Here is a 288,358-nt window from a genome sequence, read left to right as displayed (position 1 = left end):
TTTTATTCGAATCATTTTGTTACAAACATTGCCTTCCGTACTAGCTAGATAGGTTGTAAGCGAAATAAGCGAATAAATTTAACGTGTTGTAGTATTTATCGTGTCTCGTTAACTTTTGGAAATAGTCTAAAAGTCAAACTACCGTAACTTTTCCAAAAGACTTTCTGAAGATGTCACGCTAAGGCCAGGGGCACCCAAAAGACCGTTTCGGTGAGTATCTGTTTAAGAGACATATTAAACAGGGTCCCCTATTCTTTTTTACGTGAAGCGTGATTGAGGCTATTTATTTGCCGTGAAACATGATTTGGGCTTTTATAATTCGCGATTCTCAATTTTAAGATCTTTTTACGCGCGCGTTAACTCAACTTTTAGCTTAAACGTGACCCGTGAACGAAGAGTTGAATTAGACGTCAATCGTAAATAATCTTCTTTTTCGTGACTTTATTTCTGATTTTCTAGGTAGTTCTAGTAAACGTACATCTTTGTTTGAGGGTCTCAATGGGGTAGTGGCTTTTACGGTTTACGGCTAACGATTAATTTATTTCCATTACGGTTAAAAAAAGTTAAAAATTAATTTCCATTGTTTTTAAAAGTTAAAAATTAATTTCCATTATTGAAAAACATATCTTAGGTCTGAGGATCATTCTGGGGCGATGAAGTGACCCATTCTGTTTTATTTAAAATTACCAACGGATTTTTTTACGGTTTACATATTTTACGTGTAACGGTTAAATTTTTTTCCAATTTTTACGCCTAACGGCTAAATGTTGGGCCGTTTTACGGCTAACGGTTGACCCCATTGAGACCCTCTTGTTTTAGCTCTGCGGTTGGGATTGGGACTTTTTACAGCTATTTTGTTGCGTGTGCGATCTTGACAGACACAATTTCCAGTCTTACACCTTCCTAGCGTAACAGTCTAAACAGCGAACGCCATGATTTTTGCGTGTCCGTGAAAACATTTTTAGAATTATTCGTGACGCCTGAAAAGCAAAATATTTTCACGTAATTCCATTTCGCAGAGAGATATAGCAGACCCTGATTTTAGCCGTGCGATGAAAAACTTGAGATTTTTTTAATTCAAACTTTATTGCCATGAAGTAAGTAATGCCTGTTGTTTTGAAAAAAAAAAAAAAAAAAACAGAAAAAGGCGTTTTCTTTACGAAAAAAGGCCAGCTAATATTTCCGAAATGGCAGCAGCGGCTCGTAAATACAGGTTTAATTTCGGTTAACAATATTTCGCTCCTTAACATTTGTCGGAAGTTTAAATGCGTATTCGATTCAAATCCTCTTTTCTTAGCGCCTTAAAAATAAGGCTTTAAATAACACAAAAAGGACACTTAAAACGTATAAACGGTGTTCCGACAAAATGTTCTCGTTCGGTGCCCCTGTTTACTGATCTTCTTAGATGAAACTCCAGACAGTGCTGGCGGTGCGGAATGAGATGCCTGGGGACGAGTGCTATGTAAAACGGGGGGGAGCTCGTCGACTCTTTTTGGGTTCTAAACTACGCATGTTTGACTCACTTGGAGAGCTCAGAATAGAATTCTTATGTTTTTACACATTAAGGTAACGTTAAGGATTGAATGGAAACAAACAAACTAACTAGAGCGCCCAACCGGTATCTGGGAGGCCATGGGTTCGATTCCCGTCGGGGACTCAGAATTTTTTCTTTGTCCCATGCTCGTGTCATGTTGAACATCTCATCTTTATTATTTATTACCGAGCTTTAAATTTACCATCTTTATTATTTACTACAAACTAAACGTCTTTATACTGCGTCAAAGGTTTAGGTCTGGATCTGACATAAAATCTTTTTCAAAAATGCATTAATAAAGACACGACTAAACTTTACGTCCAATTTTCTAAGGCAAAATAACCCCGAATCTAAATATTAGTGCAAGAATGAGTCGATCTACATCAGAAGATTTTGAAGCCGTTCAATAAAATCGCACTTCGTGTTCTATCAAGTCTAAAACACTCGGCTGCGCCTCGTGTTTTAAACTTGATAAAACACTGCTGCTCATTTATTAAACATTACATAATTTCTTCTTGGGCCCAGCTTGGTATCCTTAACGGTTTAATTTCAAATCCCCCCTCCCTCCCTCCCTCCCTCCCTCCCCCTCCTCCCCCCCCCCATCGTCGAAGTTCTTCTTTAAAAGATTGTCCTGCGAAAAATAAGATACAGTTAGGTTGTATCAGTTTCCCGGATTGGGGAGAAAACAAGTGGATTTCAGCTGGTGAGAGGAAACACAGCGGAAATCCTTAATACCAAATTTTTGTAGTCTTGACACCCTTAGAGGACAAATACTAATTTCTTTCCAAAGTGAAATACAAAACTGGTCCCGTTTAAGACCCTTAAGACACCAATACCGTTCTCTAAAAACAAAATTTATTTATAATCATTGCCTTTGATATCGAACTAACATCAATCGTACTTCAACGATTTCTCCATAGGAAACAAGTTCGTAATACTAGAAAATCAAACAATCTAGAAAAAAATATATTACAGAACAAACGATAAAATTTGCTCAACAAGAAACACTTTTACAATAATCTTGTATTAGAAAAATGAAGTAATTCCTTCTTTCCATCAATTTTAAATGCAAATTATATTTTATTACTATTTTACTTACTAAACGTTGTTACAATTACTAATGAAAATGTTGCTATTACTTTTGTAGTCGCGTAGTGGAATTTACTATTTTTTGTGGATACTTCCACTTTTGATTCCACAGACATCGTCAACGAAACTGGTTTGTAAAACGGAATATACAATAACTAAAGCAACTACATTCCTGGCTTTTCAGAATTTTTTTCTTTGCTAATTGCTAATAAAAAAATGTTGCTTTACAGTCCATTGTATTTACACTTTCGTGGTTACTTCCAAGTAACTGTAAACCGCCCTAATAACATGGACAGTCGCATTACATGAAATCATCTACAATAAATTCAAAATTTCTGGCTTTGACATGACATGTGTATAACTGAATAGCGCTTTTCGGTTGGCTAAATATTTAACTGTTTCAGATGCAATACACGCGCATTTTCCTGCAAACTGTCATGCAGTGAGCTTCTTTGACTCAACTAGTATTTAGTATTCTCCTGACAATAAATCGGAAGCTACACCTAGCTCACTGAATATTCTACAGAGAAAGACACAAAATTACTACTAGATTCTTTTGAGAGAAAAGCTTCATTAATTTCAATTAATTTTCTATAACTATAAAAGCAATAATGCCTATTAACTTTTTAAAGTGTGGCATTTAGGATCGGTCTTCAGGCAAGTAAACTGTTGGCTTATCATGCACAGCCTTTTTCATGAAGTCTTCATAAAGATTAATCACTTAGGCCATCATTTCAGCTTCTATGTAGACCACCTAGGATACTAAAAAGAAAGAAAACATTATGTGCTACATATATAAAAGAACCAACCACCAGAGGTAAAATAATTTTCAATTATTAAAGCGATTTTCGATCGTCTGTCGTAAAACCAAAACCAATTGAATTAATCACACCCTCTACAGGAACCCAGGCAATCCAGTGAGTCAATCGAAACTTGAAGTAAATACACGCAGCCGGCGAGTAGCGCGGGAAAACGCGGGCCGGAGATGAATCACGAATGGTTTTGGTTTACTTCTGATTGGTTCAAAAGTGGCCAAAGCTTAGTTAAGGAAACCATAGCAAACGCAAATTCTTATCAAAATCTTATCATTCTCATCCGAAAATCTAAGAGAGCGCAAAAAAGCAACCTTTTTACCATTATACCAGCGCATTGAGCTTTGTAAATGTGCTATATAAGCACATATATCATTCATTCATTTTGTAACACCTTGCAAATAAAACCTGTAATTATTGTCCTCGATTATTGTCTCAAAACAAAAGCAAACACAAATTCAAGACGACAGTCAACTGGCAATCTTTCCAGTTCACTTTGTAACACTTACTTCTTGTCATCTGAAAATCTAAAATACCGCCAAAACAGCAACCTTTCAATTATAAGTTCTCACTTTGCAACATTTACAAATTTCTCTAAGATAGCGCTAAAACCATATTGCTGTTGTTAAACATTTAAAACAACACTGAGTCTTAAGTGTAATTAATTTTAAAGTTATACTTTCTTAATCTTTAACAAGGATTTACTTACAGTAAGGTACATCTAGTCGGCTTCATCTAAGTCCAGTGTAACGTCATCACCGATGAGCACAAATGGCGCCCAGTACTTCACTTCTTTAAACTCGTCAGAATCTCTCATACACTTCATGGCTCGGTTCAGAGCTTCATTAGCACTTCTTCCTTCTGCTAGATGTTGATAGAAATTTTTCATGAACTCCAGAGTGGCCTCGTCATCAATCGCCCACAGGGACACAAGAACAGAACGAGCACCGGCACCCATAAAGGCCCGTGCAATGCCAACCACCCCCTCAGCCTTTATCTCACCACGACCACTATGACAGCAACTAAGCACAACCAGTCTTGCTCGCAATTGAACGCTCAGCACATCTTTCATTGTTAAAAGGAAGTCTTCTTCATTAGGAATCTGGAATGTTCGTGAAGTGTTTGGAGCCAAGGCAATTTCTCCTGTTTCCATACGACCATGTGCTGCAATGTGCACCAAAGCAACTGAGGGGAGTCTTTTTAAGACTTCATATTTTGTTGCCTCTTTCCCGGTGAGGGGTGTAGTGTGGAGTATTTTGCCAATCATTTCTACTTCTGCTTTTGCACCTGGCAGCTGCATCAGCCTTTTTCCTTGGTAAAGAACTTCCTCTAAACACGGATCACCCACGAGCAGCGCCCCAGACTTTTTGTGGTAATCTTCTGTACAATCTGTGATCAACTTCAAGCTACTCAGGGAGGGAATTAATCGGATTTTGAAAGCCTTATACAGATATTGTGAATTGCAATCAAGGAATGCAGCATACGGGGCTAAGCACAGTGGTCCTTCGGGAACCAATATCAGGTCATTGCCATGAATCAAGTCGAAGATGGGACCAATAATGACGTCATACAATGCTCTTAAAGGATTTGTATCAAATTCCGTCAGTTCAGATATGGTTTGATTGCACTTCTTATTTGGCAAATCTTTATGGCTCAACTTATCCAACGAACGATCCTCACATTTCACACTACCTCTTACACCAATTGTTCCATAAGCACTGTGAATTAAGGACTCGGCAACAGTGGTCGCGACATCTTCCGAGCTACTACCGCCAATTTTTTGCCTTCTTAAATGAACATCTATTCCGTTTCGGATACTCCAGAAAATGATTTCTCTTTTATCAATTGCCATAAAGACTGTGTTCGATGGGAGGCAACTGAATGCGTCATAGGTTATTTCATGAGCTGTTTCAGATGCATACCTTAAAGTCATAAGATCTTGCAAAGCTTGTGCACGTCCTTGCTCAGCAGCAAACAAAGCCTCGAGTACATTGCCTTGTTTTAGATATAGCCGCCACAACGAAGTGTATGCACAATTATACATATCACGGTAGCTAATTTTCCACACATCTCTAAACATTAGGTGCCTGACATCGTTGAACACTCTCACACTGGAACGACAACAATCAAGAGCCTCAAGGGGCATACCTTCTGATTCAAGGCTTTGGCCAAGGCGGTAAAACGACATAGCCTCTTCTTCCCTGTCTCCTACTTCTTTGGCAATTTTTAGATGTCGTTTATGGTACTCGATGGCTTTTTTGAAATCTCCCAGGCTTTGATAAGCGTTGCCAAGGTTACCATATGCACAGCCTTCTCCAGCTGTATCTCCTACTTCTTTGGCAATTTTTAGAGGTCGTTTATGGTACTCCATGGCTTTTCTGAAATCTCCCAGACTGTGATAAGCGTTGCCAAGGTTACCATATGCACAGCCTTCTCCAACCATATCTCCTACTTCTTTAGCAATTTTTAGATGTCGTTCATGATACTCGATGGCTTTTTTGAAATCTTCCAGACTGTCATAAGCACAGCCAAGGTTACCATATGCACATCCTTTTCCAGCCGTATCTCCTACTTCTTTGGCAATTATTAGATGACGTTCATGGTACTCGATGGCTTTTTTGAAATCTCCCAGACTGTGATAAGCGTTGCCAAGGTTAGAATATGTACGTCCTGCTCCAGCCGTATCTCCTACTTCTTTGGCAATTTTTAGATGTCGTTCATGGTACTCGATGGCTTTTTTGAAATCTCCCAGGCTTTGATAAGCGTTGCCAAGGTTACCATATGCACGCCCTTCTCCAGCTGTATCTCCTACTTCTTTGGCAATTTTCAGATGACGTTCATGGTACTCCATGGCTTTTTTGAAATCTCCCAGGCTGTGATAATCATTGCCAAGGTTACCATATGCACCTCCTTCTCCAGCCGCATCTCTTACTTCTTTGGCAATTTTTAGATGAAGTTCATGGTACTCGATGGCTTTTTTGAAATGTCCAAGACGGTGATAAGCACAGCCAAGGTTACCATATGCACATCCTTCTCCAGCCGTATCTCCTACTTCTTTGGCAATTTTGAGATCACGTTCATGGTACTCCATGGCTTGTTTGAAATCTCCCAGACTGTGATAAGCGTTGCCAAGGCTACCATATGCACGTCCTTCTCCAGCCGTATCTCCTACTTCTTTGGCAATTATTAGATGAAGTTCATGGTACTCGATGGCTTTTTTAAAATCTCCCAGACGGTAGTAAGCGTTTCCAAGAAATTCAGTGTATTGTTTGAGGTACTGTGTTGCATTATTGATATCTGCTGGACTGTCGTGGGAGTTGGCAACTTTACCATGCCAAGTTCCTTCTTCAGTCTTATCGCTGACGTCTTTGGAGATTTTGGGGAGAGAGGTTTTACTTTCCTATCAGACAGAAGCAAGTGTTTAGTAACGAAATCACGAACATTTGCCGTGAATGTTATACAAAATTATCTTGTGTGTTATGTAGGTGAAGCTGTCGACAATATTGTAAAAAATGTTCGGTCATTAAATCATTATCAGTCCATTGTTTTTGAAAAACTGTTTGACGAAGCCTACTTTCGTGTCCGCTAGAATTACACAAATTAGTGATAATGATTCTTTTGAAAGTACGGAGTAATTACCTTTTTGCAAACTTAGCGCAATTGACAAGTAAGTCTACAACGGATTATTAAATGAGTTTAATAATAAGAGGGAGAGGGGTCTTGTTTTCATTTTACGGTACATTTGAAGCTTTGGGAGCGAAAAATTTTCCTTTCAAAATATAGCATTACATACCTCGTCTTTCACAGCGTGAGTGAGAAGTTTATTCTTCATTTTCGGTCGTTTCGTTTCTTGTGATTTATTTTTATCTTTAACACATCGCGCCCATAAATCTAGTAAAGTCTTACTGTTCTTGTCAATCTGCTTAGGGTCAAGTCACATGACAATATAGAGAACTAAAGGAAACTGCGACGGCAACGGAAACGAGAACTCCACCAAACTAAAGGTTTAATGAGCAGAATAACAGAATAACGTGCGTTTTGAATCTTGGTACATTTCATAGCCGTTCTCTGCAGAAAAACAACGTGAAATGACCAAATTCTGCGTATTTTGGACAACGTCAGCAACGACGGCTAATTTTTGGTTTTTCTATTTGGGGTTGAACGCTATCATTGAATATTCAGCGGGAGCTAGTTCTAAAAGCCGTAAATAAGCAGAATACGGCCGGAAAATTGCAAGATTCCCAAGTTAAATAAAACTACACTTTCACCAGACGTTGTCTTCGACGTTGCTGTCGTCGTTGCTTAAGCTTTCTAATGTGAAAACAAGAAATTTATTAAAACATTGTATCGGTATAAAATACATCTATCATAATTCGTTTAATTTTAGCCCTTTCTATAATAGTGCTTCGGAAGTCAGTCGAGAATTTTTTTTTCCTTTTTATGTAATTGCGGTCTCCAGAATCGATCAACAACAAGATATCATTTGAAGTTACGTAGTGAAAATAATCGATCTTGTATGTAATGAAAGCGATGTTTATAGTGAAGTTTGCTCCGCCCCCTCGTGATTCGCGCTTTGTTTGCGAGACAACTGCAGTAAAAAGAAAGCACGGATCTTCAACTGAACCCAAGTTCAATTATTTTAGAAAAGGAAACCTTACAAGCAACAAGCTTTAACTCGAGTGTGTAGCATTGTAGAACTTTTGATCAATATTTATATATTTCACAAACCGTGAGCTTTACAAAAATCAATTAGTTAAGTTCTGTCCAGAGCTTTAACTTCCCACCAAATTATTTCCCGCCTACATCAAACTTGTAAACATATGTCAAACAAATTGTCTGGTGTTCACGGTACCCCGTGCAGGGCTGTAAGTAATGAAGCGTTCTATTCGAAGTTACGTAATCATGAAAATAATCGATCTCGTACGTAATGAAAGCGATCTTTGTGATAATATTAAGTGTTTATATTTAAGTCTAAAATGGCTCCTTCTTCTTCGCGCTGGCGCTCGCTTCGCTCGTTGTTTCTCTCTCGCGCGCGTTCTTTTACGTTGTAAAATAAAGAGGCTGTGAACAGTCTACTCTGGTAGGGCCACTGTACTACTAATTAAACCCACGTTTAGCGATATTTTGTTGCCTTTGCCGTCGTGGTTTCCATAACCCCCCACCCCCTATCAATTACACAATGGCCGTCTTCTAACAACTTAACCCCTCTGAAAACTGATGGATCCAGCCTCTTTGCCAGCCACTCGCCCTTGCATCTCCAAAATCTACAATGAAAGCCCTCGACGAGCAGGCTTCTGATAGGCGCTCGGCAAGGTAATGCTATCTGAGATGTAAACTAAGTCAGAATCACTTTTTAGACACTAGATGCTGCTCCTGGACTCTGCCTTTTTGGTGAAACGGAACTTATTATATTTACGTATGATGAAGAATGGGAGAAAACAGTTTTTGAGAAATGTCGAAAATCGCTCATCACTCCGCATATTTCTTGAATTAAAATTAAAACTAAGATAAACTTTATGTTTAAAAGATTAAGACGCTTAAATTTTTGACAAAACGAACTTTTGAAAAATTTAAAGGTACGACAAATGAAGCATCCGAACATAGTTTCATTATCCAAACTTCTGTAATCAAGGCTTTTTATAGCACACGGCATTCATGTAAAGCAGAGTTATGTTAGTATAGATTAGTAATTTTTAGTTATTAGTATTGTATTTATTACCATTAGTATTTTATATTGTATTTCTGATGAATTTACCGTGTTTAAATAAAGTTACTACCTACCTACCTACCTACCAGCAAGTGTGACAACGCAAATACTGTACTATCAATCCACATCTTCTTTACTGTCTTTGTCGTATTCAAGAACTAAATTGTATTATATCTTCATCAAAGTCAAATTCCTTTGAACCAGTCAGGGTCTCAAATACTTTCTTTACTGTGTATGATATTTTCTATTTCAACTCTCGATGACGAAGTAGGTAGCATTTGTTCTCCCTTTCCTCAGAAGAAGACGGTCCAAAAATCGTTCGAAATTACTGTTGACATGATATATGTATAACGTCACTCGTGATCACGTGGTCTTTCATTAAGCATGGTATGGTGTCAGAAAAGGTAGATTTCAAACACAGCATGAACTACGAAAATCTAGCTCAAAATGAGTGCATTCAAGCCGCCCTCAACGCTACGGCTAGAGAGAAATGTTACAGACAACTGTCGAAAGTGGAAACAGCGATTTACACTGTACATGGAAGCTTCAAGATCAATAAAGAAACCGAGAAGCAAAGAGTCGCCATATTTCGAGTATCGTGGAGCGGATTTATCCCATATCTGACCAGAAAATTTTAAAACTGTACAAAAAAATATGTTGTTTTTTTTTTTCAAAAATCTCCGGGAGTCAATGAGTTAATTACCCGAGTAAATGTACGAAGCCCAAAGTCCTGGCTAATTTTCCCAGGGGAATGATTTACCTACGTAAACTTTCCCGAGGTAAAATCGGTTGCACATGTTACAACTTTACCTAGGGAAATATTTTATTTTATTTAAAATGACCTCGTGTAACTACAGCTATTGTGTCACAATAATTACTTACTTAACATGCACCACTTAAACCTGGTTTTCATCGTCAACACAAGCGTAAGTTCCAGCACAAGAGTAAAGCCAAACACAGACAAACACGGGGAGAAGCAACTAAACAAGAATCAAATGCTTGTAACTGCTTGTCAACCGCCTTGTTGACTTATTAATTTAAGGTATAATATATTATCGCATTTTACAACTTGCATTGAAGCCACATAAGCTCCACGCTACCCTGTCGCAAATAAGGGACATAAAATGAAGTTATCAAAGGATACTGCTAATCCCTTTTTCCACCAGAAGATGGCATCTTCATAACACTGTAGCTGTACACAAGCACTTGCTCCTGCAAGAAAAAATCATATAAGGTCAAAACTACTACGTTACAAACATTAACTTTACTAACATTAGACCAATATCCCCCAAGAAATATGGAAAAATAAAATAGTTCAATTAAGTTATGTTGTTATGTGCATTTCCCTACGTTGGTTGCTCATGCCAAGTATTTTTGGTTTGGAAAGTTTTTTCAAAATTTCACCGAAAAATATAACAATAGTTTTGGGGGCGACTATTTAACTGTTTGGTATTTTCTTAAACAGTTATTCACCCTGGTGTGGGTGAAAAGCGGAGAGTTTACATGGCCGCTTCCCAGCTCGGTAAATATCCACCACTATACGCCTCCACTTGCTCAATGTTATATTTCTTCGATCAATGGCTTGCCTCGAGCCTTGGGCAACAATGGCCTTTAAATTGATGCTAAGGTTTAATTCACATATATGATGATGAACCTTGCTTAAGAGGCTGTCTTTCTATAAAAAAAAAAAGCGACTCAAATATGCGTTAAAAAATAATTTTGCCTGAAACTCTGGCAACTGAAAGACTTGAGCAAGGCTAGATCTAAAACAGATTTGGTTTGATTCAAAATGATTTTCTGGCCGCGTTAGGAGCCCGCCGAAACGTCTGGAAAATTAGAAAAATAGACATTTTTCGAGCCGCTGTCAAATATTTCATTCGCATCGAACACCGACAATTTTTATATCAATTTGTTCATAAACATTTCTAGTTTTCTAAGAAAGTAGAAATTTTTCCCTCGATATTTCGATTAACGACGATATAAGCGGAAATGTCGCACATGTGCTGATACAAACGGTCATAACTTTTGAAATACTGAAAACGTGGGATGTTGCAAATTTTAGCCGATGAAGAACTACACTTTTCGGCTGTGTAAAGTTGAGTTTTCGGCTAGGTCCCAAAATTGAAATACTCGCTTCTAATTAAATGAAGGTCATTTTTTAACCTTCGTTCGATACCGATCAGTATTGGTCATCATATCCTTGATTTCGCATTTCCAGATAAATCGAGGGAAGATTTGCTCCTTTCTAGAAAACTAGAAATGTTTATGAACAAATTGATATAAAAATTGTCGGTGTTTGATGCGAATAAAATTTTTGACAGCGGCTCGAAAAATGCCTATTTTTGAATCAAACCAAATCTGTTTTAGTTCTAGCCTCAGTAAAGTCTTTCAGTTGCCAGAGTTTCAGACAAAATTATTTTTTGATGCGAATTTGAGTGAGTGTTTTTCAGAAAGACGGCCTCTTAATTGTTTTCTGTTTAACTCCTGTCAAAAAACATGACCGCCAATGATCTTACCTATTTCTATGGGTTCAATGCAAGTTGGTTCCAACTTGATGGCGGATGTTGCATCATGTAGGGCTTCTTGGTAATTTCCTGCGAAATAGAGAAAAACTTAACACTCCGTTTGATGTTCTGAAGAAGAAGCGGTAGCGAAAAACTGGATGGACCTGATTCAAACTACACTTGAAACTAAAGAAGTTGTAGATATATCCAAAAGAGAAAGAATGTAGTTTATTCACAGGCAGCCCAAGCTAACTATAAGAGCCACAGTAGTCTAAGACTCGATCAGCATAAGGGTTTGTATGGCAATGAAACAATTTTGCTTTACAATACACAAATTCGAACGTTTTAAGAATGAAACTTACACTGTTGCTGTGTCGTGTTTTTTCTTGTTTGCCAGCTCTTCGGGCCAATTTGAAGTGATTTGGAAGAGTTATTGCTTTGCGAAATTTTGAACACGTGTACTGTATTAATATTCCCAAGGCTGGAAACTACTTTCGACAGCATCTCACTCGAAGCGAAATATCTTCCGTGAAGTTGGTCAAATCGCTACAGAATTTCCACCACAGTAATCTCCGGTAATTTCCGAGTCTATTGAAGCGTAGAAAATTCCTCTAAAGTGCGATTTTTGCTTTTCTTGTTATGCGCGGCCCATCAAACCACACACAAAATGGCGTCAGGTCGACCAAGTCGATCTCAGCGGTGGAGGGGCATGACGATATTGTTACCAACTCCAAGATACGCTGTGGTACCAGGAGAGGTTGATTTTCTAAAGGAAAAGCATTTCCTCCGCTAACAACAATGCCCAGGATAAACCTTCTACTCATACTTCATGCAAAATAGTCGGTATCTCGAAGAGATTTTTGATTCATCTTTTTGAGTCGAGCAGATACACGAAGTGCTCGGGCGTATCTTTTCTCTCAAATTTTATCTGCTGCTCAAAAATAACGCTATATTTACTGACAGAAAAGTAAACATATTCACAAAACAAATTTACTTAATGCTTAAAAGGATCAAAGATAATACACTGCAGCTGACCGGTAAATATTTTGGTTGTGAAAACTGAATAGCGCTACGACGCCTGAGAGCACGAGTCATCAATGACGCAACTCACATAGAAATAAAGCAAAGTGAGATTGCTTTACTTTATTGGACACTTGTTAGGGTTGTCCAATATACACGACCTGATACGAGTCGTAAATGTCTTTGTCGAGTGGAGAAATGCATATCATTATGGAGACATTTTTCACTATGTTGTATCAAGCAAGGGGCCCTGCGAAATGTTGTCGGGTCGTACGAGTCGTGCGAGTGGACAAAACCATTGTCGACTCGTCAAATGAAGTTGCGAGTGGAGAAATGCATGTCATTATCGATACTTAAAAATTTTTCACTATGTTTTATCAAGCAAGGGGCCCTGCGATATGTTGTCGAGTCGTACGAGTCGTACGAGTGGACAAAACCATTGTCGACTCGACAAATGAAGTTGCGAGTGGAGAAATGCATGTCATTATCGATACTTAAAAATTTTTCACTATGTTGTATCAAGCAAGGGGCCCTGCGATATGTTGTCGAGTCGTACGAGTCGTACGAGTGGACAAAACCATTGTCGACTCGACAAATAAAGTTGCGAGTGGAGAAATGCATGTCATTATGGAGACTTAGAAATTTTTCACTATGTTGTATCAAGCAATGGGCCCTGCGATATGTTGTCGGGTCGTACGAGTCGTACGAGTGGACAAAACCATTTTCGACCCGACAAATGAAGTTGCGAGTGGAGAAATGCATGTCATTATGGAGACTTTTTTCACATTTTTCACTATGTTGTATCAAGCAAGGGGCCCTGCGATATGTTGTCGGGTCGAAATCAAAATTCTGGTCATTTGTGTCAAGTCGTGGATAAGTGCACATCTCGTGGCAGGCGAAGAAGGCCAGCTGTATTCGTTAAATACGCTGCGAAAATCAGCGAATTTGCTATGTTTTCTTTAAAAGAACGTTAATGAACAAACAAGTTCGAGTTTGGTTGCGAAAACAGTCTTTGCTTCTTGATACATACCGTTTGTTTGACTTGTTTATACGTACATTCGCATGTTGGTCCATGTGAGCGAAGGATAAATTATCTGCCCTGCCGGTGCATCGATAGCGGTCGATAGCCTACCATCTACTGCAAGACGACTCAATACCTGGGTCCAATATCACTTTGTTCGATCATTCACGATCAGTCAGCTCTTTTTTTTCAGTGATCCCAAAACAATCGTGAGCAAACTCAAGGTAAGATGGCCTGTTCGAATGTTTTGACTTCTCTGTCCGTACAGTCACTTCAGTGCCACCTTGAGTATTGAAATCGATTTGATCGTTTCGAGCTTTCAACTGTCGAAATATTGCGTAAAAAAGGCTTGATTTAGTTGTGTTGTATAAGCTACCGAGTCTACATGATAAGAATTGTACTGATGTATTCTAGTGTTTATGTTTATACAAACTGATCAAAAGTTGGTACAAAATGTTATGAATAAGATCCTTTATAATTTAAGCTTTTCCAGGCTTTTTGCTGCTTGTTGCAGTTCTTTTTTGTTATTTACGGTTGAGGTTTGACTTCCTCCTGCATATACATTTTTTTAAAAATTATTGTGCACAATTTCCCATGGGCTTGTTCTCTTTAAACTAGAACACTTCAGTAATACTTGTAACAGGTGGTCTAGAAAGTGTTAAATCAAATAAAAGAAAAGCTGCATTTTACTGCATGTTTATTTGTCATTGACAGTTTTTTGGTAAATTTCTTAGGAAGTAGTTTAACTGTTTTGTTATAGCTATGAAACAGCAAATGGCATTTGTACTTATACAGCCTGATGGAGTCACCAGGAGAGTTTGGGAGAATTTCATAGATTATGTTCAGTTACATGTAGTTCTCTCGTGGTTATATTAGGCTATCAAAACATGTCCCAAAAAGCCTACAAGTCATTCCCATGTTTACATACCTCCTGAAACAGGTTCGCACATAAATGAGCATGCAATTGCTTGCTCGAATTGTAAAACAGTGAATAGCATACTCATGAACCTTTCAGCTTTAGATCAGCCTACATTAGCAGGTGTAATAAATAGCAACCAGATCAGAAATTATGATGCAAGTCTTCTTTCATGCCTTTTAACCCCTTCCCCCTCCCATTTATTGAATTATAAAATGGTGTCAGCACCTGGATCTTGGAATGTATAGTGATCTAAGGCAATTTTTTGCAAGTCATTTCTCTCATCTGAATGTATTCTCTCATCATTGACATATTAGCGCTGATCTCAATGACTGGACTTGCTTTGATGCCAGTTATTTATAGCAATAGCTGTTTTCCCTGCCCTTGATTCACCTGGTGACCATTTTAGCACTGTATACATTCTGCCTACCAAAATAAGCAAATCCCTGAGTATCTCTGTTGTCATCTTAGGATCTTTATCATGCCGTCACCTTTAAAATTCACAAATTGGTGTATTTTTCTTTTTTTAACAATTACCTGTCTTCAATGGGCACATTTTATACATGTAAACAATGAACACAAGTCAAGCATACAGACTTTTATTCAATTTATTTAATCTTTATTTTAGACACCTGGAAGCTAAGAAAATAATCTGGGAATTGGTGTTCAACATCAAAATACCATTGAATGAACTTCCCCACAGAGTTTGATTCAGCTTTTAAATACATCTTTGACTTACAATAACGATAAATCGTTCCCTTTGACTAAAATGAACTCAAATAACTTCATCAAAATGCCAGTTCACAAGAAGCCAATACATTATTTTTTATTTAGTTTGGGTTAGCCTGTTGATTTCTATCAGCCATGCACCGATGTAAAACATTTTAAGCACCGCTGGTAATCTAAACAATGTTGGAGGAAACGATTCGTCGCTATCTCATGATTAAACGAGTCACACCGTGCGATCACTGCTTGTATCTGTCACCTCCTCGAAGCCATATTTGCCACCAAAACATGTCTGTATTAATTCGGAAAATCTACAACAGGCCCGTAGGCTGGTTTTTGCCCGGGTAGGTTCGTTTTCTTTTAGAACGGACCATTAGTTACCAGTGTCCCACTAATTTAAAAAAAAAATACCGTTACTGAAGACGATTTTCCAGTTGTAGTCGACGGGGGTGAAGGTGGGCGTAACAGTTGACTACCGTGTCTAGCTCCACGGGGGTATCGTAGTGAATGTGCAGAAGCGCAAGGTTGGACAACCTTTCTTTTCCCATTGACGCTGGCATGTAGTTATTCAGTCGTCGCAACGTGCTTGCACTTCGTTCACATTCGCATGATGTTACTGGTATGGTGCAGGCAATTTTTAGAAGAATGCTGATGTTTAGAAAGAGGTCATCATCACAATCTTTGATTGCCACTGCAGGTGAAGCTGGCCTTAATTCCGGTTCCATCGCCAGGTATCGACCTCTCCATCGCATAAGCTCCATTTCAAACATTTAAGGGGAGGGGAGATCATCATTGTACTTGTTAACAGCTGCTTCAAGATTAACATTCTTTGAACAGAGAACACTTGGTACGAGACCAAGCAGTGACGCGGCAACGGTCGCCGAAGGTGAAAACTGCTCATTGATGCACATGATGATGTGATCAAGGAGAGGAATTGCCACGTTTCGTTGGAAATAAATTTTAGGATTTTGAGCCTCGGTATTTTCACTTAAAAATATTAAGACAAAGAGAGAAAGAAATTTTAAGCAACAGCAAGAAATTAAAGATAGGAAGCCACAACTCTCCAAAATCAGCGAGAACGAGAATTTAAGGAGTCAGAGCGCACTATCTCATGTACTTATTCGTTTGCCAGCTGGCCTTATCCTGATGGCTTTTAAATAAGAATTTTGTTTACCCCGCTACCGTCATGACGTGATTCAAAGTCATTTCTTTTAATTTCCTTCTTTGCTCTACTTTCCACAATGTCACGCTGTCCAGGGGAATTGGATGTCAATTATATTGTTTGCGTTAGGCTTCAGAGCTTAGCTTCAGATATATTTAATTTATTTATACGACCGCGACATATTCAAAGCGGTGAAATCAACATCAGTTATAACTTGAGTCACACTTTGCTAATGGTTCCAGTCTGAAAACCTAAAAAGAGGGGAATACACGAGAACCGTTTGAAAATTAGTCGATATTGTTGAAAATCAATACAAATAACGTCAGTATGTTTTTATTTTTATTTTATTATGCGCGTAGGCCATATGTATGCTGTACCATTCAGACCGGACCTTTAATGCTGTACCATTCAGACCGGTACATTAATGCTCCACCATTCAGACCGGACCTTTTCAGGCGGTGGGGGGGTTCGTCCGAACCCCCCGAACCCCCCCCAGCCTACGGGCCTGTACAACACAACGAGGGGAGCGTTTGGGAGCGTTTATACCCTGGCTTAGAACAAGCATTGTAGAAACAGTTTATACCAATTTCTTCGTTCAATGTGCAATGTACGAAAAATTATAGCTCACGACAAGACGGATTCAAATTACATGCTCATACGGGACGAATTTTCGTTGTCTGCGTTTTTGCTAAAAATAATATACATTGCTTATTTTGTTGACAGAAATACAATCTTAGTGAGTATAAGTTTTTGTAACTGTAGAAAAGGAGCTCAGAAAAGAAATAATTCTATCGATAAACGAAGCTTGTAACTTACTAAATTTTCCCAGCTTCGCCGCCATCTTGAAAATTTTACATCCACAATGCATAGCGATCCCAGTGCGCACACCGCCTGTGGCAGATGAGTTTTAATTTAAGATAACGAATACGTCTTAAATTCAGACGCATCCATCTTTTATCTTGAAGACTTAAGAAACTTGAATCTTAATTTAAGAAAGCGCTTATTAATTTAAGATGTTTTTTCATCTTGACCTAAATTTAAGATGCTTTTCAGATTTTTAAGAGAGTAGCATCTTAATTAAGATATACTGCTTCTTAAATACTACGTTCTTATTAAAATGAAGACATGCCCCTTCTTAAAAATATTGCATGCGGGAACTAGCGTATATAAACGTTTGTAGTCTTGTGCTCAAGGTCGAAATCTAAAATTTTAATGCCTGCAAGCAAGTATGCAGTAAACAGGCTCCGTGTGGCGTTCTGTCGAGTTGCAGAAAAAAATGGCATTTTTTTCGCGAGCCAAAGAAGGAACTTTTAAAAGCAAACGGTATGGACGTTCGCAACTTTCCGGTTCAGCTTTTGTAAGAGGACTATTTCAAAGTAAACTCCATATTTTTGTTTAATAAAATCTCTGGAAAAATTGCCGGTTTCTTTCTCATTCCAAAAACGTTAGGTCTTATCACTCGAGACCGCGTCATTGCTCTTTCATACAAGGAGGACCTCTCGGGAAACAGGGCAATTTTCTGATTGGCTAATTTCGATCCAAAATGGCGCCCAATTTAATTGAACAATTTTTTGATTGGTTTATTTCGATCCAAAATGGCGTCAGCTATATAAACCTCGCTACTCATGTTCCTTTCATTTTATAGCGCACATAAGTATGGCTCACGGTTATGTTTTGTCCTTGACGAAGATATATTTTCACACTGGAGGAATTTCCAGAGCTGATAGAAATGAAGGAAAATTTCTGGAGTTAGAATTGGTTAAACAACTGTGTGAGGGTGAACTGAAGCAGATTTGAATACACAACAGCACTCGGCACAGATGTAAGCTTCCACTACGTTCGGCCGTCAAACGAAAACAGCTAAGGTCTACATCTTACTTTTTGTCTTTTTCTCTGTGTATGTTTTTGCTTGAATTATACGCTTAATAAAGTGTTTGCTACTATATTTGTTGTGCTTGTATTTTTGTATGGTTTATCGAAAACTGTGTGTTAAGCAAGCCAGGTTTGTTCCACTTTGGTTCGCTCGGTCACTCCGACTTGTTAGAATACGCGCGGTGACCGTTATTTTTGAAATCACCAGGCAGTTGCATTGGACCTTAATCTTAAATTAAGACAAGGAACATCTTGTAAGAAAGATATGTTTGAATCTTAAAATAAGACGAAAATGAATCTTATCTACGCACGTCTTAATTTAAGATTTTAGTTTTTACGGAGACACTTTTAGAACGAGGAATATACATTGTGTTTAGCGTGTTTAGGTAGCATTCTTTTAGAACGAGGAATATACATTGTGTTTAGCGTGTTTCGTTAGCACACTTTTAGAACGAGGAATATACATTGTGTTTAGCGTGTTTCGCTAGCATTCTTTTAGAACGAGGAATATACATTGTGTTTAGCGTGTTTCGCTAGCACACTTTTAGAACGAAGAATATACATTGTGTTTAGCATGTTTCGTTGGCACACTTTTAGAACGAAGAATATACATTGTGTTTAGCGTGTTTCGTTGGCACACTTTTGAAACGTATACATATTGCGTTTAGCGAGTTTCAGGTGTTTCTCCAATCGACAATTATGTTGTCCACTCGTACGACTCGACAAACCATCGCAGGGCCCTATACAACATAGTGAAGTCTCGATAATGAGATGCATTTCTCCACTCGCAACTTCATTTGACGAGTCGACAATGGTTTTGTCCACTCGTACGACTCGTACGACCCGACAACATGTCGCAGGGCCCCTTGCTTGATACAACAGTGAAAAATTTCTAAGTATCGATAATGACATGCATTTCTCCACTCGCAACTTCATTTGTCGAGTCGACAATGGTTTTGTCCACTCGTACGACTCGTGCGACTCGAGAAACCATCGCTGGGCCCTTGCTTAACAACATGATGAATAATTAATTAAGTATCCATAATGAGATGCATTTCTCCACTCGAAAAAGGCATTTACGACTCGTATCAGGTCGTGTATATTGGACGTGGGTGTTCTGCAGGATCTTACCTAAATAGAAATTAGCAGTTGCCTGGCTGCTGTGCAGTTTGGCTTGCAGTTGGATATCCGTGCTGTCCACTTGAATTCTTTCCATGTAGAAGTATATAGCTCTACATGCCAAAAATAATTTTGCTATTGCTGTAATTAAAAAAAATGTACACTTGATTTAATTATTAACGAAATTGTGATACCTTCGTTTTCGTTACTTTAACAAGCCTAAAAATAACAGTTTTGTATGGTAGAAAAGCACAAAAAATAATAAAATTGAAAAATCCATTACCCGACCAGGAAATTTCTCGTTAAATTTCACGTGAAAAACCGATATCACACGAATCGCGAAGAATGGATTTTCCTTAAATCGCATAGCCTTTTTACATGTAATCTTTATTATGTGTGGGTGAATGTTGCAATATTTAACGCGCACTCAGAAAGCCATTGAAAATCAACTATCAGGAGCAAACGGATGGGAATCACCACATTTTCATGTTCCCCGTGGCACTCCTGATCTCATCCTTTGTTATCGCTCTATGTTAACCATATTCAGACCGGGGGGGGGCTTTTGAGCCCCGCGCTGACTTTGAACACTTATAACAAGATTCAACCAAACCCTGCCAAAATTTCTGAGTTTATCTAAAATTTATCTGTGAATAATTCGTTAGGGTAGTATGTTGTGTCAGGAACTTGACATCACCATGACAACGGCATTTTGATAGGCATTTTTTCCCAAGTTTGTAATTTTCGTGTTTCTTTTAATGAAAATTAACTTTAATGCAATTTATTTTTACCTTTTTACGGTTTTTAAGCACGATTTTATTGTTTTTGTGTACTTTGCAGTAAATTTGGATGGTTTTCTGGCATTTTTGAACAATTTTGAAATCCAAGATGGCGGATCCAAAATTGCGGCTGTTTTGACATCTTGATGTGATTGTCACGTAATGTGATGTCATCATCCCACGTGATGTATACCAAAAGAACGATGTTCGGACATGCTATATATCCTATAAGTTTCATTGTGATTGCTTAAATATTCTGGAAGTTACATAGGAGGGGGGGGGGGGCTTCTGAAGGCCCCCCCCCCGGTCAGAGAAGGTCCAAAAAAGCCCGGTCTAAATAGGGTTAATACTGTCATTCACCTCCTCCACCTCAGCAGTTACTTTGCGAACTGGCCTGTTCAGGACCTCCACAAACTGGCTTTGACCTCATATTCTTTGGTCAATATCTTTTTCCTTTACCACTGGTACCTTCTTTGGCCCTTCGTTACAGAGCCTCCTAGTTGTTTCATAATTATACTCCTATAATCTGCCCCTGTCGTGCAGCGTCTTGCACAACGTTGTTTACCCGCTCTCTCTTTTTTTTCCTGAGGCTTCTCCTTGCCTCTTTATCCTTCTATCTGTTCTCATTTCTGGCTTTGTTCTTCAGCCTCAATCATCGTGCATCGTCTATATATCTTCCTCTTTAATTTCCTCCTCTTCTCTATCTATCTCCAACTTTCCGTGCTGATCCAGTTCCGACACTTCTTCTTTCTGTGCACCATACATTCATTGCTGTCTCTGTGTAGGTATTCTTGATTTTCTTCCACCTTTGCACTATGCTGTTGGATGGGTCGGATGGCTCGCTGTTCTGGTGGCCGTCCGTGTCCTTGTCGTTCTGATCCTGGTGTCAGGAGGATGCTGAATCTATTCCTCATTTCGAGCTGGAACTGTTGTCTAACCTCAGGTGCTCTCAGCTTGCTCTCTTGGTATCTGATAGTTCCCTCCTGTTTCTTTCCTGTGCTGTTTAACCTGAGTTTGACCTCACTTCGGTCAGGTATTGCTTTTTAAATGCAGACAAGGGTTTTGAAAACGTAATTTTGCCTGCGTTGCTAATTAAGCTACGCGTTGCTACTGTGCAATATCTGTCAGCCTCGCTTTCAAGTCGCAATTCCACTTTGAATACCAATCAGACTGATGGCGAGAATTCTCCTGGCTTTGCGATTCTTAACAATAATGGGTATGACTGTAAAATAATTACGATTTGCAGGGTTCTCTTGCAAAGTAGCAAAGTGGTAATACATCGTAAAAATAAACAATTTAACTTACTCTGTGAGAACAGGACACACTTTACTGTAGTTTTCAAAAAAGTGCAGTTTACCAAGCAATAAGAGCGATTTAAATGATAATGACATTATAAAGTCATTTGAAATTCGTTTTCTCACCTCTTAAAGTGCCATCGCTAAAATTCAGCTTATTATCAGAATGTGACGGGACTTGACCTCGGGACATCACTGAAAACATGTTGGAGAAAGAAATATCTAACTGTAGTTTCCATTGCAATTTTTGTTACTTTTAAAACTAGTTGCAGGCTGAAAATCATCTACGTCAAAATGTTTCCTATGGTATAAGGTTATTTACAGTTGTTTTTTCTCACCTCCTACCGTGTCAGCATCAAAATCCACTTTTCCTTCACATGAACTGACTTGACTTTCTGCCATAACTGTAAATATAAACACAGGGGGCCCAGGCTCACGCTTTGACAACTCGGTCAAAATGGCGGCGTCGAAATTATAAGGATTTGTATGAAACTTTATAGCTAAAATTCTTATCGAAAGAAAATATAATAAACAGCCAGGTGAGTTCACATTTTACATCATATGTTGTCTATGTGATGGTTTTTGACTGTTATATAGCATTTAAAGCCTATTTAACCGATATTTTTAATTTTAGTTTACTCTTACCTAAATATATGCAAGGGTGAACACTTCTGACGCTCGATAAACACCACTGTTCGACAAAAACAAGCCAAATACTGCTTTTAATTTCATCCGCTCACTCCAAAACTTCGCATGGGTATAGTTCGAAGACCATGCTTTCGATACAGTAAAATTTTGATCCTGCGCCTCTCTCCGTGATTAAAGAATACGGAAGAAATAACCAAGATTTGTACACTTTTAGCTTTCTCCAACACCTTGACTCCGATAGAGTTGACGCATTTTTAATTAGCCTTGCCTTTCACGTGCAGCCTCACGCTATGATTGGGCGATAGTTGTCAGGGCGACGACACTTCTTTCCCGTAGGGGAGGGAGGCAAACGAGACCTTCGAGGGTGCTCTGCCTTACACGTGTACATTGTTCGGGCTTTGACCTTGTTTTGAATGAATGCGTGATGATATTTGCCGAGTTTGAATAAATTGTTTTTGTACGAGATTTGCGCTTGTTATTTTCACGCAATTTTTTCATGAATATTATTAATAAGTAATCACATGATTTTTCTCGTGCAATTTGGGATAAATAAACATTCGTAAATCTTTCAAAGACTACAAATTGCACTCGCCCTTCGGGCTTGTGCAATTTTGTACGCCTTTGAAAAATTTACTCGTGCTTATTTATCCCAAATTGCACTCGAAATCATGTGATTACCTATACTAATAATATACATCAAAAAATTTCTCGAATCTGATTGGCTTAGAGAAATGCAGTTTTTAGGAAATTCGATGCAGAAATGACGAAATTCAGTGCAAAAAAAAAAGAAACAAACGCGGCATCCTGATTGGTTAATAAACAAAGGCAGCCACAGGGGGCCAATCAAACGCTTCCACGCGATCTGAATGGCGCGAAGCTTGGATCTGCTTCGAGATGCGAGTGGAAAAAAATGGCTGGCGTTTTGAGCACAGTAGAAGACCAGAAGACAGCTGTAAATACCATAGCACTGAAAAGCACTGGTTTTTCATTCTCGTTTTGGAATAACTGGCTTCCTAAGAAGGAAATTGCCGACGAAATCAAACTACAAGCCGACTAAGCTTCACGCTTTGCTTGGGCAAATTTATTTACGCCGAATTCAAAAACAACAAACACATTTTCGAAGACTATGGACCAGATAGCCTCAAAGTTATGCTAACATCGCTTGAAAGACATTGTACTTAGAGAACAGAACTTATAGGCTTTCTATTGTACGAGGCAGAGGATTGTTTCGTGCAAGGAAGTGTTGAAATGAAAAGCGAAACACCTTCACTTGGCTGGCCGTCGAGTTGAAAGCTCGACAAGTTGAATGAGCAGAAGAAAATCTCGATCTGGAAGAGGTAAAATTCAGACAATTCGTTTGACTGTTTAGCCAGATTTTACGACTAAAAAACTTTTAAAACATCGAGGAACCTGTACGTTGTTCGGGCTTAGACCTTGTTTTGAATGAATGCGTGATGATATTTGCCGAGTTTGAATAATTTTTTTTTTTTTGTACGAGATTTGCGCATGTTATTTTCTCGCAATTTTTTCATGAATATTATTAATAAGTAATCACATGATTTTTCTCGTGCAATTTGGGATAAATAAGCACTCGTAAATTTTTCAAAGACTACAAATTGCACTCGCCCTTCGGGCTTGTGCAATTTTGTACGCCTTTGAAAAATTTACTCGTGCTTATTTATCCCAAATTGCACTCGAAATCATGTGATTACCTATACAAATACACACACGCGCTGGTCGCACAATGAACGAAAAATTTCCAATACTGCAAGAGGCGTAGCCGAGTGCAGTATTGGAAATTTCGAGTTCATTGTGAGGCCAGCAAGTGCGTGTATTTGTCAACAAAACACGAACAGACAGACTCTAACCCTTTTAATGTACAATCTGAGTACACTGCAAGCGATCATCGACTTAGCGAACTTCAAACAATAATAGTGTTTAAAAATAAGAAGTGTAGTAGTACATAATTACACGGGATTAGATCAATAATATAAAAACCACAAATAAGTCGTACAGAAATAAAGCTAACAATGGTTCATAAAATTGTTAATCAGCTGTGGTCGTTCATAAATACAGTCAGCGAGAAGCTTGTTCAAAGCAAGTCGATGGCTTTCACAATCAAGCAACAAGCAAGTCAATCGCACACAGAGATGTATTTATTGAGTTGCAGTTTACCTTTGAACATGAATGTGCTTCAAGTTGTTATCCTCTTTGATTTTGTTTGGTATTGGATCGTTGATTATTTGTGGAATATATTTTTTTCCACTTCTGCAAGCTTTGAATCTGAAGACACTTTCAATGATGCACGATTTTTGTGCATTACTGTCAATACTGCACTGTCGGAGTTTGCTGACGACAGGTAAAGCAAAATCACGTGATCTATTTTAACCAATTGCGCGCGTGGATTTTGGACAGTGAACGAAGATTGTATATTAATATTGAATAATGATTAGCACGTTGAGTTACAACTTTTTGCAAATTCTCTGGAGCGGTTTCAGAGCCACCTTAGGTCTTATGATGATTTTGTTTAGGCTCACAATAGTTTTACGGTCGCCTGAGGCCTGGGTCCAAACCTCGCAAATCACGCGCGTCACTCACGGGATTTTTCAGCCATGAAGAAGAAAAACAAATATGGCAGCGCGTAAATTTTTTGTCGAAAAAACGACCCTTCTAAGCAAATCGAGGGCATTGACCAGCAGACAACGTTTACGCATGCGAAAGACGGGATCTTGTAAAGGCCAGATTTGGAAAGGCGCGTGCATGGATCACGCGTGGCTTTTCTTGAAACGAGAAGTAATTTAACTGAAAAACAAGTCCGGTGACACCACTTTTTTATTCCAAAATTAGGTAGTGTGGCCTGAGGGAAAACTACAGGTGAAATTTAAAAAAATTCTCTGGACCGGATTTTAGCCAGTCAAAAATTACGGTTTTGAGTAATTACATAAAATCTGCCTCAGAGAATTTTTTTAAACTCTTTATAATTGCTCCCCTTTCTATGTAGCATTGGATAAGATTCAGAAAAATAGGGGTCACCGAGTTAATTTTTGCGCTATTACCGTTAGAAGCTCCATCATGGCTCTTATTACCACCCATATACTGTTGCTATGGTAACAGGCGATGACGTCATATGATTATAGTTCGGTTCACTGACGATCGAGCTAGTAGCTATTTCCAAGAAATTGTAAAAAGAAATGTTATTTTGTTTTATTGAATCCCTTAAATGTAAAATTGCTAGAAAACCTTAAGACTATTGTGAGCCTCCTTAAAGCGAACTCCATCCTCGTTAAGATATCAAACTGAAACAAAAAGCTTTTGCGAACACGTTGGCACAGGAAAAGCGACAGTGTGCTTGGCATGGGAAGTTAAATGACCTTGAAATGAAATTCTGTGAAAACAATACTAAGATTTCTCGTGACCTAACAATAAAGAGTCTGGATAATCAAATGTCATGAATGTTGTGATTTAAAAGTACTGATCATGTAAGACGTTTGTACTATTTTCGTAGTGGGTATATATGATCAAGATAAAGTTCGTTTTGACAGACAAGTCGAAAACTCCAAACTGGCTCGGTATACAGTAATATTGTCGACTGTCAAATAACCTGTCAATGAACAGCTTTAATTGGCACATCAGGTCGTTTTAAATTGTTTAATCGCTGAAATTGTTTAGTCTGAAATAAATGATTCGGAAATAAATTTGACGTAAGCTCCTACAAGGCACAGGAAGTTGAATGACCTTTCGAAACGGAATATTCCTCTTGACTTTACAGCAATAGTCTGGAGAATGCACGTGATGGCTATCGACGGTATTAGTTTTTGCGTGTGTCGTCGTTTGTTCGGCTTTAACTGATTTCTTTATTCTTTTAAACTTCTCTGTACTTCACAGCTTGTAAGTAAAGTTTGTTTCTAGCTGTGAATTGCTTTGGTCTGCAATCGGACAGTATTTCCGACTGTTCAAACTCGAGTCCAAACAGTATAAACATTCCTTGGCACTTTGAAAATTCCGCAATCCATAGACCCCAGGATACTTTGCTCGAGCTGCAAATTTAGCGGCCATATTTTGGTCTCGCACTTCGTTTATGTCGGAGTTATAAACCATAACATTCAATTTAAAACCAGAATGTCTTTACAAAGCGTGCAGATTAAAGCATTTGCTATAAATTTCAACGTTAGCCACCTTGAGCTGCAACGCAGGCAACGGGATCTAGACGATCTAGCATCTACATCTTAAAATGCGCGTGCTCACAAAAACTAATTGATATCATCTACATACCTTAGCTGAGCGGGTAGAAACTTCGTGGACTGGTTCGGTACCTACAGGGAGAAAAGTGTACCTGTTAAAGCAGACACTGTTGAGACCATGCAACACATGAAACACAACATTGCCACAACAGACCTGATCAGGAGTAAAGCTATCCTAGGCGTTATCAAGGAATAATGCTTATCTGAGTGCATTGTGCAATGTTTTTAAGTTGTTTACCGTGAAATATCACACGGAAAAGTACGCTGAGCGCTTTACGGAATAAACTTCTTTTAACAATCGAACAGAAGTTTAGTTTGCAATCATCAGTAACGACATCATCGTCAACTAACGGGCAACGATATCGAAAATAAAATGTTACTTGCCTGAACAGTTTCACTGACTCAGCTGAACGTTGATTCAGTCTGAGAATAAGTTAGACCGCTTTCTTTGCACAGTTACCTACATGGGTATTTTCCAGCGATCGCTCTCTCTCTCTCTTCGTTAAGATATCAAACTTAAACAAACGGTTTACGTGATTACATTAGCACACGGCAGAAATTGCGAAAGTGCGCTTGGCACGGGAAGTTAAATGACCTTGAAATGAAATTCCATGAAATCAATATTGATATTTCTAGTGACCTGACAGTCTTGATAATAAACAGATAATATTATTTTCAATTGTTCCACTTGCACTGTTCTTGTTTGTTCCTTTAGATCTCTGTGCTGTTTTCGTTGTGGCTTTGCTCGAAAAAATAAACGTATCAAAAGACAAATTAAACCTCCAAACTGTCTTAGTATTTAGTCATTGCTGTCTGGCCGTGAGGAGATAGTATATAGTCAATAAACAGCTTTGAGATTAAAGTAGGACACTTCCAATTTCAGTGTAGGGTTGTTTTAAGTGTTTTAAAAATTTTAATTGGTTGTTAAACAGTGTGTTAATCAGAATCAAGCAGGACTTTGAACGTGAAAAAGATAGCTTGAATCTCAAGGTACGGATTCTCAGTAACGGTCTTCATACTTATCTTCTAGTACTGGTTGGGAGAATTTGTTAAAATATCAGCTCAGCTTTTATTTGCTGAGACTTCCTTGGTTCTAATGACTGTTGTGTTTGACACGTTCAGGTAATGTAAGAAGGCTCTTAATAGGTTTCTAGATTAAATCCCATTTTGTTTACTTTTCGTCTTTTTTCGCTTTTCGCGGACTATATTGATCATGTGATGTATTTTGTCTAACACAAGGGCTTTTCTTGAGATTAGGGTCTTTGAAAGGATTAACTTTCACTTTGTATCTTGGAAACTTCAGTAAACCGAACTAGTTGACAAGGATTTTTTTGGAAATATTGAGACGAGATGATAGCTGGCTGCGGGAAACAAGGGGAACTAAACGAAACTTAAAGTGACGAAGGTGATCGTCCTTTTCAGGGGTTAAAATACAAGGCTTGGTAGTGCTTAAAGACTTTTTTCACTCCACATTCACCAAAAACTGTCAGTTTGAAACTTGAAATGTACATTTTGGACCTTTTTAGGAAAATGCCACCACGTGGATTCAGCCTAATGTTCCCTCTAGATCCACAGGAATCAAATTCGAAAGTGGCACTTTTTCACTCAAAATGACGATTTCTGGCCCTTGTGATGAAAAGCCACCAAGTAGGTGAAGCCCAATTTTAGCTCCAGATCCAGCAAAAACTGCCACTTTGACATTTTAAACCTTTTTTAGAAAACGTCACCACGTGGATTCAGGATAATGTTACCTCCAGATCCTCACATCAGAAAGTCGCTCGTTTGTACGCATGCGTGACACTATGTTCCCTCGTTTTCTCATTTTCTCGGGTAGCAAACGTGAAAAGGAACAGTGTTTCTAATTTAGCCAGGCCTTAAAAGAACCAAGTCAGCCACGCCTTTGGTTTTGTTTCCATTCGAGAGTTTCGGCATGATATTTTGTGCGGAGCCTGTCTAAACGAAAGAGATCACTGTAAAACTGCTCAAGGTAATTAAAAGGACTTCAGTAACACAACTTACAAATGCAAAAAGATTTCGCTTCGCTATACAGTTCTCACAATTTCGATGGCTTCGAAAATGGCGTAGACTGACTAGGGTCCTTTACGGGTTAAAAAAATGAATGCAACATATGAGGTAAGCCTGAGATAGCGAGAGATTAAGAGATTAGACAAGCATTGTTGAAAATTGAATGCACAGTTTAATTCCATCTTTGCCAGTTTTACATAGTCCAGAATAATTATATCTTCAACATCGTTTCTGCTTGGATGAGCTTATTTTCATTTTGTTTTTATTTTATTTTTTTATTTCCTCCAAAGCATCTGAAGACAATAAGGAAATTTTTAACAAGGCTTGTCTTCAGGTGATCTGACAGGGATTTTTGTTTCTTTTTTACAAGTACAAACTAAACGTTGTTAGTACATTTTTACTTGTTAAACTTTTGGTTTTGTTTGTCCTTTTGGCTTTGACTTTTTTTATTCTTGTTTAATTTTTTTGAATTAGTTTTAGTTGATTTTTTTTCTTGTTGGTCGAGAGTTAGTGGTTAGTGGTTAGTAGAGTTAGTCGTTAGTGGTTAGCAGAGTAAGTCGTGAGTTAGTAGCAGTGTGGATTTGGGGATTGCAGGGTGGAGAAATAGTCAGGGTTTTAGAAGTCAGGGAGTTTGAGGTAGGGTTAGTGGAGTTAGTGGTTAGTGGTTATTCGATGGTTGTGTGGGTTTGGGGAATTGCAGAGTTCAGGAATAGTAAGGGTTGGGGAAGTCAGAAATTTGGGGAAAGGGATATTGCTAGATACGGGGGTTGGGATAATGGGAGACATTCATGTAGTGGGTTGAAAAATTGGTATTGTGGGTTAGAGAAATTGGGAGGTTTGCCGGGATAGTTTAAGTGGGAATTGGGGAAATAAAAGGGTAAGGATAGCGGGCGTTATGGTAGTGATAGGGAGGTTTGTCGATAGTGGGAAGTTTGAGGGATAGGAAATGTTGGTAAAAAGGTTTTTGGGGTAATGAAAGATTCAGGAGGGTATAGGGTAAAGGGAGGTTTGGGTGTTAGTGGGGTTTTGCAGTAACGGATATTGGGATTAGTGGGTTTGGTTAAGAGGGTTAGTGGGTTAGTGAGTTAGTGGTTTAGGGTTAACTGGTAAGAGGGTTAGTGGGTTAGTGAGTTAGTAGTTCAGGGTTAACTGGTGAGAGGGTTAGTGGGTTAGTGAGTTAGTGGTTTAGGGTTAACTGGTAAGAAGGTCAGTGGATTAAAGTTTAAGTCAGGTTTTTTTTTTAAAAAAATCGTGTTTTTTCTTTTGAAATATTCTTGTTTTTTCTTCTGTTTTTTATTCATTTTAAATTATTTTTACCCGCTCACCAAGCAGAAAGATGTTGCTTTTTCACAAATCATGTCGAAAATAAATAATAAAAAATAAAAGATAAAAACAAATGTTCATGGCTTGGGTGACATTTTGCCATGAACGGAGACGACCTGGTGTTATTGTCTTCTTGGTCGTAGCCTCCGCAAATAAGGAGCGTTTTGTTCCCGTTTCTGAACCTGTGGCAGAAACGGTAAAAAGGCAACATAAGTTTGTATTTCATGTTTCAGTTTGAAATGCAACTGACACGTCTTTCGGCCTTGTGCGAATGCAGTGCGTGATTGGTTAGTGTAAATAATAAAGAAAGCGAAAACATTTTTTTTTACGCATACCTTAGGAACAAAGGCTTCTCCGTTCCACACTGTCTTTACTCGTCCTCGACGAGCTCTGGTCGATTGAGACGGCTGTGCAGTGCTCGACTCCTGTAATACAAAAAGCAATAAATTGATTTTATTCACGGCCTTACAGTAATTTATAAGGTGGGGTTCTTTCCCTGCTTGTATTAACCAAGTGTCTAGTTATCATAAGGCAAGCTACGTCCCAAAAATACCAATAGTAAAAGTTTATTCTTACCTGAGGTTGATGGACGCTGCTTTCCAGAGGAACGGAACCAACTGGATTCTGGCGCATTGCACCAAACAGGAGTTGATACGCGGTCCTCAGGTAGTAACGGACATATCCTATGGTGTCAGGTGTGTCTACATCAGAGGCTCCAACAGACACAGGGAGTTCCTCATTCTTGATCTTAGCGCACATCGCCAAAGCATTTTGAACTGAGTTTAACGCCATCTGATCAGAATTGACAGGCACGTCACATGGCACCTTAGAAGAAGCGGAAACGTGACTAGAGTCAGGTTGATTACTGTTATCCTCCGCTGATTCATTGCCACACAGTTCATCCTTGGAAATTGCAGAAACCACAGTCTTCTCAAAATTGTCATGCACATTATATGGCAGCTTGGAAGAAGCACAGACGTGACTGGAGTCAGATTGATTACTGTTATCCTTCACTGCTTCATTGCCACACAGTTCATCCCTGGAAACTGCAGGAACAGTATCCTCTTCAGAATTGGCATTTACATAATATGGCAGCTTAGAAGAAGCAGAGACGTGACTCTCACCCATGTTCCCGGCTTGTTTGGCAGCAACAGCTTCAGATGATTCGTGCACATCCTGTGGAGAAACCTTTTCAACGGGCATGCTGATGTAACGTGCAAACGACCGTGACACTGCCAAGCAATGGTCACTCACTTTACAAATTACACAACTGCATTCATTGATTTCATTTTCAGCAATACCGCTGGCCTCTAGCTCTTCAGTAGCTACACCCTCAGATAACTCATGTACAACCAGTTTGGAAGCCTTTTCAATGGGCATGCTGATGTTGGTAGCAGATGACCCTGTCACTGCCAACGAATGGTCATTCATTTCACCATTATTAAAGGTGACCTCACTGACTTCGTTCTCACTGATGTAGCCTGTGTCTTCGGCACCTACAGCTTGGGATGACTTGTGTACATCCAGCGTGGAAACCTTTTCCATGGCCATGCTGATGTTAGCAACCTGGGATTATGTCAATGAATGGTCAATCATTCCATCATTATCACAGGTAACCTTACTGATTTCATTTTCACTGATGTTACATACGGCTTTGGTAGCAACGGCTTCAGATGAGTCTTGTACATCCAGTGAAGAAACCTTATCAACGGGTATGCTGATGTAATGTGAAAACGACCGAGTCACTGCCAACCAAGTGTCACTCATTTTACACATTGCACAACTGCATTCATTGATTTCATTCTCGCCAAGATTAAAAGCTTCTTCGGTAGCAACACCTTCAGATGACTCGTGTACATCCAGCGAGGAAACCTTTACAATAGGCACGCTGATGTTAGAAACAGGGGTCCCTGTCACTGGCAATGAATTGTCACTCATTTCACCATCAAGTGAGAAACCTGTTTCAGTGGGCATGTTGATGTTGTTAGCCTCACAAGACTCTTTTAATCCCAGTGAATGACTGGAAGAGATATGTTCCTCTAGAGACTTTCCCTCAGGATGCTTTAAACCCATTTCACCATTGGAATTTGCAGGAATAGAAGAATCTTCAATGCTTAAAAGCCGTCTGCATTTTATTAATGGCTCGGTGAAATCTTCAGACTGCTCCCCATTGACGGAGTAACTATTCTTCCGCTGCACAGATTCGTCCACGCAGTTTTCATAGCTTCTCTTCCGTTTCCTTCCTGTTAAGGTTTCATCTTCAGTTGACTTGCGCACATCCAGCTGGGTTACCTTTTCAATGGGCAAACTGATGTTAATGGCAGAGGACCCAGTAACTGACAAGGAAATGTCATAACCTTTTCCAAAGTCATAAGTGACTTCATGGATGCTAAGAGCTTTTTCAGCGGCCACAAGTTCAGATGATTCTTGTACATCCAATAAGGACACCTTTTCAATGGGCATGCTGATGTTAACTGCAGACGTCCCTTTCATTGCCAACGAATGGTTACTCCTTTCACCATCATCACAAGTGACTTTACTGATGTCGTTCTCGCTCGTGTGAAAGGTTTCTACAGTTGCTACACCTTCACTTGACTCGTGTGCATCCAGCGGGGAAACCTCTTCAACAGGCATGCTGATGTTACCTGCAGAGGAAACTGTCTCTGTCATTAAATGATTGAGCAATATCACTGGAGCGTATCACTGGCAGGGAGAGTAAACCCTTTCACTAGGCATGCTAATTTTTACACTCACTGGTCCGCCTTATTGCATTCTACGGATGTATGTGGGCCAATTTTAAGTTTTGTGTTAGTCATGTAAACCCAATTGTGCACCCATTCCATAAAATGGTGAAAGCAGATATATGGCCAATACAGTGCGATCAATATCCACGACGAATTGCCGCACCTTCCACAGGCAGCCCAAGCTATCGATAAGAGCCACAAAACTCTGATCTAAGACTCAATTTATAAAGATTTGTATGGTAGTGAAACAATTTTCTTTTACGATATAGAAATTCTCACGTTTTATGAATAATTTCCAGCCTTGGGAATATTTAATAAAGTACACGTGTTCAAAATTTCGCAAAGCAATAACTAGTCAAAATCGCTTCAAATTGGCTCGAGAAGCTGGTAATCAAGAAAGAACACGACACAGCAACAATGTAAGTCAATTTCATCCATAAAACGTTTGGATTTCTATATCGTAAAGGGAAAATTGTTTAATTCGCATACAAATCTTTATAAATTGAGTCTTAGAGTACTATGGCTCTTATCGTTAGCTTGGGCTGCCTGTGCACCTTCATCAGCGAAACAGAAAAACCTTTCTGACCCATTCTCTTTCCCGATTTGTGCGCATGCGCAGTATAATTTTTCTGTTATTTCAGCCAATCAGATTTGTCAGATTCAAAAATGACCTTTTGAATCGCGGACTCCCAATGTTGATCGGTCTTGGTCCTTGGTGGCGCAGACCAGAAGGATCGTGGATTCTGGGGAAGAGAATGTTCCTTACTCAAAAACCATCCCCACATTTGTACTTTTGCGTTTGCCCACTCAAAACTGTCAAAAAGCGTGATACTTGTGGAAAGATAGGCACGCTTTCATGCTTCAAGTGACGTTCTGCACAGGATAGGGCTTATCTGGCTCATAACTTGCAAATCATTTTAAAAAATATCTAAAAAGTGTGTATTTTTTTAGTTCACTCAGGAATTACAACGCAAAGGAGCAAACCTCTCGCTCAAATATCCATTTTTCTTGAAACCTCGAGCCTCCCAGCAATTTGAATGAAAAGTGATTCCCCTGACGACCATATTCTCCAGGTTCTACTCTCTTAATCAAACTTTTTAGCCTTTGAAGGTTTTTAAGAAGTCAGGATCATTCTACATTTTCATTTCTATTTGCTGCCAAATATGAGAGTTAAACTTGCAGATCAAAACAAAATTGAAGCCAAAGATTAACACACTTCACTAACTTAAGACATACCTCTTAAGCCTTGCCAGGGCCTCACTGCAAAAGCTTCCTCAGCTTCCATAATGTTGTTACTCATTAAAGCTTGTTCTATTGTCCCGATGGAACAATGCTGCAATGGAACACAAGCTGTAATGTATCACAATAACATTAAATCTTAGCATCTTCATTGTCATATTAATAAGTTGTGCCACTTTCTCAAGCAATCAGAAGTTAAACCCAAACCAAAATTGAATTGCTTGCACACATGTATGAGGTGCGGCTCAATCCCTTAAAATAACTATACGGGTATGTGCCGCGCGACAGGGCTTTGATTTATGGATTCCTGGTCTAGAAGGGTATATCCATTTTAGAGAAGCTAAGCGCGGGAAAATGTGTGTTAACTAGTCGTAATGGATTTAGTTTTTTTAAAATTCTGATTGGCTAAGCGAGAGACTTTTAAACACGACTTGTCAAGTATAAAATTCATGCCCTGAACAAAAATTCCCAACCTTTTTCTGTTTTATTTAAAATAATTGTTGAAATGTTAGAATCCGCTCAATTTTCTGGATTTGAATGGCTGAAGTTCATCTAAAATATTTCAGTATATTTCGGTATATTTCAGTAAAACGTTAGAAAAGCGCGCGTAAAACCATCCGTAACAAAAATAACTCAGCGCAAATTTTAGCAAACTATAATCTTACTTTTACTGATTACCGGTACTTCCTTCTCAGATGTTTGCTTTGGTTGTGGTTTCGGTTATTCTTTTCTTTGAAATAATTCATACTTTTAATTTCGAGTTTGAGACAGCGAATTCAATGACCAATTTATCGCTCAATTCGCAATTCAGAACTTTTAGTTTTAATCGAAATCCGAGGTCAGTACTACAGTATCAAGTATTGTGTGTGACCGCTCGTGCGTACAAGAGTGGATGCGTGCGAGTGAGCAAGTGAGTGTGCGTGCGTCCGTTGAGAGGACATTGTACGTGTTCTTGCTGCTTTGCTTATGTTTACACGTGCGTTCACACAAGCGTGTGCGCGTGCGTGCATTCACTGGGGATTGTTAGCTTGCGTTTTTTTGCTGATTTGCTTGTGTTTACACAAGCGTTGCATGTTTTGCGTTATGGCGGTGAAATAGCAGATAAAAAAACCCTCAACTTGTCGCGCAACGTTGTGCATTGCCAGTTGAACGAGTTGTTGCGCGTATCCACCGCGCACTCAATTTGTCTCGCAACAAATTTCAAGTTGAAAAATTGTTGCAAAAAGTAGAACTCGATTCTACTTTGTGCAACATGTTGCTGCAATTTGCAGCACTGAAAGTTGTTGCAAGACAAGTTGAGCGCGCGGAAGAAATACGCGCAACAACTCGTTCAACTGGCACTGCAACGATGTTGCAAGAAGTTGAGGGTTTTTTTAGATCTGCTATTTCGCCGCCTTTACGTAGTCGTAGTACGCTTGGTCGTTGGAGTGCCTGTGCTGCTCGATTAAGTTACATTGAACTATCTTAAAGTTTTAATAACTTAATTGCTAAATAACATAATACGATGCTTACTTCCATTTGTTTATTATTGTTACGTCATTCGGTTGACCTTGTCGCCAATATTTGCTTGCGAAACATACAAACTTTAAACGGAAAAACCTCAATCTTTTTCTGTTTCATTTTAAGTTGTTGAAATGTCAGAATCAGTTTAATTTTCTGTTTGTGATTGGTTAATGTTCGTCCCAAAGTTGATCCCGAGTTTTTCCGAGGCGGAAGATTATTTATGCGCGCGCACCACTACCGAAACAAATTGTAGCAAAAAATAACTCATCGTTAATTTAAGCGAGCAAAAAATCTTTTTCTTACCTCTTTCGTCGATGTTTCCTTGATAGGGGTTTCTGATTGTTCCTTTGATTTATTCATCTTGTTGAAATTTCAATTTTCGTGTCGCGAATTAACGACTGTCGAGAGCGACAAAAAACACGTCGGCACTCGGCGAACACTTGACTGAAAATGAACAATTGGAAATGAACGCGTGTAATTAACACGTCACAATCAGGAGACCAATTACAGGGCAACTAGCGCCCGAAGTAAACAAATTAATTACGGGCAATTAAATCCTGCGAAATGACAGGAAAAGACTAGCAAGTTGCAGCTAATCACCTTTTAAAACCAGAACATTTCGTTTGAAGAATTGGTATATGTTTCATTCTGTAGTTATTTTTACTGTTTCGGCTTTTAATTTGAGTCATTTAACCTGTCATATCATGACTTGAAGAGTACTTTTTTTACTTTTTTGAGAGTAGGGTTAGTCTGTTACACAAGCTACTGTTTTTGTTTGCTATCACGTGATCTAATTGGATAAGTTGTTTAATTCACCCGTCGAAACACGTGATTGGAAAATGTAAGTAAAACACACAAAAAAATAGTTAAAAACGTAATAGTGATTAAAACAAAGGATATTAACTTCAGTGAAATTAACACAAAAATGCATCTGAAAAAAATATCCATTTTAAAGAAACATGCAAAGAAAAATCCAGTCAAAAAATCATGACCAACCGAACAATCAAAATTACCCAAATCAGATTTCTAAAAGATCATTCCTCTATTTTGCTGGCGCATCTTTACTGCGCATAATTTTTCGCGTCATAAGCGAACCTAAGAACATTAAATTTTACGGGACTCTGATCGAGTAGTTTGTCAATTTTTATTATTGCTATTTTACTGTTTTTAATAATATTTTAATTTTTTTTTTAATTTGTAAATTTTAAATTTTTATATTTTTAATCTTAGTTAGACAATATTGTAATTCGTAGTTATTCCTAATTATAGCTTAATTCATTTTTTACACTTCCTAGAAGTTTTTTATTTTTCTATTTTGTATTTTTATTTCGTGGCGCACCTGAAAACTAGCTTTTTAGCTAAGTGTTGCTGACCACGTTAAATAAAGATTGTATTGTTGTATTGTATAAGCGCGCGTGCAGAAACAAAATGGCGGCTTTTTTCTATTCGACTTTGGTGACGTTTTGACCGCGAGAGAGAAAAGTGGTCGTTGTGACCTATCCGTTTTATCTCGTATTTTGAGTGCAGTGGTCAAATTCTATCCATTTCATCGTTTGCCCAGAAATGTGTACTTTGCCAGTACACACAAAGGAATTATTCAGAAATGAAAATCTATGTTTCGTTCTTTATCAAGGGAGTATCCTTAACAACCGCGATTCAGGGACTTCTTGACTTTGTGCGCAGACTCAGAGTTTATTACGCTCAAAGGGGAAGTTCATTCCAAAATGGCGCTTATTCTTCACGCTAACGAGAAGGTAATACAGAGATATCATACTCACCGAAAATTCAGCTTCCAAAGAGTATTCAAATCCTTGCCTGAAGTAGTCCAAAAATATAGAACCGGCCTTCGCCATCTTGGAGTAACTTAGCAGCTTGGCAATATATGCGTGACGTCAAAGAGCTCTTTGTCGTCACACAAACATTGCCAGGCAGCTAAGTTACTCCAAGATGGCGGAGGCCGGTTCTGGATTTTCGGACTACTTTAGGGTTTGAATGCTCTTTAGTAGCTGAAAGACTAAGTTGGAGACTAACATTTCTTGGGATTACCTTTTTGTTGGCGTGAATAAAAACGAGTGCCATATGTATTCTTCTCTTAATTTGAAAACCATCAGGCCAAATTTCTGGTTCAGTATCTTATTGTATTCTTGGTTGTTGCGATCCAGAAACGCCGGAAAACTTAGCAGTCGAGTTGTTGAATTTAGCACGGATATAGAACTCCATGAGCTGACACTTATGGGATGAAAAAATGCTCAGGAAGATTGTAAAAAACATTGTCTTCGAGAATCGCAAGAGAAATGAGGCGTGTGCAGTTAGTACGTTGCGTACCTTAAATAATCTAATAAACGCCCACCCTCAAATAGACGCCTCGTATCTAATAAACACCCTCCTTGAGGTGTGAGCTTTGTATTATACACCCGCCTGTTATAAACGCCTGCTGTCTAATAGATGCTCCCTTTCCCTTTTAAGAATCGCCTGAAGAGCCAAGGTAACGCTCCCTGAAGTAAAATCACGCAATTTAGTTTTCTTGTTTGTCACGGCCATCAAAGAGGCCAAAGATGCCAACATGGTTGACCCCAGTGTCGATGAAAAAAAACCGCGCATACTTCGATATCAAACTATTTACGACATATAAGCGCAGAATAGATTAGTCTCCTACTCACAAACTCTGTTTTCTATCTTACTCTGCAAACAAACTACGCGTGTTATTTGTTTTGATGAAGTTGTTACAGTTAAAGTGTATATGACATGAAAAATGTTTTATGCTTATTTGAAAGGCCTTTCGAAATACAGAAGAATGGCGTTTTTCTTTTCGAAATATCTTTTTTCGTTTCAGAGATATTGACATTTTTGTATTATGCAAATTAGATCATTGATGACGTCACAAGATTTGACTCTAAAAAATGGTAAAATACTGAATAAACGATATCTCTAAAACTATTGAAGCAGTGTTCTTGAAACTTGGCACCACAAATGTGCATCACAAAAGGAACAAAATGACACCCTTAGTATTGTTGCCATAGCAACTCTTTCAGCTCCAGTCTCTCTCTGTCAAAAAGACAAATATCCCCATATCTGACCTCTAAAGTGAGACAAAGGGGCCTGCTTAGAACATACATAGTTCCCATATTGCCTTAATTCCCACCATTGGTTTGGCTGCGCTAGATGGTTCTTGGTTTAAGACAAAAACTGGGAATTTCAGTTTTTATTGAGACAGCACCAGCGGCAAAACTGTTGTCATGGCAACAGCCCTAAGAGTGTCATTTTGTTTCTTTTGTGATGCACATTTGTGCAAAATATAAATAAAGTATAATATAGTTAATTATTAGGAGATTTGACAAACACTGCTGAAAAAATGAATGCACAGTTTAATTCTCGTTTTGCCAGTTTTACATTGTCCAGAATAATTATCTCTTCAACATCATTTCTGCTTGGGTGAGCTTGTTTTCTTTTGTTTTAATTGTTTTTTTTTCTTCGAAAGCACCTAAAGACAATAAGGAAATTTTTCGCAAGGCTTGTCTTCACGTGATCTGCAACGTTGTTTTTCTTTTTTTACAAGTTGAAACTAAAAGTTGTTGACATATTTCAACTTTTGGTTTTGTTTTTCCTTTAGCGTTAGGTTTATTTTTATTGATATTTAATTTTTTGAATTGGTTTTTGTTGAATTTTTACATTTTTTTCTTGTTAGTCGTGAGTTAGTGGTTTGCCGTTAGTTAGTAGTAGTGTTAGTAGTAAAAGTTGAAACTAAAAGTTGTTGGTAGATTTCAACTTGTTCATCTTTTCGCTTTGTTTTTGATTTAATTTGCGTTTGATTTTATTATTATTATTTAGTAGTTTGTGGTTAGTAGAGTTAGTGGTTAGTCGTTAGTTAAAATTAGTGTGGATTTGAGGAATTGTAGGGTTCAGGGATAAGTGTTGGGGGTGACAGGGAATTTGGGGTAGGGTTAAAAGAGTTAGTGGTTAGTGATTAATTGGTAGTAGTGTGAATTTGGGGAATTACAGGGTTCATGAATAGTAAGGGTAAAGAAATTAAAAAATTGGGGGGAAGGGAATATTGAGAGGGTTGGGATTATGAGAGTTTTACATTGTCCAGAATAATTATCTCTTCAACATCATTTCTGCTTGGGTGAGCTTGTTTTCTTTTGTTTTAATTGTTTTTTTTTCTTCGAAAGCACCTAAAGGCAATAAGGAAATTTTTCGCAAGGCTTGTCTTCACGTGATCTGCAACGTTGTTTTTCTTTTTTTACAAGTTGAAACTAAAAGTTGTTGACATATTTCAACTTTTGGTTTTGTTTTTCCTTTAGCGTTAGGTTTATTTTTATTGATATTTAATTTTTTGAATTGGTTTTTGTTGAATTTTTACATTTTTTTCTTGTTAGTCGTGAGTTAGTGGTTTGCCGTTAGTTAGTAGTAGTGTTAGTAGTAAAAGTTGAAACTAAAAGTTGTTGGTAGATTTCAACTTGTTCATCTTTTCGCTTTGTTTTTGATTTAATTTGCGTTTGATTTTATTATTATTATTTAGTAGTTTGTGGTTAGTAGAGTTAGTGGTTAGTCGTTAGTTAAAATTAGTGTGGATTTGAGGAATTGTAGGGTTCAGGGATAAGTGTTGGGGGTGACAGGGAATTTGGGGTAGGGTTAAAAGAGTTAGTGGTTAGTGATTAATTGGTAGTAGTGTGAATTTGGGGAATTACAGGGTTCATGAATAGTAAGGGTAAAGAAATTAAAAAATTGGGGGGAAGGGAATATTGAGAGGGTTGGGATTATGAGAGACATTCATGTACTGGATTGAAAAATTTGCATTGTGGGTTAGGGGAATTAAAAAGTTTGAGGATATAGTTGGGGTAATGGGGTAGTGTAAGGGTCTGAATAGCGGGCGTTATGGTAATGGTAGGATGGTTTGTCGATAGTGGGAAATTTGAGGGAAATAAAAGTTGATAAATAGGGTGTTGGGGTGATGGAAGATTCAGTAGGGTTTGGGGTAAAGGGAAGTTTGGGTATTAGTGAGGTTTAACAGTAGCGGATATTGTGGTTAGTGGGTTGGGTTGAGATGGTTAGTGGGTTAGTGGGTTAGTAGTTTAGGGTTAACTGGAAAGAGGGTTAGTGGGTTAGTAGTTTAGAGTTAACTGGTAAGAGGGTTAGTGGGTTAGTAGTTTAGAGTTAACTGGTAAGAGGGTTAGTGGGTTAGTAGTTTAGAGTTAACTGGTAAGAGGGTTAGTGGGTTAGTAGTTCTGGGTTAACTGGTAAGAGGGTTAGTGGGTTAAAGTTTAAGTCGGTTTTTTTTAAAAAAAATTCGTGTTTTTTCTTTTGAAATATTCTTGTTTTTCTCTTCTGTTGTTTACTCCTTTTAAATTATTTTTACCCGCTCACCAAGCAGAAAGATGTTGCTTATTTACAAATCATATCGAAAATAGATAATAAAGATAAAAATAAAAAAAACCAAATGTTCATGGCCTTGGTGACATTTTGCCATGAACGGAGACGACCTGGTGTTATTGTCTTCTTGGTCGTAGCCTCCGCAAATAAGGACAGTTTTGTTCCCGTTTCTGAACCTGTGGCAAAAACGGTGAAAAGGCAACATAAGTTTGTATTTGCTTTAAACAGGTACAAATTATTTGTAATCGTAAAGAACAGAGCACGAAATTCCCGGTGTTGTAGTCTGGTCTTTGCCCGTTGTACTGTACTGTTGGAAAGCACATTTGTAATACACATCTACCTTAAATAAAAAAGCTGAATCAGAAAAAATAAACTGTCAAAGATTAAGGAAAAATCCCCTCTATCCTTTTGGCATAATTTGCTAGTGTAAATGTTGTGTCAATTAATAAAATGTTCTTGGTACAAATAATTGCTCGGAAAATTATCTGTTAAAAACGCTTAAAAAAATAAAAACGCTTCAATCAATGAAAAGTATTATACAGCATTCAAACTATCACCGAAACATGGTTAGAATAAACACGTAACATGTATATGCGAAACACTTTTCCCCTAAACCTTACTGTAATTTCATTGTCCACGCTTTCCAGATATGTGCTATATATCATTTTAAAGCTTGCTATGCTGTATTACAGAACTTTCATCAAATCGTTATAATTACTTTTAAGCAGTGAAACATGTTTCAGTTTGAATTCCGACTTAACACTTTTTCGGCCTAGTGAGAATGCAGCCTGATTAGTGTATTTTGTAAAAAAAAAATAAAGAAATAGAAAACATATTTCTTTTACACATACCTCGGGAACAAAGGCTTTCACATTCCACACTCTCTTCACTCGTCCTAGACGAGTTCTAGTCGATTGAGACGGCTGTGCAGTGCGCAGCTCCTGTAATACAAAAACAATAAATTGTATTTTAAGCCCTAACTTACAGTATATTATTCTTGGTTTTCACTAAACGTAATCAAATGTCTAATACCCAGAATCGCCAGACCCCTAGGTTTTTTACCTTCACTGGCTCTTAGTCGTCCTCAATATATATCTTGTTGAAGGTTTTTAGCTCGATAGCATTCGCCGCCTTTAAGATAGAACATTTTGAGTTTCGGAGATTTACGTCACACAAGATCAGTGAAAGCCGCCAAAAGGCTGTCACGTTTTTAAAAAAAAAACATGCCTCATCCTGCGATTTTTAGCTATCTGAACAGTTGCGGTTTTGCGAGAAGTGTTTATGTGAATGTTTGTTTGTTCATGAGGATGATCTGACCGCTTTTTGTAGCACAATTAAATGCCAGATGTTTTAATTGATTTCCGGCCGCCATGTTGGAGCCCAAGCAGTTGGGCCCCAACATGGCATTTCCATAGTGTGCTCTCTAAATTTGCGTAAAAACATTTTCACGGATCACTCGAAAAAGGAATAACATACAGACCTGAGACTTGGGCTATAATATTCTTGATTTTTTTGACTTTAGAGTTTTGGGTTTATTTTTTCGTGGCGTGAGAGTGAGAACCATCTTTAAGCTTGGTTTTGTTACCTACGTTTATTAACCTTGACAAGTGTCTTATTGTATTTTAATGAACCTACAACAAAAGAAAATAATCATAAGACAAGCTACGTCCCAAAAATATCAGCAGCAATAAAAAATATTCTTACCTGAGGTTGGTGGATGTCGCTTTCCAGAGGAACAGAACCAACTGGATTCTGGCGCATGGCACCAAACAGAAATTGATACGCGGTCCTCAAGTAGTAACGGACATATCCTATGGTGTCAGGTGTGTCTACATCAGAGGCCAGGGCTCCAACAGACACAGGGCGTTCCTTAGTCTTGATCTTAGCGCACATCGCCAATGCATTTTGAACTGGGTTTAATTCCATCTTCCCAGAATTGACAAGCACATCACATGGCAGCTTAGAAGAAGCAGAAACGTGCTTGGAGTCAGATTGATGTTTGCCTTCCTCCACTGCTTCATTTCCACACAGTTCATCCTTGCAAACTGCAGAAACAGCAGCCTCCTCAGGATTTACAGGCACATCATATGGCAGCTTAGAAGAAGCAGAAACTCGACTAGAGTCAGATTGATGACTGTTATCCTCCACCGATTCATTGCCACACAGTTCATCATTGGAAACTGTAGAAACAGCAGCCTGCTCGGAATTGACATGCACATAATATGGTAGCTTAGAAGCTGAGACGTGCTTGGAGTCAAATTGATGTTTTTCTTCCTCCACTATTTCATTGCCACATAGCTCATTTTTGGAAACTATAGGAACAGTGGCCATTTCAGAATCGACATACACACCATATGGCAGCTTAGAGGAAGCAGAGACGAGGTTGGGGTCAGATTGATGATTCCCTTTCTCTACTGCTTCATTGTCACACAGTTCATCTTTGAAACCTGCAAGAACAGCACCTTCTTCAACGTTGCACTGCCGTCTGTATTTACGTAATGGCTCAATGAAATCTTCAGACTGACTGACAGACTCATCTACGTTCTTTTCCGAGGTTCCCTTCCGCTTCCTTTGCCTTCCATTTCTCGCCTCGGCTGCTTCGTGAACATCCAGTGAAGAAACCTCACTGTATTCACTGAATTCATTCTCACCAATGTTCCCGGCTTGTTTGGCAGCCACAGCTTCAGATGACTCGTGTTTATCCTGTGGAGAAATCTTTTCAACGGGCAGGCTGATGTAGCGTGCAAACGACCGTGACACTGCCAAGCAATGGTCACTCATTTTACAAATTACACCACTGCATTCATTGATTTCATTTTCATCAAAGCCGCTGGCCTCTTGCTCTTCAGTAGCATCAGCCTCGGATAACTCGTGTACAACCAGTTTGGAAGCCTTTTCAATGGGCATCCTGATGTTGGTAGCAGAGGATCCTGTCACTGCCAGCGAATGGTCACTCATTTCACCATTATCACAGGTGAAGTCACTGATTTCGTTGTCACAGATGTAGCCTGTGTCTTCGGTACTTACAGCTTCAGATGACTTGCGTTCATCCGGAGTGGAAACCTTTTCAATGGGCATGCTGATGTTAGCAATAGGGGATCCTGTCATTGCCAATGAATGGTCACTCATTCCATCATTATCACAGGTAACCTCACTGATTTCATTTTCACTGATGTTACAGATGTCTTTGGTAGCAACGGCTTCAGATGACTCTTGTACATCCTGTGAAGAAACCTTTTCAACGGGCATACTGATGTAATGTGAAAACGACCGTGACACTGCCAACCAAGTGTCACTCATTTTACAAATTGCACAACTACATTCATTGATTTCATTTTCGCCAAGATTAAAAGCTTCTTCGGTAGCAACACCTTGAGATGACTCGTGTACATCAAGCGATGAAACCTTTACAACAGGCACGCTGATGTTAGAAACAGGGGTCCCCGTCACTGCCAGTGACTGGTCACTCATTTCACCATCAAGTGAGGAACCTGTTTCAGCGGGCATGTTAATGGAAGAATTTGCAGGAATAGAAGAATCTCCAATGCTTAAAAGCCGTCTGCATTTTATAAATGGCTCAGTAAAATCTTCAGACTGCTCTTCATTGACGGAGTAATTATTCTTCAGCTGCACAGATTCGTCCACGCAGTTTTCACAGCTTCTCTTCCGTTTCCTTTCTCTTAAGGTTTCATCTTCAGATGACCTGCGTACATCCAACGGGGATAACTTTTCCATGGGCATACTGATGTTAATTGCAGAGGACCCAGTAACTGACAATGAAATGTCATTGCCTTTTCCAAAGTCATAAGAGACTTCACTTATTTCATTGTCAAGGATGCTAAGGGCGTCTTCAGCGGCTACAACTTCAGATGATTCTTGTGCATCCAGTGAGGACACTTTTTCATTGGGCATGCTGATGTTAACTGCAGACGACCCTGTCACTGCCAACGAATGGTTACTCCTTCCACCATCATCACAGGTGACCTTACTGATGTTGTTCTCGCTCGTGTGAAAAGTTTCTACAGTTGCTACACCTTCAGATGACTCGTGTGCATCCAGCGGGGAAACCCCTTCAACAGGCTTGCTGATGTTACCTGCAGAGTAAACTGTCTCTGTCATTAAATGATTGAGTAATATCATTGGAGACTTCAGTAATTTTACTCTCACTATCCAATGTTAGTTGTTTCCTCTGGTTACGTAAGAAGCAGGTAGCATTGGCAAGGAGAGGAAACCATCATGGGATAACTGGCCAAAGAATTTAAAAATTATCTTAAAAGTGTGATTTTTTTAGTTCACTCAGGAAATACAATGCAAAGGAGTAAACTTTTCGCCCGAATATCCATTTTTCGTAAACCCTCGAACCTCCCAGCAACTTGAATGAAACGTGATACCCCCTTCCCCGCCCTGACGATTGTATTCTTCAGCTTCTGTTTCCTTAATCAAACTTTTTAGCCTTCCCGTTTTTAAGAAGTCAGGATTATTCTGTATTTTCATTCATATTTGCTGCCAAATATGTAGTTGAACTTGCAGATGCAAAACACCGGCCACTAACTTAGGACATACCTCTTAAGCCTTGCCAGCGCCTCACTGCAAAAGCTTCCTCAGCCTCCATAATGTTGTTACTTATTAAAGCTTGTTCTATTGTTGCAATAGAACAACGCTGCAATGGAACACAAGCTTTAATGTATTACAATAACATAAAATCTTAGCATCTTCATCATAATAATAAAAAACTTGCGCCACTTTCTCAAGCAATCTGAAGTAAAAACCAAGCCAAGCTTTCCTTGCTCGCACACATTTTTCAGGTGCAGCTCAATCCTTTTTGATTTTTTGACTCCTTATCTAGAAGAGTATATCCATTTTAGAGACGCTAGGCGCGGAAAAACAAGTGTAAGCTAGTCGCGATGGATTGATTTTTACTTCTGATTGGCTACGTGGCACGAGACGTGTATAAAAATTATGCCCTGAACAAAAATTCTCAACATTTGTCTGTTTAAAAAAAATTGTTGAAATGTTAGAATCTGCTCAATTATCTGGATCTGAACGTCTGAAGTTTGTCCCAATTTGTGTCGATCCCGAGTTTTTCTGAGACGGTTTATTTCAGTAAAACGTTTGAAAAACGCGCGTAAAACCATTCGTAACAAAAGTAACTCAGCGCAAATTTTAGCAAACTATTTTAGCAAACTTTATTTTCTCTCGAAGTTTAGAGAAGCTTTTAATATTATCAATATTTGTAGCTAATATCTCCGAGAAATACAATAAAATACACTAAAATACGTTACAAAAATACATTACACACATTGAAGAAACTAGAATCTACAAATAAATAGCGAAACAAAAATCTATAGATAAGCAAAATGTGTCTAAACAAAAGTCATTCCCTAAATGTTCCTTTTATACTTTGTAAAGTCACTTGTTCTAATACAGTCTGGTAACGCATTTCATTGCTTCGCTGAGAAATATGAAAAAGAACTAAGGCCAAAGCTCGTTGTTCTAGGCTTACAAAGGGACAAAATGTTATTGTCACGTAGATCGTAAAGGAGGACCGAAGTGAAAACATATTTTTCATGTAAGCTGGAACACAGGCTTTTATATAAGCTTTCTCTTACCGATTACTTCCTTTTCAGATGTTTGCTTTGGTTGTGGTTTCGATTATATTTTCCTTTTTCCTTTAAATCATTCATCCTTTCAATTTCGAGGTTTGAGACAGCGAATTTAAGGACCAATTTATCGTTTAATTCGCAATTCAGAACTTTTAGTTTTAATCCGAATCTGAGGTCAGTACTACAGTATCAATTATTGTGTGTGACCGCTCGTGCGTACAAGGGTGGATACGTGAGAGTGAGCGTGTGTGCGTGCGTTGAGAGGACATTGTTGGCATATGTTTTCTTGCTGCTTTGCTTGTGTTTACACGTGCATTTGCATAAAAGTGTGCGCGTGCGTGCATTCACTGGGGATTGTTAGCTTGCGTGTTCTTGCTGCTTTACTTGTGTTTTGCACGCGCGTTTGCATAAGCGTTGTGCATGTTTTGCGTTGCGTAGTCGTGGTAAGCTTGGGCGTTGGCGTGCGTGTTCTGTTCGTTCAAGCTTGCGTGTGCGTGTTGCTTGTTACATTGAATTAGTTTTAACTTTTAATAACTTAATTGGTAAATAACATAATAAGATAATTACTTCCATTTGATTATCATTGTTACGTCATTCAGTTGACCTTTTTCCTTATGTTTGCTTGCGATACATTCAAACTTCAAACAAAAAAAAACCTCAATCTTTTTCTGTTTCATTTTAACTTGTTGAAATGTCATAATCCGTTTACTTTTTGGGCTGGAGTTCGTCCCAAAGTCGATCGCAAGATTTTCCGAGGCGGGTAATTCCAGTACAACTTTTGATGCGCGCGCACCACTACCGAAACAAATTGTAGCAAAAAAAACTCATCGTAAATTTAAACGAACAAAAAGCTTTTTCTTACCTCTTTCTCTGATGTTTTCTTGTTATGGGTTTCTGTTTCTTTCTTTGATTCGTTCATCTTGTTGAAATTTTAACTTTCGTATCGCGAATTGACGACTGCCGAGAGCGGCGAAAAACACGTCTGCACTCGGCAAATACTTGACTGAAAATGAACAATTGGTAATGAGCGCGTGCAATTAACACGTCACAATCAAGAGACCAATTACAGGGCAACCAGCGCTCGAAGTAAACAAATTAATTAAGGGCAGTTAAATCCTGCGAAATGACAGCAAAAGACTAGTTAGCAAGTTGCAGCTAATCACCTTTTAAAACAAACACATTTGGTTTGGAGAATTGACATATATCTTTCATTCTGTAGTTATTTTTTTGTGTTTCGGCTTTTTATTTTAGTAGTTTAACTTGTCATATCATGACTTGAAAATGCACTTATTATCTTTTTCGAAAGTAGGTTTAGTCTGTTGCACAAGCTACTGTTTTGGTTTGGTATCACGTGATCTAATTGGATAAGTTGTCTACTTCACCCGTCAGATCACGTGATTGGAAAATGTAAGTAAAATACAAAAATATTCAATTAAAAACATAATAGTGATTAAAACAAAGGATAATTGAAAAAACTAAAACAAAACTACAACTGAAAAAATGAATAAAATATCGTTTTTAAACGACATAACAATAAATAACCAAGTAGAAATCTCGAAAAACCAACAGAGAAATCAAAACTACACAATTCAGATTAAAGGTCATTCCCCTATTCTCCTTCGTGCATCCTTCATATGATCGCCCCGATCGTTTCTATCGCATCGATCGTTTGATCAGAGAATTAATTTCTTTGCAATCATATAGTTTCATAGCGAATATTTGACAAAATTTTGTAACATTAAGTTAACTTAGCCGTGACACAGTCCCTTTAACGGCAATTCTTCATCTGATGTGATAGAAACTTATTGTGTGTTACTCAGTTTCTACTGGAAATGTATATCGATATCCCACGGGAGAACATCGTAGGCGAATTCATCCTAGTTCCCAGGCGTTCCCTTCCTATTTAGCTGCGATGGTTTTGGCGCAAATATCATGACGTCACCGAATGACATGCCCGCCTCAATTCCTGCCAACCCGGTCCCAGGCCCTTACGTACACCTCGCGCTGGCTCGATAAAGGAGGAAAACGCCCAGGGACTTAACTGCCGTCAAACGATAGAAATATGTAAAAATAAAAATAAAAAAATAAACTTCAAAGATAAGGTTCTAATTTTTAGCGGAGCTCCCACAGCAGAGCCCCATACCCATAGATAATTAACAGAACCATGTATTTGAGTTTTCATGGTCATCATGGCTAGCGGCACGGTTCGCGGGCGCGTACGACGTACGTCGTGCAACATGGCGGCCATAGTCATCCGGGATTTTTAAAGGGTCGTTTTTCGCGCGATTTCCGAGGCTCCCCGCGGATACACAACCGATATGTCACGTATAAAACTACAAATTCTTCCTGACAAATCCTTAACTGGGAAATCGTTTTTTGTAGGACCAACAAAAAAATACCTTCTCTTAAAAAAGTAATTTTTCATGGTTATGTTTGAAGCTTTTATAACAATTATCCTTCAATTAGTGTAAATGATTACTACAACCAAATATAGCAGATATGATAAATTCCAGTTCTTACAAAAAGTTTTTTTGGCGTCTGTATTGACGCGTCGTAAGCTACAAGTAAATAAAAGGCTACACTTAACCTTGAATATGCGTATACTTTTGTATCTTTTTCACTATCTTCATTGCTGTCTGTATCATTTTATATTTACTCTAACTTTAGGAGGCGGACCATTGCAATTTTGAGTTGTCTTGAGCCCTCTTTAGTGAGAAAATGGTAAGACGCGGTGAAAGATGAGGAGGGGCTAGCAACCAGCCAAATTAATTGGCGAAGAGTCTCTTTCACAATGGTATAATCCGTGCACGGCTACAGTTGTGGGCCTGTTGCCCTTGCAAAGTCAGTGTTCACTGCCTAACCATCAAGCCCTGCTCTGTTTATTTTCCCTGCCTTTTACCGTCGAAATTCACTATTCAATATCAACAAGGGCCAAAAATCATCATTCCCCTCCCCCCCCCCCCCCCCCCCAAATGTGGGGGAACTCAATTCATTCTTTTGGACCTGGAGTGGGAAAGTGGGAATAAGACTGAATCTAAGGGTGGCATTTGCTCAAAAAGGCCCCTAATGTACATTTTAAGTTTCAAACTGACTGTTGTAGTTGTTTCTGGGGTGAAAATAAAGCGTAATCTACGTGATGGTGACATTTCATCACAAGGGCCAACATTTAACATTGTGAGTTCCACATGTGGAGAAACTCATTTGATTCTTTTGGAACGGCAGTGAGAATTAGGATGAATCCACGTGGTGGTATTTTCCCAAAGAGGTCGCCAAAGTACAATTTAAGTTTCAAACTGACAGTTTTTGGTGTTTCTGGAGTGAAAATAAGGCGTAATCTACGTGTTTGTGGCATTTCATCAGAAGGGCCAACAATTATCATTTTTAGTTCCCCATCTCATTTGATTCTTTTGGAACGGCAGTGAGAATTAGGCTGAATCCACGTGGTGGCATTTTTCAAAAAAGGCTGCCAAAGTACATTTTAAGTTTCAAACTGACTGTCGTAGTTGTTTCTGGGGTGAAAATAAAGCGTAATCTACGTGGTGGTGACATTTCATCACAAGGGCCAAAAATCGTCATTTTGAGTTCCCCATGTGGGCGGGCTTGACCTTAATGGCCGTTTTTATGCTAGAGACGTTAAAGCTGTCTCCGAGATGACATTAGCGTTTAGTATAAAAACGGTAAATAAGACAGACGCCTTTAACGTCTGATGGCTTTAACGTCTTTCCGTAAGAGCGTCTGAACCATAGGCGTACGGGCCGGGGGGGGGGGGGGCAGGGGGGCTGCAGCCCCCCCCCCCCAAATTTTGGGCAACACAGATTTTTTGGACAGCAAGAGAAATTTGGGCAAAGCCAGTTTTTAAGAATTTTTTTTTTCGAAGTTTTAACCTAAAGTAAAGTATGGCATTTGTCTGCCTTTTAATTCAAACTAAGGCCAAAACTTTAAATCGATCCTTGTTACGCTAGGTCCCTATTGGATAGTGGATAGGTCAATTACCTTGCAGGATTTATTTTGTAAGTTCGCTTCCGGCCTGGAAAATTTGACGAGGAAGAAAAAAAAATTGATATTCGAACAACACACGTATCGCTGACGACAAGATAATAAATAATTAAAAATAACAAAAAACGCGCCCCACGCTCTCTTTTTTTTATAAAAAATCCGGACGAGAAACATTTGTTTTTTTTACTTGGCCTAAATTATTACGTGTAATCGCACTTATTAGCATTTATTGGTATATTCAAACTCTGTAGTCAACAATAACATGGATCGCATTGTTGATATCTACGGCCGTCGAAATGCTAGAGGCAGCTATTTCTTTTAACGTGTTTAATAAGCTCATATCGTAGATTCTTATGCAAGGATTTTTCACTTCATTTGTAAGCCTATGTTAGTGCATCGTATGACCCTCGTTTCCTCTCGTCTGTTTCGAAAAAATTTGGGCAACTTGCAAGAATTTTTTGGGCAAATATCTCACCGCCCCCCTGGCAAAAATTGCCCGTACGCCTATGGTCTGAACGACGCTCTTATCGGACAGCTTTAACGTCTCAGACGTTAAAGCCGTCTAGTATAAAAACGGGACGTCGTTAACTAGTATTAAAATAGTAAATAAGACAGACGCCTTTAACGTCTGATGGCGTTACGTCTTCGTGTCCAGTGTCCAACAAGTGTCGAACCCAGTCTTTTTTTATTTTTTTCTGAAAAGCTGTCTACTTAATGCGTCCCGTTTTTATACCAGACGCCTTTAACGTCTTAGACGTTAAAGTCGTCTAGACGACATTATCGTCTCTAGCATAAAAACAGCCAATGTTTTGTATTACGTCGAAACGATATTATTTATAATTAAGGCTGGTTCTCTCTTATCGAAGCCTACTAGCCGACGTGACCCCGTCCAGCATGTCTTGGCACGCGTTTTATTTAAACGATGCAGTTTAAGTACTTTATCTTTTCACGAAATCGCCAATGAAAGGCTGTCTACACTAAACATATATCACCCTGAAAGCAGACAGCAAAGAGACTCGCTACAGTAACTTCGACACAGAGCAGGTTTTCCCACGACGCACTGCTAGATACTGCTACAGGCTTAGGCTCGAAACATTTTTGGACGGCAGACAAACAATACAGATCGAAGTCATGTTCTTGTCTAAATTAACTTCCTGTTTTCCAAGAAAATATTGATGTATTTCTGGGAATTAGAACTTTGCTTGGGCTTTATCTCCTCATTAGTTTGTTTTTATCTAAGTTGTGGACAAACCAAGCGTGGCATAATAAATTTGCTAAAAAATCTCCCCAAAAACGTTTAAGTTTATATTTATTTGCATTTATCCATGATTTTATTTCCCACTCATTAAAATCAAAACACCTCGTGGCATTCCAATTAACGTCAGCATAAAGCCTTCTATTTGAAAAATTCAACATTACTAAACTCTTTACCATACGTGCTGGCATTGTACTGTTAGTTAAGGAGAAACTAGATGCTTATCAACGTAAGAAAGAGTCAAAAGACAAACCTCTGATTGAAGATAACGTTGTCACGTTATTTCTGGTTTAGCACACCTTCGTAAAAAAACCTGCTTGTGGATGCGCGATTATACAAAGGACGACTGATATACATTATGCTTTGTATATAGTCCATGGGGGACAAAAAAAAAGGTCAGCTTTGAGCCAAAGTGGCGCATACTGCCGGAGCTTATCCCGGTTTCCTTAGCATTAAGCAGCTAGGAGTATTTCTACTCCCCCCTGGATGGGATTCTAGTCCATCGCAGGGAACCCCCCCCCCCCCCCCAGCATTATTTCGCCGGTACCCATTTATACATCTGGCTGGAGAGAGGCACTATAAGAGTAAAGTGTCTTGCCCAAGAACACAACACAGTGACCCCGGCCAGGGCTCGAACCCGGAACGCTCGCTCCGGAGTCCGGCGCGCTAACCATTAGGTCACCATGGGGGACAAAGGCCCTTGCAATCTCTCTTGCTACGTTTCTAGGTCTTTCGCACCCCAGTGTCGCCCAGCCTTTGAAACCAAACCCCGCCCTTCCCCTCTCCACTGTCTCTACTTTTTGTCTTCTTTAGATCTCTTTTGGCCTGCCTCTCTGATGATGATGATGATGATGATGATGATGATGATGATGATGATGATGATGATGATGAGTTAAAAAGTCAATTCCAGTAGCAATTTGTAAAGCTCGCTTATATATAAAATGATATCAGCTCGTTTAACGAGCTTAATTACCAATGTTAACATTGCTGAATTTATAACCATGTATTTCAAAGAACTATAGTTAGCTACAAGTAATTGAATGTTAACCAGATCGAGAGTTCAATGTTTTAAAAGTGGCAACACTGTCCGGCTATTCATGCAAGAATTTGATCCCTTTCTGCTTCACTATTCAGGATCCTTTTCACTCGATATGCCATGTTGCTGACCACCACCTGGTTGATGTCTTCTAAAAGGTTAACGCCATCAAGCCAGTAAAGCGGAAGGTTTCCATTCTCCAGGAATCTCTGCAGCTCCGCAAGAAAGCCAACAAAGTGGTCTCCCAGCGAGGTCCGGCCGGCCCAATTCCCACGCTTCTCTTTGATGTAGTGCATAAAGGCGGTCTTCAAGTGGTATGACTCCAGTCTTCCAAGGGAGGTTCGTTCCCTGTTCACGATGGTTTTTATGATTCTGAGGAGCTCGTGTCTGCAGCCGTGGTCATCTCTGTCCATGTACTGTAGCAGTTGTTTTTCTTTCAGTGAAAACGACTGCCTCCAGAGGAACTCGGACCCTGCGTAGTGCTTGGCAACAAAGTAGTCGCCAGACCCGATTTCAAAGCAAGGGACACGATCAGCTGATAACAGTCTCTCGCCAGTTCCCTTTCCAAAGAGATCTAGCTGAACGGCTGGCCCATGGTAGCGCAACGATAGCTGGACTTTGGAACTTGGCGATCTTGCTCTGAAATCTCTGACTGCTTGGTCAACGAGACTGTAAAACCAACCATTGCGAAGGCGCTCAGGAATTATATACCCTTCGGGACTGACATACTTGCGAAGTTTCGAGTCAGCCATGGTTGTCTTCAGTCGCACATACCCTGGTATGCTCGTTTCTTCCACCATTACTTCTGTATCACCCCAAAACCACGGCTTAGTTGTCTTCAGTACTACCATTACATCTACTTCATCAGCAGCTTCTGTTTTCAGCCTCTCGTACACGCTACCGGTATACTCCAGTTTCAAGATTGGAAGTGTGGAATTTCGTCGACAGTACCACATGATCTCATCTTCAATGTAATCTCTCACCAGCTTTTTAGTACGAGTCATATCAGCTTCAGCAATCTTCACGCGATTAACAGAATAATCACGAAGTTTCCTTGTTTAGGTGTCGTCTCCTACCAACCAGTTCCACAGTGACATCATCTAATGTATAATTGTAAAAATTAAAATTATGCACGATGCCAACATAATTATGGATGTTGGGTTAAAATTTTGGAACCGTCTGGCTACCTTGTCGAGACATGCTGTACAAATAATAATAATAAAAAATAATAATAAAATTTAATAATAAATAAATGTTTGCTTTAACTTACTTCGTCCAACGTATCACAACATTTGAAAAGCCGTATGGTGCGTCATCATTCAAATGAAAGCTATTGAGCAGTACTTTCATGTGGTACTGTTTTATTATGCTGTATAACGTGGTTCTAACTTTTAAGTCTGGATGAAATCCTAGTGTGTGACCATTCAAATGAAAGCTATTTGGTATTTTAAATATCAAGGCAATTTTAAGCGGGAGAAACCCTAGCTATGACCATTCAAATGAAAGCTATTAGCAGTACTTTCATGTTTACTGTGCTGTACAAGGTGGTTCTAACGTTTTAAAAGTTACAAGCACTAGGGCTTCATTCGCAGACTTCTGACTATTAACATGAAGTAGTACTCTTTGAAGTGGTACTGTTTATCTTGTTTTACAAGGTGGTTGTTTCAGTAACAAATCTGCCACATTTTTCCATCGCTACATTTAAAAAAACCGTAGAAAGGGCGTCATTTCTATGGTCTACAAGAGAGTAAACCTTTGAAAAATATGGTAGATTTGTTTTACACAATACATGTAACGCGAAAAATTTACCGGTGACTAAGATGTCTTAGATGGAAAATCAGTGCGGAGTCGCGCGCGGATGTGACTACGCGTAAGATCGCAGTTTTCTCAGTTTTTCCACTAGAAGCCGACGAAAGTGTGGGAAATTTCGTCTAAATGTTCCAGCTAACTTTCACAACTCGCCAGATTATGTTTTAGTAAAGGTCAAGATAATTTCTCACGTATTTCGTAATTTGCCTTGGTTACGATATTTCCATGGCCTATGCTCTCATTGACCATAACTGTCGACCAATGAGCATGCGTGAATTTTCTAACTTATCTTATAAATCTTTAGTCTGCGTGGATAAAAACTTTAATATTTTGAAAATTTTTTTTTTTTTTTTTTTTTTAAAAACCCCCCCCCCAAAAAAAAAAAAAAAAAAAAAACCCCCCCCGTTTCCCCCGCTTCGTGCCAGCACATATTTGCTTCGAGTTTTGATTGGCTCACTGGATTGTCTGTGTCCTTTGTGATTGGCCAGAGTAATTACTTTGGTTTTGGTTTTACGACACTCAATTGAAAACTGCTCTAAACAACCAGTAAAATGAAAATTACTAAGCATTAACTACAGATGGTGTTATCTTTTAATTTTATGGAAACTTTTTCGTGTTTGACTTCGACATCGCGGTAAGTCTCGTGATCAGTGGAATTGATTGTAAGTCGCCATATGCATGCCGCTATCTAAGCAAACTTTCTTCCCGAATAGCTGATGCTGGCCTTGCTCAGAATCTAACTCGTAATATCCCGGAAATAGACATTTTTGACGTGTGGGGAAAACAAACGACAAATTAAAGCAGCTTAGACAAATATAGTCTCAATGAACAATGCATTGCACAGATCATGACATGATGGCTTAAGAATCGCGCGCAAGACCCCTGAGTTTTTATCCTTCACTGGCTATTAGACGTCCTTAATATATATCCTTTTGAAGGTTTTTAGCTCGATAGCATTCACCGTCTTTAAGATAGAGATTTTGAATTTTTGGAGTTTCACGCCACACGAGATCAAAGATGGCCGCCGGAAGGCTGTCACGTTTTCTTTAAAAAATGCCTCATCCTGCGATTTTTAACAATCTGCATGGACAGTTGAGGTTTTGCGAAAAGTGTTTATGTGAATGTTAACTTGTTCATGGGGGTAATTTGACCGCTTTTTGTAGCAGAATTTAAAGGACCCTAGTCAACCACACCTTTGTTTTTGTTGACATACGGGACTGCGGGAGTTTCGGTATTATGTTACTGTCGGCACGTCATCAAATGTATGCGTAAATCTCCGCGCGGCCGGCTTCCCGCGAAAGGTCAAAAGCAAGGAATCTTAGACTGTCCACAGCCCCTCGATTTTTCAACGCAAAAAAGCAAAAGGAAGCGAGCGCGAGCGCGCGGGGGGCACCCCACCCCCTTGCTTCTTCCGTTTTGCGCTGGCGTCCAGTTCTCTCGCCGTTCTCACCGCGCGCTCATTGATCAAAAAAAGACAAAAAAAAACACGAAAAAATAGGGGGCTGTGGACAGTCTATTGTAAGGTCCCCCCCCCCCCCAATTCAATCGCTCCAACTTTTCTAAGCCGATTTTTTTTTTCCTCGTAGTTTCGCGTTTGCTTCACCCCCACCAACTGCTCCTGGGTCTCTGAGGATGGGAACTGATCAACAGTCGAGAAAAGTTAAAAATAATTACATTGCCATTAAAAGAAACCTTCTTTGTTGTTGTCTCCCTACCCGAAAAGTTAGAATCATAATTTTAACGCATTGTAGACCACGTCATTATGCATTTGTATGTCGTAGCTTATTTACTGTTTTTAAAAATTTTACTGATAACTTCAAAGTTTTCTCTTCTCGTAACTTAACACTTTCAATGTTTTATTGACTTTATTTTTATTTATTCTTTATTTATCAAATCATTTATTTAGTTATCTTAAGTTATCAAATAATTTATTTGTTTACTTTTCTCAATAGCTACTGGGTAATTTGTTTAACTTTTAATACAGACGGCTCTAGTCTAGCCCTTATGATTATTTCAGACAGATAAGAGCTTGTCGAGACAAAAAGCTATTTTCACTTGAATGTCGAAAGTAATTTGCGTTTGCATTGGTTTAACTACGGCTTAGTGATTGGTTAAAAAATCTCGCGCCACCCTTCTCAGCGAATCTCAGGCAATTAAAACTAAAACCAAAAAAAATCGTGTCTCGCTCGCACCCGTTTTTCCGCGCTTCGTGCCGGCTATATGTATTTGCTTCGAGTTTTGATTGGTTCACTGGATTTTCTATGTCCAGTGTGATTGGCCCAGAGCGTTTACTTTGGTTCTGGTTTTACGACAGTCAAATGAAAACTGAACGCGCGCTGTAATTGGCTAATAGTCTGGGGGGGGGGGGGGGGGTCCGTAATGCCCAACTCTACTAACTACCTTATTATAGGAAATAACGCTTCATGAAATCAACGCGACTTTCAAAAATTCGCGTTAATTTAATAAGTCGCGTTAATTTTTGTTAACGTTAATTTCCGCACCGTTAATTAGGTGAAGCGTTAATTTCCATGACCTTAATTTCCATTATTTTGGCCCCAATTTCTCTATACAGTCCAGACGTTCTTGTCTCCTAGGAAAAGGAGAAAGAAATCGAGTAGAAATCTGCCGGTATCACTGAAATTGTGGAGAACGCTCGAGGCGGTCAGATTCCTTCGCCTAACCCCTAAATTTAGGATTATACGCTTAGTGTTTAAATAAACTTGTTCCTACTGTCTCAACAAGTTTTTTGTGTGTTCGTCGCGTTAATGTCCTTCATTTTGAAATGTTATCCCCTCTTTCGCGTTAGTTTCCTTTATTGGGAAGTAATTTTTCCTTCAGTTTCAGTACCTTAACCTCTAATAAGGGGTGTGCCCACTGGCATCGTGGGCGATTTTAATGCCAGGCTAGTTGGCAAAACGCGGGGAGCGGTGCGGCAAGGACAGCCATATAATAAACTTCTTATGAAGTCTCACTTGTTTGGGACCATGCCAGGATAATTCACAGACCTTGTTTAGCTTGGTCCGTTCCAAAACTACAAACATCTAAAAAGGCAATAAAAAAAACTACAATAAAAGCATACAAAAAAATACAAGAAAACTGTAACACAACTAGCGTACAAAACGAATGTATTTTAATACAATGGCCCAATCACAGCTCAGAATGTCAACGTTCTCGATGCCACCTTGAGTAAGGTAAAGGTAAACTTTATTTATGCAGGGTGGCCCATTCAGCACAGTGGGTGGTATCCATAGGGGCCCTGCTAAATACAATTTCTAAAAATACGTACGACCTTTAGCTTTTAGTTGCCTTCAGCTATACAGTTAGGAGCTAAAAACAAAGCGTATGCTAATGCAACAAAGACCTCTCTTCCATGTCTTAAATTCCCTCAAAAAGAGTGAAGAAAATCTCTTTAGCAACGCGTCTGTTACTGCACTTTATTGACTGTTACGTAACATCGATTGTCCCCAAATCCTTAAACTCGTCCGAACCTTCCTTCTTAACTTGAATACTTGTTTTCAAATCCAACGGAGTATTAACTTTAGAGATGTATTTGTAAACGGATGTTAAATAGTGAAAGGTCCTTGGGGGAAGCTCGCGACTCATGGGAACAGTATTAGCAAAAATTCTTTGATCCATAGAGCCAGTTAGTTCAAATTTATAAGTGCGATCAGTACATACATTCGCCACTTCCAGTGCAAAAGAGAACGTTCCATAATTCCGCCTTAAGAATAAGAGACAGTTTGAGTCCAAGTCTTTTACAATTGTCTCTGACCCAAACATTTTACGCGGGACACCATTCTCAAACAGCACTCCCTTCTTTGTAATGTCAGCGGATTCCTCTTTAGCGCATGCACAGAGCCTGATATCAACTGATTTGTCTGCGCATGACACAAACTTGTTATATTTCGTCTGCCGTATAAAACTTAGAAAAAATACTCCTTGTTTTGGCTGGGCATATTGTTTCATAGAGACTCTATAAACTTCGTCCTCTTCATATCCGTTTGGAGGGACCACGTGTAAGTCCATGGTCGTCATAATGTACTCTCCTTGGAAACGTTTCACAACATTTGTAAATGTTTTTCCAACTAAGCGCTCACAATTTCCATAACCATGTTTTACACTTGAGTCAGCGTTACCTGAAAAAGGGGAAAACAACCAAAAGCTAAATCAACAGTAATCAACGAAAACACGTTACCAAAACATTCATTCCTTCGCAACCGTTATTTTGATCGTCACGCAACGCTTCTCCCTACTAACTGTAAGCGGGGAACGGAGAGTTGCGTGACGGGCTCAAACAACGGCTCTGGTCACGCAACGCTTCTCCCCACTAACTGTTTGCGGGGAAGGAAGCGTTGCGTGACGACGACCCCAAACAAATCGTGAAGGCTTTATAACTGTTTTATAGAAGATTACTCTTTCCACTTGGTCCGTGGACTTTAAACACGAGAAGAGAATACGGTCCGAAAAAAGATAAAATGCATTTTCTGTCCTTGGACCGAAAACAAGAATAAGTCGAATGACGGTTCGCACGAAACACATGGACGCCGGTTGAGCGTCCATATATCGGTGCAACTATATTGGACATGAATGATATCTTGGATTGTAACAAACCTCTACCCTACCCTAATATAGGCTCCCCTCCCTTCCCCACCTGAAAAGGTCCATTATTCAATGTGAGCACAACACCAACTACAGGTGACCCTATTCGGTGGAATGGTGAAATGACACCAATAGGCCTTATGCACGATAACGTCATAAGCTCAAAATTCACCACCAAGCCTCGTTTACGCAAATAATTCGCAAGCTTTCGCCATTTTCATGCAGTCTTCACGTGGAAATTCTTTTCATCTTTGCTGCTTTGGGAATTCGTTCATGATAATATTTACAAGTTTGCGCTTTGAAAGAGAGGCTTGGTGGTGAGACTAGCCAGGTTGACGTAATCATGCATAAGGGCTATTTAATCGTTTATTTTTTTTACTCCGGTTTGCTTGCGGTAAGCTATTATTTGTTGGTTAGGGCAATACTATCGATTTAACGTCAACATCGAACACCTTACCTTCCATAAACTGTTTTTGTATAGCATCGTTTATTGTTCCAAGCGCAAACTCTGCCAGCCATTTGTGATTGTCTGCGTTGTCTTTGATGTGACCTTCTTCATCAAAGCCCTCGCACTTGCACCTGGTCAGCGGAAGCATATACAAGTCTGCGCATGTGCGGTTGGCTGATATGACGGAGAATACACCGGTTTGCAAGTAATCCTGGGAGTTCATTTTCTCAGGATCGTGCAAGCTCATGAGTGCTTTGTGCACGTCTTGTAAGATAAAGAGCCGCTTTTGATTCGTTACCAAAGCGGCCATTCTTTGCGGACCCAGTCTCTCCGCGACGCCATCTGGAACGATCATGAAGAAGGCTGGGTCGAACAACTCTCTCCTGCCTTCTTCTGTGTAACTGAACGGAGTCATTTTGTGGCCATGGTCGGCAAATATCACTGTGAGAGTGTTTGGAAACGCTGCCATGTCGAGGAAGAACTTCGCCAAATTAGCATCTAAGTTCATCATCCGTGTTCCAGTCATTTCATGTCCGGTGTTGAAATGCATGTACGACAGTAAAGGTTTGGCTTTTTCATCGCTTTTCAACGCGGTGTACACCTTAGTGATGTAGTCCATGAAGTACCGACTGAAGAACTCACCATTAAGACACATTTTTGGCGGGTCGTCATAGTGATTTGTCCTGCCGTATTTGTTCACCACAGTGCAGGAAAAATGTGTCAAGCCTTGATGGTCGACGTTCTTCTTGACCACTTTTGCTTGAAGTTCCTTCCACCTGTGATAAAATATGACATTGATTTCTCAAACGCACTTAACAAGAGGGTCTTAAGGTATCGCGGAAGGAAAATTGGCCTTTTCGTTCCAACTCAAATTGTGTGCAAACCATCAATGGTAACCCCAATAAAGTATATATTTTCTGAAAGCTTATTGAATAAAGATTGTAATTTTGAATTTTGTTTTGATCATGTAGACCATAATAAGCAACGTCAGCATTTTGTTTGCAATTATGGTGTTGCGCAACTGAAGGTTTATTTGAGAACACATTTACATGAGAGCCAAAACTTTTATGTGGAATTTGATCTATATATATTGGTCTAAAAAACGGTGTCTCAGATTTTTCTTTTCTTGCTCCATTACTTTTTTATGAATTTTTAAACTTTAAAATGACGTTTTTAGGGCTTCTTTAGGATAAAAAAATTCATAAAAAATTAATGGAGCTAGAAAAGAAAAATCTGAGACACCGTTTTTTAGACCAATATATGTAGAACAAATTCCACACAAAAGTTTTGGCTCTCATGTAAATGTGTTCTCAAATGTGACCCTCCACGGGAGGTAAAGGTGATGACCGGGCCGCCCGGGCTTCGCCGGGGGCTTTGTGCATGGGTGTCCGGTGCGGGCCCGCCGTGGGTCCGCGGTGGTGCGTGGGTTCTGGCGGGGTTCCTGTCGGCCTCTCGTCCCTGCGGCCCGGGGCTCGGGTGTCCGGTTCCCTGCCGCTCGGTCTGTCCTCCCCCCTCGGCCGCTCCCCTTTCCGCGCCGGTCCTCGGTCTTTCCTGCGTGTCGGTCCCGTGTCCTTTCCTGTCTGGGGTCACAAATAAACCTTAAGTTGCGCAACACCATAATTGCAAACAAAATGCTGACGTTGCTTATTATGGTCTATATGATCAAAACAAAATTCAAAATTACAATCTTTATTCAATAAGCTTTCAGAAAATATATACTTTATTGGGGTTACCATTGATGGTTTGCACACAATTTGAGTTGGAACGAAAAGGCCAATTTTCCTTCCGTGATACCTTAAGGGGTAAAACGGGAACTGGGCAAATGTTCACTGGGAAAATGCGATTTGGGTCACTGGGACTGGGAATCACTAACAAATTAACTATAGAGCTGGGAATGGGATTTGGAAAATTGGGAAAACGATAGGCTTGAAAATAGGATTTGGGCACAATCTGAGCTCCGAAATGGGACTTTATACCTTTCCCCACCTTTCAAGACCCTTTAACAATTTAGAATGATCTAATTTTGGCAAAAGGTTACAACGTTTTAGCTTACTTGTCTCATATGAGAGTAAGGTGTCCAAAGAGAATTGCGGTCGTTTTGCTAACAAACAGTTCGCTTACATTTATGTTCATGCTACCTTTGGCATTCTAAGGGACGGACCATTATTTTCTTGGAGGGGAGGGGGGGGGTGGGATGAAAAATTTTCCTCTGCAAACTTTTTTTGTTTTAGTTTATGCACCTCTGCAAACATCGAAATTCGAAATTCTTACTATTTTTTTGTTATACATGTACATATCGTGTTTGCAAACCATTTATTTTGTCTTTCCAGGCCCTGCAAACAATTTTTCATCCCCCCTCCAAATAAATAATGGTCCGTCCCTAAGAACGAGGAATACACATGAATTCACATCATTCCTGCTATCTTTGACGTTTCTAGAACGAGGAATACCCAAGTTTTAATTATGTCAATGCGAACTGACCTAAGACGGTGAAGAACTGACTTAGGATTAGTGAAACAAATCGTTGGCAAAACGACCGGTTACTCCCAAAACACAACACAATGACCCGGGCCAACCAGCACAGACCGCTCGATCCAGAGTCCAGCGCACTAACCAATTTAGGACTAATTGTCTTGAGAGCTCATTGACTGGAAACCGGCCGATTCACCCCACTGTACCATTTCTCTTCTACCACTCTCACCTCGATTGGAATTCTGAATCCTCACTAGGCACTTCACGTTTTTCAATGTCAGTTAACGCACTTCCCCAACGATCGTACCAACAAAGGTCCTCCTGAAAGAGGGTCTGGTAGCCCCACTTCTGGAAGGTCCCATACAACACCTCCACGCCTAAAGGAGCCTTTGTGTTCTTCCCTGAGGCACTGATTTCATTGTCGTCTAAAAAAAGGAAATCTATCATGACCGATACAATACATAAACACGATTTTAAACGAAATGAGTTAGTAATCTCCAGTATGAAAAAAAAAATACCAACTTATTGCTTAAGTCACCGACAAAAGTGGTTACTTTTCTTGCTGTCCTTTTCGTTTGAAGTTGAAAAGCCTGATTAAAAAAGTTAAATACGGCTTAGTAAAAATGCTTCTACAGTTTCACAATATTTTGAGTCATTTTCCTGATGTATGAAATTACCTTCACACTGAAAGAAACCTCAAAATAATAGTTTTCAAGGTACAGGCACACCTAGTTTTCGACACAAAAACATACTCGATTTCAGACCAAAATAGCAAAAACCACAGCCCTTTTTAAGCCCAAAACTGCTTGAAAATCATAACTTGGGGTCGCACATACCTATAGTACATTGGTATGTGCCACCTCAAAAGTACAGTTTTTAACCATTCTTGGTTTGCAAGTGATGTCATTGATGCCACTTTGGTGGTCACTTACAAAATAATTCTAATAATATTACAGTCAGCTCTCTCTAAATCGGACACTGTCAGTAACGGCTCCAACTGTTTGTCTTAGGGAGGTGTATGTCTTATAGGGAGTTATATGTAAATGACTGAAAAACCGGCAGGGACAAGACCAACACCAGGTGTCTGTCTTAAAGAGGTGTCTGCTAAGAGAGAGTTCACTGTAGCTTCCTTTGATGTAATGTATATGAAATGATTCATATATGGAAAAACAACAAAAAGAAAAAAAAGTATATAAATAATATATGAACTGCGGATGTATATGAAAGTGATAAATGATCATCGCAGTGAATTTCCAATTTAAGCAATTGGAATAAAAAAGCCTGAAAAAAATTCAGGGCTTCAACGGGATTCGAACCTGTGACCTCCACGATACTGGTGCGATGCTCTACCAACTGAGCTATTGAAGCCACACATTGGGAGCGAGGTCAATTGTGAGTTCAAAATATGAACTCACAATTGATCACTTTCATGTAGCTTCCTTTGTTTGGTCTACCCAAGTTACATGGCCACCAAGCCATTGTCATCTCTCAGGATTGGTTGCAAACCATCGACAGTTTATTGTGGGAGAGTACCAGTACCACCCCCTCCCTTGCCTTAATGGGTGCGCTGAAATCAAGAATGGCTGCAAGAGATGCTAAGCTTACCTTTAAGAACACCAGAGAAAAATGGCCTCAAGTTTTCAAATGTCTGTTGACCAATGCTCTGGACAAGTTCAAAGTCCAGGGCGGTGGCCTTGATGTTGGGATCCTCCACAATCTTGCGAAGAGCCTCCACAGCTCTTGGAAGAATTCGATAGAAATGCGGTCTCGATATCGAATCGAGCATAATCACGTTTATATTGATAGCACCTTTACTTTTGCCATCCTCGACTTTCTTGAGTATGGGTGGAAAGGATAGTGCTTGAAAAATACTTCCACATCTTAAGAACAGGAAACTGAATCCCTTTTCCAGGTTTGTATTAATGGCTTCCTGTACTGCAGCAGTTAATGTGTCCTTTGGTAAAGATTTCCAGTCGCTCACGGCTTTACCAAGTTCTGGATTGACAGAACCAATTTGAATGTCTGATGATCCACAAACTTTAGCGTCACATAACAGTTTATTACCCTCCGCCTCTGTTACTTGAAATGTACAGATATCTGGATAATGAGTCTCATCACATTTTCGATCCTCTATCTGCCCTGGCTTTCCATAATGTTTATAAATTTGTTCTAAACCAACTTTGTCTGGCCTAAAAGAGATTTGAAAATGACTGAGAAACGCAAGATACATCATTTAAAATTGACCACTCTCGGTATTGCACTGGAACTAGCTTGCAATGGAGGCTTATGCGGGTAATCTTTTCAAATGCAAATGACACGACTCGCTTTTTAATGATATTACCCCCATATTAGCCTCCATTGCAAGCTTTTCCAGTCCAATACCGAGAATACAAAAATAGTCTATTTAAGAGGTTCTACTTTGTGCTACTAAAGATACTAGATTCTCAATATTTTAATTAACAAATGTTACTCTTTAGAGATGATTGAAAGGAACATCATCTTTGCACCTATGTAACAAAAAGCAGACCCACAACATTTATTTGCAACCTTCTTAGGAGTGGTTTTCACTTGAGTGTCGAAAGTAATTCGCATTTGCTTTGGTTTTGCATAACTACGTGTACCCTTATTAATCAGCTTTAAACAATTGCGCACCTTCTCAGACAGTGAGAAGTAAAACCAAAACCAATTGTGACTTGCTCCCACATATTTTCCAATGCTTCATGCTGGTTACAAGTATTTACTTCAAGTTTCGATTGAATCACTGGATTGTAAACACACTTTGTGATTGGCCAACGTTATTACTTTGATTTTGACTTAACAACACTCATTTAAATATAAACTGCTAAAAATCTTGGAGGTTTTGGTCCAGTTGTATTCAGTCTCCCCCCCCCCCTTTCTTAGCAGAAAAATACAAAGCTCAAAGGGCCAAAAATATCCCCCCACCCCTATGAGCACCCCACTTTTACTCTGCCTCTCCTCCCCCTTTTCAGTACCACTGGTTCCATTTATGCACCTCTAAATAAGTGTTGTAAATCACTAAAACTTCACCCTCTCGTACCTGTGAGGTTTGCATTTGATTTCAGATTGTGAATCTGTAGTTTCATTGATACTAGAGCTACTGTGTAGACCCAAATAAAAATGATGATGTCCTGAGTTTCCTAAAACACAAATAAATTAATTGTTTATCAGAAGATGATCGCAGATCTCCTTAGTGTGATTGTGTAGTTCCAAAAATTATCCATACCTTCCCCACAGAAGGCATTTTTCTTAAGACACCCCCCACCCCTCTGGAAATTCCAATTAAGCTTCATACATTTCCTTCAAAGTTTCTGGTCTCTGAGACCCCCCTCCCCCCCCCCCCCATTCCCAGGTATTTCCAATCACTTCTAGGGTATGGATATTTTCTGACTCCCAACTTTCATGACTCCCACGGGGGGTACTCGGGATTTCAAGTGAGGGGGATGATCGAAGGATTTTTTGGGTTTGAAATCTTCGATTCCGGGATTTTTTTCGGTACGAAAATTTGGCAAGTATATGTTTGGGTGGCTTGATTTAAGTAGGGATTTTTTTGGATATTAAAATAATCTTACTAAAGATTTGTGGTAGTGCCTTGGCTGCATAGTTCTGCGAATAAAGTACAAACACTGAACGTGTTTCTAATGTTTTTCTTTGTGTTGTATCTGCAGATCATTTTCCCTTTCTGAAAAATTTAATGGGTCAGAAATTCGGCATGGGATTTTTTGGGGGACTGATTTTTGGTCCAGGCATTTTTTGGGGTTTTGTTGGTAGCCCTTGGGATTTTTTTGGTCTTGATTTTACCCCCATTTGATCATCCCCGTCACTTGAAATCCCGAGTACCCCTCCTGGGGCTTGACTATGGCAGTCAGAGGGCCAATAACTCAGATAAACCAATCAGGTTTACTTACTATTTTTCTGAATAATGGACAAGGTACTGTACCATATGTAACAGATGAATTATCTACATCAGGGTAATACAAACTGGCCTAAACGACTACTACGCTAGGCTAAAAAACAAGAGATCAAGCTTGACCCCTGGCCTAGGGGTGTTGATAAAACCTGTGACAGTCAAGCAAGCGTGACAGCCATCACACACGTCATTCTTGACGGTCACAGGCCTATCATGTGCACATCACACGATCATCACTTGTCCATCACAGAAAGATACAGCAATTATCAATTACCATTGTTTATGACTAAGATAATACCGTAATAATGGGAAATTAACAAATCCATTACTATTTTTTAGTTACCCTCAAATGCTCTTGGGTAAGACACTTGACTTCGATAGTGCCTCTCCCGACCCAGGTGTATAAATATGTCCTGGGGAATTTTATACTAGGAGTAACCCTGTCTTGGACAAGCATCCCATCCAAGGAGATATAAAAATTCTCCTTGTTGCCGTTAGAATTAACAATTGGTTCATGCTTAAGCATGCATAATCAAGTCGTAGTGCAGGCAGGAAGTTTAGAGAGCACAAAAGGAGCATAAGAGTTGCTGGAGGTGATAGCTGAGAGCAACTCTAGCTTCTTGAGTTCTCTTAAAACCTCCCAAGTGAACCATAACTCGATAGTGCACAGCTAAAAGTATGAACCAATTGTTTTACAACATTGCCAAAACAATTTTAACGTGTGAGAAAAATTCTTGCGAAGTGAATTTCTCGTGCTATCAGCGTGCACTTTTGGATTATGGTGCAAGCTTATGTACACTGAATTGATTGTGCAGCTCTGCTAGCCATGTTATAAATAACTATTATTCTACTGAAGCTGGGAAAAGCCCTGTCCTGATGGGCCTCTACGCTCAAATGCAGACTCAACCATGTTGACCCATTAGGCCCCTAAACAAATGCAAAGAAACTTACCTAGGAAATAACCTTGCACTAAAGGAATTAGCTGTAACTGTATTATAACTCCAAAACCTAGCAGCAGTGCTAGGATGGTTAGAAAAATCTGTTTGGAAAAGAGAATAAAATACAGCCACGAAAACATCAGTATAAAACATCTTAGATTTTTTATTAAAAATAGACTATAGAAAAAAAAATTGTCCAAAATTGCAGGACAAGTCCTGTAGGGCACAGTTATCAGGTAACTAAAAAAAAGTTACAATAAACATATAAAATAATTATTACAATGAAAAGGAGTTCACATGGATAATGATAATGTGTTTGCATTCTTGTTGACTCACCCAAATAAGATCATGCGATGATTTATTTGGAAAGTTACAACGAATTGCACAATTTGTCACATACAACTGAGTGCAAGGGGTATCTATAAACAGAATTATACAGTCAACTCTCTCTTAAACGGACAGTGTCCGTCTTACAGGGAGTTTAGTTACAGTAAAATGACTGAAAAATGGCAGGGACGGGACCAACACCAAGTGTCTGTCTTATGGAGGTGTCCGTTTAGAGAGCTGGCTGTATTCTTCCAAAAAAATTGTTGATCATATTTATGATCTTAATAGGGTCAGTAACATAGAATCATAATTTACACTTCTAGTAACACATGTTTTTTTAAAAATTAAAAGTATAAGACAACATACCAAACGCCTCCGATATAGTAACAAACGTAGAGATCTAGGCATTCTGAGACATGTTGATCAATACACACAAAACCTGAAGAAAAGTACAGGTGTAACTTTGTAATCAGTAACTTCCCAAACTTGTAACTTTATAATAAGTACTATTTTCAGATCTCAAATTACACTGTGGGGAAGCATAAGTGATAAGTATTATTGGTCAGACATTTAGCATTTCCAAGCAGTGATTTCCTTTTCAAGCACAAGTAGCAAATGAAAGATTCTACATGCCCCTCTAAAGCATGAAAGAAATGCCTACCAGGAATTTACCCATTTTAGAAATTATATAATTTACCGCAAAAAGGCTTGAACATTAAAATATATTTTAACAAATTGGAAATATTTCCATAAAGCACCATACTTAATTATACATACAAATTCATACCTCAACGAAAGGAAGTCATGAATTATTGGTATAAAACTGAAAAAAAATGTATGCATATTTAAGTATGGGGTTATTCAGAACTCTTGCCTTTTTGCTGATTTTGGAATGGGTAGAATGGAAAACTCACCAAAGGGCAGAAAGCTAAATAGATTAAAACTAAAAATACATTTTTTTACACTATCCATTCGCGATCAGAACAGAGCAGACAAAATTGTATGCATAATTTATTATGGGATTATAAAATTATGACTACAGAAATCCTGCCTTTCACTGAGGGTGCGTTTCTTTGGGAAAATCCAAAATTGGATCATTGATCTCAGATAACACGGATACTTTGCTCCCAAAGAAACGAAGAATCCAAAAACGGATTTTTTGCCATGACAACCGCGTAAACACTTTTCGCACAGAACATAAAATATCAGCACAAATTTATTTTTCGTCGAATGTATCCTAGCTAAAATAATTTAAGCATACAAAATCTTTTACAAAAACCACACGTCGAAGTAGATCTTCTTTAGCGTTAAGCACAATGTGGCGAGAAAGCATCTGAGAGCGAAGAATGATTGCGAAATGATCAGTGCAAATTTCACTTGACAATTTCAAAAGATACAACTTCCGTGGCACACAGTGGCTGTTCTAGAAAACCTGTATCCCGTTTAAAATGATACTACATACCTATCTGAAGCTACCGTTCCTTTTATCGTGAAATATTTTTGTATTTTGATCGAAATACCGCCTAAACGTTCCATATGACAGTGTTTACAAAGAGCGAACCTGTATTTTCACAGCAAAGACCGCTGGGCCAAGGTACTTTTTTCGAATCCTTTCCCAAAGACGCACGGATCATGAATCCTAAAATCCGGATTCAGATATGATCTGATGTTCACTCGAAGTGTGGATTCTTCAGATCATTGATCCAAGATTAATCCATTTTCGGATATAGGTAAAGAAACGCAAAATCCGTTTTTGGATCAGAATCCGGATTTGGATTTTTCCCAAAGAAACGCACCCTGAGTTTAGAAAGGGTGAATTTGAAAATTTGGCAAAACGCTCGAAGTAAAATAGATTTACATTTTTTAATAATACACAAGGCCCAACAAGTCGTCACCCTCCACATGGGGCGACAAAAAACTACTCCAGTTGAGACACAGGCGGCCCAAGCTCTCTTAACCTCTATCAGATTACCTTTGGACGTGACTCTTGCTTACAAGCGGTGTTGTGTTACAAAGATTCGATTTATAAGGGTTTGTATGGGAAACAACGGTTTTGCTTTAAAAGTAAAAAAAAAAAATGTATATTTGGTGAACAAAGTTGACTTACTCTAATTCGTTGTTTCACTCTTTGTTGTCTGCCAGCTTCTCAGGTCGATATAACGCACAGCATCGATTTGTCGCCGGTGCATGGCTGTCGACAAATCGATGCTGTTCACCCCCGTCGGGTTAATTATAGTCACCCAACATGCTATGCGAACCGCAAGAACGTCCACGCCAGTTTGGAAGCGGCTATTTCGAATTTGTGAAGTGAAGCAATTTCGGAAAAAAGCTTTCGTAGCGAAGGCGTTTGAGCGCATAATTGCGAATCAAGTGAACAGACATGGAACTTCGACATCTCTTCTTTGATTCGGCGGAGGAATTGGGTCGACAGGACTAATTTCAGAGGATTTATTCGCTCTGAGCAGCGGGCACTCCGGAAATCAGTGTACAGCCTTGTCTTTATTTTAGCAGTGGACACCTAAATAACGATAACTCGCCGAAAACGCGTTGTATCGACCTGAGAAGCTGGCAGACAACAAAGAGTGAAACAACGAATCAGAGTAAGTCAACTTTGTTCACCAAATATACATTTTTTTTTTACTTTTAAAGCAAAACCGTTGTTTCCCATACAAACCCTTATAAATCGAATCTTTGTAACACAACACCGCTTGTAAGCAAGAGTCACGTCCAAAGGTAATCTGATAGAGGTTAAGAGAGCTTGGGCCGCCTGTGGTTGAGATTGCAGTCGCTTTCCGTGTATCAGCTGACATAAGCTTACATGTGTCTTATCACCTTCAAGCATATAAATTTGATAATATCCAAGAGCACACTCGAGAATTTTAAAACTAGATTTTTAGAGGATACTTATCAATTAGGATTTTAAAATACCTCCTTGGGCTAAAACAGACACTGTTCAATTTCAAGGCAGGACTCGGGCTTAGTATATCGGTCAGTGTAAAACGCAGACTGCGGACTGCAGACTGCAGACCGGGGGTAAAATGCAGACTGAGGGTAAAATGCAGACTGCAGACTGCAGACCAGGGGTAAAATGCAGACCGAGGGTAAAGTAACGAAATGCGATTCACAAAGCCTTTTTTCCCCGCCGGTTCCAAAGTTCGAAGGAATGTACGTCAGGCAACGTTTCGCATGAGCGAACACGTGAATGAACTGGCGATATTAAAATAAATTTTATGCCGACACAAATGTGTTCAAATTTTACTTTTAATTTCTACAGACTTGTGAGACTTAACCTTTAATTTCAAGTCTTCTGCATCTGTTAACCGGATGAAACTGAATGGTTTACAGCCCTTTTAGCCTGTGCCCTTTCGGAAATTAATTTTATACGCGCACGAACTACAATTACGTCACATCATTTGTACCGCTCGCTAAACATAAAAGCTTTGTACCTTTTATTTTTATGGTGTTTTATTACGACGGTTGGTGAAGCAAAGCCTTTTTTATAACTTAACTGCAGAAGGGTTTAATCTGTGCCAGTTTTAAAAAAAACACTTGAAACATTGAAAGAGCTGTGGCCGCGGTATAATATGAGATTTGCTGTAAACGTGATCTTGCTGTGATCAGCATGGTAAAAAAATATTTTTTCTAAACCGTTCACTTTCATCTAGTTTACAAACGTAGATGGTTGTAAACTGAAGTTTAAGTGTCACAAAAATCTTTCAAATGCCTTTGCTGTATCAAAAAGCTAAATTTGATGAAATTTAACTGTGTCGGCATAAAATCTATTTTATATGACATTATTTTATCACCAGTTCATTTTCGTGATCGCTCGTGCGAAACGTTGTCTGACGTTCATTTCTTCCAAATTTGGAGCCGGCGGGGAAAAATGGCTTGTGACTCATATTTCGTTACTTTACCCTCAGTCTGCATTTTACCCCTGGTCTGCAGTCTGCAGTCTGCAGTCTGCATTTTACCCCCAGTCTGCAGTCTGCAGTCCGCAGTCTGCGTTTTACACTGACCGCTTAGTATATAGGCCTACACTACAGGCCTACAGCTTACACCCACTAAACCTCCCAGTAAAAGCTTAGTTTTACATGTAGAGCGAAGGTAAGATCAAAAATGTAAGCTTAAAAATATATACTTACGAAGAAATGTGTGGGTAAAACTTTCGTATAATAACCTTAACCACTTTTTTTGGGGAACATCAGCCGGTGGTTATTGGGTGATGTGCTTCTAAATAACAAACATCAGTTTTGGGTCATGGGCAGTCTTGCATCGTACTTGGATCCAAGCAACTCGTGCAGTTTATTTTAGTACTAGTAATTTCCCATCACGTGTTAATTGTAACTACTAGTTGGTTTTTGCCTAACGTTAGTAAAAGTACGAACACGCTAGGTACAAAAAGGGATCGCGCAGAGGGTCGAGTTTTATTGCTCAATTGCTTAGCTTGCTAGTACACGTTACACCTGGCTACTACACATATTGGCAGTTTTTCCTTTTCTCACATGTTGTATCTTCACTGCAATGGCTGAAACCGACGGCAAATCAACTGACCTGAATGCGAAGAAAAGAACGCCCAAGTGCCCGGGCTGCAAACTACCTCATAATGTTCACTCGTTCGGTGACCCCGGACGTTATTGCAGTTCATTATTGGCCTTAAATAAGTTCGGCTTTCATTTTTTACTTACATGAAGCTTGTTGCCCCAAAGTCACTTGTTTTTACCGCCAAAATCACTCGATCATCAAGCCATGAAATCGATTTTCCAGTTTCTGTTTACAATAGCCACGCCACGCGAGCTGACAGAGACACTACACTTCTTCTTACATGGAGGGTTATGCGATTCCTTGTGCGATTCGTTAGGTTTCAATCTTCCTCGGTCTAATTAGAAGGCCTAGACAATTTTTAACCAGTAAAAATTGGTTATGGGTCCTGACAGGAGCCATAATCGTCCCAGATTATGGCTTCTGGTCCTGAAAATGATTAAAATCGATATAATAGAAACTGGAAAGGTTTCTATACTATAGAAATGGAAGGCCCTTTGCCCTTATTCGTTTATGTTTTTTTTTACTTTTCATTGTTATTCTGACTGCTTTTTTCATCTTCAGATGACGAAAAGCCCCCTCCCTTCCTCCCCCTCCGCCGGACTTTCTAAATTTGGCCTACCAGCCCAGCAGGTAGCCTACTACGCCAGGGGCGGATCCAGGATTATTCTAAGGAGGGGGTGCACCACTTAGGAATGGCGTAACGGACTACCAGTTGTATTAGAAAGCTGCAGGTCATCTCGGGAGGGGGGGGGGGATGCGAACCCCCTGCACCCTCCCTCTTGATCCACTCCTGTACGCTATTGACTACTATCCTCATGGCAAACATAATTAGCCCGTCACGCGGGAATGGCTTTCCTGGCTTAAGGTCGCGGGGGACACCTTAGCCTCATCATTATGCATTTATTTAAAGCGTATGCACGAAGTACAACGACTCACATCGACAACTTTACGAGATATTTATGACTGGAGAAAAATATGGGCGCGTGCGCGTGATTTGTAAAAAATCCCTGTTTCTTTGATATTTTAACCAATTTAAAACAACACTTAGCATGCAATATGAGGGTTTTGGCGCAAATCCAAAAAAATGCGTTCGGGGCTTCGCCTGGCTCGCCTGCCGGCTTCGCCATTCTCGCCCCTCACTGTTTTTTTGGATTTGCGTCCAAAACCCTCATATTGCAAGTGTGTCGGGGTTAGATGACAGCCTTTCAACCCATGCACATGTATCTAGGCAAAAAGGCACCCTTTTAACACTTGTTGAGGACTGTCCTAAAACAAGTGGCCCCCGCCAAGCCCCAAAGAACAGGCGCGCCAGAATTATTTTTCAATTGAACAAATATTTTTTACTTTGTATATGCACCAAATGGCTGCCGCAAGATATTCGTCAGAAGTTTTGCAAGCTATGATGGAGGAAAACCTCCGTGAATTTCAAAGAAACCCGCAAAGAAATTTGTCTTTTTTACTGGCGAACACCGATTTTAACGATTGGCTCCGAGTATGGAAAATGGACATACCCGAAACCGAAAAAAACAACAAAGATCTTTTAATTTTTGCAAAAAAACACAAAAAAAAGTTTTATGATCTTTTGGAAAGTGAAATTGAAGAATTGAATGACATAAAAGCAAGCTTCGGGCTTAAAGTAAAATTTTCGATGAAAAGAAACGGAGTTACGCAACACATGGAGCACTATTTCAGAGAAAGAGAACCGCGTCTTTTTACAAAAAACACCAAAGACCGAATAAAAAAAGAGTTTGACGAATTTATTGACAAAGCAAAGGGAGAAATCGAGGCTTGGTCGGAGAAGGGCTCGGGGTGGGTTGTTGAAAGAATAACAAGGGCGTACACCTATGTTGCGCGTTATCGGCCATTGCGCGGAGGAACTTACTTGCCTTTGCCTCCCAAACTGGCAAACAAAAAAGCAATTATTAACGTGCAAAACAGTGACAACCAGTGTTTAAAATGGGCTTTGAGAGCTGCTTTATTCCCGCCTGCGAACGGAAAAGATCCTCAAAGAACAAGTAAATATCCCGTTGATGACGGCATAAACTACAACGGAATCGATTTTCCGACACCCCTAAAGCAGATTGACAGGCTTGAGGCGCAAAACAGAAACCTTGCAATAAATGTTTTTGGGTGGCACTTGAAAGACGGGTGTGTGATACCTCTCAGACAAAGCGAAAAAGAAAACAAAATACCCCGTATAAACCTTATGTTGATTGAGTCAGGATTGAAACAGCACTACTGTTTTATAAAAAGAATTAGCGCTTTGTTACACGACCAAACCAAACACAGTAACAAAAAACACTTTTGCATGATGTGTTTGACAAATTTTACAAGAGAAGACTTGCTTGAAAAGCACAAAAAGTATTGCAATGGGGTCAAAGGCAAGCCAACAAGAATCGAAATGCCAGATGAGGAGAAAAACACCCTTTCTTTTAAAAACTACCAAAAACAAATGAAAGCGCCTTATACGATTTACGCCGACGGCGAGGCATTGTTAAAAAAAGAGCGCCGAGAAACGCCCGAGAACCGCCAGAAAAGTTACACGTACAAAACAGAAAAGCACGAGGCATGCGGATTCGCTTACACGCGTGTAAGAAGTGATGGTGAACACGAAAAACCATTCGTTTACAGAGGAGAAAACGCCGTTGAAGTATTTTTGAACTGTCTTTTAATTGAAGAAAAGAAAATAAGATATGAATTGTCAAAGCCAAAACCTCTCCTTATGACGCAAAAAGACTGGGCAAACTTTAAAAAAGCCGAAAACTGCCACATCTGCGAAAAATCGTTGGTGAAACAAAACTTTTTAGACTCTTTGCCGGTTTGGCTTAAATCTAATAAAAAGGAGTTTGATTACTTAGGACAGTTACACAAAAAATGCTATTACGAAAGAATAGAATTGGCGAATACTCTTAATAGCGGGAACCATTATAAGCTAAAAAAGCTTGAAAAAAAATCACACAAATTAGCCGCTGAAAACCAAAAAAACTGCCTAGCGTGCAAAGAGCCGCTTATCCAGCCGAACTACAAGGATGCGGTGAGGGATCATTGTCACATAACAGGCAATTTTCGAGGAGCCGCGCACAACGTGTGTAACTTAATGATGAAAATAAATCCAAAAAATATTCAAATACCAGTTGCATTTCATAACCTGAGTGGCTACGATGCTCACCATTTGATGCAGTCAATTTCGAAGATTTCAAAAGAGGCACAGAAAGAGGTAAAGTGTGTTGCAAACAACATGGAAAAATACATTACATTTTCACTGGGGGGTTTAAGGTTTATTGACACTTTGAACTTTTTACTTGGAAAGCTTGAAAAACTTGTAGAAGATACGCCGAAGGATGCATTAAATATGACGAAAAAGGTTTTCTTTGAAAAAAGTGAACTGTTGTTAGACAACGGAAAATATCCAAGCGAATACGTTGAAGTGTGGGAGGAATTTAATTATAACAACTTGAGTGAAAGTTTTTTTAAAGGTGGGGACGAAACTAAAGAAAAATGGCAAATTGTCAATAACATCCACATAACAGATGAAGGATACAAAGAAGCAAAAACCATTTTTATAGAAAAATTTGGCTTGTTAACACAAAAGGGGATTTATCCCTATGAATACATGGACTCATGGGAAAGATTTAAAGAAACAACTTTGCCGAAAAAAGAAAAGTTCTACAGTAAACTTACAGGCGAGCACATAACAGACAAAGAGTATGCACACGCGCAAAAAGTGTGGGAAACCTTTGGCTGCCAAAATCTTGGAGACTACCACGATTTGTACGTCAAAACGGACGTTACCCTGTTAGCGGACGTTTTTGAAAACTTTCGAAAATTATGCCTTGAGAAGTACAATCTGGATCCCGCAAATTATTACACGTCGCCAGGTCTTTCTTGGGATGCGCTTTTGAAAAAGACAGGTGTGGAGCTTGAGTTACTCACAGACTACGAAATGCACCTCTTCGTCGAAAGGGGAATAAGAGGCGGGATTTCGTCGGTAAGCAAGAGATATGCAAAGGCGAACAACCCATATGTTAAGGGATTTGATCCGAGTCAACCAAAAAAATACATAATGTATCTCGATGCGAATAACCTTTACGGGTGGGCAATGAGCAAGCCGCTTCCGAAAAGTGGTTTTAGATGGAAAAAGGTTATGCCAACAGAAAAAGAAATAATGACAAAAAAAGAGCATGCAAAAACTGGATGGATTATGGAGGTGGAGTTAGAATATCCGAAAGAGCTGCATGACGCTCACGACAGTTACCCATTAGCGCCAGAGAAAAAGAAAATAGACAAAGAAATGTATTCGCCTTACCAAAAGAAATTAATGAATGATCTTGAATTAAACCCCCCAAACACTGAAAAGCTTGTTTTAACGCTTGAAGACAAAACCAATTACGTCGTGCATTACCGAAACTTGCAGTTTTATTTAAAACAGGGAATGAAACTCAAAAAAGTGCACAGGGTTTTAGAGTTTGAACAGGAATGCTGGATGGAGCCCTACATCCGGATGAACACAGAATTCCGAAAAAAAGCAAAAAACAACTTTGAAAAGACCTTTTACAAGCTAATGAACAACTCGGTTTTTGGAAAAACAATGGAAAACCTGAGAAACCGTGTAGACATAAGAATAGTGAGAAGCGACGAGACAAATAAAATAAGAAAATTGGTCGCAAGTCCATTGTATTCAAGGCACGTGATGTTTTCAAACGATCTTGTCGGAATAGACATGCGAAAAAGTAAGCTGTTTCTCAATAAACCGGTCTACACAGGCATGACTATCCTTGACGTAAGCAAGCTATGCATGTATGACTTCTTTTACAACCATCTGAAAAAGGAGTACGGGGAGCGTTGCGAGCTTTTGTATACAGACACAGACAGCCTTTTGCTTGTGATAGAAACAGAAGACGTTTACGCGGACATGGCAAAAAACATCGGCGAGTACGACACAAGCGACTACCCCGAAGAGCATTCACTTTATTCGAAAGAAAACAAAAAGGTGTTGGGGAAAATGAAAGACGAATGCGCAGGAAAACTGATTTCAGAGTGTGTTTGTTTGAGGCCGAAAATGTATTCAATAATGACAGAAGGTGAAAGCGAAAATGAAATCGAAAAAATAAAGAAAAACTTTCCTGAGGCAAAAATAAAAGAGTGCACTTGCGAAGGGGAAAAAATGCAGGTAATAATGGCAAACGACGAAGAATTGGTCAAAAAAATAAAAGAGAAACATCCGAAAGCAAGTGAGTCAAAATGTTGTAACACGCTGAAAGTGGACGAAAAAAATATAAAAAAGGCAAAGGGGGTGAAAGAGTGCGTGACGAAAAATGAGATAAATCATAAAGACTTCAAAGATGCACTTTTTCAAAACAAGGAAAGCTTTCACGAAATGCACATGCTAAGAAGCTATGCCCACGAGATGCATTCAATAGTGGTAAACAAAAAATCGCTGTCGCCATTTGACACAAAGAGATGGATAAATGAAGATGGGATAAACACTTTGGCATATGGGCACTATCGGATGGGTGCGGAGCACGAGAGCGAAGCTCTTGCAGAGAAGGGGCAAAAAAAAGAGCCCACCGCCCCATAAAAGGGGGTGAAAAAACTAACTAGCCGCCAAGCAAAGGTCTCTCTAGAGTGCTTTAATAAATAAAAAGCCACTCAGGAGTGCCCAAGGGGCACCGGCACGCACCCGTGTGAGAAAAGAAACCAGTGACAGCGACGACGCAAAACACGAGGAGACAGAACATTTTTTTTGCTGTACCGAGAAGGGGCAAGTGTTTAAATGACTCGCTGAACAATAAAAGAAGTAGCAACGCCGGCTGCAACGCCAGAAATTCCCATAAAAAAGGTTCGTATTTTTGTTGCAGGGGGCTGGGGCCCCGACAGAACGTTTATAGCTTTTCTGAGCCCAAGGGGCTCAAGCACTAAGTGCTTGGTGGTAACTGTGTATTTGGAGGAATAACAAGCAATTCTTCACGCACGAAGCCGCGCTTTGGACCATCGTGCAAGTAATAAAGAACTGGCTGATTAGGTTTAGTAACAGACCTTTCAATGCTGTAGACTTTTAATGACCAAATCGGATCTGTAGCCCTTTTTACGCCGCCTTCCAGCTCGCCAGGTTGGTAGAGAAAGCGCACATTAACGAGAGAGGGGAGTTTTTTTTCTTTCTTGCCAACAGGTCTTGTATATTTTGAGGACGGTTTTGACGAAACAGCCTTTTCTTTAATTGCAGCAGCAGGTTTCTTACCAGTAAGACTGGTTACTTCGTTGTTTAGAGCGGCAACAACTTCGGGTAGCCTTTTTACCCACGCTGTCGACCGCTGGCCAGATGGCAGGGTCATCTCGACACCGTACTGATAACCAAACAGGCGCCCTGCCAGTGTTTGATTAAAACGTTCAACAATAGCTTGATCTCTGTGAATGTTAACACGCCCGCGTCTAATATAGGTTTTGTGATTTTCCATTTCTTTAGTAACAGATCCCATGAATTCGCGACCAGGGTCAACTTGCAGCATCTGTGGCCATTTTAGTGCACTTCGCCTGTAAATTGTCTGAAAACCTTTTGCAACCTCAGTTGAATCTTTGGAGGTCAAAGGCTCGGCCTCTTTGAAACGGCTGGCAACGTCAACAACAGTCAGCGCGTATTTGTAAACTTTTCGCCCTCGCGGCAGTTTGTCGTGTGGCAGAAAAAGAAGGTCCGCCTGGTGGACCGCGTTTGGAGAAGAAACATCGTATTTTGGGCGAGGAACGTATCGTGGTGCCGGAAGGTAGATCTGCCAAAGGGCCTGCTTAACTAGCCACTTTTTTGCGGCATCTTCGGAAACCTTGGCAGCCTCGGCTAATTTTTTTATCGCTGCAATTCCCTTCCAGTAGCCCTGGGGGCTATAGTAGACTTTCGAGATTTTCTTCGAAAAGTTTTGCTCCGCAAAAATCTTTGCATCCATGCGTATACAAGAAAAAAAAGAAACGTTTAAAGAAACCGAAAGGCAGCGTACCCAAGAGCAAGCGCGCCTGCGCCAACAAACATCAGTTCACCTTGTTTCTGCTGCTCGCTTGGCTGATAAAAATCAGAGAACTTGGGTTCTTTCGGAGGAATCATTTGTTTGTCAGGATGTGCCTGGTTGTAGAGTTTGAAAGCGTAGTCTGTGTTCGTAAAGTTCTGTTTGGCCTGCTCTTTTATTTCCGCGTTGGTTTGTATCCAGTCGAGGAGCTTGGTGCGGTCGCGAGAGTATTTCGCGTAAGCTGCCTGGTAAGCCTCTAGAGCTTTGTCGTGCCTTTCTTTTTCTTTTAAAGCGGCGTCATCTCCGCCACCCAAAGCTCGAGCAAGGTAGTTGCCGCCAATGAAAGCAGCAGCGTTCAAGATAGCTCCGCCAGCCATAATCGCTACGCTTGCCATAGTAGAACTTTGTTATTATATTATGCGAATTTTTTTTAATTGGTGGGGAGAATTTTCTGGTCCTCGAGATATTGTTTAAGTGCAACGCTGCCAGCCACGACGGCTGTGAACTTTACATAGTTCATAAAACTGCTGCTTGGGTCGGATGTGAAGTTTTCTTTTACAACTTTTTTGGCAGCCCAGCCGATTCCGGCGGCGAGACCTGTAATGGTGGCGGCATCCATGAGCGTTTTCACGAGCTTGTTGTCGGACATGACAGTTCAGTATAAAATAATAAAAAAGTATTTAATTGAAAATTTTTTTTCATGCAGCGCCGGCTGCAACTTTTTTTGTGCTTTCGATACCTGCGTTGTACCCTTCATTATAGACTCGTTGGCGCTCGCGCGCTTCTTCTTGTTGGTTGTCCTCTTCATATTCCTCATCAAAAGTTCGCGGTAGCTTCATCGTTATAATAAAGAAAAAAAAGCTTTAATTGGTAAATTTAGCCAGTAACACAAAAATTACTTGCATAAAAACTTTAGTTGGTCAAGCACATCATGGAACATGGAAATAAAGATTTTTTCCATTTCAGCACAAACCAAACTTTTTGCTTCTTCAATCTTCTCTTTTCTTTTTTCTTCATTTTCTATTTTTTCATACTCTTTTCCAAGTTGGCTAACTTTACCAATTAAATCCTTATACTGCCTGTTTAAACTTTGCACAGATTTTTCAGCAATAGCATTTAAAATTTTTAATCCTTCTGGTTTCAGCTGGTTAAAAAAGGCTTTTATCCATTCCATAGCAGCTGTTGCTTGTACCTCATCTTCTTCAAAGCATTTTTCAAAGCATTTGGCACAATGACTCAACAAAACAAAGCTTCCAAAATCCATTGGGTCAGGCATAGTGTATGTCCTCGTGTCGGTCATCGTGTTTTGTATACTTTAAAAAAATCGAATGTTTAAATGAAAATTATTTAATAATTTTTTTAATCCATCGGACGGATTCCTCTTTTTGAGCCATTTTGGTTTGTTGGTTGCGGAATTCTAGAGCCCGTTTGGCGCGTGTCTGAAGAACGCGTTGCAACCCTTCCAATACTTTCTGCTGTAACTGGTGTGTCATCAGTTATAAGAGTTGGCGGAGCTTTAAATGTTGGACTTCTTTTTTCCTTTATAAAGGCTTTTAATGTCTTCGCGTTTCACATAAGTTGTAACGATTGCAACGCCGATACCAAGCAAAGATATCCATTGATTTGTGGTGAGACCGCTTGATTGCGGCTGAGCCTCGGGCGGAGCTGGTTCCGTTACGGCCGGTGGTGTTACATTTCGCTTTGCAGCCGCAGATTTCTTTTCCTTTTCTTTTGCAATTATTGCAGCAGCCTCGATAGAAGCTTTTTTCTGTGCTTCACGAGCCTGTTTTGTTTTTTCAGCTGCAAGCTTGCCAGCAGCAACTCTCTTTGGATTTTTGGCAGGCTTTGTTGCAGGAGTTGTTGAAGTGACAGGAGAAGAGGTAGAAACAGGAGTTTCCAATTCACGTTGTTCGAGCTCGGCCATTATATTTATGAAAAAATAATATTTAAATAGAAATTTGCTCAGCAAGATCTTTTGCTAAGCAATTTCTAAGCATTGCTCATTAATTATTCAGTATTTTCTTAGCTTTGTTTAGGAAGTCTTGTGAGTATTACTCAGTAAAGGTGCCTTCGGAGCTTTTTTCCGTGGCGCCCTGCCGCTCAGAGGCGATTTCATCAAGATCTGACTGTTTTTTTGATGAACTTGCTGAGTCGTAATCAATATATTTTGCTGTTATCAAAGCAGCAGAAGCAGGAGCAAGAAGCTTGCCGTAATTGAAAGACAAACTGCCGACAAGATTGGAAAGCTCGCTGTTTATAATGTAGTCATTTTTAAGCTCTTTTTGTAAAGCTTCAATATTTTTCATGGGCACAAACAGACTTGCTAATTTTGTTAAAAGAGTTAGCGCGCTGTCAATAAGATTTTCCGTTGTCTTGGTGCCAACGTATGCCTCATATCTCTTGAAGTACTTTTCAACTTCTTTATCTGTCAAGCGCTTCACATGCTCGTGTGTCAGCTGCACACCGATTGCTTCTTTGGACTTGCCTGTTGAAACAAGGATTGCAAGCTTCTCGCGTAAAGCAGGAATGTTTGGTCCTTGCATAGCCGCTTGAATTAAGCTGGTGTCCATTGCGCTTTCTGTACTTTCTGGTTCAGATCCAAGCAGTTCCATTACGGAAGCTAATGCTAATTCTTGTTCACATGCAGCATTGGGTGAGGTTGTTGCGAACGGGTCAGCCATTTATTACTCTAAAAAATATGTTCAATAAAAAAATTTTGTGCCGTAAGGGTGGCGATGAGAAATGACAAGATGCGAAAACTTATTTTTTTTTAGCTTTAAAATGATTTCTTTGTAATCCTCATTGGCAAGTTCGCCAGCGTAATCCTCAAAGATTGCCTTCGTGGTCTTGGCAGAGGGGGTGTAAAAGAAAACGATTGCCGCAACATTTTCGCGGAATGAGGATGTTATGCTTGTCAATTTTTGAGTTAACACCCATACGCTCAAACCTGCGTGGCGAGCAGAGAAAGCAAGATTCACCAACTCCCCTGTTCTTCCTTTTACATCTTTCGAAGCAGCACAGTCGTCGAGGATGATAAGCGTGTTCGTTCCCTCAAAAAGAAATCTTGAAAGCCTTAACAAAGATTCAACCTCGTGCTGCTCGCAAATTAAAACAAAAAATCGAAGATCTTCCTCAGCAAAGCGATAATAAGTCTTGTTGTGCGCGAACGTCGGGCAGATGAGCACGATGTAGTCAAACTTGCCTCGGAAAGGGCCACAAAGCTGATTGACCACGTATCTTGTTTTTCCTGAGTTCGTTGGTCCCACAATGAGGGCGTTGAAGGGTATATTGGCAGGATCCATCTTCGCTTTGCGAAAGCTATATCAATACTCAACACTTTCTAATTCTTTATTTACAATAGAAAATTGTGCATCAGAGATAGCGAATATGTAGCATTTGACATTTCCTGATCCTGAGGCTGTTCTCTGTATCTCTAAATTAACGCCATCCTTTGTGTTCACCAAGCGGAGCCCGCTGCCGTGCATGTTGTTGTCGCTCATGGAGCGAAGGTCAATGAAAAGCCCGAACTTTTTTTCTGCATAAAACTTTGTGGCGTTATTAAACATTTTTTGGTCTGCGTTTTTGCCAAAGAACCTGAGAACTTCCTCCCACATGTCTCTTCCTTCAACGCCCTGACTGTACACCTTATTTGGAACGCCGTTTACGCTGATTTTTACATTTGTTATGTCAGGGTTAAAGAAAGATTCTGTATCTCTTGCACCTGCGGCGTGGGGTTCAGGAAAAAGAAGTAGAAGTCCCTTCAAGGAGCGCTTTGGGACGTTAATGCTTTCGTTTATTATCGTGTCAGTAGCTTTTTTTACTGTGATCGTTTTGTAATTATGCACATGCTCGTAAAAGAAACTTTTGCCGTTAATGTAAGTGCTTTCTACTTCTCTTGCAAGTTCTTTGTGATAAATAGCCTCGTATTCGAGTTGGATGTCAGTTAGCTCATACCCAAGTTTTGATGAATCTGTTCCTCTTACAACCACATTTGGACTGTTCAGTTTTATCTCGAAGACAAGCTCGTCTGCGAGTGCGCGCGGATAGAACACGCCATGGTCTCTCGAAATCTCGTGATCAAGCGGGATACGATACTTGCTTCCATAAACTTCTGCCAGCTTCTTTTCCGCGTCAACTCCTGAGGTTTTTTTGTCACCAGCGTTTGAACGGATTTTGCATAAATCCTCGGACTGTATACCTTCAAGAAACATGTTGCTGCGCTTTTCTACCGGCAGAAAAAGGTCCTCGAAAAGTTTGTAGACGTCGTAAGCGTTCGTATCCTGCAGAGTATCTCCTGCAAACTTGACCACCATCCTTGAGACAAGCGCCCGGGTGACGTTGTTTACGAGAAAGTTGTTGGCATGGCCGCTCACCGTCAAGTTGAACACAAGAGCCAGGGAGCCTGGCACGAGAACGACGCCTTCTTCAAGCTTTGGCACAGCAACTCTCAGAATTTCTTCTGGAGACGCTTTATTCGGGTTAAATGTAACGCGATGTCGCACTCTGTCTGCCTTGAGCGCGTTTGGAGTTTTCTCTTCGAACGTTGGTCGGTGTCTTTCGCTCACGACAGCCATTGTATATTTAAATTAAAAAATGTATTTATTTAATATAACATGGCGGCAGAAGGTGGCTTTGGTGACAGAGATCCTCTTTTGGAACATACAGGCGACCGTGACGACCGTAATGACAACGATGACAGCGATACAACAGGCCCATTCCAACCTGGAGGGGCATCAACGCCCGGACCAAGCGAAGGAACACCAATGAGAACCACTACGATGAATAGACCGGACGAAACAACAACGATGTTTCCTGAAATCCCCGACGATAGTGCGACAACAACCTTCACTGCTTCGAGTTATCTTGACAAAGAGTTTCCATCAGCTGACAAATCAAAGATTAAATACAAAATAGATGAAAATGGAAGGCTGCAAGTCGGGTTAATTAAACCAGGTAAGCCTTATTATAATTTAACAACCAAAATTCAAGGCAAGGAAGAATACCAGATAAATATAAGACTTCCCAAAGAAGTTTTAAAAGCCCTTGGTCCAAGTCGTCGATTAACTCTTGAAAATGAAATAAGAGGTCTTTCAGAAGGCATCAATAACAACAAAAAAACAGCAGAAGATAACAATGAAAGCCCGGAGGAAAGAAAAAAAGCTAAAGAAAGAGCAAAACTACAAATTGAAAGGCGCACTGATCTACAGAAAGAATTAGATCGGTTGAAAAAAGTAGAGTACGAGCCTGTGATTGGGGTAACAATACCTTTACAAGAATTCCAACAACATGAAGAAGAAAGGCTCAAAAGGGAAGAGGAAATACGACAAGAGAGACATGAACAAGAAGATATTGCAAACGACGAAAACAGGCCACAAGCGGAAAGACAACAAGCTCGCGAAAGAGTTGATAACTTGAATCAAGAAATTAATGAAATAGAAAATGAAAGAGAAGAAGAGATCGAAAGATTGTCTTTAACAGACAAATTAAGAGAAAAGGTAAAAGCGATTTTCAAAAAATATGGCTTCACCGTCACAGCAGTTTTGCTTGCCGTTGGCACGACTATTGGCGTAATTCTGAGTTCTCTCTCAAACGGTTTAAAAGGTTTAGCAAAAGGTGTTGGTGACGGTCTTCAGACACTTGGCAAAAAAATTGCAAGTATTCTGCCGGGCCTCCTTGGCTCGATCGCCAGTTTTGTGTTTCGAACGGCCGGCCAGGTGATCAGCTTCCTCGGCAAGAATGCTTGGCTTTTGATTGTCGGTGTTGTTATCTTTCTTATCGAGCGAGTTACAAAACGAAGCGAGCGCTAAGCGCTAGAGGGCGCGAAGCGCCGGTGCCCCTTGGGTACCCTCAAAGAGCTCGGCTGACTGCAAACGCAACAATAACGGCACCAGCAATAAGGTAGGTCTTGTTTTTTTCGTGTGCTGTATCTTCAGTGTCTGGCTTCTGCTTTTCGTCTGTTTTTGTCACAGTACCCGCTGAAGGCGTATGTGGCGCCGGCTCTTTTTTTGCAGCTTTGTGAATCGGGTTTGACGAATGACTTGTTGGTCTATTAACTTTTGATGGCCCACCGCTCATATTTGTTGCGCCCACTTTTTTTGTAGCTTTATTAACCTCATCATTTACTCCTAATTTCATCCCAACAACAGCCTGCTTAAGCTGGTTATTGTAGCCAACAACGCTTTCTGTGTTTATCACCATACGAGCGGGCATCAGCCAGGCACCTGGGCAGACTGCAAGGTTAAGCCGAACCTTAGCTTCGTCGATGGCTAGTTGGTATCTTTGGACCGACTTTGCCAGATCAGGTTGCCTTATAGCGTCTTCAACCAACACGAGGAACTCACTTTGCGCTTCCTTTGCACGGCCGCCTGTTCCAAGTATGCTACTTCGAACGTTCACCTGCGAACCGAGAATACAGTAGACAAAAGCCTCTATCGACTGGTTTACTCTCGACAAACCTGCCTGAGTAAGCCCTTCAGTGCCGTTAGGACAAAACCAGTCTGCCTGTGCATATGCAGCGTCGTCTGGCTCGATGTATTGAATCAAGTTACCTTTGCTTGCAGTTCCACCTTCATCCGAAAATTTATCGTAATCGGGGTATTTTGCTCCAGTTTTGTTTGGTCCAATGTTAGTAAACCAGATATAAACGTTACCAAGTCCGTGGTTTGCGCCTGTTGTGAAACGGAAATCGCTTGACGGGTCGACACCGAACTCAGCGCATATTCTTTTGTAAGAAGCCACGTCGTACTTGTTGTCAAACTGGCTAAACGTTGGGTCGCCAGGCAAGGCGCTTACGCTCTGAATCCCCCCCATCTGAAACAATATTCGCCTTATCGTGAAATAAACGTGAAAAAGGTAAAAATTTCGCACAATCGGTGGCAAGCTAAGAGATGAGTGTTCTTCATCGAAAATTTCTCGGCTTACCCCACTGCCTGTTGTCGCACACCAAACAGCAAAGTTAAGTTGCTGAGGCCAGTAGCCCATATTTTGGCTAGCAAGCCACCTTTTTGACTCTTTTCCTGATGTATGCTTCAGTTTTGTTTTTTGAAAAATCTCTCTTAATTTCGTTGTGAAATATTGGTGTGGTGTGACGTAGATGTTTATTTGGCTGTTAAATATTTTTTTCAAACTCGGTGCGGCTTCGTGAAATCCAACCGCGGGAATTGGCAAAGATGAGCCTTTTGCGCCGCTTGGTGACAGCTGTTGTGGAAAACCGCCTGAAATTTGATTCACCCCCAGTGCTTTTTTCATCTCTGGGCTCCAATATTTGCTGTCAGAGCCAAAAACATTTATCAAATGGCCTTGCCCTGCCTTGTAATAAATGTCTGCCGTTGCTGTGTGGTTGTACGCGAACTCAACCTGTGCAACAAATTTTGTTCGGTCAGCGTTTGGATATTTTGCAAGAAAAGGTTTCCATGCACTGTCTTTTGCCGCTTCAGAAATTTTAGTTGCTTCTGGGGTTTTCATCCACTTCATAAAATCTCTTTCTTTGGAATCAAGAAAAGTTAATTGAGAAATGTCATCAGCTCTCGGAATAGGCGGAGCCATTTTATATTAAAGATTTATTTTTCAAAAGATAATTATAAAGATGGTTGTGCTCACTGTCACCACAACAGAAAATCCTCATACTGTGAATTTCGATTATCCTATTCCAAAACCGAGCCACATCCGGCTCCTGTCATCTCATATACCTACTTGGTTCAATCTAAAAGAAGATGGAACAATCCTTGTAAAAGATGAAAAAGATACAAAAGAAAATACGGTAACTGTTCCCTTTGCAGCTGATTATTACACACTCGAAATGTTGGTGAGCTTATTTAAAAAGAAATTGGCTGAACATGATATTGAAACGACCACAGATGTTAGTACACCGCTTGTAATTAAAAATGAAAAGAATAAAAAAATAATTCTCAATAAAAGTATGTCTAATTTACTACTTGGGAACGATAATGTGGGGCATTTGGGAACTATAACTTATATAAAAAGATTAAATTCTCCCACAACTTATTTCATTCATTGCGATTTAGTTGACAGAGAACAGAATCTCTTTAATGGTAAACCATCTTCTGTTTTAGCTTGTTTCGACATCCGTGGAAAGTCTTACGAAAACATAAATTACAAAAGTGAACAGCCCAATGTCTTGCGTGACGTTATGGCTGATGCACAAGTGACATCTCTGACTCTTTCGATTAGAGATGAGAATGGGAATCCATTCGATTTTAACGGCTCAAATCTTACATATGAGTTGGAATTGAATTAAATTAAATACAAAAATAACTTTTATGTATACGAGACCATGTCATCTGCTAATGTTCTCCCGAGTGCCCCTGCTTATGGTGATCGCGAAGAAACACAACTTTATCCAAGCCTCCCAACAAATGCCGAGAATTTTCGGCTGACTGAAATAAGTAAAATTGAAAAAGAAATATCCGCTGAAGCTGAGCATTACAGGCTTGTGTTAAAAAAATATAAAAAAGTCCGGAAAGTTATTCACTATTCCGTGGTCTGTCTTGGCGCCGTGACGGCAGCTCTTTCTTCTGGAGCTGTTGCGACTTCACTTACTGGTGTTGGAATTGTTATCGGCGCGCCTGTTGCAGCAGTAGCAGCTGTATCTGGCGCAGCTTCCACTGGCCTGTCAGTTATCAACAAAAAGCTTGAACGTAAAGTTAATAAGCACTCAAGAATCCTCGCTCTGGCTGTTGCAAAACATGACTCGATAAACAGCTCTGTCTCACAAGCTCTGAATGATAATCTTGTTTCTGACAAAGAGTTTCAACTGATCTTACGAGAAATGCAGAAATATCGTCAACTTAAAGAGACTTTTCGTTCAATCTTTGCACACAAACAAACAAATTCACAGCCAGACATCGAAAAAATACGACAAGAGATCATGAAAGCAGAAAGACAAAAAATGAAAAAAAAACTTCTCGAAAGCACCACCGACATTTCGAAATAAAATTTCAGTCCAATAGAACATTTTTTCATTTAATGAAAGAATGATTGTCTGCGCTCATCTTGTTGTTTACTTTGTGATGGAAGCATTGTCGTTCGAGTTGCAAAAAAATGTTCGAGACATAACCCGCGATGTTGTTAATTGCCTGAACGAGGCAAAATAAAAGGTTACAGCGCACTTAAAGTGACTTTCAGCCGAGTCGAAAGGATTAAATCTGAGTGTGCAAAAAATACAATTAAGTTGAAGCGAACAGCGAGAAATTGCGTGACCCACAGCGGCATGCAAATTTTTTTTGTGTTTGCGTGCGTGGGCGTACAAAGTCGGGGTATTACCCGAATGATATTTTTAGACTTTTGTAAGTTGTTTTCATTCCTGTGTGCTTAAAATCTGAGTTCTAAGCACTCAGGAATGTAAAATCTATTGTTTTACACGTGCACAACTATTGTTCTTTTGATTTAATGCACGTGACGGCCAATTGTGAGTCATCGTCACTAAAAATAGCTTAATGATGTCATTTTCTTTACTCTGTATATAAATCAAGCTAACACCTGGATATCATAAAGAATGACGAGCCAAACGCCAACAGAACGTGTTTTACTTCACAATCCTCGAGTTTATCAATTTTTGGAAGAAGTGGCAACACAAACAGTTACTCCACAAGAGAAACGACAGATAGAATACCAAAGAATCTGTATTGCAAGAAAAAAAAAAGCCTGAAAAAGATCAACAACATCGAGGCAGCAATACGCGGAAAACTTAATTTATGCACTCACCGGAGCGTGCAAGTTTTGTTTAGCTTGTTAAAACGTTTGCGACAACACTGCTGTCTAATTTTTTTAATTTTTCAATCAGCTCGTCTGTTAAAAAGATTGTTATTTGTTTTTCATTTTCTTTAGTTTTTTTGTATGTTGTAAACGCTTTTCCATGAGATCTTTTCAAGTTTTTCTTTACATTCAAGTTAATTTCTCCAGTTCTCCCTCTTCCCATCTTCGTTTACTCAATAAGAGCATTTGTTCAATTGAAAAATAATTCTGGCGCGCCTGTTCTTTGGGGCTTGGCGGGGGCCACTTGTTTTAGGACAGTCCTCAACAAGTGTTAAAAGGGTGCCTTTTTGCCTAGATACATGTGCATGGGTTGAAAGGCTGTCATCTAACCCCGACACACTTGCAATATGAGGGTTTTGGACGCAAATCCAAAAAAACAGTGAGGGGCGAGAATGGCGAAGCCGGCAGGCGAGCCAGGCGAAGCCCCGAACGCATTTTTTTGGATTTGCGCCAAAACCCTCATATTGCAAGTGTGTTAGCAATATACGTTCATCTAGATTGTAGGAAGTCTTTGAGCTTATTTTTATTTAAATTTGACTATTTCTGCAACTAGTGTACTCAGAGTAATCACAAAAATATTCGGCATAAACAATCGTGCCCTTTTTGAAAACGTATTGTTCTCACCATAAAAGCGTGGAATATAATTACCATAATTACATCTCTCCTTGGCAAAATGATCGTATTTAGGTCGGGACACCTTCGGAAATCTCAAAGTTTGGACTTTTCCGACAATTTTGTGGCAGAGAATACAGCGCGGATACAGAACTTCATGACTTGCCACTGCAGATAGGTAAACTTTGAATACTGTAGTGTGTCATAACAGAAGCGGAATTTTAAAAGAGCGCTTTTAGAAAGAGGTAGAAGACATTAAATTCAAATTTGCGCACTTAAACCGCCATAACTTGCTGGAAAACTTTAAATTAAAAAATCCGCTTCTGTTATGACACTCTAGAGGTATTGACTGATTAGTTTTTGTCAAAATCGCAGTGTGTTGTCTTCTACTCGTTCCGCAAACTCTGCCACAAAATCATGTTTTTCCCAATTTGGCACTAACGAGGCTATAACATCGCCGTAAAATGCAATCTACCAAATAAAAGATGATATTCACAATCTTTCATCATTTCGTTATGTCTCTGTAAATTTTGAGCTTAATCGCACTCATAACAGCCGAGAAATAAGCGTTTTAAAAGATGCAGGTCAAGCAAAATTTCCCTTCATGAATTTATTCATGCTGTTGGTATCCCCCGCGACCTTAAGTTCGTTAAATCCCGGCGTGTTGTACCTGCGCACTAGTAGCATGATGCATTGCGTCCTTCGCTTCAAATATCACAGTTTCAGTCACCTCGTGGCCAGTTCAACGGAGTTCGGTGAAGTGACGGAAAAAAAGTTTCGCCCCTCGCACCTCCCTTGGTGGCGGTCGATCACTGCTGTATCCTACATTCAACACGCCAATTGCTCTGGCAGTCGCGGGTATCCTCCCATAACTTAGCTTCCCGTGTCAGAGCAACTGTATACAATGAGAATGTTATACAAATTAAACTTACGACGTGTCAATACACAGACGCCAAGAAAACCTGTCGCATTATTTATTTATCGAACTGTACTTAAAAGTCTAAAACGTGTCAGGGATAAATTCATTCTCCAACATCGAGCGCAAAATTGCAATATATACAATACCGCCCCCCCCCGCATTTTTTCGCGGTCACAGGCGCAGCCATCACATGTTATCACAAGCAGCTTTGTTTCGGTGCCAAACGTCACACTAACACACCAAAAAAAAAATAATAAAAAGTACGAAAGCTTTATTTTTCAGCGAGCCGTAAACATATGGCTTGCAGTATTGACTTCGTATAAAATTTATTTGCCGTAAAGATCTGCAAACCGTTCAGTTTCATCCAGTTTACAAACGCAACACAAAGTCTTAAGTTTAAGTCCCTTTAAGTCTTAGTAAAATTTATGCTCACGCTACTGTCACGTCTAAGAAAAAAATATTTGCTTCAGAAAACTGATTGAGCCCGCATTTTTGACAGAATTGTTGCTAAGCAACGTTTGCTATCATACCATGACAATTTCTCGTTGGGCGATCAGAATTGGAAACTTAATGTCCCATCTTCTTCTTTGTCAGCCTAAGCAGTAAAACATTTCTTTAAAAAAAAAGTAAAAAAGATTAGCTACAGTGGTAGCCTCGTCTGAATTGTCCTGGCTATTTATTTACAGTTCCAAATCTATGTCAGTGTCCACATGTAGAGCCAAACACATCATTTTCATTGTGAAAGCTGCTTGAACGTGAGGTGCAAGGGTGGTTCGCCGTAACCTCTAAGATTTGCTTAGTCCAGACTAAAGGAAAAAAGAAAGATAATAATAACAATGATCTGAGTATCCTCATTTTGGGAAAGGTAATTAAACAAAAACAGAAGTTCGAAAGGATGGACTTAGGCCGTAATCGAGCCTACATGGTTAGACTCTTGGTCTGTTTTCAAGTAGTGCAGTTGTATGAGTTCTGTTGGATGGTGACTTTAAATGCAGTTTCTACTAACTCACCCTGTACAGGTTTCATTCCTCTTCTTCAAATTCCAAAGCCACATCGTCACCAATTAGTTGAAAGGCAGCCCAGTCTTTCACGTCACCAAACTCCTGCGACTCTTTAAGATTTTTCATGGCCTGATTCAGAGCCACACTGGCCCTTTTTCCTACTACTAATTGTTCGTAGAAACTTTTCATGAAATCCAGAGTGGCTTCATCGTTGATCTCCCATAGTGCCACCAGAACACAACGAGCACCTGCAGCCAAAAATGCCCGTGCAATGCCAACTGCACCCTCCGCCTTTATCTTCCCTTGTGCACTATGGCAGCAACTTAACACAACCAGTCGCGCTCGCAGCTGAATACCCATCACATCTGAAATCGACAACAGATAGTCTTCCAGCTCGGGTATTTCAGATGACCTTGAAGGGTTTGGGGTCAGTAAAATTTCCCCGTTTTCATCAATTCCCTGTGCAGCGATGTGTACTAAAGTGACAGACTTAAGGCGCCTCAAAACTTCCTCTTTCGTCGCGGCTTCTCCAATTAGAGGTTCACTATTGAGAATTTCGCCAATTACAGTGACTTCCTCTTCGGCTTTTGGCAGTTTCCATGGCTTGTTGGTAACAACCTCCTCTAAACACGGATTACCCACGAGTAGTATGCCTTTTCTACTGTGGTACTGTGAGGAATCTACAATGAGTTTCAAACAGGTCAGCGAGGGATTGACTCGGATTCTGTAAGATTCACACAGGTACTTGGGTTCGGAATTGCAATTGGACTCGGGGACTATGAACGCAGAAAAAGGAGCTACACACAATGGACCATCTGGGACGATGATCAATTCATCTCCTTCAAGTAAGTCTGCAACTGGACTTATTACGACATCATACAAAATTCGTAATGCCTTCTTCATCAGCTCTGCTTGTTGTTGTCTTATATCTTCAGCTTCGCCTGCAGAGGTTGCCAGTGAACGAATTTCGTCCTCGGGAATAGGGTACGCAGCTTGTGTTAACGAAGCAAAAGACAAGGTTTCATCGTCCTCCAAACATATCTCACCGATTTCACTTTTCCTAAAATGAACACTGTTTCCTTTGAGAACCCAGATATTAATATCGTTTTTGTCAATTGCCAGGAAAACAGCGGTTGATAAAAGGTTCGATAAAATGTTGTGAACAATATTTTCAACGTTATTTTCCTCTCCAACTGCGCTCGTTTCAAACCCATACTTCGACTTCAAAAGATACATCAAAGCTTGAGCACGTCCTTTCTCAGCAAAGGAGAGAGCTTTCTCGATCTTGTTTTGTTTCAGCAGAATTCTACATAAAGCAATGACCACAAGTTTATATTTATTTTGAATGTTAATTTTCCACTCATCTTCCGACTGATCGCGACTTTGTATGTCCTCGAACGTGTTCAAACTAGTATGGAAACGATTTAAAGCTTCATCTAAGTTATTACCCATGCATTCAAAGCTGCAACCTAGGTCATAACTGGCCTTTCCTTCTTCTGCACTGTCGCCCACCTCTCGGGCAATATTTAGATTCAATTTTTGGTATTCTACTGCTGTCTCGAAATAACAGAGGCTGAAATAAGCATTGCCAAGGTTGCCACATGCCACTCCTTTGTCTTCCAACTCCTCTGCAAGACGTAGATCTCGCAAGTGGTGTTCAATGGCATCCTCAAAGGCACCATCGCGAAAATAGCTATTGCCAATATCACGGTTCAATTTTCCTATTATGGCTTTGTCTTCTATTTCTTCAGCAATGCAAAGAGCTCGTTTGTACCATTCAATGGCTGCCTTAAAATTGCCCATGCTGTAACAAGTGTTTCCAAGATTTTCACAAGCTCTGCTCTCCTCAGCTCTGTCTCGCGTTTCCACTGCAATTTCATGCTGTTGTTCATGGTAGTTTATGGCCTGTTCGAAATTCCCGAGACCGCGATGGTCTTTGCCAAGACAACCATAGGCACGCCCCTCCCCAGCTCTGTCTCTTAATTCAATAGTATTAAGATACAGTTCGTGGTTATTTAATGCCTGTTTAAAATCTCCAAGTTCGTAATAAGCATCACCAAGATTGCAATATGTAGGTCCTTTTTTCGCCTTATTTCCCACGTTTTGGACGCCATCCAGAACAGCGGAGTTATAGAAACCCTCAGTCTGTTAAATAAGAATACATCACATTAGATTGGATTCTGTAGATTAAACAGTATTATGTATTTCTATTATTTCATTAGGAGACGTTGACCGGCCGTGCATAACAAGAAAAGCAAAAATTGCACTTTGGAGTAAACCAGCTTGCGAAAACTGAAGGCAAGCGAAGCAATCTGGTGGGGAGGAGTCTGGTGCGGAAGTTGCTTTGTCACTCGTGTGTGCAATCTATTGATAGACATACGTTATTGCGGCTCTTGGGCCCGCAACCCTAATCTTGACAGTGACCAGCGGAGTGCGTTTTACGCGTGCGCGCCACGTTAATAAAGAGCGAACAGAAAGCGGAAGTTGAAAATTTTGTTCTTCTACTAAGAACGATCGGAATGCGAAAACTGTGTCAATCACGACAGTTTGTCGTAAGACCGGAAGAGAAAAATCTGTTCTCCCGGCAAAAACGATAAGAATGCATAAAATGAGTCAATCTCTCAACAGTTTGTCACATAAGATCTACAACAGGCTTCTGTCACAAGGAAGACTCGATGGAAGACGTTGTTTTATAGGTATTTCTTTAGAGAAAATTTGCTGTGATTGTATCACAGATAAACCACGGCAAAGCGAATGATTCCAACAACGGTTATTGTCGAGAAATTCGTTATAACACTGACAACATAGCGAGTTTAACGAATGAGAAAAATCACATTTCAATTCACATCGCGTGCTCGATCACACTTCCCAAAACCGTCAATCAAAAAACGACTTTGATCGGTTCACGGCAATAGAAAACGATGAAAACGTTAAAACGTGCATTCCTTGCGTGACGCGTTACTCGGAATAATTGTCTTTTGTCCATTTTATCATTTATTTATCGACACTGTCTACCAGAACCTTTTCTAAGTGCGTCAAGGCCCGCACTTTCTAACCTGTGGTTACCACTAGTTTATTAACTTTTACCTTGATCCGGCCGGCAAAGTTATCCCGTCTAGTAGAGATTTCCCTCGTTTCCGACATTTAGATTGTGTTCTTCTGTTGATCTGAAAAATAAAAAAATTCACAGTACAGTCGAACCTTTCCTTAGGGACACCTCTCTAATAGGACAAACTGTGATGTCCCGACACAATTTTCACATCTTCTCTTTGAAAAAACCCTTTATAATACGGAGTCTCTCTAATACGGGTAACGGGAACAGAGAGCAAATTTATGCAAACTGAACCTCTTTATTACGGACACTACGGTGATCAGGCGATGATAATTTGTGTATATAATGCAATTTTCTGCTTGTCGTTTTACTTAAAATATTCCTTTTTTCGACTTTTTTGCTTTTTTACAAGCAAAATGAAGGAGAATAGCCTTTAAGTGGGGTAATCTGGAACCGGAAGGAACCACATTCTTGTTAACTCTCAAGGGACTGTTTTAATTTCTCAAGGGAATACTTTCCGCTGTGGGTGATCAAAGCGCGTGACTTGTAAAGTGTCACTCTATAGATGTGCTTCAGCACTTCCGTACTTGTAGAAAAAACGTGACTTGTCAAATTTACAAACGTTATATAACAATCAAAAACGTGAGTAGCCCAAATCTTACGTCACATAACCAATTAAGAATGTAAGGGGTTCAGCGCTCGAAGGCAGCGAATTTAACAGTAACATGTCAGCTTTTTTATCTCAACGCACGTGTGTCTGAAAGGCGATCTATAAAAAGCGTCGCACTAACAATGGATTTCGTAACTAACGCTAAAACACGAATAAATAATCACTAGCACTTACATCGTTTAAAAATTACAAACGTCAAAAATAAACCATACCAAAAAAAAAACTCACTCTTTTCAAAGATATTATTGAAGTTAAAACAAATGCAAGAGATGGGGGCTTCTTTTAGCTTAGGAGCGGTTAAAAATTAGGCCAAATTTGGTTGCTACAAGCGCAATTTGGCAATGTTAATTATTAGCGCTTTGCAATCCGAGTCGATGTGACCTCGCGTTGAGAGCAATGTTGCATGAATCGGCTTTACAACATGAGCTAACATGCGATCGATTCGTATCTACGCAGTTCGAGTGGAATTTCAGTCAAAGACAGCAAAATTCTTTTGTATTTCATCTTCAAATATAATTCGAAAGCATTCACTGAATATATAGCTAACAGCTAAGTGTGTAATTTTTCCACGTTAAATAAAGTATGTATGTATGTATGTATGTATGTATGTATGTATGTTTAATCCTTCTTAAGCCCACGAAGAAGCTGTCTTGATATCCGACCCTCGCAGAGCCCAGACAAAACGCAGCAAGAGTGTATCGATTTGCCGCAATGTTTTCTCCGACAGTAGTCGGAAATTATGGCGCGTTTATACTGTCAAAATTCAACTTCACAAATCGAAAGTCATCTTTCCAAATCGATCACCATTACTCCAATTCAATCAACAAACCTTTTCTAAATCGAATGACATTTTCTCATAACAGATGGGTTCATTCGATCGGATACTTTTCAAATTGACCAGCTTCCTTCTAAATCGAGCAAATTACATCCTTCACATAAAATCGATTAGGTTAATTCGATCAGATACTTTTCAAATTGATCAGATACCTTTTAAATCGATCACCATACCAAGATGCTTTGCTGGTAGGGTGACCCTATTCGGTGGAATGATGGAACGGCACGGCGGAATGGCGGAATGACGCGGAATTGCGAAACATTACAAAAAAAAGACGCAAAAGCAACGACAAAAACAAGCAAATAAAAGTAAAATTATAACTGCTAACTTTCTCAGAAGGCGATTTATAATAAGGCTCACAATTTCTGGTACTCTAACTGGTGGATATACGTTGCCGTGACAGAAAAACCCACTTGTTTACAGCGGCTGCCAACCGTAGAAAACCATTAAACAATAAATATATCCCATATAACGAAGGATTCTTTATATATCTTCTTAATCCTTTGAGGACGTCGATCTCGAGCCGGGATTTCGAGGTAGGATACTCGAGCCGGATCGAGTGAGGATTTCGTTAACTTACCGAATTCTCGTCCCGCTCGAGACAATGAAACGTACCTGAGCCGAGTACGCTAACAAACCAATTAGAAAAAAGAAAACAACGAAAGGGCCTGAAATTTACTGAGTTCGCACTGAGAAAAAGGAAACCCACAACAAGGGGGTTTCCAGATGGTCACCCATCCAAAAACTAACCCCGCCCAACAGGGCTTAACTTTGGCGATCAGAAGAGAACCAGTGCTTTTCTTCGCGCTTATGGTAGCAGTCCCAGACAAAGCAAAGCAAAGAGTTACAAGATCATGCAAATAAAGAACAGAAATACCTGATGATTAACTGGATTTATACTGTTATAAACTGATTTACGCGCTCTTTCTAATACCACATGGAAAGTAGCGGTTCTCATCTGATCGCCAAAGTTAAGCCCTATTGAGCGGGGTTAGTATTTGGATGGGTGACCATTTAGAAACCCCCTTGTTGTAGGTTTCCTTTTTTAATTTCTCAGTGCGAACTCAGTGAATTTCAGGCCCTTGTGTTTGTTTTTTTCATTGTCTCGAGCGGAACGAGAATTCGGTAAAAAATCCTCACTCGTAATCCTCATTCGATCACTCGAGTATCGAAGGATCAAGAAGATATATAAAGAACACTTCGTTATATTAGATATATTTACTGTTTACTGGTTTTCTACGGCTAGCAGCCGCTTTAAACAAGTTGGTTTTTCTGTGACGGCGACGTATATCCACGAGTTAAATTAAAGTAGCTGAAATTCTTAGCCTTATTATAAATCGCCGTCTGAGAAAGTTAGCGGTTATAGTTATACTTTTGTTTGTTTGTTTTTGTCGTTGTTGTTGCCTCTTTTTTTAATGTTTCACAATTCCGCGTTCTAGAATATTCCGTTATTCCGTGATTTAGGATATTCCGTCATTCCGCGTTTTAGAATATTCCGCCATTCCGCCATTCCGCCGTGCCGCTCCGTCATTCCAGCATTTCTCCGAATAGGGTAACCCTACCAGCAAAGCATCTTGGTATGGTGATCGATTTAAAAGGTATCTGATCAATTTGAAAAGTATCTGATCGAATTAACCTAATCGATTTTATGTGAAGGATGTAATTTGCTCGATTTAGAAGGAAGCTGGTCAATTTGAAAAGTATCCGATCGAATGAACCCATCTGTTATGAGAAAATGTCATTCGATTTAGAAAAGGTTTGTTGATTGAATTGGAGTAATGGTGATCGATTTGGAAAGATGACTTTCGATTTGTGAAGTTGAATTTTGACAGTATAAACGCGCCATAGGAAATATCCGTATTTTTTCGTGCTTTTTTTTTATGGCGTCGCAAAAACAGAGCGTCGAACGCATATTTTTCGCTTTTATTTGCTAATTTCGCTGCCGTAATCGACTGCACCGAAAGGTCCTTGCAATTTTAAAGTATATTATTGTCAGATCTCGGTGATATTTGCACTGTTTATTTGTGTTATGTTGAGGAATATGTGTATAAATACCCGGCGCGGACGAAGCTACAAAGCAACTGTAATGATAAGCTCGAAGAACAATGCACAGGATAAACCTTCGACTCATACTTCATGTAAAAAAGTCGGTATCTCGAGGAGACTTTGTTTACATGCTGCATTGCATTGTAGATCATTTTGGTTGAAAACAGTGATTCGTATACAGTGCGTGGGTGAATAAATTGCATTTACATTTTACGTGTAGCTGAGATGTATAATGTATTACTCTACTGATAGATGGTGTCTCAGTTCTGTACATTGATCAATTTATGATGTAGTTAAAAGAAGACGAGTATGGGCTCGCTTTTTTAGTATCTCGACACTTTAAACTGTCTGAGGAATCATAAAAGTGACGTCATCGTGGTTACCTCTACAATACGGACACCTCTCTAATACGGTAGATAGATAGATAAAAAAACTTTATTTATCCACGGTATCACATTCATCAATTGATGGTCTTCCAGAGATCCGTGCTATTATCTATTTATAACATAAATCTACTAGCGTTCTATCACGAATGCTGTTCTCTGATTGGCTACGCTACTCACTATCTATTCTGTTGTAGAAAGTGAGTAGCGAAGTTGCGTGCGGTTGTCAACAGAATGGCCGCCGCTTTTTCGCTTTCTAAATTGTCCGTGAAGGACTTGGATAATTTACTATTCGAGGCGACTTCGTAGAAAAGACTGTAACGAAATATTTAATGAAGATTTTACACGGTAAGAAAAGCATTTAACATTCATTTACGCTTTTAAAAGCGGACGATTTTATAATATTATAACATTCAGAGATGCGTTTCACCGAAACTACCGAAACAGTTTGTGGAAATAAAGTTTAATTATAATGGTTTGCAACCCAACGCAATTTCATCGTCCCATCGAGGGGTAGCAAAAGAAGAGCTACACAAATTTAACTCTCAAGTTTTTTTTATGCTTCAATAAATTAAGCAACAAAATTGAAAGCGAATTCAAAGTGTTTTTTTCTTGCGGGCGACTCGTTCAACTTTTCATTAATTTCTGATCGTTCAGAAACTTCCAAAGGGCCTTTGTAAGTCAGTATATCTTTCAATTGTCATGAAAATCCTGGCTTTTCGTTTAATTTCGAGCAAATGACGGTTTAAATAAATCGTGAGTGAAATCAGTGGAAAGGCGCACGCAGAAGCTAAATGCAATGTGGTTTCTTCCTTGCGAACAACTCGCTCAACTTTTCAGAAATTTCTTATCGTTTACGTTTTCGAATTTTAATAAACTTGACTTCCAAGGGCCCTTGTACGTCAGTTCATCTTTAGTCGTCTTTTAAAATAAAAAAAGTGGCTTATACTTCAGTTTCGCGCAAATAACGGCTTCAATAAATCGAGAATGAAATGCAATCCGCGTGTGGCCTGACCTATTTATATCATCATTCAATAAAAACGAGAGCTCGCCTGTCTTTTTAAACTTTGAACGTCTAGTAGATTTAATTTATAATAAAAGAATTAGATTACTCGATCTCGATTTCTATGTATGATAGAAATCTCGAGCTCATAATCTAATTGTTAAATATAATTACAAAAATTGAATTTTTAAATAAATAGTGAATACGGACACTTTGCCCTCTCTCTCGGCGTATAAGAGAGGTTCCGCTGTAAAACAAAAATCAGTATTTGCTAACATCCACGCCCCCCTTCCCTATAAGGTCCTATAAAGAACTTGGGACTACGTTATAATTGCCGCTTTCACGACTCGTTATTTTGTTCGCTTTAGGAGGGGGAAGCGACTACAGTTCACAACAACGACAGCAACAACAACAACAAACGCAAGAAAAACAACAAAACTTTACTTTCATCTTATAATTAAAATAACACATTGAGCTGTCCAACATAGCTGCAGGCTAACAGTTCTAACAGCAACGAACTCTATTGCAATTTACAGTGCGTTTAAAATGTTTAAAATTTTCTGCCTTACAGAACTTGGTATTGCTTTTCCTTGCACTGTGAAGGATTTTTTTTCAATTACTTCCAATCTTCGCTCCACGTGAAATTCGCAATTTCAGATTTTTAAAGTTCTCGAGTTGATTGACAACTACGTAAGGAAGTTGTCAAATTCGAAGCGAACTTCGGGAATTTCAAACGAACTTCGGTAACCGTTTGACAAAACTTTCGTGAAACGCACTGTAACAAAGCCCTCTTTCCCAAAAAGAACGGGACCTAAGAAAAAAGACAATGGTCTACATAAACTACTAACCGCTTTATTTTAGTTCGCGTATATGGATCTTGCAAGGAGTGAGTTAATCAGTCATAGCAACTGAAAACAATTTTTTTTTTAATCCCAGAAGCATTAACGGACGATAAAGGCAACTTGAAACGATTGTCGTCCGCCTTTTTGGTAACATCACTGGTTATCTGGAGCGCGTTCTTCAACATTGTTTGCCTCTGCCATCTAAAAGAAAAATTAAAAAGAAAAAAAAGACCATCAGAAACTGACGACGTGTTTCGGATTCTGCAGAGGAAATTTAAGCTACTAAAAGGCATTGTGATGATGGAAATGATAAAGTGAGAATTCTTGGTAATAAATTAAAGAATTTTGCTACAAAAAGTAGCTTTAAATGACACATCATTCACGAGTGCGTGCACTGCCGAACTATTGGCTTTAATTTCCTGGTTTTGGTCACTGAACTTTCATTTAATTTTCCCTCTCATTCAAAGGCATGTGATAACGCGTTACACTCCTTCCCTCTCTTGAAACTTTGGAGTACGTATGAAGGCTCTTTAGTTAAAATATCAGACGACTTAAGCCACTTTCGGCTTTTTCGACCCAGTGGCCACATCTTCGGGATTTTCCTCGACTCTTACTGGCATTCACCTTTAAATAGTCCACTTTGTTTTTTTTGTATGAGACTAACAGATCAAGTATCCTCAAAAGGAAAAGAAATAAGTCTCTGGTCTTGTGCTTACATCATACTAGAATGTTGCACTGGTTGTCACTTGCTCATGTAAAGACAATGGAATAACAATAATCCAGAGACACTACGGATCTTTGTGCTAAGTCACCTCCCCCTCAATCGCCGAAATGTTTTAGGGAATGGAGACGCATGATACATATCCCACTGAAGGAGTATTAATCTAGATCAACTTACAGTGCAAGGCTTGTGAAGAAACTCCAGCGTGACGTCATCACCAATTAGTACAAATGGAGCCCAGTCTGTGTATTGACCAAACCTCTCCGATTCTCTGAGGCGTTTCATGGCCTTGTTTAACGCTTCACTAGCCTTGTTACCTTCAACAAGATGCTGATAGAAACTATTCATAAACTCTAGAGTAGCCTCGTCTTCAATGGCCCACAATGATGCCAGAACAGAACGAGCTCCTGCAGCCAGAAACGCCCGTGCAATGCAAACCACACCCTCGGCTTTGACATCCCCTCGGCCGCTGTGGCAGCAACTTAGTACGACCAGTCTTGCTCGCACCTCGACATTAAACACCTCAGCCATTGTCAGTAGGTAATCTTCCTCCCGTGGCAGTCGGGAGGGCTGCGCTGTTCACAAGATAGAATTTGGGCGGAGTTCTTTCCAAAATGTGATCCCGAAATATCCAACAGAGCTTGTGCACGCCCTTTTTCAGCTGCGTATAGAGCTTCCAAAAACATGTTTAGGCTTACATACATTCTACATAAAGCAGTGTACACGCATTGGTATAAATCAAACAAGTTAATCTTCCACTCGTCTCTGAAGTAGTTATTCTGCTTACACGGAAGACCAACTCTTATTCCTTCGAACAGTCTTGCACTTGATTTATAATGTTCCAAAGCTTCTAGTTCAGATCCTTGGGATTCCACAGAGCAACCTAGCTCATAATAGGCACATGCTTGATCAGCCATCAATCCTTCTTCTTGGGCAATACTTCGTTGCAGCTCATGATATTCTATGTCACCGAGACTGCGAAGGACACGTCCTAAATTACCATAAGCTTTTTCCTCTCCAACCCTGTCATCCAGCTCCTTAACTATCTGTAAATGTAGGTCGTGGTACTTCATGGCCTTTTCGCACAAACCAAGCATGTGAAACGTATTTCCGAGATTGCCATAGGCATACCCTTCACCAGAACTATCCCCCAAATCTATGGCAATTTTTAGGTGTAGTTTATGGTATTCTCTGGCTTTTTCAAAATCCCCAAGACAGTAAAACACGTTGCCGAGGTTGCTTAGCGCTCTTCCTTCCTCCGATCTGTCGCCTACTTCTTTGGCAGTACGTAGTTGCGGTTCATAGTACTTCATAGCCTCCTTAATTTTACCAATACTGTTGTAAGCATTGCCAAGTTTTCCGTACGCATGTCCTTCTCTCTTCTTGTCTTCTTGTTCTTTGCAAACGCGTAGATATTGTTGATAATTGTCGATTGCTTTTTGAAAACGGCTGATTTCTAAAAAACCATTTCCAAGCTTGAGATACTGGAGTCCAACTTTCTTCCTGTTTCCGACTTTCTTTGCAATATCAAGGTTTAATGGAGTGAATGTCATAGGACTTTGATAATCGCCTTCCTATTTAACAAAAGAAAAAGCAATATTACGGTTTTACTACTTACTATAAAACCGCTTTGACTCAACTGGGCAAACTGATGGCTGTCAGCAAACTTACAACGTGCAATAGCACATACAGTGGAACCCCGCTCTACGGACACCCGCTTAATACGGACACCCCGATATTACGGACAGTTTCGTTTGTTCCGACAAAAAGCTCATATATTTTCTCTAAAATTAAGCCGCTTATTACGGACACCTGTTAATACGGACAACAGACACTTTTCTGTATCCCGAGTGATGAACTCTTTTTCATCGTCAATCCCGCTTTACTGACACTGTCACTGCACTGTCAATTTTCACTGTCAAAGTAAAGTTACGGAGTTCTTTAACGAGTTATCGTTATCGAGTTTCAAGAATAATAAAGTAATTTTAGCCCGAGAGTGATTTCTGTTATGCTGTTCGTCCTTCAATGTCACTCAGGCTCGATTTCTTGCCCGGGGGAACTCCTATACAAAAGTGTTGGGGTTATCGAAGGGAATTTCGAGAGAAATCCTAAAAGGCAGCAGAATCGTGTTTTGAAGGCGAGAGTCATAGTCATTTTCACAGATTGTAAAACCTCCAACTACGACATGTTTAACCCCTTAAAGGTACGATGATCACTCTCGACAATTTTATGTGGAAGCTCCCCCCTTGGGACTTCTGGTCATCACGTCCGACTCTTTACCCGTTACTAGGCAACTACGACTCCTAAGCTTAGCACCTTGGATCATTTCAATAATGGGCCTTATGCATGATAACGTCATATGCTCAAAATTCACCACCAAGCCTCGTTTACGCAAATTTTTCTCAACCCTCTGCCTTCTTCTTGCAGTTTTCACGTGGGTATTCTTTTCATCTTTCCTGCCTTGGGAATTCGTTTATGATAAAATTTTTAAGTGTGCACTTCAAAAGCGAGGCTTGGTGGTGAAACTAGCCAGTCTGACGTAAATACGCATGAGAGCTATTACCTTATCCATCTTGGTTTGAACTGACTTCATTTTTTTTCCGTTGATTTCAAACAGTTCGCATTGTTTTGTTATAGACTCCTTCTTTAGTTCCAACAGCGTCTGGTTTTCCAGGTCAATCTTTTCAAAGTCAAGGTACCGGTACATGCTATTGACTTTCGCGATATATATTAGCTGGAGTAGCAGTCAATTCCTTTCCAAGTGCGCGGAGCGAACCAACGAGCGAACGAGCGAAAAACTGAGCGAGCAGAAAAATGAGGAGAAACGGGTTGGATGCTCCCAGGTGCGCTCGTTCGTTCGCTCGTTCGCTCCGCGCGCTTTAACTAAGCTGTAGAGTGCACTACTTTGGCAATTTTGAAGTTATGTCCTCCAACACGAATGCTTAAACTAATTCGAATAAGAACTGTGCCTCAATTTTTACCATTATACTGTAGACTACAAGCAGTTTCTCATTTCGTCTAAAATCCATGTGGACGAAGCTTGCCAGCGTGATAAACGAGCGGTGAAGCTGTGAGTAGCGTGGGCGTTGGCGAGCAAGCGAGAAGAAAGCCTCTTCACTCTTCTTTCGGCGTCCGCGCTACTTGACGTTCGCGGCTTCGCCTCTCGTATATCACACTTGCTTGCTTTCGCATCTGTCCCCCCCCCCCCCCCCTCGAGTAAGAGCAGAAGAGAGACTTCTCGCAGACTACTAGGAGAGCTATTTCCCGAAAATCATTATAGAGCTTTTTCATATGACGTCACGGCAGCCATATTGGTATACCAAGCATTTCTCCGGGAATTAAACTATTTTTTGTCAAAAATAATCTTTTGTTTTAGTAAACCAACATAGCCGCTGGTCACGCGAGTGAAAACGCTCTTGTGGAACAAGTGCAAGTTGCCCTTTCGGTTATCTCGTCGACATTTAATACATCAATAACTACTTAGACTAAGTATAATTCATGCACGTGGTCAAAGGATACTTTAAGTCCATCATCGATCCACGCAATGGCCTTCTCAAACAGATTTAAATTTACACAGGCCCTCGCTCCTGAGGATAAAAAAAAACAGTCCGATATGATATTTATAATATACTTGCATAGGTTATGCCATGAATGTTTGATTCTTTAGAATAACTAAAACAAGTGAACTTTTCCCTCACCAGCATAATTGCATATATCATGCGTTTACTATGGTTTCGCGTTTATTGAGTTTTGTCATTGTTTTGTAATCGTTTTAAGCTCGATTAACGTGCTTTTACCAATCAAGCAATCATGGGCAACACTACATGTGACCTGACTTTGGCACCGGTTACATGCTTTTGTGTGTCGACTTCTGATTGGTTCGTTACGTTAGTTTCGTTCGTTGTGATTGGCCTGATTTAATTTGCTTGGTTTGATTTTAGGAAAGCTAGTCATAACAGGTGCGTATCATTTGCCGGAAAGAACCGTTTGGGATGACCGTTGAATAATGTTACAGTTTTCTTTTTAAAAAAATCAGCAAACCAACCAAAGAAATAGCACTTATAATCTATTTTTGGTTTCCAGTTATTGCTTTTCCGTGACTGGAACTGAGAGAAATAAACAAATGCTATGGTCCAGAATCTTCTGACGGGTGGTACCATTCCAGGAATATTACTATACAATATGCTAATCCAACAGAAAAAGGCGGGATTTTTGTTTGAATGGTAAGCACCCACAAAATTTCTTTTCGATTAGTGTAAATACTTCACCTGTTGAAAAGGCCTTCAAGCATGATGGTTTAAATTCCTTGGCAGCTTTTGCGTCCGTGAGCGCCTCATGGTAATTACCTGTCGTAAATGAAAATTTGGAGATTGCAACAACATTTCATAAAAATATAAACAAAGACACAAAAGCATTTCAGTTGCAGTGCATTTTTCTGCAAAAACAAACCAACGAAAAAAGAAAAGCAAAACAAACAAACAAAACACTTTCGAAAATGACCACATTGGGTCGATGGTTAGTGACCCTCCCGGGGATGACCCTTTTTAGTACATTCTGTATGCAGTCGAGCTAAATAATTGGCTATTTTATACTTTTACTAACCCAGACAGTTATGTGCTGTTGCCCTGTTGCTGTGTAGTTTGGCATTTAGCTCTTTGTTGTTGCAGTTAACTTTTATCCCTTCCGTGTAGAAGTGAATAGCGCTGCCATATTCCTGTTTTCTGAATTCGTCATCGCCTTCACTGTTATACACCTCTGCTATTGCTAAAAGGAACCAATGTGGATATTTAAATGCAGTTATCTCCAGTTTATAGCTTAGTGTTCACGAAGTGTCAAGAAAGAACAATGAAACCTACCGATCTTAGGGTATCTGAACCAATAAAATGCAATCAGTTTTCTTTGCTCTTCTTTCTTGACTCTTCTTGAAACGGCTTGCCAATTTTGTCTGCACTTGACAATTGTCTTTCGCACGCTTCAAATCGCCGGACGAAACAAAGCAAAGCAGGTACTTAAACAACGTGTAACCGATTTCAATAGTATACATTTGCTTTTAAATATACACGTCCCCAAAAAAGCACCAATTATTACGTCCAAGATGTAATCTCGGACAACTGAAATGAAAAGTTAAGACCACCCTTCAACCCATTTTCATGATGGAAAAAAATAGCGCATTGTGGTTTAGGAGAGGAGGAAGGAGGGGGAGGTTGTTTTCTCTTTTTATTCTGTCCAAGATTGTAGCTGGCCTGTTCCCTCCAAGTCCTGCACTGTACATAAACTTAACAAGCTATCTTTTGTACAGTCAAACCTTCTGTTAAGCGTATTGTATTTTGCCTTCTAGTAATTAAACGACTTTGAAACGACGATATAAGAAAAGCATGTGTAGTTTCACGAAATTCTAAATCACAGACAATTGTAATTGTTTTTTTTTTTTCGTTTTGTGTTGAACGTGATGACAAAATGTTGATGGTCTGGTTTAAAACAAAGACGCTGGCCTTACAACCAAAAAAAAGGCGACGATGGCCGACATCGTTATTTCCTTTAGCCTTGTTAGCTAGAGGCAGGGGGGCGGGACGTTTTGAAACGTCGGGGGGTGGGGGTTCATCGTACACCAAGCCATGTGCATACCCATTCTCGAATTTCCTAAAATGTCTTTGCGTGGTTCGTTAGCACAAGCAAACATCTTTGCAATCTTAACAGTATCCTGTGTCCGTAATCGATTTGTGACAATGCATAAGTAGGCAGTTCAGACGATCTTGCTTCGTGGTGCTTCTTTGGTAGTTTTTTAATCGTCGGAGGGCAAAAAGGTGTACGCTCTGAGGTCGCCGATGCGACAGGTAAAGTCTGGCCCTCTGCTAAGAGGGTTTTGGAGAAGATCGTTTTGTTGAAAGTCCTACAACATATAAATACACCAAGCGCAATCCTGACGAAACGATTTTTGAAAAGATCACGAAACTGAATATCTTTATAAACCAATATTATGCTGCGCTGGCGATATTTTTGGCACCAAGGCGTGGGGGTAGGGGGTAGGGGGATGGGCTGAGTCCCCCCTCGAAATTTCTCTTTGGGGGTTACAGTCCCCCTTCCCCTCCGCTCCGCCGCCTATATTAGCATACGACTTTGCGTAGAGTTTTCAGCTTTTTTCGTGTAAAATTGATTCACAAGGAGATATTAGCTTTCTTTAAAACCTGTAAAATTTCTTTGATGCAAAAGCGCTAATGTGCACATGCATTCTTTGTAAATTGTTGAGTTTTCAAACCCACGTCACAGAAAAAGTATATAAATTTAAATTTATAGCGAAAGTTAATCGTGCTATGTTTTTTTTTATTTAAATTTTCAGAATTAATAGTTTTACTAATGAGTGGGGTATTGTAAACAAAGATTACTCTATATGATCTGATAGCCCGGCATGAAATTTCTTGGACCACATGCAATATCCTATTTTTATTTACCATATTATGTGTTACTGCATGCGCAGTTGTTACCAATAAATGTACATCATATGAACAATTTTGCTTTCAAATTCAATTACACGCTAAGTTGTTGGACAGACAAGTAAAAATAAACGATAATAACGAACGACGTTTCGGAGTCGTCATGACACCATTTTCAAGTTCAAAAATAAAAAGAATAAACTGTCAGAAAAAGTTCGCTTAAGATTAACATAATAAAATATGCAATGTCACGCAAATAGTTTGGCTCGGATTGAGTCTGTTTGGACATTTAGAGATGGTGACAATTCTCTGATTACTAGCATTTCATGCACTAAACAATCAAACTTATTCTTGCACATGAAACTGTTTGTCAAGGTCTTTTGGGACAATACAGTGTTTGTCTCTATAATGCTTGCCAATAGATGATGTTTTGTTCTTGTGCTCGTCCACGCGCTGATGTAAATGCCTCAGTGTATATCCTACATAACTTGCATCACACAAGTCGCATTGAAATCTATATACAACACACTGCTGGTTTACAATAGGTGGTTTCTTCTCTTGTACTTTAAGCTTTTGTTCGATTTTGTTGGAACAAAAACTGGTTGAATGACTGTGCGCGTTTTGTGGCTTAGGTCGTTGAGTTGTTTCCGTACAAAATCTGCCGAATCCTGATCTTTGAAGGGTAGTACTATCCGAACTGTTGGACTCTCGCCAGTGGCTGGTATTGGTTGTCGATCTTCGGTTTTTGAACTAACAAAACAACGGAGGAGGAGGAAAAGCTCTGAGGAGGTCTACGAGGTCCGATCTGCTGAGGTTCAAGTGGTGTGTTTCATTGAACCAGTTGTTTGTAAACGCTTTGTCAGCCAGTATCTGTATGGTTTCCTCCAGCGGCACATTGGTGTTGGACACCTCTTTAATACTATGGGGAGGGGGTGGGTAATTAATGAACTGTCTGTAGTACATAAGGCTTATTCTCACCTTTTAAATTGGCATCACCAAATTCCAGAGCTGCAGAAGCAGATGACACAACTTCTTCATCATCGATTACAGCGTGGACTGGATCTTTCGGCGCCATCGATCAGTGTCGCAGGGTTGTCAGCTGACTTTCCTTTTATCCTTTATAAGCTTTCAAATGGCTTCCACGTAACCTTTAGTTGACTTTGTATTCCTTTTTCATTTTTGTTTGATTTTCTTTGTATTTCTAGAGAGAAGCAAAATTTCAAAACTGTGATTGGTCTTTTAAATACCGTCAAAATTTTGGTTATAAGACCATTACTGAGATATGCTTGTCCGGCCCTGTAAATATCAGTCATAGAAGACTGATGACCAAAAAAATTCGCAAAAATCTGCGTTACATCCCCTCCCTGTGAAACTTTCAGGAAAGCGTAACTAGGCTTTTACCCAGTCTCTCCGCAAATTTGAGCTAAAACACTTGAATGTGGCCTACACGACGTACTTCACAACTCAGTACAAAATGGCCGCCGATGCGATCGGCGCGAAGCTTTGAGCAAACGGCGGTTGTAAGGGCAGAGAGAGCTTTTGAGATTGTTTAAAGAGAAAGAAGGCAGTACTAATGGGATTTCTATTGATTTTATCGTCAACTGCGAAATACAAGCGAGGAATGAATCGAAATTGAGGTAAGAGTGTGTACTTGGTACGATACGGTACTAACACATTTGGTCTGAAATGCACTGAAATATTTGCTTTCTGCGTTCGAATCCTCGCCTGGTGCTTGGAATGAATGTCGAAATTTATCTATGAGTACAAGTAGATCGTTATATTTTGAGGAAAAGGGTTTTTGGGACAAAAATATTCGAAATTCCGGGACGCTACTTGGCCGAAAAATATATGCTAATTTATGCAAATTAGGTTATTCATGAAGCTTAGATAAATTGTAATAAATTCTATATTCATTCTTTTTCAGCCAAGATTGCTGGATATGTTGCCAATATAACAAGGAACGTTTTCGTACTCAACTTTTTCTTATAACCTTAAACATTTGAAAGGCTTGTTGCTTTTTGTCCAAAATTTTTGGTCTCTTTATGCTGATTTATGCTAATTAGTTAAATATATTCAAAAATATTATGGGTTGTTTCGGTCAAAAGTTTTTTTTTCTGAAAGCCTGTTTCATAACATTTTAAACGAGATATGGCTTTCCTCTCAGTTGTAAATTTCTCCTGAGAAAATAAATAAAGGAAAAATGTAGTCAATTTTGACTGTTTTTTGACCTGAGTATCTATTTTTCATTGTTGAAGAGCTGCAAGCTGCTTTTGGCGTTGCTTAAAACTATTCTAATTTTGAATAAATAAATAAATAAATAAACAAATAAAGGGGATCTTCGCTTTTAGGCTTGCCTAAATCTATATATTACTGTTCAAAGATTGATACTTTACCGGTATTTTGATGGTTTACTAAATTTTTTGGAGATTTACTAAAAACGTTCTACGTCTTTGAAAACAGGTAAATGCGGACTTGTCGGCGCCATTTGTCAATGCATTCGGTTCGGTTGCGTTCGCTTATGTGAGGGAATGGAAATATATTTTCACCCAGCAACTGTCAGTCACCTATCCTTGCTTATACTTGCTCTTCAATATAAACGAAATTCCCCGAAAATAGCAAGAAAAACTGCCTGAAACGTTTGACCGCGGAGAACCCAGGGAATAGGCTAGGGCATATTAAGTATTTTCATAGGCTGTGAACGCAAACAGAATTTTAAAATCTATTTGCGTTCGCAGATAGCATTTTTAAGGGCTGGTGACAGTTTTTGAGATTTTCTAATCATTTTATTTAGGTGAAAAATAACAACACTTTTTACACCTGCTTAGGGTGCTTTTATCTGTTATTTTTTGGAGAATTAAGAAGTAGTGGCTAGCCACCAAATCTAACACTCGCCCCTCCCCCCATAAACCAACATTGTGAGTCTTTTGTAAAGTAATATGAAGATAGCGAAAATAAATGTCCTGCATCTTTGGAAAATCGACTTCGAAGTCCATTTTAAATGTTTATTTTTTTCATTAAGGACACAGCAATTATTTTCTTCACTTTGATGGATAAAAAACATAGCCATTATCAAAATCGATATTATTTTAATGCTTCTTTTAATAGACCGACGTATTTTACGACTGAGCCATTATCGAACACAACTTGCCTTCTAACAGAAAGTACAATGTAGTTTTGGCTCGTGTTGATTCGACATCCCTGTCATTTATCTCAAGACATGCACAGTTGTTAACCCATTGAAATAAGTGAATTCAAACAAACTTAAACAAGCCTGCTAAACATCTTTAACTTCCGTTATTAACCTGAAATCGCAGTGGGCGGGGAAAATGTTCTTGTTTTGTTCAAAACAAAACAAGCTCAAGAAGCATATTGAATGAAATAATAAAGTGAGCGCGCGCTTTGTAAAGTTTATAAAAAGAACTTGCTTTGTGTTGCGCTCAGTTGGAAAATAAACTTTGTTTCGATTGAAAAAAAAAAACACACGAATACGTTTATTTGTTTTAGCGTGGCTATTTTAAGTTTCCACCCTTTTTAGATAGTGGTTTTCCACTTGTTAAAACAACTGAATTAAATTACTTTTTCGAGTTTTTAGTGAAAATAATTTTTAAGAAGATAATTTAAAAGGAGTCGGTATTAATTACACGAATTGAAAGTAAAATGTGCTTACAGCTTGTTCGCGGCGTTTGAAAGAAATTGAAAAAGAAAACCGCATCTTATTGACATTCCCGTATGAGACGAGAGGATTAATCTACATGCAATAACACACTTATCTACTTTTGAGAGAGTAAATATGAGTTAGATCTATTTGGTGTATTCTTACCGATAACGACATGCACCATTATCTCTTGTAGACTCGACGACTCGAGAAAAAAGATAACTAATTATTCTTTTTAATCGTGCTTTTAAGAGCCATATCAAAGATTGGTTTAAAGATGTGATAACAAGGATAAAAACAAACTTTAAAATGTAAGATCAAATAAATTCAATAAACTGATCCGTTTACGACACGAACGTTTATACAATTTAACCCCTTAGTTTAAAAATATTGCTTTTCCTTATTAAATACCATATGTTAGCTTCAACGAAACGTTCTTGCTCTTAAAATTTTATTTCTCCGTCTGCTTCTCAATATAATAATATTAGTTGGGAGAAAATAGGTCTTAGAATTGAAAGGTTTACCATTGAGCTACTTAAATTCGACAGAACTTTCCAAGACATTTGAATGTTTTAATTCAAAACAGTTTTGTTTTTTCTCTAAAATGTATTTTTCTTTTGATTTTATCTCCTGTGGTGTATCTATAACCTTTTGTGAAAAATATTGAATACAAACAATACATAAAGATTAGCAGAAAGGGAAATAAAGTTTAGGTCACGTTTGATTTACTAGTCAATGACAAAAGGATGGAGTAAAGACCAGTTTTGAATGAGCTTTCCTTCTATTAATTCATACGAATTAACACATGTATTAACAGATCTCATTATAAATTTCAAACGTTAGTTTACTTTAATAGACTTCAAAAATCACTTGACTCCCTAAACGAGCTCCAAGAATGCTCCCAAAAAATTCATGCAAAATGAAAGTCAAGAATATTTTCTAACGCTACAGATGTTGCTTTGGAAAACGTTTGTGTACTTTCTATGAAGTCAACTAAAAATGTTTTTGAGGCATTCTTGATCATACAAAGCGAAATATCTAAAAGAAAAATCGGAGACACTCTTAGGCGAAATGAGCACCGCCGATTGGCAATAGAATTTCGATTTGTGTGCGGTCAAAACATCCAATGCGGATCTGGGTTAATCTTGTACAGAAACCTCTTGGAAGGGGTTTGGGGAAGGCTTTTATCTGGAGGCTTTTATATTCGAGGGAGGTTGCGATAACCGGTATGAAAAAAACTCTGAAAATGAGCTGTCAAGGATCAAATTAATATATACGGACTATTAGATTTACAATGGATTGCGAGCGAAGTTAGAAGGAATATTGTTTAGTAAACATCTTGTGGCTGATGTATACTTCTACGAAAAAAAACATTACACATGTGTAAAATATTCTCCAATTTTACAACCTTATGTTCAGATCTGATGAGGCATATATTGTGACAAAAACTTTATATCACTAAACGTTTTTTATCTGCTTTCTAGTTGGAAACTAATGTTTTCATCATAGTGAAAAAGAACTTGGAAGGGGACTTATACCTAGGGGACTTTTACCCGGGGATAGCTTACACCCGGGGAATGCCTTATACCCAGGTAATGATTTATACGCAAGGAATGGCTTATACCCGGAATATTTTTGTGTTAGCAGATAGATGTACATAATAACAGTGGAGCTTCTAAGTGGAGAAGGGGATTGGGGGTGGGGACTACAACATATATATACGGTACTGATTTCCACCGAGCAAGTTATTTTCATGCAGGTTACCATCTGACAATAAAACACATTCTTCTATTTCTTTTTTTTTTCATTTAGTTAATAATTGTGTTTCTTTTCGTCCAAGACAATTTCTTACTTTTTTTATCCTCAATGTATGTACTAATGGGCATTAACTGAGTTAATCGACTGAAAGCCTTTTATCTTAAAAACAAAAGAGGCTAAACAAAAGTTACGGTCAATATAAATTTATTTACAGTAAGGTAGCTAGCGCTGTATTTGTTTTACATTGTCTTAAAAAGTCAGATACAGATCGATATAGCTTCGATATGTAGACACTATTCATTAAATTACAAATTCAGAAAATACTAAAACTTTCTCGAAATTTTCTGACATGCAGATAAAATGTTGTAAAATCCAATATTCATCTATATTCGAAGTCTTTACGCTCGGAAGAGACGTACTTTATGACTACCAATGAGCCAGAAAACAAAAATGTATCTCGTAATTTCCGACTAGCTAGAAAAGAATTTTCAACTTCGTGTAGAAGGATTTCATTTTCTGCTAAGAATTTGCACGATGTTCATCTGATGTTCTTTGGCGCGAAGGCGAAGAGAAGCAATGCTAGAGACTCGATTGGTCTCCCTTGCTATTCCACCCGAATGCTCCGGTAGGACATCCAATCCCCGGCTCCCCTCGTCAAGTCGGAAAGGAGGGGCTACAAAACAAGTACCCCCTGTTGGAGGTAACATGCTGCAGGAACAAGGGCATTCGCGAGGGTCGGGGCACGGGGGGCGTAAAACACTCGGAACTGCGGAGCGATAACACTGCATAAGATGAGGAGAGGCCGGGTAAAACGAGGAACAAATATCCCGGGTAGTGCCATGTCCTAGAGCCGAGGGGAAGGTCACCGGGTACGACGTATTCGGGGAAAAAGGCTCCTGGTGTAGCCACGGGTAAACCATTCCATACCCTGGGGGTACGGCACCAAATGCACACAGCTTTTCACGCTTTCTCCATTTTGCTCGTCTGTTCTGAAACCAGACCTAAGGATAAACAAATAAAAATCGTTAAAACCATTGTTGCTTTTCTTTCTCCTTCTCTTCTTTGCTTGATTATACATTTAAACACCTTGTTCACTAATCGCACCTTCCTTTCGACAAATGAAGATTTAAGATGGTAAATATCTTGTGATGCATTTATAATAATAAATATGTCATGCATTTGGAATCGAATATATTTCATGGCTAGACTTCAAGGCTCGCTTCAGTTTCGAATTTCCGACATTTTTTAAAATCAACTGATGCCGAAACGAAATACAAACTTAATTATCCGAGCGGAGCGTGCTGAGTTTTGAACCCAATAATAGTAACTTCAATTTGGCAATTTAAAGTTAAACGCATAACGTTTATCAACACTAAACTCGAGTCAAACTTTGCATTAAAACGCTTAAAACATCACCAGTTACAATCGAGAAAGACCAAAGAAAATTTGACAGGGCTGTCAACTGATTTCTGATCGAGTACGATGGCTTTTGACTGTGAAAGTGATAAAAGTCTTCCTTCAAGGTATCGTGAATTGGATACTTATGGCGTGTTATGACCGACTGGCTGAGATCAACATGAAACCAAAAAGATCTGCAGTGATTTCCTTTATATTTGACGATGAGCTTATTTTTAAGAGGGAAATAAAACTTATGCAGAGCTCAACAAGCTTGAAGAAATATTTAAGTGAGATTATAAGATTGCCACCAAGATACGTTACCATGACTACGTCGAGTTTTTCTTTGCTCTTGACGAAATGAAATATGGCCCCAAGAAGCTATACACGTACAACATGAGAGACGGAGACGAAATATATGTGTGGAGTCGCTAAGCACTGCAAGGTTATTAATAATATTATAATAGTCATTTTTCAATCGATTTGTTTTCTACAGTTTAGACGATTTAAAGCTAAGCATGACTGAGTTTTAATCTACGTGTTTGGGGTGGGGGCTGGGAGTTGACATAAGTTGGAAGAAGTGGACAGAGGGGTCTAAACTTCTGGCTTCCTGTACATTTTTCCAATTTTTCCCAGTTTCCGCTACTTTTAGCATCCTCCCTGCCCTCTCTTCTTCTGCCTCCCACAAAATTTCCGGCCACTACCTTCCAGGTTTCTGCCCGCCCCTTCTGCCCCAGGCTCCAGGCTCCAGGCTCTACTGAAATACTAGTGTGTTACAGTTTTACTGAATTGTTTATCAATTAATATGTTAATATTTAACACAGTCAATAACGTCACTCACTCATCCTCTTCGCTCCTTTAACTGGAGCAGAAGGCTACAAACAGTCAATAACGTACTTATAGTTAAAGATTACAAGTAGTATGGTTTTTGGCTTCTTTTTTTCTTTTCTCTCTGTAATATGTTAATCTTCGTACTTGTGTGTGTTCGACCAAAACCTGTTAAAACATTTTGGCATTTTTAACCTAATGGTTTGCTATTTTGGGTCGCCAGTACCCTTGTTTTTCCTTTTCTAAGTTGTACTGTTCTATGTAAGTAGCTACAAGAAGGGTAAATAAAGGTATTGTTGTTGCTGTGTTCAGCATCTCAGTAATCTATAATTTGTTTTTTTTTAAATGAGACTAGCAAACAACGCATCAGGCCATTTGACTCTATCTGTGTGTAAGAATGACTGAATTCAGTATTAGGGGTGGTGAATGGTCCTTCAAAAACTGCGTGTCTCGCACAATTTTAGCCAAATTTCAGGGGTCTCATCGTCTCGAATTTTTCTTTGACGCTTTTTCGGAGTCTCGATTTCTTTTGCAAGGCTAAAAAGGTCTCGGGCTTGCAGAAAATATATCAATTTCGCCGTCTTGCAAAGTCTCGCATTTACCATTCGACACCCCTAGTATTTGGGGCTCCAGATTCGGCATTAAAACAGCATGAGGTCTCCAAGCAGCGAAACTAAAGGGCTCTGGGCTCCGCGGCAAACAGTTAAGGGCTCTGCGATTCGCCCCCTCCCCCCTTAGAATCTTGAAATAGCTGTCTTGAGGATTGCGCATGAAAGAAAACAAGAAACTTCGCCATACTTTGTCAACTTTGTAGGTTAATCTGACGTAAAAGTACCAAAGGTGACGAGCATCAAATTTCTCCTCACAATATCAGTACTTAATCTAGATGAAAGTTTACGAGAATTTATAAAATAATCGTCAAAGGGAAATTTCTTTATTCTTTAAAAAATGCTCTCAACTTATACAATATGTAAATATGGGAGATCAGTCAGGAGAATTTGTATATTGACCTCGGGTGTTAAGTGGTCAAAGCCAATACAGCTTTTATTTGTATTCGCTGTGTTCACCGTTCCCATAATACATTTACCTCCAAACTTTTTGCATAAGAATTGTTTTCAATTTCTCTTGGGATTTACAATGACGTACAACCGTCCAAAGAGAAATTGAAAACAATGCTTATGCAATTTTTTTTTGAGGGGGGGGGGGGGGTAAACAAGATGTATTTTGGGAACGTACAAAAAGCGAATTCATTAAAGAATGGTGTCTGTTAAAGCCGCGCCCTGGCTGTTTTCGTTCAGAGGTTTAATTAAAGTTTTCCTTCGAGCATCTCCACCTCTGAACATGGGAGTTGTCCCCCCTCCCCAAATCGGATTTTCTCCTGTTAACTTTAAAGAGCCATCAGACGAAATCTCTATTTTTAATTCTGGCAATCACTTCTTTCGTTCGAAGACTGCCCTGCGAAAACGAAGCTTCATTGAACCTTACATATCAGGTTCCCAGAATGAGGAGAAAATAAGTGAATGACAGCTGGTGAAAAAGAAAACAGCGGGAATTCCTTAATACCAAATATTGTTCTGCCAAACTATAACCTTCCCAATGTAGTTGTTGTTTTTTAGTAAAGATTACATCTTTACTAGTGTATTGAAAGGGGTAACATATTCATAATAGTTAAATGATTTTTGTTGTATTAGCAGGAGTACATTATTTTGCTGTTACATTGCAAAGATTTCATCTTATTTGGTGTATAAAAAGGAGTTAGTTATTGTAAAGATCTCTTCTTAACCGGTGTATTATAAGGGGTCAATTATATTAAAACATGTTAAATGTTATCATTTAGTAGTATGGAAAAGATTTCTTCTTTATTAGTTTAATGAAAGGCTCCACCACTACCCCTGTCTAAAATGATCATAATTAAATTATATTTTAAATGTTAATTCTTAGGAATCTAAGTGTTGAAACCTAATGAGTCTTAAAACTGTACATAATACATAATACAAATAAGTCTGTTGGGTTTGACTTCCGACGGAAAAAATAACATTATATCATGTAGATAACAGTGTCAGTGTTGGCTTTTCCTTTTCCATTAAACTATTAATAATGCTTGGTTCTGTCTTTTGTTTTATCTTCCTTAGATTGACCATACATTTTAGCAGACATGGATGATGAAGACAGCTTGTTTTTCCTTTGGACGATAGTAATCAAGGAAAGTGGGTCTACATATTTTTTTAAAAAGGCTTCAAAGGACATAAAGTTGGACTCTTCAATGTTATTTACACAAGTTTGAATTTTCTAAAATTGGAATTTTCAATAAATTTCGTATTACTTCATTATTTATTACCGAGCTTAAAATTTACCATCTTTATTATTTACTACAAACTTGATGAATTCGACATTGCTGATCCTAGCAGTATGCAGGACGCGTTTCACATATCAACCTTGTAGAATGGCCCAGCTCACAACGAGTCTCTCGTAGCTCAGTTGGTTAGAGCGCCCAAACGGTATCTGGGAGGCCATGGCCTCGATTCCCGTCGGGGACTCAGAATTTTTCTTTGTCCGGCATGCTCGAGTTATGTTGAAAATTCATCTTCATTATTTATTACCGAGCTTAAAATTTACCATCTTTATTATTTACTAGAAACTTGATGAATTCGACATTGCTGATCCTAGCAGTATGCAGGACGCGTGTCACATATCAACCTAGTAGAATGGCCCAGCTCACAACGAGTGTCTCGTAGCTCAGTTGGTTAAAGCGCCCAATCGGTATCTGGGAGGCCATGGGTTCGATTCCCGTCGGGGACTCAGAATTTTTCTTTGTCCTATGTTCGAGTCATGTTGAACACTTCATCTTCATTACATTACATTACATTACATTACACGATATTTGAAAAAACTATAACATTACTGTAGTAGTATAAGAGTTGGGGGTACGAGATCATAAAAATTTTTATAATCTCTTACATCCCCAACTCTTATACTACTGCACAGCACTGGAATCAAAAATGAAATCAAAAATAGAATCAAAAATGAAACCAAACCTCGAAGCCAAACTGAAAACCAAAATGGAATCAAGTTTGAAAACCAAGCCTGTAAAACCAAGCCTGTAAAACCAAGCCTAACTCAACCCTAGGTTCAAAATAAAAAAATCTCTTATACTCTTTTTCAAAATTTTGGATACAGTGCTTTTAAACAAGCCGAGTTTTTATGCTGTTGTTATTATCATGGTAAATCTCTTGTACTGAATATCTGTTGTGAATTATCTTCTAAAACGATTATGATTTTTGTTATTTTTGAATTCATTTTTTCTTTTTCAAGGTTGGATAATACACTGTTTAAATCATTGTAAATGTTACATATGTATTTACTTGTTTCATTTTCTTCATTTAATAATTTTGTTAATGGCTTGCAATGTCCATCTTGTTTTAGTTTTTTTTCTAAATATACTAAAGTGTCTAGATTTTCATATACCCAATCTCCGAGTTTTGATAATTCTTTTAATGTTACGATATACTTCAGTGTGTTTATTGCGTCATCAGACATATTTTTGAATGTATCTGCTTTGAAACATATTTTCTTTAAATTTTCCATGTTTATTTTCATGTTGGTCATTTATATATATATATACTTTAGAAATTTTTATATATTTTTATGACAGTTATGCATTCAGGAGGAATATCATCTGAAGTAAGAATAATTTCATTACAAGATTCATAGAAGTGAACTCCCATGTTAGTTGCTTTCAATAAATTCACTTGAAGAAAAACTTTTGAATTGTGTCTAAGTCCACTATTAGCATTCATGTTTTTGGCTAAATGGACATGTTTACGATTCATAGGTTTTAGTCCTGTTAGTTGAATTTGATGCCAAGCTTGTTGTGTAGTTCCATGATAGGCATAATGTTGTTTTTTAAGATCTAAAGATTGAAAAGCATTAGTATCATTAATCAATTTACCAACATGCTTGTTGTGACCTTGATTAGCTCGAATATACAATATTTCATTTTCCTCTTTTAATTTAAATCTTTGTTTACAGTTATTAGCAACAACTGTAAAAATATGAGATAAAGTATATTGCTTAAATTCATTTAAAGCTAAAATATTATTAACTTTAACATATCCCTGATCATCTATATCTAGTTTTGTATCAATAATATGATGCCTTAAGAGCCATGAAAGTTTTTTACTAAAAGTTATATCAGTAATATTCATACTAATTTAAAACGCACTATTAAAAGTTATATAAAATTATAATGTTTTATTATTATATAGAAAAGTTATGTTATATAAATTTAAATATACTTATTTATGGAAACTGATGGCAACAAATCGTATTAGCGTTGAAAAATTTAATGAATTAGAATGTGAAATGAATAAAAAATTTATAAAAAACATAAATAATAGGCTTTACCATATCAATAAAATAATTGATAAATTAAGCACTGAAAATAAAATTTTAATTAGTGATAATCAAAGGGAAAAAATAAATGAAATATTTAAATTATTATTTGTAAATCATAGTACTATAATAAGATTTATAAAAATAAATAGAAATATGGAAAAAGAAAGACATAGGCTTATAAGTATTCGTTATTTGTTAAAGATGATATTTCAACATTTAGATATACCAAGTGATTACATTGAAGATAGTAAACAACAAAAAACACGAGAATTTAATCAAATATACTGGTCTGAGATATGGGATACATTAGGCGAAAAAATATGTGATATTACTGCAAACTAAATCTTGATTAAATGATAAAAATAATCTTTGATTATTTTTATCAATATTTTAAAAAAAACTTTTATACTCTTTTTAAAATTATGGTGATTAATATTTTATAGTTCAAGGTTAAACATCTGCATTATTGTTTATATTAACTAACCAATCATATTACAATAAACTTTTATACAAACTTTTATATAAACGTTTGTCATAAAATAAACTTTTATTCTCAGAATTGATTCAAGATGTCTAAAAGTCAATAAGCACGAATTTTATATATGTTGTAGATCCTTCATTGGTATCCAACTATTAAAATCATCATTATATCCTTTCCACTTCACTAAAGCTTGTTTCTTCTTATAATCCCTCCGAATGACTTTATCAATTCTGAATACATCCTGTTTTGCTTTTAACAGTTCAGGTTCATAAAAGCTTCCTTGTATGTCTTCATTATTGAGATCTTTCAATTTGTATGTAATGGGATTAGTATGTTGGATCTTAGTAATTACGAACATTTCTTCACTCCAATTCGGTGTATAACCCTTATCGAAAACAATTCGTTTATACTTAGATATTCGGACCTTGTCACCAACCTTAAATTTTGGTTTAGCTGATAATGGCTCCATATCACCGTATAGGTTAAAGTAAACAGTTCCTTCATTCTTTTTCTTTGAAGCTTCTGTGGGTGTCATTTTGATAGAGCTATGTTTTGTATTATTATATTCTTTTACTATTTTTGGAAGTATTTCAAGATACTGTGTATTACCTTGAATAGTAAACTGTTTGTACATTTTGGTTTTTAAAGTCCTATTAAATCTCTCAATAACAACAGCTTTACCTTCATTAAAAGTGGAATACATCTTGATATCATTCTGCTTTAGCCATTCCTTGAATGTTTTGTTATAAAATTCAGATCCCTTATCAACCCAGAGATATTCAGGTTTACGCTTGTCATTAATGATAATATTGTTGAAAGCGCTAGTTATTGATGCACCTTTCTTATCTTTCAATTGTATAGCCCAAGCGAATTTACTGAATACGTCAATTATAGTCAATAGATATTTATAACCTTTATTCCATTTTGAAAGTTTATCCATAAAAACTAAATCAGCAGACCATATGTCGTCAATTCCATTTGATATTACTCTTCTAGTTTTAAATTTTCGTCTGATTGGTTTATGTAACTCATCGGCTAATTGTTGAGACCAATCATTTTTACTCAACGCCGTTTTCCGTTTTTTGGCTTTTTTTTTAACACCCATACCTATTTTAGCCTTGGTTGCAATGGTATTACGAGCAATAGCATGACCCCATTGTCTGTCCTTCCATGGGATAGCATCAAGGGCTTTTACCATCTTTTTATCAGCTTCGTTTTTGCATTTAACCTGATCTTTTGATGGTTTGTCAGCACATACAGAATAATCTACATCATGTTGCATGCTAACAGCGTCTGTTTTGCCAGTTGGTTGCTCATATATTTTTAGTATTTTACCTGTTTTTGGATCCCATTTTACCTGTTTTTCAAGAGGATTTCCAGGTCCGGTATATTTATGCCCTGGAATAACAAAACCCTTTTTGGGTGCTACTTTCAGAATAGCTTTATGGATATCGATACCTTCTCCCTTTCTGTAGTAATCAACATTGTCTTTTACACCTTTGAGAGCTTGCCCTGCTAAAAGTCTTGCCATTGAAGCAAAGCTAGGTGATGGAGTTACGAAATTTGATGCTACATAGGCTATTTTATCAACAGTAGAAGGGGCTTTATAACGTGCAAGAGCCCCACCTTTTATGAATTTACTCTTCTTTTTATCGCAAATATAACAATTTGATTTTTCCATAAGACGGCCATTCTTTGCTTTGACCTTTTTTCAGAATTCATTGACTCAGTATTCTTTTTACATGAAACACAGTATGACTTACACATATATATATACATTAGATATTTAATCGCAGTAAGTGTTTCGCCATTTTTTACCGATTTCTTATCCCAAATAGTAGCAGAGCATGAAGGATCTTGATTTTCTGATGGACGACGGGCTTCCAGAACTCTTTCTTTGAAAATAAACCGGTCTTATTATCGAAAGCATGTTTGGCTATATCACCGCTCCAGTATCTTTCAAGCAATTTCTTATCACCTCCTGTAGCACCTATAATGAAGGATGCAATGTCTTGAGCCTGTTGAAACCCCGGAATCTTATCGCCGATCTTTTTGTTAATTGTTTCACCAACTCCTCGCCCTTTTGTCTTTTTATGGGCGCTCACAAAACGGGTTTTAACGCTTTTACATTCAGAGCAAATGCATCTCATCATAAGACGCCCATTTTTGGTTTGAACATATTTTTCACTTTCTGGTACTGCATTCTGTCTGTTTTTTCTGCTTTACACAATAAGATTTAACCATTATATATATAAGTTATATATTTCTGAAATAACGTTGAATGAATTTCTCATTCTTCATTGTGTCATATATGTCAAACACTTCCAACAAATTAGAATACGTATTCCCATGGTTCATCTCATTCAAAAAGTATAAACAGAAGTATCCGCATGTGGTTGTATTTATATTCTGTATCTGATTGTTTTGATGTAGCAATGTTAAATTCTTCTTTTTTTGCGTGATCGACTATTCCTTGAAATGGAGGCATACCAAAACTATCAAAATAATTGATTACCTTATCTTTTACATAAGTAGCAACCCAATGGCTTCCCCTCATATATGAGGGTTGAAGATTGTATATAAATAATGCTTGTTTATGGTTATGTGGTACAGTCTCGTCTCTCATTAGTACGTTTTTTATTGGTATATTCAAATATGAACACCATTTTATTAGATCAAAATTACTCATGGGAATATTCTTATGGAATTTTGGCTTGTTTACTTTTTGGGTATTAAAATCTTTTTTTTTGGAACAATCAGACCTCCCGATTTGAGGAACCTATTATACTCATTCCATGATCCTATTACTGGAGGACTCCTATAAGATAATATCTCTTTCTTACTTGGTAGTTTAATTTTTCCCCCATCCTTCTTTGTTGTGTTATCAGTTGTTGATTTGTTAGTTGTTGACCTTCTTGATCTTGTTTTCGTTTTCGGAGCACTAATTCCAATCATTGGAAAACCAATTCGCGGTGCCCCATGACCGACCCTAATGACCTTTCGAATTTGTGTCTTCGAGATGTTTAAATCAGATCCAACACCTAACTTCTTAGCCTTATTCAATTTATTGATTTGTCGTTGAGTTAGCATTAAACTGTCATTGCCAGTCATATCTGAATTGTTTAAGCGAATAGTGATCTCACTTTTATTTCTATAAGCAGTCAAAAGCTTCCTTCGCTGTCCTTCTGACAGATTCACTTTATGAGAGTGATAAGTTGTCATTACTTGTATATATATTATATGTTATATAATTTCTTGTTTATAAAACGTATACAAAATAGAATGGTTTATACATAATATTCAATTGATTGATTTATACAATAACCAGCTCATTCCCCACCTTGTCAATGACGATTGTCTCATCATAAAGAACGATGGCATGGACGTTGAAAGGACTATCTCCCGCACTATTAGCGTTTAGTTTATATCTGAAGATCAACTGCTTTGGGTCTCTAGTTACTCGCTCTGCTTGATATGATAAATCAAAAAAGATAATAGAATAGAGAGAGTTGTAATTTGCCAAGTTGAGTTGTGTACCGCTGTTGTAATCATTCTTTCTCATACCATAAGACATCAAATCATTGAAGATCCTAACTTTGGACTCACTATCATATTCGGTCTCAGGATAAAACACTCCGTTGCCGTATTCCAATCGGCATGTTGTCAAATAACTACCATTCCCACGGTCAAGATTGATATTGTAGGTATCAAATTCATAGGGATTTTCATCTGCATTGTTTGATTTAGCTCGTTGTAGATATACAAAGATAGCCTTAACATTATCAATACTGGATGAGATCTGGAAGAATCCACTGCTATTCGTTGGTGCGGAAACCTCATACATTTCGCGCATATACGTCCAAGTGTTCTTTACCAAGAAGGAACTAACAAACTTATCATATAGGCTGTCCTTTGGAGTCAATTTTGGGACCCATAGAAGGAATCTATTAAGGACCACTCGTCCATCAGCTACATCATCGGCCTTTTTAAGTAATTCGGCGTCATTCTGTAACTGTATATTGAATTGGAGTTGCATTGGGAGTAACATTCGACCTTCCAGCTCTTCAAAGAAACTGTAACGATTTAGAGGTATAACAACATTGACATCATTGAGACCTGTCGTCAAAAGTCGCCTAGCCTCAAACCCTGCATTCTGATTAGCATTTGCTATCCTATGGTCGGTATCTAGATACCAAAGACTATTTTTTGCTACTGAGCGACTAAAATCGTCACTATATTCGAGGAGGTTCTTAACGAAAGTAACTTTATGGAGATTATCGGTATCATAAACGATTTTTCCTGCTGATTTAATCATCATGTGGGCAATCAATGAATGTGCTCCATTAATAACTGTGATACGATTCGCCCCCGTGGTTGCTCCATCAGCTAACATTTGCACCTGAAATTGCACCTCGAAATACGCATTATACCAATCGTAGAATGAACTTCTATCGTTAATCGTGAACTTATAGCCGTTTTTAAGTTGGTGCTGACCGTTAGCTGGGACTCGAATAACATCATCGAGTTGAAATCGAACCAACTCATATCTCTGTAAGTATTCACTTGTTCTGAAAGACATTATATTATTATGTTATATAATTTTGCAATTATGTACCAATTTTTTTAATCATTTTATTCATTTTACTCAACGCCTTCTTTTTACACCTAATCCTGATATTAATCTATTGATGATCATATCAGTACTTTCATTTTTTTGTTGGTGTCTGACAGGTGAGGTATTTACTTTCTGTAAGATTGGGGATAGTGCCTTTTGCCCTGCATTTCCCTTCCTCATATTCCTAAGCCTTTCCATTATAAGGTCTCCGGCTTTTTCTGATGCCTTTTTACCCAGTTTATCACCTGCATGAGAAATACCTGATTTTATTGCCTTCTTACCTAAGGGCTTGACAATTTTTTTAACAACAGACGACATAACACTCTTCATCGGTTTGAAAATGTTATCAACGATAATCCCTGACCCTTTGTGCTTATATACAAATTTACCAAATTTTGGATGGTAAAACCTCTTGAATTCATATGGTTTCATTATATACTATTATGTTATATTATTCTATCCTTTTCAAAATTAATGAAAAAGACGTATCCGCTCCATTCAGGTTAATTAACCGTCTCTTCCCATCTGTGATGTATATTCGAATGCTACTTATCTGTTGCTTATTAACCGGATTAAATGTGACCCTACGAGGCTCGATTGTAAACGAATAACTCGGCTGTAGTACGCTGGTCGAAAAAGTATAAATGATATCCGACTCTTCGCCATCGACTAAAGAAGTATTGACTAGATCGCAATGTACATTTAATATATCGGTATCTTGGCTTAGATTTGGTACTCTTGGACCAATATTAACCGCATCCTTTAATACCTTTTTATCAAACCCTATAAGGTCGTTGAAATTGCTATGCGTCAAATCAAGTTGATAATTTTGAGATAAAGTGATTGTGACTCGGAATGTTGTTGAATCAAAATCAATAGAGATGGGATATATAGGGTTATCATCATCTCCCGTCTTGGTAATCTCTTTAATATATTCATCAAATTCAGAATAATTCCAAACACCTTCAGGGAAAGTTATGTCTTCAAATTTATTCCCATTATCAGAACTATATTTAATCAGCTGATTACCATATGAGGGATTTACATTAAACCATGTAAATGACATGTTAATAATACGATTGAGGCCTATCATATATTGGTAATTGCTATCCAATGTTATAGGCCTGTTGAATTTAGTTGTAAAATTTTGAGGAGTGTTATTACCTTGATTTTTAACACTATATGATGATAATACTAACTCACGATCCATATATATAATACAGTTACATAAATTAGACTTTAAAGTACAGATTATATATCTGTTTATATTGTTGTTTATTTATAGTAGACCTTTTTAAAAGTGTGTCTAATATAGCGACTCCCATATTTCGCATTTTAACTGATGTGTTTCCTGCGTTTATTGAACCGATGATCAATTCCAATTTTTTGAGAAGCTGTTTTACATCGTTAAAAAATATAACATTTCCACCTTTCTGTTTTTTTCGAATACCAGAACCTTTTATCGTTTTGGCTTTACTTTCGTAATGTTTTATGTAGTCATTTAATGCAACTCTTGCATTGTTTATTCTCTTATTTTTAATCTGTCTTTCCGCTTCAGATATAGTTCCCCTATTATATTCTTTAGTAACATTCGCCTTGAAACCTTTCAATTGTCTCCGTTTATATTTGGCTTTCTCTAAAATCTTATTAAGATAGTTCTTGGTTTTCTTTGGTGTCATTTCAGGCTGATCTAATTTCATTTGCACTACATCATAATCGTCGATACCAACGTCATCTAGTATTTCACTTACTTCATCATCAGCATCTAAAGCATAATCAATTTCATCCTCATCATATTCAGGAGGTAATTCATCTACATATTCAGGATAATATTGGGGATCAACATAAATCTCCTTATTTCCTTCTAAAAGATCTTTTAAAGATTCTTCATATGTTGGTGGTTTCGGTACAATCTGTTTTTCATTTTGTGGCATTACAGGCTCATCAAATAAATTATCTACGTCCATATCCTCAAAAGGATCAACTTCAGGATAGTAATCTGGAGCTTCCAATTCACCTCTCATCCCCTTTTTGACACGATTTTTGGGTACTTTTGCTATCTGCAAATTACTTTTAATTACATCATCTAATTTACTTGTCACTGGTTTGAATACCTTCGAAAATGACTCTTGGCTTGTCTGCTGACCAATATTATTTTGTGTGATTGCATTTTTAACATAATTGATTTTATCGCCCAAATCAGATTTACTCTTTGCAAGCTCTTTCCATCTAAGTAAACTCATTTTATTTTATATTATTACGTTACATAAAAAATGAAAATTGAATATAAAAATCAACATTTAACATAGCGTTTAACACCTTGATGTACACCGTGTTGAACACCTTGTTGAACTGAAAATAATATACCCATATAATATAATGAGAATACCGAATTATGACACTGAAGACGATATGGCCTCAAACTTTAGACAACTATACGATTTCATGCCAAATCAATGTTTCCGGATGCTGATTTCCTCACCATCAGGTGGAGGTAAATCAAACCTTTTACTTGATATGATATATCGGCTATTGTTTTATGATAAAATATATTTGTATGGGAAAAATCTTCAACAATCAAAATATCAACATCTTTTCAATACCTTTGAACCCCTTAATCAAGAGGCTGGTTATTCTGTTATTGAAGCAAGTAATGATAAAATAATACCGCTTGATAAAATATCAGATGAAGGCCAAAAACTAGTCATCTTTGACGATTATCTCAATACGGGATCAAAAAATGATAGCGAAATACGCAACTATTTTACAAATTCAAGAAATAAAAATTGCAGTTGCATTTATTTATCTCAAAGCTATTATAATACCGATAAAACAATCAGATTAAATTGTACTCATCACTGTATTTTCGAATTCCCATCTAATAATGAACAAGGAATGATTTGCAGAGAACTTGGAATCAGTAAAAACGACTATCTCAAAGCAACTGCAGACCCATTTAGCTTTTTATATATTGATAAGCCACGAAAATTCGTAACTAAGAATTTCAATGAAAAAATATAATATAATATAACTGATTGATATAATATGAGTTACTCAAACGGTTTATTACAATCAAATAACACTAATATTACACCAATTAAAGGCCCTCGAGGTGAAAAGGGTGACCCAGGAGTCGGCTTTGATGTTACGCCTGAAGGTAATTTCAATTTGAACAAAAAGAGAGTAATAGGGCTAAAAACGCCTGATGACGTTGCGATCGATGATTCAATTGAAAATTATTCAAGGGATCTCGAGACGGCCGTAAATAAACGATATCTTAACCAATTCTTCCTTAAAAAGAACAGAAATGAAACAGTGTTTGATTGTGCCGGCCTTTCATTGCAAAATACCGAAGTGTATTATCCAAGTTTATATAACGATCGATCTGTACCAAACGTAGGCTATGTTAGTGTTGAGGATAACAAAGTAAGGACTGAAATTGATACCAAACTTGCTACTAAGGCTGACAAATCGTACGCTGATAATACATATTTAACGAAGAAATCAGGAGGTGTCTTAGCTCAAAGCCTTCAAAACAAAGCAGACAAATCGTACGTTGATAACACTTTTTTAAAGAAGGTCGTAGGACGCGTTTTGACTCAAAAAATTCTAAGCAAACTTGATATTCACGGTAGTAACATGATGGAGGCAAATCTCGATATGGGTGGGTATAATATAACCCATCTAAAAAACCCAACCAATGATACAGACGCTGTAAACAAAAAATACATGCTTGATTATGTTGATAGCAGTCATATTCAACTTCCGTTGGTCAAGAAAACACGTTTGCCCATATAATGACCGATAGTATCAATCAATTAAGTGAGGAAGATGATATCGAGTTAGGCAGTTTAACTTGATCATCCGAATTCATACCATAAGATCAATACGAAAGTTGTAGACAGTAAGCTGGTACTTGACAGCAATAAAGGCTACTACTCAAGCAGATTAGGTATCAATGTATATAGTTTACCAATCAATCGATACACAATGGTTTTCTTGAGCTATTTTGTTCCAGCTGAAATAGATCATGATAGTCTAGATATCGATATTGTTTCATTAATCGACAACATCGACAAATCAACTACGCGAGTTTATGATGGATATAGTAGAACAATAGCACAAATTAATAAATATCAACAACATCCTAATAATTATTTGTATGTTGATATCGTTTTAAAGATGAAATCAGGGAACGCATATGTCCCAAAATTACAAACATATATCGTGATTTATGGAATAAAAGGTTATCAGAGTAACGTTGATCCTAGGATATACGATCAGCTATATTATGTTGAAAATGATAGAATAGCTTTCAACGCATCAATTGATATGAAAACAAAGGCTATTTATGGTATTAAACCAGCTACTACTAATGACCAAGCTGTTAATTATGAACAGTTAAAAAATTTTCGGGATAATTTGAAGGCTGATCTTGAATTAAAAATGGATAAAAAAAGAAACATCAGCTATTACCATAAAATTTTCGAGTATTTTTATGATCTAACGGATCCATCAAATTTCATCATGTCAGATAGTAACGGTGCTGTAGTGTCTGGATTAAATGGTAATCTTGTCTTTAATCCCACAAAATTGTTAGAAGATTTTGATCCAAAAAACGGCTTTATGAGTGGTTTCGAAATTAATTTAAATGAAAATGTCACTGAATCCGATGAATGGACTATATATATGGCATTTAAATATGACTATAAAGCCGGTGATAATAAAAGAATTAAAATAAACTTCGACAATGGTAGTAGTTTTGATTTTCCATGGGTGAAATTAGAGTCTAATCAGTTATCACTCGATTATGATTTAGATGTATCTTATGAGCAAATTAGAGATGTTTACATAGGTGTTTATTTGAATCTCTGGTATACTAAAATAGGTAATCAATTTAGAATCGGTATTTGTAACAACGGCATTAGTCTCGATAAAATTTTCTCGGGGTATACGCTGAATGCATCTAGCCTTCAAATTTCTTCAGGTTACTATATACAAAGAATCGGTTTTAGTAAAATTCCATATTCGATAAATAGTAAACAGTATCATAAAATTGGATTTTTAGATAAGACAAAAAATGTTTTCTTCGAATAAAAATTGTTTAATTGTATAAACAATATATATATATGAAAACTCCAGATTTAATACATGAGATACTGAAAACTATTGAACGATTGATCCAAAATATAAGGAAATTGTATAACAGAATGAAAAATAGAAATAAAACATAGTCTAAGTATATAATATATATGCCGAAACAACACAAAAATATATTCGAATGGAACCATATATCAAGCAAACTTACTGAAGACCAAATTATAGAATTGAAAGCTTATTATCAAACATATCATCGAAAATGTTGGGCTTACAAGCAGGCTGTTAAACGTTTCAAAAAATGGAAATTATTAGGGAATTCATTGTCTATCATATTTGCATCAAGCGGATTCGCCTCCTCTATAGCGACTGGTGGCATTGCTTTGATCACAATATCAACAATTTCATTATTGATTCAGGGTTGGATGATTCACAAAAATCTCGAGTTAAAAATTCATAACTCCATATATGCTTACCAAAGCTATCAACACCTTTTGAACTCTATTAAAGGCGCTATGAGAAGTGGCGATTATAATCCGTCTAGCATCCTAAATACAATGAAAAGCATTGACGATTACATATGCGATACCGGTCCAATAATCGATCGGTATCTGCTCAAGTATGATGATAAATTTACCAAATAATCCGTGCGATCTGGGACGATTTTAATGCTAAAATATTTGCCCAATATCGATTATAAAATTCAAGCGTTTTTCTCGATTCAGTAACACAGATAAAATTGTATGGGATATCGAGCATTTTAAACAGCTGTCTTATAATATATTTCGTTGAGATCATCCTCTTTCTTCTTTTATTTATAGATGGAAGAATAGTACCGATCTCATGAAACACTTTGTAAATCTTATCGCGCTGATTATGAGACAATTGAACTCCATTTTTAATACATAAATCGTTTAAAACATTCTCAACATGGTATTTACGATGATATACCGATTTTCGACGTATTCTATAAAAATCAAAATACTCGCTAACATATTTATAATTCTGAGTCCCGCAATTTTGGCATACTTTCATATATGCATCTTCCAAAATATCAGGTTTATCACAGCAATGATCAACAACTTTATCGCCTGTATATAATAACTCATTGCAAAAAATACAAGAACCCTCACCCATTATTTTTAAATCGCTATGTATCACAAAACATCTCATATATAATATTTATATAAAGATGGTTCAAGGCAATAGAATTAAGTTATGAAGACTATCATCGAGTTTGTCTCTGTTTGCATGCATTGTTATATCGTCTAAAATGCAATTATGGAAACACTCGTAATTGAATACGCAACGCATATAAACTTTTTGAGTAAACTTTACTCAAAAAGTTTATAATAAAAAAAATTCTTACTCATGACCTCAAAAACGAATTTATCGACTTGATATAGCCTAAATTAAAAATACCTGCTGACGCGTAATTCATCAAAAAACTCCCTTTTTAAAGACTGGTTGATTAAAAATACCTGCTGACGCGTAAGTCGAAAAATCACGCCATTGATAAAAAAACCTGCTGACGCGTAAGTCAAAAAATCACGCCATTGATCAAAAAAACCTGCTGACGCGTAAGCCGAAAAATCACGCCATCGAAAAACCCCCTTATAATTTCCGAGAATGCCTTCAAATGTAAACATTGTGAAACCATCTTTTTAGTCATTAATCATTTATAACTTATGGCTAAAACCGTAAACTGAATAAATTTAATGCTGATCCTTACGAGGTCTCCCCCGTCGTCGTTTCTGGTTTTTGTCTTCATTTGATATGTCTGAAGATAGCATTTTAATAATACAAATATTTGTTTTAAGGATGCTCTGAATACAATACATTTTATTAATGAAGGCTATATCATTCGAGCTTTGATCAGATTCTAAAAGGTGTTTGATATTTAATGTTATATCAGTCATTCTATATATATATTAAAGAAAATAATTATCTGTTTATATCTAAACGCACTATATTAATATAATGACAAGTTATGTAACCATATATTGTATAAGACCAATTGTCGTTACACAGTATGTCATTATATTGTAATCGTTGTTGATGACAACCAATAATATTTTATTACTGGTTATTTTTAAACGCACAATATATTTATAGTAAAAGATATAAAGAAATATCATTTATAGTATAATAAGAGAAAATGGGAAGAAATTTAAAGTATGATAACGACGCTGATAGAATAAACGCTATCAAAAATTCAAAGACTAAGTATATGTTAAATAAACGATGGAAATGCGATATATGTAATTACGATAGTTCATTAGCAGCTAAATGGACACATTTGAAGTCAAAAAAACATTTCAAAAATGCTGTTTTCAAAGCAATAGAAGATGATGATAGATTTGAAATAATTGAAAATAACAATACACAATGGAAAATAAAAATATCTTATCTAATAATATGAACGAATCAGATCTAGCTAAGCTATCGAAAACCGATCTTATAAAAATAAAAAAAATAATTTTACTATAAGACACTTAAAGAAATAATAATTTCATATAGTATAAAAAATGGAAAATAAAAATATCTCATCTAATAATATGAACGAATCAGATCTAGCTAAGCTATCGAAAACCGATCTTATAAAAATGATATTATCACTAAAAGCAAACCAACCTAAAGTTTACAAACCTAGGCCACCAATCCCAACTCCTCGTAAGAGTGTTAAACAGATGATTGATGATTATGAGGAAAATATCATTCAACCGCCACTTGAATTTAGAGATGATTATAGGCCTACACCAAAGCCTAGGACTATAAAACCAAAAAAACCAGTTCCATTACCAAGGACTAAAATAGAACAAGTCAGCAGAGCTCTAAAAGGCTACACAAAGTCTTTCGAAATTGGTATAAAACACAACAAAGACCCGTTATTACAACTACAAAACACAAGGAAAGCTGTTGAATATCATATCATAAAAGAACTATCAGCCATGAAAGGACTCAAATTTGCTGAAACTCTTAAGGTAAAATTCACTAAAATGTCTGAAGATAGTGTAATATATAAAACCGCTTATTTCAACAGTAAAGCACAGATCATAATTAATAATCAAGAGATCGAAGAATCACTACAAGCATCTAAACAAATGATATTAAATTTCGTAGCTGAATGGGTTAGTCAAGGTTCAGGATGGACTATTGAATCAGTTGATGGTCATTATATTAATATAGTAAAATATAAACCAATAAAAGGCTCCTCCTATATTCAGCTACCACATGAACTAAGAAACAGTTCGAAAGGATTGATTAACATGAAAAATGAGGATAATGAGTGCTTTCGTTGGTGTCATATCAGATGCTTAAATCCGCAAGATAAATACCCTCAAAGGATTAAAAAATCTGATAAGGCATATGTTGAAAAGTTAAATTATGATGGAATTAATTTTCCCGTATCTATCAAGCAGTACAATAAAATTGAGAAACAGAATGAGATTAATATTAACGTATTTGGTTATGAAGATAAGCAACCATATCCCATCTATATATCAAAAGAAAAGTATAACAATCAGATGAATTTATTATTAATAACTAAAAATGAAAACAAGCATTATGTTCTAATAAAAGATTTCAATAAATTCATGTACAATCAAACAAAACATAAAGAACGGAAGCATTTTTGTATGCATTGTTTGCAGTGCTTTAGTTCTGAAAGAGTATTAAACGATCACAAAGATAATTGCATTCAAGTCAATGGGACACAAGCAGTTAAAATGCCTGATAAAGACAATAATATACTAAAATTCAACAACTTTCATAAGCAACAAGCCGTCCCATTTGTGATATATGCTGATTTCGAAGCTATAACCGAAAAGATTTCCGGTTGCAAGCCTAGTAATAACAAATCATATACTGAAGCCTATCAAAAACATAAAGATTGTAGTTATGGTTATAAGGTTGTTTGTTGCTATAATGATAAATATTCAAAGCCTGTTCAGACATACCGAGGGGAAAAGGCTGTTTACAAATTCATGGAAAAGATGTTGGATGAAGTTAAGTATTGTAAACAAGTAATGAAAAAACATTTTAACAAACCATTAAGAATGACAAAAGATGATGAAGAGGAATTTCAACAAGCAAACGTTTGTCATATCTGTGATAAAGCATATACTAATGATGATATACGAGTAAGAGACCATTGCCATATCACTGGTAAATATCGAGGATCAGCTCATCAAGAATGTAATCTTAAACTGAGAATAGAGCCTGATAAGATAAAGATACCTGTTATATTCCATAACTTGAAAGGATATGACAGTCATTTTATAATGCAAGAGATCGGAGCTATTGTTAAGAACCATACATATAAAAATAAAAAAGGAGAGATCAAAGAGATGAATATCAATGCTATACCCAACAATATGGAAAAATACATGGCCTTTATGCTTGGTACTCATTTAACATTCATCGATAGCTTCCAATTCATGAGTTCTAGTCTTGAGAAGCTGGTTAGTAATCTACCTAAGGAATCACTAAAATATACTTCTGAAATATTCAAGAGTAAGCAACTCAATCTAATGTCAAGAAAAGGAATATATCCTTATGACTATATGGATAGCTTTGACAAATTTAATGAAAAACTACCCAAAAAAGAAGACTTTTACAGTATATTAAATGATGAGCATATATCAGATGATGACTATAAGCATGCTAAAAATGTGTGGAAAACGTTTAAGATCAAGAATATGGGTGAATATCACGATTTATATCTTAAAAGCGATGTACTTTTACTTGCTGATGTATTTGAAAGCTTCCGCAAGACCTGTCTTAAGTATTATAAGCTAGATCCATGCCATTATTTTAGCAGTCCCGGCTTGTCTTGGGATTCAATGCTTAAAATGACAGATATCAAACTAGAGCTTATGACAGACATTGATATGTACCAATTCATTGAAAAAGGAATGAAAGGAGGAATATCATACATTTCTTGTCGCTATAGTAAAGCAAACAATAAATATATGAAAGAATATGATGAAAATTCAGCCTCAAAGTATATCATGTATCTTGATGCTAATAACTTGTATGGGTGGGCAATGAGTCAGTTTTTACCAACAGGTGGTTTTAGATGGTTGACAGAAAAGCAGATTAACAAGGCAAACTTAGCTAAGTATAAAGAAAACAGTAAGAAGGGCTTGATTTTGGAAGTAGATTTAGAGTATCCTAATGAATTGCATGACCTTCATAATGATTACCCTCTTGGACCGGAAAAGGTAAAAGTAACTGAAGATATGCTATCAGATTATTGTAAAACCATTGCTAATAAATACAAAATTTCAACAGGTCTTGTATATAAGCTGATACCAAATTTAAACAATAAGGAAAAGTATGTACTTCATTATAGAAACCTTCAATTGTATCTAGATCTTGGAATGAAGCTAAAAAAAGTTTATCGAGTCCTTGAGTTCACTCAATCCCCATGGTTGAAGCAATATATCGATTACAATACTGAAAAACGTAAAAATTCTAAAAACGCTTTTGAAAAAGACTTTTTTAAATTGATGAATAATTCAGTATACGGCAAAACCATGGAGAATTTGAGGAAGCGAGTCGACGTTAGGTTAGTGACTAATAAAAATAAATTATTAAAGTTAGCTTCAAAACCAACATATGTCAGTAGCAAAATATTTAATGAAAACTTAGTAGCTGTCCATAAAATCAAAGAAACATTAACCCTCAATCGACCTTCATATGTAGGAATGGCTATATTAGATTTAAGCAAAACACTAATGTATGATTTCCATTATAACTACATAAAAGAGAAGTATGCAAACAAAGCCAAACTGCTATTCACAGATACAGACAGTTTAACTTATGAAATTCAGGCTGAAGATGTATATAAAGACTTTTTTGATGATAAAGAGAAATTCGATAACAGTGACTACCCTGAAAAATCACCATTCTTTGATAAAACAAACAAGAAAGTCATTGGTAAATTCAAAGATGAAGCTTCTTTTATTCCTATTTTAGAATTCATCGGTCTGCGATCAAAAATGTATTCTTATATTAAAGACAATCTACAAGTAGGAAAGACAGCCAAAGGAATCAAGAAATCCGTTATCAAAAAAGATATCACACATGAAAACTACAAAGAGACCTTATTCAATAAAACACAGATGCATCATACTATGAAAACCATCAGAAGTCAAGGCCATCAACTTGGAAGCTATGAGATTAATAAAATATCACTGAGCTGTTTTGATGATAAACGGTATATACTTGATGATGGCTTAACAAGTTATGCTTACGGGCATTATAATATAAAGCAATAATTTTCATTATGATTTCAAGTATAAGAGATTTTTAAACGCACCTTGATTTCAAAATTTTAAAAAGAGTATAAGAGATTTTTTTATTTTGAACCTAGGGTTGAGTTAGGCTTGGTTTTACAGGCTTGGTTTTACAGGCTTGGTTTTCAAACTTGATTCCATTTTGGTTTTCAGTTTGGCTTCGAGGTTTGGTTTCATTTTTGATTCTATTTTTGATTTCATTTTTGATTCCAGTGCTGTGCAGTAGTATAAGAGTTGGGGATGTAAGAGATTATAAAAATTTTTATGATCTCGTACCCCCAACTCTTATACTACTTACTGTAGCATGACATAGCCAGCACCAAGGAAATATCCCAACGGCACAAAAAATTTATTCCTAATATAACAAAGAAGTATAGTTTTGTTTACAGAAATATACATAAATTCTATTCTTGTTTATATTCAAGTAGGAAAGTACAGTTTTGTTAACGTACAGAAATTTTCCATACAGCTTTAAAAGATTTGAAAAGGTTCTTATAAAAATACACAAATTCGATATTAAAATGGCCAAAAGGCACCAAATGGGCAAAAGGCACCAAATGGGCAAAAGGCACCAAATGGGTTTAAATAGAGATGACAATTTATGCACTACTTACAAAGGGAGAGTGCAAATCTGAATAAAATTACAATTTTTGTAACAACCTGATCTCTTTGTTAGATGTAAACAGAGACCCTATCTAGACACTAAAGACACGAAAAAACTGTTTTCCAATAATAGGTTTTATTATCATTTCCCTTGACAATCTTACTTTAACGATTTTTCCATGGAAAACAAATTCGCAATACTGGAAATTATTGGCTACAAGCAAACTATAATAGAAACATTTGATAGCATATAGAAGCACGATAATTGATATCTGGAAAACACTCCTCCTACATTTTGGCCGCGCGCCGCTATGACAAAAGGTACGTCACGTCACCTTTGTGACGTCTACTTGTTTGATGAATTTTCAAGATGGCTGAGAGAGCGACATTTCGGAGGCAAAAAATGAGGATATCAACGAAAGAAAAAAGGCAATAAAAGATTTCGTGTCATATACACTTTAAGGAAACCATAGCAAACGTAAATTCTTATCATCACTCGAGCGAAAATCGTTTTAGTTTTCACTTTGCAACACATAACGTTTGTCATCGAAAATCTAAAACAGCGGCAAAAACTAACGTTTTCTACAATAAGCTTTCAATTTGCAACACTTACAAATAAAGCGTATAATTATTGTCATCTGAAAATTTATCTAAAATAACGCTGAAAAAGTGTTGTTTTAAAACAATGTACACAACAATACAATCCCTTTACGTTGTATTTCTTTAAATCAACACAACTGTTACTGTCAAACGTAATTATTAAAGCATCTACTTACAGTTAGGTACATCTAATCGCATTCATCTAAGTCCAGTGTTACGTCATCACCGATGAGTACAAATGGCGCCCAGTACTTCACTTCGTTAAACTCGTCAGAATCTCTCATACACTTCATAGCTCGGTTCAGAGCTTCACTAGCACTTCTTCCTTCTGCAAGATGTTGGTAGAAACTCCTCATGAACTCCAGAGTGGCCTCGTCATCAATCGCCCACAGGGACACAAGTACAGAACGAGCACCGGCACCCAGAAAGGCCCGTGCAATGCCAACCACCCCCTCAGCGGTAATCTCGCCACGACCACTATGACAGCAACTTAGCACAACCAGTCTTGCTCGCAATTGAACGTTCAACACATCTTTCATTGTTAAAAGGAAGTTTTCTTCGATAGGCGTCTTAGATGCTCGTGTAGTGTTTGGTGCCAAGGCAATTTCCCCTGTTTCCATACGACCATGTGCTGCAATGTGTACCAAAGCAACTGAGGGGAGTCTTCTTAAGACTTCATCTTTTGTCGCCTCTTTTCCGGTGAGCGGTGCGGTGTGAAGTATTTCCCCAATCATTTCTACTTCTGCTTTTGCACATGGCAGCTGCATCAGCCTTTCGCCCTGATAAAGAACTTCCTCTAAACACGGATCACCCACAAGCAGCGCCCCAGACTTACAGTGATAATCTGCTGAACAATCTGTGATCAATTTCAAGGTACTCAGGGAGGGAATTACTCGGATTTTAAAAGCCTCGCACAGGTGTTTTGAATTTGAATCGAGGAATGCAGCATAAGGGGCCAAGTACAGTGGTCCTTCAGGAACAAATATCAGTTTATTGCCATGAATCAAGTCTCTGATAGGGCCGATGATGACGTCATACAATATTCTCAAAGGATTGGTTTCAAAGTGCGTCTGTTGAGATATAGTTTGATCGCACCTCTTATTTGATGGATCTTCATCACTCACCCTATCTAATGAACGATCCTCGCATTTCACACCACCTCTCACACCAGCTTTGTCATAAACACTGTAAATTAAATACTTAAGAGCAGTGCTCGCCACACCTTCCGGACTATTATTGCCAATTCTTTGTCTTCTCAGTTGCACATCTTTTCCGTTTTGGATAATCCAGAAAATGATTTCCGTTTCATCAATTGCCATAAATACTGTGTTAGATGGGAAGCAACTGAATGCGTCAAAGTATATTTCTTCTGTTTCCTGAGCTGTTTTAGATGTGTACTTTAAAATCATAAGTTCTTCCAGAGCTTGTGCACGTCCTTGCTCAGCGACAAATAGAGCCTTAATTTCCTCGCCTTGTTTAAGCGACAGACGCCATAAACAAGTGTATGCACCATTGTACATATTACGGTAACTAATTTTCCACTCATCGTTGAACAGTAGATTGCGCCTAACATCGTTGAACGTCCTCACACTACAATGATAACAATCAAGAGCCTCGATTGGTGAGCCTTCTAATTCAAAGCTGCGACCAAGGTTAAAAAACGATATAGCCTGTGAAGCCGTGCTTCCTACTTCTTTAGAGATTTTTAGGTTACGTTTAAAGTACTCGATGGCTTTTTTGAAATCTCCCAGAATTTCATAAGCACAGCCAAGATTACCATAGGCATGTCCTTCTCCAGCTTTGTCTCCTACTTCTTTGGCAATTTTTAGATAGCGTTCATGGTACTCGATGGCTTTTCTGAAATTTCCCAGCTTGTCATAAGCGATTCCGAGGTTACCATACAAGTCTCCTTCTCCAGCTTTGTCTCCTACTTCTTTTACGATTTTTAGACCACGTTCAAAGTACTCAATGGCTTTTTTGAAATTTCCCAGTCTCTCATAATCGTTGCCAATGTTAGCATATGCACATCCTTCCCCAGCCATATTTCCTACTTCTCTTTCAATTTTTAGATGACGTTCATGGTAATCCATGGCTTTTTTGAAATTTCCCAGCTTGTGATAAGCGCAGCCAAGGTTAGCAAATGCACGTCCTTCTCCAGCCGTATCTCCTACTGCTTTGCCAATTTTTAGATCACGTTCAAAGTACTCGATGGCTTTTTTGTAATCATCAAGACTTTGGAAATCACAGCCAAGGTTAGCATATGCACGTCCTTCTCCAGCCAAATCTCCTAGTTCTTTGGAAATTTTAAGATGACGTTCATGATACTCAATGGCTTTCTTTAAATTTCCCAGCTTGCGATAAGCGATGCCAAGGTTACCATATGCGCTTCCTTCTCCAGCCTTATCTCCTACTTCTTTGGCAATTCTTAGGTGGTTTTCATAGTATTCGATGGCGTTTTTGAAATTTCCCAGACTTACATAAGCGTTGCCAATGTTAGCATATGCACGTCCTTTTCCAGCCGTTTCTCCTACTTCTTTGGCGATTTTTAGATCACGTTCATGGTACTCGATGGCTTTTTTGAAATCTCCAAGACTTTGATAAATACAGCCAAGGTTAGCATTTGCACGTCCTTCTCCGGCCGTGTTTCCTACTTCTTTGGTAATTTTAAGTTGGCGTTCAAAGTACTCGATGGCTTTTTTTAGATTTCCCAGATTGTGACAAGCGATGCCAAGGTTAGCATATGCTCGTCCTTCTCCAGCTCTGTATCCTACTTCTTTAGCAATTTTTAAATGACGTTCATGGTACTCAATGGCTATTTTGATATCTCCTGGACTATAATAACCGATTCCTTTATAGTCACGGTATTGTTTGAAGTACTGTATTGCGTCATCTAAATCTGCAAAACTGTCGAGGACGCTGGCACCATCACCATACAAAGTTCCCTCTTCAGTTTTATCGCTGATTTCTTTGGAGGTTTTAAGGAGGGATGCTTTTCTTTTCTATCGGACAAAAACTAGTGTTTAGCAATTAACTCATGAACATTCACTGAAAACGGTACACAAAATACTCTGGGATGATTATCTTGTGTGTTATGTAGGTGAAGCTGTCGACGGTGCTCGGTCATTAAATCATGATCAGTCCGTGGTTTGAAAACTGTTTGGCAAAGCCTCCGTGTCCGCTAGAATAACTAAAAACAGTTATTATGATTGCATTAAAGAAAATGATTAATTATCTTTTTGAAAACGCAACTGACAAGTAAGAGGGAGGGGTCTTGATTTCATGTCACGGTACATTTGAAGCTTTGGAAGCGAACAATTTTCTTTTTAAAATATATCATTACATACCTGGTCTTTTACAGTGTGAGTGAGAAGCTTACTCTTCATATCTGGTCGTTTTGCTTCTTGTGATTTATTTTCATCTCTAACACACCTCGCCAATAACTCAAGTAAAGTCTTACTATTCTTGTCAATCTGCTTAGGGTCAAGTGACATTACATATTAAATGAAAATAAAAAAATCTTTAAACAGTGCAACGGTATAGGTTTTGTTTAATTTAGGCTTTTTGAGAATTGCATTTCATAAGTTGCTCGAAAATAGCATTGTTATTTAATTGGGCCTTAAGAAATGATCAAATAAACTTTTTTTTAAATTTTAAACATATAGTGGAGTAAAGTATATTATCTATCTGGCTATAGGCCCGCCTGTCCGGTCGCAAAAAACAAAGAAAACGTTAAAAGTCCCTTAATATCAAAGACCCGCATCTCTGACAAAAATAATCCACCGAAAGAAAGCCTAATGATGCAAGCGGCAATAGGATGGAAAAGCAACCTACTGCATTGTGATTTCTTTGAGCCAAAGAAGCCTAGCTTCTCAAACTCATTAATAATTCATCAAGATAAAACAAAAAACAAAACAAAAAATCATAACCGTGATACCCGATCTTAATTAGCATAGATTTTTACGATTTTTTTCTCCGTTTACTCCGCAGTTTTTTTTTTGTATCATCGGCTATCCAAACCGCCTCGAATTTTGTAAACACTGTCTTCTCAAGGTGGCCCGTGGGTATTTCTCGGAGCGGAGGTGCTATTTTTTTAATCGATTAAACCTTAACCGATTTTTTTTAAATATTCCTTGTTTTTCGAACTACAAAAAAACTACCGATTTGTTTTCTTTTATTTTTAAGTATGAGAAAAAACAGCATGTACACAAACGTCTTATCTGGTTTTGTTTGTTTAGTCTGGATACAACTCACCGAATTCGGCTTTTGAAGATAGCTACCTCTCGTCTCTCATTTTGGAGCGCTTTCAGAAACCCTTGTGTTCCAGTAAATTATTCAAACTTGTCGCATTCTCAAGATTATTTAGCACCTGGAAATGAACGCCCGTTTATTTCTAATTTTTAAATTTATGTTTAGTTCGGTACCACAATAACATGAAAAGTTGGAAGTTTAGAAATAACTTTAATGTTTTAAACTTAATTGGATAAAATAAGATTTTGCGCCACAGCAATGATGTCAGTTAAAAGTTGCTTATCTTGGTAATCATTTTATCATTTAATTGTCGCTCCATTCCTTTTTACTTGCTTTTTCTCCCATATTGGACCAACACTCATGGTCCTAAAATAACTAAGGAGAACGTGTTGCCTTTACCATCTACAAATGGGTAGATATTCTACAATCAGTGACAAAATGTTGGCGCAGTCAACATTTTCAGTCATTTCCCCTTTCCCCCTTTGCAATGTTGCGTAGCATGCAAACAAAATAATGCCTGCAATTGCTGCTTACTTTTGCTCACAAACTGAAACGCACTGCATGGGGAGTTTAGGCATATTGTACTATCCAACATTGAAACGGGGGGAGGGGGTGGGTGGGCCAACTACTTTTGTCAATGATTGTAGCTATAGTTTTGTCGAATAAGGACGATAATCCATAGGGCGAGCCAGAAACGTTTTAGGTGTGTCTTTGTGGGGGGGGGGGGGGGGGGTCATTAGAGTTTTAAGATAGTTAGTGGGGGGTCATAAACGTTTTCTGAATTTGTGTCGTTGTGTGGATCTTAATGTTATTATAATTAACAATTATTTCACGAGCGCGCGTTGGATATGAGATTGTACATAGCCAACGAGGCGCGTAACGCCGACTTGGCTATAACGATCTCATATCCAACAAGCGCGAGTGGAATAATTGTTTTATTACAACGCCCAAAGAATTGCAATATTTGAGCTCCCAACTGTTTTCGTTGACGCGTATCGGCTACCACATTTGTGGTCAACGGTATATGAGCTCATATACCATTGCCTGATAACCAATCTAAACGCAGGAATTGCAATATACCATTGCTAGTTTTAAGAATGCCCATTCATTCTATATGTCGATTCCAATATCAACTTAACACAATGAATTTATTGACTGTAAACACTTTTGATTACAACATCGATCTAAACACAATTTTCGATCATTTTCCTTCACACACAATTTTTTCCCTCCCCGCAAGGTCACATGGGACCAAGTCATAACATTGAGAACTCCCGGATGTCACACAATCCTAAACTACATTGTACAACAAAATAGTCACAACACTATACACTAATGTTTATTGAAAAACCATCAAAGAGTCTTTTCATATCAAGCATTTTGCATGACCATGGGCCGAATCCTAGATTTTTAACTTGAATGTCTCTTAGATTTAATTTGCAATTTATAGATTTCGTTTTCCTTGGTGGTTCAAGCAAACTTGTGGACTCAATACTCGTGAACTAGCTAACAAACTAACTTGATAAAAAAAAAAAAAAAACATTTTTTTACGTGTGACTATAAATTAACAAATTAAATAAATAACTAAACCAGTCACCTGAATAGGCCAAGAATTTTTATAGCAAAACTTAAGTGAAGCGCGTGCTCGGGTTGGTTAATTTAACGTCTACTATTTTACCATGGGTGGACGCCAACGAATACCTTCAACCTGAGCGCGCGCACTGATGTGACACGACATGGTGCAAGCCATCAACGCAGAAAAAAGTGTAACTACTACACCATGCTCGTGAAATAATTGTTAAGTATGTTTTTTCTTAATGCTAATACCGCCTTTTATACTGCATTCTTTATAAAAATATGTTTGCATATAATAAAAGATTTGGCGGGGGTCATAGAAGTTTTAAGGTTTTTCTTTGGGGGTCAATTTAGTTTTGCTGTTGTCCGAGGGGGGTTATGAAGATATGGAAGGTGAAGCCGTAAAAATGGAAGGCTCGATGTAGCTATTTAGTCTATGGGTTCGTTGTTTGAAAATAAAAGTTTCCTCGGAAACTAATCTTCGATTTTTACGGAACTACACCCTAACTATCACGTATGACCACAGTTTCATTTGCACTGGTTTCCTAGCAGGTGGTTACCATGGCAACGATTGATATAGATATGATAAACAATAGGTGGTTTTCACTGTCACGCCGCGAAAAAATAAATCCAAAACTATTGAGTCAAAAAAATCAAGAATAATACAAGTTGTAGAAAACTATTATATAAACTTCTTGTCCACGTTTCAGGTCTGTTCGTTATTCCGTACTCGAGTTATCCGTCAAATTGTTTCTCGCAAATTTAGAGAGCACAGTATGGAGCCGCCATGTTGGAGCCCAAGCAGTTGGGCTCCAACATGGCGGCCGGAAATCAATGAAAACATCTGGCATTAAATACTGCTACAAAAAGCGGTCGGATCACCCTCATGAACAAGTTAACATTCACATAAACACTTCTCGCTAAACCTCAACTGTTCAGATTGTTACAAATTGCAGGATAAGGCATTTTTTTAACAAAACGTGACAGCCTTCTGGCGGCCATCTTTGATCTCGTGGTGGCGTGAAACTCCGAAATTCAAAATGCTCTTTCTTAAAGATGGCGAATGCTATCGAGCTAAAAACCCTCAACAAGATATATATTAAGGACGTCTACTAGGCAGTGAAGGATAAAAACTCAGGGGTCTTGCGATTTTGGGTTTTAGAATTTTGATGACGTCACGTGAAAACTAAGAATAGTTAATAATATACAAGCAACAATTTATCCATTCTGATTGGCTAAGAACACGTCAATTTATCCCAAACCAGTGCAAAAAGTGTAATTGGCAGTGCAAAAAGTGTAATTAGCAGTGCAAAAAGTGTAATTGGCAGTGCAAAACGGTGTAATTGAAAATGATTGACAGTTACGGTAGCCTCGTGAAAAATGCATCTTGAACAAACACAAAGGCGGACGAAAGTGAGACAAAATGTAAACTTTATAACGTAAGTTTAATTAAAAGACTTGAAAACGACGCAAAGTACAGAAGTACAACAAACATTACTATCTGTCGAGTAGTGTAAAGCACGAGGAGTTATCAAAAAGGCAAAGAGGATAAGACATAAACTTGCAATTATTTAATAAGCTCACGGCCGATGGCCAAAAAAAAAATTCTCGACGAAACATTGCTTCACTTCTCTGAAGCGAAACGCGAAGAAGTACTGACCAGACTACCTAGGAACTGGTTACCTCTTAGTTTTGAACACAGAAGGAGCACGTGTTCCATTTTAAAGACAGAATGCTCAGCGATTAAGTAAGCTTGTTATTTAAAGCTCGCTCAACAACAAAAGGCACAAAAGATAGTTTTACAACTGTAAGAGGCAAATCTAACCTAACTAACCTGTAAAACGTCAGTGAAATCAGGTAGCCACGCGGATTTGTAACTGAGTGCTCTCATGTACTAAGAAATTCCGTTCGGTAGATTTTTATCGTTCAGTATTTCAATTGGGTATTCTGGTCAGCATCATGTGTTGAAGGTTGAATTCTGTTCGGGCGAACACAAACACGGCACGGATCCGGAGTTTCTTAACGCACCGAAAAAAAATACATCTCAGCCAAGAACGGCAGCAGAACCCTAGGAATTATCTCCTTGCTTTGTCATTCGCATTCTTCAAATTCAACCTTGAAAAGAGTGAAAAGACTGCACTAAAAACCTTTCATGCAGCACTTCCAGAGAGTGAATGAATATTTACGCATGAATTCACACGTCAAAATTTTTAGCCAGGCGCTGAAGCGCTAAATGTCACGAAAATTATCAAAGCGTGACCGAAATTGTCGCCTGTATATTATTAACAAGTAATCACATGATTTTTCTCGTGCAATTTGGAATAAATAAGCACTTGTAAATTTTTCAAAGACTACAAATTGCACTCGCCCTGCGGGCTCGTGCAATTTTGTTAGCCTTTGAAAAATTTACTCGTGCTTATTTATTCCAAATTGCACTCGAAATCATGTGATTACTGGTACAAATTGAATACCTATAGAAGAAATTAAAAAACAACAACAAATTGGATTTTTCGTTTAAGGAAGTGCTCTCTTAACAGTATAAGCCATAAAAGAGAGGAAGAGAGTATAAACCGTTAATTTCTATTTACTACAATGCCAAAACTAACATGGATAGTTCCGTTTTACAGATGGTATAGAAACATTTAGGAATATTATCAAGGATACTGCCAGTCCTTTATCACACCAAGTTATTGCGTCTTCATAAAACTGTAGCTGAACACAGGCACTTGCTCCTGTAATAGGAGATATTAGGCCAGAAGTATTATAAATCTTTATTGCCGATGAAAGCAAAATCATCCAAAAACTGATTTATTCTTGTAACTAGCCTTAAAAAGCCGCTTTTGTCAAATAATATTCCTTGCTTTCATTCAGTTCTTGTTTTGTGGGACGCCATTTAGAAATGACTTAGCCTGGAAACAGTCAATAGCTGTAAAACTTAAACTGATTACAGAAGATAATCTTCGTTTGGCCGACCGATGGCAATGAGTTGAGAAGATGATTTGCAAATTATTCTCATAAATCAGATATAGTTTTCAAGCTAGATAGATAGATAGAAACTTTATTAAGAATATCATCAACCACTTAGCTGGGGAAAAACTCCACCTCTAATACGGGGACATAACAAAAAAGAGTAAAACTAAAAGAAAATGCTAAAAAACTATAGCTATTTACAATAATAAAATTAAGATCTAGTTAAAATATGTTATGAGACTATGTACAGTGGATTAAAAAATCCAATGATACATACATAAAAAGTCTTTAAGAGGAGCAGAGCGGACAGCCTCTGCACCCATCATCTAATAATGCATCAAGATTGTTAAGATTTTTTATGTTCGTCTTAATTAAATGCATGTTGCAATGGTACATAACAGTCCATGGTACACAACATAACAGTCCCATCAACAAAGATGTCCGCCGATAATCTCACCTGTCTCATAGGCTTTAATTGACGTTGGTTCCAACTTGACAGCAGCCTTTGCGTCATTAAGGGCTTCTTTGTAATTCCCTGAGAAAGACAACTGAAGTTTACATACCATTTCATATACAAGAGAAAACGCGTAAGCTAACAACTTATAAGCTCAGGATTCCAAATTAAACTGCAATTTAAATAAGAAACGTACAAGAGGGAAAAAAAAATTAACTTTAAAACAAATTCTCGAAATTTATGAGAACTTCATGTCTCGTTCTGGCCGTTAGCAGTTAGTTCATGATATTCCATGGCACTTCCCGCGAGTTGAACGAAACATAACGAGATAAACGAGTTTACCGCAAACAGTCCTGTATAAATTCAAACGTTTTTACCTTTTGCGGCTACTGACCTAAGCGCACGCGCATGAGCATAGCCGCTTGGTAGGTGTTAAAAAAGGCTGAGTAAAAAGACTTAATAGAAACTGGTAAGCATTAATTGCAAGAAACAAGATCCTACCTAAATGAAACTTAGCTGTTGCTCTGTTGCAGTACAGTTTGGCATTCAGTTCGTCATCCTTACAGTTCACTTGAAGTCCTTCAGTGTAGAAGTATATGGCGTTTAAAGCCTCTTTATTTCCATATTCTTTGTCACCTTCGTCGAGGTACACTTTTGCTATCGCTTAAAAAGAAGAAAATAAAATAAGAGGCCTCTTTACTTTACAAATGGTTGATCAAATGTCTAAATATTCAGTTCTTTTCCTTATTACAAGGAAATGTTCACTCTAAAGTAGCCATTTTTTCCTTACGCCAATCGAAAGTTTATACACAGATATGATACTGTCTTAAATTTCAGCTTCCAACGAGCGCAAAAACCCTACGAAAATCTTTTCTGAAGTAGCTCAAAACTCGATAACTGAACGCCATCATCTTGGCGCTGCTAATGAATGGGTGACGTCAAAGAGCTCAGCCTGGAGTTTGGCGGAAAATTTTAAATACTCAAACTCTTTGTTTCTCTGTAGTGACTTTTGTTTGTCGAAATGTCTGTTTGTTTAGCTCCATTATGCTCAAACAGAGCTTAAAGAAATACAAAAAGAGGTATTTCTTTTCACCGTGCAAATTTGTCGTGGCAGGGCTATTTAATTAAGAGAATATAAATAGTTACAGCATAAACAAAAATTAACTTAAATTGGCAAAAAGCTTCTCGGAATAGAAATAACTAAACGGGCTGAGTTGTTAAAAAAATTGTACTGTTATGACTGTGTTGTACATGTAAATAAACTGTATACAAGAAAGAAGACAGAGAAAAAAGATACAATCAAGTAATAAGTGAAGTTAAAATTTTGCTTGATCTAAAGTGAAAAAATTAAACAATTCTAGCTCTGTCATGATCAGTCAACTACAAAAAATGACATAAAGCTCACTTTGGGAGTTGCGATCTTATATTTGATCGAGAAGAGTTTCTCTGGTTGATTAAAAATCCTCCCCAAAATTAAGTTTAAAGTGAAATAACATAAACGTAACATTGGTTTGTATTACGTCTGGCCTTTTTCTCTTTTTGTGGTATTTCCACGCAAGAGACTGTATCTGTGATCTTCTTCGAAGCAGTTATCCGTATAGTTTTCGGAAAACACAAATATTTGTGTTCGCTTTGGCAGGAATTCTTCGTTCCTGCCCAATCTTTTAAGACATTCTTGATCAATTTTTCTTTAAGATATTAAAAAACAGTGAAACGATTGTTGTGTCTCTTGGAGCCCTGTTTGAGCAACATGGAGCTGAACAAACAGGCATTTTGACCAACAAAAATCACTTCAACAGAAGGTGATGGGACTTCACCTTGATCAATAGCTGAAAATACGTTGGAAAAATATCTCATTACTCGAATATCTATAAACAGGTATCACTCTTAAGTCATACGCCTGATGAACCTACGTATTCGGCCTATAAAGCTTTAGAAACTGGTTATCTTTCGTCTATTAATTCTAAGAAGCTCTTAAAATGTCTTCTTCAAACCTCATATTATCATTATATTATTACATTTATCTTGCGTAATACAATTTTGGGGTTTCGAAATGCCTGTTCGTTCAGCTCCATTATGCTCAAACAGAGCTTAAAGAAATACAAAAAGAGGTATTTCTTTTCACCGTGCAAATTTGTCGTGGCAGGGCTATTTAATTAAGAGAATATAAATAGTTACAGCATTAACAAAAATTAACTTAAATTGGCAAAAAGCTTCTCGGAATAGAAATAACTAAACGGGCTGAGTTGTTAAAAAAATTGTACTGTTATGACTGTGTTGTACATGTAAATAAACTGAATACAAGAAAGAAGACAGAGAAAAAAGATACAATCAAGTAATAAGTGAAGTTAAAATTTTGCTTGATCTAAAGTGAAAAAATTAAACAATTCTAGCTCTGTCATGATCAGTCAACTACAAAAAATGACATAAAGCTCACTTTGGGAGTTGCGATCTTATATTTGATCAAGAAGAGTTTCTCTGGTTGATTAAAAATCCTCCCCAAAATTAAGTTTAAAGTGAAATAACATAAACGTAACATTGGTTTGTATTACGTCTGGCCTTTTTCTCTTTTTGTGGTATTTCCACGCAAGAGACTGTATCTGTGATCTTCTTCGAAGCAGTTATCCGTATAGTTTTCGGAAAACACAAATATTTGTGTTCGCTTTGGCAGGAATTCTTCGTTCCTGCCCAATCTTTTAAGACATTCTTGATCAATTTTTCTTTAAGATATTGAAAAACAGTGAAACGATTGTCGGTCTCTTGGAGCCCTGTTTGAGCAACATGCAGCTGAACAAACAGCCATTTTGACCAACAAAAATCACTACAAAGAAACAAGGGGTTTCGAGTTTTTTTAATTTTTCCGCCAAACTTCAGGCTGAGCTCTTTGACGTCACGCACACATTACCAGTTCCACGATGGCGCGTACAGATGTCGAGTTTTGAGCTACTTCAGAGAAAGATTATGTAGGGACTTGCGCTCATTGGAGGTTAGTTTTGGTGAAATACCTTTTAATTGCCCTATTGGAGTGAAAATTACCTTGAAGACTTCAAATGAGCATAGCAGCGCACAGAAAGTAATGAAAAGCTTCAGGATGTATGTCACCACTTGCACAGGTAGATCTTTTAAATAATCATACAGTTGTCTATTTCATAATTTATAATAATTATAATTTACGTCAGAAAACAAGTCCACCTTTTAACCCTATTCAGACCGGGCTTTTTTGGACCTTCTCAGACCGGGGGGGCTTCGGAAGCCCCCCCCCCCCCTATGTAACTTCCAGAATATTTAAGCAATCACCATGAAACTTATAGGATGTATTGTATGTCTGAAACTCTTTCTTTTGGTATACGTCACGTGGGATGGTGACGTCACATCACGTGACAATTGCATCATGATGTCAAAACAGCCGCCATCTTGGATCCGCCATCTTGGATTTCAAAATTTGTCCAAAATGCCAGAAAACCACCCAAAATCACTGCAAAGTACTCAAAATAAATAAAAACGTGCTTTAAACCCTTAAAAATGTAAAAATACTTCCATTCAAGTTGATTTTTATTAACAGAAACATGCAAGATTACAAATTTGGGAAAACATGCCTGTCAAAATGCCGTTGCCATGGTGATGTCAAGTTCGTGGCACATCATCCAACCCTTCCAAATTGTTGCCAGATAAATGTTAGGAAAACTCTCCCTCTCCTTTTGTCACTCTACCCTCGTGGTTTCCGTGCGCGACAGTTTTTTTTTTCCAGGATAGGTGCAATTTGATCCCAATTTACCAACCCATCATGGCAACGTAAAAATTATCACTACGTTGAAAAATTATTTGCTGTTTATTTTTTTACCTCTTAAAGTGTCATCATCAAAATCAAGTTGTTCAACAGAAGGTGATGGGACTTCACCTTGATCAATAGCTGAAAATACGTTGGAAAAATATCTCATTACTCGAATATCTATAAACAGGTATCACTCTTAAGTCATACGCCTGATGAACCTACGTATTCGGCCTATAAAGCTTTAGAAACTGGTTATCTTTCGTCTATTAATTCTAAGAAGCTCTTAAAATGTCTTCTTCAAACCTCATATTATCATTATATTATTACATTTATCTTGCGTAATACAATTTTAGGGTTTTAATTTCTATTTCTTCCTTATCATGTTTTACCTTTCAAACTTGTTATCTCGACAGCAAATATTTTTTGATTAAGTCTTCAAATTCTCCCAAACTCACATTTATTCCTAAACTGTGAGGCAATCAGTGGATGCCACTTCACATAATTATATGCGAGCTCGACGTTAACGCATTCAGACACAAGTTCCGAAGTTCTAAAGGAGCACAATACTTTTCCTTGAATTAAATTCATACCTATACACAACTGGCTTTACGAGGCCTGCTCAGTCACTAACAACAGGATTGAAGAAAATGAAAGCAGAAAAATGATCCAATATGGAAATTTTAATGAGCAGAGCAAGGAATGTTTTTGTAGTTTACAAGGCAAGGCTTAACCTATTTATATATATATTCGTAGAATGGGAAAATTTCTAAATTGGATCATTTTTCCGCTTCTATACTGTTTAATCTTTCCTGCAAAAATAAATCAGTTCAGGAGGTTCAAGTTAAAAATTACCTGTTGCGCCAGATACGCTCAGGAAAGAGCGATTATTCTCCATATTTTTCCACGACGGCCATTGAACAGCCCAACTTTAAACCATGCACTGTAATGTAATGAAATAGAATTAACTCTTAACAATAACAAAAAACAAATCGCTCTCAACTAAAAACCGTGACAAAACTTGGAACGCGAAGCGCTAATTTTGCCGGGAAGAGGGGTTCACATTGCAGATACACATTTTCTAATGAACGTTCCTTGTCTGAAAAAAGGCTTACACTCGTACACTACTTTTTAAGATAAGTTACGTTATATTTTGCTGCTGTAGTTCAGCAACATGTTCAGATCTCCTTCGAATTCCCCTAGCAACTGTGGTGAGAAACCATCCGAATGGTGACCATCTGAAATTATGAAATTAGCGACCGTCACAGACTCTTCCCAATGCACGAGTAAAAGAAGCAAAGGCTCTTCGAGCAGCCTCATGTTAATTCGATGAAGTGCCGTCCTTCTATGGGGCGCCGAGTGTCAAAAAACCATTTAGTGCATTTTTCGCTATTATTTTTGTTATTTACTTAATAACAAAGATGTTCTACTTGTTATTTAGAAATCACCATGTTAGCGACTTTTACATTTACAAATAGAAAATTATTTTCACTCGGTGATTTATAAATTGCAAACAACTTGTCGTTGCGATTTATAAATCACCAACAACTCCTCTTTGCGATTTATAAATTGCAATCAACTCGTATTTGCGATTTATAAATTGCAATCAACTTGTATTTGCGATTTATAAATTGCAATCCACTTGTATTTGCGATTTATAAATTGCAGATAAATAGTCTGCAATTTATAAATCGCAGTTACGTTAATTGCGAATTCTAAATTGCATCGAGTATAGAAGTCGTTCATGCGTAATTTATAAATCGCAAATGTGCGATATGTAAATCGCAAATGCGTTTTATAAATCGCAAATGCGATATATATAAATCGCAAATGCGTTTTATAAATCGCAAAAGTGATTTATAAATCGCGAATGCGACATATATAAATCGCAAGTGCGTTTTATGAATCGCAAATGTGATGTATATAAATCGCAAATGCGACATATATAAATCGCAAGTGCGTTTTACAAATCGCAAATGTGATTTATAAATCGCAAATGTGCGATAGGTAAATCGCAAATGCGACATATATAAATCGCAAGTGCGTTTTATAAATCGCAAATGGGATTTATAAATCGCAAATGTGATTTATAAATCTCAAATGCGAAATAAATACATCGCAAGTGCGTTTTATAAATCGCAAATGTGATTTATAAATCGCAAATGTGCGATATGTAAATCGCTAATGTGATTTATAAATCGCAAATGCGACGTATATAAATCGCAAAGTTAGGCATCTTGTAATTTATGAATTGCAAAGTTGGAAAGCTTGCAATTTATAAATCTCAAAGAAAGGTATTTGCAATTTCTAAATCGCAAAGTTTTTTGAATGTGTTATTTATAAATTACACGACGACTTACGTGACATTTGTTAATTAGCACAAAATATAGAGAAATAATGCCTAAATAATATTTTTACATTTGGCGCCCCATACTATAGTTGCTGAATCCGTGTTAGAAAAGGATCGTTTAATTATCGAGAGGACCTTAGTGGCTTTTTTGCTGAGAATTTCCCTTGCATAGGTGTAACGACCGGATGAAGTCATTTCTATACCTAAATATGTTTGTTTGTCGACAATTTGCAAAGTTTCATTATCGTATTTAAAATTTATATTATTTTTGTTTTGTCCGTTACCACTGAATATGATTATGTTCGACTTTTTGGTATTAACTTTGAGCTTCCATTGCTGAACGTGTCTATGAATTGCTTTGATCAAGAGAAATAAGGAACTTGTCTTACGGAGTTAAAATATCGTGAGATATTGCATGAACTCTTTTCAGACTCTATTTGTATTCCACTCAGCAGAGTTTGATAAAAAAAAAATTACCATCTTTATTATTAACTAAAATACGTTAGTTATGTTATATTTAGACAGAGCTTACAATCTGAGAGTATAAGCCAATTTCTTACGTCTCTTCATTTGAAAATGTCATTTGTCATGAGCGACCACATCAGATCTAATGATACATCTGGATTTAAAATGCGTCAATAATGGTAATACACAAGTAACATTGGACACCTACCTGAGCTTAACAGAGAGAAAACCATGACTCACAAGCCTCGGTATCTATGTAGAGAAGCTTACAGTAATTACAACAGATTGCTGACAAATAAGCTCGCATTTATGAACGGAAAGAACATCTATGCAACTAACCTCAGTGGCGCAGGAAGTTGAATTGTTTTCAAATTATTAATTAGGGGTTTTCCCTCATTCCACTATCGAACATAAGATCAGTGCACTGATATGGTTAGTGACCTAAAAAGAAAAACAATAGAATATGGAGTGTATTACAATAGTCGCCTATATCGTACTTGCGTTGATTGATTGTTTCCACTGCACGTGCAGGTATTTTGACGTAGGCCCCGTTCACACTAATCCGGAGTAAATTTCAAAATACGGCGCCAATGGGTCCATGTGTTCTGCTGGTATAACGTATCAACATTACAAGAGTAACTGTCTTCAGTTTTTGGGTAACACAAGTTAATCCGTCACGAAAGTTATGACGACATTTGAAAACCTCGTGCATGCAAAGAAACATGACACCAGAAAGTTGTGGTAAACAAAACATGCAAATCTTGCGGGATTTACGTCACGACCCAACAAAAAGGTCTGTTTAAGCGCGTATAAAGTGCAAACGTGCCAAAAAAAAATTAATAACCTTTATTCGATTGCTCGTTATACTTTTACTTACACATATACAAATTGGAGTCTTTAAATAATTCATTTGACGATCAACGTCTGATCATGCGATGGGTTGTGCATATCTCTTTTTGAGTAACACAAGGTGATCCGTCACGTAAGTTATGACGACATTTGAAAACCTCGTGCATGCAAAGAAACATGACATCAAAAAGTTGTGATAAACAAAACACGCAAATCTTGCGGGATTTAAAAAAAGGTCTGTTTATCGCGTATAAAGTGCAAACGTGCAAAAATCATTAAAATAACCGTTTTTCGATTACTCTTTATACTTTTACTTGCACGTATACAAATTGGGGTCTTTGGATAATTATATATTACGATCATCGTTCGATCATGCGATAAGCTGTGCATGGCTCGTTCGTGCAAGAAGTACAGACGCCCTAAACTGATTTGAACGGAATACATTTGGAACATTTGACTCAATTCATCCTGTGAAAAACACTGACGTGGAGTTGAGTAGATCTGCTCTCGGATCGTGCGATAACACAGGGAGCAGAGGATTTCAGTTAGAACTAATCAATTTACTATCGACCGCTGACTGTTGCGGCGCAACGAAATAACATGCCCACATAGCGGTCAAATGTCTTGCGCGTGCGCAGTTCCCAACTTTTCTATACAAAAACGAAATCTCTCGCTTTAAACTCTTCCTTTTCTGAAATTTTGGTAATTGTTTTCCACCGAGTTTCCCAGCTTGAATTTTTTTTTTTTTCACCGTCCTATTTCTTTAACGTTTTCCTACAAAATTCTTGCCCACTTTTGGGTCAAATTCTTAAAAAGTTCAAGGCGGCCAAATCTAGAAGTGACGTCAATTGTTGCGTTTTACCGCTGTGAATAACGTGTCTTGCGAAGCTTTTCAAAGTCGCGGTCACAAAAAACAGCGGTTGATGCTTTTCAAAATAATGGCGCTCGACGTATTTTTGTTTGTTAGTTCTAACCGAAGAACTCCTCTGCCTCATATGTGAGTTGCCTGAGCACCTCATTGTTACACACATTCCATTCTCTTCCGATAGCAGTATGTTCTGCTTGGCGTTATGCCAAATGGCGCAATGGCTGCAGAACACAAAACAAGCAGCTATTTAAAAAAATAGGGCCCTAATGGGTCCGTGTGTTCTGCTGGCATAACGTATCAACATTGATAACTGCGTTCGGTTTTTCGGCTTACACCTAGATAATTCGTCACGCAAGTTATTATGACATTTAAAACCTTTAAAAGTCGTAACCCTTGTACATGCAAAGCAACATACCAGCTGCCGCTGCGTACGTCACAAACCACAATAAGGTCTGTTTCAGCGCGTATAAATAGCAAACGTGCAAACTGAAAACAATGCAATATTTTTTTTCTGTCGATAGCTCGTTATGCTTTCACTAGGACGTATACAGGATGGGATCTTTGGTTATTTTTTATTTCACGATAGCTAACGGGCGGTGAGGGTTTATTTTTTTTTTTACTCCACGTACAAAAAGGCTGATCGCGTATTCGTCGTCGTTAGCGACCACTGCGTAGGTCACGAGCCACAACTCTGAAAGCAGCTGAAACCCGTCGTACACACACGTACTAACCCTCGGACGTACAAGCAAACTCATACCCCCAACATCGTACAAGGGGGGGGGGGGGTGGTGGATGGAACCCCTCCCCGGAGTTTTCGTTATATTAAGGCGTAGCAAAATTATTTTGAACTGAGAAGAAAGCCCTTAGCGTACTCTACAAGATGACATAATTTTAATTGGCTGTGACGTCATTAGAGCCGCCATCTTGAATCCGCCATCTTGGATTTCAACATTTTCTTAGAAAGTCAGAAAATAACGGAAATTGATGCAAAATCAAGCCAGAATGCTTACGGAATGTAAAAATAAACACATCTTGCACTTCTGTTTTAAAAAACTGGAAATAATGAGGAAAAATGGTAAAAATGACGATTTTTGGCAAAACCTTTTGTTCGGGGAACTCCTCGTCACAATCTAACAAATGGTCCTTGAAGACAATTCAAATCAGCAATCTGAATCAAACCTGCTTGCAAAACATTTTGACCGTTGAATTAAAAGTTGAAAGAGCAGTTGGTGAAGTATCCAACTGAAAGTTTCGATTATACTGAATGTGTGCACAATGGCGTTTTTCTGAGTACTTGTGGAAGATCTTGGATGAATAACTCTTGATGTTTGCCGCCGATAAATCTGCGGTTTTCTTTTCTGTTGATGCCAGGCGAAGAATGACTTGACGGTAAGCAAATGTTTATCGTTTTATTCGAGTTGTGTGGACATTGTGCTGCAAAATTGCGAAATTTGTAGTCTTCTCTTACTTTGAAAACCATCAGGCCGAATTTCGCAGCCTTTTTTGTTTGTTTTTTTGTTTTTTCTGGTTCAGCATCTTCTTGTATTCTTGATATTTGCTACTCAGAAAAGCCGGCGACAACGCGACTTTTCGTCGGCCATTTTGTTTCTGTTTGGTTGACACATTATGCACTTCGCAGAAACTGATTAATATTCGTTAGCCCGAGATAGCGAACTAATCAGACTGCTTGAAACACCAAGATCGCTGAGTGTGTAATAATTATCTCCAAGGATCTGATTTAGCTTTGTATTGTAATGGAAAGGTAATTAATTTCTTTATAATTATGAACGTTTTTAAGCAGTTTATTGGAGGGTAAACGTGTAAAGTGTTGTAGATTACTAGCAGAACGCTGTAAAAAATAATAATAATAATAATAATACAAAAACAATAATAACATCTCCCCCTTAGTAGTCAAGTTTCAGTCGGGGCGCATTCGAAAATCTAATTTGGACTTTTCTGACAATTTTGTGTCCACGAATTTAGCGCAGATATAGAACTTCATGAGCTGCACAGAGTCTTATGGGACGAAAAAATGCTCAGGAAGATTATGAAAAAAATAACATTGTCTTCGAAAATCGCAAGAGAAATGAGGCGCTTGCAGACAGCGGTTCATACCGTAAATGATCTAAAAACGCCAGTTCTCCACAAAACTCCTCGTATCTAATAAATGCCACCCTTGAGGTGTAAAGTTTGCATTATACGCCTCTCTCTAACAAACGCACGGTGTCTAATAGACGCCCCCCCCCCCCCCCCCCCTTAGAATCGCCTCAAAAGCCAAGGAAACGCTCCATAAAGTAAATCACACAATTTAGTTTCCTGTTGACTCGGACATCAAAGAGGCCAACGATGCCGACATGGTTGACCGCAGTGACAATGAAGACTTCGATATCGAACATATCGAACTATTAACGACATCCGGGCTTTGCATAAGTGAAGAATAGATTGGTCTCCTACTCACAAACTCTGTTTTCTATTTAACTCCGCAAACAAACTAAGAGTGTTAGTTTTTTGACGAAGTTGTTACAGTTTATGTTAAATTAACGCCTTTCTCTAATAAACAACGCCTAACATCTATTAAACGCCCCTCCAGGGCCCCTAAAACTTAATAGACGCCCGGGCGTTTATTAGATCATTTACGGTAGGTAGGTTTAGTTTTTTACTACTTGGGAACCCGGTTGAATGTAATTGTCACGACCCAAACATTAATGCAAAATATGAATTAAACCTGAGATAGCTAGATATTAAGAGATTTGACAAACACTGTTGAAAAAAATGAATGCACAGTTTAATTCTCTCTTTGCCAGTTTTACATTTTTCACAATAATTATCTCTTCAACATCATTTCTGCTTGAATGAGCTTGTTTTTATTTTGTTTTTAATTTTTTTTATCTCCTCCAAAGCATCTGAAGACAATAAGGAAATTTTTAACAAGGCTTGTCTTCAGGTGATCTGCCAGCGATTATTGTTTCTTTTTTACAAGTACAAACTAAACGTTGTTGGTATATTTTTACTTGTTAAACTTTTGGTTTTGTTTCTCCTTTTCCGTTTGAGTATTTTAATAATTATTTAATTTTTTGAATTTATTTTTGTTGATTTTTTTTATTGTTGGTTGGCAGTTAATGGTTAGTAGAGTTAGTGGTTAGTAGAGTTAGTGGTTAGTAGAGTTAGTGGTTAGTAGAGTTAGTGGTTAATCGTTAGTTACTAGTAGTGCGAATTTGGGAATTGCAGGGTTGAGGAATAGTAAGGGTTCGAAAAGTCAGGGAGTTTGGGGTAGGGTTAGTAGAGTTAGTCAGGGTTATTGATGGTTGTGTGGGTTTGGGGAATTGCAGGGTTCAGGAATAGTAAGGGTTGGGGAAGTCAGAAATTTTTGGGAAGGGGATATTGGTAGATACAGGGTTGGGGTAATGGGACATACATGGATGTACGGCGTTATAAAATTGTTATTGTGGGTTTGGGTAATTGGGAAGTTTATGAATAGAAAAAGTGGGAATTGGGGTAATGGAAGGATCAGGGTAGTGGGGATTATGGTGGGGATTAAGAACGTGAGAGGTTTGTGGATAGTGGGAAATTTGAGGGATAGGGAAAGTTGGTAAAAAGGGTGTTGGGATAATGAAAGATTCGTGAGGAGTTAGGGAAATGTGAAGCTTGGGTGTTAGTGGGTTTAGCAGTAGCGTATATTGGGGTTAGTGGGTTGGGTCAAGAGGTGAGAGGGTTAGTGGGTTAGCGAGTTAGCGTTTTGAAGGTTTAACTCAGGGTTTTCTTCTAATTGTTTCTGTTTTTTCTTTTGAAAGTTTCTTTTTTTTTTTACTTTTTACTCATTTTATATCATATTTACCCGCTCACCAAACAGAAAGATGTTGCTTATTTACAAATCATGTTAAAATAAAAATCAAAAGTAAAAAATCAAAAAAAAATCATGGCTTCGGTGAGTTATTATTGCAACTATTTTTTTTCGAACTGTCAAAGCTATACTGTAGAGTAGCTCCTTCTGTAAAGTTAGTGATCTATATTTTGTAATCATCGTTATGTTGTATGTTAAATGTTGTAAGTATCTGCAAGTAAAAAAACTACAGTACAATGTTTCAGTGTTTGTTTTGTCGTCATCCACGTCTTTCCGGTTATTGTTAGCTATGTAAGCTCCCGTAAGCGGCCATCTATACCCTACACCTCTAGTGGCCGCTTACGAGAACCAATCTTGTAAGCCGTCAGCTCCAGTTACGGACACTTTTTTCGCGTCCCGAATGTGTCCGCTTACGAGAGCTTGGACTGTAGCGATTAAAAAATGCTGCTTTCCAAAGGAGTGGAACCAACGGGATCCCGGACCATGGCACGAAGCAGGAGTTGATAAGCGGTCCTCAGGTAGTAACGGACATAACTCATGGTGTCAGGTGTGTCTTCATCAGAGGCAAGAGCTCCAACAGACACAGAGGGTTCCTCCGTCTTGTTCTTAGCGAACATCTCCAATGAATCTGAGTTTAATGCCATCCCCTCAACATTGACAGGTACATCACATGGCAGCTTAGAAGAAGCGGAATCGTGACTGGAGTCAGGTTTATGATTGTCTTTCTCCACTGCTTCATTGCCACACAGTTCATCCTTGGAAACCGTAGGAACCGCAGCCTCTTCCGAATTGACAGGTACATCACATGGAAGCTGAGAAGAAGGAGAGACGTGGTTGGAGTCAGATTGATGATTCTCTTTCTCCACTGCTTCGTTGTCACACAGTTCATCCTGGGAAACGGCAAGAACAGCATCTTCTTCAACGTTGCACTGCCGTCTGTATTTACGTAATGGCTCGATGACATCTTCAGACTGCCTGACAGACTGATCTACGTTGTTTCCTTTCCGCTTTCTTTGCCTTCTATTTCTCGCCTCGGCTGGCTCGTAAACATCCAGTATAGAAACCTTACTACACTCACTGAATCCATTCTCGCCCATCTTCCCGGCTTGTTTGGCAGCTACAGCATCAAGTGACTCGAGCACATCAAGGGAAGAAACCTTATCAATTGGCGTGCTGATAAAACTTGCAAACGACCGTTTCACTGCCAACCAATGGTCAACCAGTTTACCAATTACCCAACTAAGTTCACTGTTTTCATTCTCGCAAAGGTTATCACCATCCTTGGTAGCTATATCTTGAGATGAGTCGACGGGCAAGCTGGTGCAAGGCAGAAACGACAGCGTCAATGCCATCCAATGGTCACAAATTTCACAATTACATTCACTGTCTTCATTCTCGTCAATTTTACAAGCATCTTCGGTAGCTACAGTTTTAGATGACTCGTGTGCAAAATCTGCCACTTCCAACGAATGGTCACTCATTCCACCATCAAGTAAGGAATCCGTTTCCGTGGGCTTGTCGATGTTATCCTCACAAGACTCTTTTAACGCCAGTGAATGTCTGGAAGAGATATGTTCCTCAAGAGAACTTCCTTCGGGATCCTTTAAACCCATTTCGTTATTGGAATATTCAGGAACAGAAGACCCTTCAATGTTAAATAGCCGTCTGCATTTTATTAAGGGCTCAATGGAATCTTCAGACTGTTCCCCATTCATGGAGTTACTATTCTTCAGCTGCACAGATTCATCCACGCAGTTTTCACAGCTTCTCTTCCGTTTCCTGGACTTGTGTACATCCAGTGAAGAAACCTTTTCAATGGGCATACTGATGTTAATTGAAGGGCACCCAAAATCTTAGCACAATAATAATAATAATAATAATAATAATAATAATAATAAGGAACATAATAATAATAATAATAATAATAATAATAATAATAATAATAATAATAATAATAATAATAATAACTTGTGCCACTTTCTCGGTCGATCAGAAGTAAAACCCAAAATCAAACTTGATACTCATACGGGTATATGCCGCACGACAAGAGTTTTATTTTGTTTCTCCTGATCTAGAGGATATATCCATTTTAGAGACGCTAAGCGCGGCAAAACGTGTGTTAGCTAGTGGCGATGGATTTAGTTTTACACGAGATTTTTAAACCAATCACTAAGCGTACATGTAGTGATACAAAACCAAAGCAAACTCAAATTGCTTTTGACACTCAAATAAAATCAGCTCTAATCACTTAACTCGCAACTAGTAATACTACTTATTCCCAGAGCCGGCATTCCCCTTGCTCAGCTAGCGGGAAACGTGACAAGTCTGGGTGATTCAAAAACTGGAATTAGGCATTCCTGGTTCTGGTTGATTGTGCGCGTGGACCGGATATTGTGGAAGAAATAAACAAGTTTTCAACAAATTTGGCCATCATTTTGGTAGGCTTTCAGTCTAGCCCAGAGGTTTCGATTCTTGGAGCCGACTAAAAGGATCGCAGCCTCTGGGTATGAGATTGCTCAATGATTGAAACACTTTAAACAAAGCATTCACCAAATGTTTTATCGTAGGTGATCGACTATTTAGCAGGTTATTTTTACTCAAACAAAATAAGTGAAAAACGCGCGTAAAACCATGCGTAGCAAAAATAACTAAGCGCAAATTTTGGCAAACTATAAGCCTTCTTTTACCTACTTCTAAGATGTTTGCTTGGTTGTAGTTTCGAGTTTCAAACAGCGAATTGAATGACCAATAAATCGTTCAATAGCGAAGCGCGCGAGGTCTAAAAATAGAATGCAAATGAATATAGCCCCACGAGACACAGAAAACATCAGCGTGTTCTGAGAGAAATGGAGGGAATCTGGGCGGAGTTTTTGTTTTAATAAAGTGTTTTAGCAACACCGGCTGTTTAAAAGGTGATTTAGGAAAATCGTCCGCCATTCTGGTTTGTTTGTCTGAGTCATGACGTCACCCGCGCGCTTCGCTATTCGCAATTCAGAATTTGAAATTTGAATTTCAATCCGAATCTAATGTCAGTAGTACAGCATCAATTATTGTGTTCGCGCGTACGAGGGTGGGTACGTGCGAGCCAGCGAGTGAGCGTGCGTACATTCAGAAGGCAACGTTGGTTTGCGTGTTCTTGCTGCGGTGCGTGTGAAGATGTTTACAAAAGATGTTTACATGCGTGTTTACGTTTGCGTGCGCGAGCATGGATGTTTTTGTACGGGTGTGTAGTCTTAGAAAGCGTGCGCGTTGGCCTGCGTGTTCTACTCGTTAAAGCTTTCGTGTGCGTGTTGTATTTTACATTTCATAATCTTTTAGTTTTAATAACTTAATTGGTAAATTACAAAATACGATAATTGCTCCCAATTGATTATTGCCATTATTACGTCATTCGGTTGTCCTTTTTCCCAATGTTTGCTTGCAATACATTCAAACTTCAAACGCAAAAATCTCAATCTTTCCCTGCTTCCTTTCAAATTGTCGCAAAGCTCGTCCCAAAGTCTATCCCGAGTTTTTTCGAGGCGGATAATTTTTTTGTACAACTTTTGTTTCGTGCGCGCCACTGCCGAAACAATTTGTAGCAAAAAAAACTTATCGTAAATATAAGTGAACAAAAAGCTTTATCTTACCTCTTTCTCTGATGTTTCCTTGATAGGAGTTTCTGTTTCCTCCTTTGATTCATTCATCTTGTTGAAATTTCGACTTTCGTATCGCGAATTGACGACTGTCGAGAGCGGCGAAAAACACGTCTGCACTCGGCGAACACTTGACTCAAAATGAACAATTGGTAATGAGCGCGTGTAATTAACACGTCACAATCAAGAGACCAATTACAGGGCAACTAGCGCGCGAAGTAAACGAATTAATTAAGGGCAATTAAATCCTGCGAAATGACAGCAAAAGACTAGCAAGTTGCGGCTAATCACCTTTTAAAACAAGCACATTTGGTTTGTAGAATTGATATATCGTTCATTCTGTAGTTATTTGTAGTGTTTCGGCTTTTTATTTGAGTCGTTTAACCTGTCATATCGTGACTTGAAAAGTACTTTTTTACTTTTTGCGAGAGTAGTGTTAGTTTCCTATTCTGCACTGCAACAATTATCGCATCGCATGATTATGATTGCGGATCAAATTCGGCGCCGTAACAGACTACCAAAAACATTGTTCAAACAACTAGCTGGGTACTTATCGCACTTGGTACATTTCCTATTTCGTAGGGAGTAAAAATCGTACTGATTTAGAGCATAACCAATCAGAAACGCGAACGATGGTATTTCACTAGTCAAAAGCATCGTTCGTCCAATTAACAACGCGAACGATGAAACTTTACTAGTGATGCATGATCGTACAGGGTTGCACGGCAGCCGTTGCACACAAATCGCGGGATTTGAAAAATTAAAACAGACAGCTAAACAGAAGAAAGGTTTGCTTTTAAATTGTGTTAAATTGAAGAGTTCACTTCATTTCACGTCAAGAAAGCAATAATCGCTCTTTACAAAACTCAACAAGATGTAAACACTACTGGAAAGGACTTGGGAAGGCGAGGAAAATCGAAGATAACTCCGCTGTGGAACTCAATAATTATTTCCTAGGTGAATTTACATTATCAAGCTAAAGAACGATAAAGATGGCAATAAATACGAGCTTCATAGTTTACTAGGATACTGGCAAGTAGGCTATGGATTTTTTTAACGATATATTCATTGAAGGTAAAAATAAATCTGGTCAACAAATCTGTCGCGAGTCGCACATTGCCAAGATGGAAATGACTCAGGCAGCGACTTGATTAGCCGAACGTGAATTCTTTCTACCAGTGTGTGACCTCTGCCATTGTTAGCAGAATTTAAAATACTTTTGACTATTTTTCAGCTTTGATTCACTTTTCGCCTCAACACCGTTTTGTGTACTCGCGCTTGTTTGTAATCATTGCAGGAAAAAATCTCAGTACCAATAAAAAGAAAAACAAATTACACCATGGAAAATGCCTTGTACGATTTTTATTCACTCGTTGAGGTGAATCAGAAAACTCTCTCGTTCGATACGCTCACTCGTTCGTTTGCTGACTCTACTCAACTCGTGAATAAAAATCATACGCGCGCATTTTCAATGAAGTAATCTCTATTTCTCCAATGAACGCCTCATATCTATAAAAAGCTCCTCCTAGAGCCCCTAAAATTTAATATACGCCCTGGACGTTTATTGTATTATTTACGGTAGGGAGGTTTTAAAAGTTTGTTACTACTTGGAAACCCGGTTGAATGTAATTCTCAGGATCCACACATTAATGCAAAATATTAATTAAGCTTGAATTATATTAGCTTAATGTTTACAGGGTCGTACCTAGGATTTTTTGTCTGCGGGGGCAAACTCCGCTAAACTCCGCTGCGGGGGCAAACTCCAATATAGGTACAAGAAATAGCCCAGCAAAATCAAACACTATGCTACGAATTTAGTTTTTCTAGCGGGGGCGACTGCCCCCCTCGCCCCCACTGCCACCCCCCGCTAGGTAGGGCCCTGGTTTAAGTGATTTGACAAACAGTGTTGAAACAAATGAATGCACAGTTTATTTCTCTCTTTGCCGGTTTTACATTCCAGAATAATTATCTCTTCACATCTTCCTGCTTGGGTGAACTTGTTTTTATTTGTTTTTAATTTTGTTTTCTCCTCCAAACCACATGAAGACAATGAGGAAATTTTTAACAAGGCTTGTATTCACGTGATCTGCAAGGGTTTTTGTCTTTTTTACAAGTTGATACTAAAAGTTGTTGGCATATTTCAACTTGTTCAACTTTTGCTTTGTTTTTCATTTAATTTGAGTTTGACTTTCTATTATTATTATTTAGTTTTTTTGTTGATTTTCTTTACTCTTGTCTTGTTGGTCGGGAGTTAGTGGTTTGTGGTTAATAGAGTTAGTGGTTAGTGGTTAGTGGATTTGGGGAATTGCAGGGTTCAGGGATAAGTGTTGGGGGAGACAGGGAATTTGGGGTAGGGTTAAAAGAGTTAGTGGTTAGTGATTAATTTGTAGTAGTGTGAATTTGGCGAACTACACGGTTCAAAAATAGTAAGGGTAAAGAAATTCAAAAATTTGGGAGAAGGGGATATTGAGGGGGTTGGGATAATGAGATACATTCATGTACTGGATTGAAAACTTGGTATTATGGGTTAGGGAAATTAAAAAGTTTGAGGAAAGTTTGGGTAATGGGGTAATATAAGGGTCTGGATAGCGGGCGTTATGGTAGTGGTAGGGAGTTTTGTCGATAGTGGAAAATTTGAGGGATAGGGAAAGTTGATAAATAGGGTGTTGTGGTAATGGAAGATCCAGGAGGGTTTGGGGTAAAGGGAAGTTTGGGTATTAGTGAGGTTTAACAGTAGCGGATATTGTGGTTAGTGGGTTGGGTTAAGATGGTTAGTGGGTTAGTGGGTTAGTAGTTTAGGGTTAACTGGTAAGAGGGTTAGTGGGTTAGTAGTTTAGGGTTAACTGGTAAGAGGGTTAGTGGGTTAAAGTTTAAGTCAGGTTTTTTTTTAAAAAATCGTATTTTTTCTTTTGAAATATTCTTGTTTTTTTTTTCTTTTGTTTTTTACTCATTTTGAATTCTTTTTACCCACTCACCAGGCAGAAAGATGTTGCTTATTTACAAATTATGTCGAAAAGAAAATAAAGATAAAAATAAAAAAACAAAGAAAAGTATTATACCACATCCATACTTAGTCACCGAAACATGTTTAGAATAAACACGTATATGCGAAACACTTTTACTCTAAACCTTACTGTTATTTCGTTGTCCACGCAAAGTTGTTCTTTCCAGATATGTGCTATTTATCATTATAAAGCTAATGCTGTATTAAAGCATTAACATCAAATCTTTGTTATTACTTTTAAGCAGTGAAACATGCTTCAGTTTGAAATCCGACTTAACACTTTTTCGGCCTAGTGAGAATGCAGCCCGTGCTTGATTAGTGTATTTTGTAAAAAAAAATAAAGAAAAAAGAAAACATATTTCTTTTACACATACCTCGGGAACAAAGGCTTTCCCATTCCAAACTCTTTTAACTCGTCCTAGACGACCTCTGGTCGATTGAGATGGCTGTGCAGTGCCCGGCTCCTGTAATACAAAAACAATAATTTGTTTTTTTTTTAACCCTAACTTACAGTATATTATTTTGGTTTTCACATGACATCATCAAAAGTCCAAACCCAGACTCGCAAAACCCCTGACGTCACGAGATCAATGAAAGCCGCCAGAAGGCTGTCATGTTTTCTTAAAACATATGCCTCATTCTGCGATTTTTAACAATCTGAACAGTTGCGGTTTTGTGAGAAGTGTTTTAATTTTGTGAATGTTTTTTATTCATGAGGATGATCTGACCGCTTTTTGTAGCAGAATTTAATGCCAGATGTTTTCATTGATTTCCGGCCGCCGTGTTGGATTCCAATCATGCAGTTGGGCCCCAACATGGGAAAAAGGAATAACATACAGACCTGAGACTTGGGTAAGTAGTTTATATAGTAGTTTTCTACAACGTGTAATATTCTTGAATATTTTGACTTTATAGTTTTGGGTTTATGTGAAAACCATCTTTAAGCTTGGTTTTGTTACCTACGTTTATTAACCTTGACAAGTGTCTTATTGTATTTTAATTAACCTACAACAAAAGAAAATAATCAAAAGGCAAGCTACGTCCCAAAAATATCTGCAGCAATAAAAAATATACTAACCTGAGCACAGGCTTCCCAAGCTCAAAATTCGTCTTTTTGATGTGTTTTTGAGCCTTTCGGGCGGCCGACTCTACATACGTGGTGTATGCGACAGCTTGTGTATATAGAGAAATGTATGGGAAAATCACGGGTTCTCTAAAATCGGGTAAATAACTATCTATTTTGAAATAAAGTTTACCTACCTCAAATGTGTCGCTTACTTGTGTCTTGTGCCGAATTTGGAGTCATTCCGACGCCATTTAGCGAAGTTATTCGAAGTCGTTGTCTCTCTCATCCTTGGAAATTGCAGGAACAGCAGCCTTCTCGGAATTTACAGGTACATCATATGGCAGCTTAGAAGAAGCAGAAACTGGACTGGAGTCAGTTTGATGATTGTTATCCTCCACTGCTTCATTGCCACGCAGCTCATCCTTGAAAACTGCAGGAACCGCAGCCTCCTCAGAATTGACATGCACATCATATGGCAGCTTAGAAGAAGCAGAAACTCGACTTGAGTCAGAGTGGTGACTGTTATCCTCTTCTGCTTCATTGCCACACAGTGCATCCTTTAAAACTGCAGGAACAGCAGCCTCTTCAATGTTACACTGCCGTCTGGATATACGCAATGGCTCAATGAAATCTTCAGACTGCCTGCTTTCCGAGGTTCTCTTCCGCTTCCTTTGCCTTGGATTTCTTCCCTCGGCTGACTCGTGAACATCCAGTGAAGAAACCTCACTGTATTCACTGAATTCATTCTCACCCATGTTCCCAGCTTGTTTAACAGCCACAGCTTCAGATGACTCGTGTACATCCTGTTGAGAAACCTTTTCAACGGGCCTGCTGATGTAACGTGCAAACGACCGTGACACTGCCAAGCAATGGTCACTCATTTTACAAATTGCACAGCTGCATTCATTGATTTCATTTTCACCAAAGCCGCTGGCCTCTAGCTCTTTAGTAGCTACAGCCTCACATAACTCGTGTACAACCAGTTTGGAAACCTTGTCAATGGGCATGTTAATGTTGGTAGCAGAGGATCCCGTCACTGCCAACGAATGGTCACTCATTTCAACATTATCAAAGGTGACCTCACTTATTTCGTTCTCACAGATGTAGCCTGTGTCTTCGGTACTTACAGCTTCAGATGACTTGTGTACATCCGGCGTGGAAACCGTTTCAATGGGCATGCTGATGTTAGCAACAGGAGACCCTGTCATTGCCAATGAATGGTCACTCATTCCATCATTATCACAGCTAACCTTACTGATTTCATTTTCACTGGTGTTGCTGATGTCTTTGGTAGCAACAGCGTCAGATGACTTGTGTACAGCCAGCGAAGAAACCTTATCAACGGGCACACTGATGTAATGAGAAAACGACCGTGTCACTGCCAACCAAGTGTCACTCATTTTACAAATTGCACAACTACATTCATTGATTTCATTCTCGCCAAGATTAAAAGCTTCTTCGGTAGCAACACCTTGAGATGACTCGTGTACATCAAGCGATGAAACCTTTACAACAGGCACGCTGATGTTAGAAACAGGGGTCCCTGTCACTGCCAGTGACTGGTCACTCATTTCACCATCAAGTGAGGAACCTGTTTCAGCGGGCATGTTAATGGAAAAATTTGCAGGAATAGAAGAATCTCCAATGCATAAAAGCCGTCTGCATTTTATAAATGGCTCAGTAAAATCTTCAGACTGCTCTTCATTGACGGAGAAATTATTCTTCAGCTGCACAGATTCGTTCACGCAGTTTTCACAGCTTCTCTTCCGTTTCCTTTCTCTTAAGGTTTCATCTTCAGATGACCTGCGTACATCCAACGGGGATAACTTTTCAATGGGCATACTGATGTTAATTGCAGAGGACCCAGTAACTGGCAATGAAATGTCATTGCCTTTTCCAAAGTCATAAGAGACTTCACTTATTTCGTTGTCAAGGATGCTAAGGGCGTCTTCAGCGGCTACAACTTCAGATGATTCTTGTACATCCAGTGAGGACACTTTTTCATTGGGCATGCTGATGTTAACTGCAGACGACCCTGTCACTGCCAACGATGGGTTACTTCTTCCACCATCATCACAGGTGACCTTACTGATGTTGTTCTCGCTCATATGAAAGGTTTCTACAGTTGCTACACCTTCAGACGACTCATGTGCATCCAGCGGGGAAACCTCTTCAACTGGCATGCTGATGTTACCTGCAAAGTAAACTGTCTCTGTCATTAAATGATTGAGTAATATCATTGGAGAGTTCAGTGATTTTACTTTCACTATCCAATGTTAGTTGTTTCCTCTGGTTACGGAAGAAGCAGGTAGCATAATCAAAGAGAGGAAACCATCATGGGATAACTGGCCAAAGAATTTAAAAAATATCTTAAAAGTGTGATTTCTTAGTTCACTCAGGAAATATAATGCAAAGGAGTAAACTTCTCGCCCGAATATCCATTTTTCTTGAACCCTGGAACCTCCCAGCAACTTGAATGAAACGTGATACCCCCTTCCCCGCCCTGACGACCGTATTCTCCAGCTTCTGTCTTCTTAATCAAACTTTTTAGCCTTCCCCGTTTTTTTAAGAAGTCAGTTATTCTGCATTTTCATTCATATTTGCTGCCAAATATGTAGTTGAAACTTGCAGATCCAAAACACCGGCCACTAACTTAGGACATACCTCTTTTGCCTTGCCAGCGCCTCACTGCAAAAGCTTCCTCAGCCTCCATAGTGTTGTTACTTATTAAAGCTTGTTCTATTGTTGCAATAGAACAACGCTGCAATGAAACACGAGCTTTAATGTGTTACAATAACATAAAATCTTAGCATCTTCATCATAATAATAAAAAAACTTGCGCCACTTTCTCAAGCAATCAGAAGTAAAAACCAAGCCAAGCTTTCCTTGCTCGCACACATTTTTCAGGTGCAGCTCAATCCCTTTTGATTTTTGGACTCCTTATCTAGAAGAGTATATCCATTTTAGAGACGCTAAGCGCGGAAAAACAAGTGTAAGCTAGTCGCGATGGATTGAGTTTTACTTCTGATTGGCTACGTGGCACGAGACGTGTATAAAAAATATGCCCTGAACAAAAATTCTCAACATTTGTCTGTTTAAAAAAAAATTGTTGAAATGTTAGAATCTGCCCAATTGTCTAGATCTGAATGTCTGAAGTTTGTCCCACTTTGTGTCGATCCCGAGTTTTTCTGAGACGGTTTATTTCAGTAAATTAAAACGTTTGAAAAACGCGCGTAAAGCCATTCGGGACAAAAGTAACTTAGCGCAAATTTTAGCAAACTATTTTAGCAAACTTTATTTTCTCTCGAAGTTTAGAGAAGCTTTTAATATTATCAATATTTGTAGCTAATATCTTCGAGAAATACAATAAAATACACTAAAATACGTTACAAAAATACATTACAAACATTGAAGAAACTAGAATCTACAAATAAATAGCGAAAAAAAATCTATAGATAAGCAAAATGTGTCTAAACAAAAGTCATTCCCTAAATGTTCCTTTTAAACTTTGTAAGGTCACTTGTTCTAATACAGTCTGGTAACGCATTTCATTGCTTCGCTGAGAAATATGAAAAAGAACTAAGGCCAAAGCTACATTGTACTTTCTGTTGTTCAATTAAAAACATAATAGTGATTAAAACAAAGGATAATTGAAAAAACTAAAACAAAACTGCAACAGAAAAAATGAATAAAATATCATTTTTAAACGACATAACAATAAATAACCAAGTAGAAATCTCGAAAAACCAACAGAGAAATCAAAACTTCACAATTCCGATTAAAGGTCATTCCCCTATTTTCCTTCGTGCATCCTTAAGCCTGATTCGCATATGATCGCCCCGATCGTTTCTATCGCATCGATCGTTTGATCAGAGAATTAATTTCTTTGCAATCATATAGTTTCATAGCGAATATTTGACAAAATTTTGTAACATTAAGTTAACTTAGCCGTGACACAGTCCCTTTAACGGTAATTCTTCATCTGATGTGATAGCCACTTAGTGTGTGTTACTCAGTTTCTACTGGAAATGTATATCGATATCCCACGGAAGACATCGTGGGCGAATTCATCCTAGTTCCCAGGCGTTCCCTTCCTATTTATCTGCGATAGATTTGGCGCAAATATTATGACGTCACCGAATGACATGCCCGCCTCAATTCCTGCCAACCTATTCCCAGGCCCTTACGTACACCTCGCGCTCGCTCGAGAAAAAGGAAAACGCCCAGGGACTTAACTGCCGTCAAACGATAGAAATATGTAAAAATAAAAAAAAATAAAAAAATAAACTTCAAATATAAGGTTCTAATTTTTAGCGGAGCTCCCAGAGCAGAGCCCCATACCCATAAATAAGTTACAAAACCATGTATTTGAGTTTTCATGGTCATCATGGCTAGCAGCACGGTTCGCGGGCGCGTACGACGTACGTCGTGCAACATGGCGGTCATAGTCATCCGGGATTTTTAAAGGGTCGTTTTTCGCGCGATTTCCGAGGCTCCCCGCGGATACACAACCGATATGTCACGTATAAAACTACAGCAGTCTACAGTGTTTAGATGAAGAAACGGTTTGGGAAACCTTTCTTTCTGCATTTTTCAAGCATTTTTAGAGGGACATTTAAGCATAAAGCTGAGTATCTATTTTTCATTGTTGAAGAGCTGCAAGCTGCTTTTGGCGTTGCTTAAAACTATTCTAATTTTGAATAAATAAATAAATAAATAAATAAATAAATAAATAAATAAATAAATAAATAAATAAATAAATAAATAAACAAATAAAGGGGAACTTCGCTTTTAGGCTTGCCTAAATCTATATATTACTGTTCAAAGATTGATACTTTACCGGTATTTTGATGGTTTACTAAATTTTTTGGAGATTTACTAAAAACGTTCTACGTCTTTGAAAACAGGTAAATGCGGACTTGTCGGCGCCATTTGTCAATGCATTCGGTTCGGTTGCGTTCGCTTAAGTGAGGGAATGGAAATAATTTTACACCCAGCAACTGTCAGTCACCTATCCTTGCTTATACTTTCTCTTCAATATAAACGAAATTCCCAGAAAGAAAAACTGCCTCAGAGGTTTGACCGCGGAGAACCCAGGGAATAGGCTAGGACATATTAAGTATTTTTTATAGCCTGCGAACGCAAACAGATTTTCAAAATCTATTTGCGTTCGCAGACAGCATTTTTTAAGGGTTGGTGACAATTTTTGAAATTTCCTAATCATTTTTTTAGGTAAAATATAAAAACATATTTTACACCTGCCTAGGGGTGCTTTTATCAGTTATGTTTTGGAGAATTAAGAAGTTGTGGTTAGCCACCAAATCTTACACCCCCCCCCCCCTCCCCCCATAAACCAAACATTGTGAGTCTTTTGTAAAGTAGTGTTAAGATAGCAAAAATAAATTTCCTGCATCTTTGGAAAATCGACTTCGAAGTCCATTTTAAATGGATTTTTTTCATTAAGGACGCAGCAATTATTTTCTTCACTTTGATGGATAAAATGTCAAAAAAATTGGCCATTATCAAAATCGATTTTAACGCTCCTTTTAATAGACTGACGTTATTTACAACTGAGCCATTATCGAACACAACTTGCCTTCTAACAGAAAGTACCATGTAGTTTTGGCTCGTGTTGATTCGACATCGCTGTCATTCATCTCAAGACATGCACAGTTGTTAACCCATTGAAATAAGTGAATTCAAACAAACTTAAACAAGCCTGCTAAACATCTTTAACTTCCGTTATTAACCTGAAATCGCAGTGGGCGGGGAAAATGTTCTTGTTTTGTTCAAAACAAAACAAGCTCAAGAAGCATATTGAATGAAATAATGAAGTGAGCGCGCGCTTTGTAAAGTTTATAAAAAGAACTTGCTTTGTGTTGCGCTCAGTTGGAAAATAAACTTTGTTTTGATTGAAAAAAAAAAACGACACGAATACGTTCATTTGTTTTAGCGTGGCTATTTTAAGTTTCCACCTTTTTTAGATAGTGGTTTTCCACTTGTTAAAACAACTGAATTAAATTACTTTTTCGAGTTTTTAGTGAAAATAATTTTTAAGAAGATAATTTAAAAGGAGTCGGTATTAATTACACGAATTGAAAGTAAAATGTGCTTACAGCTTGTTCGCGGCGTTTGAAAGAAACTGAAAAAGAAAACCGCATCTTATTGACATTCCCATATGAGACGAGAGGATTAATCTACATGCAATAACACACTTATGTACTTTTGAGTCAGTAAATATGAGTTAGATCTATTTGGTGTATTATTACCGATAACGACATGCACCATTATCTCTTGTAGACTCGACGACTCGAGAAAAAAAAAACTAATTATTCTTTTTAATCGTGCTTTTAAGAGCCATATCAAAGATTGGTTTGAAGAAGTGATAACGAGGGCAAAAGCAAGCTTTGAAATGAAAGATCAAATAAATTCAATAAACTGATCTGTTTACGACACAAACGTTTATACAATTTAACCCCTTAGTTTAAAATATTGCTTTTCCTTATTAAATACCATATGTTAGCTTCAACGAAACGTTCTTGCACTTAAAATTTTATTCCTCTGCCTGCTAGCTTCTCAATATAATAATATTAGTTGGGAGAAAATCGGTCTTAGAATTGAAAGGTTTACCATTGAGCTACTAAAATTCGACAGAACTTTCCAAGACATTTGAATGTTTTAATTCAAAACAGTTTTGTTTTTTCTCTAAAATGTATTTTTCTTTTGATTTTATCTCCTGTGGTGTATCTATAACCTTTTGTGACAAATATTGAATACAAACAATACATAAAGATTAGCAGAAAGGGAAATAAAGTTAAGGTCACGTTTGATTTACTAGTCAATGACAAAAGGATGCAGTAAAAGACCAGTTTTGAATGAGCTTTCCTTCTATTAATTCATACGAATTAACACATGTATTAACAGATCTCGTTATAAATTTCAAACGTTAGTTTACTTTTATCAACTTTAAATATCACTTGACTCCCTAAACGAGCTCCAAGAATGCCCCCAAAAAATTCATGCAAAATAAAAGTCAAAAATATTTTCTGACGCTACGGATGTTGCTTTGGAAAACGTTTGTGTATTTTCTATGAAGTCAATTAAAAATGTTTTTGAGCCATTCTTGATCATACAAAGCAAAATATATCAAAGAAAAATCGGAGACACTCTTAGGTGAAATAAGCACCACCGATTTGCGAATTTTGATTCGTGTGCGATCAAAACATCCAATGCGGATCTGGGTTAAGCTTTTGGAAGGGGTTTGGGGAAGGCTTTTATTTGGGGGTTTTTATATTCGAGGGAGGTTGCGATAAGCGGTATGAAAAAAACTCTGAAAATAATCTGTCAAGGATCAAATTAATATATACAGACTATTAGATTTACAACGGATTGTGAGCGAAGTTAGAAGGAAACATTGTTTGGTAGGCATCCCGTGGATGTTGTATACTTGCAGGAAAAAAAAAACATTACAGATGTGTTAAGTATTCTCCAATTTTTTAACCTTATGTTCAGATCTGATGAAGCATTTATTGTGACACAAAACTTCTTTATATCACTAAACAACTTTTTTATCTGCTTTCCACTTCTAAAAATTGGTCACCTCCAATTTCTATTTGAAAGAAATTTAATGTTTTTTCACAGTGAAACATAACTTTGAAGGAGACTTACACCTGGGTGACCTATACTTGGGGATAGCATATACCCGGGGAATGCCTTAAACCCAGGTAATGATTTATACCTAAGGAATGCTTATATCAGGGAATGGCTTATTTCCGGGAAATGACTTAAACCCAGGGAATGGCTTATACCCGGAATATTTTTGTGTTAGCAGATAGATGTACATTATAACAGTGGAGCTTCTAAGTGGAGAAGAGGATTGGGTGTGGGGACTACAACATATATTATATAAGGTACTTATTTCCACCGAGCAAGTTATTTTCATGCAGGTTGCCATCTGACAGTTAATTAATTAATTAATTAGTTAATAATTGTGTATCTTTTCGTCCAAGACAGTTTCTTACATTTTTTTTATTCTCGATATATGTTCTAATCGTCTGTTCTTTGATTATTAAAATCGGCATTAACTGAGTTCAGATTTTGCAATTTTTTGCAAAGTTATCCCTAAGAAGTCAAATCCCGCCATCAAGGGTATTTTAGTTTACAAGAACATGTATAAGGTAAAAAAAATTATTTGCATCGATAAATTAATTTTAACCGAATGATTGCTCTCTATCTTAAAAAAAAGAGGCTAAACAAAACTTACGGTCAATATAAATTTATTTACAGTTAGTAAGCTGTATTTGTTTTACATTGTCTTAAAAAGTCGATATAGCTTCGATATGTAGACACTATTCATTAAATTACAAATTCAGAAAATACTAAAACTTTCTCGAAATTTTCTGACATGCAGATAAAATATTGTAAAATACAATGAGTTCTCAACTATGTTCTCCAATTTCTCCTCGTATCCGTACCTTGAGTATCCTGCTCTCTACCCGCCTTGTCTTCTTCCACCACCCGTAGAGTTCACTGCCAACTACCAGGTCCCCACTTTTCTCCCTCACCCTCCCCACAACACGTTACGCAACTCCAGTTTTAAATTAATGTACTTGGTTGTTTAAATTTAAGGAATTTCGGCGTTCAACACAAACAAATGTTCGAGGTGTTATACAGCAAGCTTTCCAAGGATACTGAAGTGAGCGCAATTGGAGCAAAAAAGAAATTAACATTTTGTCTATAAACCACTTTTTTCTTTTATTTCTTATACTCGTAGCGGGGATTAACTTTTTAAAGTCGTGATCAATAAAGTTTTCTCACTAATATTTCCTTTTTGAGGATGTGTACATTCAAATGATAAAACAAAAACTAACTTACGCATACATGATGCATAGATTCAAAAACATCTTGCAAGTTGAAAAATCAAATTTTACGAACGTAATAATCCTCATAATAATCAACGGTATTATACATATTTATTATATGGCTACAATAGTACGCGCGCTCTGATTGGCTGCTGAGCGGGCATTATTTTCTTGTAATGACCGGGCATTATGAAACATTTTCTCGGCTCGACGGTTTTTTGAGTTGTGAGTAAAGAGTAAAAGCTACTAGCACAATTGCGAAAACGACAATAAATACCGACAAAATGTAACTATCTTTTCAATAACTGAAAGAAAAATATAAGCATACCGATACTTCTTTAGTATGAGTGACGAAGATAGCCACAGAGAGCAAGAGCGAGTTTCACCTAGTGTTTTTTTAGATATTTTTAGAATAGCGCTAAAAGGCCATATAATAAATAACTTATTAACCTCGTCCGTTCGGTCATTACAGGGCAATCTCAGACCTCGGCCTTGATGTATTGACCTCGCTATCGCTCGGTCAATACATCAAGGCCTCGGTCTGAGATTCCCCTGTAATGACCTCACTCTCGGTTAATAAGTAGTATGTATATAAGTAAATATTTTTTCTATTATACTATACATGTACAGCTAGTAGAATCCTGATTTCACGAACCTCGAAGAGACTCGAAAATTGGTTCAGAAAATCAGAAGCTCGAGGAATGCGGCGGAAAAAATCCAGTGTCCATCTGAGTGAAACAAATTTAAGTGAAATGACTATTGATTCCAGTTATCTTGAAATTAGAGAAATCGGGACTTCACAGTGCCATCAAACGCTCATAACCAACTAGCATGGAAAATAAACGTAAATATAATTGTATACAGTAAGATTTGGAGTGCTTATTACTATTTCAAGCTTGGTATTCAAGGGTTTAATATTTTAGGCAAATGGTCAAAACTACTGTACTCAGACAGGACCCACTACTCTGCAAAAAGACAGAAATTCCTCATGTAACCCACCTTTAAACTTGGTGTCTTGTTTGCATAGCCCACACTCGGAAGAAACTAGTCTCCAGCAATGCAAGCTTCGTGCACACCAAATATGAAAGTCTGAACTCAAATTTTAAGGACATGAAATTTTGTCCATTCATTTGTAATCAGACAGGTGGTATCTTGCATAGCCGGCCCTTCTACCCCTATACAAGGTGGTTCCTCGTCGAGTATACTTGTTATGACCACTTCCTTAAGTGTTCTTTAAAGGTGAAGAGTTTTGTGGTTAAAACGAAAGTTTAGTATTAAGGGAATTATGTATATATTGAAATAAAAACCATGGAAAATAAATGGGTTTTAATTGTCTCATTTTGTTACAAAAATTGCCTTCTGTACTAGCAAGAAAGGTTGTAAGCGAAATAAGCGAATAAATTTAACATGTTGTAGTATTTATCGTGTTTTGTTAACTTTTGGAAGTAGTCTAAAAGTCAAACTACCGTAACCTTTCCAAAAGACTTTTTGAAGATGTCATGCTAGGCCACGGGCACCCAACAGACCGTTTCTGTGAATATCTGTTCAAAAGACATATTAAACAGGGTCCCCTATACTTTTTACGTGGAGCGCGAATGATGCTATTTATTTGCCGTGAAACATGATTTGGGCTTTTATATAAATTTCGTGATTGCCATTTTAAGATCTTTTTACGCGAGCGTGAACGCAATTTTTAGCTTGAACGTGAACCGTGAACGAAGAGTTGAATTAGACGTGAATCATAAATAATCTTCTTTTTCGTGACTTTATTTCAGATTTTCTAGGTACTTCTAGTAAACGTACATCTTTGTTTGAGGGTCTCAATGGGGTAGTGGCTTTTGCGGTTTACTGTTAAAATTTTAGCTTTTTTACGGCTAACGATTAATTTATTTCCATTACGGTTAAAATAAGATAAAAATTAATTTCAACTGTTTTTAAAAGTTAAAAATTAATTTCCATTATTGAAAAACATATGATTTTGCCTCCACTACACAACAAACAAGCACACAGCTATAGGACAAATAAGTTTATTTAGGGGGGCGGCCTGACACGAACCAACCCAAATCCCATACATTTCCTTACACTATTTTACAATGTTTACATACAAGTAGAACACATTCAAAACTCTAGTTACAGGACACATCTATAGTAAAATATCCTTATCCATATTAAACTTAATTAAATGACTGTCATTACAAATAGTAGCTACGACATCAACTGGACAAGGCAATAGTACGCCAGTAAGGCGAAATTTACAAAGAAAACCCACGCCTATAGACCTGCATCTCCCAGTAAGCTCTCAGGCTTAGTGCTAGTTAGGCTGCCAGTTAGGCTAGGGAGCAACTCTAAATCACAAGCTAAGAGCCAGTTAGGCTGGAGGACCACAACTCCGATATGACAGGAATCTAGGATATGTCACAAATCTCATATGTTTTAACGACGTGGACGAAAACCCACGCCTTGAACTACATTTCCCAGTAAGCTCTCAGGCTTAGTGCCAGTTAGGCTAGGGAGCTACTCTAAAACACAGGCTTAGCTAGTTAGGCCGGAGAACCAAAACTCCGATAAGACAAGAATCTAGGATGTGTTACAAATCTCATATGTTCTAACGACGTGGTAGTACCGTTAAAACATAGAAAATGAAAAACGAATGAAAAAGCCCTAAAGCGTACAGAGCTGAGCAACCGCTTACAAAACGCATACGGTTAGACGGAGGCCAGAAAAACCTGGCACAAAAAACCCCAGTGGGGAAAAAATGCATGCCAGGAAACCTGGGTAGGAACCAAGGCTCAAGCTCCAAGCCAATCCTACGTGGCTTTACAAAATGAAATAAGAATAAACGTAAACTGCAGACCAAGAAAGCAGTTGGCTCTGAGGCCTTGACAACCACGTGCTATACCCTTCCTATAGTTAATTTAAACTCTTTTGCAGTTGAACGGAACTGAATTATCGAGTAACACTTACATGAAATGATAAGTCAACTATTTACAATTAAAAATCTATCAAGAAAGGACTACGCATAATATAAGTTACGAAATGTAGCGAAATGTAAAAAAAAGCTTTCAGTTCTCTTTGTCCTACATGTCCTTTGTCCTATATAGCCCTACGTCATTACCCGTGACCTCACAGCCTGGGGCCCAATTCTAGTTCTATCTCTTGCCAACAAAATAGTTATTTCAGCCTTCTTCGCGAGCTCATTCGTCAGAAAAAACATATAGTACCAGTTAATAAACTATAGTAGCTACAAACCTAATTCTCTACAAACAGCTGCAAGGGCTACACAGCGAGTATAAACAAAAGCAGATACGTAACAACTCATACGTATACTGAAGTAGAATGACATCGCACTGTGAATGACTTACGAAAAAATGAATATGAAAGTGCGGAGCTATTTCTCAAGTTTACATAAACTGGTAAGTGCACGACCAAACGGTAACTAAACAAGCTTTACATCTCAAACTGCCAGTTAAGCTGGGGAGTCCACAACTTTGGACCAAAATACCCCACATACAAAAGCGACATGCCAAAATTGCAAGGCAAACGAACTGGGGAGTACACTACATTAGACTAAGACCCCCTAAATACAAATAATTGAGCCAGTAAGGAAAATAAAGTGCAAGGAAAACAAGCTTAGTGTTCAACTGCCAGTTAGTCTGAGGGGCCCACTTCTTTGGACCTTAATCCCCTATATACAAACTTGTAGAGCCAGTAAGGTAAATATAGTTGCAAGATAAACAAACTCTAATTAGTGTAAACTGCCAGATGGGCTGAGTAATCCACAACTTTGGACCAAAAAGAAGAACCTACTCATACAAAACAAAAAGTACAAAACAATTAGTACCAGGTAGGCTAAAAAACTACAGGAGCAATAGACTGATAGCACGGAGGCCAGAAAAAACCTGCCATAAAGAGGCCGGAAATCTGGGTAGGAACCATGGCTCATGTCCAACGATTGGTAGCCCGTCCTACGGAGGCTTATCAAGTAAAATCAAGGCTAGTCAGCAACGAGGCGGAAAAAAATATGAAAAAAACTAAAAACAAAAAATTAACGGAGCACTGAACAGGGTTGGTTCAGAGACCTAGATGACTATCACGTGTTATACTCCCTTTATATACCCCTGGCTAACCCCCATAATGCACCGGCCTGGAGCCCAGGCCGTGTTGTATCCCGTGCCGGCAAAATAGTTGTTTCAGCCTTCTTCGCAAGCTCATTCGTCAGAAACATCATATTTTGCCTCCACTACACAACAAACAAGCACACAGCTATAGGACAAATAAGTTTATTTAGGGGGGCGGCCTGACACGAACCCCCACGATAGAACGACAAAGTATTGGGCGTAAGTTGTTTGCTCAATGCTGTCATCTACATTGATATCTTGGGCTAAAGCAGACTTCCAGAAACTACGGTGTAGCAAGAACCTTCCCCTAAAAAATGGGCTAAGAATGAGTATTCTAGAGTGGAGGGAAATATGAAGATAATCAAAGTACCATGTGTGCAAATAAACAGGACAAGCGGAGCTGGATAGCTCGGAAATAACAACGCACTTTACCTAACGGAGCTGGCCGTTCTAACTTTTAAGCACTTGAATGGCAATGAAACTTTCATAGAAGAAAATATCACTTTATCTCACTACAAAAATATTATCAAATCTTACAGACCGCGAACTCCTTCCACCTGCATCATGCACGGTGATACTGAAAAGCAGTACTGCATGCCTTAGAAGAAGGGACCGTAGTTTTCAGACTGTCCACCGGACCCAGCCTGGATAGGGCCAATACATCTGCCAGTACGGTCTGGTTTCGCCAGAAGCTGAGCAAAAAACACCTGAGGAGATAAAAGGAAAAACCAAGCAGAGCAAAACATAGCATAAAAAGGACATCTAAAGTAATGTAGAGAAAGACACAATGAAAATGAGTCTTGATTCGCGATAAAAGTAAAAGCAAACTACACGCAAGAGGCTAACCTATATGGCGAATATAAGGCAACCATGGCGTAAAATAACAATAACAATAAAGGCAACAGTAAATGCAAAACCCCAAGGAAATAATAAAATCCAATAAAAGGCAAGGGATCGACCTTCCTACTGCCGTCACGGTAAAGAAAAAAGGAAGGCACTGCAACATTCTGGTTGTAGGAAAACCAGATGACCTAAGAACTAACAAGCTAACAATGAAAGGCTTCTGAGGCGAGGCACACAGCCTAAAAGTACCCTCCAAGTGGAACTTACTGCACTCTAGACTAAGCCACCCAAAACACTACCCATAAAGGGAGAGGATATTGTATCTCCGAAAGTCAAAACAGAAATGGCATACTGCAGGGTAGCGAAACCAGGAATGATATTCCCAAGAAACGGCAATGTAGATCACCAAGAAAATAAATCTTGTAAACAGAAAAAACAGAAATGGCATACTGCAGGGTAGCGAAACCAGGAATGATATTCCCAAGAAACGGCAATGTAGATCACCAAGAAAATAAATCTTGTAACTACGTAGGTCTGTGCAGACCCCCACTGAGACTTGTCTAGGTAAGGAACAAAGCCAGACTTAAATAAGCCAGAGTGCACAAATAAACTGTTAATTTCGACGGAAAGGTGGTCAGCTTCCCCACTTAACCCATTATCGAGGGAAATAGCTATAGGGAAGCCCGTACCTTCATAGGGCCTAAGAATAGGTAAAGCACTATAATAAAATAAACATGAAAGGGGGGCTGAAGACCGTCGAAACGGAAGGACGCAAAAAAGAAATAATCTGAAAAAACCATACCCAAAAAGATAGGCGGACGAAAGAAAATTGCGATGCGCGGGAAAAATATCGATGAGACAATATCCTGATTACAAACCAAATAAGAATAAATGGAAACCTTTGTTTAAGATCTGAACGACGACGTTCAAGTCGTCACATCAAGTTACAAAAAGGGAGAAATCACGTGCCTAAGATGCAAAATAAACCTTTGTAGCCGGAGCTACGCGTGAATGTAGATGCAACATAACACATTGTTTTCTCTGTGTTAGTAAATAATTAGCATATTGCACATGTAAGAAAATTATTATGCGAGTAGCGACTCGACACATACAGTACACATCTGTCGAGCGGAATATAAGTTCATAATTTAAGCTTAACAGTTGATAATATCATGCACGCAAAAAATCTCTACAGTAAGGATTGCATGGAAGAGTTCGTTAACAGCTTTGCAGCAAAGCACCGAAGCATTGTTAGCCTTGCCAGAAGGCGTTGAAGTTCGAGGAAGACTGAGACTCTTGTAACCTTGACTGGTGACATTAAAAATGAATTGTAAAGATTCTCAAGAACGCCAGAAATCAATCCACAATTATATAAAAGCCCTTTTCGCACGGTAGGCTAGAGGAAAAATCGGAAACACAATGTGAATAATAGAGCGTATAAGAAACATTTAAGCAAAACAATTTCAAAGCAAAACGATGAAAAGCAAAATTCAAATTTCTATCATAAACTATCGCTTCGATATTAAAATCGAAATGGACTACACCTGGTTTGTCCTTCTCTTGAACTCTTTTAGGAGCTAGCGAAGGCAGACGGCTTGGTCATCGTTGAGCAGGTAGCACGCTAATGCCCGGGCTTCTTAGAGTTTTTCTTTTCGTCCAGATCGGCTTCAATATTGACGAGCTGAGACTTTTGGGCGGCAGACTTGGCGCCGACGATTAGTTCCGCTAGTTTTAGATTGAGCTTGAACTGGACTTCATAAGCTTTACGATGAAACTTGAGTGGCTCGCTGAATGAAAGCTTCTTTAACTCCTCCATTTGTATATCCGCGGCTTCCTCGTGGCCAGGTTAATTTAGCCAACGCTATCCTGCAGGAGATGCTTGGAAAGAATTTATCAACTGCGGGTTGTTGGCGCTGATAAGAGCCGAAACTTCGTCGTAGGCAATAGACATAGCGAACACAACGGCACAAGCGAGAGAAAACCGAGTGAACAAAATTAACGGAGCACTGAACAGGGTTGGTTCAGAGACCTAGATGACTATCACGTGTTATACTCCCTTTATATACCCCTGGCTAACCCCCATAATGCACCGGCCTGGAGCCCAGGCCGTGTTGTATCCCGTGCCGGCAAAATAGTTGTTTCAGCCTTCTTCGCAAGCTCATTCGTCAGAAACATCATTTAATTAGGTCTCAGGACCATTCTGGGGCGATGAAGTTACCCAGTCTGTTTAATTTAAAATTAACGACCGACTTTTTTACGGTTTACATATTTTACGTCTAACGGTTAAATTTTTCCAATTTTTACTCCTAACGGCTAAATGTTGGGCCGTTTTACGGCTAACGGTTGACCCCATTGAGACCCTCTTGTTTTAGCTCTGTGGTTGGGATTGGGACTTTTTTCAGCTATTTTGACGCGTGTGTGATCTTGACAGACACAATTTCCAGTCTTACACCTTCCGAGGGTAACAGTCTAAACAGGGATCGCCATGATTTTTGCGTGAACGTGAAAACATTTTTAGAATTTTTCGTAACGCCTGAAAAGCCAAATATTTCCACATAATTCCATTTCGCATAGAGGTATAGGGGACCCTGATTTTAGCCGTGCGATGAAAAACTTGAGATTTTTTTAGCTTAAACTTTATTGCCATGAAGTAAGTAATGCCTGTTGTTTTCGAGAAAAAAGAAAATGACGTTTTCGTTACGAAAAAAGGCCAGCTAATATTTCCGAAAAGGCAGCAGCGGCTCATAAATACAGGTTTAATTTCGGTTAACAATATTTCGCTCCTTAACATTTGTCTGAGCTTTAAATGCGTATTCGATTCAGATCCTCTTTTCTTAGCGCCTTAAAAATGAGGCTTCAAATAACACAAAAGACACTTAACGCGTAAAAACGGTGTTCCGACAAAATGCTCTCGTTTGATGCCCCTGTTTATTAACGTTCTTAAACGAAACGCCAGGCAGTGCTCTAGTGCTGCGGGTTTAGAGGCCTGGCGGACGAGTGCTACAGGCTGTATGTAAAACGGGGGGGAGCTCATCGACTCTTTTGGGGTTCTAAACTACGGATGTTTGACTCACTTGGAGAGCTCAGAATAGAATTCTTATGTTTTTACACATTAAGGTAACGTTAAGGATTGAATGGAAACAAACAAACTAGACGTCTTTATACTGCGTGTAAGATTTAGGTCTGGATCTGACATAAAATCTTTTTCAAAAATGTATTAATAATTCATAAAGAAAATAAAAAAGAAATTTATGTTTAATGAGTGTCTTTATATCTGATAAAGACACGGCTAAACTTAACGTCCAATTTTCTAAGCCAAAATAACCCCAAATCTAAATATTAGTGCAAGAATGAGTTGATCTACATCAGAAGATTTTGAAGCCGTTCAATAAAATCGCAGTTCGTGTTCTATCAAGTCTAAAACACTCGGCTGCGCCTCGTGTTTTAAACTTGATTGGGGAGAAAACAAGTGGATTTCAGCTGGTGAGAAGAAACACAGCGGGAATCCTTAATACCAAATTTTTGTAGTCTTGACACCCTTAGAGGACAAATACTAATTTATTTCCAAAGTGAAATACAAAACTGGTCCCGTATAAGACCCTTAAGACACAAATACCGTTCTGAAAAAACAAAATTTATTTATAATCATTGCCTTTGATATCGAACTAACATCAATCGTACTTCAACGATTTCTCCATAGGAAACAAGCTCGTAATACAAGAAAATTAAACAATCTAGAAAAAATATATTACAGAACAAACGATAGAATTTGCTCAACAAGAAACATTTTTAAAATAATCTTGTATTAGAAAAATGAAGTAATTCCTTCTTTCCATTAATTTTAAATGCACATTATATTTTATTACTATTTTACTTACTAAAAGTTGCTACAATTACTAATGAAAATGTTGCTATTACTTTTGCAGTCGCGTAGTGGAATTTACTATTTTTTTGTGAATACTTCCACTTTTGATTCCACAGACATTGAAAACGAAACTGGTTTCGAAAACGGAATATACAATAACTAAAGCAACTACATTCCTGGCTTTTCAGATTTTTTTCTTTGCTAATTGCTAATAAAAAAAATGTTGCTATACAGTCCATTGTATTTACATTTTCGTGCGTGGTTACTTCCAAGTAACTGTAAAACCGCTCTCATAACATGGACAGTCGCATCACATGAAATCATCTACAATAAATTCAAAATTTCTGGCTTTGACATGACATGTGTATAACTGAATAGCGCTTTTCGGCTGGCTAAATATTTAACTGTTTCAGATGCAATACACGAAGACGCGCATTTTCCTGCAAACTGTCATGCAGTGAGCTTCTTTGACTCAACTTGCATTTAGTATTCTCCTGACAACAAATCGGAAGGTACACCTAGCTCACTGAATATTCTACAGAGAAAGACACAAAATTACTGCTAGATTCTTTTGAGAGGAAAGCTTCATTAATTTTAATTAATTTTCTATAACTATAAAGCAATAATGCCTATTAACGTTTTAAAGTGTGGCATTAAGGATCAGTCTTCAGGCAAGTAAACTGTTGGCTTATCATGCACAGTCTTTTTCATGAAGTCTTCATAAAGATTAATCACTTAGGCAATCATTTCAGCTTCAAAGTAGACCACCTAAGATAAAAAAAGAAAAAAACAATATGTGCTACATATATAAAAGAACCAACCACCAGAGGTAAAATAATTATCAATTTTTAAAGCGAGTTTCGATCGTCTGTCGTAAAATTAAAACGAATTGAATTAATCACACCCTCTACAGGAACCCAGGCAATCCAGTGAGTCAATCGAAACTTGAAGTAAATACACGCAGCCGGCGAGTAGCGCGGGAAAACGCGGGCCGGAGATGAATCACGAATGGTTTTGGTTTACTTCTGATTGGTTGAAAAAGTGGCCAAAGCTTAGTTAAGGAAACGCAAATTCTTATCAAAATCTTATCATTCTCATCCAAAAATCTAAGAGCGCAAAAAAGCAACCTTTTCACCATTATACCAGCGCATTGAGCTTTGTAAATGTGCTATATAAGCACCTATATCATTCATTTATTTTGTAACACCTTGCAAATAAAACCTGTAATTATCGTCCTTATTGTCCCAAAACGTAAGCAAACACAAATTCAAGACGATAGTCAACTGGCAATCTTTCCAGTTCACTTTGTAACACTTACTTTTTGTCATCTGAAAATCTAAAATACCGCCAAAACAGCAACCTTTCAATTATAAGTTCTCACTTTGCAACATTTACAAATTTCTCTGAGATAGCGCTAAAACCATATTGTTGTTGTAAAACAATTAAAACAACACTGATTCGTAAGTGTAATGTGTTTTAAAGTTATAGTTTCTTAATCTTTAACAAGGATTTACTTACAGTAAGGTACATCTAGTCGGCTTCATCTAAGTCCAGTGTAACGTCATCACCGATGAGCACAAATGGCGCCCAGTACTTCACTTCACTAAACTCGTCAGAATCTCTCATACACTTCATGGCTCGGTTCAGAGCTTCACTAGCACTTCTTCGTTCTGCGAGATGTTGGTAGAAACACTTCATGAATTCTAGAGTGGCCTCGTCATCAATCGCCCACAGGGACACAAGAACAGAACGAGCACCGGCACCCAGAAAGGCCCGTGCAATGCCAACCACCCCCTCAGCCTTAATCTCACCACGACCACTATGACAACAACTTAGCACAACCAGTCTTGCTCGCAATTGAACGCTCAGCACATCTTTCATTGTTAAAAGAAAGTCTTCTTCATTAGGAATCTGGAATGCTCGTGAAGTGTTTGGCGCCAAGGCAATTTCTCCTGTTTCCATACGACCATGTGCTGCAATGTGTAGCAAAGCAACTGAGGGGAGTCTTCTCAACACCTCGTCTTTTGTTGCCTCTTTTCCGGTGAGTGGTTCGGCGTGAAGGATTTTGGCAATCATTTCTACTTCTGCTTTGGCACATGGCAGCTGCATCAGCCTTTGTCCCTGATAAAGAACTTCCTCTACACACGGATCACCCACAAGCAGCGCCCCACACTTACTGTGGTAATCTGATGAACAATCTGTGATCAATTTCAAGCTACTCAGGGACGGAATGACTCGGATTTTAAAATCCTCGCACAGGTACTTTGAATTCGAATCCATGAGTGCAGCATAAGGAGCCAAGCACAACGGCCCTTCGGGAACAAAAATAAGTTCTTTGCCATGAATCAAGTCTGATATTGGGCCAATGATGACGTCATAAATTTTTCTCAAAGGATTGGCATCAAAGTCCATCGGTTGGGATGTGGCTTGATCGCAACTCTTATTTGACAAATCCTCAGAACTCATCCTATCCAATGAACGATCTTCACATTTCGCACTACTTCGCACACCAATCATTCCATAAGCATTTTGAATTAAAGACTCAGCAAGAGTGGTCGCCACGTCTTCCGAACTATTTTCAACAATTCTTTTTCTTTTCAAATGGACAGATTTCCCGTTTTGGATAATCCAGAAAACGATTTCTGTTTTATCGACTGCCATAAAGACTGTATTTGATGGGAGACCACTAAATGCGTCAAACGTTGTCTCTTCCTTATTTTGAGCAGTTTCAGTTGCATACTTTGAATTCATAAGATCTTGTAGAGCTTGTGCACGTCCTTGCTCAGCGGCAAACAGGGAATCAACTACATCGCCTTGTTTTAGCAATAGACGCCATAAACAAGTGTAGGCACAATTGTACATATTGCGGTAGCTAACTTTCCACTCGTCTTTAAACAGTAAATTGCGCCTTACTTCATTGAACATTCTCACACTGGAACGATAACAATCAAGGGCCTCAAGGGGCGTTCCTTCCGATTCAAAGCTTTGACCAAGGCCGTAAAACGACTTAGCCTCTCCTACCATGTCTCCTACTTCTATGGCAATTTTTAGATCACGTTTATGGTACTCGATGGCTTTTTTGAAATCTCCCAGACTGCGATAAGCGTGGCCAAGGTTAGCATATGCACCTCCTTCTCCAGCCGTATCTCCTACGTCTTTGGCAATTTTTAGATGACGTTCATGGTACTCGATGGCTTTTTTGAAATCTCCCAGACTGTCAAAAGCACAGCCAAGGCTACCATATGCACCTCCTTCTCCAGCCTTATTTCCTACTTCTTTGGCAATTTTTAGATGAAGTTCATGGTACTCGATGGCTTTTTTGAAATCTCCCAGACTGTGATAAGCGTTGCCAAGGTTACCATATGCACCTCCTTCTCCAGCCGTATCTCCTACCTCTTTGGCAATTTTTAGATGACGTTCATGGTACTCGATGGCTTTTTTGAAATCTCCCAGACTGCGATAAGCGTTTCCAAGGTTACCATATGCATTTCCTTCTCCAGCCGTATCTCCTACTTCTTTGGCAATTTTAAGATCACGTTCATGGTACTCGATGGCTTTTTTGAAATCTCCCAGACTGTCATAAGCGTTGCCAAGGTTACCATATGCACGTCCTTCTCCAGCCGTATCTCCTACTTCTTTGGCAATTTTTAGATCACGTTCATGGTACTCGATGGCTTTTTTGAAATCTCCCAGACTGTCATAAGCGCAGCCAAGGTTACCATATGCACCACCTTCTCCAGCCGTAACTCCTACTTCTTTGGCAATTTTTAGATGACGTTCATGGTACTCGATGGCTTTTTTGAAATCTCCCAGACTGTCATAAGCGCAGCCAAGGTTACCATATGCACCACCTTCTCCAACCGTATCCCCTACTTCTTTGGTAATTTTTAGATGACGTTCATGGTACTCGATGGCTTTTTCGAAATCTCCCAGACTGTCATAAGCACAGCCAAGGTTACCATATGCACCTCCTTCTCCAGCCCTATTTACTACGTCTTTAGCAATTTTTAGATCTCGTTCATGGTACTCGATGGCTTTTTTGAAATCTCCCAGACTGTGATAAGCGTTGCCAAGGTTACCATATGCACTTCCTTCTCCAGCCGTATCTCCTACTTCTTTGGCAATTTTTAGATGACGTTCATGGTACTCGATGGCTTTTTTGAAATCTCCCAGCCTGCTATAAGCAATGCCAAGGTTACCATATGCACGTCCTTCTCCAGCCGTATCTCCTACTTCTTTGGCAATTTTTAGATGACGTTCATGGTACTCGATGGCTTTTTTGAAATCTCCCAGACTGTGATAAGCGTTGCCAAGGTTAGTATATGCACGTCCTTCTCCAGCCGTATCTCCTACTTGTTTGGCAAGTTTTAGATGACGTTCATGGTACTCGATGGCTTTTTTGAAATCTCCAATACTGTAGTAAGCGTTTCCAAGATATTCAGCGTATTGTTTGAGGTACTGTGTTGCATTATTGATATCTGCTGGACTGTCGTGCGCGTTGGCAACATCACCATGCCAAGTACCTTCTTCAGTAGTATCGCTGACGTCTTTAGAGATTTTGGGTAGAGAGGTTATATTTTTCTATCGGACAGAAGCAAGTGTTAAGTAACGAAATCACGAACATTTGCCGTGAATGTTATACAAAATACTCTGAGATGATTATCTTGTCTGTTTTCGGTAGGTAAAGCTGTCGACAATGTAAAAAAATGTTCGGTCATTAAATCATTATCAGACCGATGTTTTTGAAAAACTTTTTGACGAAGCGTACTTCAGTGTCCGCTAGAATAACACAAATTGGTGATTATGAATCTATTGAAAGTACGGAGTAATTAACCTTTTTGCAAACGTTGCGCAATTGACAACTAAGTCTTCTACGGATTCTTGATGAGTTCAATAAAAATAGGTGATGGCGTCTTGTTTTCATTTTACGGTACATTTGAACCTGAAGAGCGAAAACATTTTCTTTCAAAATTAAGCATTACATACCTCGTCTTTCACAGTGGGAGTGAGAAGCTTTTTCTTCATTTTCGGTCGTTTCGTTTCTTGTGATTTATTTTTATCTTTAACACATCGCGCCCATATATCTAGTAAAGTCTTACTGTTCTTGTCAATCTGCTTAGGGTCAAGTCACATGACAATATAGAGAACTTAAGGAAACTGAGACGGCAACGGCAACGAGAACGTCACCAAACAAAAAGTTTAATGAGCAGAATAATAACTCTGCGCCCGCGTTTTGAGTCTTAGTACATTTCATAGACGTTCTCTGCAGAACAACAACGTGAAATGACCAAATTCTGCGTATTTTGGACAACGTCAGCCACGACGGCTAATTTTTGGTTTTTCTATTTGGGGTTGAACGCTCTCTTTGAATATTCAGCGGGAGCTAGTTCTAAAAGCCATAAATAAGCAGAATACTTCCGGAAAATTGCGAGATTCTCAAGTAAAATGTAAATTCATTTTGCACCAGACATTGTCGTCAACGTTAACGTCGTCGTTTCTTAACTTTCTAGTGTGAAAACAAGAAATTAATTAAAACATTGTATCGGTATAAAATAAATCTATCATAATTCGTTTAATTTTAGCCTTTTCTATAATAGTGCTTCGGGAGTCACTCGCGAATTAACCTTTTTATGTAACTGCGGTCTCCGGAATCGATCAACAACAAGATATCATTTGAAGTTACGTAGTAAAAATGATCGATCTTGTATGTAATGAAAGCGATGTTTATAATAAAGTTTGATTCGCTCCTCGGTTTCGTGCTTCGTGTGCGAGACATCTGCCGTAAAAAGAAAACACGGGTCTTCAACTGAACCCAAGTTCAGTTACTTTAGAAAAGTAAAACTTACAAGGATTTTTAACTCAAGTGTGTAGCATTGTAGAACTCTTGATCAATATTTGTATACTTCACAAACCGTGAGCTTTTAAAAAATCAATAAGTTAAGATCTGTCCAGCGCTTTAGCTTCCCATCAACTTACTTCCCGCCTGTATCAAACTCGTAAAAAAAAATCAAAAGATATTGCCTGGTGTTCACGATACCGCGCGCAGGACTGTTAGTAATGAAAGCGTTCCATTTGAAGTAACGTAATGAAAATAATCGATCTTGTATATATGTAATGAAAGCGATCTTTGTGACTAAAAGTAAGTGTTTTACACAAGAATAAAACGGCCCCTCGTACTTTACGCTGGCGCTCACTTCGCTCGTTGCTTCCCGCTAGCGCGCGTTCTTTTGCATTGAAAGATAAAGAAGCTGTGTGTCTACTCTGGTGGGGCCATTCTACTACTAGTTAAACCCTTGTTTAGCAATTGTTTGTTGCCTTTGCCGTCGTGGTTTCCATAACCCCCTTAACAATTAATCAATGACCGTCCCCTAACAACTAAACCCCCTTGAGAACTGATGGATCCACCCCCTTTGCCAGCCACTCGCCCTTGCATCTCCAAAATCTACAATGACAGCCTTCAACGAGCAGGCTTCTGATAGGCGCTCGGCAAGGTAAAGCTATCTGAGATGTCAGCTGTGCCAAAATCACTTTTAAGACACTAGATTTCTTGACACTCCACTGTCTTCGTCGTATTCAAGAACTACATTGTATTATATCTTCATCAAAGTCAAACTACTGAGAACCAGTCTGGGTCTCAAATACTCTCTTTATTGTGTAAGTTATTTCCTAAACAACTCTCGAAGACGAAGTAGGTTGCAATTCTTTCTTCCTTTCCTCAGTAGAGAACGGTCGAAAACTCGTGCGAAGTTACTGTCATAAAACGTTGCATATGTGCCGAGCAAACGTCTAATTTTTTTTCTAATGCCCAATGCGTTGTTTACAAGTTTGGCCTTTAATATGATGCACTTGGAGTAGCAGTGTTTTCGCACTGGGAATGTGATTTTAAGTGAAAGTTTGAGCAGGAAACTAGTATTTGGACAGAAATAGGGCTGGAAAGTGGAAAAGACTAAGAAAAATAGTTATATTCTGCAATATTACAATAAACTACTAATACTTTTACTCTCTGAAAGGTATTGTTCTATTATACTCATAGCAAAGGATACTGCCAATCCCTTTTCACACCAGATAATGGCTTCTTCGTAACTCTGCAGCTGCACACAGGCACTCGCTCCTAAAAGGGAGATGAATCAATAATATAAGGACGAGTGTACTACATTTCTTGCATCAGAAAAGCAATTTGTCCTTGATCATGAGAAACTAAGCAGTCGCAAGCTCTGTCGGCGGGTTTGGCTTTAGTTTACTTCAAAGGAACTTTGCTGAATAATGAGGACACATCATGCAAGACAAGAATATAGTCTGATTCAATACCAATATCTCGTATATCAGTAAAGCAAACATATAGTAAATACAATGTTTGTTATTTGTTTGGCTTTAGAGTTTTCTCTAGCCATTTTGCCAGCGGATAACTAAATGTGCCAGAAGCCGACAAAATGGGTTGTAGCCTATCTTCGCTGTGTGCGTTTCAGTTAGGCCATTCAGACCCCGGCTTTTTCAGTCAAAAGGCTGGAGCGCTATTCGTCGCATAAACCGCTAACCAGTTGATTAGTGTTGAGAAAACATCATTATAACTACACTATCCTGTAAGGCAAAGACGATCGGTCACAACCTTTTAGAGGAATCTGGTGTACTTTTATATCCTGTGGAACTTTCCTTAATTCTTTGTGAAAGAACGGATGTTAGCGTTTCGATGATCTTCCTCTGCATTTTAGATGGTGATTTGGTGATCAAACCAGATAGGTGCTTTTATTGAGACCTCACTAAACGAATTAATAAGCTCGCCTTCTTAGTTTTAAAGCTGTTTAGGCCTCCCAACAGGGCTTTAGGAGGTAGAGGGCATTCCCTTCCAATGTAGTTGAGTGTGATCGAGCGTAATGTGGCTCGCACCATGGCCAGCTCCTAAGTTTTGCTTGGGGTCTTTGGCGAGAAGATCTAATTTTGAAAATGCTTTTTCAAAGTTTGCTCGGATCTATTTGCTGGAGCTTTACTGAGGAAGAGAAAATTTGAGACCTCTTCACAAGTTAGGGTGAGACGGGGTGTAACTGTATCAGTTGTTCACAGCTGAATCATACGTTTCTTTTAAAAAAAATACCAAACCTATGAACTTATGCTAGACAGTTTTCTGTTATATGAGGACTTACAGTCCACAAGTCAGCAAATAAGGTCTCCATACATCTTACCTCTTTCTATAGCTTTAATGAAAGTTGGTTCCAAATGAACAGCAACTGTTGCATCATTCAATGTTTTCTGGTAATTTCCTAAGAGAAAAAAAAGGTGAAATTAACGGCGGCCACTTAATGTATAGAGGAAAAATGGAAGGGAAAAACTAAAAGGTCCAAAAAGTAATCAAGCCAATGAATGTGACGCGACGGCTGTAGGACGTTACCAAAAGTAAATTTCTTCAAAGAAGGCATGTTATGCTTATTCAACCTTACGGGTAAAGATGGCGACTGGTATAATTTTCCCATAATTCTTAGAGCACGAAAACCCTAAAAACGATCATGTCTAAATTACATATGACCATCTACAAATGGATAAAGTCCATTTGTATAAAGTTATTTGAAATGAAAAACACGTCCGAAAACGGACTATTATAACATGTATTTGGTGAATTGGTGAAGCAGAGCCATCAACTTTGAATAATTGAATCAACTTCGAATGGGTTATCTGAAGTTTTACAGTTTTAAAACAAAACGCATATATCTATTTTTATAACTATTTTAAACGAAATCTGAATCATCCACGTTGCCTTGTTCTCTCGTCGATCATCTTAATGATAACTTTTCATCGTCCAGAACAGCATTCTCGTCCCATGCCGGATACCGGCCATCGCTTTCTACGAGCCGTTGCGTCCCGGATCTTAAAAGACCCTAATTATTCCATGAGCCCGTGTTGGATATGCTATGATAGAACCGACGAGCGCGTAGCACGAGTTAGTTATAATAATCTCATATTCAGTAGTAAGCGCAAATGGAATAATGGAATTAGTTAATTTGAAAATTCTCACCTCGATATATTAACGTTATAATTTTTAAGAAAACTGTCATAAGAACACTATGTTAACATATATAAGAATCACTCAAACGAGATCACACCTAAATGGAAATAAGCTGTTGCCCTGTTGCTGTACAGTTTGGCATTCAGGTTGTCATCCTTGCAGTTCACTTGAAGTCCTTCAGTGTAGAAGTATATGGCGTTGAAAAGTTCTTTCTTTTTATATTCTTTGTTGCCTTCTTGGAGGTACACTTCTGCTATCGCTGAAAAAAGAATCAATCACATAGTTATTACAGCAGTTTGATAAGTGCGAACACGTACTTTGACTACTGAGTTTTTGTCACCTTATCATTTAACCAGACGCTTGAAACGTTCGTTTTCTTACGAGCGCGCCGAAGGCGCGCGCGAGTGGAGCATCCATAAGTAGGCAAATGGTAATCTATCGAACTGATACATTTTGGGGGTCGCCCCGTACGTACGTACGCACGGATTGGGCCTGGGGACGAGGTTGCCCGCCGTGAAAAGATAAAATGTAGAGAACGGGTAAAATTACACAGCGACACTACACAGCAAAACAACTGAGAGGTTTATTATCCAACTGCTCTATTTTGTCTGTCTTTTTTCATGTGTAAGTGTATGGAAACCTCGATGCGCCTTTACGCAAAAAATATGGCTCTCGTTCGATCGCTACACGGTTAAATTTTAATTTTATTGGTCTCTGGTCGCATTTTTCGAACCGTAGAACGAGCAATTGACGTTATCTTCTATCGACTGGATGATGTGGACGTTTCAGTTTGATCTAAACGAAGTTATGTTATGAAAACGCGGGAAAAGTTGTTCGCAGTGTTCACTGTGTAGGCTGAATGAAGCCGCGCGTAAAAGGAGTGACGGGGAACTTTCTTACCGAAATATTTCTCGCACGATGTCCTCAAAAGTCATCTATATTCCGTGAATTGTGAAAAACGAAAAAGGTGTACGAAGAGACCCGGATAATTACGAATGATATTCCTTGTGCAAGTCCAGTTTGCTTGTTTCTGATGTTTGCAGATGAATGTGCGGCCGTCAACATCAAGAATACAATAACTTTTTTCAAGTGATTGTGTTAAAGCGAAGCTAACCACTGCATGGATCAAGTTCGCTGAAGAAAGATACAGGAGCCTGATGCAAGGTAACAATGATGTACTGAATTACTGAGCCTGATTTTATGACAGAAAATTTCATGATGTTTATAATCGTACTTCAGTTACTTTCTAAACGCAGTTTCGATAGATTCTGTGTCGGCAAGGTTTAGATCTTTCCATAACATCAGGTTGCCCCTTTCAGTCGCTTTAGCTGTGATGTGTAGTACATTTTAAGCTTACGCTTACATGTCAGTTAATTTTTTTTGTTCCCCTGAGTTGGTTTTATTTGCTATGGATTTTTTACTGATTATCTATTGCCGTTAGTTGATTTTCTTTGGCCGTATAAAGTCGATTTCTAATCTTTTGCCGTGAGGCCTTGTCGTATTGCTGTGAGTTTATTCTCTCCAACAAAATTAATAGCGGAGCTCGCAGCGCGCGAAGCGCGCCAGCGGAGCACCATGGGTAATGCGGGTAATGATTTTTGTCAAACCATGAAGCCAGAAAAATTTGGTTGCGTACGCGCCCCGCGCGCGCCTACAGATTCTCAGGGAGGGGGAGGGGTGTCACAAGGCAACCCGACCGGGGGAGGAGAATGTCCTATTATTATTCCCCAACGACTGCTTTTATCTTTATCTTTGATATTTGACATGATTGAACGTCTTTGTTATGGTCAATTGACAGCTGTCAAAACAAGGATTCCGCTGACCAGTATCACATGACCATATCGCGGGCTCAAATGTTGACCACATCGAGGTTAACTGGTTTTTTTTTTAAAGTTAACCGCTGACCGAGAAATTTTCGCCATTGAATCGCGGGCGCAAAGACATTTCCATGGTCATTTGCTGTAGATTCACATGAAGGGGGAAGTGAGATAATGGAAGTACGCATTTATGCTCCGCAGACTGTCGGCTCGGCTAAATATTTTCGTACGATTCGGATCTCGGACAAGCTGAGACAAGCGAAAACAAGCTGTATTTTGTACTTGGTTGGGAGCAACTTCAGAATACCCGGCCACTTTTTTTCGTCCATTAATCCACTGTTCCCGAGAACAAAGGAACGGAGACAAAACGAGCAGTGTACTGGTGAAGGTGAGTACAAGACTGCAATGTTTTTGTTATTATCTCTACCTTTTGTCTCTCTCGATATCCAAAGTACTTTAAGCTTATATTTACGGCACATTTTACTTGCTTAAAGCTTATGTTATTCCCTGGTTTCGCCACTAAGTATTTGCTTGTGACATGGCTACTGTTGAAAAATACTATTCCTTAAAATTCAGTTTTACTGAAATAGGAGAATTTGATTTGTAAACAAATATTTATTGGGCCATTGAGGGACGACTGAATTCACAAAGAATATCAACTCATTTCGAAGAAAATTACCATTTTTTAATGTTTGTGATGTGATTATTTGTTTTACAGTGCTGGGAGAGCAGCTGCTGGAATTTCGAGATGAAAATGAAAGTTATGGCAGTTTACAAGAAGCGCCTGAGATTTTGTTTACTCCGAGTGAAATAGATTCAGTACATCTAGTTTATTGATATTCATGATGGAGGTAAAATGACTGTTCATTTAATCAGAGTAAATAAACAGCTTTTCTTATCTCATTGCTTAATTCCTTTACTGAAAGCTGGAATTTTTGTGAGCAAATTCATACCATGCAGCTGTGTATGCAAACTCTAATACATTGACTTTTGTTATTTACAATCAGTGTTGAATGTGCATCTGAAAATCGTAGTTTAATACGGCAATGTTGCTATAACTTTACTTAATTCTTATCAAGGCTTAAAAAATAAATTTGTAGCCCATAAAATGAAACACTTACAAATTCTTACTGTACTTAACAAAATTGTTCAGAAAGAAATCCTATCATTTATTTTTAAGTGATGGTGTCATGGCTTTATGTCATGGGCCAATGGACAGGGCTTTTTGGTTTGTTGCGCTCAATGGAACATAAATCAACTAAAAGTTTACCAGTATTCCAATAAAATCCCCAAGTAGAAAAGCGTCACCAAGTAGAAAGTGTCACTAACAGTGAATAAATGGAAGAGGCTAATAATATGTGATGGGCCATAAGATAAGACAGAAATGTTTGTTAATTAACTGCGCTGCGCAGTTCTTGCTCTGCACGGGGTTTATTATTATTATTTTTCGTTTTGTCGGTGACCTGTACCAAACCTCCACTCGGTCAGGCTCATGTCACGCGATGTTTAGAAGCTACAAATCAGTAACAAATGGAAACATTTTCTTATTTTTTGTCTTTACAAAGAATGTTTAGTGTGAGATATTCGATTTTGAAGCGTTTTATTCAAAGGAAATTCTAAATTTTCATGCGTCGAAAGAAAAATGTATTTCAGCGGGCCAGAATCTGTGAATAAATACCATTACGTTGGTGTAAAAGAATGTGCTGACATGATTAGTTTCACTTTCGATCGGCTAGACCTCGAGTCACGTAATTTTTCAAAGCTATTATCAGCTACCTTTCAAATCTTTGCGAATCCATTAATCTTTACTTACAAAATTCAGTGTGAAGTATTTTGAAGCATTTGAATCGAAGAAAATACTAAAATTTCACGCTTTAAATAAATACGCTTTAGCGGGCAAGAATTTACATTTATTTACATTACGTTTGTGTCCTGGAATGTGCTGGCGTTAACAAATTTTTACTTTCACAAGGCACCGATCGGCAAGAATCACGCAATACTCTGAAAGGTTTAAATCTGCTACAAACGGAAACTAAACAAATCCTCTGGTCTAAACTTAGCATGTTAAGTGTGAAATATTCGACTTTTAATTTTAGCGTTATTTATTTTTGGAGCTGTGTCATCTATAGGATTTCTGAAATCTGATGGAAAACCACATGCCCTGACTTGCAAGGGCTACGTCATTGGTAAATTAATTCCCCGGGGAATTCCCATTCAGCAAAACACAGGTCTAGTGTTCTTCTCAAATTTGATTTAATTATTTGCTCCAATATTCCATTTTCGGAGCTGGTTATTCAATCTTTAAACGGTAATTCAATACCAGACTGGATGCTGATTAAAAAGATTTTTTTGTTTCACGGATCAGGATCGTGGGAATTCAATTTGGCCACCATTAGCATATAAGAAAAATGTTTAATTTCGGATGGAACTAGTCCATGGAACCATAAAATGTCACGCAAGGTGTTTTCTTACCATCTTGTTTGTCAGTCACAACATTGTTCCACGCAGGTAAAGGGGATAAGGGGAGGGGGGTGCATTTTTTGTTCCCCCCCCCCCCACATGGCTCCCCTAAAGTGCTTACGAGACCAGCGCAGTTGTAAGCTCTAAGAGCTCTTGTTATTTTAATAAACAGGGCCATTAATTAGAGCTGGTGTGGTGATTTTTAATAGATTATCGTAAATCTTCCAAGCTACTTGCTGAGTTTAAAGCAAAGACGGTCAAAGATTATATCCCGTTACGAAAACAAGGTAAGCTAAGCTTATTATTGATGTTCCTTTTACCTTATTGAAATTCGTTTTGTCTTAAACACGAGTTGTATTCAAAGCAGACAGCTTCCATTGCGATAAATTTGTTTATCCTGTAATTAATTCACCGAAGTAGGAGGAACACAGCACTTTAAAACGTTGGAAAGAGCAAATTTCCAGTTACACTACAGTACAAGATCAAAATTTACATGTGTATTTGCAAATTTGTAAGAATGTGTTCGAGTCAGACACAGTAGGGGACATTGCTAGCTGACAGCCTTAGCGAAATATAGTTTTCTCAATGACCTATGCTATTTTTTACTGAGAACTTTGCTTAGTTTTCCTTATTTTAGTGAAAATGTTTTGTGACAGTTTTTTATTTATAATCTGATAACAGCCGTTCTGGGAATAAATTGATAATTTTATTCACATTTTTCCAGGCGTAGACAATCGATAAACCGATAATCGATAATTAACAATTAGACTACGAGCCCAAGTTTTCTATGAGCAAATAGTCAACGAGGCGCAGCCGAGTTGACTATCGCTCATAGAAAACGAGGGCGAGTAGTCTAATTGTTTTAGTAGAAACTCTAAAGGATTCCAGTCCAAAACCTACAATATTGTGCACTTTGAAGACAAAAATCAAGAAAATTTACCGCTTAAAGAGCTACGCGAGCGCGCGACTGTTTTCTATCGGCGAATAGAAATCAGTGGGAGAACCAATCAGATTCGCGGATTTCCATTAGAACACAGCTGAGTTTCTACTAACAATCCGTAGCAATCAATATCAATCTTCGTATTGTTTTACTTAATACTAACGCCATATAATATCTTTAAGGTAATTCCCTAGAAATAGAACTGCTCATAGATTTCCAACTAAACTTTGCCAGTTGGTTGTTTACCTTAAGGGAAGTTAAATTTTGAATTAAAAGGGGGGTCACCGTATTCGTTTAGGAGCAAGAAGACCTTGTATTTACCATATAATTCCTTATATTTCCTTTGCGAGTACTGCTGAAAGCTAGTGCACCTTTTCGGTGATAATGTATTATTCTGCCATAGAAAATGGTCTGTATTCATTTTATAGAAAGAATTTGATCGCTACTTTCGAACTAAGAGAAAAAATTGATAGGTCACCGAACTCGTTTACGAGAAAATGATGATTTCTATCTCGCGCGAGCCAAGCCGCATAGAAAAAAGCCGCCATTTCGTTTATGTGCGCATGCTAATTAGGCGTAAAATTCTGCGCAGTAAGGACGCGCAATGCAATACTAGGGAATCACCTTAAAACAAATATACATTTACACCTCCAGGGGCTCCTTGGGATTAGTGATTGTTATTGATTACTGTCGATTGCTATCGATTTTTATCGATTTTTTCAATCGATAACAATCGATGATAATTTTTTTTGCGAGTTCTATTGTTATCAATTACCAATTATCAATTTGTGATTGATATCAATAGATATCGATTGTATCGACAGATTTGAGATATCGATTTCTATCGATTGACTATGCCTGCATTCTTATAAATTACAATAAAGAAAAAACCACAGATTCTAATTTGTTATGTGTAAGATCATGAACCTTTTTTTATGTTATAACAACCAAATTGATCAGTTATAATATATGATAAGCAGCTTTCAAATTTTGGTGGCCTAGGACAGTGCATGTGACACTGTATTAATTAGCAAACTTGTGACTGTATAATTAACTTGTAGTCAGATAATCATGACATGCCTGGGCCTTTACCCATTATGCAAGCAGGCATGAAAAATTAATTGCTTGACAGGAAAATCTACTTGCCCCGGACAACCAGAGGGGAATTATGGCTATTAATGTATTTGCATTGCTATCTTGACGGTTGTGACTGGTACAATGTTTTAATCCTTTCAAAATTTTCCAGCCTAAAGCAGTGACTATCAGATACTTTTGCCTGAATTATTTTTTCTACAAGAGCAGCAGGTTAGTTTTCGATCCTGAAATAAAAAAAAAGTTTAAAATGTGCCTGTCTGCAATGAGGAAAATATCATTTAAAGCAAATTTAAAATACATGTACATTCAAATGTACATCAAGGTTTACTAGGTTAATTGAGTGACCGGTATTTATGGAGGTTGTATGAGGCAGTTTGAGTTTATCATTAATTTCATATAAGCAAATCTGTTGCATTTCTAAATTTTGCTATATTAGGATTTCCATACCTTTTATGAGTTTTTGATATGTTTACATTTTGTTTTTTGCGAGGGAAAACAGGAATTCAAGGGGTGCAGTTAATGTGATGATAAAGGTAAGCATTACATTAGTGTCAGTTTATACCTTTATTTCTTTAAATGCTCTGTGACAGAGTTTAGTTTATGTGAATCTACATTAGTGCATGAAACTTGTTTTTTAAGTGTAAAATTTTGGGGTTTGAAATATGATAAGTGGTTTAAATGCTTGGTAAGTTTATGTCTCCTCAAAATCGTGGTTCCTATTGAGGAATTTAATATACACAATTTACATGTAACAGCACATGTAAATATACATACAAAATGTAATGTTTTCATTGTTCAAGAAAAGAGGGGGTGGGGGAGGGGTAGGAGGGCAAAAAACCCAACAAGATCTGCTACCTGACCCGACATATTACTGTAATACTTGTAATTTTTTTTATTAACAGCTAACCATAATATCTACATGTAAGCTAAAGCCCTAACTTAACATAAATTGCCTTGTTGTGGTACTAGGCGAATAAAGAAATAGAATTTTAACTCAGCTGAAATTTCACATGAAAACAAAAAGTTGATAAACTTTTAGAGCTGCCAAGGCCAGAAAAGCCAGTTGGGCTTGTTGATGAGCCAGCGCAGTGTTTTCTTAGCTACCGGTACATCGCTAAGAAAGGAAAGAATATGTAAGCTTTCGTGGAATTAATCACAGTACTTTCAACAGCACCTGTCAGAGAGCAATATAAGAGTCTTAAGACACCTCATTTAATAGGGAAATCATGAATTTTAGCCAGTGATTGACCCCAAAACACCCACCAAAGCTCATTCATGTGCCAGGTCTTATTGATAGCACTATTTTTTTTTATGCCTTCATTAGGTCAAAGGATTTTTTGGTTCTGAACATATCACCCAACACAGTCCCTGGCCCAGGCAAAAATTGGAAAAATATATCTCTTTTTTATGCATCTGCAGAGTGTTAGATGGACAATTTAAGCTAATTTAAAATTATAAACATTCATTTGATGCCAATGATCATCAACAAATCTTATGTTTTTTGCCTTTTTCAGGGTTAACATGAGTAGCAGAATTTGTACAGAGTTGCAGACACAGAAAGAGATAAATGAACAATCAGATTATTATATTATATTCTTCATTGCATGTACAAATGTCCTGTGTGTAGAATACAATTTATTTATAAGGACAGGTGTAATTTTAAAGTTAATGAAATAAAGCCAGATAAGGTACAATCATGTACATAAAAAATCATCCTGCTACCTAAACATTTAATTCCCAGTGCCCACACTGCAAAGAACAATAATTATGATAATGAGATACACATCTATATCTGAGTAAGAACTAACAAACAGTATTTATGCCTCTCCAGAATTTTTGCTAAGTTTACATGTAATTAAGCAAAGGGCAAAGGGACCCATATAAAGGAAAAAGGTGTTATCGTTTTGGGTACCATATTTGGCAGAATGACAGAATGTCAATATTTTGCTTGTCACTATCTTTTACTCCAGTTTGCTAGCAGGAAGCTGTTATTTTTGGTGTTAGGCAATAATAAGAGTGTCATTGTTACCATTCCATCGTATAGGGCCCCCATTTGGGGAAGGGGGAAAGCTATGCAAAACTTTCCAGTTGTATGCTACATGTATGTACAGCTGTAACATACCAGTTATGATGGGGGTATGGATATGTTCTAGAGCAACCCTTTCTTTGTTCTTGTTTAACTTTGAGAGTTGCGAGTGTATCTTTTAGTTTAGAACCAAGGTTATGCATAGACTACTAATGATATTTTTAATTGATCGATTTTTTTAACTCTTATTTGGTGCTGTTGTTCATGGTGAAAAAAGATACATATCATATATAAAGTAAATAACATGAATAAAAAACAGTCTAAAAATTATTAAGGGGAAATAACTGGGGAGCTCCGCTTTTAGGCTTGCCTAAATCTATATATTTTATTTAAATTAAACTTGCTCTGAATAACATGTTTACCCCATCTAGCTCGAGCGCGAGATGTTATGAAACTGACTCCTATTTTTTTAAAAGAAGTTCAATTATTTTTGCTTTAGTGAAACTCACTTGCACACTGAATAACTACACTGTATAAAGATGATTTAGTGTAGGTTAAAATTTGTTTTAACCGTGCACACGGTAAGAAATAAAAAATCACTACCGATTTATCCCACACAAGTTTTAAATTTGCGTACGTGAGCAACCCATTTGAGTGCAACGATGTTAAGACAAATACAGACAAGAAAAGTAAGATGGAGGTATTATTTTGTCCACGACATATCATGAATTGACGTCTCTTTTGTATTAAGCAAAACGATAAGAGGATAGTAAAGCTATTTTCTATTCTTAGCTATAGAAATCATAGAATTAACTCTTAATTAATTTTTAGGCCATGAGTTGTTCTGCCTCGAGATTATTATTTTTGTTGTACTGTAAGACGTTCATTTTAACCATGGTCGATTTTAATATGTCTTGCACCTATGGGCCAGCGTATACATTAAAGCTTTGACCGCATATTTATAAAAATGGAAACATTGTAAACTGCAGTAAAAAATGTATTAATTAAAGGGGAGCTCCGCTTTTAGGCTTGCCTAAATCTATATATTATAAATAATAACAGGGCAATCAAGAAATCGATTTGTCATTGATTTTGTTATTTCTTTCTTAAAACAGCAATGTCAATGATGACACAATTAAATTTTTCAAGCTCGCCGTTTTTAATCCATTCCATTCTTGCCCAGTCGGCTTAATAATTCGCTTTGGTTTTTAATTTACTTTTTGGTATAATTCTGCCTCAATAAACAAGGTCTAAAAGTTGTCTTTTATTTGAAGGTAATTTTGTGTATCGCAATACGAACATAACACATCGTAGCCTTGCTCCTACATCACTTACAATAAGCACAGCTTTACGTACCTAGTTGCTATAGGCATCATTGGGTCTAAGTTTTGCGGTTAACAAATTTTGCAGTGGATTTTACAGCTGCATATTAAATATTGTTTTACGTTCAGTATAAGGCTTTTAAAAGGATGAAAGATCTTTGAAAATCATTGGGCTTAAAGGGTTAAAAAATCCTCCTTCGCCCACCCCTCCGTCGGTTATTATGGATGAAAAAAAGTGGCATATTTTTTTCGAACTTCTCCTTGGGAATACAATGACATCCATCATGAAAACTTCACACAGAAAACCCTTCCCTCGTGGGCTCTTACGCGCCGTGTTTTGTTCTATAAGGATTCATGAAATTTACCAACCAATCAGGGAAGGTAAAATAATAACAACTTTATAAAATAATTTTCAGATTGTTTTAATTCTCACCTCTTAAAGTATCATCATCAAAATCAAGCTTTCCATCAGAAGATGACGAGGATTGACCTTGGTCCATGGCTGAAAAATCGTTGGGAAAAGAAATATCTGGTTTTAATTATCTAGCTGGTCTGTAAATCCAATATTGTCGGCGCAACTATTATCCTTCAATTTCCGAGAACTGTCCAATTACGATTAATTTTAGTTAGTTTCAACTGCATAGTTAATATTTTTTAACGTCCAATGAGATTCAACTCGTAAGGATGAATTGAAGGATCTTTGGAGGATCATTGATCCTGAAATGTCGGAAAATCTTACTCCCCCCACCCCTCTTTCCTTTCTTTTGGGGAAAGAAGGGGCACATCTTTCTCTTGTGGGCTCTTACGCACCACGTTTTGCTTTATAACAATACATGCAATTTTCCAACTAATAAGGGCACTTCAAGATTATTACAACTTTATAAAGTTATTTGCTGTTTATTTTTTTACCTCTTAAAGTATCATCATCAAAATCAAGCTTCCCACCAGGAGATGATGAAGCTTGACTTTGGTCCATGGCTGAAACATCTTTACAAAAATAAATATCTGGTTTTAATTACATAGCTGGTCAGTAAATCCAATGTTGTCGGTGCAACTGTTATCCTTTTAATTCTGAAAACTGTCCAATTACAATTAATTTCCGATAGTTTCAACTGCGTATTTAATATTTCTTCAGGTCCAATAAGGGTCAACTTATAAGGATGAAGGATCTTTGAAGGGTCATTGACTTAGGCAAAGCTTAAAGGATCGAATTAAAAATCCTACTTCCCCCACCCCTCCGTACCTACTTTTAAAGCTCTTACGCGCCACGGTTTGGTTTCTAAGGATACATGCAATTTATTAACCAATCAGGGCACGTAAAAATTATCGCACATCTATAAACTTTAAAGTTATTTGTAGTTTGGATTTTTACCTCTGAAAGTATCATCGTCAAAATCAAGTTTTTCATCACAAGATGATGAGGCTTGACCTTCGTCCATGGCTGAAAATACGTTGGGAAAAGAAATATCTGATTTTAATTATATAGCTGGTCAGAAAATCAAATATTGTCAGCACAACTAAAATTCCGAGGACTGCCAAAAATGGACAAAAAAAAAACATTTTAAATTTTGTAACATTTGAACATTTCATTCTTCAGGCACCACAAGATCTATAATTCTTAAAATGTGTCAACAAAGTTACGGGGTATACCTATAGCGAATACTTACCTCAGCTGAACAGACAGAAAACCTTGATTGAGATGAATCGGTAGCCTATGGAATGAAATTTTCAACAATTACAACAGTGATTGCCACATTGACCAGTGACACATGCAGATGAAACGCTTGCGTTACGAATTGACCGAGCATCTATGCCACGACTTAAGTGGCAGTTTCTCTTTAAGCGGTCCATCGCATTTCGGGTCGGAAAAAAGTTTTCCCTCAAACTTTGCCCAGTGAACTATCTTAGGTTGTAAGTAAATGCAACGACTTTAGTTTTTGGAAATACGTTAAAATATATATTTTTAGAGCTCTCAACAGTGAAGGCTGCAAAATAGGGCCTAATTTTGAGCTTGGCCAGAACGAGAAATTTCATAAGTTGACGAGCTCGCCGCTCAAAAACAACCAAACGCACCAAATTATTATTATTATTATTCCTACGTTAAGTGGTCCTTCAAAGGTTGGAAACGCATGTTAATTTTGATATATTTTGATTGACGGTTCCGTGAAAATTTAAATATCAGCAACCCTTAGATCGCTTTTTGCAAACATGCAAAAGTATGGTGTCTTGGCTGGTCTTTATTTCACGAGTCCAGACCAGACTATTCTAAATTCCAACTGAATCCTACTAAACAGATGTTAGGAAGCATAGAAATATAAAAATACCTTGCACTTTTTATCTTCCTTTGCCACAGCGACTTCGAACATTTCGTGCTTATGCGAGTATTTCATACACATTATGCAAATGAGCTTACTTACTCGCATAAGCACGAAATGTTTGAAGTCGCTGTGGCAAAGGAAGATAAAAAGTGCAAGGTATTTTTATATTTCTATGCTTCCTAACATCTGTTTAGTAGGATTCAGTTGGAATTTAGAATACTCTGGTCTGGACTCGTGAAATAAAGGCCGGCGAAGACACCATACTTTTGCATGTTTACAAAAAGCAATCTAATGGTTGCTGATATTTAAGAGGAAATCCGCCAGGACTTCGAGTAGTTATTGGACATAATTATGTACCAAAACTATTTACACCTGATTGCAAGCTTTTGTGTTACTGCTTCAAATATCTTATCGAAAGAAATCTTTTCTAACAACACCACACATCGAAAACACATTTTGAAGTTCCGCTGAATTCCACTGAATCGCTTAAGACGAATTTACAAAATGGCAACACGTGAGATTTTGCCCATACCTTGTGAACTTTGAAATTCATTTTCTCAGACTCTGATAAGAAATTGTTGTTGGTGTTATCACGGATAATTACTTACATCTTTACCTTTTATTAAGGGTAGGAAATAACGCAATAGGATTTAAATTATTCTGGAAATTGATTTTTGTCCAACTTTAATAAATATTACTCGACTTCCTAGTGGATTCCGTCTTAAATTTTTACGGAACCGTAAATCAAAATATATCAAAATTAACATGCGTTTCCAACCTTTGAAGGACCACTTAACGTAGGAATAATAATAATAATTTGGTGCGTTTTGTTGTTTTTGAGCGGCGAGCTCGTCAACTTATGAAATTTCTCGTTCTGGCCAAGCTCAAAATTAGGCCTTTTGAAGCCTTCACTGTTGAGAGCTCCAAAAAATATATTTTAACGTATTTCCAAAAAATGAAGTCGTTGCATTTACTTACAACCTAAGATAGTTCACTGGGCAAAGTTTGAGGGAAAACGTTTTTCCGACCCGAAATGCGATGGACCGCTTTAAGAGAAACCAGGGCGTATAGAGAGAGGGCGTTGAAACGGGCGTACATGTTCTCTGGCGCAGCCTTGATGCGGAGGGGGACTGGAACTAGTCCGCTCTCCGCGCTCGAATCAGTTGTTTTGAACAAGAAAATGGCCGGCAACAGCTAAAGGTGAATTCACATGTATTTGTTTGTAACACAAAATCGCAGTGATGCAGGAACAAAATAAATATCTAATTCTGTCTTAAGGGAGACAAAGACCATATTCAGCTGATAGTTGTTATCTGATGTTGTTTGCATCTGTGTTTTTTCTGTGGCTAGATTAATGTAGTGTCGATAAGTGCCGTCGAGCAATCTGGCGTGTAGCTCGTAATAATGCTTGCCAGTTAAAAGAAAATGATAATAAACGTCTAAAATATAAATTAGAAAGTTTTTTATTCATTTTATTTGTGAAAAATTTTTTTTAGAGTGATCATATGTGATCTAACAAGGTTTTCACTCCTCTGAAGTGACAGCTTCACAACGGCGATCGAAAGGTCTCATAATGATATGGACGTTTACATAAAGCTTGTCAACAACATCGAGGGAATTCGCGATTTTGAAATAGATTTAGCGATTTTGAAAAAGATATATTGTGCATAAGAATTTCTGAAGTGATCGAACATAATAAGAAAGGGCCAGAATGCAAACTTCCAAGTTGACATGCCAGAACTTTAGCATTATCGAGTAAATAGGTTACAAATTTTCACACGACCTTGTTAAAAGCGCCCTGTTCACAGGTTTGCAAACTTTGCAACCTGTGCCAACCTGTGAAATGCATGTTTTTATAAGAAGATAGAAACGGCATTACTTTTGCTTGTTGACCGCTCAAAGAGGATAAACATTTTCCCGCAATGATGTGCACTCTCAATATTTATACATTCGCTGCCCGCCTCTATCCGCGACAACTGGTTTAAATAAGACAATTCTCTCTCCTCCACATGTTCAAACCTCACATCATCTCCATGCTTTTCCTCAGATGCTTTTATAAATGATTTATCGTGAAAATCTTCTGTTACCTCTATTGGCATGTAATTTTATATCGAAATCGGCGTCCGCCATATTGGCAGGGAAAGAGAAAAACAGAAAAACCCTCAAAAATTTATAACTGGTACCCAGGCTTCTGCATCAAGGCTATTCCGCTCGAACCCGCTTGTTTCAACGCTCTCTCTCCATACGCCCTGAGAGAAACTGCCACTTAACGCGTGACACAGTAGGTTAATTTTGGGAGTTTTCCCTCATTCTAAAATTAACCATTATCAGATTAGAGCACTGATATGGCTGATGACCTCACAGGATTGCTATGTGGTCTTCCGCTTGCAGTGATTACTGTTTTGTGCTTAGATACTTTTCCTCCGGGTGATTGAGAATACTTGTATACCAGGCAAAGTGAATCAATAGAATTCTATACCAGGAAATGAACAAAACAAAATGGTACGAAAGACTGTTCAAAGCGAGAAAATGTCCCCATTTAATACCTGTTTCCGCACGATTACTTTGAGCATCTTTATTTGCTTTCAGTAAAATATCGGGTAATCTGTGTCTCTCAGCTTGTCTCGTAGCTTAATTTACTACAACAAGGGAGGTTTCTGTTAAAAATATCTCGAGTTGATGGCTGTGTAAAGAATTGCTTGATTACATAGAATAAGGGGCATGTTTCGAGAATGTTCAAGTCGATGCAGTCGGTTATTGCAATTGTTGCAGGAGAGAAAAGATCTGAAGAATACATTCTACTTCAGACTTAATGCAGATCACAAGTAAAGATCAATTTCTTCAAGGGAAACATCTACGGCAATATTAATCTCTTTCGATTTAGTTTTTTTTATATCGAGTAAGCTAAATCAACAATGGATTATTTTCAAGATTAAAGCTATTTTGCAATCATTAATCAAACGTAAACATATATCTTTTTTGTGCATTGCGCGCCCTGACAAGAAAACAATATTTAACCATTATAAACACTGAACAAACACCTCTAAATCAGGTCGAATACTGTGTGTCGTATCTGCCCCGACATTAGATGGCCTAATTTGCCTCGTTTTAATACAGCGATGACAACGAAAATAAAAATAAATCATTTGGGAATAAATTTAAAGAGAGCACGCACAAGGCACAGGAAGTTGAATGACCTTTCGAAAGCGAATATTCCTCTTGACTTTACAGCAATAGTCTGGAGAACACACGTGATGAATGTTTTAGGAAAATTATCGACGAAAATAGTTTTTGAGTGCTTCGTCGTTTGTTCTACTTGAACTGATTTCTTTTTTCGTTAAACATCTCTAGTACTTCACTTGTAAGTAATGTTTGTTTCTTAAGACAAAATGAAAGCTGAATTCGGACGGTATTAATCCGACTGTCTAAACAGTATAAACTTTGGCGCTTTAAGAATTCCGCAATCCATAGACCCCGGGATAATTCGCTCAAGCTGCAAATTTAGCGGCTTTATTTTGGTCTCGCACTTCGTTTACTTTGGAGTTATAAACCATAAGATTCAATTTTTTGTTTTTAAAAACCAGGATGTCTTTCTAAAAAGCAGATTAAAGCATTTGCTATGAAATTCAACGATGTTATTCACCATCAGACGCAACGGGATCTAACATCTACATCTTAAAATGCGTGCTCACAAAAACTAATTGATATCAGCTACATACCTCAGCTGAGCAGATAGAAAATCTGTGGACTGGTTCGGTACCTACGAGGAGAAACGTATAGCAGTTAAAACACACATTTTTCAAAAACCTTGAAACAATGCAGCACATAAAACAGAACACACAGACCTGATCAGGCGTAAAGCTGGCGAAAAGATCCAACATTCGCTGATCTGAAAATAAGTAGGCCGCCTGATTTGCACAATACTCTACATATTACTCTACTCGTTAAGATGTTAAGATACCAAACTGAAACAAAATTGGCGCAGGAAATGCGGCAGTGTACGTGCTTGGTACGAAAGTGAAATGACCCTTCAGACCTTGTAATGGGTTCTGTGAAATCAATACTGAGATTTATCGTGACCTTACAATAACAGTCTGGATAATCTGAATGTCATGAATGTTGTGAATCATGAGATGCATTGGTCTTGTATGACGTTTGTATTATTTTCGTAGTGGGTATGATCGAGATAAAGTACGTTTTGACATACAAATTGAAACCTCCAAACTGTCTCATAGTGCAGTTCTTTTGCCGAATATCAAAGAACCTATTATTAAAAACTATCAATGGTATATTGCAATTCCTGCGTTTTGATTGGTTGAAAGACAATGGTATACGAGCTCATATACCATTGACGACAAATATGGTAGCCGATACGCGTCAACGAAAACAGCTGGGGAGCTCAAATATTGCAATCCTTAGGGCGTTTTCAATAAAACAATTATTCCACTCGCAGTTTGTTCTCCTTGGACTTCTTTCTTACTTCTTACCTCTCTAGGACTTTACGAGAATACTAGAAAGTAAAGTTTGTTTCTAGAGACAAACTGAAAGGTCTGTACTGCTTTAGTCTACAATTGGACGGTATTTCCGACCGTCCAAACAGTTTAAACATTGGCACTTTAAAAATTCTACAATCCATAGACCGCGAGATCATTTGCTCAAGCTGCACATTGAACGGCGTTATTTTGGTCTCTCATTGAAGGGAAGGTAGTCAATTATACTCCATCAAAGAGGCCTCAGTTTTTTTAAAGGGTTCGCCGTTTGTTCTACTTGAACTGATTTCTTTATTCTTTAAACATCTCTAGTACTTCACTTGTAAGTAATGTTTGTTTCTTAAGACAAACTGAAAGCTCTGTACTGCGTTAGTCTACAATCGGACGGTATTAATCCGACTGTCTAAACAGTATAAACTTTGGCACTTTAAGAATTCTGCAATCCATAGACCCCGGGATAATTCGCTCAAGCTGCAAATTTAGCGTAAACAGTTCACTATAAACGTTGCGGAAATGGACCATGATTTTGTACTTGTAAAAATGCTGTTTGGAATGTATTTAGGACGAGAGCCTGAGCGGTAAAATTTATCACATTTCAATGATTCTTTTAAGGTTTTTACATTAATGCAAATTTAAAGGTATGGCATATTTTTCACCTTATACCAGTATTAATACTTTAGGGATGTGCACGGGCAATAAAATTTAATCATTTCGCAAATTTTAATTTATAAATTTATGCACTTCGTTAAGTAAACCATAGATTAAATTAAAAACCAAGGTCTTTCTACAAAGCAGATTAAAGCATTTGTTATGAATTTCAACAATGTTATTCACCATGAGCCGTAACGGGATCTAACATCTACATCTACAAATGCGTGCTCAAAAAAACTACTTAATAACATCTACAAACCTCAGCTGAGCAATGTCAAATGGAACATACGTGGACTGGTACAGAACTGGTTCAGTGCCTACGGAGATAAATGTGTACCTGTTACAAGACACATTGTTTAGACAATGCAACACATAAAACAAAACACTGCCAAAACAGACCTGATAAGGAGTAAAGCTAGCAACCAACTATGCTTGAAAGGAAGTATTAAAAACTGTAATCAAAGGTTTCTTTTATTCTCAATTATTACGAGATCTGCCTCATGACTTGACAGAATAGTCAGGAATGTACTTGTGATGTAAAAAGAGGACACATTTTACTGCATGTGCCACTTATTTCCCGCTAGCATTGGTCCCTTTTATGCGTTTCAGGGCAATTGAGACTCGGTCTCCCGTTCCTTTGTCTAGTGAGGAGAGAGATCAGAGAAAAGCCTTAGAATTTGCTGTTTACTGAGTAGTCTGGCTTTAAAGATAGGTAAATCGTAAGATCACACTGCCATGAATTTAATTCCGAGAATTAAGCAGTTAAAATGAGAATCATTTGAATACCTTAGATATCATGGATATAAAACTGATGTGAATGGCTTAAATAGCAAATGATAAAGAAGTTTTTGTCTGAGGTTGTCGAAAGCACATATATAAGTCCCCGATTGTAAGATCAATAATACAGAAAAAGACCTTTTAACTAGCAGTAAATGCGAACAAAAGTTGCTAAGATTCTGTGACGTTCTGCAGTGCAAAATGCATACTATATATGGAAAATCACTTTTCTACATCTTTATCTTAATCTTCATTAACCGGTAATAAGTTACTGAAAGCGACAAAGGGAGAATATCTATGAGAGAACCGTCCGAACAATTTTGCCGCAAATCGAAAGCTCGAGATCCTAGCTGTTCATATCCGCAGAATAGAGATTATTAATTATTATTTCTCTTTGAATTTGGTAAGCCATGCCTAAAAAGCCACCAAAATACACTAAAAGCTCATTTGAAGTCAGCAATGGCATATTCTGATTTATAATTGTATATAAGAACAAAATAATATGTAAATACCAAAGACTGTTCAAAGCTAGATAGACGACTGTGTCTGCTCGTTTCTTGTTTAATCCATTTAGTCGGATAGTTTTGCCAGCGAAGAGAACTGAGGAATACTTTCCACTTGAGATTTTATGCAGATCACAGGTGAAGTACTAAAGGGGAAATATCTACAACAATCTATGTTGAATCACTTTCGATTTACTCTTTTTTCGAGCAAGCTTAACTGATCACCCGCAAGGTGTTAATCTGAGTTATGTGCAATGCTTTTAAGTTGTACACCGTGAAATATCACACGGGCAAGTACGCTGAGCGCTTCACGGAATAAACTCTTTTTAACAATCGAATCGAAATCGAACGTAACAATCATTTTATCAGTTACGACATCGCCGTCAACTAGCGAGCAACGACATCGAAAATAATGTTACTTGCCTGAACAGTTTCACTGACTCCGCTGAACGTTGATACAGTCTGAGAATAAGTAGGGGCTTGCTTTGCACAGTTACCTGCAAGGGTATTTTCCAGCGATCGATCTCTTCGTTAAGATATCAAACTTAAACAAACGGTTTACACGATTACGTTGGCACGGAAATTGCGAAAGTGCGCTTGGTAAGGGAAGTTGAATGACCTTGAAATGAAATTCCATGAAATCAATACTGAGAATTCTCGTGACCTGACAATCACCTGACGGTCTGGATAATAAACGTGTCGTAAATGTCAGCGAAGAAATAGATATCATTTTCAATTGTTCCACTTGCACTGTTCTTGTTTGTTTCTTTAGATCTCTGTGCTGTTTTCGTAGTGGGTTCGATCTAGAAAAAAAACGTTTCAAAAGACAAATTTAAACCTCCAAACTGTCTTAGCATTCAGTCATTGCTTTCTGGCCGTGAGGAGATAGTTTAGTCAATGAACAGCTATGACATTAAAGTAGGACACTTCCAATTTCAGTTTAGGTACATCAGGGTTGTTTTAAATGTTTTAAAATTTTAATTGGTTGTTACAGATTCTCAGTAATGGTCTCATACCTATCATCTAGTACTGGTTGGGAGAATTTGTTGAAATATCAGCTCAGCTTTTATTTGCTGAAATGTCCTTGATTCTAATGCTGCTATGTTTGACACGTACCTGTAACGTAAGAAGGCTCTTAATAGGTTTTTGTAGACTAAATCCCATTTTGTTTACTTTTCTTGTTTTCGCACACTATATTGATCGTGTAGTTTATTTTGTCTAACACAAGGGCTTTTCTTGAGATTAGGGTCTTTGAAAGGATTTACTTTCACTTTGTATCTTGGAAACTTCAGTAAAACGAGCTAGTTGACAAGGTTTTTCTGGAAATATTGAGACGTGATGATAGCTGGCTGCGGGAAACACAAGGCTTGGTAGTGCTTAAAGACTTTTTTCACTCCACATTCACCAAAAACTGTCAGTTTTAAACTTGAAATGTACATTTTGGGCTTTTTTTTAGGAAAATGCCACCACGTGGATTCAGCCTAATGTTCCCTCTAGATCCACAGGAACCAAATTCGAAAGTGGCACTTTGTCACTCAAAATGACGATTTTCTGGCCCTTGTGATGAAAAGCCACCAAGTAGATGAAGCCCAATTTTTACTCCAGATCCAGCAAAAACTGCCACTTTGACATTTTAAAAGATTTTTAAGAAAATGTCACCACGTGGATTCAGGATAATGTTACCTCCAGATCCACAGAAATCAAACATCAGAAAGTCGCTCGTTTCTACGCATGCGTGACACTATGTTCCCTCGTTTTCTCATTATGCCATCCGGCCTTAAAAGACCCTTGTCAGCCACGCCTTTGGTTTTGTTTCCATACGAGAGTTTCGGTATGACATGTTGTGCGGAGCCTGTCTAAACGAAAGAGATCAATGTAAAACTGCTCAAGCTAATTAAAAGGACTTCGGTAACACAACTTACAGCAATGCAAAAATATTTCGCTTCGCTATACAGTTCTCACAATTTCGATGGCTTCGAAAATGGCGTAGACTGAATAGGGTCTTTTTAGGGTTAAACAAAATGAATGCAACATATGAGGTAAGCCTGAGATAGCGAGAGATTAAGAGATTAGACAAACATTGTTGTAAATTGAATGCACAGTTTAATCCATCTTTGCCAGTTTTACATAGTCCAGAATAATTATATCTTCAACAACATTTCTGCTTGGATGAGCTTGTTTTCATTTTGTTTTTTAATTTTTTTTTTATCTCTTCTAAAGCATCTAAAGACAATAAGGAAATTTTTAACAAGGCTTGTCTTCAGGTGATCTGCAAGGGATTTTTGTTTCTTTTTTACAAGTACAAACTAAACATTGTTGGTATATTTTTACTTGTTAAACTTTTGGTTTTGTTTTTCCTTTTGCGTTTGGGTATTTTAATGATTATTTAGTTTGTTTGAATTTATTTTTGTTGATTTTTTTTTTTTTCTTGTTGGTCGGCAGTTAGTGGTTAGTAGAGTTAGTGGTTAGTAGAGTTAGTGGTTATCGTTAGTTACTAGTAGTGCGAATTTGGGAATTGCAGGGTTAAGGAAAAGTAAGGGTTCGAAAAGTTAGGGAGTTTGGGATAGGGTTAGTAGAGTTAGTGCTTAGTGCTAATTGGTTAATTGATGGTTGTGTGAGTTTGGGGAATTGCAGGGTTCAGGAAAAGTAAGGGTTGGGGCAAGTCAGAAATTTTTGGGAAGGAGATATTGGTAGATACAGGGTTGGGGTAATGGGACATACGTGCATGTACGGGGTTGTAAAACTGTTATTGTGGGTTTGGGTAATTGGGAAGTTTATCAATAGAAAAAGTGGGAATTGGGGTAATGGAAGGATCAGGGTAGTGGGGATTATGGTGGGGATTAAGAACGTGGGAGGTTTGTGGATAGTGGGAAATTTGAGGGATAGGGAAAGTTGGTAAAAAGGGTGTTGGGATAATGGAAGATTCATGAAGATTTAGGGAAATGGGAGGCTTGGGTGATAGTGGGTTTAGCAGTAGCGAATATTGGAGTTAGTGGGTTGGGTTAAGAGGTGAGAGGGTTAGTGGGTTACGAGTTAGCGGTTTAGGGTTAAAAGGTAAGACGGTTAGTGGGTAGGGTTTAACTCAAGGTTTTTTTTTAATTGTTTTTGTTTTTTCTTTTGAAATTTTCATGTTTTTTTCTTTTACTTTTTACTCATTTTAAACTATATTTACCCGCTCACCAAACAGAAAGATGTTGCTTATTTACACATCATGTTAAAATAAAAATCAAAAGTAAAAAATACAAATAAAAATCATGGCTTCGGTGACATTTTGCCATGAACGGAGACGACCAACTCTTGGTCTTATTGTCTCCTTGGTCGTAGCCTCCGCAGATAGGGAGCGGTTTGATCCCGTTTTTGAACCTGTGGCAGAAACGGTGAAAAGGCAACATAAGTTTTTAATTGCTTCTGTTGAACAGGGACAAATTACCGTAAAGAATAGGACACGATGTTCCCGGTGTTGTAGTCTAGTCTTTGCCCGTTTTACCTTTGTACTGTTGAAATAATCATTTGTAATACCCTCTACCTTTCCAAAGAGCTCAAAATAAAATGAGTTGTCAAAGATTAAGTGAAAATCTCTTCTGTCCTTTTGGCATAAGATGCTAGTGCAAAAACGTTCTTGGTACAAATAATCGCTGGGAGAGAGATGGAAAAATAAAAACGCTTCAATCAATTCAAAGTATTAAACAGCATTTCCAATCACTGAAACATGTTTATAAGGAAACCGTTTAACCTCTACGTTTCTGTACTTGTATTGTTCACGCTAGTTGTTCTTTTCCAGAAATGTGCTATTTATGATTTTAGAATTTACGCTGTATTACAGCACAAGCATCAAATCTTTATAATCACTTTTAAGCAGTCAGAACATGTTTCAGTTTGTACTCCGACTAAACACATTTTGGGCCTAGTGCGAATGCTGCCCGTGATTGGTTAGTGTAAATAATGAAGAAAGAGAAGGTGTAAATAATGAAGAAAGAGAAAACATATTTCTTTTACGCGTACCTCGGGAACAAAGGCTTTCCCATTTCACACTCTCTTATCTCGTCCTAGACGAACTCTGGTCGATTGAGACGGGTGTGCAATGTCCGACTCCTGTAACACAAAATCAATAAAATGTTTTTAAAATCCTGCCATACAGTTATTTAAAAGGTGAGGTTTTCTGCCTGCATATATTCACCATGACAAATGTCTAATTGTATTTTTTATGAACTATTACAAACAAAAACAGTTATAAGGAAAGCTACGTCTCAAAAATACCAGTACAGTCAAAGCTCTCTTAACGCGTAAGCGGACATTCTTGTCAGCGGCCGCGGACACTTCTAGAGATTACGACTTAGACTTTTTCTTTGGTTTTAAGCTAAGCTCCCGTAAGCAGACTCCCCAAAGAAAATCCTGTTAACAGCCTCTGTATCTCGTTTTTATCAATCAACTTCACATAGCCGTTCGTCGCAATGATTTCACAGTAGCTACTGGCGAAAGCATAAGATTAATCAAAGACGTTATGGATTTTACGAAGCAAAAAGAGTTGCCTGGAATAACCGTCTTCCTAGATTTTTAGAAGGCCTTTGACTTAATCGAATGGGACTATCTCCAAAAATGTTTTCAAACGTTTAATTTCGGCCCGCAGCTTAGGCGCTGGGTTAGTATTTTTATAGTAACATTACCAGTTGTGTTTTAAACAATGGCTAAGCGTCCAATCACTTTACTTTAGAACGAGGGGTACGCCAGGGTTGTCCCCTTTCTGGTATGCTATTTATCATCGCCATAGAAGTTTTAGCTCAACTAATCTCTAATTCCAAAGATATAGAAGAAATAAAAATACAGGATAATAAAAAGGTTAAATTATCATAATACGCCGATGATACTACAGCCTTCCTCGCTAACGTTCATTCCGTAAATAACCTTTTTGTATTGCTCTCCCGATTTGAAAAGTGCGCGGGGCTTAAGATAAATGTATCAAAGTCTGAAATGATATGGCTTGGCTCAATGAGACATAGAAAAGACAAACTTTTAAATCTTCAAATGACAGATGAATCTGTCTACGCTCTAGGTACACACTTCTTGTACTTCTTCGACAAGCTATCAAAATTACAAAACACTTTAAACTTTTGGTGTCAAAAGGATATAATCCCTGTTTATAGAAGAATAAACGTTCTTAAAACTCTAGCCCTTTCAAAAGTCATATCATAAAAAAGAAGAAGGTGGCTTAGAAATGAAAATTTTCGCCATTTTTGTCAAAGCTCTAAAACTAAACTGGGTAAACCGCCTATGTTCAGACCACGACGTTCCATGGAAATATATTCCAACCTCTTTCCTTGCCAACGTCGGTGGCACTTTCTTATTTCAGTGTAACTATGGCTGTAAGCGTCTTTGCCTAAGTGAGCACCTCCCAAGATTTTAAAAAGACATCATAGCCATTGGCAGAAAATCACTGCGACCGATCCTTAAAATAAAATCTGAGGTACTAGAGCAAGTAATTTGGAACAACAGGTTTCTAATTGTTAATAAAAATCGATATATTTTCCACATTGGCATCAGGCTGGAGTCACGCACATATCAGACTTACTTGAAACAGAAAAAAAATCACTTTCTATCTTTTAATTCTGTTTGCGAAAAATTCAAGACTTTACAAAAGAAACCAAAATGATGATGTTGCAGTACAAGATCACTTATCGCATCCTATCTACGAATAGCTTATTACACAAGATGAAGAAAGTTGACTCCCCAACTTGTCCTTTTTGCCCTACCGAGCTCCATACCATCTGGCACCTTTTTATAGAGTGCACTCAAGCAAAATCTTTCTTGGTAGATGTTCATGATTGGTACAATAATCATAGGGGGAAAAATGTCCATCTTTCGAACTTAGATGTCTTACATGCTATATTGGACTCTCCTCGTGATTGTTCAGCCCTAAACCATCTTATTATCTTAGGGAAATTATTTTTATACGTTAACACCGACCTAAAAATTAAGTTCAGTTTAACGAGTACATATCTCTCGTTCGCGACAAACTATCATTAGAAAAACATATTGCTATCAAATCCGGTAAATACGATTACAATATTAAGAAATGGAATTTTTTACAAAACATTTAGTTTCCTTTTGTTTTTTGTTTCTGGCTACATCTTTCATTTTCTTCCGTTTTCTTTCTGGTAACGATTATAGGCAATGTTATTTGTTATTTCTTTTTTGCATTGTTAGCCTAAGTGTTGTAATGTTAGTCTAAGTGTTGTAACGTTAATAGTATTAACTTCATAAAGTAGAGTAATTATTGTAACTATTTTTTTCGAACTGTCTAAGCTGTACTGTAAAGTAGCTCCTTCTGTAAAGTTAGTGATCTCCCGTAAGCGGCCATCTATACCCTACACCTCTGGTGGCCACTTACGAGAACCATTCTCGTAAGCCGCCAGCTCCAGTTACGGACACTTTTTTCGCGTCCCTAAGGTGTCCGCTTACGAGAGCTTGGACTGTAGCGATTAAAAAATACCTTTACCTGAGGTTGGTGGATGCTGCTTTCCAGAGCTCGAGGAGGGGAATCAACGGGATCCCGGACCATGGCACGAAGCAGGAGTTGATAAGCGGTCCTCAGGTAGTAACGGACATAACCCATGGTGTCAGGTGTATCTTCATCAGAGGCCAGAGCTTCAACAGACACAGAGAGTTCCTCCGTCTTGTTCTTAGCGCACATCTCCAATGAATTTTGAACTGAGTTTAATGCCATCCCCTCAACATTGACAGGCACATCACATGACAAATTAGAAGAAGCGGAAACGTGACTGGAGTCAGATTGATGGCTGTCTTCCTCCACTTCTTCATTGCAACACAGTTCATCCTTGGAAACTGCAGAAACGATAGCCTCTTTAGAATTGGCATGCACATCACTTTGCAGCTTAGAAGAAGCGGAAACGTGACTGGAGTCAGGTTTATGATTTTCCGGTTTTTTCACTGCTACATTGCCACACAGCTCATCCTTTTTGCGACTTTTTTTGCTTGTTTACAAGCGAAAATAGAAGAATAGCAGTTATGTGGGGCAAAATTTGGAACATTCTTGTCTACTCTCAAGGGACTTTTTTAATTTCTCAAGGGAATATTTTAATTTCTCAAGGGATTACTTTCCGCTGTGGGTGATCACGCGATCTCGTGGAAAAAACGTGACTTGTCATTTACAAACGTTATATAACAATGTTAAAAGTGACATGTCAGCTTTCTTATCTCAACGCACGTGTGTCTGAAAGGCGATCTATAAAAAGCGTCGCACAAACAATGGATTGCGTAACTAAAACACGAATAAATAGCCACTAGCACTTACATCGTTTAAAAATTACAAACGTCAAAAATAAACCATACCAAAAAACTTGCTCTTTTCAAAGATATTATTGAAGTTAAAACAAATGCAAGAGATGGGGGCTTCTTTTAAGGCTTCTTTTTTAGGCCAAATTTGGTCGCTACAAGCGCCCATTCTATTTCGTCATCATCCTAGGTCGTTAGGGACGTGACCTCGCGTTGACAGCAATGTTGCATCACAGGCAGACCACCCTATGTGTTCGTGGTTAATTATTTTGTTGACATGAGACGAACAAAAGAAATTTTGAAATCTATAAGGGTTACTGAAATAAAGCTCTGGAAATAACATATCTAACTACATTTCGCTCTAAATATCTCAATAAAGTTTAATGAAACGTTTATCGACTCATGTGTTGTATTTCTTCGCTGCGCGGGCCGTTTTAAGCACTTTTTTAACTGATTTAGCCGGCCGAAGGCCAGTAAGAGAGAAAGAGGAGACAAGGCTTGCAAGTCGGCGGCCGCCAGCAGCGACCTCCTCCACTTCAAACCGGAATTAACGCCAAACTACTGAAAATCTCACCTATCTGACGACGGCTATCGATCGGTGAGTTGTTGCTCTATCTCTTCGCCGAATTTGAACTTCATCCCTCCAATAGCTTCCGAGAAAATCCACGCTGAAATCATGCATACGGCTTTTTGACTGCACAGGATAAACCTTCGACTCATACTTCATGCAAAAAAAGTCGGTATCTCGAAGAGACTTTGATTAAACTGTAGGAACCGCAGCCTCTTTAGAATTGACAGGTACATCACATGGCAGCTGAGAAGAAGGTGAGACGTGGTTGGAGTCAGATTGATGATTCCCTTTCTCCACTGCTTCATTGTCACACAGTTCATCCTTGGAAACGGCAAGAACAGCATCTTCTTCAACGTTGCACTGCCGTCTGTAATTACGTGATGGCTCAATGACATCTTCAGACTGCCCGACAGACTCATCTACGTTGTTTCCCTTCCGCTTTCTTTGCCTTCCATTTCTTGCCTCGGCTGGCTCGTAAACATCCAGTATAGAATCCTTACTACACTCACTGAATCCATTCTCACCCATCTTCCCGGCTTGTTTGGCAGCTACAGCATCAGGTGACTCGAGCACATCAAGGGAAGAAACCTTATCAGTTGGCGTGCTGATAAAACTTGCAAACGACCGTTTTACTGCCAACCAATGGTCACCCAGTTTACCAATTACCCAACTAAGTTCACTGTTTTCATTCTCGCAAATGTTATCACCATCTTCGGTAGCTATATTTTGAGATGAGTCGACGGGCATGCTGGTGCAAGGCGGAAACGACAGCGTCAATGCCATCCAATGGTCACAAATTTCACAATTACATTCACTGTCTTCATTCTCGTCGACGTTACCAGTATCTTCGGTAGCTACAGTTTTAGATGACTCGTGTGCATACTCTGTCACTGCCAACGAATGGTCACTCATTCCACCATCAAGTGAGGAATCCATTTCCGTGGGCTTGTCGATGTAATCCTCACAAGACTCTTTTAACGCCAGTGAATGTCTGGAAGAGATATGTTAACGTTCCTCAAAAGAACTTCCCTCGGGATCCTTTAAACCCATTTCATTATTGGAATATTCAGGAACAGAAGACCCCTCAATGTTCAATAGTCGTCTGCGTTTTATTAATGGCTCAATGAAATCTTCCCCATTGATGGAGTTACCATCCTTCAGCTGCACAGATTCATCCACGCAGTTTTCACAGCTTCTCTTCCGTTTCCTGGACTTGTGTACATCCATTGACGAAACCTTTTCAATGGGCATACTGATGTTAATTGCAGGGCACCCAAAATCTTAGCATAATAATAGTAATAATAATAATAATAATAATAATAATAATAATAATAATAATAATAATAATAATAATAAGAGGAGGGTGTCACTTTCTCAGCCGATCAGAAGTAAAACCAAAAACCAAACTTGATACTCATACGGGTGTATGCCGCACGACAAGAGTTTTATTGTTTCTCCTGATCTTGAGGATATATCCATTTTAGAGAGGCTAAGCGCGGCAAAACGTGTGTTAGCTAGTCGCGATGGATTTAGTTTTACTTATGATTGGCTAAGTGACACGAGATTTTTAAATCAATCACTAAGCGTACATGTAGTGATACAAAACCAAAGCAAACTCAAATTGTTTTGACACTCAAATAAAAACAGCTCTAATAACTTAACTCGCAACTAGTAATACTACTTATTTTCAGAGCCGGCATTCCCCTTGCCCAGCTAGCGGGAAACGCAACAAGTCTGGGTGATTCAAAAACTGGAATCAGGTATTCCATGTTCTGGTTGATTGTGCGCGTGGACCGGATATTGTGGAAGAAATAAACAAGTTTTCAACAAATTTGGTTATCATTTTGGTAGACTTTCAGTCTAGCCCAGAGGTCTCGATTCTTGGAGCCGACTAAAAGGATCGCAGCCTCCGGGGATGAGATTGCTCAATCATTGAAACACTTTTAATAAAGTATTTACCAAGTGTTTTATCGAAGGTGATCGACTATTTAGCAGGTTATTTTAAGTCCAACAAAATACGTGAAAAACGCGCGTAAAACCATGCGTAGCAAAAATAATTAAGCGCAAATTTTGGCAAACTATGAGCCTTCTTTTACCTACTTCTAAGATGTTTGCTTGGTTGTAGTTTCGAGTTTCAAACAGCGAATTGAATGACCAATAAATCGATCAATAGCGAAGCGCGCGAGGTCTAAAAATAGAATGCAAATGAACATAGCCCCACGAGACATAGAAAACATCAGGATGTTTGGAGAGAAATGGAGGAAATCTAGGAGGAGTTTTTGTTTTAATAAAGTGTTTTAGCAACACCGGCTGTTTTAGAAGGTGTTTTAGGAATATCGTTCACTTATTGTGTTCGCGCATACGAGTGTTTACAGAAGATGTTTATATGTGTGTTTACGTTTGCGTGCGCGAGCATGGATGTTTTGTGCGTTGGCCTGCGTGTTCTACTCGTTAAAGCTTGCGTGTGCGTGTTGTATTTTACATTTCACAATCTATTAGTTTTATTAACTTAATTGGTAAATTACATTATACGATTATTGCTCCCAATTGATTATCGCCATTATTACGTTATTCGGTTGTCCTTTTTCCCAATGTTTGCTTGCAATACATTCAAACTTCAAACGGAAACATCTCAATCTTTCCCTGCTTCCTTTCAAATTGTCGAAATGTCAGAATCCGTATAATTTTTGGATTTCAGCCGCTGAAGTTCGTCCCAAAGTCTATCCCGAGTTTTTTTGAGGCGGATAATTTTTTGTACAACTTTTTATGCGCGCGCACCACTGCTGAAACAATTTGTAGCAAAAAAAACTCATCGTGAATTTAAGCGAACAAAAAGCTTTATCTTACCTCTTTCGCTGATGTTTCCTTGATAGGAGTTTCTGTTTCTTCCTTTGATTCATTCATCTTGTTGAAATTTCAACTTTCGTATCGCGAATTGACGACTTTCGAGAGCGACAAAAAAAACACGTCTGCATTCAGCGAACACTTGACTCAAAATAAAAAAATGATAATGAGCGCGTGCAATTAACATGTCACAATCAGGAGACCAATTACAGGGCAACTAGCGCTCGAAGTAAACAAATCAATTAAGGGCAAATAAATCTTGCGAAAACACAGCAAAAGACTATAGCAAGTTGAAGCTAATCACCTTTTGGTTTGGAGAATAAATATATGTTTCATTCTGTAGTTATTTTTGCTGTTCAGCTTTTTATTTGAGTCATTTAACCTGTCATATCATGGCTTGAAGAGTACTTTATTACTTTTTTCGAGAGTAAGGTTAGTCTGTTACACAAGCTACTGTTTTGGTTTGCTATCACGTGATCTTATTGGATCAATTGGATCATGAGTTGTTTACTTCACCGTCTGATCACGTGATTGGAAAATGTAAGTAAAACACAAAAACAATTATTTAACAACGTAATATTGATTAAAACAAAGGATAATTTCCGCGAATTTAAAACAAAAATACAACTGGAAAAAAGATATCGATTTTAGAGGACTTACAAAGAAATAACCAAGCAAAAAATCTTGACCCATAGAAAAATCAAAATTCCACAATTAAGATGTCTAAAAGGTCTTTCCTCTATTTTGCATGGCGCATCTTTACCGCGCATAATTTTTCGCGTCATAAGCGCGCGTATAGAAACAAATTGGCGGCTTTTTTTCTATTCGACTTTTGTGCCATCTTGACCGCGAGAGAGAAAAGTGGTCGTTGTGACCTTTCCGTTTTATCTCGTATTTTGAGTGCAGTGGTCAAATTCTATTCAAAAAATTAAATAAGATCAACTTCACCGTTTGCCCAGAAATGTGTACTTTGCCAGTACTCACGAAGGAATTATTCAGAAATGAAAATCTATTTTTAGTTCTTTATCGAAGGGTGTAACCTTAAAACCCGCGATTCAGGGACTTCTTGACTTTGTGCGCAGACTCAGAGTTTATTGCACTCAAAGGGGAAGTTCAATCCAAAATGGTGCTTATTCTTCACGCTAACAAGAAGGTAATACAGAGATATCATACTCACCGAAGTTTCAGCTTCCAAAGAGTATTCGAATCTTTGTCTGAAGTAGTCCAAAACTATAGAACAGGCCACCGCCATCTTGGAGTAACTTAGCAGCCTGGCAATGTATGCGTGATGTCAAAGAGCTCAACTTTAATTACTATCCCATGGAACTCAGTTTGTGCAAAATGACGCTGCACAAACAGGCAAAGAGTGTCGGGAATTTAAACAATGTTTAACTTGTTGTAAAACACTTTAATTACTATCCCATGGAGCTCAGTTTGTGCAAAATGACGCTGCACAAACAGGCAAAGAGTGTCGGGAATTTAAACAATGTTTAACTTGTTGTAAAACTTCAGGTTGAGCTCTTTGACGTCACACAAAAATTGCCAGGCTGCTAAGTTACTCCAAGATGGCGGAGGCCGGTTCTGGATTTTCGGACTACTTCAGACAAAGATTTCATAGTGTTTCAATGCTCTTTGGTAGCTGGAATTTTGGCGACTTACATATCTTGAAATTACCTTTTTGTTGAATAAAAACGAGTAATTTGAAAACCATCAGGCCAAATGTCGTAGACAACTAAAAGCAAGGCTGATCGTACTACCTACTTCTCACGCAGCACGATTAGCTTTGCTTTCAGTTGTCTGTTATTTAATTTATTGCTGATCAGATCTCTCAGTAGGTCTTTCGAATAGCAGCATTATCGTTTGTGGTCCCTGGCAGTTTTAGTCTCAAATTTCGAAGCTGTTCCTGGTATTTCTGGTTCAGCATCTAATTGTATTCTTGGTTTCTGCGATTCAATAACGCAGGGAAAACTTAGCAGTCAAGTTGTTGACTTTTCTGACAATTTATGTCCAAGAATTTAGCGCAGATATAGAACATCATGAGCTGACACAGAGTCTTATGGGATAAAAAATGCTCAGAAAAATCGCAAAAAAGCATTGTCTTCTTGAATCGTAAGAGAAATAAAGCGTGTACAGTCAGTACGTTGCATACCGTAAATATCCAATAAACGTCCACCCTCAATATATGCCTCGTATCTAATAAACACCCCCTTGAGGTGTGAAGTTCGTATCATACGCCCCCTGTTATAAACGTCTGTTGTCTAACAGATGCTCCCTCTCCCCTCTAAAAATCGCCTAAAGAGCCAAGAGAGCGTTCCATAAAGTAAAATCACGCAATTTAGTTTCTTGTTTGTCTCGGACATCAAAAAGGCCAACGATGCCAACATGGTTAAACCCAGTCACAATGAAAAAAAAACCGGGTATACTTCGATATCGAACTATATTAACGACATTCGGGCTTTGCATAAGCGTAGAAGAGATTAGTCACCAACTCACAAACTCTGTTTTTCATCTTTCACCGCAAGCAAACTACGTGTGTTTTTTTATGAATTTGTTACAAATAAAGTGAAATTAACGCCTTTCTCCAATGAACGCCTCATATCTATTAAATGCCCCTGCTAGTGTTCCTAAAATTTGATAGACGCCGTGGGTGTTTATTAAATCATTCACGGTAGGTAGGTCAGGTTTCATACTACTTGGGAACCCGGTTGAATGTAATTGTCAGGACTCAAACATTAATGCAAAATATAAATTAAGCCTGGGTTAGCTAAATGTTACAGGTAGGATTTTTGTCTGCGGAGGTAAACTCCAGTATAGCCACAAGTAGTAGCATAGAAAAATCAAAGATCATCAAACACTAAGTTAGAAATTTAGTTTTCGTGACAGGGGCAACTGCACCCCCCCCCCCCCTGTCCCCCCGCCTCCCTGCCCCCCTCCCCCGCTAGATACGGCCCCGGTTTAAGAGATTTTACAAACACTGTTGAAACAAATGAATGCACAGTTTAATTCCATCTTTGCCAGTTTTTCATTCCAGAATAATTATCTCTTCAACATCATTTCTGCTTGGGTGAGCTTGTTTTTATTTGGTTTTAATTTTTGTTTCCTCCAAAGCACCTGAAGACAATAAGGAAAGTTTTTTGCAAGGCTTGTCTTCACGTGATCGGCGAGGTTTTTTTCTTTTTTACAAGTTAAAATTAAACGTTTTTGGCATATTTCAACTTTTGATTTTGTTTTTCCTTTAGCGTTTTTTTTTAATATTTAATTTTTTTGAATTGTTTTTGTTGTTGTTTCTTTTTGTCTTGTTGGTCGGGAGTTAGTGGTTTGTCGTTAGTTAGTAGTAGTGTTAGTTGTAAAAGTTGGAACTAAAAGTTGTTGGTAAATTTCAACTTGTTCAACTGTTGGCTTTGTTTTTGATTTAATTTGAGTTTGACTTGTTTATTATTATTAAGTTTTTGTGTTGATTTTCTTTTTATTTTTGTCTTGTTGGTCAAGAGTTAGTGGTTTGTGGTTAGTAGAGTTAGTGGTTAGTCGTTAGTTAAAATTAGTGTGGATTTGGGGAATCGCAGGGTTTAGGGATAAGTGTTGGGAGAGACAGGGAATTTGAGGTAGGGTTAGAAGAGTTAGTGGTTAGTGATTGATTGATTGGTAGTAGTGTGAATTTGGGGAATTGCAGGGTTCAAAAATAGTAAGGGTAAAGAAATTCAAAAATTTGTGGGAAGGGGATATTGGTAGATACGGGGATTGAGATCATGGGAGACATTCATGTATTGGATTGAAATTGTATTATGGGTTAAGGAAATTGGGAAGTTTTAGGATAGTTTGGGTAATGTAAGGGTCTGGATAGCGGGCGTTATGGTAGTGGTAGGGAGGTTTGTCGATAGTGGGAAATTTGAGGGATAGGGAAAGTTGATAAATAGGGTGTTGGGATAATGGAAGATTCAGGAGGGTTTGGGGTAGACAGAGGTTTGGGTATTAGTGGGGTTTAACAGTAGTGGATATTGTGGTTAGTGAGTTGGGTTAAGAGGGTTGTGGGTTAGTAGTTTAGGGCCAACTGGTAAGAGGGTTAGTGGGTTAAAGTTTAAGTCAGGTTTTTTTTTAAAAAATTGTGTTTTTTCTTTTGAAATATTCTTGTTTTTTTCTTCTGTTTTTACTCATTTTAAATTCTTTTTATCCTCTCACCAAGCAGAAAGATGTTGCTTATTTACAAATTATGTCGAAAATAGATAATAAAGATAAAAATAAAAAAAAAACAAATGTTTATGGCCTGGGTGACATTTTGCCATGAACGGAGACGACCTGGTGTTATTGTCTTCTTGGTCGTAGCCCCCGCAAATAAGGAGCGTTTTGTTCCCGTCTCTGAACCTGTGGCATAAACGATAAAAAAACAACATAAGTTTTTAATTGCTTTAAACAGGCACAAATTATTTGTAATCGTAAAGAATAGAGCACGAAGTTCACGGTGATGTAGTATGGTCTTTAATTTGCGTGTTGAATCGTTGTACTGTTGAATTGCTCATTTGTAATACCCATCTACCTTTAATAAAAAAGCTGAATCAGAAAAAAATTAACTGTCAAAGATTAAGGGAAGATCACCCCTGTCCTCTTGGCATAATTTGCTACTGTAAATGTTGTGCATATTAATACAATGTTCTTGGTACAAATAATTGCTCGGAGAATTATCTGTTGTCAAGCAACTTTATGGAAAAATAAAAACGTTTTATTCAAACAAAAGTATTATACCACATCCATACTCAGTCACCGAAACATGTTTAGAATAAACACGTATATGCGAAACACTTTTACTCTAAACCTTACTGTAATTTCATTGTCCACGCAAAGTTGTTCTTTCCAGATATGTGCTATTTATCATTATAAAGCTAATGCTGTATTAACGCATTAACATCAAATCTTTGTTATTACTTTTAAGCAGTGAAACATGCTTAACACTTAAATCTGACTTAACACTTTTTCGGCCTAGTGAGAATGCAGCCCGTGCTTGATTAGTGTATTTTGTAAAAAAAAATAAAGAAAAAAGAAAACATATTTCTTTTACACATACCTCGGGAACAAAGGCTTTCCCATTCCAAACTCTTTTAACTCGTCCTAGACGAACTCTGGTCGATTGAGATGGCTGTGCAGTGCCCGGCTCCTGTAATACAAAAACAATAATTTGTTTTTTTTTTAACCCTAACTTACAGTATATTATTTTGGTTTTCACGTGACATCATCAAAAGTCCAAAACCCAGACTCGCAAAACCCCTGACGTCACGAGATCAATGAAAGCCGCCAGAAGGCTGTCATGGTTTCTTAAAACATATGCCTCATTCTGCGATTTTTAACAATCTGAACAGTTGCGGTTTTGTGAGAAGTGTTTATGTGAATGTTTTTTGTTCATGAGGATGATCTGACCGCTTTTTGTAGCAGAATTTAATGCCAGATGTTTTCATTGATTTCCGGCCGCCATGTTGGAGCCAAGCAAGCAGTTGAGCCCCAACATGGTGTTTCTATAGTGTGCTCTCTAAATTTGCGTTAAACATTTTCACGGACATCTCGAAAAAGGAATAACATACATACCTGAGACTTGGACAAGTAGTTTATATAGTAGTATTTTTGTACAACCTGTAATATTCTTGAATTTTTTGACTTTATAGATTTGGGTTAATTTTTTCGTGGCGAGAGAGTGAAAACCATCTTTAAGCTTGGTTTTGTTACCTACGTTTTTTAACCTTGACAAGTGTCTTATTGCATTTTAATAAACCTACAACAAAAAAAAAAATAATCAAAAGGCAAGCTACGTCCCAAAAATATCAGCAGCAATAAAAAAATTCTTACCTGAGGTTGGTGGATGACGCTTTCCAGAGGAACAGAACCAACTGGATTCTGGCGCATGCCACCAAACAGAAATTGATACGCGGTCCTCAGGTAGTAACGGACATATCCTATGGTGTGCGGTGTGTCTACATCAGAGGCCTGGGCTCCAACAGACACAGGGCGTTCCTCAGTTTTGATCTTAGCGCACATCGCCAATGCATTTTTTTCCATCTTCTCAGAATTGACAAGCACATCACATGGCAGCTTAGAAGAAGCAGAAACGTGCTTGGAGTCAGCTTTATGTTTGTCTTCTTCCACTGCTTCGTTTCCACACATTTCATCCTTGGAAACCGTAGGAACAGCAGCCTCCCCACGATTAACATGCACATCATATGGCAGCTTAGAAGAAGCAGAAACTCGATTGGAGTCTGATTGATGACTTTTCTCCTCCACTGCTTCATTGCCATACAGGTTATCCTTGGAAACTGCGGGAGCAGCAGCCTCTTCAATGTTAGACTGCCGTCTGTATTTACTTAATGGCTCAATGAAATCTGCAGACTGCCTGACAGACTCATCTACGTTCTTTTCCGAGTTTCTCTTTCGCTTTCTTTGCCTTGCATTTCTCGCCTCGGCTGACTCGTGTACTTCCAGTGAAGAAACCTCACTGTATTCACTGAATTCATTCTCACCCATGTTCCCTGCTTGTTTGGCAGCCACAGCTTTAGATGACTCATGTACATCCTGCGGAGAAACCTTTTCAATGGGCATGCTGATGTAACGTGCAAACGACCGTGACACTGCCAAGCAATGGTCACTCATTTTACAAATTGCACAGCTGCATTCATTCATTTCATTTTCACCAAAGCCGCTGGCCTCTAGCTCTACAGCTTCAGATAACTCGTGTACAACGAGTTTGGAAGCGTTTTCAATGGGCATGCTCATGTTGGTAGCAGAGGATCCTGTCACTGCCAACGAATGGTCACTCATTTCACAATTATCAAAGGTGGCCTCGCTGATTTCGTTCTCACAGATGTAAACTGTGTCTTCAGCACCTACAGCTTCAGATGACTTGTGTGCATTTAGCGTAGAAACCTTTTCAATGGGCATGCTGATGTTAGCAGCAGGGGATCCTGTCATTGCCAATAAATGGTCACTCATTCCGTCATTATCAAAGGTAACATCACTAATTTCATTTTCACTGGTGTTGCAGATGTCTTTGGTAGCAACAGACTCGTCTACATCCAGTGAAGAAACCTTATCAACGGGCATGCTGATGTAATTTGAAAACGACCGTGTCACTGCCAACCAAGTGTCACTCATTTTACAAATTGCACAACTACATTCATTGATTTCATTTTTGCTCATGTTACCAGCATCTTCGGTAGCAACAGCTTGAGATGACTCGTGTACATCTTGCGAGGAAACCTTTGCAATAGGCACGCTGATGTTAGCAACAGGGCTCCCTGTCATTGTCAATGAATGGTCACTCATTTCACCATCAAGTGAGGGACCTGTTTCAGTGGGCATGTTAATGTTAGCCTCACAGGACTCTTTTAATGCAAGTGAATGTTTGGAAGAAATATGATCCTCAAAAGCATTTCCCTCAGGATGCTTTAAACCCATTTCAGCATTGGAATTTGTAGGAATAGAAGAATCTTCAATGCTTAAAAGCCGTCTGCATTTTATTAATGGCTCAGTGAAATCTTCGGACTGCTCTTCATTGACGGAGTAACTATTTTGCAGCTGCACAGATTCGTCCACGCAGTTTTGACAGCTTCTCTTCCGTTTCCTTTCTCTTAAGGTTTCATCTTCAGATGCCTTGCGTACATCCAGCGGGGATACCTTTTCAATAGGCATACTGATGTTAATTGCAGAGGACCCAGTAACTAACAAGGAAATGTCATTGCCTTTACCAAAGTCATAAGAGACTTCACTTATTTTATTGGTAAGGTTGCTAGGGGCGTTTTCAGTGGCTACAATTTCAGATGATTGTTGTACATCCAGTGAGGACACCTTTTCAATGGGCATGCTGATGTTAACTGTAGACGTCCCTGTCACTGCCAATGAATGGTTACTCCTTTCACCATCATCACAGCTGACTTTACTGATGTCGTTCTCGCTCGTGTGAAAGGCTACTACAGCTGCTACACCTTTGCTGTGCATCCAGCGGGGAAACCTCTTCAACGGGCATGCTGATGTTACCTGCAGAGGAAACTAAGTAAGTAGTAAGTAAGTACTTTATTTAAACACATAATCACCAATGAGCCTGGGGCTCGTTTAAAAGTGAACGTGTATTCTAAAAATTACAATGTAAAAAAATTTAAATATGATTATCTATTCAATAAAATACAAAAATTAGACTATAAAATTTAAAATTGAAAAACTAAACTATAAAATTTAAAAACTACGCAGACAATAAAATTTAAAATGTAAACTAATCGATACAAAGATTACAGCAACAGTTGGCCTCAGTGGGCAAGTTTGCATTGTTCAGTAAATTTTTAAAAATTCTAAGAGTGGACGCTCGTCTTATATTGTCAGGTAGGTTGTTCCATAAACGTGAAGTTATGTAGCGATAAGATTGTCTCTGTCATAACATGATTGAGCAATATCATTGGAGCGTTCAGTGATTTTACTCGTACTGTCCTATGTTAGTTGTTTCCTCTGGTTACGGAAAAAGCAGGTAACATTGATAAGGAGAGGAAACCCTTTCACTAGGCATGCTGATGTTAACACTCACTTATCCGCCTTATTGCATTATACAGATGTATGTGGGGCCACTTCTAAGTTTTGTGTTATTCACTAAAGCCCAGTTGTGCACCCATTCCATGTGGACGCCATTATATGGCCAACACAGTGCGAGCAATTTCCATGACTAATTGACTTTCTGACCCATTCGCTTCCCCTATTTGTGTGCATGCGCAGATAATTGTTCTGTAATTTCAGCCAATCAGATCAATTTGTCAGATTTAAGAATGGCCTTTTGAATCGCGGACTCCCAGTGTTGTAGCCAGCCAGCGGTCTTGATCCTTGGTGGCGCAGACCAGAAGGATCGTGGATTCTGGGGACGAGAATGTTTCTCACCCTAAAACCATCCCCACATTTGTAATTTTGCGTTTGCCCAGGCAAAACTGTCAAAAAGCGTGATACTTGTGAAAAGATAGGCACGCCTTTATGCTTCAAGTGGCGTTCTGCACAGAATAGGGCTTATTTAGCTAGTAACCGGCCAAACAGTTTCAAAAATGTCTAAAAAGTGCGATTTTTTAGTTCACTTAGGAATTACAATGCAAAGGAGCAAACTTCTATAATAAACTAAACTTCTATAATATCCATTTTTCTTGAACCCTTGAGCCTCCCAGCAAGTGATCTCCCTGACGACCGTATTCTCCAGGTTCTGCTTTCGTAATCAAACTTTTTAGCCTTCGAAGGTTTTTAAGAAGAGAGGATTCTTTTGTATTTTCATTCATCTTTGCTGCCAAATATGTAATTGAACTTACAGATCTAAAAAGCCATAGATTAACACTCGCCACTAACTTAGGACATACCTCTTAAGCCTTGCCAGCGCCTCACTGCAAAAGCTTCCTCAGCCTCCATAATGTTGTTACTCATTAAAGCTTGTTCTATTGTTGCAATGGAACAATGCTGCAATGGAACACAAGCGTTTATGTATTACAATAACATAAAATCTTAGCATCTTCATCATAATAATAAAAAACTTGTGGCACGTTTTCAAGCAATCAGAAGTAAAATCCAAACCAAGCTTGAATTGCTCGCACACATGTTTGAGTTGCGGCTCAATGAATGTGCCGCGCGACGGGGTTTTGATTTGTGGACTCCTGATGTAGAAGAGTATATCCATTTAAAAGACGCTAAGCGCAGTAAAACGTGTGTTGGCTAGTCGTAATAGATTAAGTTACCTTTGATTGGCTAAGTGGCACGAGATTTTTAAAAAATTGTATTTTAGCAGGGACCCTCTGGATACCAGCCACTGTGCTGAATGGGCCACCCTGCCAAAATAAAAAAACCAAAATGTAATACACCACCCTCATAAATAAAGTTTATCTTTACCTTTACCTAAAAACGCCTTGTCAAATATAAAAATCGTGCCATAAAAATAAATTCCAAACCTTTTTCTGTTTTATTGAAATGTTAGAATTTGCTCAATTTTCTGGATTTGAACGGCTAAAGTTCGTCGCAATTTAAGTCGATCTCGAGTTTTTCCGGGGTGATATATTTCTGTAAAACGTTTAGAAAAACGCGCGTAAAACCATTCGTAACAAAAGTAACTCAGCGCAAATTTTAGCAAACTATAGAGACATAGACTTTATTTTCTCTCGAATATTAGAGTAGCTTATAATATTATCAATATTAGTAGCTAATAACTTTGAGAAATAAAATAAAATGCACTAAAAAACGTTACAGAAATACATTACACACATTGACGAAACTGGAATCCGAAATAAATAGCGAAAAAAATCTATATATAAGCAAAACGTGTCTAAACTAAATCTTTCATTTCTCCGCTGAGAAATATGAAAAAGAACTAAGGCCAAGGCTCGTTGTTCTAGGCTTACAAAGGGACAAAATTTTATTGTCACGTAGATCGTAACAGGGGGACCGAAGTGAAAACACATTTTTCATGTAAGCTGGAAAATGGGGGAAAACAGGCTTTTATATAAACTTTCTCTTACCGATTACTTCATCCTTTCAATTTCGAGGTTTAGACAGCGAATTGAATGACCAATTTATCGTTTAATTTGCAATTCAGAACTTTTAGTTTTAATCCGAAACTGAGGTCAGTACTACAGTATCAATTATTGTGTGTGACCGCTCGTGCGTACAAGGGTGGATACGTAAGAGTGAGCGTGTGTGCGTGCGTTGAGAGGACATTGTTGGCATATGCGTTCTTGCTGCTTTGCTTGTGTTTACACGTGCGTTTGCATAAACGTTTGCGCGTGCGTGCATTCTCTGGGGATTCTTAGCTTGCGTGTTCTTGCTGCTTTACTTGTGTTTTGCACGCGCGTTTTCATAATCGTGTGTGCATGTTTTGCGTTGCGTAGTCGTAGTAAGCTTGGGCGTTGGTGTGCGTGTTCTGTTCGTTCAAGCTTGCGTGTGCGTGTTGCTTGTTACATTGAATTATCTTTAACTTTTAATAAGTTAAGCTTAATTGGTAAATAACATAATACGATAATTACTTCCATTTGATTATCATTGTTACGTCATTCGGTTGACCTTTTTCCTAATGTTTGCTGGCGATACATTCAAACTTCAAACAAACAAAAACCTCAAATTTTTTTCTCTTTCATTTTAAATTGTTGAAATGTCATAATCCGTACTTTTTCGGCTGGAGTTCGTCCCAAAGTCGATCGCAAGATTTTCCGAGGCCGGTAATTCCAGTACAACTTTTGATGCGCGCGCACCACTACCGAAACAAATTGTAGCAAAAAAAACTCATCGTAAATTTAAACGAACAAAAAGTTTTTTCTTACCTCTTTCTCTGATGTTTTCTTGTAATGGTTTTCTGTTTCTTTCTTTGATTCGTTCATCTTGTTGAAATTTTAACTTTCGTATCGCGAATTGACGACTGTCGAGAGCAGCAAAAAACACGTCTGCACTCGGCGAACACTTGACTGAAAATGAACAATTGGTAATGAGCGCGTGCAATTAACACGTCACAATCAAGAGACCAATTACAAGGCAACTAGCGCTCGAAGTAAACAAATTAATTAAGGGCAGTTAAATCTTGCGAAATGAAGCAAAAGACTAGCAAGTTTCACCTTTTAAAACAAACACATTTGGTTTGGAGAATTGGTATATGTTTCATTCTGTAGTTATTTTTGGCGTTCGGCTTTTTATTTGAGTCGTTTAACCTGTCATATCATGACTTGAAGATTACTTTATTACTTGTTTCGAGAGTAGGTTTAGTCTGTTACACAAGCTACTGTTTTGGTTAGCTATCACGTGATCTAATTGTATAAGTTGTTTACTTCACCCGTCTGATCACGTGATTGGAAAATGTAAGTAAAATACAAATATATTCAATTAAAAACATAATAGTGATTAAAACAAAGGATAATTGAAAAAACTGAAAAAACTATAACTGAAAAAATGAATAAAATATCGTTTTTAAACGACATAACAATAAATAACCAAGTAGAAATCTTGAAAAACCAACAGAGAAATCAAAACTTCACAATTCCGATTAAAGGTCATTCCCCTATTTTCCTTCGTGCATCCTTAAGCCTGATTCGCATATGATCGCCCCGATCGTTTCTATCGCATCGATCGTTTGATCAGAGAATTAATTTCTTTGCAATCATATAGTTTCATAGCGAATATTTGACAAAATTTTGTAACATTAAGTTAACTTAGCCGTGACACAGTCCCTTTAACGGTAATTCTTCATCTGATGTGATAGAAACTCATTGTGTGTTACTCAGTTTCTACTGGAAATGTATATCGATATCCCACGGAAGACATCGTGGGCGAATTCATCCTAGTTCCCAGGCGTTCCCTTTCTACTTAGCTGCGATAGATTTGGCGCGAATATTATGACGTCACCGAATGACATGCCCGCCTCAATTCCTGCCAACCCGTTCCCAGGCCCTTACGTACACCTCGCGCTCGCTCGAGAAAGGAGGAAAACGCCCAGGGACTTAACTGCCGTCAAACGATAGAAATATGTAAAAATAAAAAATAAAAAATAAAAATAAGAAAAAAACTTCAAAGATAAGGTTCTAATTTTTACCTGTTCAAAGATGGATACTTTACCGGTATTTTGATGGTTTACTAAATTTTTTGGAGATTTACTAAAAAAGTTCTACGTCTTTGAAAACAGGTAAATACGGACTTGTCGGCGCCATTTGTCAATGCATTCGGTTCGGTTGCGTTCGCTTATGTGAGGGAATGGAAATATATTTACACCCAGCAACTGTCAGTCACCTATCCTTGCTCATACTTTCTCTTCAATATAAACGAAATTCCGCGAAAATAGAAAGAAAAACTGCCTGAGACGTTTGACCGCGGAGAACCCAGCGAATAGGCTAGGACATATTAAGTATTTTTTATAGCCTGCGAACGCAAACAGATTTTCAAAATCTATTTGCGTTCGCAGACAGCATTTTTTAAGGGTTGGTGACAATTTTTGAAATTTCGTAATCATTTTTTTAGGTAAAATATAAAAACATATTTTACACCTGCCTAGGGTGCTTTTATCAGTTATGTTTTGGAGAATTAAGAAGTTGTAGCTAGCCACCAAATCTTACACCCCCCCCCCCCCCCCCCCATAAACCAAACATTGTGAGTCTTTTGTAAAGTAGTGTTAAGATAGCGAAAATAAATTTTCTGCATCTTTGGAAAATTGACTTCGAAGTCCATTTTAAATTGATTTTTTTTTTCATTAAGGACACAGCAATTATTTTCTTCACTTTGATGGATAAAATGTCAAAAATATGGCCATTATCAAAATCGATTTTAATGCTCCTTTTAATAGACCGACGTTTTTACGACTGAGCCATTATCAAACACAACTTGCCTTCTAACAGAAAGTACAATGTAGTTTTGGATCTTGTTGATTCGACATCGCTGTCATTCATCTCAACCCCTACACAGTTGTTAACCCATTGAAATAAGTGAATTCAAACAAACTTAAACAAGTCTGCTAAACATCTTTAACTTCCGTTATTAACCTGAAATCGCAGTGGGCGGGGAAAATGTTCTTGTTTTGTTCAAAACAAAACAAGCTCAAGGAACATATTGAATAAAATAATGAATGAGCGCGCACCTTGTAAAGTTAAAAAAAAAAACTTGCTTTGTTTTGCGCTCAGTTGGAAAAAAACTTTGTTTCCATTAAAGAAAAAACACGAATACGTTCATTTGTTTTTGCGTGGCTATTTTAAGTTTCCACTTTTTTAAATAGTGGTTTTTCTACTTGTTAAAACAACTGAATTAAATTACTTTTTCGAGTTTTTAGTGAAAATAATTTTTAAGAAGATAATTTAAAAGGAGTCGGTATTAATTACACGAATTGAAAGTAAAATGTGCTTACAGCTTGTTCGCGGCGTTTGAAAGAAACTGAAAAAGAAAACCGCATCTTATTGACATTCCCGTATGAGTCGAGAGGATTAATCTACATGCAATAACACACTTATCTACTTTTGAGTCAGTAAATATGGGTAAGACCTATTTGGTGTATTATTACCGATAACAACATGCGCCATTATCTCTTGTAGACTCGACGACTAGAGAAAAAGATAACCAATTATTCCCTTTAATCGTGCTTTTAAGAAGAAATTTCTACTCAGACCGAGCGGGCAGTGGTACAAAATGTAAAATCAAAATTCTTGATATGTTGCCCAAAGAAAGCCTATGGTAGGCCTAGAAACGTGGTGCGATTTTGTTCTTCAAATATTTCTTGATCCGGTCAAAAACTTACAAAACGGTTATGACCCCCCCGTGTCTTCTAAAACACATAGAATAAACATGACTCATACCGTGTCGTAAACTTCGCACTGGGTCATTCGCATTAAACGAAACCCCGTTTTTGAGCCTAGAAATGTACTATTGAAGTGTTTATAAGTCATTTGAGTCCAAACTTTCTTTTCTAATTTAATTTTCAAGGTCACGACGAGCCGCTGAAAATCACTAAAATTCGGTTGTTCGAAATTCTTAATTTGGCGCTCTTTTTCGAGAGACAATTTCCCTGCCCGGTAAAACTCCAAATTACTTGAAACTCAGATATTTTGAAAGGGGAAATGCCGTTCTAAAACCTGGTGTAAAAATTTATTTCGGGCTCTCTATAAGGGCTGAGTGTAAACGCTCTCAAAATACTTATAATTACAAAATTACCTGTCACTGAAATGTAAACAATAGCCTGTACATTCTTCCGACCAGACAGTCCAAAACGTCTTCTTTTTAGTCTTCCCTCTTGTTTCTAATGCTATTTAGATGTAATCTTCAGCAGAAGCTCCCTTGTTAAGATCATCTTGAACACTATATCTTCCAAATATCGAGTATAAGGCGAATTTCGAATTCTATCGCCATCTTCATCGAATATTCCCAAGAGTGCCGTCGACAATTTCAGCACATCTCCGTGTTGACATTCAACTTTAAAACTGCTCTCAGGTCTGCCATCACATTCCCATCTCCTGTTAAACAGCCGTCGAATAAATATACCCTTCTTGTGTCAACCCTTTGATTTCTCGACCGAAATGCTGGCCCGTTGTCAGTTGTTGTTAACGTTCATGGTCGGCCGTTAAACATCAACCAGACAACTGTTGTGCTCCGATTACATGTTGACAAAGTTGCTTGTCACGCAATCCCTTCCGCAATAGTCATGAAAAAAATTAATCGAATATACGGTTTGTTTTCAAGCCCATTCTAAAGGTAATTGATTTTGAAACATAATTTTAAGTGAAATTGCCTTTTCTGTTTTCATTCCTTCTGGTAACATCTCATTTGCCGGTACTTCAACATACCCGGGAACCCGAGAAAGGTTCATGAGTAGTCAGGGTGGATCGGTAAGTAGTTTTATCGAACGTTTTGTGGAGCAACGTGTTTTTACCCAACGTTTTTTTTTTTTGTCATTTCAAGCAATACTGTTACCAAAACCTTTCAAGCGCCGAACGTTTAAATTTCAAATGCATCAAGTTCCGCTATTAAAGTGAATTTGAAATCCAAATTTTCTCCTCGGGGAGCATGCCCCCATACCTCCACGGACCCCCCCCCCCCCCTAAGTTTACTCACTTCAGGGTTCGACTTTCAGCCCCCCCCCCCCCCCACTCAAATTCTTCCTGCGCGGTCCCTGATAGGAGATTTCTATGCGAGAAAGTACGAAGGAAGGAAGTTGTAAATCTTTCCCGGCCGTGAACGTGAAGACTGCATTAGACGATCGCGTGCGTCATTATAAATACATTGCTCCCGCCCGAAAATATGTGAATTTAAAACTTTAAACTTTCTTGATATAAGCTGCATGCTAAATACTGGTTTAAAGGAAGTAAAACGTACAAGATTGTGGGTGATAAGAATTCAAAACACTGGCAATATTAAATACGCGACTTTTCTCACAGACAAGCGGAAGGCCAATTTTTGCTTTGTTTGTCTTCATAAAACAAATAGCACAGATGCCAACAAGAGAGGATTATCTATATCCTCTCTTGATGCCAAAGATAATATAATTTTTTTTATTTTTACATTAAAACTTAAGGTTCATAAGTCCAGTTTACTTTGATAGGATCCCTGAAATCTTAAAGTGTATTATCTCTCTTTCTGAAGAGATCATCAATATGCTGCAATTTTTGCCGCGAATTGTTTGTTTACTGAGGTACATAAGTTTTTCTCTGAAGTCGAGTCTCATGTTTCATAGCCGGCGTTTTTACCCGATATAAAATCTATTTCCACGCGCGCAATAAAAGTTACTGATGTTATCTAACCATATGATGAGCCTGGACTTTTTTTGAAGTTTTTTTTTCGCACAAAAACGAGCTGCATACATCTCTGTGAATGATGTTACAGGAGACTATGAGAAAAGTGAAACCGGAACCAACACACTTTTCTCAGAGTTATGATTCGTTCCTGTTGTTGTTGTTTTTTATGTAAGCCCTTTTCCCCCTTTATTTTAACCCTGTAAATCAGTTAATTTTCGTTTTTACAGTACATAAAACAAAAATCGAGTATTTTCAATATTTCTAATCAACGGGTACTACGTTTTGTTGTCCAATTAAAGGAATACACAAAACCGGTCAACAAAACTTCAAACTAAAAGGCTCGGATACAGTAAGCGAGCGTTCAAAATGTACTAATTGCAACAGTGGCAAACTTGTTGAAACTTTAACACGCAGAAACGTTTAAGAGCATTTTAAGTATCAGCGAGCGAAATAAAAAAACAAAGTTGCTTGTCGGCCTTAAAAAAATGCTCAAAGGCTATTTCGTGAAGTAACAAAACGTCTTAGAAACAGACAATATTTACAGAGCCGTAATCTAATTAGCCTGCATTTAGTGGCTTCAGTTGAACATTTCCCACGGTTTGGTAATCGATAAATCTGCAGTAGTTGTTGATAGAGGTCATTTGCTCCTTTCAGAAACTAGTTGGAGGTGCTTGCGCCTCCGACAAACGATTTTTCGAACGAGAAGTCGTTGTTACGGTATTGTCATGTGAACGAGATATTTCGGGGCACACTCGCAGTGTTGAGATCAGGGATGTGTACTCTGAAGTTGACCTTATTTTAGCACGTGCATCCATATTCTCGCTTCCGTGCGACATTTCATCGTGGACTATTTGTCCAGCTCATCGCTCTTCTTTGGGAATTGGCTGGCGTAGAGGGGCTAATCGATGCCGAGTAGCACTAGTACGCGTTTAATAACGAGTTTCGATTAAAAAGGTGGTGTCTTCCGTTTGGTTTGCTTAAAAACTGCTCAATTCAGGCCTGAAAATTTTATTTGTTGCAAAGAGGCAGCATAATACTCAGTAATTGATGTTCGGTTAACATCTCCTGGACGTGTGCCGCCCTTTGAGATTTTTTTCGTAAATTTGAAAAGAGGAATTTCTTCATGATACTGGAACTTTCTGTTCATTTACCCATTGCAAAAATTTTCGGATATATCTGTCACCTCACGGTGTGTCAAGGACTTTTGACCTTGCCATGGAAACGTCATAATTATAGCCAAAATATTCATTTTCGTCATTTTTATTTATTTTTCCAGCTTTTGAGCATAATAACTTGATTAGCTAACCAAACTATGTCAATTTTAGCAGGCTGAGGTAAATATAACAACACTTTCGGTAGTCCAGTCCCGGAACTCTCTCTTCCGCACACCCCCTCTCCTCACCCCCTCCCCCCCCCCCCCCCCCGTATCACGGTTCGGGTGGAAATTTGCTTCAACGTTCGAGGGATAACAATTATGCAGAATGTAAACTTTTTAACTTCACGTGCCTGTATAGTAATGTGTAATTAATTATCAAGTGATGTAATAAACTAGCAAGTTTTATCTGTTTAATGAGAGCTATATCAATAAACTTTCTCTGTTTGACCACACATTAAGATGGATCGACGTATCCTGTGACATAACAGTCATAATACTCGAAAATACACTGAGATTGTGATATATGTATGTAATATGTTATTCAGGTACGTTAAACAAAATTCTTCTGGGGTGTTGAACAGACGAATACCGAAGAATATTAATTAATATATATATTTTTTCCATTTATGGAAATCAAGCAACGAAAACCTGACGAGTGACCATAACAAAGCCGTTGCGTGACATGCAAATTCAGTTAAGATCGGAGGTCAACGGTTTCTGAATGGACCGTGTTGAACAGCAATCGAGTATTTTAGTTCAGAAAGAAAAGCGTTGACACAAGAAGGTTTTATTATGGACTGCCGTTTAACAGGTGATGTGGATGAGACGTCAGATCTGAGAATTCCGAGAGAATCGTACAAAGCTGCAAAGTTGAATGTCAACACGGATATGTATTGGTTAATTTCGCTGTCTCCACGCTTTCGCACAGGAGTCTAAATATGCCTTTCACTCGATACTTTGGATAATATCGCATTGAAGATGAGTCAAACAGGAACATTTTGCGGTGTTTTACATCCAAAAATCCGAAAAATACAAGCCGGAACATTGGATTCAAGACGTTTTTGATTTGCTGGTCGAAAGCATGTTGCTGTTAATTACAGTGAAGTGACAGGTAATGTTGTGTTTATCCGTATTTTGAGAGCTTTCGGACGCAGCGCTTATAAAAAGCCCTAAACAAATTTTTACATGAGGTTTTAGAACAGCATTTCCCCTTTTAAAATATCTGAGTTTCAAGTAATTTGCAGTTTTACCGGGTAGGGAAATTGTCTCTCGAAAAAGAGCGCCAAATTAAGAATTTCGAGCAACCGAATTTTAGTAATTTTCAGCGGCTCGCCGTGACCTTGAAAATTAACTTAAAGAAGAAAACTTGGACTCAAATGACTTATAAACGCTTCAAAAGTACATTTCTAGGCTCAAAAACGGGGTTTTATTTAATGCGAATGATCCAGAGCGAAGTTTACGAGACGGTATGAGTCATGTTTACATTGTGTGTTTTTGAAGACTCGTGGGGTCAAACGGTTTTGTAATTTTTTGACCGGCTTAAAGAATATTTGAAGAAAAAAATCCCACCACGATTCTAGGCCTACCATAGGCTTTCTTTGGGCGAAATAGGAAGAATTGTGATTTTTAATTTTTGTGCCACTAATTCTCATTTTGGCGCGGTCTGAGTAGAAATTCCTTCTTAAGAGCCATATCAAAGATTGGTTTGAAGAAATGATAACAATGAAAAAAGGAAACTTTAACATGAAAGATCAAATAAATTCAATAAACTGATCCGTTTACGACACAAACGTTTATACAATTTAACCCCTTAGTTTAAAACATTACTTCTCCTTATTAAATGCCATATGTTAGCTTCAACGAAACTTTCTTGATAATTTTAATTCTTCTCTTTTAAATTTTATGCTTCACAATATTTCCATGATATTAATTGGAAGACCATCGTGCTTAGAATTGAGCTACTAAAATTCGACAGAACTTTTCAAGATATTTGAATTTTTTAAATTAAAAACAGTTTTATTTTTCTCTTAAATGTATTTTTCTTTTGATTTTATCTCCTGTGGTGTATCTATAACCTTTTGTGTAAAATATTGAATAGAAACAATACATAAAGTTTAGCAGAAAAGGAAATAAAGTTCAGGTGACGTTTGGTATACTAGTCAATGACAAAAGGATGCAGTAAAGACCAGTTTTAAATTAGCTTTCCCTATTTACTAAGCATCAATTCATACGAATTAACAAATCTCGTTATAATTTCAAACGTTAGTTTAGTTTTATTAACTTTCAATATCACTTGACTACTAAAACGAGCTCACAAAACGCCCTCGAAAAATCCATGCAAAATACAAGTCAAATATATGTTTCTAAGCTACAGATGTTGCTTTGGAAAACGTTTGTGTACTTTCTATGAAGTCAAAAACGATAAAAATGTTTTTAAGGCATTCTTGATCATACAAAGCGAAATATTTCAAAGAAATCGGAGACACTCTTGGGCCGAAATGAGCACCACCGATTGGCAATAGAATTTCGATTCGTGTGCGGTCAAAACATTCAACGGATCTGGGTTAATCTTTTGGGAGGGGTTTGGGGAAGGATTTTATTTGGGGGCTTTTATATTCGAGGGAGTCTGCGATAAGCGGTATGAAAAAACCTCTGAAATTGAGCTGTCAAGGATCAAATTAATTTATACGGACTATTAGATTTACAACAATTGCGAACGAAGTTAGAAGGAAATATTGTTTACTAGGCATCCCGTGGCCGATGTATACTTGCACGAAAAAAAAAAAACATTACACATGTGTAAAATATTCTCCAATTTTAGAACCTTATGTTCAGATCTGATGAGGCATATATTGTGACAAAAACTTCTTTATTTCACTAAACGTTTTTTATCTGATTTCTACTTGGAAACTAATGTTTTCATCACAGTGAAAAAGAACTTGGAAGGGGACTTATACCTGGGGATAGCTTACACCCGGGGATGCCTTATACCCAGGTAATGATTTATACCCAAGGAATGGCTTATACCTGGGGATAGCTTACACCCGGGGATGCCTTATACCCAGGTAATGATTTATACCCAAGGAATGGCTTACATCCGGGAAATGGCTTAAACCCAGGGAATTGCTTATACCTGGGGATAGCATTTACCCGGGGGATGCCTTATACCCAGGTGATGATTTATACTCAAGGAATGGCTTAAACCCGGGAATAGCTGATACCCAGGGTGAGGCTTATTCTTGGGGATGGCTTATACCCGGAATATTTTTGTGTTAGCAGATAGATGTACTTTATAACAGAGGAGCTTCCAAGCGGAGATGGGGATTGGGGGATGGGGGCTATCCCATGTATATACGGTTCTGGCTTCCACCGAGCAAGTTATTTCATGTAGGTTGCAATCTGACAATAAAACACATTTTTTTATTTCTATTTTTTCGTCATTTAGTTAATAATTGTGTTTCTTTTCGTCCAAGACAGTTTCTTTATCCTTAATATATGTTCTAATCGTCTGTCTTTGATTATTAAAATCGGCATTAACTGAGTTCAGATTTTGCAACTTTTTGCAAAGTTATCTCTAAGAAGTCAGATCCCGCCATCAAAGGGTTACTTTATAAGTTTACAAGAACATGTATAATTTAATTGCATCGATAAATTCATTTTTTTAACCCACTGAAAGCTTTTTTACTTAAAAACAAAAGAGGCTAAACAAAACTTACGGTCAATATAAATTTATTTACAGTTAGGTAGCTGTATTTGTTTTACATTGTCTTAAAAAGTCAGATACAGTTCGATATACCTTCGATATGTAGACACTATTCATTAAATTACAAATTCAGAAAATACTAAAACTTTTTCGAAATTTTCTGACATGCAGATAAAATATTGTAAAATACAATATTCATCTTTATTCGAAGATTCGATACCAATGAGCCAGAAAACTAAAATGTATCTCGTAATTTCCGACTAACTAGAAAAGAATTTTCAACTTCGTGTAGAAGTATTTTATTTTCTGCTAAGAATCTGCACGATGTTCATCTGATGTTCTTTGGCACGAAGGCGAAGAGAAGCAATGCTATAGACGCGATTGGACTCCCTTGCTATTCCACCAGAATGCTCTGGTAGGACATCCAATCCCCGACTCCCCTCGTCAAGTCGGAAAGGAGGGGCTACAAAGCAAGTACCCCCTGTTGGAGGTAACATGCTGCAGGAACAAGGGCATTCTCCATTCGGAGCGGAAATCATATGAGTTATAATAAATAAACTAGTTTCATAGTTTGCTGATTCATTGCGTGATGTCTGATATACGACTATACGTTGATATTTTAACGGCTTGTGCTTTAGGAATTATCAGTGGTTGTTATTTTATGAAAAAAAAATTAAAACAATAAAAAATCACTTCTAAGCACTGTTAGCTTATTAATAATATTAATAGTCATTTTTTTCAATTGAAGTTTTCTACAGTTTAGAGGATTTAAAGCTAAGCATGACTGAGTTTTAATATAGGTGTTGGGGGTGGGGGCTGGGTGTTGATATAAGTTGGAAGAGGTGAACTTCTGGCTTCCTGTACCTTTTTCTCCGTGCCCCACCCCATTCCTTAGTGGTCCCCCCTTCTCTGTGCCAAATCCTTTAACAAAGATGCAAAACATTTTTCCAATTCCTCCCAGTTCCTGCTACTTTTAGAATCCTGCCTGCCCTCTCTTCTTCTGCCGCCCATAAAATTTCAGGCCACTACCTTCCAGGTTTCTGCCCGCCCCCTCTGCCCCTGTCCCCCCTCCCCCGGGGGGCAACATATAACGCAACTCCATTTTTTAATGAATGCACTTGATTGTACAAATATAAATTGTAGGAATTTCGGTGTTCATCATTTAAAAACACTTGTAAGTTAAAAAGCTAAAGGTGTTAGTCACAGCAAGCTTTTCTAGGATAGTAAAATGAGCACGACGTGAGCAAAAGAGAAAAGAGAAACCTTTTTCTATGAACCACTTTCTTTTCTTCTCCTTTTACTCACCTTCACTTGGCTAGTCTAAAAAGGTTTTTTTCATTATATTCAGAGATTTTGCTCTATCCACATTTCTTATACATGACGTAATTAGCTGAGATAAACTGTGTAAAATCATCAAGTTATTTAAATTGTGAGGATTTTGTACATTCAAATGCTAAACATAATTTACTTTCTTGCCAAGAGCAATTGATATCCGGGACTGCCATTAAAAAATGATAGGGCTTTTTATCGGGATTTGTAAAAGTACACGTAGGCTGTCAAAGATATCAGAATGTACGTATTTTCTGGTCGTGAGCTTTACTCCTTTTCATTCCTAAGAGCTATCAGTATCTAGAACAAAAAATTACACTTACTAATGCATACATGATGCATAGAATTCGAAAAAATCTCTAAATTGGAAAGTCAGGTTTTGCGAATAAAACTTTACTAATTGGTACCAAACATAAATTGTAAACCCTAGGGGTACATCAAACGAGGGCTCCAGGCTCTACTGATATACTAATGTGTTACAGTTTTCCTGAATTGTTTATCAATTAATATGTTAATATTTAACACAGTCAATAACGTACTTATAGTTATAGATTACAAGTATGGTTTTTGGCTTCTTTTTTTCTTTTCTCTCTGGTATGTTATGCTTCGTACGTTTGTGTGTCCGACCAAAACCTGTTAAAACATTTTGGCATTTTTAGCCCAATGGTGTGCTATTTCGGGTCGCCAGTACCCTTGTTTTTCCTTTTCTAAGTTGTACGGTTCTATGTAAGTAGCTACATGAAGGGTCAATAATGGTGTTGTTGTTGTTGTTGTGTTCAGCATCTCAGTAATCTATAATTTGATTTTTTTTAAATGAGACTAGCAAACAACGCACCAGGCCATATGACGCTATCTGTGTGTAAGAATGACTGAATTCAGTATTTGGGGCTCCAGATTCAGCATTAAAACAGCATGAGGGCTCCAAGGAGCGAAACTATAGGACTCCGGGCTCCGCGGCAAACAGTTTAGGGCTCTGCGGTTCGCCCCCTCCCCCCTTGGAATCTTGATATAGCTGTCTTGAGGATTGCGCATGAAAGAAAACAAGAAACTTTGCCATACTTTATCAACAGTGTAGGTTAATCTGACGTAAAAGTACCAAGGGTGACGAGCATCAAATTTCTCCTCACAATATCAGTACGTAATCTGGATGAAAGTTTACGAGAATTAATAAAATAATCATCAAAGGGAAATTGCTTTATTCGTTTAACAAATTCTCCCAACTTATACAATATGTAAATATGGGAGATCAGTCAGGAGAATTTGTATATTGACATCGGGGCTTAAGGGGTTTAAGCCACTATAGCTTTTATTTGTATTCGCTGTTTTCACCGTTCCCATAATACATTTTGTTTCCCCAAAATTTTTGCGTAAGCATTGTTTTCAATTTCTCTTTGGATTTACAGTGACGTACAATCGTCTCAAGAGAAATTGAAAACAATGCTTACGCAAAAATTTTGGGGGGTAAACAAGATGTATTATGGGATCGTGCAAAAAGCGAATCATTAAAGAATGGTATCTGCTAAAGCCGCGCCCTGATTGTTTTCGTTCAGAGGTTTATTTCAAGTTTTCCTTCGAAAACTCTCCACCCCTGAACATGAGAGTTGCCCCCCTCCTCCAATCGGATTTTCTCCTGTTAACTTTTAAGAGTCATCAGAAGAAACTCTTTCGTTCGAAGACTGCCCTGCGAAAACGAAGCTACATATAACCTTATATATCAGGTTCCCGGAATGAGGAGAAAATAAGTGAATGACAGCTGGTGAAAAGGAAAACAGGGGGAACTCTTTAATACCAAATCTTGTTCTGCCAAACTAATATCTTCCCAAACAGAGTCCCAATCAAGACGCTGAAGGCACACAAAAAGTGTTATCTTGAAATAATTTTTATTATCATTCCCCTTAACAATTGCCCTAGAAATTTTAACAGGCTAAGCAAAATATAACAAAACATATGATACCATTAAGAAACACGATAATTGATACAGTCGAAGCTCCTTAAACTGTCTATGGCTTAAAATTTTTAAATGGAATTAAAACGAACAAGTTTCTTCTCCAGGTGAAACGTCACTTTAAAATACAAGTATATTTTAATTACTATTTCACTCAATAAAAGTTCCTACCTGTACGATATTCTTCAACAAGTTCGCAATACTAGAAAACCAAAGAATGCAAACAAAACTGTATAACCGAATAAATTGATAGTATTGCACAAAAAAAACAGAAACAAGATAAATGATATAATTTATGATATATGAATACAAATCCTTTCTCCATTAAATTTTCTAGATTTAGATATCCTTTTAATATAAAAATGAATCAATTTCTTCTTTCTTAGTGATACACCAATTTCAAAACCAAATTTATTTTATTACTATTTTACTCAGTGAAAACTGCTACTTGTCCTTCAATCTGACTAACAATTTTAAAGTATGATTTTTATAGTTTTAAAGCTGTTTATGCCAAATTTCTTGCAAATATTTAATTGGTTACGTTAGTTAAAGTGATTGAAATGAGGAACTGCTTTGTAAAAGGCGCAGTGATATATTCATCTGTTTATAATGTTAGCAGAGCTTGAGTCCTATCACTAACACTCAATCGCTTTACAGCGTTTTCTCAATGCGTTCCTAATTTTTCTGTACCTCTAATTACATTCAAAATACTTCACTACACTCTTCACGCTCTATTATAAAATCATATTCATAACTAGCCGTCGCACTTGACATTGACACTGACCTTGAAAACGCTATCATGAAGACAGCGAAACGTTGTTCTCTACTTATATCGCTAGTTTTCATTTTAAAATGTTTAACTAAAATATCTTTAATTCTCTCACCAAATACCTTTTTGTTATCACTTTGCATGCCACAGACATGACGACATTAACTGGTACGTACAAGTATCTACATGACTTTTTTTTCTGTTGTTTTTCGAAATTACTAATTAAATACAAATGTTGCTATTTCTATTGTAATTGAATAGTTTACTACTACTTCTTTGTGATTACTTCCAAGTAGCTGTTCAACCGCCCTTATGATATGGACTGTTGTATCAAATGATCATAAATCCTTTATAATAAAACTAAAAATAATGCCTAGGGGATAACTTAACATCATTTGTATATCCGAAAAGTAATTGGCGGTTGGCTTCAAATTTAACCCTTTCTGATGCAATACAGGAAGACGCAAACAAACTGTCGGGTAGTGAGCTACTTTGACTTAAATTAACTAATAGTATTTAGTATTCTCGTGACAACAGAGAGTCGTTTTTGTTCGCCGTATTGATAAGCCCACTGGTCATGCTACAGGGAACGACGTAAAAACGCTGTTAGCTACTATTGGGACTAAAGCTTCATTTCATCGATTTTGTAGTTGCAGAAGCTTTAACTCCTAATTACTCTCTAAAGATCAGTATTTACGATGTCTTTTAGACAAGTCAACTGTTCTTTACAATGTGAAGAAACACCCATCAAGTCTACATCAGTACCGATCGTCCAAGCCCTGTTTTGCCCTGTATTAAGGTTTCAAGTTCGCCACCTTAGATGGAAAAAAATGAAAACATTTAACATATCAAATGAAAGAACCAACCACTAGAAATAAAATAATTTTCCACTATTAAAGCGATTATCGTTAAACTGTGGGAAAGCCAAAACCAATTGAATTAATCACACTTTCTACAAATATCCCAGGCAATCCCGTGAGCCAATCAAAATACATGCCAATCAAAACTTGAAACAAATACATGTTGTCGGCACTAGGCACGGGAAAACGAAAGCAAATAACGATAGAGTTTTGTTCTGATTGGCCTGGGATTTTAAAACAGCTACCAAGCGTAGTTAAGGAAACCATAGCAAACGCAAATTCCTATTAACACGCGAGCAAAAATCTTTTAGTTTTCACTTTGCAAGAAACAACATTTGTCATCGAAAATCTAAAACAGCGGCAAAAACCAACGTTTTCTACAATAAGCTTTCAATTTGCAACACTTACAAACAAAGCGTATAATTATTGTCATCTGAAAATTTATCTGAAATAACGCTGAAAAAGTGTTGTTGTAAAACAATGTTAACAACAATACAATCCCTTTACGTTGTATTTCTTAACCTTTTAATCAACACAACTGTTACTATCAAACGTAATTCTTAAAAGATATACTTACAGTAAGGTACATCTAATCGCCTTCATCTAAGTCCAGTGTAACGTCATCACCGATGAGTACAAATGGCGCCCAGTATTTCACTTCGTTAAACTCGTCAGAATCTCTCAAAAACTTCATAGCTCGGTTCAGAGCTTCACTAGCACTTCTTCCTTCTGCTAGATGTTGGTAAAAACTCTTCATGAACTCCAGAGTAGCCTCGTCATCAATCGCCCACAGGGACACAAGAACAGAACGAGCACCGGCACCAAGAAAGGCCCGTGCAATGCCAACCACCCCCTCAGACTTAATCTCACCACGACCACTATGGCAGCAACTTAGTACAACCAGTCTTGCTCGCAATTGAACTCTCAACACATCTTTCATTGTTAAAAGGAAGTCTTCCTCAGAAGGACTTTGGAATACTCTTGTAGTGCTTGGTGCCAACGCAATTTCTCCTGTTTCCATACGACCATGTGCTGCAATGTGTACCAAAGCAACTGAAGGGAGTCTTCTCAAGACTTCATCTTTTGTTGCCTCTTTTCCGGTGAGGGGAGCAGTCTGTAGAAGTTCCCCAATCATTTCTACTTCTGCTTTTGCACATGGCAGCTGCATCAGCCTTTCTCCCTGATAAAGAACTTCCTCTAAACATGGATCACCCACAAGCAGCGCCCCAGACTTCTTGTGGTAATCTGCTGAACAATCGTTGAGCAACTTCAAGCTACTCAGGGACGGAATTACTCGGATTTTGAAGGCATCACTCAGATATTTTAAATTAAAATCGAGGAATGCAGCATAAGGGGCCAAGCACAATGGTCCTTCAGGAACCAATATCAGTTCATTGCCATGAATCAAGTCGAAGATGGGACCAATAATGACGTCATACAATGCTCTCAAAGGATTTGTATCAATTTCCGTCGGTTCAGATATGGTGTGACTGCACTTCTTATTTGGCAAATCTTCATGGCTCAGCCTATCCAATGAACGATCCTCACATTTCACACTATCTCTTAAACCAATTTTTCCATAAGCACTGTGAATTAAAGACTCGGCAACAGTGGTCGCGACATCTTCCGAGCTACTACCGCCAATTCTTTGTCTTCTTAAATGAACATCTTTACCGTTTCGGATAGTCCAGAAAATGATTTCTCTTTCATCAATCGCCAAAAAGACTGTTGTCGATGGGAGGCAACTGAAGGTGTCATAGGTTATTTCTTCTGTTTTGTGAACTGATTCAGATGCGTACTTTAAATTCATAAGATCTTGCAGTGCTTGTGCACGTGCTTGCTCAGCGGCAAAAAGAGCCTTAATTACCTCGCCTTGTTTAAGCAACAGACGCCATAAAGAAGTGTACGCAAAACTATACATATTGCGGTAACTAATTTTCCACTCATCGTTAAACAGTAGACGGTGCCTAACATCGTTGTACTTTCTCACACTAGAATAATAACAGTCAAGAGCCTCGATTAGTAAGCCTTCTAATTCAAAATTTTGACCAAGGTTGTTAAGCAATGCAGCCTCTGCAGCCGTTTCTCCTATTTCTCTTGCAATTTTTAGACCACTTTTTTCGTACTCGATGGCTTTTTTAAAATCTCTCAGAAGGGCATAGGTACTGCCAAGGTTACCATATACCTTTGATTCTGCAGCCCTGTCTCCGGTTTCTTTGGCTATTTTGAGAGCGCGTTCATGGTATTCGATGGCTTTTTTGTAATCTCCCAATCTGAAATATTCAATGCCAAGGTTACTATATGCACATCCTTCTCCAGCCGTATCTTCTACTTCTATGGCAATTTTGAGATGACGTTCATGGTGCTCGATGGCTTTTCTGAAATCTCCAAGACTGTGATAAACTATGCCAAGATTGCCATATGCACCTCCTTCATCACATCTGCCTACTTCTTTGGAGATTTTTAGACCACATTCATAGTACTCGATGGCTTTTTTGAAATCTCCCAAGCAGTGATAATCAAAGCCAAGGTTTCCATATGCACCTCCTTCTCCAGCCCTGTTTAGTACTTTCTTGGCAATTTTTAAACTGCGTTCATGAAACTCGATGGCTTTTCTGAAATCTCCAAGATGTCTATAGGAAATGCCAAGGCTACCATATGCACCTCCTTCTCCACACCTGTCTCCTGTTTTTTGAGCAATTATAAGATGATGTTCATGGTACTCAATCGCTTTTTTGAAATCTCCCAGACTGAGATAAGCGTTGCCAAGAATACCATATGCACGTCCTTCTCCAGTCTCGTCTCCTACCTCTTTGGCAATTTTTAGATAACATTCAGAGCACTCGATGGCTTTTTTGTAATCTCCCAGTCTGAGATAAGCGTTGCCAAGGTTACCATATGCACTCCCCTCTCCAGCCCTGTCTTCTACTTCTTTGGTAATTTTTAGAAGATACTCATGGCACTCGATGGCTTTTCTGAAATCTCCCAGACTGAGATAAGCGTTGCCAAGGTTACCATATGCATGTCCTTCTCCAGCCGTATCTCCTACTTCTTTGGCAATTTTTAAACTTCGTTCATGGTAATCTATGGCTTTTTCTAAATCTCCCAGATGGCGATAGCCAATGCCTAGGCTAGTGTATGCACCTCTTTCTCCAGCCTTGTTTCCTACTTCTGTGGCAATTTTTAAATGAAGTTCTTGGTACTTGATGGCTTTCTCCAATTCTCCCATACTGTAAAAAGCGTTGCCAAGGCCTCCATATGCACCTCCTATTCCATCCATGTCTCCCAATTCTTTAGCAATTCTTAGACAACGTTCATGGTACTCGATGGCTTTTTTGAAATCCCCCACCCTGTGATTAGCGTTACCAAGGCTACAATATGCACGTCCTTCGCCAGCTGTGTCTCCTGCTTCTTTGGCAATTTTTAGATGACGTTCATGAAACTCGATGGCTTTTCTGAAATCTCCAAGTTTTCCAAAGGAAATGCCAAGGTTGCCATATGCACTTCCTTCTCCACACCTGTCTCCTGTTTTTTGGGCAATTCTAAGATGACGTTCATGGTACTCGATGGCTTTTCTGAAGTCTCCTAGATTGTCATAGGCAATGCCAAGGTAAGAACATGCACCTCCTTCTTCAACCTCGTCTTCTACTTCTTTGGCAATTTTTAGATGACATTCATAGCACTCGATAACCTTTTTGAAATCTCCTAGACTGTGATAAGCGATGCCAAGGTTAGCATATGCACGTCCTTCTCCAGCCGTATTCCCTACTTCTTTGGCAATTTTTAGATCACGTTCATGGTACTCGATGGCTTTTTTGAAATCTCCCAGTTTGCGATAAGCGACGCCAAGGTTACTATATGCATCTCCTTCTCCAGCCATATCTCCTAGTTCTTTGGCAATTTTTAGATCACATTCATGGTACTCGATGGCTTTTTTGAAATCTCCCAGACTACCATAAGCGCAGCCAAGGTTACCATATGCACGTCCTTCTCCAGCCGTATCTCCTACTTCTTTGGCAATCATTAGATGACGTTCATGGTACTCGATGGCTTTTTCGAAATATCCCAGATATTGAAAGGCGATGCCAAGTTTAGCATATGCAAGTCCTTCGGCAAAACTATCTAGTATTTCTCTGTCAATGTTTAGACGTCTTTCATGGTACTCGATGGTTGTTTTTAAATCTCCCAGACTCTGATTATCGATGCCAAGTACGTCAGTGGTTTGTTTGAGATACTGTGTTGCATCATTTAAACCTACAATATTGTCGTTGGCGTTGGCAACATCACCATACCAAGTTCCTTCTTCAGTCTTATCGCTCGCGTCTTTGGACATTATGGGTAGAAAGGCTTTTCTTTCCTGTAAGACGGGAAGAAGTAACGAAATCATGAACATTTACCAAAAATGGTAAACAAAATAATCCCATCTTGTTTTGTCATTAATCATTCCATTATTTTTAAACTTTTTGACGAACCTTCCTTCCGTGTCCGCAACAATAACAAGAACTAGTTACGGTGATTCCATGTAAAGTAATAAGTAATTATCTTTTCTGCAAACTTGGCACAATTAACAATCCAGTCTAAAAAATACTATTACAAAAGATAAAAAATTCATCACACCCGTTTCCTTGGTACATGGTTTCAATTTACGGTACATTTGGGACTTTGGGAGCAACGTTTTCCTTTCAAAATATAGCATTACCTACCTGGTCTTTCACGGTGTGAGTCATAAGCTTTCTCTTCATTTCTGGTACTTTTGTTTCTTGTGGTTTATTTTGATCTCTCATGCACTCCGTCCATAAATCTAGTAAAGTCTTACTATTCCTGTCAATCTGCTTAGGGTCAAGTCACATGACATAATGTGAAAATAATGAATTCATTCAAGCAGTGTAGCGGTAAAAAATTAACTGTTAGCCTTTTCTATTATTTGCACTTCAGCTATCACTCGAGGAAAAAAACTTTTATATTTAATTTTATACAATAACCGAGCTACTGCGCGCGTTGTGATTGGTTGATGCCTGTCATCTATTAGAGTACAGACGCACAGATGACGTCACTGCGTGGTATGACTCGTGCGCGTGATCAGAGTTCATAGTCCAAATCAGTGTTCTCGGCAACGTTTTTCAAAACTCGCGAGGCCATGACAAAACAAAAAAGTTCAGCTTGAATATAAATCTACAGTAAGAAACAATCCGCCAAGTATCGTTTACCTTTCGAAACATTTAACTGGCTAAACAAGCTTGAAGTAGACAGTGATTGAGAAGTGATTGATTCGAGAAATTATCGAAATCTGTAAGAGTTGAACGACGCCACGGGAAATCGATGAATTACGGTTGAACGCGTAGGTTAAAGTTTAAAGTTTACAACTTTCCAAATGGAATAAAGGTTAGTTTTTTCGTTCCATTATTCTGTTTACTAAATCGGTTAAGCAGTGCTTCAGGTTACCAAAACCTTTATCGTGAAATGAAAACAACTTTAGTTTACGGGTAGCGGCATCGCGTATACTGAAGTAAGTCTTATATTATTGTATAAAACAAGTAGATTCCATTTTGCCGTACGTCTGTTCAGTTATAGATCGCAGAAGACGTCAAATGTGGCAAAACATCAGTGACCCACTCGAGTAATGCATATTATCCACCTGGTTATAGGCCTGCCATTCAGGTCACAGACAACAAATTAACGTTATCAATCCCTCAGAAGAAAAGGCCCACAGCCTTCCCCAAATCTATGTAAAAAATAAAAAGCCTTATGATACAAGCTGCAATAGGATGGAAAGGCAGCCTACTGTATTGTGATTACTTGGAGCCAAAAAAGCCTACCTTGAAAAAAAAGTCCTAAAGAACTATTCTCTGTTAGAATGAAGCAAAGTGGGAAATGAAAATGTTTGAACCCTCTTCATATTTTGCATGCAGCTAGATATTCAGGGGGGATGTACGAAAATGCTCTTTTTTATGGTCGCAACCTCATTATTGTCATGGCAACACCCATTGTTTGTTGGTGTGTCCTAACCTAATTTTTCACTCAAAACATGCTCTGAAATGTGAAAAATGTAAACAGCTGCTTTTTGAGTCCATTTTTTTTATTCATTTAGAAAATAACACACACAAAAAAATACTTACAATATTACAACGCTATTTGCAAAATACTATTTACAATTCACAATACAGTGGCAACGGATCAGAAATATTACAAATTAATATGAGAAGCGGTGGAAATCTTTCACTAAACAATATAAAGAAACTATAGGAGAAGGCGAAGAAGTTGTTAGATAACTGGTTTATATGTACTTAAAGAAGTTGTTCTATTCTATATTTATAAATGATTTTACTTATAAAGTCCGAGATTAATAATGAATCGTTCTGGAGTTTCATTTTATAAATATAATAACACATGTATAAAAGAGTGTAGTTTAGCTTTCTCTTTAATTCATCATTCGGTGTATTGGGAAGGCCAAATAAAATCTCTTCAGTATTGAGTGAAAAGGACGAGTTGTTGGTTGAATTGAACCACTGCAACACCTGCTGGATGAAAGACTTTGTGAAATGACAGTCAATAAGCGTATGGTCTCTCGAATCCGTTCTTGAGTCCATTAAAACACTACTGTTCAAGACTTAGAGCAAATATAAAGTCATCATTTTAGTTTATATTGATGAATTAGGCGTTTTCTTACATTAAATTTACAACGACTTATCAGTTAATTAACTAAGTGCGTTTTCGGCCATTTTGGTTAATGGCTAAGACGTACCAGACGTTTCTTTGAATTTCTCCAAAAGTACACTGGTTCCAGACCAGAAACTAAGCAGTCAGTTTACACAGATATCCTTGTTGCTAAAGCTGTAAATATCTCTACGGAGCGGGCTCTTTTATATTTTAGGGAATTTAATGAACGAATCTTAAAAATCAGGTTTTGCATATTTTGGCGAAATTATTATTTTGTCTGTTCACCAACAAAAACACTTGCAACAGTGAAACTGCCCTCAGTCGCAAAGAATCTTATATGTTGAGTCATTTTGTAATCAAAACAATCCTATTTAGCCTTTTTTTGTATTTAAGCAATATCGATCAAAATAAAGCTTATTACACAAAACTTTCTACAGTTCATCATTGCCATGATGGCGTCGGATCGTTCATCGATTATTCATATTCAACACAAAGTCAAATGCCTCTATCTTTTTTCTGAGGATCATGTCGCTGTATATACACCTTCAGTGACTGTAATCTGGCTAATTTCAGCACATCTGCACAAGTAGTAGCAAGCTAATTAGCGACTTTAACTTCACTGAGAAGACTTGAGTTAGCAAGCCACGACAAGGGACGTTTAGTTTTCATCTCGGATTCTCCCAACCCCACTCGTATTTGGATGAGGCTATGTAAACACGGAAAAAATTCATCTCCTGCTAAAATATTATGAAGGATACTGCTAATCCCTTATCACACCAGTTTATGGCGTCTTCATAACTCTGTAGCTGGACACAAGCACCTGCTCCTGCAATAAAACATTTAATATTAGCCCAAAAGTATTACATATCTATATTGCCGATGAAAGCAAAATCATCCAAAACCTGACTTTTTCCTGTATTTACTAGTCCTTAAGAGTGATCTCTTAAGGACTTAAATGTTAAGTGGAATAGTGACTTGGATAAAGTGAAATAAAGTGAAATAAATTTATTCACAGCATTTATTCACATTCATCATTTGGCAGGACATGTGTCACACATAATAACCTAGTATATGACCTCGCTCACCACGAGTCTCCCATAGCTTAGTGGTTAGAGCGTCCAACCGGTATTCTGGAAGGTCATGGGATTGACACCCGTTGGGGGAACTCGGAAAAATCTTTTTTCCGAGTATTTGTCTTGAGAAAGCTTCTTTTTTTTCACTTTATCCAAGTCAATATTCCACTTACCGGTAACATTTATACTTGGTACAGTTATAAAGAACTATCTTTCTTCTTTCAATTTATCAAATTGGATCCGGCAAATGCTAAGTTTGAATAATCAACGGCCAAGAAGCTCCAAGGTCTGTTAACGATGTTTTGAACGGCCTCAAATTTACTACAAAATGAAAGCTTTATATCGCCACTGTTATCTCGATTTAGAACTACTCAATTACAATGAACAAAGCTTGTTCATTTGTTCATTAGTAAATTGATTCCATTAATAAACAAATGGGGAAATGTAACAGTCTAGAATAAAAAATTATATAAACACTAGAAAATTTTGCCATTTCAGTGCCATTTCAGCAGATCAGCTCATTTACGGCACACGCTGTTGTAATTAAATATCTGTTTCATAAGAATTACTTTTGCTCGCATTTTCCACATCACAGTTTAGGTAGTTTCCAATTCCGTAACAGAGTCATTCTTCATTTTTCTTTAAAAATTACTTGGAATGCAAGAATGTCACAGTACGGATTAAAACCCGTGAAAATACCTGTCAGACATAACTTCAACTTTGTGTGTTATCCGGCTGTTTTCACGAATATGCAAATTAAGGCATTCTAACTATCAGTATCACGCTAAAAGATTCCTTTTAATCTTTTAGCCTACTGAAAAAAAATTTTTTCTGACATCTTTCTCTCCACACATCAATCCATTATTATTAATCGGGCGTGGCCGATTTATAGTTTACCCTTTGGTCGTCCTAGAGCGTAGTCTCCTGGCGCGGCCAAAAAGACGGGGATAGCTTGGGGTTGCTACAAAACCGCTACGGGTGACGCATACCGCAATGGTTTTCATTTTAGTTTTGACAGGAAATCGTTGCAGGCACACTTGGTCGACTTTTGGGTTAATGTGTAATCAGGTTGTGTTTTTTTGCTTCGGCGGAAGGACAGAGAAAAAAGCTTACGGGGCAAAGTACAGTATGGGGCCCAGTTCTCGGCCACTTTTGACGTAAACTTGTATTTCTTACCTCAGAAGAACCGCAGGAACTTGAAATTTCTCCCAGAGCTAGCTACATTATTCAGCTTTTTGGTGTAAAGCTATCGACCGGTCAAAAATTAATTTGCCCGAGCAATAATAAAAATAAAAGCTCCATTTGTGGGTCCAGTTCTCGGCCACTAAAAAGCTTGTGCGTAATTATCTGTAAAAAAAATGCTCAATTAATTTTCACAGTCCTAAAATCACTCTGTAAACCTATTTATACTATATCGATCCCAAATTATTTTTATGATGCTTTGTTTTACTTTAGAAAAGAAGGATTTTAACGCGCCTAGTTGCCTATGTGCAGGTTCTGGCAAAACCGCATTGTGTGACCCGTGCATTTAGATGGTTTATTTTGCAGTGAAAAGGTCTTGAAATATATTTAGGTGTTGTAGAAATAATAGACAAGACAAGAGTCAGCTCAAAACTTAGAGATAAGATTGAACTTTATTTTTAAAACATTTATTTCTTTCATTCTGGCAGCAGCAGATGAAATTATATTAAAAACCAAGCGCTAAGCTGTGATAGCGAGCAGGGTGGCCGAGAACTGGCAAATACGCAAACGTCGCAAGAAAACATTTCGAAGTAAATTAAGACCAAAAAATACAACGGTTCAACGAAAAGTTAACTAAAGCAGAAAGCTGAATTATTCTACGTTTCACATGCCAAAAATTAGCTCGTATGGTGGGGGCTTTTGGATAAAATACGAATTTAACTACATCCATGAATTTGGAGCCGTAAACAAACAACTTTTTCGGGAATGCAAATTCACCTACTTCCGCGTAAACACGACGTGTGAGCTTTCTATATCGAATTGAACGATCAAACTCAAGATACTTAAAGCACATGAATCAGTCTATCGTTTGAAGGAAATACCTTTTTCTTTTGATTCAACTGGAGTGTGAAAAAACGCGTTAAACACAAAGTGGCCGAGAACTGGACCCGGCCGAGAACTGGGCCCCATACTGTACTGATATTCACCATTGTGAAATTGCACTTACTTTGACAAGTTAAAGTTATTTTTGTAAATGAAAAAGGTAACGTCATTGATGTCACGCAGTGTTTTTTTAGCAAACTAGATGGTTTGCTGGTTTCTGACTATGAATGGGGGTGTGATCTTGCGGTATATTTTTTGAGCCTGACTCCGCCGTAAAACTTTTTTTTTATTTAGCAAGAACTGTGTCGATTTTCATTTCTGAACAATTGGTCGTCAAGTCGTTTGTCACAAAGAGTAGGATGTTTGTACAGCATGTTTTGGAATTATTTTAGATTTGGTTAGTAAGACGCTTCTGAAGACCTGAGCAAAACATTGGGAATGTACAGTATTAATAGGAACTTGAAATGAATTTTTCACAAGTTGGATAAAGGTATCAACTGAAAAAAATGGAATTCAAAATGAGAACTTGGATTTTGTTGTAATTAAATTTTATCGCGGATTGGATGCATAATATCACGGCTTTGAAAGTCTTCAAATAATTAGAAAGGTTCCTTTCTTCCTTTTGATCTTATTGTTATTTTCATGTATTGATTATTCGAAAGTGGTGACGTCAGTTTTTGCGTTTGACCGCTGTGAATAATGTGCCTCGCTCGGGAAGTTTCAGTTTTCGAAGTCACGGTCACAACAGACAGCGGTTGACACTTTTCAAAATAATTGCGCTCGACGTATTTTTGTTGATTAGTTAGTTCTAACTGAACTTCTCTGCTCCCTGTGTGAGTTGCCTGGGCATCTAGTTGTTACACACATTCCATTTTCTTCCGATTGCAATATCAGTTCTGCTTGGCATTAATTATGACAAATGACATAATGGCAGCAGAACACAAAAATAAGTACCTAAAGGGTACAATATTTATCAACTTTGGTTTGCAAAGTGCGTATTTACCACCTTCACTTCATGATAATGTCGCAAAACATTTATCCTTTTCCAATTTGTCCGGATTAATTATAAAAGACGAGACATTATCCGGATAAATTAAAACGCATCTTTTTCGCCTTCGGTTCGGCCAACTCCTCGTAACGTTAACAATCTAACAAATGGTCCTTCAAGAAAATAAAATCAGCAATCTGAATCAAAAACCTGCCAGCGAAACAATTTGACCGTTAAATCAAAGCTTTTGAAGTTCACTTTAATTAATTAAAAGTTGAAAGGGCAGTTGGCGAAGGATCCACCTGAAAGTTTCGATCATACTGAATGTGCAGAGCTGTGGTGAAAACTGGATGTTGTCTTACACAAAGTCGTTTTCCTGGATATTTGTGGAGGATCTTGGTTAAATAACTCTTGATGTTGCCGTCGATAAATCTGCGGTATTCACTTAAGCTGATACCGGGCGAAGAGGGACTTGACGGTAGGCAAATGTTTTTCGTCTTACTCGAGTTGTGTGGACATTGTGCTACAAAATTACGAAATATATATTCTTCTCTTACTTTGAAGACCACCAAGTCAAATGCTCCTTTTAATAGACCGACGTTTTTTACAACTGAGCCATTATCGAACACAACTTGCCTTCTAACAGAAAGTACAATGTAGTTTTGGCTCGTGTTGATTCGACATCGCTGTCATTCATCTTAAGACATGCACAGTTGTTAACCAATTGAAATAAGTGAATTCAAACAAACTTAAACAAGCCTGCTAAACATCTTTAACTTCCGTTATTAACCTGAAATCGCAGTGGGCGGGGAAAATGTTTTTGTTTTGTTCAAAACAAAACAAGCTCAAGAAGCATATTGAATGAAATAATGAAGTGAGCGCGCGCTTTGTAAAGTTTATAAAAAGAACTTGCTTTGTGTTGCGCTTAGTTGGAAAATAAACTTTGTTATTATATAAACATCAGTGAAATACCAGGAAATCTTTCGCGCGAAAAAATCATATCTTCACACGTGAAAATAACATGTTATTTCACATGTGAAGATATCGATTTCGAAACATTTTCTGACAAGTTTGCCCTGTTTCAATGCTGAAAGAGCCAAAGTAAATCGATGTTAAGTCGAAACATCTTCGGATCTTCCTCGGCAATCTTCGGCAATCTTCGCATGTCTTCGGACATTTTCGGAAAAGTTCGGAAAATGTTCGGAAACATTCGTACGACCTTCGGACAACATTTTGCAAATCTTCGGAAATCTTCGGAAAATGGTCGGCAATCTTCGGAAAATCGTCAAAAACATCGTAATTAGTAGGTTTATATAATAAACAGAATATTACATGGTTGCTTGGATATATGAAATTTATCTTCTCGTGTTCAAATCGATATCCCACTCGTTCGCTGCGCTCACTCGTGAGATATCGATTTGAACACTCGAAGATAAATTTCATATCTCCGCGCAACCATGTAATATCCTCTATTTTCGATTGAAAAAAAAACACACGAATACGTTCATTTGTTTTTGCGTGGCTATTTTAAGTTTCCACCTTTTTTAGATAGTGGTTTTCCACTTGTTAAAACAACTGAATTAAATTACTTTTTCGAGTTTTTAGTGAAAATAATTTTTAAGAAGATAATTTAAAAGGAGTCGGTATTAATTACACGAATTGAAAGTAAAATGTGCTTACAGCTTGTTCGCGGCGTTTGAAAGAAACTGAAAAAGAAAACCGCATCTTATTGACATTCCCGTATGAGACGAGAGGATTAATCTACATGCAATAACACACTTATCTACTTTTGAGTCAGTAAATATGAGTTAGATCTATTTGGTGTATTATTACCGATAACGACAGGCACCATTATCTCTTGTAGACTCGACGACTCGAGAAAAAGATAACTAATTATTCTTTTTAATCGTATTCTTTTTAAAAAATAAAAAAAGCAAATTGATTTAAATTGAGTCAATAAACTCAACCTTCTCCGGTTTAATGGCTGTCAGAGCTATCGGCAATTCAATTTCGCCATTGCTCTGAAATCTCTGACTGCTTGGTCAACGAGACTGTAAAACCAACCATTGCGAAGGCGCTCAGGAATTATATACCCTTCGGGACTGACATACTTGCGAAGTTTCGAGTCAGCCATGGTTGTCTTCAGTCGCACATACCCTGGTATGCTCGTTTCTTCCACCATTACTTCTGGATCACCCCAAAACCACGGCTTAGTTGTCTTCAGTACTACCATTACATCTACTTCATCAGCAGCTTCTGTTTTTTCAGCCTCTCGTACACGCTACCGGTATACTCCAGTTTCAAGATTGGAAGTGTGGAATTTCGTCGACAGTACCACATGATCTCATCTTCAATGTAATCTCTCACCAGCTTTTTAGTACGAGTCATATCAGCTTCAGCAATCTTCACGCGATTAACAGAATAATCACGAAGTTTCCTTGTTAAGGTGTCGTCTCCTACCAACCAGTTCCACAGTGACAACATCTAATGTATAATTGTAAAAATTAAAATTATGCACGATGCCAACATAATTATGGATGTTGGGTTAAAATTTTGGAACCGTCTGGCTACCTTGTCGAGACATGCTGGACAAATAATAATAATAAAAAATAATAATAAAATTTAATAATAAATAAATGTTTGCTTTAACTTACTTCGTCCAACGTATCACAACATTTGAAAAGCCGTATGGTGCGTCATCATTCAAATGAAAGCTATTGAGCAGTACTTTCATGTGGTACTGTTTTATTATGCTGTATAACGTGGTTCTAACTTTTAAGTCTGTGGATGAAACCCTAGTCTATGACCATTCAAATGAAAGCTATTTAGCAGTACTTTCATGTTTACTGTGCTGTACAAGGTGGTTCTAACGTTTTAAAAGTTACAAGCACTAGGGCTTCATTCGCAGACTTCTGACTATTAACATGAAGTAGTACTCTTTGAAGTGGTACTGTTTATCTTGTTTTACAAGGTGGTTGTTTCAGTAACAAATCTGCCACATTTTTCCATCGCTACATTTAAATAAACCGTAGAAAGGGCGTCATTTCTATGGTCTACAAGAGAGTAAACCTTGGAAAAATATGGTAGATTTGTTTTACACAATACATGTAACGCGAAAAATTTACCGGTGACTAAGATGTCTTAGATGGAAAATCAGTGCGGAGTCGCGCGCGGATGTGACTACGCGTAAGATCGCAGTTTTCTCAGTTTTTCGATTAGAAGCCGACGAAAATGTGGAAAATTTCGTCTAAATGTTCCAGCTAACTTTCACAACTCGCCAGATTATGTTTTAGTAAAGGTCAAGATTTATCACGTATTTCGTAATTTGCCTTGGTTACGATATTTCCATGGCCTATGCTCTCATTGACCATAACTGTCGACCAATGAACAGGCGTGAATTTTCTAACTTATCTTATAAATCTTTAGTCTGCGTGGATAAAAACTTTAATATGCCCCCCCCCCCCGGTTCCAAAAAACCTCAACAACCAGTAAAATGAAAATTACTAAGCATTAACTACAGATGGTGTTATCTTTTAATTTTATGGAAACTTTTTCGTGTTTGACTTCGACATCGCGGTAAGTCTCGTGATCAGTGGAATTGATTGTAAGTCGCCATATGCATGCCGCTATCTAAGCAAACTTTCTTCCCGAATAGCTGATGCTGGCCTTGCTCAGAATCTAACTCGTAATATCCCGGAAATAGACATTTTTGACGTGTGGGGAAAACAAACGACAAATTAAAGCAGCTTAGACAAATATAGTCTCAATGAACAATGCATTGCACAGATCATGACATGATGGCTTTAGAATCGCGCGCAAGACCCCTGAGTTTTTATCCTTCACTGGCTATTAGACGTCCTTAATATATATCCTTTTAAAGGTTTTTAGCTCGATAGCATTCACCGTCTTTAAGATAGAGATTTTGAATTTTTGGAGTTTCACGCCACACGAGATCAAAGATGGCCGCCGGAAGGCTGTCACGTTTTCTTTAAAAAATGCCTCATCCTGCGATTTTTAACAATCTGCATGGACAGTTGAGGTTTTGCGAAAAGTGTTTATGTGAATGTTAACTTGTTCATGGGGGTAATTTGACCGCTTTTTGTAGCAGAATTTAAAGGACCCTAGTCAACCACACCTTTGTTTTTGTTGACATACGGGACTGCGGGAGTTTCGGTATTATGTTACTGTCGGCACGTCATCAAATGTATGCGTAAATCTCCGCGCGGCCGGCTTCCCGCGAAAGGTCAAAAGCAAGGAATCTTAGACTGTCCACAGCCCCTCGATTTTTCAACGCAAAAAAGCAAAAGAAAGCGAGCGCGAGCGCGCGGGGGGCCCCCACCCCCTTGCTTCTTCCGTTTTGCGCTGGCGTCCAGATCTCTCGCCGTTCTCACCGCGCCCTCATTGATCAAAAAAAGACAAAAAAAAACACGAAAAAATAGGGGGCTGTGGACAGTCTATTGTAAGGTCCCCCCCCCCCCCAATTCAATCGCTCCAACTTTTCTAAGCCGATTTTTTTTCCTCGTAGTTTCGCGTTTGCTTCACCCCCACCAACTGCTCCTGGGTCTCCGAGGATGGGAACTGATCAACAGTCGAGAAAAGTTAAAAATAATTACATTGCCATTAAAAGAAACCTTCTTTGTTGTTGTCTCCCTACCCGGAAAGTTAGAATCATAATTTTAACGCATTGTAGACCACGTCATTATGCATTTGTATGTCGTAGCTTATTTACTGTTTTTAAAAATTTTACTGATAACTTCAAAGTTTTCTCTTCTCGTAACTTAACACTTTCAATGTTTTATTGACTTTATTTTTATTTATTCTTTATTTATCAAATCATTTATTTAGTTATCTTAAGTTATCAAATAATTTATTTGTTTACTTTTCTCAATAGCTACTGGGTAATTTGTTTAACTTTTAATACAGACGGCTCTAGTCTAGCCCTTATGATTATTTCAGACAGATAAGAGCTTGTCGAGACAAAAAGCTATTTTCACTTGAATGTCGAAAGTAATTTGCGTTTGCATTAGTTTAACTACGGCTTAGTGATTGGTTAAAAAATCTCGCGCCACCCTTCTCAGCGAATCTCAGGCAATTAAAACTAAAACCAAAAAGAAATTGTGTCTCGCTCGCACCCGTTTTTCCGCGCTTCGCTTCGTGCCGGCTATATGTATTTGCTTCGAGTTTTGATTGGTTCACTGGATTTTCTATGTCCAGTGTGATTGGCCCAGAGCGTTTACTTTGGTTCTGGTTTTACGACAGTCAAATGAAAACTGAACGCGCGCTGTAATTGGCTAATAGTCTGGGGGGGGGGGGGGGACCCGTAATGCCCAACTCTACTAACTACCTTATTATAGGAAATAACGCTTCATGAAATCAACGCGACTTTCAAAAATTCGCGTTAATTTAATAAGTCGCGTTAATTTTTGTTAACGTTAATTTCCGCACCGTTAATTAGGTGAAGCGTTAATTTCCATGACCTTAATTTCCATTATTTTGGCCCCAATTTCTCTATACAGTCCAGACGTTCTTGTCTCCTAGGAAAAGGAGAAAGAAATCGAGTAGAAATCTGCCGGTATCACTGAAATTGTGGAGAACGCTCGAGGCGGTCAGATTCCTTCGCCTAACCCCTAAATTTAGGATTATACGCTTAGTGTTTAAATAAACTTGTTCCTACTGTCTCAACAAGTTTTTTGTGTGTTCGTCGCGTTAATGTCCTTCATTTTGAAATGTTATCCCCTCTTTCGCGTTAGTTTCCTTTATTGGGAAGTAATTTTTCCTTCAGTTTCAGTACCTTAACCTCTAATAAGGGGTGTGCCCACTGGCATCGTGGGCGATTTTAATGCCAGGCTAGTTGGCAAAACGCGGGGAGCGGTGCGGCAAGGACAGCCATATAATAAACTTCTTATGAAGTCAGGGGCGGATCCAGGATTTTTCAAAGGGGGTGGCTGTTTACCAATATTTTTGTTTACTATATTGTTTAAGCCCCAATTTGTTTATGAGGGAGGGGGTTTCAGGCTTTTAGGCAGTTTTTTGAAAATGGGAGCGCAAATTATTTTGGGTCTGAGGACCATATTTCATGGAGCCTGGCTCCATCCCCCTAGGGGGTCTGGGGGCATGCCCCTTTTGAGTTGAGCCTTTGACGTGATTTCCGCGTTCTGGCGCTTTATACAGCTGTCAATTAGTACACTTTTCCTTGATTTTGGCATCTTTCCTCACTTCCTTGAGTTTTCGGAAAGTATAGTTATTGTGAGTGATTGATTTGACGGCACGAACTTACAGGAAAGATCAGATATCGTTGTGCTCACCCACGTGCGTGAATTTTTGCTCTTGGCAAAGTGGCCTTGGGACAACTTTGGCGACTTTGCTTGCTTGTGAATCGCTTCGATGCGAAAAAGCGGTAGAAACTCGCTACGAAATGAAGGGAAAATCATTCTAGCAAGGCTAAAACAATTCTTGAAAGCTAAAGGAATCTATTTTTTCAAAATTATACACATGTTTTGTTACATTAGCCAGAGTTCGAAAACAGGCTGTCGAAAATCTCCTATTATGGAAAAATGGCCGTCCTTAACTTTGAACGGCCGCCTGACTATGAGAGGTGGATGGACATTGTCCTTATTTTCCTATTCTTATTTTCATTTTTCTGGTGGATCAAGGGGGGTGGCTAGCCACCCAATCCACCCCCCTGGATCCGCCCCTGGAAGTCTCACTTGTTTGGGACCATGCCAGGATAATTCACAGACCTTGTTTAGCTTGGTCCGTTCCAAAACTACAAACATCTAAAAAGGCAATAAAAAAACTACAATAAAAGCATACAAAAAAATACAAGAAAACTGTAACACAACTAGCGTACAAAACGAATGTATTTTAATACAATGGCCCAATCACAGCTCAGAATGTCAACGTTCTCGATTCCACCTTGAGTAAGGTAAAGGTAAACTTTATTTATGCAGGGTGGCCCATTCAGCACAGTGGGTGGTATCCATAGGGGCCCTGCTAAATACAATTTCTAAAAATACGTACGACCTTCAGCTTTTAGTTGCCTTCAACTTATACAGTCAGGAGCTAAAAACAAAGCGTATGCTAATGCAACAAAGACCTCTCTTCCATGTCTTAAATTCCCTCAAAAAGAGTGAAGAAAATCTCTTTAGCAACGCGTCTGTTACTGCACTTTATTGACTGTTACGTAACATCGATTGTCCCCAAATCCTTAAACTCGTCCGAACCTTCCTTCTTAACTTGAATACTTGTTTTCAAATCCAACGGAGTATTAACTTTAGAGATGTATTTGTAAACGGATGTTAAATAGTGAAAGGTCCTTGGGGGAAGCTCGCGACTCATGGGAACAGTATTAGCAAAAATTCTTTGATCCATAGAGCCAGTTAGTTCAAATTTATAAGTGCGATCAGTACATACATTCGCCACTTCCAGTGCAAAAGAGAACGTTCCATAATTCCGCCTTAAGAATAAGAGACAGTTTGAGTCCAAGTCTTTTACAATTGTCTCTGACCCAAACATTTTACGCGGGACACCATTCTCAAACAGCACTCCCTTCTTTGTAATGTCAGCGGATTCCTCTTTAGCGCATGCACAGAGCCTGATATCAACTGATTTGTCTGCGCATGACACAAACTTGTTATATTTCGTCTGCCGTATAAAACTTAGAAAAAATACTCCTTGTTTTGGCTGGGCATATTGTTTCATAGAGACTCTATAAACTTCGTCCTCTTCATATCCGTTTGGAGGGACCACGTGTAAGTCCATGGTCGTCATAATGTACTCTCCTTGGAAACGTTTCACAACATTTGTAAATGTTTTTCCAACTAAGCGCTCACAGTTTCCATAACCATGTTTTACACTTGAGTCAGCGTTACCTGAAAAAGGTGAAAACAACCAAAAGCTAAATCAACAGTAATCAACGAAAACACGTTACCAAAACATTCATTCCTTCGCAACCGTTATTTTGATCGTTACGCAACGCTTCTCCCTACTGTAAGCGGGGAACGGAGAGTTGCGTGACGGGCTCAAACAACGGCTCTGGTCACGCAACGCTTCTCCCCACTAACTGTTGGCGGGGAAGGGAGCGTTGCGTGACGACGACCCCAAACAAATCGTGAAGGCTTTATAACTGTTTTATAGAAGATTACTCTTTCCACTTGGTCCGTGGACTTTAAACACGAGAAGAGAATACGGTCCGAAAAAAGATAAAATGCATTTTCTGTCCTTGGACCGAAAACAAGAATAAGTCGAATGACGGTTCGCACGAAACACATGGACGCCGGTTGAGCGTCCATATATCGGTGCAACTATATTGGACATGAATGATATCTTGGATTGTAACAAACCTCTACCCTACCCTAATATAGGCTCCCCTCCCTTCCCCACCTGAAAAGGTCCATTATTCAATGTGAGCACAACACCAACTACAGGTGACCCTATTCGGTGAAATGGTGAAATGACACCAATAGGCCTTATGCACGATAACGTCATAAGCTCAAAATTCATCACCAAGCCTCGTTTACGCAAATAATTCGCAAGCTTTCGCCATTTTCATGCAGTCTTCACGTGGAAATTCTTTTCATCTTTGCTGCTTTGGGAATTCGTTCATGATAATATTTACAAGTTTGCGCTTTGAAAGAGAGGCTTGGTGGTGAGACTAGCCAGGTTGACGTAATCATGCATAAGGGCTATTTAATCGTTTATTTTTTTTACTCCGGTTTGCTTGCGGTAAGCTATTATTTGTTGGTTAGGGCAATACTATCGATTTAACGTCAACATCGAACACCTTACCTTCCATAAACTGTTTTTGTATAGCATCGTTTATTGTTCCAAGCGCAAACTCTGCCAGCCATTTGTGATTGTCTGCGTTGTCTTTGATGTGACCTTCTTCATCAAAACCCTCGCACTTGCACCTGGTCAGCGGAAGCATATACAAGTCTGCGCATGTGCGGTTGGCTGATATGACGGAGAATACACCGGTTTGCAAGTAATCCTGGGAGTTCATTTTCTCAGGATCGTGCAAGCTCATGAGTGCTTTGTGCACGTCTTGTAAGATAAAGAGCCGCTTTTGATTCGTTACCAAAGCGGCCATTCTTTGCGGACCCAGTCTCTCCGCGACGCCATCTGGAACGATCATGAAGAAGGCTGGGTCGAACAACTCTCTCCTGCCTTCTTCTGTGTAACTGAACGGAGTCATTTTGTGGCCATGGTCGGCAAATATCACTGTGAGAGTGTTTGGAAACGCTGCCATGTCGAGGAAGAACTTCGCCAAATTAGCATCTAAGTTCATCATCCGTGTTCCAGTCATTTCATGTCCGGTGTTGAAATGCATGTACGACAGTAAAGGTTTGGCTTTTTCATCGCTTTTCAACGCGGTGTACACCTTTGTGATGTAGTCCATGAAGTACCGACTGAAGAACTCACCATTAAGACACATTTTTGGCGGGTCGTCATAGTGATTTGTCCTGCCGTATTTGTTCACCACAGTGCAGGAAAAATGTGTCAAGCCTTGATGGTCGACGTTCTTCTTGACCACTTTTGCTTGAAGTTCCTTCCACCTGTGATAAAATATGACATTGATTTCTCAAACGCACTTAACAAGAGGGTCTTAAGGTATCGCGGAAGGAAAATTAAAAAAAATTAAAAAATCCACACAAAAGTTTTGGCTCTCATGTAAATGTGTTCTCAAATAAACCTTAAGTTGCGCAACACCATAATTGCAAACAAAATGCTGACGTTGCTTATTATGGTCTATATGATCAAAACAAAATTCAAAATTACAATCTTTATTCAATAAGCTTTCAGAAAATATATACTTTATTGGGGTTACCATTGATGGTTTGCACACAATTTGAGTTGGAACGAAAAGGCCAATTTTCCTTCCGTGATACCTTAAGGGGTAAAACGGGAACTGGGCAAATGTTCACTGGGAAAATGCGATTTGGGTCACTGGGACTGGGAATCACTAACAAATTAACTATAGAGCTGGGAATGGGATTTGGAAAATTGGGAAAACGATAGGCTTGAAAATAGGATTTGGGCACAATCTGAGCTCCGAAATGGGACTTTATACCTTTCCCCACCTTTCAAGACCCTTTAACAATTTAGAATGATCTAATTTTGGCAAAAGGTTACAACGTTTTAGCTTACTTGTCTCATATGAGAGTAAGGTGTCCAAAGAGAATTGCGTTCGTTTTGCTAACAAACAGTTCGCTTACATTTATGTTCATGCTACCTTTGGCATTCTAAGGGACGGACCATTATTTTCTTGGAGGGGGGGGGGGGGTGGGATGAAAAATTTTCCTCTGCAAACTTTTTTTTTTTTTAGTTTATGCACCTCTGCAAACATCGAAATTCGAAATTCTTACTATTTTTTGTTATACATATACTCCCCCCAAAATTTTTCATCCCCCCTCCAAATAAATAATGGTCCGTCCCTAAGAACGGGGAATACACATGAATTCACATCATTCGTGCTATCTTTGACGTTTCTAGAACGAGGAATACCCAAGTTTTAATTATGTCAATGCGAACTGACCTAAGACGGTGAAGAACTGACTTAGGATTAGTGAAACAAATCGTTGGCAAAACGACCGGTTACTCCCAAAACACAACACAATGACCCGGGCCAACCAGCACAGACCGCTCGATCCAGAGTCCAGCGCACTAACCAATTTAGGACTAATTGTCTTGAGAGCTCATTGACTGGAAACCGGCCGATTCACCCCACTGTACCATTTCTCTTCTACCACTCTCACCTCGATTGGAATTCTGAATCCTCACTAGGCACTTCACGTTTTTCAATGTCAGTTAACGCACTTCCCCAACGATCGTACCAACAAAGGTCCTCCTGAAAGAGGGTCTGGTAGCCCCACTTCTGGAAGGTCCCATACAACACCTCCACGCCTAAAGGAGCCTTTGTGTTCTTCCCTGAGGCACTGATTTCATTGTCGTCTAAAAAAAGGAAATCTATCATGACCGATACAATACATAAACACGATTTTAAACGAAATGAGTTAGTAATCTCCAGTATGAAAAAAAAAATACCAACTTATTGCTTAAGTCACCGACAAAAGTGGTTACTTTTCTTGCTGTCCTTTTCGTTTGAAGTTGAAAAGCCTGATTAAAAAAGTTAAATACGGCTTAGTAAAAATGCTTCTACAGTTTCACAATATTTTGAGTCATTTTCCTGATGTATGAAATTACCTTCACACTGAAAGAAACCTCAAAATAATAGTTTTCAAGGTACAGGCACACCTAGTTTTCGACACAAAAACATACTCGATTTCAGACCAAAATAGCAAAAACCACAGCCCTTTTTAAGCCCAAAACTGCTTGAAAATCATAACTTGGGGTCGCACATACCTATAGTACATTGGTATGTGCCACATCAAAAGTACAGTTTTTAACCATTCTTGGTTTGCAAGTGATGTCATTGATGCCACTTTGGTGGTCACTTACAAAATAATTCTAATAATATTACAGTCAGCTCTCTCTAAATCGGACACTGTCAGTAACGGCTCCAACTGTTTGTCTTAGGGAGGTGTATGTCTTATAGGGAGTTATATGTAAATGACTGAAAAACCGGCAGGGACAGGACCAACACCAGGTGTCTGTCTTAAAGAGGTGTCTGCTAAGAGAGAGTTCACTGTAGCTTCCTTTGATGTAATGTATATGAAATGATTTATATATGAACTGCGGATGTATATGAAAGTGATAAATGATCATCGCAGTGAATTTCCAATTTAAGCAATTGGAATAAAGAAGCCTGAAAAAAGTCAGGGCTTCAACGGGATTCGAACCTGTGACCTCCATGATACTGGTGCGATGCTCTACCAACTGAGCTATTGAAGCCACACATTGGGAGCGAGGTCAATTGTGAGTTCAAAATATGAACTCACAATTGATCACTTTCATGTAGCTTCCTTTGTTTGGTCTACCCAAGTTACATGGCCACCAAGCCATTGTCATCTCTCAGGATTGGTTGCAAACCATCGACAGTTTATGTGGGAGAGTACCAGTACCACCCCCTCCCTTGCCTTAATGGGTGCGCTGAAATCAAGAATGGCTGCAAGAGATGCTAAGCTTACCTTTAAGAACACCAGAGAAAAATGGCCTCAAGTTTTCAAATGTCTGTTGACCAATGCTCTGGACAAGTTCAAAGTCCAGGGCGGTGGCCTTGATGTTGGGATCCTGCACAATCTTGCGAAGAGCCTCCACAGCTCTTGGAAGAATTCGATAGAAATGCGGTCTCGATATCGAATCGAGCATAATCACGTTTATATTGATAGCACCTTTACTTTTGCCATCCTCGACTTTCTTGAGTATGGGTGGAAAGGATAGTGCTTGAAAAATACTTCCACATCTTAAGAACAGGAAACTGAATCCCTTTTCCAGGTTTGTATTAATGGCTTCCTGTACTGCAGCAGTTAATGTGTCCTTTGGTAAAGATTTCCAGTCGCTCACGGCTTTACCAAGTTCTGGATTGACAGAACCAATTTGAATGTCTGATGATCCACAAACTTTAGCGTCACATAACAGTTTATTACCCTCCGCCTCTGTTACTTGAAATGTACAGATATCTGGATAATGAGTCTCATCACATTTTCGATCCTCTATCTGCCCTGGCTTTCCATAATGTTTATAAATTTGTTCTAAACCAACTTTGTCTGGCCTAAAAGAGATTTGAAAATGACTGAGAAACGCAAGATACATCATTTGAAATTGACCACTCTCGGTATTGCACTGGAACTAGCTTGCAATGGAGGCTTATGCGGGTAATCTTTTCAAATGCAAATGACACGACTCGCTTTTTAATGATATTACCCCCATATTAGCCTCCATTGCAAGCTTTTCCAGTCCAATACCGAGAATACAAAAATGGTCTATTTAAGAGGTTCTACTTTGTGCTACTAAAGATACTAGATTCTCAATATTTTAATTAACAAATGTTACTCTTTAGAGATGATTGAAAGGAACATCATCTTTGCACCTATGTAACAAAAAGCAGACCCACAACATTTATTTGCAACCTTCTTAGAGTGGTTTTCACTTGAGTGTCGAAAGTAATTCGCATTTGCTTTGGTTTTGCATAACTACGTGTACCCTTATTAATCAGCTTTAAACAATTGCGCACCTTCTCAGACAGTGAGAAGTAAAACCAAAACCAATTGTGACTTGCTCCCACATATTTTCCAATGCTTCATGCTGGTTACAAGTATTTACTTCAAGTTTCGATTGAATCACTGGATTATAAACACACTTTGTGATTGGCCAGAGTTATTACTTTGATTTTGACTTAACAACACTCATTTAAATATAAACTGCTAAAAATCTTGGAGGTTTTGGTCCAGTTGTATTCAGTCCCCCCCCCCCCTTTCTTAGCAGAAAAATACAAAGCTCAAAGGGCCAAAAATATCCCCCCACCCCCTATGAGCACCCCACTTTTACTCTGCCTCTCCTCCCCCTTTTCAGTACCACTGGTTCAATTTATGCACCTCTAAATAAGTGTTGTAAATCACTAAAACTTCACCCTCTCGTACCTGTGAGGTTTGCATTTGATTTCAGATTGTGAATCTGTAGTTTCATTGATACTAGAGCTACTGTGTAGACCCAAATAAAAATGATGATGTCCTGAGTTTCCTAAAACACAAATAAATTAATTGTTTATCAGAAGATGATCGCAGATCTCCTTAGTGTGATTGTGTAGTTCCAAAAATTATCCATACCTTCCCCACAGAAGGCATTTTTCTTAAGACACCCCCCACCCCTCTGGAAATTCCAATTAAGCTTCATACATTTCCTTCAAAGTTTCTGGTCTCTGAGACCCCCCTCCCCCCCCCCCCCCCATTCCCAGGTATTTCCAATCACTTCTAGGGTATGGATATTTTCTGGAACAACACAATAGGAATGCCTATTGGCATGACTCCCACGGGGGGTACTCGGGATTTCAAGTGAGGGGGATGATCGAAGGATTTTTTGGGTTTGAAATCTTCGATTCCGGGATTTTTTTCGGTACGAAAATTTGGCAAGTATATGTTTGGGTGGCTTGATTTAAGTAGGGATTTTTTTGGATATTAAAACAATCTTACTAAAGATTTGTGGTAGTGCCTTGGCTGCATAGTTCTGCGAATAAAGTACAAACACTGAACGTGTTTCTAATGTTTTTCTTTGTGTTGTATCTGCAGATCATTTTCCCTTTCTGAAAAATTTAATGGGTCAGAAATTCGGCATGGGATTTTTTGGGGGACTGATTTTTGGTCCAGGCATTTTTTGGGGTTTTGTTGGTAGCCCTAGGGATTTTTTTGGTCTTGATTTTACCCCCATTTGATCATCCCCGTCACTTGAAATCCCGAGTACCCCTCCTGGGGCTTGACTATGGCAGTCAGAGGGCCAATAACTCAGATAAACCAATCAGGTTTACTTACTATTTTTCTGAATAATGGACAAGGTACTGTACCATATGTAACAGATGAATTATCTACATCAGGGTAATACAAACTGGCCTAAACGACTACTACGCTAGGCTATAAAACAAGAGATCAAGCTTGACCCCTGGCCTAGGGGTGTTGATAAAACCTGTGACAGTCAAGCAAGCGTGACAGCCATCACACACATGTCATTCTTGACGGTCACAGGCCTATCATGTGCACATCACACGATCATCACTTGTCCATCACAGAAAGATACAGCAATTATCAATTACCATTGTTTATGACTAAGATAATACCGTAATAATGGGAAATTAACAAATCCATTACTATTTTTTAGTTACCCTCAAATGCTCTTGGGTAAGACACTTGACTTCGATAGTGCCTCTCCCGACCCAGGTGTATAAATATGTCCTGGGGAATTTTATACTAGGAGTAACCCTGTGTTGGACAAGCATCCCATCCAAGGAGATATAAAAATTCTCCTTGTTGCCATTAGAATTAACAATTGGTTCATGCTTAAGTAGCATGCATAATCAAGTCGTAGTGCAGGCAGGAAGTTTAGAGAGCACAAAAGGAGCATAAGAGTTGCTGGAGGTGATAGCTGAGAGCAACTCTAGCTTCTTGAGTTCTCTCCAAACTTCCCAAGTGAACCATAACTCGATAGTGCACAGCTAAAAGTATGAACCAATTGTTTTACAACATTGCCAAAACAATTTTAACGTGTGAGAAAAATTCTTGCGAAGTGAATTTCTCATGCTATCAGCGTGCACTTTTGGATTATGGTGCAAGCTTATGTACACTGAATTGATTGTGCAGCTCTGCTAGCCATGTTATAAATAACTATTATTCTACTGAAACTGGGAAAAGCCCTGGCCTGATGGGCCTCTACGCTCAAATGCAGACTCAACCATGTTGACCCATTAGGCCCCTAAACAAATGCAAAGAAACTTACCTAGGAAATAACCTTGCACTAAAGGAATTAGCTGTAACTGTATTATAACTCCAAAACCTAGCAGCAGTGCTAGGATGGTTAGAAAAATCTGTTTGGAAAAGAGAATAAAATACAGCCACGAAAACATCAGTATAAAACATCTTAGATTTTTTATTAAAAATAGACTATAGAAAAAAAAATTGTTCAAAATTGCAGGACAAGTCCTGTAGGGCACAGCTATCAGGTAACTAAAAAAAAGTTACAATAAACATATAAAATAATTATTACAATGAAAAGGAGTTCACATGGATAATGATAATGTGTTTGCATTCTTGTTGACTCACCCAAATAAGATCATGCGATGATTTATTTGGAAAGTTACAACGAATTGCACAATTTGTCACATACAACTGAGTGCAAGGGGTATCTATAAACAGAATTATACAGTCAACTCTCTCTTAAACGGACAGTGTCCGTCTTACAGGGAGTTTAGTTACAGTAAAATGACTGAAAAATGGCAGGGACGGGACCAACACCAGGTGTCTGTCTTATGGAGGTGTCCGTTTAGAGAGCTGGCTGTATTCTTCCAAAAAAATTGTTGATCATATTTATGATCTTAATAGGGTCAGTAACATAGAATCATAATTTACACTTCTAGTAACACATGTTTTTTTAAAAATTAAAAGTATAAGACAACATACCAAACGCCTCCGATATAGTAACAAACGTAGAAATCTAGGCATTCTGAGACATGTTGATCAATACACACAAAACCTGAAGAAAAGTACAGGTGTAACTTTGTAATCAGTAACTTCCCAAACTTGTAACTTTATAATAAGTACTATTTTCAGATCTCAAATTACACTGTGGGGAAGCATAAGTGATAAGTATTATTGGTCAGACATTTAGCATTTCCAAGCAGTGATTTCCTTTTCAAGCACAACTGAGTAGCAAATGAAAGATTCTACATGCCCCTCTAAAGCATGAAAGAAATGCCTACCAGGAATTTACCCATTTTAGAAATTAATATATAATTTACCGCAAAAAGGCTTGAACATTAAAATATACTTTTAACAAATTGGAAATATTTCCATAAAGCACCATACTTAATTATACATACAAATTCATACTATCTTTCATAAACGAAAGGAAGTCATGAATTATTAGTATAAAACTGAAAAAAAATGTATGCATATTTAAGTATGGGGTTATTCAGAACTCTTGCCTTTTTGCTGATTTTGGAATGGGTAGAATGGAAAACTCACCAAAGGGCAGAAAGCTAAATAGATTAAAACTAAAAATACATTTTTTTACACTATCCATTCGCGATCAGAACAGAGCAGACAAAATTGTATGCATAATTTATTATGGGATTATAAAATTATGACTACAGAAATCCTGCCTTTCACTGAGTTTAGAAAGGGTGAATTTGAAAATTTGGCAAAACGCTTGAAGTAAAATAGATTTACATTTTTTAATAATACACAAGGCCCAACAAGTCGTCACCCTCCACATGGGGCGACAAAAAACGACTCCAGTTGAGACACAGTCGGGGTTGAGATTGCAGTCGCTTTCCGTGTATCAGCTGACATAAGCTTACATGTGTCTTATCGCCTTCAAGCATATAAATTTGATAATATCCAAGAGCACACTCGAGAATTTTAAAACTAGATTTTTAGAGGATACCGTACTTATCAATTAGGATTTTAAAATACCTCCTTGGGCTAAAACAGACACTGTTCAATTTCAAGGCAGGACTCGGGCTTAGTATATCGGTCAGTGTAAAACGCAGACTGCGGACTGCAGACTGCAGACCGGGGGTAAAATGCAGACTGAGGGTAAAATGCAGACTGCAGACTGCAGACCAGGGGTAAAATGCAGACCGAGGGTAAAGTAACGAAATGCGATTCACAAAGCCTTTTTCCCCGCCGGTTCCAAAGTTCGAAGGAATGTACGTCAGGCAACGTTTCGCATGAGCGAACACGTGAATGAACTGGCGATATTAAAATAAATTTTATGCCGACACAAATGTGTTCAAATTTTACTTTTAATTTCTACAGACTTGTGAGACTTAACTTTTAATTTCAAGTCTTCTGCATCTGTTAACTGGATGAAACTGAATGGTTTACAGCCCTTTTAGCCTGTGCCCTTTCGGGCCTGTGCCCTTACGCGCACGAACTACAATTACGTCACATCATTTGTACCGCTCGCTAAACATAAAAGCTTTGTACCTTTTATTTTTATGGTGTTTTATTACGACGGTTGGTGAAGCAAAGCCTTTTTTATAACTTAACTGCGGAAAGGTTTAATCTGTGCCAGTTAAAAACACTTGAAACATTGAAAGAGCTGTGGCCGCGGTATAATATGAGATTTGCTGTAAACGTGATCTTGCTGTGATCGGCATGGTAAAAAAATATTTTTTCTAAACCGTTCACTTTCATCTAGTTTACAAACGTAGATGGTTGTAAACTGAAGTTTAAGTGTCACAAAAATCTTTCAAATGCCTTTGCTGTATCAAAAAGTTAAATTTGATGAAATTTAATTTTGTCGGCATAAAATCTATTTTATATGACATTTATCACCAGTTCATTTTCGTGATCGCTCGTGCGAAACGTTGTCTGACGTTCATTCCTTCCAAATTTGGAGCCGGCGGGGAAAAATGGCTTGTGACTCATATTTCGTTACTTTACCCTCAGTCTGCATTTTACCCCTGGTCTGCAGTCTGCAGCCAGTCTGCAGTCTTCATTTTACCCCCAGTCTGCAGTCTGCAGTCCGCAGTCTGCGTTTTACACTGACCACTTAGTATATAGGCCTACACTACAGGCCTACAGCTTACACCCACTAAACCTCCCAGTAAAAGCTTAGTTTTACATGTAGAGCGAAGGTAAGCTCAAAAATTTAAGCTTAAAAATATATACTTACGAAGAAATGTGTGGGTAAAACTTTCGTATAATAACCTTAACCACTTTTTTGGGGGAACATCAGCCGGTGGTTATTGGGTGATGTGCTTCTAAATAACAAACATCAGTTTTGGGTCACGGGCAGTCTTGCATCATACTTGGATCCAAGCAACTCGTGCAGTTTATTTTAGTACTAGTAATTTCCCATCACCTGTTAATTGTAACTACTAGTTGGTTTTTGCCTAACGTTAGTAAAAGTACGAACACGCTAGGTACAAAAAGGGATCGCGCAGAGGGTCGAGTTTTATTGCTCAATTGCTTAGCTTGCTAGTACACGTTACACCTGGCTTCTACACATATTGGCAGTTTTTCCTTTTCTCACATTTTGTATCTTCACTGCAATGGCTGAAACCGACGGCAAATCAACTGACGGCCTGAATGCGGAGAAAAGAACGCCGAAGTGCCCGGGCTGCAAACTACCTCATAATGTTCACTCGTTCGGTGACCCCGGACGTTATTGCAGTTCATTATTGGCCTTAAATAAGTTCGGCTTTCATTTTTTACTTACATGAAGCTTGTTGCCCCAAAGTCACTTGTTTTTACCGCCAAAATCACTCGATCATCAAGCCATGAAATCGATTTTCCAGTTTCTGTTTACAATAGCCACGCCACGCGAGCTGACAGAGACACTACACTTCTTCTTACATGGAGGGTTATGCGATTCCTTGTGCGATTCGTTAGGTTTCAATCTTCCTCGGTCTAATACCCGATTCCCTCTATAGCGCGCGCCTGCAGGGAATCACGGTAGTTGTATTCATCAAACCACGCACGAGACTCAGCAATGTGCATCGATGCTAAGGGTGCGTTTCTTTGGGAAAATCCAAAATTGGATCATTGATCTCAGATCACACGGATACTTTGCTCCCAAAGAAACGAAGAATCCGAAAACGGATTTTTTGCCATGACAACCCCGTAAACACATTTCGCACAGAACATAAAATATCAGCACAAATTTATTTTTCGTCGAATGTATCCTAGCTAAAATAATTTAAGCATACAAAATCTTTTACAAAAACCACACGTCGAAGTAGATCTTCTTTAGCGTTAAGCACAATGTGGCGAGAAAGCATCTGAGAGCGAAAATGATTGCGAAATGATCAGTGCAAATTTCACTCGTGACAATTTCAAAAGGATACAACTTCCGTAGGCACACGGTAGCTGTTCTAGAAAACCTGTATCCCGTTTAAAATGATACTTCATACCTATCTGAAGCTACCGTTTCCTTTTATCGTGAAATATTTTTGTATTTTGATCGAAATAACCACCTAAAACTCTCCGTATGGCAGTGTTTACAAAGAGCGAACCTATATTTTCACAGCAAAGACCGCTGGGCCAAGGTACTTTTTTCGAATCCTTTCCCAAAGAAACGCACGGATCATGAATCCTAAAAATCCGGATTCAGATATGATCTGATGTATCCACTCGAAGTGTGGATTCTTCAGATCATTGATCCAAGATTAATCCATTTTCGGATATAGGTAAAGAAACGCAAAATCCGTTTTTGGATCAAGAATCCGGATTTGGATTTTTCCCAAAGAAACGCACCCTAAGTCTCGCGCGTGGTTTGATGAATACAACTACCGTGATTCCCTGCAGGCGCGCGCTATAGAGGGAATCGGGTATTAGAAGGCCTAGACAATTTTTAACCAGTAAAAATTGGTTATGGGTCCTGACAGGAGCCATAATCGGGGACGGAGACCGTAAGCGCGCGATTGAGGTTGTCCCCATGATATGGAACAATTGTGCTATTTTTAGCACAAATTGCGCCATCTTCGACGTCATAAACCGCGCGAATACACGCAAAATTGCGCGGGTTCTCGCGTGGGTCCGCTCGGATGTAACCGGAGTTGCGTGTTCAGTGTCACGTGTGTCGCGAAACCATTCAAGTCTGCACGAAAACTCGAAAAGAAGGCAGTCAAGTTCAGTCAAAACCTCAAATTTTGTATGAACAATATCGTATACCAAGCTGTGCAACTGCCATGTCAAACTAAATTCATCTCCTTGATGTAAAGCACAAGATTAACTACCGTTGCAACTGCTGAAGAAGTTTTCTGAGATGAAATTCGCGATATGAACATTTGGATTACTGATCGAAGCCATCGCGGTCTGATCGATACTCCAAGCATCGCCAAAAATGAAAATCGTAATTATACAGTGACAACAGAAGCAACTTGGCTGTGTCTTGTTCTGTAGAAATAATTTCGTATTTACCGGGAGAGCTTGCAGCGCGGATCGAGACGAACGAGCAGAATACAATCCTGGTATTACTGTAAATAAGCTTACTTACCCGGTTAAAAATCTTGGTTATAATAAAGCTTTTTATATTAGTATGCCCTGGTTGATTACGTGTCGAAGTACCACAGACATTTGATTTGCAAGAAATGGCCTCAAAACTAAACAGTGTCTTTGTGCTTATCTCTGCCTCTGCTATGGACCAGGGTTTCTGTTTGTCTTGAAAGTCAGGCATTTAAGTTATTTGATTTGAGCATGTGATCATATTTAGAGAAGTATATACCTCAACCTTTTTGTCAAAAGATTATAATTTCATCTACGATTTAAGAGTTGTTTTGCATTTAATCGGAGATAAGAAGTCACAAAACTCTATATTTTTAAACTGATTAATTTTAATATTTTATGATTCCAAAAATAAACCTATGTAAATTAATTTTATTACTCTGATCTTGCACTTTACTGTAGTTATTTTTTCATCGATGGGACATTCAAAGCTATGCTATAGCGCATAGGGTGCCATTTATGCAAAAAAGTGTTCTGCAGAAATAAAAAAATCATAATTTTAATTGGATGAGTAAAAAAGGTGAAGGCAAGCACACTTTCCTAAACTTAATTTGGAGAGAAAGACACATGCTATTTAATATTTAATATGTGTTAATATAATTATTTAATATGTGTTACCAGAAGCATATAAAATATAACATATATATAGCATATACTTAAACTCTTGAATGCCAAACTGCAGCAGGTCTAAGTTTAATTCTCCTTACATAAAATGGACAAATAGTATACTAAAAAAAGATATGTTATGGATAGCACATCCAAAGTTTTTGCCAAAAGTAAATCAATGATTTTTTTATAGGTGTCTTGCATGTCTTGCATCACCAAACAATATTGTTTGCTATATGGTTCTTCTGTCATCTATCTCATTGGTAACCTCTGTCGAAGCTCTGTGATATGTACTGAATCTTACCATTTGATGAATCTTTTGAACTATGTCTAGTTTTGTCACAAATCAGATCTTAGGAGTGATTTGTAAGTTTTTTGTCACTTCTCCCTAATTGTATGGCTATACTGATTTCTTTATTTTTGGTTTGCAATTTCCTTCAGTTTCCTCCCTTCCAACTAGGACAAATTCTGAATCTGCTCCTAATAAAGAAGGAAGAATCCAGTTTTTGTTGTTTAACCAAAACAAAGTAAAAGTGAAAGGTGAAAGGGTTATAAAACTTCAAACTTTTTAGCTTGTATATTCTTTCAGGTAGAATAGCCATAACAACACTGTTTGAGTGGCATTAGGAACTGAGTCAGTTAAGTGTGACGAATCTGAGCTTCACTTTGTATATATATATTCCTCTTTTGAATGGAATATAAGTACTTTGCCTTCATTTCATTTAACATATGAAATAGAGTTAGTTTTGTTTTTCATGATGCTTAATATGATGCTTTTTATATGTATATATTTAGTAATATAAATATGTCAATAATATAACAGATGCTCATCTTTTAGTGCTTCTAACTACAGGTTAGTTTGACCTGACCCTTAGTGCTTGTTTTTTTTGTTTGTTTGTTTGTTTTACTTTTGTTTTGTTATGATTATCAGTCCTATCCCTACAAGCAGGAAATTTAACAAAGAGGCCTGATCAATACCCAAAATAAAACACAAGGCTATTAAATGGTAGTGGAAAGTTGAATTCCAGTTTAACAACCATAATAGTTGTAATAGTTGCATAACCAGACTGCACTTAATTTCTGTAGTCCAAGAAATTTGATACTGTTAATGTGCAATTTTGAATTTTGAATACACAGTTTTCCCTGAGAGTAAGGAAAGTTTTTTTTATTATTTTCTCCTGTGACTTCATTATTATCTTTTTGGCTCACTGATTGCAATTTAACCTTTAAATTTGTCACCCCTGAGTAAAAAAGATTTTTTTTTACATTAATAGCAATGGTTGAATGCTCCCTGCTTTCAAAAACCGCCAAAATATACTGCAGCTTTTAAGAAATTGTTTTCAATTATTCCATGTTATCTAACAAAGTAAGTACATGTCCATATGAAAAGTTATTGCTGCATTGAAAATTAAAATACAGGAGACTTAAAGAAATATTTCGGAGCAGCATCAGTCAGATAAGGAACTTGAATGGGGTAAAATATTTAAGAAACATGTTAAGATATTCCTAAACTATTCCATTTACTCAGTATCAAAGTCCTAGCTATAAACTTGCAAGACTGCTGTACAACATATTAAAGCATCGAAGAAAGAACGGCATGATGTATACAGCCGTATTTCGGCAAAAATATGGTCTCTGTTTGTCCCTGACGATCTTTATGCTTTGCTTCTCCTTGTCGCTGCGCTCTAAAACAAGTAAGTGTAAATTGTCTTGCGCCTCCTCGTACGACATCTCCGACGCGTTTTCACGCTGTTCACGACTGAATTTGTCGGGAAAAATGCTACTGCAGACAACCGAACCACTTGAATCACCCTCACTTTCATAATCACTTTCAAGGAAGTGCTCAAGGAAGGCTGGATGTAACTGAGGAGTAGAAACAGATGAAAAAAATCCAATATCTGCTTTACTTGAAGTGGTAATTTTGGACGCCATTTTGTTTGTTTTTCTCCGCGCGACGTCCGCGCAAAAATCCTCGCAGCAGTACGCGCGCGTACCACACGCGATGGCGCAATTTGTGCTAAAAATAGCACAATTGTTCCATACCCAATATTGAAATGGCACGTGCTTACGGTCTCCGTCCCCGATTATGGCTCCTGGTCCTGAAAATGATTAAAATCGATATAATAGAAACTGGAAAGGTTTCTATACTATAGAAATGGAAGGCCCTTTGCCCTTATTCGTTTATGTTTTTTTTACTTTTCATTGTTATTCTGACTGCTTTTTTCATCTTCAGATGACGAAAAGCCCCCCTCCCTACCTCCCCCTCCGCCGGACTTTCTAAATTTGGCCTACCAGCCCAGCAGATAGCCTACTACGCCAGGGGCGGATCCAGGATTATTCTAAGGAGGGGGTGCACCACTTAGGAATGGCGTAACGGACTACCAGTTGTATTAGAAAGCTGCAGGTCATCTCGGGAGGGGGGGGGATGCGAACCCCCTGCACCCTCCCTCTTGATCCACTATGACTTGCACATAAAATTCGTTTTGACGAATCAATCAGAGGTCTTCATAACGGAAATAAAACAGTTAAACTTAGCCTATATGCCGACGACACTACTTCCTTTCTGCCGGATGACAGTTCTGCTTCCAATTTATTCACCCTTCTTGAGCAATTCGGTACGTGCTCCGGACTCAAAATAAATAGACACAAGACCGAGGGAATGTGGCTTGGTGCTTGGAAAGGCAGACTTGGTAAGTACAGTCCGTTCGGAATATCATGGCCAGAACAATACGTTACAACTCTTGGAGTCGTCTTTGCTTACGATACTCTAGTTCGCCAACACATGAACTTTGAAACAAAGCTCTCTAAGCTTCAAAAAGTTTTAAATCTCTGGTCTGGTAGGCATTTAACGATTTTAGGGAAAGTAACCATTATTAAAACGTTAGCCCTTTCAAAGCTTGTTTACAGTTCTTCAGTGTTACACGTTCAATCAGATTTCATCAAAAGACTAAATGAAACAATTTTTGCTTTTATTTGGAATTTTAAGCCTGATAAAATTAAAAGAAGTACGTTAATTGACCCGGTGAACAAAGGCGGGCTCAATATGGTCAATTTCAACGACGTCAACAAGTCCCTAAAAATTGCTTGGGTAAAACGTTTCTGTGATGAGCCTGAAAACAACTGGTGCGCCTTTCTTAATTCGTTTTTGTTAAAATATGGAGGTGCTTTCCTGTTTCAGTGCAATTTCAATCTAAATTACCTAGAGTTAAAAAACATTCCAATTTTTTATAAAGAGATTCTGTCAAATTGACAAGAAATTCACTCAAATGACCCAGTTAATTCCACAGATTTTAAAGAAGAGATCTTATGGAACAATCGTTTCATAAGGATTTGCGGTAAATCATTTTATTTCAAATCGTGGCATAAAAATGGAATCGTAAAGGTTCGTGACCTTCTAACCGAGCAGGGAAACTTTCTATCTTTCGAACATTTTAAGGCCAAGTTCGGTGTCCGTACAACTTTTTTGGACTACGCTGGCGTGATCGCCGCAATCCCAAAAGCCTGGAAAACCGCAATCCTCGATACTCCTTCAGGTAATCAAAGAACGCAAAACGTCTTAACAGCAGATAATGTTTCTGCCAAAAGAGCTCGCTCTTTGCTCGTCGGAAAGTCCTTTCGCCCACCCACTGTAGAACACCGCCTACAGAATCAAAATGTTACGGACTTGGAAGCCATCTATGAACTACCTTTCAAAATCACAATAGAAAGTAAACTAAGAAGCTTTCAGTACAAATTAATCCATAACATTCTCCCCACAAACCAAAGATTATATAAAATGAAGATAAAAGCCTCACCAGTATGTGAGTTGTGTAATCATGTTAATGAAACACTAGAACACGTGTTTTGCGAGTGTCCTAACGCGAAACAATTTTGGATAATGGCAATCGAATGGTGGAACGTAAAACGCTTTGAAAACATAAATCCAAAACCTATTGAAATTCTTTATGGCTATAAACCAGGATCTTCTAGTTTTTATGCGCTAAACCACTTCTTTTTAATAGGCAAATATCACATTTACCTTTCAAAAATCAAGTCTGAAAATCCAATGTTTGAGGTCTTTCTTTGTTTGCTTAAAAGTAAAATTCAATCAGAAAGAGAGATTGCTATCCGAAATGGTAATTATAATAAACATAGGAACAAGTGGACCACCCTTTGTAGCAGTGAAAACACATAATCTCTTTTGTTGTTACCCAAAGCCAGCTGCTAGCTATATATATTGTGTGTGTAGTTGTATACCTTTCTTTTGCGCTTCTAGTGTACTTTTTTTTTCTTCTTTTTCCGTCGTATTATTACAAGTATTGTAAAAAAAAAAATCCGGCTATTGTGTATTAGTGTTGTCTTTATTAGTGTTTAAGTATTGTAAGTATTGTGCTAGCTGTTATACGAGGTCTGCTAGCGAAGAAACTTCGCAAATATTCTGCGAAGTATGTGAAGATTCCCGAGGATAATACGAAATATGCTAGAAAGCTGATGAAAAAGTACATTGGAGACCAAATTATGATGTACTGTCGAAAGAATTCTTCACTTCCAATCTCCAGGTTGGAGTACGCTGGTAGCGTGTATGAGAGGCTGAAAACAAAAGCTGCCGATGAAGTAGACATAATGGTGGTATTGAAAACAACCAAGACAGAAGTCGTGACTAAAGACTCCGGGGTACCTGGTTATGCCCGACTTGTGCCAAGAGCAAACTCAAAACTTTACAAGTATGTAAGTGATGGAGGGTACATTAATCCTGAGCGCCTTCGAAATGGTTGGTTCTACAGTCTTGTTGACCAAGCAGTAAGAGATTTCAGAGCTAGATCACCACGTTCTGACATCGATATGGTGGTGCGCGCCCACGGGCCAGCTGTCCAGCTGGATATAGTCAAAAAGGAAACTGATGAAACTTTGTTATCAGTGGATCTTGTTCCTTGCTTTTGTATCCGGCCAGACAGCTACTATGTAGCCAAGCCTTACACAGGGCGTAGATCTGTTTCCAGTTCAGATCTTCTGTGGAGGCAGTCGTTTTCACTGAAGGAAAAATCAATCGTCAATGTAATGTCTGCACACCAGACAGGTCCTCGATGAAGGCGGATTCTCGCCAGGAAAACACACACACGTTTTCAAGCCGCCATCTTCCTTTATTGCACTACCCACAATGCCTTAGGGCTGGGCCTACACAGGCAACCCAGTTACAACACACTACATCTTCCCCCTTTTTTAAATGAACACAATGGGTACAATGAAAAGCTAGACAAAATCCGATATAACTGTAAACCATAACAAGTAAAGGATACAAATCCAAATGCAAATAAAAGCACTGTTTTAAAGTCTTAACTGGTAGTCTCTTGTTCAATAGATAACACTTCTTAGTCAAAACACTAAGTGTAGTCCTCACGGTCCATATCAGAAAACGATCTTAAGTAGCAAAGTCCTTAATAAAGTTCGCTTAGCTTAGCCTTTTCCAGTAACATAGTCCTTAAGCCAGCTTGGCTCAGTTCTCGTCCGTGTTGATCTTCGAGGTTCACTGGTCTGTTCTGGTACCCGAGTAACAGCGGGCTGTGGTGATGGTTCCATAACAGGCTCAGTCACTGATCCTTGTGCTGGGATCTCATCCAGTTCAGGAACAGGAAGGGTAGCTGGTTTCAGTAGTGGTTGCTGAACCAATGGCTGTGCTACTGGCTGAATTCCTAACTGCTGTGGCTGGCAAGCCTGTGGTCTTTGTCCAATGAACCTTTTCACATGGCCTACATTTCTCTTAAGTAGGGTTTCACCTCGCTCAATGACCACTAAGTCCCCTTTCTTGGATATTACACTGTATGGGTCTGGATCATACACTGCAGACAGTTTGTTCTGTTTCCGCGTCAACAGCAACACCCTGTCTCCTTCTGCTATGTCTGACTCCGCAGCTCTCTTGTTAGCAGTTTCAGCCCCTCGCTTCTTCTGCTCTGCATCCTGATCCCGTGCCTGCTGGTCTGTGGTACTCGACCTCTCCTCCTCATCATCCCCTTCAAATTCTGGCATCTTTGTTCGCATCTTCCTTCCATACAATAGCTCAGCCGGGCTAACACCTGTAGTGGTGTGCGGTGTTGACCTGTAAGCAAGAAGATACTTCTGAAGCTCTTGCTGCCATGGTTTCCCTTCAGCTTGTGCTGCACGCATTGCCTTAAGGAGCGATTTATTCTGCCTTTCAACCTCTCCGTTCGCTCTCGGCCACAGTGGAATTGTCTTCTTGTGTTTGATTCCAAGCTTGTTAAGGAATTCCTCCATCTCTCGGCTAACTAAGTTTGTCCCATTATCTGTTCGTAATGTCTCAGGGATGCCATGTCTAGTAAAATGCTTCTCCAAGCACCTGATGATAACACTGCTAGTTGTGCTTCTCACTACATCCACCTCAATCCATCTGCTATAGTAGTCGACAGTCACAAGAAGGCTCTCCCCTGTTGGGAGTGGACCCATCAGATCTACTGCAAGGTCCCTCCATGGCTTTGTCGGCATGGTCGTTGTCTTCACAGGAGGTATGGTGGCAGCAGGAGTCACAGCTTGACATCCAAGGCATTTCTTGCAGTGACTTTCCACCATACTGTTCATATTCGGCCACCACACCTTGCTTCGGAGGCGATCTTTCGTTTTCACTATCCCTTGGTGTCCTTCGTGGGCTAACTCTAAGACCCGTTTACGCAAGCTCGCCGGAACAACAATCCGCATGCCTCTCATCACCAATCTTCCAACCACAGTAATTTCATCACGCAACAACCTGTATGGACTAGGCGCTTTAGACCAGTCCCCTGTTTTCCAACAACGAAACACCTCAGTCAGTTCCTCATCTTCAGCGGAAGCTCTCTCTATCTCTCGGGTGGTCATCGCGCGTGGTGTAGCATTGACCGCTACCATTCTGACATACTCTTCGGTTACACCATCACGGGGCGAGGCTGGTATCTTTGTCAAACGACTTAGGCAATCAGCTATATTCTGGCCTGAGGGTACATGACGAACTGTGTACTTGAACGGCATAAGACGCAGGACCCATCTCTCAACTCTGGCTGATGGTTTAGATCTAGGACCATAGATAGCTTCCAGAGCTTTACAATCAGTGACAAGCTCAAATGACTGTAATCCAGATAGGTAGAGATGAAATCTCTCACAAGCCCAGACGACCGCTAGGGCCTCTTTCTCTGTCTGGCTGTATCGACGCTCGACATCACTCAAGCTTCGGCTCGCAAATGCGACTGCTCTCTTCACTCCTTGCTTTTCTTGCACGAGTATAGCCCCAAGTCCAACCGGACTTGCATCGGTAACCACTTCAGTTGGTGCATCCTTGTCGTAGAAGGCCATCATTGATGCCTCAGCCAACTGTTTTTTCAGAGCCTCAAATGCTTCATTCTCCTCTTTGCCCCAATACCACTTGGCATCTTGACGTGTCAGCTTCCTAAGTGGTTCCACCGTTGTCGCAAAATCAGGCAGGAACCGTGAACTGAAACTGACAAGTCCCAGAAAGCTTCGCAACTCGGCGACATTGGTCGGAGCCTTTGTTTCTCGAATAGCCTGTACTTTCTCTTCTGTCGGCCCCACACCATGTTTGTTTAAAAGCAGCCCCATGAACACGATCTGATTCATTCCAATCTTGCACTTATCCTTGTTTAGGGTAAGGTTTCTCTCTTGCAATCGATTAAGCAATGCAACAAGGTTTCTGTCATGGTCCTCTGTTGTCTTTCCATGCACCACAATGTCGTCAGCGATGTTGGTGGCTCCAGGGCACCCAGCAATTGTTTGTCTAACAATGTTCTGGTATTGTTCTGGGGCGCTGTTAATACCAAAACTCAACCTCTTGTAGCGAAACAGTGAATCACCAGCTGAAAAGGTTGTGATGTCCCTGGAACCTTCTTCTAGCTCAATTTGATGGAAGCCCATGTTCATGTCAAGTTTTGAGAAAACAGTGCTCCCATTCAGTTCCTCCAGTACCTCATCCACTGTTGGAATCGGTAGCTTCTCCCTTCGTATGGCCTCGTTCGCACACCTCATATCCACACAAATACGTACATCATCCTTGTTTGGTTTGGGAGCAATTACAGCTGGGCTCACCCATGTTGTTGGACCTGAAACCTTCTCAATGATGTCAAGATCAAGAAGCTCGTTTATTTTCTTTGTGACTTTCTCTTTCAGAGGGTAAGGAATTCTTCTGGGTTTCTGTGCTACAGGTTTAACCTCCGGATCAATGTGCAGTTTAAGCTGGTAGCCTGACAATTTGCCAACTCCTGAGAACACCTTCGGAAAACGATCTGCAATACCATCAATGTCATTGCCCACAGAATAAACATTTGCCACACCCTCTAATTCTGGTCCAACTTTCAACACTTGTAATCGCTTAGCTGCTGGACTACCGAGTAAACACCTTCCTTCTCCTTGCGTCACGAGGATCGTTTCCATAGTTTTCCTTCCATTACACTCAATACTCGCCTCAAACTTACCCACAACTGGTAAACAACCATTCCCATACACTCGCAAGTTCCTTTCTTCAGGTTGCAATTTTGCTTTAAGGCCACTCTTCACAAGGTTGTTAAACTGCCTCTCACCAAGTACAGTAGACTGGGCACCCGAGTCAACAAGCATGCTGGTGGTTGTGTTATCAATCTTGACCATAATCACATTATCCTCACAGGCTCTCTCTCCATTAAAGTTTATAGGGAATGCATAAGGCTCTTCCCCACTGTCATATTCAACTTGATTAACTTGCTTGTTCCCTGATTTTGAATCACGTTTAGCATCACTAAAACGCTTTCCTCCACGCCCTCTGCCTTCTTTCACTCTACCACCCCTTTTGCTCTCAGTATCACCCTTACAACAAGCTGCCCAGTGCCCTTTCTGACCACACTTTGCACACGTTTTACCCCGA

At 38.2% G+C, this 288,358-nt stretch overlaps 14 protein-coding genes, 3 long non-coding RNA genes and 2 pseudogenes across 24 annotated transcripts in view; 3 read left to right on the top strand and 16 right to left on the bottom strand.

The window, feature by feature from the left end:
- Window positions 1-2,372: 2,372 nt before the first annotated feature.
- Window positions 2,373-26,930, bottom strand: LOC144663549 (uncharacterized). Its single transcript, XM_078524535.1, has 11 exons — window positions 26,827-26,930; window positions 26,474-26,514; window positions 21,892-21,957; window positions 21,680-21,748; window positions 19,495-19,623; window positions 11,659-11,736; window positions 10,287-10,354; window positions 7,229-7,354; window positions 6,742-6,835; window positions 4,145-6,480; window positions 2,373-3,385 (listed from the first exon to the last, which is right to left on the bottom strand). The coding sequence occupies exons 3-10, from the start codon at window positions 21,953-21,955 to the stop codon at window positions 4,157-4,159; spliced, it is 2,952 nt and encodes a 983-aa protein (XP_078380661.1). The 5' UTR covers window positions 21,956-21,957; window positions 26,474-26,514; window positions 26,827-26,930; the 3' UTR covers window positions 2,373-3,385; window positions 4,145-4,156.
- Window positions 26,931-28,844: 1,914 nt separating this feature from the next.
- On the bottom strand, window positions 28,845-47,255 carry LOC144663562 (uncharacterized). Of its 3 annotated transcripts, none has more exons than XM_078524553.1 (6): window positions 47,112-47,255; window positions 45,210-45,306; window positions 43,094-44,752; window positions 42,351-42,826; window positions 41,498-41,587; window positions 28,845-29,972 (listed from the first exon to the last, which is right to left on the bottom strand). In XM_078524553.1, exons 1-6 carry the CDS (start codon window positions 47,166-47,168, stop codon window positions 29,913-29,915), a joined length of 2,439 nt encoding a protein of 812 aa, XP_078380679.1. In that variant the 5' UTR covers window positions 47,169-47,255; the 3' UTR covers window positions 28,845-29,912. The 3 variants fall into 3 exon arrangements, with proteins under 3 accessions (XP_078380679.1, XP_078380682.1, XP_078380681.1); XM_078524556.1 differs by having other exon boundaries at window positions 43,094-44,740; XM_078524555.1 differs by lacking the exon at window positions 28,845-29,972 and adding an exon at window positions 40,686-40,822.
- LOC144663231 (uncharacterized) lies at window positions 30,605-35,871 on the bottom strand. Its single transcript, XM_078524143.1, has 3 exons — window positions 35,580-35,871; window positions 30,657-31,326; window positions 30,605-30,615 (listed from the first exon to the last, which is right to left on the bottom strand). Exons 1-3 carry the CDS (start codon window positions 35,634-35,636, stop codon window positions 30,605-30,607), a joined length of 738 nt encoding a protein of 245 aa, XP_078380269.1. The 5' UTR covers window positions 35,637-35,871.
- A 4,236-nt stretch (window positions 47,256-51,491) lies between the features above and the next one.
- On the bottom strand, window positions 51,492-53,702 carry LOC144662253 (cyclic GMP-AMP synthase-like receptor 3 pseudogene; annotated as a pseudogene).
- A 3,756-nt stretch (window positions 53,703-57,458) lies between these two features.
- Window positions 57,459-71,872, bottom strand: LOC144663561 (uncharacterized). The gene is made up of 8 exons (XM_078524552.1): window positions 71,743-71,872; window positions 67,424-67,496; window positions 66,744-66,831; window positions 64,923-65,022; window positions 63,470-64,053; window positions 62,094-62,289; window positions 59,402-60,168; window positions 57,459-58,481 (listed from the first exon to the last, which is right to left on the bottom strand). The coding sequence occupies exons 2-8, from the start codon at window positions 67,463-67,465 to the stop codon at window positions 57,790-57,792; spliced, it is 2,469 nt and encodes an 822-aa protein (XP_078380678.1). The 5' UTR covers window positions 67,466-67,496; window positions 71,743-71,872; the 3' UTR covers window positions 57,459-57,789.
- Window positions 71,873-99,307: 27,435 nt separating this feature from the next.
- Window positions 99,308-108,157, bottom strand: LOC144663606 (uncharacterized; annotated as a pseudogene). Its single transcript, XR_013572630.1, has 7 exons — window positions 107,859-108,157; window positions 105,052-105,213; window positions 104,718-104,795; window positions 103,969-104,036; window positions 103,013-103,129; window positions 100,627-102,023; window positions 99,308-99,929 (listed from the first exon to the last, which is right to left on the bottom strand). The product of XR_013572630.1 is annotated as an uncharacterized LOC144663606 (transcript).
- A 204-nt stretch (window positions 108,158-108,361) lies between these two features.
- LOC144663612 (uncharacterized) lies at window positions 108,362-109,092 on the top strand. Its single transcript, XR_013572637.1, has 2 exons — window positions 108,362-108,517; window positions 108,805-109,092. It is a non-coding gene; the product is annotated as an uncharacterized LOC144663612 (long non-coding RNA).
- Window positions 109,093-112,587: 3,495 nt separating this feature from the next.
- Window positions 112,588-136,871, bottom strand: LOC144663596 (retinal homeobox protein Rx1-like). The gene is made up of 2 exons (XM_078524613.1): window positions 136,786-136,871; window positions 112,588-113,294 (listed from the first exon to the last, which is right to left on the bottom strand). The coding sequence occupies exons 1-2, from the start codon at window positions 136,795-136,797 to the stop codon at window positions 112,803-112,805; spliced, it is 504 nt and encodes a 167-aa protein (XP_078380739.1). The 5' UTR covers window positions 136,798-136,871; the 3' UTR covers window positions 112,588-112,802.
- LOC144663536 (uncharacterized) lies at window positions 136,798-211,416 on the bottom strand. Of its 2 annotated transcripts, XM_078524515.1 has the most exons (13): window positions 211,208-211,416; window positions 209,764-209,821; window positions 208,083-208,123; window positions 203,713-203,757; window positions 203,418-203,486; window positions 202,955-203,032; window positions 202,479-202,547; window positions 192,483-192,644; window positions 191,568-191,645; window positions 190,434-190,501; window positions 188,377-188,502; window positions 184,909-187,971; window positions 183,649-184,158 (listed from the first exon to the last, which is right to left on the bottom strand). In XM_078524515.1, exons 5-12 carry the CDS (start codon window positions 203,482-203,484, stop codon window positions 184,921-184,923), a joined length of 3,699 nt encoding a protein of 1,232 aa, XP_078380641.1. In that variant the 5' UTR covers window positions 203,485-203,486; window positions 203,713-203,757; window positions 208,083-208,123; window positions 209,764-209,821; window positions 211,208-211,416; the 3' UTR covers window positions 183,649-184,158; window positions 184,909-184,920. The 2 variants fall into 2 exon arrangements, with proteins under 2 accessions (XP_078380640.1, XP_078380641.1); XM_078524514.1 differs by lacking the exons at window positions 183,649-184,158; window positions 208,083-208,123; window positions 209,764-209,821; window positions 211,208-211,416 and adding exons at window positions 136,798-139,457; window positions 208,209-209,095 and having other exon boundaries at window positions 186,381-187,971.
- Window positions 139,900-150,540, bottom strand: LOC144663595 (tetratricopeptide repeat protein 4-like). The gene is made up of 6 exons (XM_078524612.1): window positions 150,481-150,540; window positions 149,698-149,766; window positions 146,358-146,519; window positions 145,860-145,937; window positions 145,097-145,164; window positions 139,900-140,079 (listed from the first exon to the last, which is right to left on the bottom strand). Exons 1-6 carry the CDS (start codon window positions 150,521-150,523, stop codon window positions 139,933-139,935), a joined length of 567 nt encoding a protein of 188 aa, XP_078380738.1. The 5' UTR covers window positions 150,524-150,540; the 3' UTR covers window positions 139,900-139,932.
- Window positions 158,113-161,793, bottom strand: LOC144663574 (uncharacterized). The gene is made up of 2 exons (XM_078524579.1): window positions 161,628-161,793; window positions 158,113-159,806 (listed from the first exon to the last, which is right to left on the bottom strand). The coding sequence occupies exons 1-2, from the start codon at window positions 161,682-161,684 to the stop codon at window positions 158,433-158,435; spliced, it is 1,431 nt and encodes a 476-aa protein (XP_078380705.1). The 5' UTR covers window positions 161,685-161,793; the 3' UTR covers window positions 158,113-158,432.
- Window positions 211,417-212,863: 1,447 nt separating the features above from the next.
- Window positions 212,864-217,751, bottom strand: LOC144663602 (uncharacterized). Its single transcript, XR_013572629.1, has 3 exons — window positions 217,278-217,751; window positions 214,787-214,876; window positions 212,864-214,147 (listed from the first exon to the last, which is right to left on the bottom strand). It is a non-coding gene; the product is annotated as an uncharacterized LOC144663602 (long non-coding RNA).
- A 1,083-nt stretch (window positions 217,752-218,834) lies between these two features.
- LOC144663230 (uncharacterized) lies at window positions 218,835-221,637 on the bottom strand. The gene is made up of 2 exons (XM_078524142.1): window positions 221,493-221,637; window positions 218,835-219,881 (listed from the first exon to the last, which is right to left on the bottom strand). Exon 2 carries the CDS (start codon window positions 219,579-219,581, stop codon window positions 218,835-218,837), a length of 747 nt encoding a protein of 248 aa, XP_078380268.1. The 5' UTR covers window positions 219,582-219,881; window positions 221,493-221,637.
- Window positions 221,638-223,066: 1,429 nt separating this feature from the next.
- LOC144663610 (uncharacterized) lies at window positions 223,067-225,186 on the top strand. Its single transcript, XR_013572635.1, has 2 exons — window positions 223,067-224,820; window positions 225,002-225,186. It is a non-coding gene; the product is annotated as an uncharacterized LOC144663610 (long non-coding RNA).
- LOC144663563 (uncharacterized) lies at window positions 224,467-232,827 on the bottom strand. 3 transcript variants are annotated; one of them, XM_078524557.1, is made up of 5 exons: window positions 232,787-232,827; window positions 230,843-230,939; window positions 227,319-229,511; window positions 226,546-226,635; window positions 224,467-225,848 (listed from the first exon to the last, which is right to left on the bottom strand). In XM_078524557.1, exons 3-5 carry the CDS (start codon window positions 229,458-229,460, stop codon window positions 225,789-225,791), a joined length of 2,292 nt encoding a protein of 763 aa, XP_078380683.1. In that variant the 5' UTR covers window positions 229,461-229,511; window positions 230,843-230,939; window positions 232,787-232,827; the 3' UTR covers window positions 224,467-225,788. The 3 variants fall into 3 exon arrangements, with proteins under 3 accessions (XP_078380683.1, XP_078380684.1, XP_078380685.1); XM_078524558.1 differs by having other exon boundaries at window positions 227,319-229,499; window positions 232,787-232,824; XM_078524559.1 differs by lacking the exon at window positions 232,787-232,827 and having other exon boundaries at window positions 227,319-229,139; window positions 230,843-230,944.
- A 14,398-nt stretch (window positions 232,828-247,225) lies between these two features.
- Window positions 247,226-251,524, bottom strand: LOC144663550 (tetratricopeptide repeat protein 28-like). 2 transcript variants are annotated; one of them, XM_078524536.1, is made up of 4 exons: window positions 250,730-251,524; window positions 250,268-250,609; window positions 248,061-249,910; window positions 247,226-247,438 (listed from the first exon to the last, which is right to left on the bottom strand). In XM_078524536.1, the coding sequence occupies exons 1-3, from the start codon at window positions 251,505-251,507 to the stop codon at window positions 248,073-248,075; spliced, it is 2,958 nt and encodes a 985-aa protein (XP_078380662.1). In that variant the 5' UTR covers window positions 251,508-251,524; the 3' UTR covers window positions 247,226-247,438; window positions 248,061-248,072. The 2 variants fall into 2 exon arrangements, with proteins under 2 accessions (XP_078380662.1, XP_078380663.1); XM_078524537.1 differs by having other exon boundaries at window positions 248,061-250,567; window positions 251,407-251,517.
- On the bottom strand, window positions 251,518-260,498 carry LOC144664216 (uncharacterized). Its single transcript, XM_078525326.1, has 5 exons — window positions 260,330-260,498; window positions 254,899-254,966; window positions 252,187-252,312; window positions 251,647-251,840; window positions 251,518-251,533 (listed from the first exon to the last, which is right to left on the bottom strand). The coding sequence occupies exons 1-5, from the start codon at window positions 260,496-260,498 to the stop codon at window positions 251,518-251,520; spliced, it is 573 nt and encodes a 190-aa protein (XP_078381452.1).
- A 4,614-nt stretch (window positions 260,499-265,112) lies between these two features.
- LOC144663560 (uncharacterized) lies at window positions 265,113-277,242 on the bottom strand. The gene is made up of 8 exons (XM_078524551.1): window positions 277,094-277,242; window positions 274,327-274,399; window positions 273,647-273,734; window positions 271,804-271,903; window positions 270,352-270,935; window positions 269,020-269,215; window positions 267,053-267,819; window positions 265,113-266,136 (listed from the first exon to the last, which is right to left on the bottom strand). The coding sequence occupies exons 2-8, from the start codon at window positions 274,366-274,368 to the stop codon at window positions 265,445-265,447; spliced, it is 2,469 nt and encodes an 822-aa protein (XP_078380677.1). The 5' UTR covers window positions 274,369-274,399; window positions 277,094-277,242; the 3' UTR covers window positions 265,113-265,444.
- Window positions 277,243-283,316: 6,074 nt separating this feature from the next.
- LOC144662212 (cyclic GMP-AMP synthase-like receptor 3) overlaps window positions 283,317-288,358 on the top strand; it is a 6,475-nt gene continuing 1,433 nt past the window's right edge. The window contains exon 1 of the mRNA XM_078522974.1: window positions 283,317-284,520. Within this exon, the coding sequence (XP_078379100.1) occupies window positions 283,957-284,520 (564 nt within the window). The 5' untranslated portion in view covers window positions 283,317-283,956. The remainder of the gene's footprint in view (window positions 284,521-288,358) is intronic.

Source organism: Oculina patagonica, chromosome 8 (genome assembly GCF_052425735.1).
Source record: "Oculina patagonica isolate OP01 chromosome 8, crgOcupat, whole genome shotgun sequence".
NCBI classification, from domain to species: Eukaryota; Metazoa; Cnidaria; class Anthozoa; order Scleractinia; family Oculinidae; genus Oculina; species Oculina patagonica.
Note: the sequence above shows the minus strand (reverse complement) of the source record. Positions and strands in the feature narration are given on the sequence as shown.

Coding starts and splice junctions, on each gene's coding strand:
- LOC144663549 (XM_078524535.1), bottom strand. CDS start 21,955: ATGGCAGAAAGTCAAGTCAGTTCATGTGAAGGAAAAGTGGATTTTGAT. Junction 7,355..10,286: donor GGTGGAAAAAGGGATTAGCA/GTATCCTTTGAT, acceptor GACCCTAAGCAG/ATTGACAAGAACAGTAAGAC. Junction 6,481..6,741: donor AGTTGCCAACTCCCACGACA/GTCCAGCAGATA, acceptor AAGAAGTAGGAG/ATACGGCTGGAGAAGGATGT.
- LOC144663231 (XM_078524143.1), bottom strand. CDS start 35,636: ATGAATAAATCAAAGGAACAATCAGAAACCCCTATCAAGGAAACATCG. Junction 31,327..35,579: donor AGGAAACATCGACGAAAGAG/GTAAGAAAAAGA, acceptor GCCATGGAAAAG/GTTTCCACGCTGGATGTACA.
- LOC144663562 (XM_078524553.1), bottom strand. CDS start 47,168: ATGAACGAATCAAAGAAAGAAACAGAAACCCATAACAAGAAAACATCA. Junction 44,753..45,209: donor GCGCTGGCAAGGCTTAAGAG/GTATGTCCTAAG, acceptor TGACAGAGACAG/TTTACTCTGCAGGTAACATC. Junction 29,973..41,497: donor TGAAAGCCTTTGTTCCCGAG/GTATGTGTAAAA, acceptor TTTCTGCCACAG/GTTCAGAAACGGGAACAAAA.
- LOC144663561 (XM_078524552.1), bottom strand. CDS start 67,465: ATGCCTAGATCTCTACGTTTGTTACTATATCGGAGGCGTTTG. Junction 62,290..63,469: donor TTTCTCTGGTGTTCTTAAAG/GTAAGCTTAGCA, acceptor TCCTTTTTTTAG/ACGACAATGAAATCAGTGCC. Junction 58,482..59,401: donor ACAAAAACAGTTTATGGAAG/GTAAGGTGTTCG, acceptor CCCCTTTTTCAG/GTAACGCTGACTCAAGTGTA.
- LOC144663595 (XM_078524612.1), bottom strand. CDS start 150,523: ATGGAGAATAATCGCTCTTTCCTGAGCGTATCTGGCGCAACAG. Junction 149,767..150,480: donor GAGCGTATCTGGCGCAACAG/GTAATTTTTAAC, acceptor ACGTATTTTCAG/CTATTGATCAAGGTGAAGTC. Junction 140,080..145,096: donor GGTGTGATAAAGGACTGGCA/GTATCCTTGATA, acceptor GACCCTAAGCAG/ATTGACAAGAATAGTAAGAC.
- LOC144663574 (XM_078524579.1), bottom strand. CDS start 161,684: ATGAATGAATCAAAGGAGGAAACAGAAACTCCTATCAAGGAAACATCA. Junction 159,807..161,627: donor AGGAAACATCAGAGAAAGAG/GTAAGATAAAGC, acceptor CCCATTGAAAAG/GTTTCTTCACTGGATGTACA.
- LOC144663536 (XM_078524514.1), bottom strand. CDS start 203,484: ATGGACGAAGGTCAAGCCTCATCATCTTGTGATGAAAAACTTGATTTT. Junction 203,033..203,417: donor TGACGATGATACTTTCAGAG/GTAAAAATCCAA, acceptor ATTTTTGTAAAG/ATGTTTCAGCCATGGACCAA. Junction 202,548..202,954: donor TGATGATGATACTTTAAGAG/GTAAAAAAATAA, acceptor ACGATTTTTCAG/CCATGGACCAAGGTCAATCC.
- LOC144663230 (XM_078524142.1), bottom strand. CDS start 219,581: ATGGATTCCTCACTTGATGGTGGAATGAGTGACCATTCGTTGGCAGTG.
- LOC144663563 (XM_078524557.1), bottom strand. CDS start 229,460: ATGCACAGCAAAGGTGTAGCAGCTGTAGTAGCCTTTCACACGAGCGAG. Junction 226,636..227,318: donor GCGTCATCCACCAACCTCAG/GTAAGAATTTTT, acceptor TTTGTATTACAG/GAGCCGGGCACTGCACAGCC. Junction 225,849..226,545: donor GGAAAGCCTTTGTTCCCGAG/GTATGTGTAAAA, acceptor TTTATGCCACAG/GTTCAGAGACGGGAACAAAA.
- LOC144663550 (XM_078524536.1), bottom strand. CDS start 251,507: ATGATTGCCAAAGAAGTAGGAGATACGGCTGGAGAAGGACGTGCATAT. Junction 250,610..250,729: donor AGGTGCATATGGAGGCCTTG/GCAACGCTTTTT, acceptor ACACTAGCCTAG/GCATTGGCTATCGCCATCTG. Junction 249,911..250,267: donor AGACGAGACTGGAGAAGGAC/GTGCATATGGTA, acceptor GTGATGAAGGAG/GTGCATATGGCAATCTTGGC.
- LOC144664216 (XM_078525326.1), bottom strand. CDS start 260,498: ATGGTAGTACTGAAGACAACTAAGCCGTGGTTTTGGGGTGATCCAGAA. Junction 254,967..260,329: donor TCCTGAGCGCCTTCGCAATG/GTTGGTTTTACA, acceptor GTTTTATTGCAG/GAGCAGGTGCTTGTGTCCAG. Junction 251,841..252,186: donor CTCACACCGTGAAAGACCAG/GTAGGTAATGCT, acceptor CCCGTCTTACAG/GAAAGAAAAGCCTTTCTACC.
- LOC144663560 (XM_078524551.1), bottom strand. CDS start 274,368: ATGCCTAGATTTCTACGTTTGTTACTATATCGGAGGCGTTTG. Junction 270,936..271,803: donor ATCAAATGCAAACCTCACAG/GTACGAGAGGGT, acceptor AATCTCTTTTAG/GCCAGACAAAGTTGGTTTAG. Junction 266,137..267,052: donor ACAAAAACAGTTTATGGAAG/GTAAGGTGTTCG, acceptor CACCTTTTTCAG/GTAACGCTGACTCAAGTGTA.